Source organism: Drosophila navojoa, chromosome 2 (assembly GCF_054131105.1).
Source record: "Drosophila navojoa isolate 15081-1374.11 chromosome 2, UAZ_NAV_1.0, whole genome shotgun sequence".
In the NCBI taxonomy this organism is placed as follows: domain Eukaryota; kingdom Metazoa; phylum Arthropoda; class Insecta; order Diptera; family Drosophilidae; genus Drosophila; species Drosophila navojoa.
This window is the reverse complement of record NC_142890.1, coordinates 11,260,484-11,532,401: the sequence shown is the minus strand read 5'-3', so window position 1 is coordinate 11,532,401 and position 271,918 is coordinate 11,260,484. Positions and strand designations below refer to the sequence as shown.

At 41.2% G+C, this 271,918-nt stretch overlaps 38 protein-coding genes, 1 long non-coding RNA gene and 1 other non-coding gene across 64 annotated transcripts; 24 read left to right on the top strand and 16 right to left on the bottom strand.

Annotated features, from left to right (window-relative positions):
- Nucleotides 1–5,007: 5,007 nt before the first annotated feature.
- dmrt99B (doublesex-Mab related 99B) lies at nt 5,008–9,785 on the top strand. 2 transcript variants are annotated; one of them, XM_018098170.3, is made up of 4 exons: nt 5,008–5,453; nt 5,514–5,615; nt 5,670–6,135; nt 8,428–9,785. In XM_018098170.3, the coding sequence occupies exons 1-4, from the start codon at nt 5,307–5,309 to the stop codon at nt 9,261–9,263; spliced, it is 1,551 nt and encodes a 516-aa protein (XP_017953659.1). In that variant the 5' UTR covers nt 5,008–5,306; the 3' UTR covers nt 9,264–9,785. The 2 variants fall into 2 exon arrangements, with proteins under 2 accessions (XP_017953659.1, XP_017953660.1); XM_018098171.3 differs by having other exon boundaries at nt 5,015–5,453; nt 5,694–6,135.
- A 23,797-nt stretch (nt 9,786–33,582) lies between these two features.
- On the top strand, nt 33,583–34,533 carry Obp99d (Odorant-binding protein 99d). The gene has a single exon (XM_018111915.3). The coding sequence runs from the start codon at nt 33,752–33,754 to the stop codon at nt 34,166–34,168; it is 417 nt and encodes a 138-aa protein (XP_017967404.1). The 5' UTR covers nt 33,583–33,751; the 3' UTR covers nt 34,169–34,533.
- Obp99b (Odorant-binding protein 99b) lies at nt 34,166–34,770 on the bottom strand. Its single transcript, XM_018111914.3, has one exon. The coding sequence runs from the start codon at nt 34,697–34,699 to the stop codon at nt 34,232–34,234; it is 468 nt and encodes a 155-aa protein (XP_017967403.1). The 5' UTR covers nt 34,700–34,770; the 3' UTR covers nt 34,166–34,231.
- Nucleotides 34,771–37,424: 2,654 nt separating this feature from the next.
- LOC108659133 (uncharacterized) lies at nt 37,425–41,444 on the top strand. Its single transcript, XM_018111906.3, has 3 exons — nt 37,425–37,865; nt 40,367–40,636; nt 40,695–41,444. Exons 1-3 carry the CDS (start codon nt 37,851–37,853, stop codon nt 41,268–41,270), a joined length of 861 nt encoding a protein of 286 aa, XP_017967395.1. The 5' UTR covers nt 37,425–37,850; the 3' UTR covers nt 41,271–41,444.
- Nucleotides 41,445–41,578: 134 nt separating this feature from the next.
- Nucleotides 41,579–41,942, top strand: LOC108659140 (uncharacterized). The gene is made up of 2 exons (XM_018111917.3): nt 41,579–41,642; nt 41,697–41,942. Exons 1-2 carry the CDS (start codon nt 41,594–41,596, stop codon nt 41,912–41,914), a joined length of 267 nt encoding a protein of 88 aa, XP_017967406.1. The 5' UTR covers nt 41,579–41,593; the 3' UTR covers nt 41,915–41,942.
- Nucleotides 41,943–42,200: 258 nt separating this feature from the next.
- On the top strand, nt 42,201–43,251 carry Pcd (pterin-4a-carbinolamine dehydratase). 5 transcript variants are annotated; one of them, XM_018111909.3, is made up of 3 exons: nt 42,201–42,426; nt 42,485–42,635; nt 42,854–43,251. In XM_018111909.3, the coding sequence occupies exons 1-3, from the start codon at nt 42,272–42,274 to the stop codon at nt 43,157–43,159; spliced, it is 612 nt and encodes a 203-aa protein (XP_017967398.1). In that variant the 5' UTR covers nt 42,201–42,271; the 3' UTR covers nt 43,160–43,251. The 5 variants fall into 5 exon arrangements, with proteins under 5 accessions (XP_017967398.1, XP_089112623.1, XP_017967399.1 ...); XM_089256497.1 differs by having other exon boundaries at nt 42,202–42,426; nt 42,491–42,635; XM_018111910.3 differs by having other exon boundaries at nt 42,202–42,426; nt 42,488–42,635.
- Nucleotides 43,155–43,999, bottom strand: Naa40 (N-alpha-acetyltransferase 40). The gene is made up of 2 exons (XM_018111912.3): nt 43,521–43,999; nt 43,155–43,465 (listed from the first exon to the last, which is right to left on the bottom strand). The coding sequence occupies exons 1-2, from the start codon at nt 43,889–43,891 to the stop codon at nt 43,228–43,230; spliced, it is 609 nt and encodes a 202-aa protein (XP_017967401.1). The 5' UTR covers nt 43,892–43,999; the 3' UTR covers nt 43,155–43,227.
- Nucleotides 44,000–44,014: 15 nt separating this feature from the next.
- On the top strand, nt 44,015–44,640 carry LOC108659139 (uncharacterized). Its single transcript, XM_018111916.3, has 2 exons — nt 44,015–44,147; nt 44,227–44,640. Exon 2 carries the CDS (start codon nt 44,271–44,273, stop codon nt 44,628–44,630), a length of 360 nt encoding a protein of 119 aa, XP_017967405.1. The 5' UTR covers nt 44,015–44,147; nt 44,227–44,270; the 3' UTR covers nt 44,631–44,640.
- A 6-nt stretch (nt 44,641–44,646) lies between these two features.
- Nucleotides 44,647–51,675, top strand: Kul (Kuzbanian-like). Of its 8 annotated transcripts, XM_089256495.1 has the most exons (10): nt 44,647–44,870; nt 45,859–46,182; nt 46,243–46,435; nt 46,500–46,896; nt 46,971–47,895; nt 47,953–48,206; nt 48,274–48,992; nt 49,049–49,214; nt 49,306–49,372; nt 49,546–49,804. In XM_089256495.1, exons 2-10 carry the CDS (start codon nt 46,101–46,103, stop codon nt 49,590–49,592), a joined length of 2,850 nt encoding a protein of 949 aa, XP_089112621.1. In that variant the 5' UTR covers nt 44,647–44,870; nt 45,859–46,100; the 3' UTR covers nt 49,593–49,804. The 8 variants fall into 8 exon arrangements, with proteins under 8 accessions (XP_089112621.1, XP_089112618.1, XP_017967392.1 ...); XM_089256492.1 differs by lacking the exon at nt 49,306–49,372 and having other exon boundaries at nt 45,862–46,182; nt 49,546–51,675; XM_018111903.3 differs by lacking the exon at nt 49,306–49,372 and having other exon boundaries at nt 49,546–51,675.
- Nucleotides 51,676–54,318: 2,643 nt separating this feature from the next.
- On the bottom strand, nt 54,319–55,799 carry LOC108659132 (dehydrogenase/reductase SDR family protein 7-like). The gene is made up of 5 exons (XM_018111905.3): nt 55,559–55,799; nt 55,352–55,495; nt 55,075–55,291; nt 54,770–55,015; nt 54,319–54,704 (listed from the first exon to the last, which is right to left on the bottom strand). Exons 1-5 carry the CDS (start codon nt 55,718–55,720, stop codon nt 54,493–54,495), a joined length of 981 nt encoding a protein of 326 aa, XP_017967394.1. The 5' UTR covers nt 55,721–55,799; the 3' UTR covers nt 54,319–54,492.
- A 67-nt stretch (nt 55,800–55,866) lies between these two features.
- Nucleotides 55,867–56,975, top strand: CIA30 (complex I intermediate-associated protein 30). Its single transcript, XM_018111923.3, has 2 exons — nt 55,867–56,434; nt 56,498–56,975. The coding sequence occupies exons 1-2, from the start codon at nt 55,967–55,969 to the stop codon at nt 56,912–56,914; spliced, it is 885 nt and encodes a 294-aa protein (XP_017967412.1). The 5' UTR covers nt 55,867–55,966; the 3' UTR covers nt 56,915–56,975.
- An 867-nt stretch (nt 56,976–57,842) lies between these two features.
- Gnpnat (glucosamine 6-phosphate N-acetyltransferase) lies at nt 57,843–59,482 on the top strand. The gene is made up of 6 exons (XM_018111925.3): nt 57,843–58,084; nt 58,167–58,377; nt 58,433–58,560; nt 58,616–58,677; nt 58,741–58,960; nt 59,380–59,482. The coding sequence occupies exons 1-6, from the start codon at nt 58,070–58,072 to the stop codon at nt 59,419–59,421; spliced, it is 678 nt and encodes a 225-aa protein (XP_017967414.1). The 5' UTR covers nt 57,843–58,069; the 3' UTR covers nt 59,422–59,482.
- Wdr24 (WD repeat domain 24) lies at nt 59,242–62,631 on the bottom strand. The gene is made up of 8 exons (XM_018111919.2): nt 62,383–62,631; nt 61,680–62,322; nt 61,283–61,615; nt 61,143–61,227; nt 60,915–61,079; nt 60,312–60,773; nt 60,066–60,251; nt 59,242–60,004 (listed from the first exon to the last, which is right to left on the bottom strand). The coding sequence occupies exons 1-8, from the start codon at nt 62,504–62,506 to the stop codon at nt 59,648–59,650; spliced, it is 2,355 nt and encodes a 784-aa protein (XP_017967408.1). The 5' UTR covers nt 62,507–62,631; the 3' UTR covers nt 59,242–59,647.
- Nucleotides 62,632–62,690: 59 nt separating this feature from the next.
- IntS11 (integrator complex subunit 11) lies at nt 62,691–64,870 on the top strand. The gene is made up of 3 exons (XM_018111920.3): nt 62,691–63,011; nt 63,079–64,053; nt 64,109–64,870. The coding sequence occupies exons 1-3, from the start codon at nt 62,798–62,800 to the stop codon at nt 64,711–64,713; spliced, it is 1,794 nt and encodes a 597-aa protein (XP_017967409.1). The 5' UTR covers nt 62,691–62,797; the 3' UTR covers nt 64,714–64,870.
- Nucleotides 64,871–65,096: 226 nt separating this feature from the next.
- ATPsyngamma (ATP synthase, gamma subunit) lies at nt 65,097–66,393 on the bottom strand. Its single transcript, XM_018111921.3, has 2 exons — nt 66,256–66,393; nt 65,097–66,204 (listed from the first exon to the last, which is right to left on the bottom strand). The coding sequence occupies exon 2, from the start codon at nt 66,182–66,184 to the stop codon at nt 65,291–65,293; it is 894 nt and encodes a 297-aa protein (XP_017967410.1). The 5' UTR covers nt 66,185–66,204; nt 66,256–66,393; the 3' UTR covers nt 65,097–65,290.
- A 146-nt stretch (nt 66,394–66,539) lies between these two features.
- yata (N-terminal kinase-like protein yata) lies at nt 66,540–71,201 on the top strand. Its single transcript, XM_018111918.3, has 10 exons — nt 66,540–66,942; nt 67,020–67,558; nt 67,617–67,840; nt 67,905–68,310; nt 68,382–69,024; nt 69,082–69,246; nt 69,310–69,455; nt 69,512–69,640; nt 69,706–70,108; nt 70,168–71,201. The coding sequence occupies exons 2-10, from the start codon at nt 67,178–67,180 to the stop codon at nt 70,293–70,295; spliced, it is 2,625 nt and encodes an 874-aa protein (XP_017967407.1). The 5' UTR covers nt 66,540–66,942; nt 67,020–67,177; the 3' UTR covers nt 70,296–71,201.
- A 12,587-nt stretch (nt 71,202–83,788) lies between these two features.
- On the top strand, nt 83,789–106,432 carry LOC149092136 (uncharacterized). The gene is made up of 3 exons (XM_089260334.1): nt 83,789–85,456; nt 86,170–87,139; nt 105,065–106,432. The coding sequence occupies exons 2-3, from the start codon at nt 86,438–86,440 to the stop codon at nt 105,173–105,175; spliced, it is 813 nt and encodes a 270-aa protein (XP_089116460.1). The 5' UTR covers nt 83,789–85,456; nt 86,170–86,437; the 3' UTR covers nt 105,176–106,432.
- On the bottom strand, nt 94,618–96,804 carry LOC149092137 (uncharacterized). The gene is made up of 2 exons (XR_016196847.1): nt 95,988–96,804; nt 94,618–95,847 (listed from the first exon to the last, which is right to left on the bottom strand). It is a non-coding gene; the product is annotated as an uncharacterized LOC149092137 (long non-coding RNA).
- Nucleotides 102,498–103,630, bottom strand: fig (fos intronic gene). The gene has a single exon (XM_089260307.1). It carries the CDS (start codon nt 103,552–103,554, stop codon nt 102,616–102,618), a length of 939 nt encoding a protein of 312 aa, XP_089116433.1. The 5' UTR covers nt 103,555–103,630; the 3' UTR covers nt 102,498–102,615.
- On the top strand, nt 106,320–122,321 carry kay (transcription factor kayak). 2 transcript variants are annotated; one of them, XM_018111391.3, is made up of 3 exons: nt 106,320–106,881; nt 119,134–119,503; nt 119,567–122,321. In XM_018111391.3, the coding sequence occupies exons 1-3, from the start codon at nt 106,804–106,806 to the stop codon at nt 120,760–120,762; spliced, it is 1,644 nt and encodes a 547-aa protein (XP_017966880.1). In that variant the 5' UTR covers nt 106,320–106,803; the 3' UTR covers nt 120,763–122,321. The 2 variants fall into 2 exon arrangements, with proteins under 2 accessions (XP_017966880.1, XP_089116419.1); XM_089260293.1 differs by lacking the exon at nt 106,320–106,881 and adding an exon at nt 116,200–118,747.
- Nucleotides 122,322–122,880: 559 nt separating this feature from the next.
- Nucleotides 122,881–124,348, top strand: sro (SDR family oxidoreductase shroud). The gene is made up of 2 exons (XM_018111419.3): nt 122,881–123,313; nt 123,377–124,348. Exons 1-2 carry the CDS (start codon nt 123,114–123,116, stop codon nt 124,251–124,253), a joined length of 1,077 nt encoding a protein of 358 aa, XP_017966908.2. The 5' UTR covers nt 122,881–123,113; the 3' UTR covers nt 124,254–124,348.
- On the bottom strand, nt 124,250–127,920 carry Rnb (BTB/POZ domain-containing protein Rnb). Its single transcript, XM_030387607.2, has 7 exons — nt 127,551–127,920; nt 126,899–127,492; nt 126,497–126,835; nt 126,235–126,441; nt 125,618–126,168; nt 125,481–125,556; nt 124,250–125,388 (listed from the first exon to the last, which is right to left on the bottom strand). The coding sequence occupies exons 1-7, from the start codon at nt 127,803–127,805 to the stop codon at nt 124,447–124,449; spliced, it is 2,964 nt and encodes a 987-aa protein (XP_030243467.1). The 5' UTR covers nt 127,806–127,920; the 3' UTR covers nt 124,250–124,446.
- Nucleotides 127,921–128,126: 206 nt separating this feature from the next.
- Nucleotides 128,127–129,917, top strand: ATP6AP2 (ATPase H(+)-transporting accessory protein 2). Its single transcript, XM_018111429.3, has 3 exons — nt 128,127–128,297; nt 128,525–128,877; nt 128,937–129,917. Exons 1-3 carry the CDS (start codon nt 128,249–128,251, stop codon nt 129,498–129,500), a joined length of 966 nt encoding a protein of 321 aa, XP_017966918.1. The 5' UTR covers nt 128,127–128,248; the 3' UTR covers nt 129,501–129,917.
- A 415-nt stretch (nt 129,918–130,332) lies between these two features.
- Nucleotides 130,333–132,530, bottom strand: sage (salivary gland-expressed bHLH). The gene is made up of 2 exons (XM_018111472.3): nt 130,845–132,530; nt 130,333–130,782 (listed from the first exon to the last, which is right to left on the bottom strand). Exons 1-2 carry the CDS (start codon nt 131,501–131,503, stop codon nt 130,518–130,520), a joined length of 924 nt encoding a protein of 307 aa, XP_017966961.1. The 5' UTR covers nt 131,504–132,530; the 3' UTR covers nt 130,333–130,517.
- Nucleotides 132,531–132,694: 164 nt separating this feature from the next.
- On the bottom strand, nt 132,695–134,549 carry TrpRS (Tryptophanyl-tRNA synthetase). Its single transcript, XM_018111401.2, has 4 exons — nt 134,196–134,549; nt 133,705–134,116; nt 133,067–133,646; nt 132,695–133,008 (listed from the first exon to the last, which is right to left on the bottom strand). The coding sequence occupies exons 1-4, from the start codon at nt 134,395–134,397 to the stop codon at nt 132,904–132,906; spliced, it is 1,299 nt and encodes a 432-aa protein (XP_017966890.1). The 5' UTR covers nt 134,398–134,549; the 3' UTR covers nt 132,695–132,903.
- A 172-nt stretch (nt 134,550–134,721) lies between these two features.
- Nucleotides 134,722–137,969, top strand: Vps16A (vacuolar protein sorting 16). The gene is made up of 9 exons (XM_018111380.2): nt 134,722–134,888; nt 134,967–135,156; nt 135,222–135,492; nt 135,553–136,241; nt 136,307–136,434; nt 136,493–136,641; nt 136,697–136,980; nt 137,040–137,635; nt 137,695–137,969. Exons 1-9 carry the CDS (start codon nt 134,833–134,835, stop codon nt 137,840–137,842), a joined length of 2,511 nt encoding a protein of 836 aa, XP_017966869.1. The 5' UTR covers nt 134,722–134,832; the 3' UTR covers nt 137,843–137,969.
- Nucleotides 137,970–138,499: 530 nt separating this feature from the next.
- LOC108658848 (uncharacterized) lies at nt 138,500–149,746 on the bottom strand. 5 transcript variants are annotated; one of them, XM_089259088.1, is made up of 7 exons: nt 149,598–149,746; nt 148,965–149,502; nt 143,983–144,240; nt 143,806–143,914; nt 143,610–143,747; nt 142,984–143,534; nt 138,500–140,995 (listed from the first exon to the last, which is right to left on the bottom strand). In XM_089259088.1, the coding sequence occupies exons 2-7, from the start codon at nt 149,062–149,064 to the stop codon at nt 140,523–140,525; spliced, it is 1,629 nt and encodes a 542-aa protein (XP_089115214.1). In that variant the 5' UTR covers nt 149,065–149,502; nt 149,598–149,746; the 3' UTR covers nt 138,500–140,522. The 5 variants fall into 5 exon arrangements, with proteins under 5 accessions (XP_089115214.1, XP_089115205.1, XP_089115210.1 ...); XM_089259079.1 differs by lacking the exons at nt 148,965–149,502; nt 149,598–149,746 and adding an exon at nt 144,673–144,967 and having other exon boundaries at nt 142,544–143,534; XM_089259084.1 differs by lacking the exons at nt 148,965–149,502; nt 149,598–149,746 and adding an exon at nt 144,673–144,951.
- Nucleotides 149,747–150,421: 675 nt separating this feature from the next.
- Nucleotides 150,422–153,234, top strand: ATPsynC (ATP synthase, subunit C). Its single transcript, XM_018111481.3, has 4 exons — nt 150,422–150,530; nt 151,108–151,211; nt 151,913–152,117; nt 152,777–153,234. Exons 2-4 carry the CDS (start codon nt 151,164–151,166, stop codon nt 152,938–152,940), a joined length of 417 nt encoding a protein of 138 aa, XP_017966970.1. The 5' UTR covers nt 150,422–150,530; nt 151,108–151,163; the 3' UTR covers nt 152,941–153,234.
- On the top strand, nt 152,218–152,559 carry LOC149092135 (Nuclear RNase P). The gene has a single exon (XR_016196298.1).
- Nucleotides 152,878–156,238, bottom strand: LOC108658808 (putative rRNA-processing protein EBP2 homolog). Its single transcript, XM_018111461.3, has 3 exons — nt 156,071–156,238; nt 155,928–156,011; nt 152,878–155,871 (listed from the first exon to the last, which is right to left on the bottom strand). Exons 1-3 carry the CDS (start codon nt 156,134–156,136, stop codon nt 155,098–155,100), a joined length of 924 nt encoding a protein of 307 aa, XP_017966950.1. The 5' UTR covers nt 156,137–156,238; the 3' UTR covers nt 152,878–155,097.
- Nucleotides 154,027–155,073, top strand: LOC108658786 (G patch domain-containing protein 4). The gene has a single exon (XM_018111441.3). The coding sequence runs from the start codon at nt 154,027–154,029 to the stop codon at nt 154,969–154,971; it is 945 nt and encodes a 314-aa protein (XP_017966930.2). The 3' UTR covers nt 154,972–155,073.
- Nucleotides 156,239–156,486: 248 nt separating the features above from the next.
- On the top strand, nt 156,487–158,914 carry Zwilch (zwilch kinetochore protein). The gene is made up of 5 exons (XM_018113395.3): nt 156,487–157,675; nt 157,734–157,807; nt 157,865–158,372; nt 158,440–158,694; nt 158,776–158,914. The coding sequence occupies exons 1-5, from the start codon at nt 156,637–156,639 to the stop codon at nt 158,841–158,843; spliced, it is 1,944 nt and encodes a 647-aa protein (XP_017968884.1). The 5' UTR covers nt 156,487–156,636; the 3' UTR covers nt 158,844–158,914.
- A 375-nt stretch (nt 158,915–159,289) lies between these two features.
- Nucleotides 159,290–165,901, top strand: chp (leucine rich repeat containing G protein-coupled receptor chaoptin). The gene is made up of 15 exons (XM_018113393.3): nt 159,290–159,578; nt 160,493–160,729; nt 160,780–161,493; nt 161,549–161,724; nt 161,938–162,072; nt 162,158–162,386; nt 162,446–163,055; nt 163,116–163,246; nt 163,306–163,562; nt 163,621–163,762; nt 163,827–164,185; nt 164,247–164,670; nt 164,791–165,032; nt 165,094–165,280; nt 165,356–165,901. Exons 1-15 carry the CDS (start codon nt 159,576–159,578, stop codon nt 165,455–165,457), a joined length of 3,948 nt encoding a protein of 1,315 aa, XP_017968882.1. The 5' UTR covers nt 159,290–159,575; the 3' UTR covers nt 165,458–165,901.
- A 692-nt stretch (nt 165,902–166,593) lies between these two features.
- LOC108660392 (putative 2-oxoadipate dehydrogenase complex component E1 homolog) lies at nt 166,594–175,066 on the bottom strand. The gene is made up of 12 exons (XM_018113770.3): nt 174,722–175,066; nt 171,482–171,611; nt 171,179–171,350; nt 170,843–171,062; nt 169,483–169,644; nt 169,299–169,372; nt 168,467–169,237; nt 167,978–168,395; nt 167,595–167,918; nt 167,094–167,282; nt 166,905–166,990; nt 166,594–166,828 (listed from the first exon to the last, which is right to left on the bottom strand). Exons 1-12 carry the CDS (start codon nt 174,843–174,845, stop codon nt 166,724–166,726), a joined length of 2,775 nt encoding a protein of 924 aa, XP_017969259.1. The 5' UTR covers nt 174,846–175,066; the 3' UTR covers nt 166,594–166,723.
- Nucleotides 175,067–176,451: 1,385 nt separating this feature from the next.
- On the top strand, nt 176,452–261,785 carry mesh (sushi domain containing 2 mesh). 6 transcript variants are annotated; one of them, XM_018113108.3, is made up of 16 exons: nt 176,452–176,599; nt 176,920–177,464; nt 182,318–182,553; nt 182,614–182,801; nt 190,134–190,311; nt 190,692–190,829; nt 191,950–192,118; nt 192,186–192,780; nt 195,053–195,175; nt 195,276–195,434; nt 195,500–196,244; nt 196,311–196,729; nt 196,786–196,973; nt 197,061–197,303; nt 197,373–197,423; nt 197,502–198,395. In XM_018113108.3, the coding sequence occupies exons 2-16, from the start codon at nt 176,999–177,001 to the stop codon at nt 197,987–197,989; spliced, it is 4,386 nt and encodes a 1,461-aa protein (XP_017968597.1). In that variant the 5' UTR covers nt 176,452–176,599; nt 176,920–176,998; the 3' UTR covers nt 197,990–198,395. The 6 variants fall into 6 exon arrangements, with proteins under 6 accessions (XP_017968597.1, XP_089112396.1, XP_089112395.1 ...); XM_089256270.1 differs by adding an exon at nt 261,586–261,785 and having other exon boundaries at nt 197,061–198,000; XM_089256269.1 differs by adding an exon at nt 210,355–210,382 and having other exon boundaries at nt 197,061–198,000.
- Nucleotides 178,733–179,957, bottom strand: bnk (bottleneck). The gene has a single exon (XM_018113116.2). It carries the CDS (start codon nt 179,903–179,905, stop codon nt 178,964–178,966), a length of 942 nt encoding a protein of 313 aa, XP_017968605.1. The 5' UTR covers nt 179,906–179,957; the 3' UTR covers nt 178,733–178,963.
- On the bottom strand, nt 201,939–261,791 carry Gycbeta100B (guanylate cyclase soluble subunit beta-1-like). Its single transcript, XM_018113113.3, has 18 exons — nt 261,628–261,791; nt 258,959–259,146; nt 257,012–257,085; nt 240,199–240,299; nt 239,952–240,070; nt 239,056–239,205; nt 238,677–238,980; nt 237,570–237,824; nt 237,380–237,491; nt 237,078–237,243; nt 236,648–236,730; nt 235,399–235,569; nt 235,110–235,181; nt 234,199–234,364; nt 233,761–233,898; nt 228,394–228,551; nt 210,197–210,801; nt 201,939–202,060 (listed from the first exon to the last, which is right to left on the bottom strand). The coding sequence occupies exons 2-17, from the start codon at nt 258,959–258,961 to the stop codon at nt 210,468–210,470; spliced, it is 2,406 nt and encodes an 801-aa protein (XP_017968602.1). The 5' UTR covers nt 258,962–259,146; nt 261,628–261,791; the 3' UTR covers nt 201,939–202,060; nt 210,197–210,467.
- On the top strand, nt 213,757–228,688 carry stops (SOCS domain-containing protein stops). 2 transcript variants are annotated; one of them, XM_089256271.1, is made up of 9 exons: nt 213,757–213,887; nt 214,440–214,835; nt 215,681–215,780; nt 217,036–217,145; nt 217,251–217,354; nt 220,847–220,942; nt 223,914–224,070; nt 224,929–225,047; nt 227,945–228,688. In XM_089256271.1, exons 2-9 carry the CDS (start codon nt 214,617–214,619, stop codon nt 228,357–228,359), a joined length of 1,320 nt encoding a protein of 439 aa, XP_089112397.1. In that variant the 5' UTR covers nt 213,757–213,887; nt 214,440–214,616; the 3' UTR covers nt 228,360–228,688. The 2 variants fall into 2 exon arrangements, with proteins under 2 accessions (XP_089112397.1, XP_017968604.1); XM_018113115.3 differs by lacking the exon at nt 213,757–213,887 and having other exon boundaries at nt 214,286–214,835.
- A 4,622-nt stretch (nt 261,792–266,413) lies between the features above and the next one.
- On the top strand, nt 266,414–269,180 carry LOC108649195 (adhesion G protein-coupled receptor G6). Of its 2 annotated transcripts, none has more exons than XM_089264194.1 (2): nt 266,414–267,858; nt 267,926–269,180. In XM_089264194.1, the coding sequence occupies exons 1-2, from the start codon at nt 266,682–266,684 to the stop codon at nt 269,068–269,070; spliced, it is 2,322 nt and encodes a 773-aa protein (XP_089120320.1). In that variant the 5' UTR covers nt 266,414–266,681; the 3' UTR covers nt 269,071–269,180. The 2 variants fall into 2 exon arrangements, with proteins under 2 accessions (XP_089120320.1, XP_017953709.1); XM_018098220.3 differs by having other exon boundaries at nt 267,923–269,180.
- Nucleotides 269,181–270,106: 926 nt separating this feature from the next.
- Nucleotides 270,107–271,505, bottom strand: LOC108651944 (uncharacterized). The gene is made up of 2 exons (XM_018101893.3): nt 271,009–271,505; nt 270,107–270,953 (listed from the first exon to the last, which is right to left on the bottom strand). Exons 1-2 carry the CDS (start codon nt 271,045–271,047, stop codon nt 270,549–270,551), a joined length of 444 nt encoding a protein of 147 aa, XP_017957382.1. The 5' UTR covers nt 271,048–271,505; the 3' UTR covers nt 270,107–270,548.
- Nucleotides 271,506–271,918: the final 413 nt, after the last annotated feature.

The following is a 271,918-nucleotide window of genomic DNA, read 5'->3' as shown; positions in this document are numbered from 1 at the left end:
ATGCCTGCCGCTGACAGTTCCAAATGGAAAGCGTTTTTGGAGCTTGGGCAGCGAGCGCGCTAGAGGGGGCTCCCCGCCCGAATGAACTCTCTCTGTAGCTGTTCTGTCTCTCGCTCCCTATCTCACTCTCTCACATGCTGGGTGGCTTCTTTGTGTGTTTGTGTGTGTACGGCGAGACCTTTTCCAAAATAGAGACAATGTTCGCTGTGTTTTCGATGATTGCTCAAATATTGTCTTTGGTTGCGGCACAAGATGTTAAAACACAAGTTCAACTGCGCAACGCACAGCAGCAACAGCAACAGCAACAACAACAACAAGAATATTAATAATATAACAACAACAACAGAGAAACATAAAACAAACAAATCGCAATCGGAATGAATGAATGAGGCAATGACGCAAGGAAATCTCATTAGCCGCGTGTCTTCAAGTTTCATTTTTAATTTTGAACACTTTTTGATCTCCCTCTCGCTCTCCCTCTCTGTTTCTCTCTGGCTACTTCAGTGTGCACATATGATATTTGTATACCTGTACACTGAGAGAAATACACATGGTTCTAAATAAAAGGAGAAGCAAAAAGTACTTTCATTATGTTGGATGAAAGTAAAAGAATTTTACGTAGAAAAAGTAAATATAAACAAATAAAAACCAAAAACTAAATAACCAAAAATGTAATTAAAAAATAAATAAAAAAAATTATATTTGAGTATTATAAAAATGCATAAATTTGTCCTAAAATTAATAAATAAATAATTTTAATTGCGCTTTAAAATTGTATTTTTACATTTTTTTATACGTCGCTCAAATTCAATTTAATTTCCTATACAAAATTTAAACAATGTTTTCTCTGACTGTATCTACTTGTATATTTCATATACATATATGCATACACACGCACTTGCATGCATATATATCCATATCTATATACATATACATACATATATATTTTTTCGGTGGTCTTGATCAAATAATTTTGCGGCCAATGCACAGCAAATATTTGTCAACATTTTAAGGCACTTTTCTTTTGTCTCTCAATCGTCTGTAAGTGGCTCAAACCCGCCGGCGCCCCCGTCCCCTCCACGGCAGTCCCTTGTCCATTGACAGCAACTGTCACTGTCTCTTGGCTGAATTCGAAGCAGTTCATCTGAACTGGCTTCTGGGCAGCGCTGCTCACTTGAGCACTTGAGTCGCACAGTTGACTGTGCCCGGTCGGACTCATCAAAAGCAAAGAAACATGGCCAACAGACAGCAGACAGCAGACAACAGCCAACAGAGAGCAGTCGGCAGCCAACGGCAAGCAAAGTAGCCAAATGATCTTGCCCCACTCTTCCCCCTTGCGATGCACACGTTGGCCTGGCCAGCACTTGAGATCCAGCTACAGCTAACGGCTAGCTGTGCTCTTTGGCTAAGATTGCAAGTGCATAAGTATTGACTTCTAACCGAGATCATGATCAAGTTGAAATACATATATGTATGTATGTATATGCAAAGATTCATATAAATATCAAGCATGTACAAAGCTAGAATTGAAATTTTTTGACGTCTGTCTTTCAAGCATGGCATACCCTATAAAAGCCTTTTATTGACTGACTAGCAATAGATAACAGATCAATCAGTTGAGAGCCAAATAGTATATCCCATTGATTTTATAATTTAATTCGAACTACAAATTTTGTGTTAAGAATAATGTGAAATTGTAATCAAATAAGCAGATGTTAGATCCTTGTAAAATCTTTAGATTCCTTTCTGAATCTGAATTCTTCTAGTTTGTCCGTTAGCTAGGTTCTGAAAATTATATAAGATTTATTGATTGGAACTCAATAGAGCCTCTTTTACCTAATTCCTTTTTATAAAAAAAACACTGATTGCCTTTTCTATTGAGTTGCTCTAAAGGGATATTCAATAAAAAGATTCCTTTGTATATTTAGATTGAATTCAAATATTTGCCTAACAAACAAACCACATAACAAAAGCAATGATAATGCTTAGTGAACAAACCTAAAATGCCAGAGAAGATGTTAGATTTATCTATCTATATCTAACTACAATAAAACCCCGAATATAACACAGCAGATTTATCAACGTATTGCTTACGATATTTGTCTAATAATAATTATTAATTTTTGCTGTTTTCTCTTGTTTTTCAATTTGCTTTGTTGTTGTTGTTGTTGTTGTATTAGCTACTGGTTGTTGTTTGCCGCCTTGACTCTGCCTGTGAGTGCTCATGATTATTACGAGAGTATTTTTCTGTTTGTACTGAGCTATTGGCTGACCCCTCTGCGGTACGCCACCCCGCCCCTGGGGCCTGTTATAAAGTGCAGCTCATGCATGGCGAGCGGCGACGACGACGGCGGCGACATAATGGACATGTTTCAGCTTTTGTTGGCTGAAGAAGTTGTCGGCGCGGTACGAACTAATTTGCATATTTGGCCCGCAGTAAAAACACTTTATAAGTGGCCACCCAGCATGGGCATGTGTGTCTGTATGTGTGTGTGTGTGTGTGTTTGTGTGCGCACTTTAAACAAAGTTAAAATATGAGAAATTGCCTCTGCGCAAAAACCAGTAGCAACTACTACAACAACAACAACAACAACAACAACAGCAGCAGCGGCAGCAATAATAACAGCAACAAATTCTAGCCATTTACAGTTGCCAACGCGATTGCGGTACACCAGGCTGCTGAGCGTAAGCTAAAGAGAGACAGAGCGAGCGAGAGAGAGAGCGCACGTGTGAGTACGAGTGCCTGTGTATATGTGTAGAGCTGTCCTTGTGCCGCTCTCTCACACGCACAAGGTCTGATGCTGCTCTCTTCAGTTTGGAAACTTGTTTCTTTTGCGACCAGCTGCCAAATACAACATTGTAGCCGCTTTGTGTTCATATTGAAAGCGTCTGTGCATATGCATGTGTGTGTGTGTGTGTGTGTGTGTGGTGAGAGCGTGCATTTAGAGGCGGAGCTGTGCGCGTAGGCGGAGTCTAGAGAGCGCAAAGAGAGCGCGCAAAAAAGCAAAAACACAGAGAGCGAGTGAGAGCACCAAGTGCGCAGAGCTTTTGAAAATGTCGCCGCTTCTGTCGCACACGTGACTTTTCATATTGATATTCTTGTTGCCTGTCGCTGCTGCCGCTGCCTCGGCTGCTGGCGCTGCCGTCGCTGTTTGTTTCAATTGCAATAAATTTGTAACATTCTAATAGGCCAATGCGACCCACTGGCGCCCCAGTTTACGCCACAGTCCCAACCCCCAAACGACTTATGTACACGAGACTCGCCACATTACTATTGCTGTAAACAGCGTGACTCAAATTTTGAAATGTTATCAAAACAAAATGGCGTGCATATGAATTTCTTTTCAGTTGATGGATTTTATGCGCAATATTATGTTAATTATTAGGTAAAATTTAATACATATTATATTTTTAATCCAATAAAATAATTAATCAATAAGTATTTTTGTATGTATATTAAATTAGGTGTACTCTCTTTGCTTATACTCATGTAGCTATATATGTATGTATGTACATATGTATGTACATTTATTTAGAATTAAGTACTCATTTCGTAATGCTGTTCATTGAGTGACGTTTCGATATTTACGTAATTATATGCATGTCTACTACATTCATAATGTTTTAATGTAAAACCTAATTCATTCAAATATCTATAAATACAAGATACTCAAATACTCAAATTTTTAATAAGTTGATGAGTTGAATATATACATACATATGTATATAAGCAGTCATATATGTGCATGTATAATTGTAAATGTACATGTACATTTAAATATTTTGTATACCATTGATGCTGTTCAATAAGAATATTGCATTTAAAATTGTATTTTTAACAGTTCTAGAACATTTCTGAACAACAACACTTTTAGAAACTCGAATTATGTAGTATGTGAATATGAATTTCTCACACTTCACAAAGATCATTATAACCTCTGTACAATTTATTGTACTTTTAGAAGTAATTCTCAACCCATTTAAATATTCTTCATTGATATCAAGTAATTCCATTTAATTCCTTAATTTAAATGTATTGTTTACTATTGAGTGAATATTATCGTGATGCCAAACTGTAAACAATTGTTTCATGAGAGCTTAGAGCTTAGGGCTGCAGCTGAAAGGCAATTGGCAACATGCCAAAAACAAAGACAACTTTAACAATCGAGAGCAGCTGCACGAATCCTTGAGACATGCCCGGGACGGCTGCAATTGCCATAGCAGTTGACCTCCTGAGGCGCCTCCCAGAGCCCCCCCAACTCCGGTCACCTATACATGGCCAAAAAGGCAACTAACAAGCACTGCCAACTGTGTCAGTTGTGTTGCGTAGTGTGTATGTGTCAGTGTGAGTGTGAGTACGTGCGAGCGTGTGTGTATGTGTGTGTGTGTATCGCCTACGCTGCCATGCCAACCAGCGGCGAGGTCGCAGCGCAGCTGAGGCGCCAAAACGTTTTTGGTTGGCTGTTCCACAGGCGAAACTCTCTCACACACACGCACACACCCAAAGCTGAACAACAACAAAAAAGAAATTGTGAAACAAAAGCAACAAAGAAAATGAAAGAAACCTCAAACAACCACCAGCCACAGTCACCACCACCACCACCAGCAAAACAACAAAAACCAACCAACACAGAGCCAACCGGGACCCGCTCCACGCTAATGCTGTCGCAGCCGACGCCGCAGTCGCCGTCGCTGTCGCTGTCGCCGTCACCGTTGCTTCGAGTGCACAAATTTGTATACAGTACCAAATTAGATTTTGAAACTTTTTTCTTAATTGCCGCCACTGCTGCGACTGCTGCTGTTGGCGTTGGCTGTGACGTCGACGCCGACGCCGACGCAGGCAGCGCACTTTGTGTGTGGTGGGCAGCACGCTCTCAATATTATTTGCAACCCTCTTCTGCCTCTGGCTGTATGCGAGTATGCGTGTGCGTGTGTTTGCGTGTGTTTGTATGTGTGTGTGTGCGCACGCCGCTTTTGTATTGGTAAATTGTTGCCGTCTGCCGCCATTTGCCTGGGCTGCTCGCATTGAATTCAAATCAAGTTGAATCAGTTGCAACCGAGTGCTCCGTCTGACATGTTCGTCGCGCGTCCGAACCAAAAGCAAACCGAACGTGAACCCTGAACCCTGCTGAATCGTGAATCGTGAAGCGTGAAATGACCTGAAATGTGCCAAGCAAATTATTTATAATATCAAATATCAAACAAAATACAATAAACAAACTCTAAAAGAGTGTGTGTGTGTGTGTGTGTGTGCGAGTGTGTGCGTATTCCATATTTGAGTGTACTTCCGTTAGTGCGTTTGCGGCATGAGTTTACCGTCGGGCGTGGACATGCAGAACCTAATGTCACAGCATCCCGTGCTGGGCGCCCTGCCGCCCGCCTTCTTTCTGCGCGCCGCCTCGGAGCGCTACCAGCGCACACCCAAGTGCGCGCGTTGCCGCAATCATGGCGTGGTACGTCCGCTTGGCCTACAATTATCTGTCCAGCCAACTAATTTCCTTTGCCCATTGCAGGTCAGCGCGCTGAAGGGCCACAAGCGCTACTGTCGCTGGCGGGACTGCGTCTGTGCCAAGTGCACGCTGATTGCGGAGCGGCAGCGCGTGATGGCAGCACAGGTGGGTTGACGAGCAGCGTCGCTAGTGTTGGCATGGGTCCATCTAATGTATCAGTTTTGCCTTGCTTTGCCGTTTCAGGTGGCGCTGCGACGCCAGCAGGCGCAGGAGGAGAACGAGGCGCGTGAGCTGGGGCTGCTGTACACCTCGGTGCCCGGATCTGGGCAGCAGAATGGCGGCGACAGCGTCACGCCCAACTCGCACAGTCCCACACATGTGGGTGGCGGCGGCGGAGGAGTGGCTGGTGCGGCACCAGCACAAAACGGCGTGTTCCACGGCGGCATACCCTCGCCACCCAGCGATGGCTACGAGGCGAGCCCCACGCCCAGCCACCAGCAGCAGCAGCAACAGCAGCAGCAGCAGCACCAACAACAGCAGCAGCACCAACATCAGCATCAGCATCAACAGCAGCCGTCGCGGCAGCATTACAATGGCAATGAATCCGACACGGATGGACGCACTCGCTCCGAGCATCTCAGCGTCGGCTTCTCACCCACACGCACCGAGCTGGACGAGAGTCCCGGTAAGTCCCGTGCACAAATATGAAATTATTATATTTACGCCTTGCTGCCCGCCATCGCAAACAACGGGCACTCCCGAGTGCAGTCCATGGGCCCCATCAGCAGCAGACCCACACCCGTTATCCTCCCCACCCACGACAGCTGCTTCAAAGTTGGCGGAAGAAAAAGCCCGCCGCGAATTCTCGTTTTCAATTGTCAAAAGCGCAGCGGCGCATAAAGTGCCACACTCCCAGCTACACACATGTGTGTGAGTGTGTGTGGGTGTGTGTGTGTGTAAGGTCTCAGCTCTAGGTGTTTGCTAACACAAGGGCTTCCCAGCCAAGGCGTTGCCCTGCACTCGATCAAACCGCGCGGAAACAACAACTTCTCCAAACCCAGCCACCGTCGCATTCAAGACTCCAGACGAAGGGGTTACAATATTGAAACAATTTAAAATTTAAGTGAAGCCTTAAAGGAATCGCACATTCCTTACTGAAACTCTTAATTTATATGAAAGACAACTCTACAACTCCTAGCAGAGTTCTTGAAAATGGCATATGTCTCTATAGTCTATCAAATTTTTGTATTTTTAATTAAGGCTCACAGTAAAACTTGGCTTTGGTCTGTGAGCATTTCAGCCTAGGCTTTTGTATTCCAGTTCTCTAAGCCAGATCTTTAATATAATCTAAAAGCAAACGTATTATCTAAAAGTAAAAGGTTTAGTGGTTCATCAACCAACCCATTTGGCAATTTCAATTGATCAAATTAGATGGAAAATATTCATTACTATTTCCTTGTACAAGAACAATAACATTTTCTTTCCATCTATAGATTTTGTGAAAACTTTCCTATAACACTATATATTTTATAAATCCAACAGGTAGCTGAATGGAAATGGTTTAAGCGAAGTTCATCATAAAAATATGAAAATCGCAAAAATGATTTTCTTAAACGAGGTTTAAACAGAGATTTGAATAGCAAGACTGAAAAGGTTGCTAGATAGATGTGTACTTAACAAAAAATAATAATAATCCCCATTACATAATAAAATAAAATAAAAATAAAAGATTTTTAAAATATATACATACATACATATATATAATATATATCCGAACCTTATATCAATCATACTTGACTCTCTGCTAACACCGAAATGTGTGTAAAGAAAACCACGAAGAACACAATATCCAGTAGACCCTTAAAACCCTATAGACTCTTTAGACTCTGTAGACGTATTCCAATGAATTCATTACATTCAACATCACTTGCTCTCCTGCTTTATCAAGATTCATAAGATAAATGATACTGACATTACCTTACATGATTCTGACATTACCTTACATGATTATAGCATTGATCTATCATTAATAGATCAATGATAATAACTTAATAGCTATATTAGTTCATCCCAAACCTGGCAATTTTCCCAGCTTATATTACACCTGTCATATGCCTACTCTTTAGCCTTTACCATTGTCTTGCCTTGAGGCCTCTCCTCTGATCCGATCGATTACCCAAATGCTGTAATAGCTTCGCTTATGAAAACAATCAAAGGCAACAATATCCGATACAAAGGAGAGCAGGCACAAACAACAGAAACAGTCAACAGTTGCAAAGTCCCTGGCAGGGAGCTGTTCAATGGGCCAATTTGGTGAATCTGGGTAACATTGTCAGTTTGTAAGACAACGCCAAGCTGAGGGCGTAATGCGAGACTCGCTCGCAGTCGTCCCTTTTGCGCTGCTGGTGAGTGTCCTGTCGGGAAAGGAAAACACGATGGGATTCTCACGCGAATCAATCGAACCTGTTCGCTGTTTATTTGCACTGAAACTCAACACGATTTCACGCATGGACTTACAGGCGCAGCAAAACGAGACCAGGTGAACAGGGGCGGGGGCGAAGGCAGCAGCAGCAGCGGCAGCGGGGCGCAACTTAATTAAATTTTCACTGCGGCTTCGTCAACTGCTAAATCAAATAGACAATCCAACAAAAAAAAAAAAAAAAAAAATATCGTATAACTTGTTTCCATTTGGGCACAGGCAGCGGGTTTCCATGTCAACGAACCCTCCTCCATCTGCCAATTGAAGAACTCCAGATACTCCAGGACTTCACTTGTGTTTGCGATTCCCGTGATTAAATTTTCGTTGTCCTCTTTTTCTTTGCTTTTTTATTGTCCTCCCTGTTGCATTTGATACTTTTATTTGTTTTGGCTTGTCTTTCTTTTCTTTTCTTTTTTTTTGAAGTGGAAAACCGCACAGTTTTCCCACACCGCGCAGATTCCAAAACTCAACTCCGTCTCTGTTTACGTTTCGTTGCAGTTTCCAAGCGCGGCGCCGCGCACTCCAATGAAACCGATCAGGACACGGGCTCCGAGTCGGGCTCGCCCAGCAGCCCTCGGCCCAAGGTGGCCGGGCTATTCAACCTGACAGCCAGCCTATCGCCCGCACGCACCGGCCCGCCCAGCTCGCCGGAGTCCGATCTGGATGTAGACTCAGCGCCCGACGAGGCCACGCCAGAGAACCTGAGCCTGAAGAAGGAGGACAGCAACTCGCCGCCGAACACACCCGCCGAGAATCTGCATCTGTTGCGCTCCTTTGGCAACGGGCATGCCCAGGGCTTCATGCCCTACCACCACACGCAGTTCCTGGCCGCCGCGGGACTGCCCACGCATCATCCCGCGGCGCAGTTGCCGCTGCAGCAGCAGCTGCACGCACAGGTGCAGCATCAGCAGCGCTCCCCGATCGATGTGCTGATGCGCGTCTTTCCCAATCGCCGGCGCAGCGATGTGGAGCAGCTGATGCAGCGCTTCCGGGGCGATGTGCTGCAGGCCATGGAGTGCATGCTGGCTGGCGAGGACCTGACGCAGACGCCGCCGCCACCGGCCCCCACACAGGTGCCTCCCTCGCCGCCGTTTCCCATGAAGTCCGCGTTCTCGCCGCTCGTTCCACCCGCCGTCTTCGGCTCGCCCACCCATCCGCATCGCTACCATCCGTTCATGCAGGCGCATGCCAAGCGCTTCCTGTCCGCCCCCTATGCCGGCACGGGCTACTTGCCCGGCGTGCTGAGCAGCTCGGACATTGAGCAGTCCGAGTCGAATGGAGCCAGCGGCATGGCCCTGGACCGTAGCAGCAATGCGGGCGACTCTCAGGATTGAGCCACTGCCGGCGCCCTCCTGCTCTATGAGCCATAAATACCCAACCCAGTTGATCCTTGTTTTTAGGGAAATCGAAGCGACTCGAATCGTAGCCTAGCGATTGGTTCATTTCTTTAGTTCGTAAGCGTCGTATTGCAACACTGGCTATACTCGTACCACACATATATATTGCCTCTCTCTCTCTCTATCTATCTATCTATCTCTATCATTCTCTTTTTCTTTATACAAACTAGACAGTTTGGCATAACTGTGGCATGTTTATCACTCGGATGTATTGTACCATATGTTAAGAGCTCGTAAGATACGTTTAGATCAAATTAACATTATTGAGATTATTGTGTAAAGAATCATATAACTATGGAGCTACCTATATGTACCATATATACATATATACATAGATATATATAGAGACAGCATATATAAATATGTATATCGTACCATGTCTTAGTTAATAAATTACAAACACTGTGTTAAAGTATTTAATAAATTTAAAAAATAAAAATAAAACAACAAATTCCAGTATAGATCTTGGTTTCTTTGCTTGTGGGTTGGAATCGGCTAGATTGTTGTTCTATATAAAGCAAAAATGCATTCGGATAGCCCCCTCTTCAGGCTTAGGCGTGAGTCAGGCTGACGTCCCCATTGGCTCCCGGTGAGCTGCTTAAACGTGTTACGAAGAGCGGACTTCACTTGTTATGGAATAAAACCTATTGTTGCGCTGATGATGGCGCTGGCTGCATGAGCGCCCATGGAGCAAAGTATCGGAGGCGCTCAGCATGGCGGATGCTGCGGGATAGCTATGCAAAAGATGTTGATGCACGAGCCTACCGGCCCGCTATAAAGGCAACTTACAGGTTGCCACAAAGAAAACAGCAGCCGGCTTCAAAATTCGATTGGATAATGGGAGGACCAGGTGGCAGTGGTAACTCACCTTAGCGGCTATTCATCGCTGAGCACACGTAGCCAGCGACAAAAGTACTTGTGGGTTCCCTCAAAATTCTGATCTGTAAAAAAAAGAGAGAGAGAGAGAGAGAAAGAGAGAGAGAGAGAGAAAGAGAGAGAGAGAGAGAGAGAGAGAGAGAGAGAGAGAGAGAGAGAGAGAGAGAGAGAGAGAGAGCAATGATTGGGACATCACTCACACATATGGGCTTGATATACGTAGGCATCATCATCTCTGTACTATATAGAGTCTAGCTGGGCATAGATAGCGATTATATTGGTCGTAGCTCACGACTATAACTACCCAGAGAAAGGCTTGCAGTTCTACATATTTATTCAACATATTTAATTTTTTATGTGCAAATACCTGCGAAAGGCGCTGATTGTGATATATCTAAAAAAAAATTTTACTTTATTATAGACAATTATACGAGTATACCAAATCAAATACTACTATTCGATCACCCATTTTAAATACAATGTCAGAACAATCCCACTTTTCTAGAACATCAAAGATATCAGATATTACCACAATCGTGACTTACGTCCTCAGGAAAAGAGCATAGATGATTTTAGTCATTTATTTATTCACCCATTAAAAATCTCTTCCATAATATGTTGCCTCGGTCCTTCCGCTGCATGGCCATGAAATGCTCTCTGTGATAAATCAAGCTGCAATACCAAATTAATTTACTTTGATGTCTTAAGCTCTAAGCTCAAGTAATTAAATGGGCAATCTTCTCGAGATTAGCCAAGGAATTAATATCAATTGCAATTGCAATTACAATAAATAATCGCATTTTGAAACGTGAGAAATTTGTCGAAATCTAATAAACAAATCAATATTCGAATAATTCCAATTGAATGCCTGCCGAAACAATTATGGGATTATGATGTGATGCGAGGGCGTTAGACCACATCAAATTTATCTATCTATGTGCCACTATTAACAAAAACTAACGGCACACGTCGATATCAATGGAAAATGTTGTGGAAAAGTGTGAAATCCTTTTTCACACACGCACACCAACACTAGCACACACTAGGGCGACACACAAACAATATTTTATTATAAAACTAATGCAAACAATGGGGATTACAGGCGGCGGGGACAGTGGTCAGTGGTCGGGGGTCAGGCGTCAGGCGTCCGGCTTCAGGGGTCAGAGGTCAGGGATTATTGCTGACCAGCATGATGAGGCTGGTTTCAGGACTAAGCATTTGAGTTATTTTACAATGGACCAAAGGACTCGTTGGACAATAATATCGGTTACACGCATGCCATAGTGCAAATTACAAAACTATTTTGCGGACATGGGGCAAAATGGATAACAAAATTAAATTATTGGATATCAATTTGATTCCAATACCAAGTGCTGTCGCATTGTGCGGCAACTCGAAAAGTCAACAACAAAAACACAACATGGTCCTGCGTGTGTGTGTGTGTGTACATACAATACACTCGCTGTATGGACACCATTGTCAGTGGCTAACAATGACGGGGTGGTCTAATGCTAACCCACAGCACAAGCCCAGCCGAGTGGACAGGACAATAGGCAGCAGGGCTGGCAGCAGGCAGCAGGCAGCGGACCAGCCCAGTGGCCGGCGTACGGTCCGTCCAGCAGCTTGCCGCTTGTTATTATCAATGAACGAGAGCTGTCGATAATATCTTAGAGTAGCGTTCCATGTTGGCCAAACAATGCCGGATGCTACCCAAGGCAGTCGAGACAGCGGCAACACATGCATGTGCTCCAGTTGTTTGTATGCCACAAACAAAATGCATACAATGTCAGGCAAGGAGCTGCAGGATAATGGACAATGAATTAATAGCAGGCGATTACGCCAAACTGAAGCCAAACAAACAAGCCAGCCCAACAAATAGATATTTAGATACGATAGATGGCCGGCTGGTTAGCTACACAGAAAGAAAATATCCCTTGAAACGGTTATTCAATAGTTGCCCACATTGACTCTAATTGTCATTATTATTATTGTGATATCGTTCTCTATCATTACATTAAACTGTTGTTCATGATCAAGAAAATTATTATCATCAATTTGATTATGAAAACGTTATATAATCAATAGTAATAGTATTATAATCATTGTGATTGTTGTCGTCATTGTTGTTGTAATAGTCATAGTCATAGTCTTAGTCATAATCATAGTCATAGTCATAGTCATAATCATAGTCATAGTCATAGTCATTGTCATTGTCATTGTCATTGTCATTGTCATTGTCATTGTCATTGTCATTGTCATTGTCATTGTCATTGTCATTGTCATTGTCATTGTCATTGTCATTGTCATTGTCATTGTCATTGTCATTGTCATTGTCATTGTCATTGTCATTGTCATTGTCATTGTCATTGTCATTGTCATTGTCATTGTCATTGTCATTGTCATTGTCATTGTCATTGTCATTGTCATTGTCATTGTCATTGTCATTGTCATTGTCATTGTCATTCTAATTAGTATTGGCATCATCATTGGCATTATGTTTAATATCAGTATAATTAATATATCATTTTCAGCATCATTATTATTAACATTACCATTTAACATCCATTTATTTCGACTAGATTCGATCATGGCTTTAATTCGATTTCAATTCCAGCAAAATTATTTTTATTGTGTACCAATTACTAGGCTAGGATTTCGACCTCCGGCAACTTCAGCTACTTCTGCTGCTGCAGATGCCACACAGCTCTTGTGGCTTTGCATAAGTGCCGTCAATTAAAACTCAAACAAGCCGACCAGCCCAGCTCTACCTTAAAGAAATGGCACATAGTACGACCCCAGGGCTGCCCTTAAGAGAGAAGGAGTAGGCCTTGCCAAAGGGTTACTTAACAGCTTAAATGCCTAGACATATGTTTTGCACCAAAATAATACACGAGGGTGGTCCTCGGGGCAGATGCTCTTTCCTTTTCTATCTCTCTTTCTCTCTGTCTCATTCTTGGCATTAGTTTCATTTATTTGTTATTATTTGCTTTGCCAGATTTCAGTTTTCAAATGCATTCGTTTTGTTTTTTTCATCTTTTTTCGAACCCCCCCTCTTGTTTTCACAAGGCAAACATTAAAGACGAAGACGGCACGGTTTTTGAGATTGGGATTCGGATTGGGTAACCCAATCTGCGGCTTGTCAAGCAATGGGTCATAAGGCTACATGGCAACTAATTTGGCAGGTTCCCCAGTTCCCCCGCCTCTCTCCCACTCGAGCTGTTTTTCCTTCTTTTTATTATTTTTGTTTTTCCAGCAGATAGACAGATGAGAAAGAGAAGGAGAAAGAGAGATGGAGCGAGCGAGAGCGACAGAAAAGACAACAAACGCCATTTCAAGTAGCGAACGTGTAAAGTAGGTGGCCCAGACCTATTGCCACAACAAGAGACACCGCCAGAGATGCACAGTGGTGTCGTCTTCATATGCAAAGACTGAAAATATATTTACGGGTTTACTAAGAAGTGAGCATATAGAGTGGGAACTTAATTTGTCGAAGTATCAAACAAGGAATCAACATTCTACATTTTGTTATTAAAATGAATTAAATATGATCTGAAATTCTATGTAGACCATACGTGTAGCTAAGGAATTTAAAAGGAATATAATTAATTTAGTCAATACAAAAAATATATGACAAAAATTGTTCAAATATATTTGAATGGAATATATATTATATAATATGAATTTATTTGTGACGTAGACTTCAGCAAATATACTGTACCTTTTTCATGGACACTACGTAAAGCTATAGCAGACTATAATATGTCATCGATTATAGATTTAAATGAATTAAAGTCTATTTCTCTAGTGATAGTTTTGATTACATTCTCCAACAGTCTTACCACAGTGCGACGTCAATGAGGCTAGGGCCGTCAGCTAATAAGCAGAGTGTCCACAGCGCACTGCATTCGAGTAGAGACCTGGGCTGCCTGTTGAGCAACTGACACGATGAGAAATCAATTTTGATGCCGCCCAAGCAGACAACAGATCGGGGAGAACACATACATCTATCTATATCTATATGGTATATAGCATCAGGTATATGGCACTATGCTGTACGATTTGAATACAGTAGCTGGGCTAATGGCTGAGGTTCTCCTGCTGCTGCTGTTCTTTGATGCACTCAGTCGCCTTTTTGTTTACACAGAAATTCATAATTTACATATTGTTTTTTACTTTTTACTTTTGTTATGTTATGTGTGTTGTCTTTCAAATGATTTTTAACATTTGCTTTCTTTTCGTTGTTGGCTGTTTTGGGCGAAGGGCAGAGGAGAAGTGGGGCTGGTTGCTCTTTGCCCTTTTATCCCTGCCGACGCGTCGATTTGATTATTTCTTGCCGTGGCATCAGACTTTATATATGTTTCCGGAAGGCAACTGTACCTCCACTACAAATTTTTTAATTCTCAATTGAGGGGGTGAGTTTTATTTTTATTTCAATGTTGTTTTTTTTTTTTATTATTTATTTATGTTATGTTTTTTGTTGTTTTGCTGCTTAGCTCATTGTGAGGCCATCATGAGTCCTCGTCAGTCGCCCGTCAAAGTCCTTCGCTGTGATTTGTGAACTCTGCATAAAAGTCACGTGTTGTCTCTGCGGTTGACATGGCATTAGCGCACGCAGGGGCAGCTGGCAAGGGGAGAGGGGCGGGATCGTGTGCAGGGAGTAAGTGCGATAAATATCTAAATGCAACGCTTGGCAGGGCGTTTATGTTTATAAAACAGTTTAGCTGGCTGTGTGTGTGGGTGTACTGGTGTGTGTGTGTGTGTTAATTGACAACAAATCGTGGCTCGAGTGCTTTGTGCAGGACACGTGAGAAGGCAAATGGGTATTGTGTTAATTGGCACGCGTTGGCAAGGACATGCAAATGTTTGGCTCTTAGATGCGTTAACCGAGTCGAATGATAAACAAATTGGATTTGTTAAGTAGTCAACAAATATATATAATGAGAGATGTTAATGTTGAAATAGATAGGTAATTAATTAAGTCTAGGATGTTTTTTTGCCTTTGATTGATAGTTTTCTTAGAATGATTTTAGGTTTAAGCTAAACAAAAAATATCACGAAAGATAAATTCCTTAGTGAAGAATACAATTTCCAATCCTTTCATCATAGTTTATAATAATAAGAATTAAATTTCATTCCGATATTTTTTGCGTTGTGAAAAAAATCGAAATGTCAGCCACATTTGTTTATTATCTATGGAGTTATTTCCAACCCACTCTCAACTTTGCTCAATTAGCAATAGTTTGTGTGAAGAAAAGTTAAGAAGTAAAAAAATGATGAAAAAATGATAAAATATATAAATATATTTTCATTTTATTTTGCCTCTCTCATATCCCAGCAACATAAATATGCAATTACAAAATATTTAACACTGAAAAGTGAAAGAACAAAACAAGGCAAATAATATAAAGAAAAGTGCGCACTATTGGATACTTGATAATACAAAGGCAACGACAAAAGGCGTGTAAAACGAAATATACAAAATACAATATGCAAAATAAATGCTCAAAGAATAAACAAAATAAAAAGAATAATAATAAAGAGCAGAGCGCGCACAAAAATGGCAACGTAACTGAAGAGCTACTCCAAAAAAAAAAAAAAAAAAAAAGCTGCTAGCGAAAGAACAAAGGAGCAGCCGGGGGAACGTCGGCTACAGGAGCTCACTGAGCGCGAGTGAGACCGAGCGTGTGCGAGTGTGAGCGAGAGCCAGGCATAACAATACAGTTGAGCGCCGCAAACAACAGTGGAAGGAAATAAAGCAAAAGCAGAGGCGAAAAAACACAGTACATTTGATAGAAGCAATATTAAAATAAATTGCAAGCCAGCGAAGCGGGTCATAAAAATAGTCAAAATGAAGGCGGCGACAAACTAACCGAGAGCAGGCAGCAAGAGCGAGATGGGCATACACAGCGAGCGAGAAAGGGCTCGACAACGGGCGTGGAAGCGAGCAAATGATAAAGCTCAAGTGGACAGAAATAAAATATATAAAATAAACATGTCGGAATGTGCTGGGCACGCATGCTCGACTAGCTGATACCCTGTGGAAAAGTAAAATAATTAAAATGTGCGCAAAGTAAATATTAAATTTAGTTTTATTAAGGGTTGAATAACTTTTAGAAAAGCTTTTTATAATTATTTACCTATATATGCATATATAGATATATATATGTATATATATATACTCCATTTGTTGATAAGCTCTGCTGGCACATTCGATTATTTAGGGCATATCAAACAATGCAAGAAATACATTTTATTTTGCAGCTTTTGTATGGGAGCTGAATCGACAGCCAGGATCAGCCCCTGCGACCAACCGCCCCTGCCTGCCACCCGGCTGCCTCCCCCCGCCGGCCCTTGCCCTTACGCCCAGCAATCACAATTGACAGGCAGCGTAACACGAAGAGAGCGAGGCAACAAAAAAGGATTCTCGGCGTTGTCCTTTGTGCGCTTTGTTGATCGAGTAGTTTTTGTTTTTATATTATTTGCGGCCTCAAAGGAAATAAAAGTGTATGCGTATTGTATTTAATATATGTATATGTATGTCTATATATATGCAATGTGTGTATATATAATTATGTGTTAAATGTAGTTGAGTGTTGAAGGGTTGTTCGCTTGCTCAGTGCGTAAATATGTGCATGTGTGTGTGTGTGTGAATTGTTTCTGTCAATCAGCAGCTCCTTTTGTTGCCGCTGAAGGATACAACGTGATATTGATTTCGAGTTGCGGCAAATACAATGGCTGCTCTCTCACACACACGCACACATGCACAACATTCTACAGCGCAACCAATGAGAAAAGTTTCAAATACACACGCACACATACATGCATACACAGCTCTGTCATGTTCCTTGCATAGTTTCATAATTACAAACTGCAATGGCGTAGGACATAGTCCACTGGCACACCAAGCTCTGACCACTTGGCATTGCAATGCCTTCTAACACACACACACACACACACATACACGTTCTCACACACACACACATATACAAACCTAACTGGTGTGCGGCATGCGACTTATTTCGTCCCTCGCAGCTGGTGATAAATTTCATTTAAATGTGGTTAAACGCTTGTTGGCATTGCACAGCAACGGGTGGTTCAGAGCGTGAGCCCGGCTCCGCCCCGAGCCCTTCGCCCATGGCCTTCAGTTAAAACTCAATTAAAACGGAATTGAAGTCATGCAAATTTCGACTTTGGCTCACGAATCGTTGCCCTGAAATTCTTTGTCAACTGCTTAGACACCGCCCCTACCCCCCTCTGCCTATCTGCCATATATTCCATATTCTGGCTGATTCTTGGCCTTCTTCCATTTGGAATTGTTAACAATTTGTCAGAGCATACGCTGCCTCCCTTTTGGTGGCGTATCGAATTGAGACAATGAGATATCGATTCAGTTCATCCTTTTGGCAATCCTTGCTGCAGAATGTCTGCAATTTACGCACATTTTTATTCAAATTTTGGTTTAGTGTAGAAATTGCTGTTGCAAAAAGCAATCGCAATCACCGAAAACGAAAAAAAAAACTGAGTTAGAAAACGAAAAAGTATTTTTATATTGAAATTCAACTGGAAATTAGAAGATGTGAGTGCAACGCCTTCGCTATGAGCTTGGGCAAAGATTACTGAATTATGAATACCCTGTATGACAGGAGAAATCTGACGAGACTAATCTTAGAAAGACTGCCAATTGAAAGAGTATGCTTTTATATCAGCTCTTTGAACTCTTCGAACTCGACTATTATAAAAGTTAGAAACATGAAATCTGCTATCTAGGAAACCTTAATATTATATCATTAATAGAAAATGTATAGATCTTAAATTCAACATAAGCCAAACTCTTATATCTATAATATAATCCATAGAAACGAAAAATCTCTATACTTCACCTGAATTTTCATTTATATATAAGATGAGTTTAAATTGTTATTAATATACATATCAAATATAATAATAATTCACATATTAAGTGACTGCTAATGTTTCTACTAAAACTTGCCCAAGTCTAACGACCTCTATGCGCATACTCTTACAATACGAGATATAATATATATAAAATGTTCACAAAAAACGAAAGAATAGAAAAGAAGCAATCGCTATCAAGCAGCCCATTAACGACTTCATATCAAGGCGGCAACTATGCCGCAAGCCACATTTGCATATTTATGTACATTTCTTTGGCTCTACTTTTTTTTTCGGTTATATTCTCTTTGGCTGGCAGCCGCCGGGACATTAGCATTTCTGCAAAGGATAATGTGCGAGCAACTCCATCGCCTTGCCACCGAGACTCTCAGCCTCTCAGCCTCCCAACCTCCCTGCTTGATGCGCTGTGGAAGCAAGCGATTTGGCATTTACTCTGCTCACATTTTCACGTACTCTGCACATGTGTGTGCGTGTGTGTGTACGTGTGTGTGGAGTGTGTGGGCATGCGTGTGCTTAAGAGCCTCGTTAACAAAGTTATTTTGTCTTTTATAACTCGACTATTTGGTTCCGCCTGTCGAAACATAATTTGCCATGTGCATGAACTATATACAAATTGCATACATCCCTAACAACGCCTGATGGCTGATGCCTGATGCCTGACGTCATGCGGCATGACATAGATTGTAGAAGAAGTGGGTATGATGATTTACTGTAGAAAGAAGGTAGTTCTCCACATGTATTTCTCCACATGAAAGGAAGAGTTAATCTCGATGGGTCCATTAAAGAATGGAGACATAAATCGACTTTGATCTAGATTTATGAGATAGATACTGTGCGCAATTATATCATTTAATATGTTATATATAATTTCTATTGCTTTCCTATCGCTCTGCTTTTCATGTTTGCCTCTCATTATCTCTTCTTTATCTAGATATATGCATATTCCGATTCCTTCTCTCTCTATAACTACTCTTCTTCTCTTTCTCTCAGTCTATAAGTTTGAATCTTTCTCTACTTCACACTTTGTATCTCTTTCTCTATCTCTATATCTCTCACTCTCTCTCTCTCGCTCTCGATTCACAACTCAACATATCTCCTTTTGGGTTTCTCCACGTCTCCTACATTTGTCCTTCTCTCTCTGTCCCTTCGCTGTCTTCTTTACTTTCTCTGTCTCTCTCTCTCTCTCTCTCTGTCACTGTTCTTTGCTTTCTTTCATTCTCACTCCCAGTAATTCCCTTTCTCTCTACTTATGTCTCTTTGACTACATTTCCTCAAACCGCAACTCAATCAATGGATATCTACTAGTCGATCCCTTTCAGCTGAAGCCCTTCACTTTGTGTTTTATTGGTGTATGTGTGTACACGTACTACAACTCATATCATGTTCCGGGCAAAACGTGCCGGCATCCGTGGCGTATGCGCAATATTAATAGTTAGTTCGCTGAAACATGGCAAATTTTTGGCTTGTCATTCTGTTGCAGCCCACGAAGCCGCATCAATAGAACAACATATCACACACGGCGTATCGTGTATTGTGGCCACGCACAATTAATCTATTTTGGACGTATTTAATTGAATTACGAACTGCGACGCACTGCAAATATCAATTACAACTGCAATTAGGCGAACAAAGGGCGGAAATATCGTACTCCAAGTGTTCCACTTCGCATTTTAATTGAATTACAATTTCAGAAATTCAATGCAAACGATTTCTTCTCTCTGTTTTTTGGGCATAATTCGTAGATTCGTTTAGCTTGGGTGCAGGATGCGTTGCAGGGAAATTTAAGACGCCGCGCAGGCGCACAAGAGCTGGCAGGACTCACAGGACTCGCTTACAACTTTTTAACACATTCGCACAATGGGACACAATGGCTGCGAGTAGTTTCCATTGTGCTCAATACAACAAAATGGGCCACTCGCGTGTGCATTGTATACAAGCATACATACACACATACATACATACATGTATATATAATACTCTATAATATTCCCCTCCGGCTTGGCATATTGAATTCCAAACAATCGGAACTTATGTGTAAAGTATACATATACAATACATAAGTTTATATATTCAAGTGATTCGCGTCGCTTTGGCTTTGTGCGCGATTTGATTTCTCTTGAAATCGCGAGCGCAGTCGCAATTGCTGCCTCTGTCAACGTCGGCGTCGGCGTTGCGTCAGCACAGTGACGGAGCAGCAACAGCTTTTGCCAGCGTAAAGCCCACTTAATTCCAGGAAATTTAGTCTTTAAATGCTGCACATAATTGTTCCCTCTCGAGTTGTGGCCACTTCGCATTGTCGAGAGACTCCAAAGGCTGCCAGATAAGCAGGAACAGACGTTTTTTTCTGTCTTCTTCTACCTCTCTTGTTGCCAAATGAATATTCCATTAGCGTCTAGAGTAGCAGAATTGTATGGATATATAGTTTAGTAAATAATAAACGCTATATTTTTGATTCATGAGATGAAATATGATATGAAATATGAGATTCCTTTCATGTTCATCAGTCATTTGTTAATAGGTTGTCATCGTATTTGACTACCATATTGTTTGTGAGATAAAGATAAAAATAAACTCTAATTTTGATTTTCTGATAGATTTTTGTATTCATTGATCACATATTCATAAACAGGTTTTATAACTATTATCGAGTGAAGTTCAATCAATAAGGTATTACTTTTTGGCAATCTTGAATATTGGATATAGAAAACAATAATCATGGAATTCATTTAAGATACTTAATATTATGACATATCATACATATTTTTGGTAAAGCTGTCTTCCATAAATTAATTATCCAATTGATGAGCGCTTGCATTTATGTTTTAGACTAAGATCTATGGCTATAAAAATGGAATACAAACACTTTCCTAATTCAGTAAAAAACAACTAGAACAGTTAATAGATTAACTAGTCAAGATATGAAGATTAGAAGCAAGCTTTAGGCACCCTATGTGGTCTATGCCTCTGAAAAACTTACTACTTTTGAAAAGTAATTATCAAAATTCCTGATAATATCCTAACACACTTCAAAGCTCCCATTGTCTTCCCACAATAAACTCCCAAACAAATTCAACTCATTCCCAAAACCTCTGTCCACATTTCGCAGCTCGCATTTCGATGCCCTTCAAATAACGAAGCACTGTCACAATTTCATTCATCCATCGTCGACGTCTACTCCCCAATAAATAAATGTATAAAAAAAAATATCACAAGATAATTTTCAATTTTCAATGGATGGTGCTCAGCGCCCAATAACCAATAGACCCCCCTTTCCCAACAGAGAGAGCCCCGTCCCCAAACAGCACTTGAGCATAATTCAAAATGCCAGCAAAACATATTCTTCATATTCGGAAAAGGCGGAAAATGCGGAAAAGGAGAGCCAAACTCTGGACTGTGTACCAAAGTATTTGAAGCGCAAATATCACACTTTGACATTGTCTGCGTGGGTCCAGGCCGGAGCGATAGCAGGTCAGGATACGCTCTTTGGAGGGCTTGCGGTTTCCACTGCCTAGGCACAATTACGAGCCATGTGTATTGCCAATAAACGTCGCGCCCCAAACCCACTGAGACCGCCCCCTTGTCGAAACGGAAGAGCCGCGGGCGCAAAAACACTTTGTAATACATATTTGGCCAAGGCAAGGTGAAGAGGAGGATGGCGGGTGCTAGGGGGTGCGCGGGCGTTGGATCTGTGGCAACAATTCAAAAGGCAAAGCTCGAAATGGGGGTTGACTGCTGCCTGGTGACTGGTTGATTGAGGGTGGCTAAAACGATGAGGGGGGATGGGAGTCAGGGTGTTAGCTGGGCTGGTTGGGCAATGTCTGTGACTGACATGCCGCATGCCACAGAAATTATACACATATACATATATACATATATTTAGATGGAGGTATATATCATTTGCCCATCAGCATTTCGTCACGCAAAGTGTGTAAATAAGTTCATCAGGAATTTGATTTAGCGAGTCCTTTGGCAGGGGCCAGGTGTGCCGCCTGCTGGTAATTAAAAATCTTGAGCAGAAAGGTAACAACGATTTAATTCAATTGGTTAGCCAAACACAAATCGAATTTGAAAATGAAATAAAATGAAATAAAATTCGTGCCCTCAAGCGGACACACAGATTCGTACAATGCATTGAGAGAATCATTCATTGTGTGCTTATGCACCACTGGCAAGGATAACTGTCTGACTGACTGGTCCATTACCTCGTCCTGGGCAAGACAAATGGGGGTGCAAATCGTCTACACACAAACACACACACACTTACACTCGTCGCTGACCCAAGCCACGTTGTTGTACTCGACTCGAGCTGTAACGGATGCATTTAATTTATTATTAGAATTATTTATGACAAACGTCGTCGGGGTTTGAGTTTGAGTTTGAGTTTGGGTTGATAAAAAAGCCGTTATTGTTAAGTTTATTAGAGCAGAGAACCAGCAGCAGTCGCTTAAAGGGGTGCGACAGTGGTTGCCATCAGCACTCCAGCTGGTCACCAGGCAAGGGCAAAGGCCTATGTGTGACTTCGTATAATAGGTTTTAAGTAATTCCTGATGGATTACTCTACAGTGGGTGGCAAGCAATTTGTTCAGATTTAACTTAAAGCAGTTCAAAAATTAATTATATGAGAACAACATATGGTTCAAGGAGAGGTTACTTTCGCTTAGAAAGCTTGCTCAGTCATAATAGATTTTTATATAAATTTTGTAGGACAAGTATAAGAATTATATGGTATGTGGAGTGTTGAGGATCTAGTGAGTCATGCCTTAAATAATTTTGATTTATTTTCTGATATTGAGTCGATTGTTGAACTGAAGTTATTATGGTAAGCCTATATAAACTTTGTTTAGCTCATATATATAAATATATATTTCTGCTGCAGACAGAACTCATTTTGCTCCACTGTTAAACTATAAAATCATTGATCACATATATTGTATTGCTTTTTGTTCACCCAGAACGCATTTTATTCCACTGTCACAGCCCAGTTTCCACTTGCCTTCATTTTCCACAGCTTCAATTTACTATTTCATTGATTTTTCTCCAATACAAAATCAATTCGCTCCACTGTAGCGCAAAGTTTAAAACTTACAAAAAAAAAAGAGAAGAAATAATGAAAGAACGGTATGCGGATAGAAAGTCAAATGGAAAACTGGCAAAAATGATCAAAAACAGCAAAAACGCATAATTCATGCATCAGCAACAAGGCGAGAGTCCTGCCTGGTAAAGGACACTCGAAATAAATTGCCAAGCTGCCTGACCACACAAAGCGGGCACAATATAACAACTAGCATAGGATAGGATAGGATAGTCATGGTCACAATGGGTCAATGCACACACACACACACACACACACACACCAGCACACACACACACACACTTGAGCTGACAAAAAGGATAACAATTGGCAGAGCATTCAAATATTTTTGTAACTTGCCGCAAAGCCGACGCCGAGGCCGACGCCGAGGCTGAAAACTGTAAACTGAAATTTGTTTTCAATTTCATGGAGAAGTGAAATATGTTTTGGTGACATTAAGCCGTCGGTATCAGGATTAGATGCAGCCGCCTTGCCCGCCCGGACAATAGTCCTTTATGTGCGGCACGTGCTCATCATTTGGGTTTTCCTTTCTTTTTTTTTTTATTTTGCCCGCTTTTCAATAAGTAGCAAACTCTTTTTTTAAACATTTGAAAATGTTGTTATCCTCCAGCAGGGGGGCGTGACGGCGCTGCGTATGTTTGGTAAAAATATTTTTTAATTTGCCATTTGCTCTGATGTGTTTGGCATCCATCTGGCAGCATTTGGCTGCAAAGGATTAGCGTCGTCCTGATTGTCACCTTCAATTTGTGAATTTCTGTTGGCAGCGAGCAAAAGTTTCCTTCCTTCAGCCAGGACATATTTATGCAAATTTTTCTCATTACGTTGTCGCCGCCTGCATTGTGTTGTTGTTGTTGTTGTAGTGGCTGTTGCTGTCTTGTTTAATTCAAAGTTATTTTCCAAGCGAATTTAATTAAATTAAATATTCAGCACACGCTTCAGCGCCTCGTCACGCCACTCCGCCCCTCGCTTAACGTGGCCAACAGCGTTTTAGCCACCTTTTGGGCGCCCGATTTGATCTCATTTTAATTAATAAACACTTATGCATGTACCTTACATATTTAGGTATAAATATTTTGCAATTTTACACGTTTTTAGACAAATTAAATAATTATTATTCGCAGCTTAGCTGTAATTAAAATTGACTAAGTGTACACTGAAAAAAAACGTACTCAAGAAGAGCTAGGGAATATCATTCTGATTCGATTTGTATAAAACAGATGAAAGGGTGGGTTATATATATGTATATTAGATTACAGATAGGACAATTAAGCTTACATATAATATACTATTAATCGTAGGATATTACATAGACAAAAGACTGGAAGGCACGGAGGATCGGTTGGACGATGGTACAGACTGATACAAAAACCATATACGCATTCTCTTTGGCGAAAATCATAATTTTTTTTATCAATGTAGCACAAATTCATAGAATATATATTTAAAGTACATCTGCTCCGATCTGCTTAAGATATCTTCAAGTGAGTCTTTAAGCTGGAAAACTTTGCAAGTGAAAATCTTGTTGTAAATTGCTCGGTAAAGTGCAGTCTGAGCCATTTCTTTGTCAAACAATTTTTTGATTAAGTTTATCAAGGAAAAAGTTGAGCGTCTGTGAGCCAAGATTAGAGCACCTAGCAGAGAACGCAAAAGCCACGACAGCAATACTGAGCACGAGAGCGAGAGCAACAGAGAGCAAGAGCGAGAGAGCTAGAGGTAGGAGTAGAGGTAGAGCTAGAAGGCGTCACAAAGCCCAGTAATTATGTTGCACAAAGGAATTTTGGTTTATTTGGCAGAAGGCAGATCTGTTTTATTTTTGAATACAAATTACAAAGCACACGCCGCTGCACACGAACAAACAAGCGAACAAACAAATGTGGCGGGCAGGTCTGTCGGTAGGGGCGTGGCCGGGCATAGGGGCCGTTAAGAAGTCGGCCATTTTGTTTTGTGCGGTGCGCACAAAGGAAAGCAACAGCAGCAGCAACTACTACAAAAGCCAAGCCGCAAGTCAAGAGGCGCCAAGAGGAAAAGCCCAAAGCCCGCCGACCTGGCCAAACGATCAGCGGGGCGTGGGGGCATGGGGGCGTGGGGGCGCTTTTAATGCGAAAATAATTGTGGTACAAACACGCTGAAAGGCATTTCACTCGCCCCGGCCCTGGCAGCACAAAGGTGTAACACACAATGGCCGGCAATGGCATCTCGAGCAGTCTGCAAGGCGCTACGCAATTTGCCTTCTTGCCACGCCGTACGCGCAATGTGTGTGTGTGGCATGCCACAGGCAAACAGCGAGCGGCGAAATTGCAATTTAATTGCAGCCAAATTGCACACAATTTGCCAAAAATCAGCAGCACAAACGCAAACACGAGCATTACAAAGAGATCAAAATAAATCAGATAAGGGCAGAGGTTAGTCTTTGACCTGAAGTGCTCCTTGGCTGGCTGAAGCACTCACGGACTGACGGACTGACGGACTGACGGACTGACGGACTCACGGACTGACGGATTGCCTAGTTGCTTGTTTCGCAGGCTGCTCGCTCGAGTGTAATAAAAGGTTCAAGCAAATGTATCTAAAGGATACGCATGTGCATCCATCTCTCTCTCTATGCGTGTGTGTGTGTGCGTGTGTGTGTGTGCGTGTGTGTGTGTGCGTGTGTGTGCGTGTGTGTGATTGTGGGAAGTCTGAGCAGGTTGCACTCGAAATGCTGCTTCAGATGCGAGTTTATGTCTATCTCATTATTTGTTTGCCATTTCGGAGCCAACAACGCATGAGAATGTCCTGGGGCTCCCAATTTAGTGCTATACGAATAAACGCAAATAAATAAATAAATAATCGAGTCTGAGCAACGACAGACTGCACGATCAGTAAATACCCTGTCTTCTTTTAACTGAGCTGCTGAAGGGTGAGATTAGGAAACAGAAGAAGAGGCTATACAATATAGAATGTTTTCCAGTTCTCCAGTTGCTAGGAGTATAGATATATTGAATGGCAGGCTGTTTATCGATATTTATCGTTTGCTCAAATAGTATCGAATGAATTTATGTGTTATTACAGTTTGGAATAGCATGAAAGATGAGAGTACTGCGAGTAAGGGAAGTTCAAGCATATGTAAATCACATATAGAATAAACTCTACTCTCTCTACTCTCTTATATGGATTATATATTTTCACATAAATGATATACTCTAGATATAATCCATATTTTACAGAGTATCGAGTGTATTCTATATGATCTACATACATATATATGCTTTATGTAAATGATATACTCCAGATGTATAGTATATAGAAATATATAATCCATACTTCACATCCTTATATACCCCACTACAATATACTTTACCTTCCACAAGGTATCTATCCTGTGGAAATGGAAATGCATATGCAGAAAAGAGATGAAAAACTGAAATGATAAATGCATCGAGACAATTTGATGGTTCTCAATATGCTCAAGTGGCCGTTATTGTTGTGGCTGGCATCTGCGATAAGTATCTATTAGCAGTCTAAATACCGAGTGGGCTAATTGCAGCAGCAACAACAGCAGCGACGACTGCGGCGGCGGCATTTAGAGTCGAGAATCTTCTGGGCTTTAATCTTAAACCCTTTTCACAGTGCGCAGACGGCAGCTGGCAGCTGTAGCTGAGGCTGCGGCTGCGGCTGTGGCTGTGGCTGTGGGAGCCGGGAGGTAGAGCGTTCGCTTGGTCTGTCATCACCTTGGTTATTTAATTTGGTTATTGTATTCATTGACACAAAAGCCAGGCATGCTGTGCGCGGTATGTGTTTTATTTTCACTATGCCGAGCTGCCGGAGGCCAAAAAACAATGATGCCCTCCCTCCGGGCAATGGGAGCGGAGCGCTAAGCCAAAGCTCTGCGCGTTCCAGGTCGAGTTTATGAATAAAATTACACGGCATTTGCTGGCAACCAGGTCAGCCAGTGGCAAGAGTGAGAGCCAGCGCCAGCGCCAGCGCCAAGAGTCACTGGCAGGAGCCAGAATCAGAGTCGGGGGCACATATCAACGCCAGCAAAAGGATAATAAGCGTATCCACTTAGCGGTTGCCAGGAGAGAGTGCCAAAACACGCGGTCAAATGCAAACGAACAATGTGTATGTGTGTGTGAGTGTGAGTGTGTGTGGGTGGGTGGTTGTGTGCTGGGTATGCGCCAAAAAATCCTTTGGCTGTAATCAAGCGTAAAATAGTACAATGAATATATCTACAATATATTTATAACAATGGCCAAACTGCATGGCTGGGGCGAAAGCTGCCGATTGTCAGTTGGCCAAACAAAGGGAATTTGCAGCGCACGCAGGTTAATGAGTAATACGGATAATACCGGCTGAAAGAGAGAGAAAGCCTGAGAGAGAGCGGGAGAGAAAGAGAGAGGGGGAGAGAGATGTGGAAGTCAACATGTGAGCTGGAATGTGTGCCCGTGTCTTGCCAACTGCCGGACCAATGCCAAGCGAACGTCGTGCATGTTGAGTGGTTTGGGTGGCTCGGGTGGTTTGGGTGGCTCGGGTGGTTTGGGTGGTTGTGCGTACATGCAAAACAGATAAAAGTAACAAGAAGCAGAACAGGAGACAACAGAAATGCATAGTGTGTGCGAGCTGGCTGCCAAATGAAGAGGGTTACTCAGAAAGTTTCCTGTTTTCATTATTTATACATATGACAAATTCATGAATTTAAGTAAATTATATTGATTTATTGATAATGATATTTATTGCGATAAATGAGCAATAATATGTCTGTATTCTTGTTAGACTTTCATTCCATTTATTATATTATACATCATTCATATTATATATTGACTTGGCATTTCTGTAAAATTGACTAGCCCAAATAGTGTGTAAGGCCCCCGCACTTCAATTTTTGCTTCCCCCATTCACTCTCAATTATAGACATTACGCTAACTTCTCGATCAACCCATGCGCTGGGCAAAATGTCAATAAGTTGCAGACAGACTTTAGCTATCTCGCTCGCTGCCACGCCCCAAACAGCAACAAACTGCTGCCCAAGTTTGTAACCTGTCTCTCGGTCTGTGCACTTGACATTGCGCATACGCCGTGTATGCTCTGTGTGTGTGTGTGTGAGTGTGTGTGTGAGTGTGTGTGTAACCAGCAGCAATTGTTGCCTTTGTTTATGGCAAGATATTTAGATATAGATAGCAACTGAAGGCAACAGATAATAAAGTCTTTATTAACTGCGCTTTGATCTTCAAGACCTCAGAGATACACTCATCCCGCCTCAACTCCCACTAATTACAGCACGCTAATGAGCTGTGGCTGCGACTGCGACTGCGACTGCGACTGCGACTGCGACTGCGGCAATTGCCAACTGCCATTTGCGGTGCAATTAATTAACAGCCAAATGAGAATAGAGAAAATTATATAAAATCTAGGCACTTCAGAGCGACAGAGACAGAGACAGAGAGAGAAGAGACTCGTAGAGAAGGGAGGGAGGGGGGTAGGTAGAGAGAGTGGAACAAGAGTTGGCTAAAGAAATGCAGCTTAATGCTAAATTAATTCCAATTACCACGTTACCCGCTGCAGTCAGCCGACAAGTGGACACTCGAGTCAGGCCAAGCCACACACACACACACACACACACACACACACACACACACACACACACACACACACACACACACACACACACCGCCCACAGGCCTTAGTTATTTAGCCACGCTAATGCGCGGACTATGGTCAACAAAAGCAGCCGCACGCGCTCACCACAAGCACCCACAGTGGCCACCCAACCACCACCCAACCACCACCCAACCACCATCCAGCTGCTATTTCTGGTCCTCGTCCAACTTCTGCTCCCTTTTGTGCAATGTTTTAATGTGAATTATTTGATATACTCATTTATTTCTTTATTTTCAATTTTTTTCCTTTTTTCTTTTTTTTTACATTTTTTAAAACATTTTTTATTTCCCGCATTTGTTGGGCTTTGTGCTTGTTGGAAAGATTCGCTAATTAATAATTAATTAAGCTTACAATTGCCATGCCCACAATGCGCTGTTAAGGCGGCTATCACATTCAATGCGAATCGAGGGCAGGAAATACCCTCGACTACAAAGAAAACACTCTATTGAGTGAATTAGAAAATCGAGTTATCGATTATATATAATATGAACATCCATGGGTTAAACTTCTCTCCTATTAAGAACAAAGTAAATCAGAATTGATGAATGAATGTTCTATATATAAAGTATAAAATATCAATCAAAGAATTCGATTTTTGTTATGATTATAGTGCAACAAATATCTAAAATCTTAATCCATTTAACAAAACCCATTTTCATACAGTTCAATGTATATAGCTTATGGATTTTAATCGATTATAACTCTTGAATCGTCTATTATGTCAACACCGATATATACTAAATTTCAGACCCATAGCTCTTAGAGTTTCCGAGTTCATATAGACAGGCCGACAAACACTCTCTCTCACATGAAAATTGCTCAAAAATATATCTAGTGTAAGCTGTTCCATATCTTACTCCAGCCTCTGCACACATTCGCAACACCCAATAATACGCTCTTCTGCACATTTCTAAGGGGTATTGCGCATTATATAAAAATCCGGAACTTTCGACTTTGGAAAGTATTCCAATTTTCTAGCATTTTGCAGCGCTTCTTTAGCTGCCAGTTGCTGTGTGCAAAAGTTGCTCAAACTTTGCCAGGAGTGCCAGAACTTTTAGCACAATGTGTCGTCGCTGCCAATCCTGCTGGCCACGCCCACTGCCAAGTGGAGGCATGCGGCGAGCGGAGAGAGAAAGGCGTGTGGGAGAGGGGGAGGGGGGCTACATAAAAGTTTTTACTGTCGCACTTGGACAGACACACGCGCCGCTGCACACGAACTCGGCCGAGTGGAGCCAGTCAGCCCCAGCGAAGATTTCCCGCTGCTTTAAACAAAACAACAAGAAACATAAAAGCCGCACGTGTGCACCACCCAACCACCCAACCAGCCCACCATGCCACCTAGCATACAAAGCAGAGCTGACCTTATGACTGGGCCCTGACCAACAGCATGTGCAAAAAAAAATGTATATATAATAACGGAAAAACTGAATGAAAACCTCAAGTGGATGCCGCAAATTGTGAAATTTTGTATACAGTAAACTGTGCATTTTCTGCAAATGCTGGGAAAACAAGCTGAAAAAGCGCAAAACAACAATTTTTTATTTAATTGGTGGGCGAGTGTAAGCGAGTGTGTGTGTGTGTGTGTGTGTGTGTGAGTGGTTGGGTGAGTGTGTTCAAGTCGCAAAGTGGTTCCATGCACCCGTTGGGCCACCCAATTGAGTTTCAAAGTTGCAATTAGAGCGGCTTCAATGGGCGACTGCCGCTGACCCAATGGGGCATGCCCCACAGGCCGGAGCATAGGCCATACAATGGAAACAGTTCAGACTGGACACCGCTGCCACGCCCCCTGCAGGCACCACGCAGTTAAGGCATTCGTCAAACAGAAACAATGCGCATCAAAAGAAACAACTCGCAGACCATTTAACTCCAAAGTGAACAATTCAGGGCGCAATCAAATGCAAAGCGAGTGAAATAATATGAAGGGGAGTGCGAGCGAGATGGCGATATGAAGGGGGGAGAAAGCCGGCAGGGGAGACAGAGAAGGTGACAGAGAGAGCTAGAGTAGAGGAGAAGGTGAGAGTTAGAGGGAGACATAGTGAAAGCCAATGAGGGCGGAAGACAGAATAAGAAAGATGCAGATAAGCTAGAAAGAGAGGGAGATTGAGAGAGAGATAGAGAGAGAGATAGAGAGAGATATAGAATGAGCTAGCTAACAAACTATGAAAAATAAATATTGATAATGTAGGAAGAGGACACCTTCAAAATATAAACCCAAGTATCCCTAAGTATCTAGGTATCCCAGTTAGTCTGTTCTTAGCCAAAAGCCTTACTAGCCAGACATCCATATAAACAAACCCATATTATACAGTATTTATATTATAAATATATCTATACTATATTCGTATATATAACCTAGTTTCACATCTATATATAACCTAGTTTCATATAATACCATATTATAATATAAACAACAATCAAACTATATTTCTTGCAAATCCTTTTCTAGTTTTACTCTCTTCAATCCGTTCAGTTCGAGTCAAAACCAAAGCTCGCTGAAATGAAAAATCAAATTGAATTCACTTTTGCCTTTGACTGTAATGCACACGCCTCGCACCGCTCCGCCCCGGTCCATAGACCACGCCCCCAGCGTATGGCAGGGCCACCTATTGAGCGATCCGCCAAAAGTGTCAAGGGTTTAACGATGAGCTCCCCTCAATGCAAACGCCAGCAGCTACGATATTGATGATGATGGCGATGGGGATGATGATGATGATGATGACGATGATGGCGATGATGGCGTTGATGATGGGGATGTAGAGGATGATGACGATTTCTTTCGATGATTTCTTTACACGACATTTAATTGAGAAATAATTGAATAGGTCGTGTGAAGTGTTTGTTTGGCATTTTGCGTGGTGCCGTGCGAGAGCGGAGAAGCGGGCAGGGAGACGGAGATGGGCGGAGAAGGCTGGGGGACTTACGTAGCGCCCGGTTCGGTGCGCGCGTCGCAATGAAATTAGCTTTGTCAAACGCGGCTGACATATGCACCGGTTGAGCTTGAATGGTGCGGAAAGATCTATTGCAGCGTGAAAACGACACAGCGAGTTGTTAATGAAGTAGTCACAGTCAACGGAGAAAGTCACCTATGTATGTGGTGGTACCCCCCTGTCTCTCTCTCTCTCTCACACTCTCTGTTTGCTCTCTTGCGCCTTCTACAACGGCAGTCAAAGGCTGAGGAAATAATAAAAGAGAAAAGTTGAAATTCACGTCTGATTGCAATGCACTCGGCAAATTTGCCCAAAGCCACGAATTGCGCAATCAGCCGCAAGCTTATAATTGCAGTTGCAATTTAGACTACCCCATTGTAGTTCAGCGGAAAGGGTATCTAATATATGCATGTGGTAAATGCAGAAAATTTAGCTGGAAACTGCAATCAATTGTATGACAATTTTAGGAGAATCTAAGGATCTATATGAACTAGGATCTATATGATCTATAGGACTAGGCAGTAATCAAGATTAAGGGACGACTATGAAAATATAAAATAGATAACAGTCTATTGGAGATTAGATTAAAAGCATAACGAGTTAAATGAGCAATCGGGCAAGTATGAATAGAGAGATCCGCTTGATGGAAAATTAGGCAGCTATAGATATATGTACATAGGAACTCACATAATTTGGGAAGTGTCATCATTTATAAATACGATGATAATTTATGATGAAATAAAGCTTATTGGAAATAAGCATTAATCTGATACTGTAAAAAAATTAAATAAAAATATAGCAACTGCTTAATGAATTAATTAGGCGATAAAGCAAAGCTTGACCGACTTCTACAATGAATATCAATAGTTGTTTTATATATATAATTATATATTTATTATGCAAAATATATATCAATTTTTTATATTTTTTAAACATGTTCACATAGGCGATAAAGCAAAGCTTGACCGACTTTTCAATGAATATTAATAATTGTTTTATATATATAGTACAATTATTATGCAATATATATCATAATTTTTTATATTTTCTAAACATGTTCACATATTAATTTTTTTATACATTTATACAAGTACAAATAAAAATATAATTGTATTAAATTAATTATATTAATTGTTAAAGGGTTTTGATAATAATCAGCATATAAATGAATGAAACTAAACTGTAATACAAATTGAAATATTGAGACAATTAGCAGACGAAATAGCTGAGGGTTATCAGCAACTAATCAGAATATGTTTTTTGTATTTTAATTAATATATATTATTTAATGCATACATTAGTCACGGTTCAGACAAAAATTTAATATTTAATATTTAATATTCAATTTGCGATTCCGAGCTTATGTACGCCCCTAGGCTTATCAGCTATTGATTATCTTTAAGCAGGAACAAAGTGCATCTAATATACTTATATTCATTGTGAGTTATGTAGAGGCGTACGAAAAATCTTGCTTTTAATCACTTCACTAAACTTGAAATAAGCCAAAATATTCCATTGATGCGAGCTCTACATAAATGTGTTATATAGAGTGGAAACGAAGAGATGAGTAATCCGAGCAACAACTGAATTACCTCGGCTCCAACTATGCTAGTCACAAAATTATGTACACATGTGACAATTTCTATTGGTAATTATGGCAGCAGCTAGAATTTATGAGGCAGGTAGCGCGTCATAAAGATGCTATCTGGTCAATGACAGAGTAATAAATGGCCATAATAAACTGGAGGCAAATCGAAAGCGTAAACAGAACAAGTGCCTCATGTATGTCCGGTCTCCGGCTAGCTGCGGCCCATTACGTGCGAGGGCCGGCAATTAGAATTGTGGTACGCGTCGAGTTCCACGAATTCTTGACTAATGTCAATGTCAAGGCAGGAATCGCAACTGGTTTATTTGACGACAGCGAAGCTACACTCTCCCGTTCTCTATATAAAGCGATGCGTGTGCCCCATATATAAGTCAATATGAAGCAGTTGGAGCTGAGTTTACTGTGCCTGTGCCTCTGCCTGCTGATCGGCGCATTGTGGGCGGCCGACACGCCCACCTGGCAGCTGCCCACTGCGCAGGCTGTGCAGCGCATTCAGCGGAGCTGCCAAAAGAGTGCAGCCGGCCAGCGGGCCAGCCAGCTGAGATGCCTCGTGGAGCAGCTGGGCCTGTGGACCGACGAGCAGGGCTACAATGCCCGGCGCATAGCCAAAATCTTTGCAGCGCACCAGCAAACCGAGGAGCTACTGCTGGTGGTGGAGTACTGCAACAACAGAGAGCGCCGGCTGCAGCAGAAGCCCGCACAGTGGGCCTATGCGGCCTACAAATGCGCCACGGCTGGCACCCTTGGACACTGGCTGAGGGAGTACAAGAGGCAAATGCAAGCGATCCAATAAAGAGAACACAAAGTTTATTTTGGCAAATAACATTGTTAATTCCTTTGGGCGAGATCTGGGAACTTAGGCCTTGACGCTCTGCTGAACCAGCTGCAGATTGGAGCGCATGAAGCACATGCCGCCGCGATAGGCCCAGGTGCAGGCATCGCTGCCTTGGGCATTGTTGTCCGCGCAGTCGGCGATCTTCTGATGCACTTCATCCGAGTGGTCCACGTGGGCGCCGCCGGCGAGCTGCTCATGGATCTTGTGCACATCGAAGCCGTGCGTGGCGTCAAACAGGCCAAAATGCTCGAATATGCACTTCAGGTAGCAACGGCTCTTCTCCTCATCCGCGAAGTCCCACTTCACATACTTGGCCACATCCTCGGCGCTGGCATGCACCTGCTCGGCGCACATATTGCGGAACCTGACCAGATCCTCGTGCGTCTTCACCACATAGTCCGAGGAGCCATGGCCATGGTCATGAGAGTGACCCTCGTGATGATCGGCAAGGGCCAGAGTCAAGCTCAGCAGAAGTATAAAGAGTTTCATGTTCGATTTAACTGAGAAGATGCTGGGATTCACTTGGCGAAGATTGCAACTGCAATTTTGTGCTGCGTCTGCATTTGTATTTATAGCTAACTGGGAGGGTCTGAATCGATCTGATGATCACCTTCTAAGGTCGGCGCAAGCAAATGTGATTGACTGGCTCACATTGATTGTCTTATCAACGGGCTAAAGGTGTCTCAAAGTAATTGTCAAGTTCCAAATACCGACAAAACCACAGGCACACACACACACCTATGATAACGTAGCAAACAACATCTGCTGCAATTGGAATTCATGATAGACTTTTAGACTCTTAAAACCCGAATATAATAATTCTAATACAATCTCTGCTGATCAGATCAGATCTCTCTGAATGGCAAAGAACAATCAGTGGCGCCATCTACTGCTCTCATTTTTCATATTGTAATAAGTTTGTTCCTAACTAGATTCGTATGTAATTTGAAAAGCGAACAGTGCCGCCATCTATCTGAAAATGTGTTGTGGCGCCACCTGGCAGCAAAGCTGTGCAGCTCACAAACGATTGTAGCAGTCAGCTTTTTGTAGTGAGCAACGAACACTAGTATCTTAAACGTTACAAATTCAACACCATAAGCAAATAACGTCTTGCTATTTACGTTTTCATGATTTTCTTGCTATTTCAAATAAAATTCCTGTAATTTAAATAAATAAAATGGCAAACTCTATAAATGTATCGAATTCCAGCCTTTTTTATACAAAGTATAAATTAAAAATAGTTCTTTCAATCAAACCTTATTATTATTTATTAATTAAAAATAAATAATTTACGTAATTAAAATTATAAAAGATAGCAAGCAAAAATTATACATATATAATTTAATTTAAATTTGTTCCTTTCAAACAATGTCTTTTTCACAGAGTATTAGTACAAAAATGTTGTATATAATATATTATTTATTAAGACTGCATTTTCTTTTTTCTCTGTAGAAAGCTTTGCGAACATAATTCATAGCATTTATTTGATTGGTCGAGCAGGCACTTGATAAGACACACCTGGCTCAAAGAGAGAAACAGCAACAACAGCAGCAGCAACAGCAACAACATCTAATGAACTGTTACCTGCCAGATCAGGCTGCCACGAAAAGTTCAAATACTCATTATGCCAATCAAACGGACGGCAAGCGTAAAAAGGGAAAGCGAAAGTTCAAGCAATAAAGAAAACGCAACAGGAGGCAAGCAGCAACAACAACGACAACAACATCAGCAACAATAACAACAGCAACTGCAACAAACACTAACAACAAATTAAAAAAACAAAAAGAAACAAGAAATCTACAAATTGTTGATTGACCCCAAGAGCTGTCGGCATCTCCAGTCGTCTCTCTGTCTGCGCAAGTGTGTGTGCATTAGGGAGTGTGTGTGTGTGTGCGTGGGTGGCTGGGATATGCGCGCAGCTGACAGACCGACACTTATCACCTCTGCCAGTGAACGTGACTACAGCAAAGCGAACAGCGAACAGAAATGGCAGGCTAAATATACCCTAGAAAATTGTATAAAATTATATAGTTACAGGAATATATACATTCATATGAATATCTCAACATTCGATAAGATATCCGACACTCACTTTGGTTGACCTTCACAAATGCTTTATCAACAGCAGCATACCTCTTCTCACAGCACCCACAATTACAGGGTATATTCATCATGCCAGCCAGAGCAGTTGGAGATTTGTTGTGGGGGCAATTTAATATCTGTTTTTGGTACAGAGTGTGGGGTGTGTGTGTGTAGTAACTAGTAAACAACAACAAAAATAGCAACCGCAACAACAACAATAGCTACAATCCGTGGTAGTTCTTGCCCATTGTGTGGATGAAAGTGAAACTATTGTTGTTAAGCGCATTGGCTATGGACTTAGAATGGAAGTCATTGCTGGCTCAAGTCTCGATCGCTGACCAGAGCAAGTAGCAGTCTCTCTCTCTCTCTCCTATCTCACTCTCTTACTCTTCATCTCTCTATCTGTCTCTTGCACATTATTCTTGACTTTCGCTCAGTTAACTGCATCGAATTGATTGCGCTGCCAAAGCAATTAAATCAAATCTAAACAAAAGCTCAAGAGAAGCGAGGTAAACCTAGTTTTAATACCCTACTTCATTAAAGATAAGATAACTAACCAAAGCTCCGACAGCCTATTGATAATAAATAAACTAAAATAGTGAAAATATATTTTTTACCAAGTAAGTCTTTTATTTATTTATTGTGAATTTAAATATATATATTTAAAATCTTTCATTATTTTTCTACTCTTTAAAAATCTTCCAAGTGCTAATTTCCCGCAAGGCTTCAATCTTTTAGAAAGCCACTTCAATCGCTTGCTTGTATTTTACCTCTTAACGGGTCAAGCATATAAATTCGAAAGGACATAAAAATGTGTTCTTGAGACTCGAATTAAATTGCCACAAGAATTTCACCTCTAGCCAAAGTGTTCAGCTGAAGAGAAAAGCAACAACTCGACAATATATCTTAACGTTCTTCAGATTAAGGACACTTCCTCCTGCTGTGCTGCACGAGTGAACTGCGAAAACCTCCAGCTGGATGCTCGAATCTGGGCCAAATTGCGAATGAAGTTCCTGCAGCGAGTCATAAAGCTCCGCGAAGCCGAAGCCGACCACAGCGCGGCAACTGAGCAGCATTTGACGTTGGCGTCGACGTCGCTGCCGCCGTCGAAGGTATAAAAGGTAGAAGACCGCCCAGTGCTCGCTCAAAATCCAATAAGAAACGCGCGTGCGCAGCCGACCGACAGTTGCGACTCGTGAGATCCCATGCTAAAGAGCTCCGTTATAGTTCGCGTTGCATTTAGTTATTGCTGTGCACAGACACATATATATAGTATATATATATGTATTGCAATATAATTTATACTTGTTTTTAATAAAGTCACAACGTGTCGTGCGACGTCCGCAAATTGTGCATTTTAAAGGTTTAAAAACGAAAACTCAACAAAAATAAAAGTAAACAGAAGTCAAGAGGAAAACAAAAAGAAACATATAAAGTAAAACAGAAACAGAAAATCCCGAGTGCAGTTGACGATTTATGTGTTAATTTTTTGGACATTTCCTGAGCTTCCTGCGAACACGCTCAGAACTCAACTTGCATACCAAAAAGGCAACAAACCATGCACAGCTTTAAGGTAAATACTAACCGCTGGGCGATGGGTGTTTATTGGGGCAGACATTGCGACAGATCGAGAGACAGACGGACGGACGAACGGACAGACGAATCAGATCAAGAGACAGACAGTTTGATTTGTTATAGATTCCATGTGTGAGCACTTTCACTTTTTTGCTTTTTGCCAGGTTTAAGGTTACACATTTGTGTCCATTTTATTGCCTTTGAACTGGTCTCTGATCTCTTAGCCGTGACTCGGGCCAGCCGCTGCTGGCTGACTCAGCGTCTAACATGCAAAACTGGCAATGCAAGCTAGTTATACAAAAACAAAGCATATACAAAGCGAACGAGTGCGCACATACATTGATACATAAGTGGACCGGCCACAAATCGTAAATCATTCATAACTCTATATAGTAAGCACTAGAACACAGCGCAACTGAGAGCAAGACTTAGTTAGTCAGAACTAAATGAATATTGTATGGGATACGAATTGAATTAAATGTGCAAAGGCTAAAATTACAATGTAATACAGACTATGGCTATACCCTAACTGATACAGTGCCTCGAGAACTATATTGCATTGGGCGAAACTTTTCTTCTTATGGTATACTGATACATATATGTCGTCCAATTGATATATATTCATCATGGCTCCATCATTAGTCTGAGTAATATACTTATATAAATAATTAAGCAAGTCTTTAAACTTGTATATTCCAGTTTAGCATAATTTAGTTTCGCCATAGAGAATTATGTATCAACTTTTGTTAATAAAATATATACATATTTTTTAAAAATCGCAAAAAATTGTTAGATTATGGGCTAAGCAATTAAATCTTCGAGCGTAAACTGAAGCTACGCAAAATGCCCAACAAATTGCGTGTTCAAAAGTAAACAAATTTGGGAGTGCTACCGATTCACACCTGTTGGCGATCATAACAATAATTATTTCATTAGTCAGATTTAAAAAATCTAACCCACAAGACTTGCGCATACGCAAAGTTCAACCAATTATTTAGTGAAATGCTACAAAAAAAAAAAACCCACTCAAACTTCATTATAGAGCAATAGATCATCTTGGTTCAACGTTACTTTTTTTTCCTTCAATGTTTATGAGTTTTCCAATGCTCACTTGGCACACCCACATCATAAAAACAGAGCTGATAATCGGCTATTTCTTGAGCCTAGGCTTTTAAGCCTAAGCACTGCCAGGGCCAAGAGCGTGATCTTCAAAGGCGAACCGCATTAACTTGTGCAGCAGCAAACGATCTTCGTTGTTGTGGTTGTTGCTATTGTTGTTGTTGCTGTTGTAGCTCCGACTTTTGGCACTTAACATGGCCCAATTTCGAGAATTGAAGTGCACTTACTTACTTCATCATCATGAACAGCATGAACATCATCATCGCCATCATCATTATGATCGTCTCATGATCGGCACGAGCTGTGCAATTGTTGCTATTGCTTTTCGTTTGCTGTTTGTTGATTCAATTTCTAACAATTGGATTCATTTCAAAGCCAAAAAGGAAAAGCGTTCAAAATTGCTCTCTGATCGTCTTTGGAAAGCACACACACAGACAGACACACACATCTATAGATCGGAGATCGGGTAATGCTTGGCGGGCAATCATGAGCTGGTGCGTGGGCGGAGAATGTTTTTTGTTTACTTGATTGTTGTTGTCCATGGCCAAAGGAAAGTCAAAGTGAAATGCATGGAAAGCAAAGCCAATTACCAGCTGCAGCTCCAAAAGGGGAAGCCCAGCAGATATGTCTCTGGGGTAATCTGAGCGCAGTCGGCGCACATTACAAATGGGAGTGAGTGGGGCGTGCAAATGCTAAGATCAAGATCAACGGAAACTCGGTCACAGATCACACTCCCCAGTGTGTATAAGCTCGTATTTACGTATGTGTGTGTGTGGGTTACAACTTCATGGGCTGGCGCATTTCCATGCCAAGTGGTCAACTCGTTTAACCGGACCTATGACAAAGCTGCCTAAGGAAAGGCTCAAAATTCCAATGGTCTCTAGCCCATGTCGATCGCGTTGGTCCGCCGTCCGGTTTGATCGGCTTCCATAGTAATCCAATTAAAGGAACAATCTACATTTCAATTCAAAACTAATGAACTGTAGTTAATTCACAACAATGGGTAACACACATGTCTATAGATCGTTCTATTTGTTGCTGTTGTTTCTCGTGTTGTTGCCGTAGCACGTTTTGAATGCAATAGTTGCTTAGAGATCGAAGCGAATCGATCTCTCTACTCTGCTTTGGCATTTGAAAGTCATGTGCGCTGACGTCGAACTTGTGGTCTTCCATTCAGCGCCGGCTTCCTTGTACGCAGATCCCAAACTTCCGTCAAAGATTGGACACAATTACGGCCAAGGTGTAAACAATTCGTTGATTGATGATCGCTTGGGCAATCAATTAAACTGCGTTAAATAGTCTTGGTGACAAATCATGGACTTGGCCACAATACAGCTAAATATAGCTAATGTCTCCTCACTCTCCCCTCCACACTTTCAGATCAATCTGCTGGCGTTGCTCTTGGCGCTCTCGCTATGCATCAGCTGCTGTCAGGGCGCGCGTCGGCTGCGCAAGAAGCCGAAAGTCTACAATGCGCTCATCACCACGGACGACAATCTGACATCGAGTCGCGCCTATCCGGTCATCCAACCCACCATACACGAGCCGGGCTATGCGCCATTCGGGCCATTTAATCCCTTTGGCTTCTACAGTCCGCCAATTGTGAGATTTGGTCAGCCCTTGGTGCCAGGTCTGCCGCCCAATGAGCGGGTAAGGTGGTCGGCAACGGCTACAACTATAAATAGTTAATCTTATTATCTCCTTGCAGCTGCCGTATCCACTGCCCACAGCTCCGCAATACCCGCCTGTTTACGCATCCTTTGACCCCAACCAGCCCAACATTCTGCCTGGGGAACAGCAGCCGCCACCGCAACCGCAACAGGAGCTGGCACCCCAAGCGCCAACAGTTGATGAACATGGGCCCAAAGAGCTAAAGGGCAAGGAACAGCTTCCGTTACCTCTTAATGATCGAGGATTACCGCCTGTTTTGATACCACTCTCATCCCAGTTCAACGGTCAGCCCATGCATCTGCCGCCCTATTCCTTTCAGCAGTACCCAGTGATCTATGACCAGGCAGGCTACGTCCGGCCGCGCGAAAACTACTTGCCACCCTACGATTATTATCCCAGCCAAGGATACCCGACGCGTACTCCTGCAACTGATGCGCCGGCCGTTCAACAACCAGAGCCAGAGGTCAAGCCTTTGCCGCTGGACAGCCTAGATGCAACGCCCAGTTTCGATGACATCAAAAATGGGTCAGAGAATAAAAATATCGATGTGCCCGATGTACCGCCGCCACCAATACCTTCGGGTCCAAAGCGCCCCAGACCAAAGGATAATTGAGGCGTTTTTGGGGAACCGCCCCTTACGAAATATACACGTATTTATTACCATTTTCTTTAAGCATTTCGATTTTATATATTGTCGTTCAATAATGTAATTTAATAAGCTTAGTAAGTGTTCATCAAAGATAAATAAATTAATAATAAAAAAAAATCTGAGGTGAACGCACTTAGTAGGGTGGACCCTTGGGACATGCAAAGCAGAGCTGTGTCCAGCTTTCACTGTGATAGACCCAAGGGAATTGGATTATCTGAATTGCCTTTGCCTATAAATGCAGCGTAAACAGCAGTCATTGCCTCAGTTTTTACTAAAAACTTGTCGAAATGAAACTCGCATTTCTCTTGGTTTTCTGCTGCTGCCTTTTTACTTTGGGTAAGTCATGTACATTTCATTTGATGTATATTTTAGAATCCATTTAATCTATAGCCCTTGGTCATGACATCGCTGCCACCAAGGCCCCATTTGTGCGCAGTCGTTACAGCTTACGTTGGCGTAAGACTACGACAGTGATGCCAGAGAACACAACCGGGCGGGTCGTGGAGCCCGTTACTTCAACGGAACGCCGGAAAATGGGCACTTCTACAACCAGTCCGGATTACGACTACTATGGCAATGGCGAAGCAGATAATATTGTGCATAAGTAAACCACAATTACAAGTCTGTCAATCTCAATATATACACATTCATTTATATAACATGTGCAGTATCAATAATAGATAAATAATATATCAATATTCAAATTTAAATTCAAATTTAAGCAACAGGTTTCCAAGAAACTGTCAATTGCAGAAGGCGCTAACAGCGCGCTGTTAAATAACATACAAACATGAATTTTGCTACATAAGAAAATGATGTGACCAGATTTTATTTAGATGGTTTTCTGTATTTATATCAGCTGCAACATTTTATTATTTTCAAAGGCCTCTCAGCTGTGCTGTATCAGCTATCGTGGTTGGTGAGCAGCATACCCGGTCTATGTATATGTAAACCAGTTATTTAGAATGCTACTAAGAAATAAATATGCGCAAAGCATGCGAAGCTTTCAAAAACTTGCAAGTCTGCTTAACGAGCGAAACAAATTTTGCTGGCCAACGACTGCAGCAACAAAAACATTGAACGTAAACCAATGGAGTGAAGGGTCGCAACGCTTGTATTGGTGAGTATAAGCTGCGATTATTGACAAGATTTGAGAAGCTCTGATTGCGCAGCAGCAGCAGCAGCAACAGATATGAGAGCTCAGTTCTGTATACGACAGCAACGAGAGCAGAAAGAGCAGCAGCAGCAACTGGTGTTGGCCATTTGAGATTTTACAGCAAACAGCAACCTCTCATAGCAACCGCAACAGCGAAAAAACGAAAAATGGTGGTAAGTGAATAAATTAATATCTGGGGCAATAAAACCAATTGCCAAATACTCCAAAAGTCGGAAAACAAAATGTGTCTTATATATGTATATCGGCTTGAACGCACTTATCGCTTGAGGCCATGCGAGGTCAGCAACTGGCCCCAAGGGCAGTAAAGACCACAGACCACAGCCCCTCTAAACTAAACACTTGTTGCTTCTACAAATTTACCCAATCCTAGGCCAAACTGACTGAACAAGAGCGCGCCGAGAAGTTGCAGCCACTGCTGGATGGAGGCTGGAGCTTGGTTGAGGGACGCGATGCTATATACAAGGAATTTGTGCTAAAGGATTTCAATCAGGCCTTCAGCTTTATGACGGGTGTTGCCTTGCTAGCTGAGAAAATGAATCATCATCCCGAGTGGTTTAACTGCTACAACAAAATACAGGTTACCCTGAGCACCCATGACGTTGGCGGCCTGAGCAGCCAAGACATCCGCATGGCCACATACTTTGAGACGCAGGCAAAGCTACTAAGAAATGTTTAAAAATAATTCTTTGATATATATTTTGTTTGTACCGCACATAAAATATTTTTGTTAAATAATTAAAGTAATTAGCCCAGCATGGACTTACTTAATATCTGATAGTCAGCTTTTTCTAATACATCGGGTGATGTCTCATCCTTGGCATAGCCAAGCGCTTTAAAAAACGTTAACGAATTATCATTATTGTTTAGCACGGTAAGCATAACTTTTTCCAATTTCCAAAGTCTAGCACAAGCTTCGAGCATTTGCATCATGAACTTTCCAAGACCCTTTCTTCGGTACTCGGGAGCAATTTGTATTTCGTAACTAAAATGTGAAAATGTTGTTAATGCGATACATATTCCAATACTTCAGTATTTACCAGTAGAGCACACAGTCGCCACCGTCCATGTCGAAGCGAAACATAGTGTAGGCCACGGGTTGCTTCTGATCATTCTGGGCCACCAAGAAACGTGCCCAGTTCTTATTTAGCTCAGAATGTTTAACCTTTGGCTGCCAGCCCATTTTAAGCTGCTTATAGAATGGGCCGACATTCTGCTCCGCCAGTTTAAATGTCCATTTCAGAGTCTTTGCATCCATATCGCTCTTGGCGCGGCAATATAGTTTAAACTCCTCGCCAGAAGGCGACTTGTAGCTTTCATATGGTAAAGTCTCCAGTGGAACTTTAGCACGAGCCGCGGCTTCCACAAATTTGTGCTTGGCCGCAGAGCTAAGGTCATCCCGATTTGTCATTATTATTATTTTTTCTATATATACAAACTGTTTTGTATATTTTTGCTAGCAAAGCGTGTCGTGCACTTTAAAGCGGGAATCTAGTGTTGTCTATAAACAATATAAAATCAAAATGCAGCCCTGGTTATTACTTCGAGTATTGTAGAGCACTAGAAATCTGTAAGCAAGTAAACAACAACACTTGGATCATTATTTAGTTTATTTCATAAATAAAACGACGGCCATTATAAGTGGATCTAAAGGCAATTAAACACATGTAAATATCAACTAATTAAATCGAATATATAAATAGAAGCTATTTAAGTGTTATGCTGACGTTATCATTTTGTTTTCAGCAAACAAAAACAAATAACATCTGCTGTCGGAAATTCATCAAACAATGTTTAAAAAATCTAAACCCAAAGTAGAACCACCACCATCAGCACCCAGTCTAGAGGAAATGCTTGCGGATATTGAGTCATTTGAAATTCCTCAACAGGCAGGAAGCAATGCCAGTAGTAGTGCAGCTTTGGAGCACGCCCTGCTTACAGAACCTGAAAACTTAACTCTTGAGACGTGGTGGCAAGTGTTTGACGAATATGACCAGAAAGTTAAGAAATTGGCTGTAATGGAAGGCACACTAGATGCAAAAAAAGAAAATTTATTGACGTGTAAGGATAAGCTTGAAAAGAATGCTAAAAATCTACGCAAGGGAATCCAAAAGCAACAAACGTTAATAAAAGAAGTGGTTGATTGTTGACCCACAGAAATTTTAGTTGTTTATCTCTTACAACAATCAGCAGTTTTATATATCGATAACAGATTCCTATTGCTATTGTTGACAAACACATACACAACATTTGTAATCGGGTATGTTGGTAGGCTGCGCTCAGAGAGTATCGATACTTGTTACCTGCAGCCGTTTTTTTATGTGGGGAGAAATAAAATAATTGTTTTTAAATTATTTGCATTAAAATGAAAGCGTTAAATTAATTGAAAAGTGAGTTTTGTGAATTGAAAATACCATCTTAATAAAATGCACACAACATAAAGAACCCAACATTTATTTTGGGCCTGTGAATAAGCCAGGGAACAGGTTTAGGCCAGAAAAAAAACTTGGCTGGCTTACCATTTACGCCACAGCGTTAATGGCAATACAACAGCGAGCGGAGGTCGATTGTTTTGCGTATGTGTGTTTGTGTTTATGTGCGTGTGTGTGTGTGCTCGTGTGCTTTTGTAGTTGTTTTAATATTTTGCCTGTGAGTTTGCTAAATCCAATTACCAAATCGAAAAGTGCAACAATTGTTATGTGCAGAAAAATAACCCCTTTCACGCTAGCTAATTGAATTTTACGTATTTTATTTGGCTACTTAAAAACAACAGCAACGAGTAGAATTTTGGTTCACTCCAAGAATACACACAAACATATACAGAAGCAAACAAATACTGACAGTAAAGGATTATTATCCAATTTAACGGTTGTCAATAGTGTAAAAGAATGCAATACATTTAATGACCAAGTAGAAATGTGTGCAAAAAAAAAACTAACAGTAATTTTCACGGGCACACACAAACACAAGCACAAAGCTTAACATGTTCGTGTTTAAATATACGCGTGTGTGTGTGCGAACAAAGTGCTAATGAGATGCTGATGCCTGAATGTTGATGCTGTGCTTCTTCTTGCCAGCAGTTTGTTGTTTTTGCCATTTATGCAAAACATATACGTAAATTTTGAACAAAAGATGTACATACATATTTTATTGTTTTGATCAGTTACGAATTTCGCCAGCTAACGAACTCGCTGCAAAAGGTGAAAGCAAGATTTTTTGCTGTATTATTATATTGTTGTTTGCTTTTGCTCAAGTGGATGCTGTATGTGATATTTAGTATGAATTCGTATTTATAAAAGTGCAATTTCTTTGTGCGCTGCTCGGCCTACCGTTATTGTAATAATCTTATTTATATATGCTTTGCTCATTCTCTTGCAGCAGCTACGCGTGAGATGTCGCATGTTGTTTGCGTTGCGGCTGTAACGGATTTTTTCAGTTTGGCAATTCTTATTGGCAAAGCAACAACTGCTGCAATAATGTAAGAAACGACGGGCTAACAAAGGTCAATCGAAGCCAGCAAACACAGCCTAGAACTAGTTGGGTTTCCACAGACACTCACACACAAACACACACACGAACATAGATTTTACAGCACACATCTACACAGAGTTAGAGGAAGCATGGGCTGGCTGCTGGCGCTCCTGGCGTTGCTGTTGGCCATCAGCGAGCTGCTAGCAATCCCAACGCCACTCAAGCTACCAGGTAAGGCCGCGAATTGAACTTTCTCTAACCACTGTTTGGCTAACCTACGCTCTTATTAAGGCTACACACATAAACTGACGCCATATATCAAGCACTGGGAGGCGGCGAACTTTGATCGCGCTGTGCTGCAGGCAGCGCAGCTGCGCCACTTGGAGCAAGCACGCGCACGTCGAAAACGGCAAGTTGAGCCCTCAAGTAGTTCACCTGTGGGACTGGCGCACACCATTCGCCTGAATTTCTCTGCACATGACAGGTACGTGCGTGGGTTGATACTGCAACTCATTTTTTACATACAAACTGATTCATTGTATTTACAGAGACTTCCTGCTGGTGCTGCGTCAGCAGCCAAATTCGGTGTTTGCGCATGATGTTCAAATTGAGAATACATTGGGGGCCATCGACTACGATGTCTCACGCATTTACACGGGCAGCCTGGAGGACGATGAGCAAGCCCATGTACAGGCGATACTCACAAGTGATAATCTCCTAGATGGTACCATTGAGACGCAAGCGGAGCACTATTATATAGAGCCAGCGCAGCGATATTCACAGCAGTTGGCAGAGAGTGGCGTACACAGCATAGTTTATAAGCTGAGCGATGTAAATATGCAGCAGCAGAATTCATTTGCCAGTGGCATATCCTCCCAGGCGCCTGTCAAGACTCACTGCGCCAGCGAGCGATTAAGACGTAAACGGTGGCTACCCGAAGAGGAGGTAAATAAATAAGAAATACAATACAATATATTTATATTTATATATTTTATTAATGCTTTACTTTTCAACCATAGCATGTCACAGTTCCAAATTATAATCGCAATCCACCGCTGCCGTTGGATTTGGAAGTGCCCTACAACGATGATTTTCGCGTGCTCGCCTCTGAAGAGGATCGCAGCGACGAGGAATCGAAAAAGTCCACAACATCAACCATGCGTAGCACAGAAAGTTTTCTGGCCACGCTCACGAAACCTACGCCCAATCGCAACATACTTGTAAATAACTATAATCCCTCCAATGTAGGCGACACCAGTCGCAGCTACAACAGCAATACGAATAGCAACAGCAACAACAATGTACGAAAGTTGTACACGAAACACAAAAATATTATCGTTAGCACATACAATCGACCCATAGAACCGGAATTCGGTACACCCTATGAGGAGCCCAATGCCAATAATAACAACAGCCTGCCAAATAACTTTTTCAATGCAAATTGGACAACACTTTCAATGGGCAACAACGATCGACCCAGCCACAAAACTCACGTGGAGATCATTACCAAAAACGGTGCCACTAAGAAACCGAACATCATTGTGAACAACTACAATCCGGAGATTATATTCGCACCCAATCCACACAATCCCAGTTTTAATAGCATGTTGATGACGAATCTGTTGAGTGGGCGTGGCGATGATATACACAACGCTCCGCGCCTGCTATATGATCGCAAGACAACTTGCATGCTATATTTGCAGGCAGATCATACGTTCTTCCAGAAAATGGGCAGCGATGAGGCCTCCATCGAGGCCATCACACGCCACGTGCAGCGTGCCAATTCTATTTACCGTAATACGGATTTCAATAACGACGGCAAACCCGACAACATTACGTTTATGATCAAGCGTATTAAAGTGCACAACATGAACGCCATGAAGGATCCTAGTTATAGATTTCCCGGCAACTATGGTGTGGAAAAATTCTTGGAATTGTTCTCAGGTCAGTAATTAACTTAATTTTGCGATTTCCTTATAATATCCTTACTTTATATTTCAGAGGAGGATTACGATGCCTTCTGTCTGGCATACATGTTTACATACCGCGACTTTGAAATGGGCACCCTGGGTTTAGCTTGGACGGGCGATCTCAAAAATGCTGGTGGTGTTTGCGAAAAGAATGGGCATTATCGCGGTTCCCTTAAATCCTTAAACACAGGCATTGTAACGCTCCTAAATTATGGAAAACATGTGCCGCCCGCCGTTTCGCATGTTACGCTAGCTCACGAGATTGGCCATAACTTTGGCTCACCCGTAATTAAAACCTATAATACTATATATCAAATATATGTAACTAATAAAGTCTCATACCCATCGACAGCACGATCCGGAGCAGTGCACGCCAGGCGGCGAGGATGGCAATTTTATAATGTTCGCACGTGCCACGTCGGGGGATAAGAAGAACAATAATAAATTCAGTGCGTGCTCCTTGAAATCCATTGAGCCCGTGCTGAATGCCAAGGCGCGTTCGATGAAGGGCTGCTTCACTGAGCCCCAGTCATCCATTTGCGGTAACGGTGTAGTCGAGCCGGGCGAACAATGCGACTGCGGATGGGAGGAGGACTGCAAGGATTCGTGCTGTTTTCCCATGTCCCGGCAGCCGCATCTGGATGAAACGCCGTGCACACTAACTCCGCATGCGCGTTGTAGTCCTTCACAGGGACCTTGCTGCACCACCGATTGCAAGGTAAAATTCGGCGACAAGTGTCGCGATGACAATGGCTGCCGGGATCCCTCTTTCTGCGACGGACGCGTGCCCCAGTGCCCGCCATCGGTGAACAAGCCCAACAAAACGATTTGCAACAAGGAGTTTGTATGTTATATGGGCGATTGTACGGGCAGCATTTGCTTGGCTTACGGATTAGAATCGTGCCAGTGCATACCAGGCCCACAGGATGATCGTATCAAGTCCTGCGAACTATGCTGCAAGCTGCCTGGTGAAGATAATCCATGTCGCAGTTCATTTGAGTGGAACGAGGCGCCTTTCGATGTGCCCGATATGTACTCCAAACCGGGCACGCCCTGCAATGACTACAATGGGTATTCCATGGCATTTCAATAACGTTATTTTTTACTAATCTCATCGTCTTCGACAGCTACTGTGATGTCTTCCAAAAATGCCGTGAAGTGGATCCGTCGGGACCATTAGCTACGCTGCGTAAGCTGCTGCTCTCTGAGGAAAGTATTGCTACGTTCAAGAAGTGGGTGCAGAATCATTGGTACACGGTAGCTCTGGCCGCTATTGGCGTCTTCTTATTACTGGTATGTGATGAATCTAAAGTTTCTTTTATATTCGGAAAGCCGAAAAAAAAATATTTTTTTGTTATGTTTTAATACGTTTTTGTTTGACAAGTTAATGCGTGTGGTCACAAGTATGCTGAGGGATCAGTATGAGGCCAAAATGCAGGCCTTGGGCGATGGTGAGGCCAGCAATGTACCTGAAACTGAACCCCGTAGAGCTCAGTTCATTGGCCATTGATCTCAATAGCTATGTAGAGCCAATCTATGCTTTATTTCATGCACTCATACGCGACCCAACCACCCAATTTTGGTTAAAACATTAATATAATAATTTATTATGTTCTTGCCACAGGTCATGAGCACAAAGCTGCTGGCGAAACGCTCGAATCTGAAGCTTAAGTCAGTGACCATCATACACAGTGCCACCACGGAGACAGTGCGTCTGCCGGAGAACAACAACGGCGTTATAGTACACACGGCCGTGCGCACTAAGGTGCCATTCAAGAAAAAAGTTCGTGGCGAACGCAGCAAGAAGTCAGGAATCGGCTTAGCTACAGGAGCAACAACAGCAGCAGGAGTCCGTAGCAGTGCGGCAACCAAGGGCAGCGGGAATGTGGAGCCAAAGAAACCGAGCCGAACGCAGGCGGTGACCAAAAAGAAGTTGAAGTCAAGTGCCGCTGAGGAGGAGGCAACCAAAAAGTCCAAAAAGCTGGGCAAGCACATGAAGGAAATCATCGACTACTCGCATCGCAACAACAATGCAGCCGGCGGCGACGATGCCTCAAATCTGTCAACCACCAACAATCACATGAACACCTTTGGCAAAGTGCAGCGTTGGCTGTTAGAATCGCCGATTGTGGCACAGCCACTGTCGCACATAGATCATAGCTCACGTGTGCACAAGGTGATGAGCAAATCACAGTCAACGCCCGAGCGGCTGGTGCAGAAGGCACCGCAAAAGACCAAGTCCATGGGCAATCTGTCAAATGAGAAGGTGAAACTGCAAGTCGTCTACAAGCCGCCGTTCAAGTTCTCGCTGCGCCTGTCCAAGAAGCCCAAGGTAAAGACGCACGTGGTGGGCGTAAGCGCTGGCGCGCGTCCAAAACGTACGCAGAAGTCGCAGAACACACGCTCCAGCGGGCAGGCGGCAACAACATCCAAGGGCCCATACACAGAGCGTACCAAGCGCACTGCCTTGCTGCTGTGCAACGAAGCGGATGACGATAATCAAATATTGACGGTAAACGAGCCCAACTACGAGACACTAAAGCCGCCCCCGCGCAACACAGAGCATTGTTATGAGAACGTGGAGCTGCCCGGAGCCAGTGCAGCAGCTGAGCCTGCCGCTACAAGCAAACCTGGCAGCAGTAGTAGTGCTGCTGGCAAGATAGCGCCCAGTTCTTCCAATCGCGCTAGCCTAGAGGCTGCAGCTGCGCCTGCGTCGCAGCGCAACTCTTATCGGCGCTCCAATTCGCTATCCACGCATAATCCATTTGCTGTAGCGCCGCGACGTAGCATCAGCAAAACGGCCAAGCATGAATCGCAGCCAGCCGGCGGATCAATAAATCTGACGCGTAACTTTGGTAGCACACAAAATCTGATAAATCTCAGCCAGAACATGGCTAAGTCCAAGAAGCGCAGCAGTCTGAATCTGAAAGCGAGTGCGGCCAAAAATGGCAAAGATCCGCCCACAGCGACAGCAACTGTCGCAGCCCCTGCAGCCGCAGCGCCGCAACGTCGCTCCTCTTCCAACGCAAACCTGCGCAGAAATAGCAGCACCTCCAATGCAACGCCGCAGACAGCTCCGGTCCCACCCACGCGCAACACACGCAACAGCTTCAGCAACATTCCACGCGCCAGCCTCAATGGGCAGAGCCAGAGCAGCGTCTCCGCAGCTGCGACGGTGACTGCGCCGAGCTTTTCACGTCAATCGTCTACAAGCACAGCGACAACAACGTCTAGCGGCATGGCACCGGCGCTACCGCTGCCCTCCTCCCTCCCTCTACAGCAATCCGCCTCCACAAGCGCCATGCCCAGTCAACGGCAAACGACGCAGCCGATGCGTCGCAGTCTAAACAATTTCCGAGCGCGTTCCAATGCGACAACAGCTGCGGCTGCCGCTGCTGTTGCTGCTGCTGTACCTCCACCAACAACGCTGGACAACGAGTTGCCATCGGATCTGGAGGTGGTTGTCTCTGACATTGAAAACCTGGTTAGCTAAGAGCAGCCCAGTTGCTCGTATCCATTTCAAAGCAACCAAGTGAAAGTGATAAGTCCTAAAGTTAGTTATACAAATTGTCGCATAGGTTTACATGCATATATATATACATTTAGATTTGTATATATATACATAAATACATACATATATGTACTTTACACTGCCTTAAACTTGCCGTTTCTGCTGAATATGTGAACGCCACGCCCCTCCACATATACCAAACCGACCACAAATCCCGCATTAACCAAGCAAAAAAAGAATAAATACATGTATTCGGAATGCCGAATTTTAGATATTCTTGCAGATATAAGGATCTATGTAATAGATGCATTTGTCAAGATCGCAACGTTATAAAGACAAAAACAATTTTTACTCAATTATATCTATAGATAAAGAATAATTTTACACATGCTCCTATATCTAGACATAATCTGGACTTATAAGCTAAAAACTCCAGTGATCGGTAATAGATATTTATGCATCTTCTTGTATACAACTATGATCCATACTGCAAGGGTATACAAATGCTAACAACGCTCGTGCTTATGGCTTCACTAACACACAAATCGATACCATTGAATATTCACCTGACATACCCAACACATAACACCAACACCAACGCCAATGCCACCGCCGAAGCCAGATGCACTCACCGCACATTGTACCTTTTACTACATACTATTTAACTGTATTTACTGTTGTATTGTATTCGTGATCTACGTAACTGTAACTTGTAACTCTGTACTTTTGTCTATACCTATGTGAATTGTGTTCAGTTGTCGTAATACGATCGATCGTATTGTATGTATGAACCAACAATATCCTAATTTGAAATTTATACTAACGTTCCACAATTAGAGTATTATTAGCTTTGAAAAACAAAGAAAACCATAATGAAATCGGCCTAGGCTAAACTATTTTTGTAATACAAACAAATTATAATTATTGCAATAGACCGATGAAGTACTAATCTAGACATCTATATATACATACATATGTACATCGATACAACGAAACTCGATCGCTACGCAGTTTCAAACTGTTATTATATTTATCTCTGTTTTATATGAATTCCTACACAGTATTATGCTATCTTTACATATAACATATCTTTATTTTCTTAAATCATGTTCTCTACGTTTCGAACAACGACCATTGTCTCTATAAACTTCGACACACAGAAAAACAATATAAGGTGCTATTTTAGTAAGGAATGTATAAAACAAACATAAACGTAAAATCTTACCAAGAACATTTTAAAACAAAACAAAAGAATACTCTTATGAATATTTTCCAAAAAGATCAAAAATGATTATAAGAATTGTAGTTGAGATGAGACGAGTGTAGCCAAGTGGTTAGCCCGGGAAAGTTGCAAGTAATATACATAAATGATATTAGTAACAATTATAACCAACGATAACTGTCAATAAATCAAAAGTAAAATGCATCGAATCGTAGTAATTAGTAGTCGCAACAGAATCAAATGAAACTTAATAAAAAACAGTTTAAACAGCGCCCCACTCTGCAGTTATCCCCACATCTGCACATCCACACACACACACACTATTGCCTGCGCCATTCTTAGAAGTAGTGTATATAGGAAATAAAATCGAAAGACAAATAGTTTTTATATGCAAACAATAAAAGATTAGAAAGCAATAAGGAACAAAACACCTAACCGATATTCATTACATACGATAGTCACGTAGCGTATCAAATCACAAAGGAAAGCAGACGGCTTGTGGAGATATAAGAAAGAGAGCCAGCCCCAAATAACTAGCGTTTTATAGTCTAAGCTAATTGGAATAATCCCTAGATATTTACATATGTTTGTAAGAAATGTGTTGAAAGCTCGTCGTATTTTAAATTGCGTATAGTTCTGATATGTATTTGCATTGGCGCATTGGCTGGACAAAGTACTCATAGATGGGGTCGTGCACTGAGCACATGGGTATATGGTATATTTTTTTGGAATATACAACACATTAATAGGTAGGCATAAACTCAGCTCAAATGATCAACCCGAAACAAGTGGAAGTAAAGACAGTTAACGTAAACGCGTAGGCAAGTTATGAAACGGAAAAACAAAATTACGCGACAATCGCTTTGAAATGCTTATTAAGAAAATTAAAAGTAACATAAATCGAAATATAGTAATAAGTTTATCTTAACGAAAAAACCCAAGCAAATCTCACACGAACACCTATTGATAACTATTTAAATATGAAACTATACAACGCGAAGATTCTTTTATAACATTAAAGTATCTCGGCAAAATCATAAAATTCACCAAAAAAATACAAAAATAAAAAAAAAATTGCCAATGTTTATGTATTGTATATAAAAAAAAAAATGCAAATAATTATTATCTAAGCTGAAAGTATTTTGAGCGTGACAGAAAGACTATTTTAGCGCGAAATGAACAATTTTTGTGTATTGTACATAAGAAATTTATTGATTTTAAACTATATATATGCATCTATATATATATACATTAATAATTTAGTCGTAAAACTGCAAAACGATTTTGAAATCTGTGTGTGTACCTCAATTGTAATTAATTTAATTTGTGTATTCCTTTTGATAAAGGGTTTGCACCCACTTCACTGGTTTGATAATAACTATTTTTTATAATTTAGCTAAATGAATTTTAAATACACATACTCCAAGAAACCCTCGTAGAGAACCAAACCCCTAGTTAAATAACAAAGTTTTAAATGTTGTCAAAGAACGTATCAAGTACGAAAAGTATTTCTGTCGTCAATTAAATAACGAGTAAATCGAAAGCCGTAAAGCAGAAGCAGCATAATTTAAGTACAATAATTCTTAAATAATATAAGTTGCTAACAGAGAGACAGAGCAAATGTGTGACACTTAAGTTTTACTTAATAATAATAATGGTATGAATGCAGTAATTATTTAATTTATTAATATTATCATTAAATGTTAATGCAAATTGTAACTAATTTTTTAACACTGCACACTGCTGCAATATTTTTTTATAATTTCCCATTTCAAGCAAAATTAAAATAACAATAAAAAAAAAATGAAACTAAACTTACAGAAACGAAACACATTTACTTAATTAGCTTTTTTCTCAGCCTTTTCCAATTTAGAGGCCCGTTTCGCCATAATCCAAAAATAGAGAGGTGGCAACAAATGACGTAAATAATAAGCAATTTTAGCTTGGACATCGCTGACAATTATATCGGGTTCCTTGCGCATAATGCATTGTAATATGCGTTCCGCTAACTTATCGGGCGACATACCCTTGGCCGTAGTTTCATCCATTTCTGAATGCGGGAGAAATGCAAATGAATTAACTAGCAGCTTACTTATGAATGACATTTATACTTACTGCCATAGTTAGTGCCCGCTCCCGTCAAGGCATTCATTGAAAGCTGTGTGCGTATGTAACCAGGACTGACACAGGAAACGTACACATTTTTATTGGCCACCTCAGCACGCAGCGCATCGGCGAATGCTTGCAGTGCATGCTTGGAGGCGGAATAAGCGGCTCGCTGAGGTATCGCAAACTTTCCTTGTACAGAGCTTATAAAGCATACATGACCACTCTGACGTTTTACCATAGAAGGCAACAGAGCTATATTAAATTAGATTAATTATATAAACATTATTGCAAATAGAGCTACAAGAAAATACCTTTTGTTAACGCCACCGTGCCAAAATAATTGACCACCATTACCTTTAGGTCGACGTCGATAGCTGTAGTGGCAACATCTGCACGTACACTAATGCCACCATTATTTATTAAGATATCGACTTGGTTGTAAACACCCAAGGCACGCTTAACAAAATCTGACATTGAATTAAGTTCAGATAAATCCAAAGCCAGAACGGTGGGCGGATATGCGGGATCCTGCAAGTATCTATAAATATCAATATGAATATTTCAATAAACATAAAAGACATAATTTACCACGTCCAGTTTCATTAGGTCATTCTTCACCCGCTCCAGCTCTTCAACCCGCCGGGCGGCTAAGATAATCTTACACCCCGCTTTATAAAAGACGTGCGCAAGGGACTCGCCCAAGCCAGAACTGGCGCCAGTTATTAGCACAACCTAGAAAAATTTAATACCAAATTTAGCATAAAACGACTTAGAATCAGATTTATTGCCTTCTACTTTGCCGGGTAATTGGTTTCGGTACTTCTGGGCGCGAAAACGTTGCCATAAATTTATAAAGGCCAGTGGCAAAGCCACAGGCATTAGAATACTGCCAAGTATCCAGTACAGCACATTCCATTCACTGCTTGGAGCACACTTTTCTACTTGGTCTGACCTCATAGTAAATTATTATGTGCAACTCGAAGAACTTTGCACTATTAACAAGAACACTAATAACAAGAACAATCCAGTTGTGCTATTCACACAATTGATTGCAATGCCATTCACATATATTCGTGAAGTAGCATTGCCGCTGCATGTTACCGCAATGATGAGAATACCAAAAATGCACAGCTGATATTTGTTACGTTGAGGTTCTTGGTGCCGCTTATTTAATTGTTATTTTATTTAATAAAATATGTTAATATGCACTGCCTAGTCAGACAAACGCAACGTTTAAGTTGCTGGCTCCCAGCAGCGCAAATTCATACAACCGCCTTGCAGCGTACGTTTTGGGAGCGAGAGAAGAAATCCGGTTACAAAACAAAACTGCCGGAGCCATCCAAAAAGCAGCTTATAATTGATGGACTACGGGACTTAAAAGAGGAAATCAAGCTATGGCGTCAGGAAGTAAAAGAAAAACTCGAAAGCGATCCAATTCTAGTATTTCGACCCGGAGAAACGGATATAGTTTTCGATTTCAAAGCACCGGACGCACTCGATAAATGGACGGTGACAACAGATGCGGATCACGGTGAAGGCAAAAGCAGAGCAACATTGGAGCTAAGTGCTTCAGGGGCAGGACTATTCCACGGCGAGGTTAATTCCCAGCATACCAAGGATGGCATCATCAAGCGCACTGGCTATGCGAATATACGCACTAAGCGTGTGCGGGTCAGTAGAGACTAAAAAGTCATTGCAGGATTGATTTCTAATTGCAAGTCTATTTCCCAATAGAAATCATTTAAGCGAGAGTCCACATACGACTGGACCCAGTACAACATGTTGATTATGAAGGTGCGCGGCGACGGACGAAGCTATTTAATTAATCTACACACAGAGGGCTATTTCGATCTCATGTGGAACGATATCTATCACTATGTGCTTTATACACGCGGTGGTCCTCACTGGCAAATAGCAAAGATACCCTTCTCCAAATTCTTTCTATCCTCCAAAGGTCGTGTACAGGATCGTCAGAATGCAATATCTCTGGATTGTGTAACTCATTTTGGTTTCTCTGTGGCAGCCAAAAAAGGCATGGATGGGCCATTTGGTTTGGAAATTGACTATGTTGGATTGGAGTATGATCCCAGCCATCAAGAGGAATTCGCCTACGAAATGTACAAAACACCCAAGTATATTGTAGCTACATAAAAACAAATATTTGTTAATTGTAGAATATTGAGCATTCAAAATAAATGCACGTTTGTTTTAATTCATTCTCTCTCTGTCTCTCTCCTCTCTGTTTGGCAACTCTTCTCTCTTGAATCAGCTGTTTAAATGTTTACAACTGCACAGTCTTTAAGGCCGCTTGTTTTGGTTGTCGTCTGTTAATATACAGTTACAGGTGCTTTTCACAATTCGGTTACACCTTTTACGTATTGAAAAGGTGCTTCGATTTCAACATACATATGGCATTTCACGACAGCCAAACAAAGCCGCGTGAGCGGTAAATCGGTTCGCAATTTTCTTTCGCTTTGCACCACTCGAATGCCGCTTCAGTCTCACTCTAACTTTGGTTCCTGATAGTTGTTGGCAAAACAGCGGAAAAAAAACTTCCGCCCCAACGATACGTCGCAGCTACTGTATTATTAGTTTTATCTATATATCATACGTAAATAACTGATAAATAAAAATGGTGCGTATTTTTAGCATACATAAGAAACTGCCAACAAGACAAATTTGCATTAGCCTACCAAAAACGTGACCATGTGGCGGCCATTCACACAACAGCCCGATACGACCTTGAATTGCTTTGCTAATGTAATCCTGTTCATAGCAAAAGAAACACACACCTCAATCAATAACTAAACAGATCGATTGTATTCGGTTAGGCGAAGATTAAATACTCTGCGGCACATCATAAGTTTGTATTTAAAGAATGTATATACAAAATAATTGAAAAAATTAATTACTATATACATATGTACATCCTAACATACAAGGGTATTCAATAACAATAAAGAAACATGTGAACATGTGTGTGTGAATGTTGATGTTAGCATAATCCATTATTTATTATCGGCTCGATTATCGGCTTCTTTTTAATCTCCTGCTTCATTGCTAAATATAAGTAACCGATTCCTCCAATGATAGTGTATAAGAAATACTACACAATTTACCGGTTTGCGGTAACGTTCCGAAAACATGTTGGCCAAAAACCAGTCCAGCCAACGACCAACGAAAGCGACAGCAATGCATGAAACCAGTCGGCAGTTACCATTCCTGCTAGCAACTTCAACCGCTATTCTCTGACTGTCTGTTGGGTTATCAAGTGCTAACGTTGGTCTTTTTAGTAGACGGCGCAAAATGGTGCAATATACGGTAGACGTTTAATCAAATGCCATAACAGCATATGTTATATATAAATACTAATTAATAATCGGCATTCACTAACTGATTGCAGCAAGAGACGTACCTGTATGATCCGAATGTGCTGCTCAAGCTTGACTTTCATCGTAGCCCAGCTAAATTTCAGCCTTTCATCTCGGCTGCCAATCCGGGAGAGTCGTGGCTGCAAGTGCGCCCATTGAAGGATACGGACTATGATCGCGGCTTTCTGCAGTTACTCTCTCAGCTCACGAATGTAGGCAATATAACACGTACACAATTTCTGAGTAAGTGAACTTCTTTTCAACGAACTGCAACAGTTATTAATATGTCGATTCTCAGCACGCTTCTCGCAGATGAAGGCCAGCGGTGATTACTATGTGACGGTCATTGAGGACACACGGAAGGGCGAGATAATTGGTGCTGCCTCGCTCATCATTGAGCGCAAATTTATACACAATTGTGCAGTGGTAGGTGAAAGATCTGTCTGAAATATCAGGGAATACATACTACTTTTCTTTGCAGCGCGGACGCCTTGAGGATGTAGTAGTGAATGACACGTATCGTGGCAAGCAGCTGGGCAAGCTGTGAGTTGAGCAACATTAAAGTGTTTATATGTACTTCTACTATAACTTCCGTTTCGTCGATAGCATTGTTGTTACCGTGTCGCTGCTAGCCGAGCACCTTGGCTGCTACAAAATGTCGCTGGACTGCAAGGACAAGCTCATCAAGTTCTATGAAACTCTGGGCTATGTTCTCATACCCGGCAACTCGAATTCTATGACCATACGCTACGACGAGGATACGCCAACATTAAAGCGTAACTCCACATCGGCTGCCACTGGCGCTGCTGGCGATGCTTACCAAACTGTGAGCCTCGATTTTGCCTCTTGACAATTAGCCGCCAACGCTGCTCCAAAATCCAAGCTATAGATCATCATCCATCTAAAGCGACAAACTGCGCGAGGCGCAATGTAAAAACGTCATCAAATGGAAACATCCATAAAGCTATCATTTTCTCCATTTGTAGCACTTATTTGAACATAAGCAATTGCTAAAATTTCATTGCGCTTGGCGCGTGGATTTTTGGACAGCGCTGGCAGGCGGTGGTGTCATTGTGGTTTACACCACAATGGCATACAAGTAGTTAATACATGGCTTAGACAACCGTAATTGGTTGTGCTCAATATATTTTTCAAATTCTTACAGAACTCACAATTTTACAATTTTTTCTCTCCTTTCTGCTACTGAATGTGGGCGGCGCCCGTTTTTTGTTTAAATCTAATAAGGTCGTTGTTATAATGCCCTTCAAGAGCACGTTCATCAAGTAGCCATTATTTTGTACAAAAACAATATATAAATATAATTAAAAATAAACAACTAATGCCAACAGCGTTTTATGTACAATTCTCTGAATGATTTACGGCACTTAAACAATATTTGCTGCTAGACAAGCTTTGGGCACTATGCTTAACTCTATCATCACATCTGAACACGCATCTTGCGCAACTTTAGCTGCGCTTACTATTCGGCTTAAGCGTAGAATTCATCTGGGTGTCAGGAAAACGCGCACAAATGTCCACATTTGGCGCACTTCGAATGCTTGGCAAAGTACTGCTGCAAATGGTCGATATGACCGCCATGGGAGCAGCCCTGACACCAAGCATACACGCCACGCACAATTAGATTACAGACGGTGCACTTAGCCGATTGCATAGACTTGCACTTGTCACAGTACCAGCCCACAGCGCCGCCCAGCGGTCGGCCACATTCGCCGCAGTTGGTTGGCATGACTGTTGACTGTTGGTTCAGTTGCTGCACGGAGCGCACCCAGGCGCGATTAATCACCTCACAGGCCTCGTTCCAGAGTTCGTAGCGATGCAGCTGATCCACGTAGGTGTGAAACCAGTGTTCCTATCATATAGTAATTATTAATTGGTGTTGAATGCACATACAGCTCACTTGACAGACTTACCACCACGACATCTTCAATGGGCAGCAGCTGGCGTGCCTCGCCCATAACAATTAATATGGTCAGAGCGGTTTGCACATCGCCCACATCGTTCTGCAGCATCAGGGCATCTACCACGAATTGATGTGGCTCCCACATGGGTATGGGCGGCACATGGCTCACCTTCAATATACTCGGCACTTGAGGAGGCTAACAAAATGGGCAAAATATTTATTAAGGTTTCCATTCGATGATGAATTCTTCCCTCACCGGAGATTTTTCATGTTCGGATGCCTTGAGATCCAGCTGTGAACGAACTGCTTGTACATCATGATGCAACGCCGTGTCCGGTAATGCCAGAGCTTTTGTTAAGTCCGCGGGTCCGACATAAATAAACCCATTGCGCAACAGCTCAAAGTTATCAAACGTAATCTCACTAATGATTTGCGTTTCAGAGAGTATCACCGAACTGGTTGGCGGCGGATTTTGTTTGCCACCGACAGCCAGCTCATCTCCATCGTCACTGGCATCGGCTGCTTCCAGTTGTGTCTCTTGGCTATTGCCATTCATCTCCTGACCCTGATCGTGTGGCGTCCAATCGCTGGCCACTTGTGCAGCACGACGCGAGGTAATGGGATTCTTTTGATTGGAGAACGAGGAGCGATGCTCGAAGGGTGGCTCAAAGTGTTTGGTGCCATAAAAGAGTTTAATGAAGTTCCACAGTGTGGTAGCCTGAAAGTACAATAGTTTGATTCGGTAAACGTAGGACAAACAATTTAGCGTATTAAAATTACTATATGAAATGGATATTTTTCATCTCCAAGGATTTCTAATAATCATTGAAGGTTCACTAATAACTTTTATTTTACTTACATTATATTTTCCGTATTTCCGAGAGACTTCCGCATTGTGTTCGCACAACTCGGCCAGTTTCTTGCCGCTCAGCAGCAGTTCCCGGGCGCAGCCAATGAAGACTTCGTGCACCCGCAGCTCTGTGGTAGTATCGTGCGCGGGAAATTCAGGGCCTAAGTCCATGTTCTATATAAGGCCATGTACAATATTAAAAATGAAGATTATATATTCAAATGTTCAGTTCATTACCACATTCTTGAGCATAAACATGTACATCTTGGAATGGTCCAGATGAAATTGAATATTCCCGGGCATATTTGATTTACGGCGACTTCTATAAAAACCAATCTATGTTATTATCGATAATGATTCGGTTTGCTTAAACTCACATAAAGTTGGTACTTTTAGTATTGGATAAGCCACTCGACTTAATTGCGTATTCCTTGATTTTATTGGCAAATGAGATGTCTCCATGTCTGCCCAAGCTGGCGCCCTGTGCATTGGCCTTCAAAGCCGGACGTGTAGCATCTTTAAAAGCGTGCTTATATATGCTGGAGTCCTTGCTTGTAGAGAGCAAGCAATGCGAATCACTGCCCTGCCAAGCAATGTCCGTGGTGACGTTTGTGTGGTCATTAAAGGAGGCAAAGGGTATGTAGGGACGACGTATATCCCACACGTGTATGCTGTAGTCCACCACGAGCGCGCAGCTGGCTATGTGATAGCTGCCAATATGGATTAAAATTATGATTATAAGACAACAAATCAATTAGGATATTATTAGCTTACGTTCGCTCTGGCCGCCATTTAACACGGCCAACTACGGCAATCGTATGTATGGTGTACTCCAAGCTGGCGCGTCCATCCATATTCCACACCTTTATCTGCTTATCCCGGCTGCCGGTAGCCAGCCAATTGCGCGTGGGATGCCAATCGCACGTGTAAATGGGTCCACTGTGCGCCGTGAACTGAACCATGCACTTGTCCCACTTGCGCATGTCCCACAACTGAACGGTTCCATTCTCTGATACGGCAGAAAATACATTCGGCGAGTGCGGTGAGAACTTGAGATCGCGCACGGACTCCGAGTTGCTGAAATATGTGTTCACCGACGTATCGAAGCGTATGTCGAAGCACTTGATGGTACCATCCTGTGAGCCAGATATCAATATATTCCCTTCTGTGCTATGAAACGTCACTGTATGAGCGGTACGCTCGTGCTCATTGTAAACGAGCAGCTGCTTTTGCCGTCCAAACTTGGAAAGATCCCACACGGAGACAACGCCATTGGTGGCTGCCGTGGCCAAAATATTGCTATCCAATGTGCTCCAAGCCACATCATTGGAGGAATAGCTGAGATTTTGATTCTTGCCGACTCGCATATTGCACACCTCCGTGAAGCTTTCAGCGTCAATCGAATAGACTTTGAGCACTGGGAAGAAACTTTTCGTTAATCTCAGAAATGGAATCTTAGGAACGGGGATTTACTTACAGCTGCGTCCGGCAACTGCAATTTGATTATGCTCCTTGTTTAGGGCCAAGGCATTCGCATGGCCTTCCATACAGATTCGTAGCGATACCGTGGAAGGACCCGCATCCTCCAGCGTATCAGGCATTTTGAGAAAATTTTAAGGACCGCAAACCTCTCCGTTTGGACTGAATTGCTGAACAATAAAACAGAATTGAACACTAACATAACCAATGCTATCAACAGAAAGCATAACATAACGAATATTTTGCTAAAGCTTTAACAGAATAACTCCTCACTCAACGAATGCTCCTCATATGCATCAACATCTGTAGCAAGAGTGGCAGCGCTGTATTATCACCAATCGAGGAAAACAGATGGCCGGTGGCGTTAACAAAATCTCCATTGCATTAGAATTTTTCAAGTACTCGCACACACAATGCCGGATATTAAAATAACACCATTAGGCGCCGGTCAGGATGTAGGCCGCAGCTGTCTACTACTGTCGATGGGCGGCAAAAACATAATGCTTGACTGCGGCATGCATATGGGCTACAATGATGAAAGACGCTTCCCGGACTTCTCATACATTGTGCCCGAAGGACCAATTACCAGTCACATTGATTGCGTGATCATATCACACTTTCATCTTGGTGAGCAGTAACTAATTTCAATCAAGCTCTCAATAACACTTGTAATTAATCGCATGTATATGCTTAGATCACTGTGGCGCTCTGCCCTATATGTCGGAGATAGTGGGCTACACTGGTCCCATATACATGACTCATCCGACGAAGGCTATTGCACCCATTCTACTGGAAGATATGCGAAAAGTGGCTGTTGAGCGCAAGGGCGAATCGAATTTCTTTACAACACAAATGATTAAAGATTGCATGAAGAAGGTAATACCCGTCACATTACATCAGAGCATGATGGTGGACACAGATCTGGAGATCAAGGCCTACTATGCAGGCCATGTTCTTGGTGCCGCAATGTTTTGGATCAAAGTTGGCTCGCAAAGTGTTGTCTATACCGGCGACTACAATATGACTCCGGATCGGCACTTAGGGGCTGCCTGGATTGACAAATGCCGACCGGATTTGCTTATAACGGAGAGTACATACGCCACAACAATACGAGATTCCAAACGCTGTAGGGAACGAGATTTTCTTAAAAAAGTACACGAATGCGTTTTAAAAGGCGGGAAAGTCTTGATACCAGTCTTTGCATTGGGACGAGCACAGGAGCTTTGCATTCTGCTAGAAACATATTGGGAACGCATGAATCTGAAATATCCCATCTACTTTGCACTGGGTCTCACTGAGAAAGCGAATACATACTACAAAATGTTCATTACTTGGACGAACCAAAAGATCCGCAAAACGTTTGTACACCGAAATATGTTCGATTTCAAACACATAAAGCCATTCGACAAGGCATATATAGATAATCCAGGTGCAATGGTAGTTTTTGCCACCCCAGGCATGTTGCACGCCGGTCTCTCGTTACAAATCTTTAAGAAATGGGCACCGAACGAGAACAATATGGTCATAATGCCGGGCTACTGTGTGCAGGGCACAGTGGGCAACAAAATTCTAAGTGGTGCCAAAAAAGTCGAATGCGAGAATCGTCAGGTCATAGAGGTCAAAATGGCCGTGGAGTACATGAGTTTTTCGGCTCATGCCGATGCCAAGGGTAATATTAATAGATACATACAAATTGCATCAAATAAGTCTAATATTCATTTTAGGTATAATGCAGCTCATCCAGAACTGTGAGCCCAAACACGTAATGCTTGTCCACGGCGAGGCTGAGAAAATGAAATTCCTGCGAGCCAAAATCCGAGACGAGTTTAATTTGGAAACTTATATGCCAGCCAATGGTGAGACCTGTGTAATCTCTACGCCCGTCAAAATACCCGTGGATGCCTCAATTTCGTTGCTGAAGGCGGAGGCCCGCACCTACAATGCTCAGCCGCCGGATCCAAAGCGTCGTCGCCTCATACACGGCGTCCTGGTGATGAAAGACAATCGCATTATGCTACAAAATCTGACTGATGCCCTCAAAGAGATTGGCATTAATCGACATGTGATGCGTTTCACATCAAAGGTCAAAATGGATGATCCAGGACCAAAGTTGCGCACCAGCGAAAAACTAAAAACGTTGTTGGAAGAGAAGCTGGTTGGCTGGAACGTAATGCTGCAGGAGAGCGGCATTATAACTGTAGAGACCGTTGAGATCAATGTGGAGGAGGACGAAAAAGATCCCAAGCAAAAGACTATACTAATCACTTGGACTAACCAAGATGAAGACATTGGCGCTTACATATTGAATGTTCTGCAGAATATGTGCTAGAATTAGTTAAGGAACAAAAACGGCCCATCTAATCAGTTTTCTAATCGAGCCTTAACGTGTTCAGCACGATTCCATCGTTTTTAAGCGAAAAGTTATTTGTAATTGTGGTTTTTGAAGTTATCTAAAATACATTTAACATCTATTTTCAAAACAATAATGAAGATAGCGTTATCTAGTCTAAAACTTTGTCCTCAACGTCCTTGTGCCACTTTCTGAGATATCGGAGAATACTGTATTAAAATGTTTCAAATATTGGTTAGTTACTTAAAAGTATCTAATCCATATTTGGAAACAAATGAAAATAGGCTACTAGCCGAGTGAATATTTGAATTAAAATAACAATTTAGTAATGCATAAAAATCAACAACAAAATTACCAAACTATTATTGTAACCAAAATTCGATTTTTTTCGTTCCACGCTATTTATTCTGGTTTTTATCTCAGATAATTATAAGTTTTATATCATTTAATACGCAGCAATGGCGTTTTCGAATCTTCGTAATGTTTGAATTAGGTTTGATGAAATCGTTCAAGCTAAAGCTGCGGCTCAAACTGGAGTGTGTTACGAGTACACTTCTTATGTCAGGGCAGCGGCACCAGAGATGATTTCAATCAACTCGCGAGTGATGACAGCCTGTCGGGTGCGGTTGAATGTGAGGGTCAGCTTCTCAATCATTTCACCGGCGTTCTTCGAGGCATTGTCCATGGCAGTCATGCGGGACGATTGCTCAGAGCAAGCGCCCTCCTTCATGGTGTAGAAGATGAGCGAGGCCAGAGAGAACTCCAGATAGCTCTTGATGACATCGCTGTCGAGCGAATCGTAAACGGCCAACTTCTCCGACTTCTCCACAGTGGGGCCACTGTAGATGGGCAACGTGGAGCACTTGTACGAGACCACAGACTTGAACTGGTTGTACACGATCTTGCCCTCGGTATAATCGTACCCAGTCGACAATACCTCATGCGCAATCTTGGACGCATCCAGGAAAGTAGGTGGCAGACGGCCCACTTCGTTGGCCACCATCAGGATGTTCTTACCGTACAAACGGGACAGAATGGCACGCGACTTATCGCCAACGCAGAACACCATGGTGTTAGAATCATCCTTCTGCAGCTCGCCACGGATGAGACGTGCAACACCGGTGTGCACGGCACCGCAGAGGCCACGATCCGAAGTTACGGCAATAAGCAGCTTCTTGGGCTCGGCAGCTGCATCAGCCTGCACTTCGGTTTTATCAAAGAATTGTTGAGCACCGATGCCATAGGGACGCGCTGCCTTTAAATCGCGCTCGGCACGGGAGTACTTGGCTGCGGACACCATCTTCATTGATTGCGTAATTTTTTGGATGTTCTTTACGGATTTGAGGCGCATGGAAATATGCTTCAATGTGGCCATACCACGTTGCTGTTGGGCAACATTGGTGGCTTCAACAGCCATTGGCAGCAAAAGCGTTGTACGTTGCATCATCATCCTGTGAGCTGTTGAAGTTCCTGCACAAGAAATTAGCACAAATATTGCTTGAACGTACAGCGAAAATTTACCTGCGTGAAGTTGGCAGCGAGACGAATGTTATAACACAGGGCGGTGTTGCCAGACTAAGTGACTGTCAAGCGCTCGGTTGTGAATGTCAACAACTGCTGTGAATTGCAAGCACTTAACCCTTCAATATTAAGATTAAATCGAAATTTTAGTCACATATTAGTAGATAAATTATTCTTATAGATTTATTTGTATCAATTATTTTTTTAATTAATCAGTTAATTAGTTTTAATTTTATATGAATATTAATTAATCAATCGATAACATTGCGCCAAGTCAGCTGCTCAGCTATTCGATTGTGTACCCCACAGCTCGCGTGTCATCACTAAAGTAACCAAAAGCAAGAAGAAGCAAAAAGCTGACGTACTCGGGAAAAAGTTTAGAATTAATTAAGTAATTAATACACATTAGACACAACGCAGTAGTTAATAATGTAATATAGTGCAAATATACATGCGTTAGTCTTTAATTTTTCATTAAGCCCAAATACCACACGAATTGCAAAACACTAGAGTATGTTGAAAAATTGTTGCTGTGCATAGAAGAAGCCAACAACAAAAGTCGAAGTCAACCGAGTCGATGATAAGATTCATGAATGCGTAGATAAATCATAAGTACAAGTATCCAACACACCAACAGCTGGCATAAAAAAAAACAAAAGGAATACGATAAATGCAAACTTCTGAAAAGTATGTAGCTGGCAATAGTGTTGATGGTGGTGGTGGTGCACACGCATTAACGTTAACATCTCTATCTCTCTCGGCAGCGCCTCTCTTCTACTGCCTTAAACAATAGTCAACAGAAACACAGACAGCAACAGCTGTGTGTGTGCGCGCGTGTGTGTGTGTGTGTGTGGGTGTCTGTGTTGTCGCATTTTGTGTGTTTGTCGGACGTAACAAAATATTGAGCCGTCGAGCAAAACACATGATGTGGTCGTTCTTCTCGCGCGACTCCTCCAAAGACTTTCCATATGACATTGGCGAACCCGTTGCTGGCTTTGATAACTATTCCATATGGACACTGCACAAGGCCAAACGCAAAGGCACCCTAGAGGAGGTCTCCGTCTTTGTTTATGATATACGAAGTGGATCCGAGACGAAAAGTGAACTGGCAAAGGCGGCACTAAAACGCCTTAAAACGTTGCGTCATCCCAGTATACTGCAATATCTGGACTCACTGGAAACGGATAAGATGCTATATGTGGCCACCGAGGCTGTTGAACCACTGGGCACATATTTCAGCAAACTAGCCACAGACAATGTACAGAAGGGCCTCTATCTGGCTTGGGGCATCTTTCAAATTACGGCAAGTCAAATAAAGAGCATATTTGCAATCATATAATAATATGTACATACATCTACAGCGTGCTCTCTCCTTTCTCAATAACGATGGAAATTTGCGGCACAACAATGTGTCTGCATGGTCAGTCTTCGTAAATTCTTCCGGCGAATGGAAGCTGGGCAGCCTGGAGTATGTCTCTGCTGCTGATGGGAATCCTATGCCACCCTCGAAAATACCCGTAACGCTAGAAGTCTACGATGCGCCGGAGAAGAATGATCCGACAAAACTTAAGGCGGCTACCAAGTGGTATACACGTCATATATATTTACGTTCCATCCCATACTTAATTCTAGAAATCTCATTTCAACAGCTCTGTGGACATGTGGGGTCTGGGATGTCTCGTTTGGGAGGCCTTTAACGGCGTGCTAAAGCAGCGATCCAATCTCAAGGACATCGAACACATACCCAAATCACTGCAATCTCTATATTGCGAGCTCGTTGGTGCATCGCCTTCAAATCGGCCCAATCCAGCTGATATTATAACGCGCTGTCGCAAACCAGGCGGTTTCTTTAAAAACGATTTGGTGGACACACTGCTCTTTCTTGAAGAAATTCAAATCAAAGATAAAGCGGAAAAGAATCGTTTCTTCAGCGGGCTGACCACGCATCTGGAAAACTTTCCAGATAACGTTTGTAAACACAAAATACTTCCACAACTGATAACAGCTTACGAATACGGCGATGCTGGCTCAGCGGTATTGGCGCCCATGTTCAAGGTGGAGTAACTACAAATGTAGCATATATATATAAACAAGACATTAACAATTTGTTTTGCATCTATATTTAGCTTGGAAAACTGCTGGACGAAGTAGAGTACCAGAAACGTATTGTGCCCTGTGTAGTGAAGCTCTTTGCTTCCACGGATCGTGTGACCCGCTCTCGCCTGCTGCAGCAATTGGATCTGTTCATTGCGCATTTGCAACCGCCGGTGGTAAATGAGCAAATATTTCCACAAGTAGCGCATGGTTTTCTGGACACGAACGCCACCATACGCGAGCAGACGGTCAAATCCATTATTCACCTGGCGCCCAAGCTGAACTACAACAATCTCAATGTGGAGGTGTTGCGCCACTTCGCTCGACTGCAAGCGCGCGACGATCAGGGCGGCATACGTACCAATACAACAGTTTGCCTGGGCAAGATTGCGCCACATCTGCATCCGCAGGTGCGCCAACGTGTACTCGTCTCAGCCTTTATACGTGCCATGCGCGATCCCTTTCCGCCGGCACGTGTGGCTGGTGTTTTGGCGCTGGCAGCCACTCAACAATACTTTTTGCTAAGTGAGGTGGCCAATCGTGTCTTACCATCGCTGTGTTCGCTGACCGTTGATCCAGAGAAAACTGTACGCGATCCGGCCTTTAAAACAATACGCGGATTTTTGGGCAAATTGGAGAAGGTCTCCGAGGATCCCAGCCTGCGTGAAACAATGGGTAAGAAGTGGATACATAACACAAATTGAAATGAGAAGCTAAAATATTGAATTGCAGAAGCGGATGTTCACACCGCAACGCCCTCAATTGGCAATGCTGCAGCCACCTGGGCGGGGTGGGCAGTTACCGCCGTGACAGCCAAGTTCTATCGCAGTCAAAGCGATTCGTCCAGACCCAGACCGCCATTAACAGGCCGGAATCTATCGAAGCCAGCGTCATTGGGTAAGTTTTTCCCAAAAAGAAAACCTCAAACAGAAGTCATAATATGTATGTTATTTGCAACAGAACAACCATCGAGTAGCAGCCTGTCGACCACTACAAGTAGCGTTACATCCATGACATCCTTGGAGCACGAAAGTAACGATACATCCGCCTCAGCCTCTGACTATGGCAACAACGATTGGGATAATGAGAACTGGGGCGAAATGGATGTGAGTTTGATTTGTAAAGTACTCATGGTTTTATTATATTTAAATTGTTTGCGCAGACTTCACAGGATCCAAGCAGTCCACTGGCAGCTAGCTCCAATAATGGTCAACTGATAACGACCAATCCGCTGAATGAAGTGCGCGATGGCTGGGACAATGAGGAATGGGGTAGCTTGGAAGAGGATCCAGTAAGCTAATACAACAGATTATAAATATTCTGAAATCAAATTAATTTCGTAACACACTTTGATAGTGCGAGGAGGAGGAACAAGCGGAGCAGGAGCAACAACAGCAGCAGCTGGCCAGACAATCGATATCTTCAACGACATCATCTAGCCAGCAACAGCAGCGACCGCTGTTGCCACACCAACATCAACAGCAGCTGCAGCAGCATGAGCTAAACGATCTTATCGAGCCGTTGGCCAAACTCAATTCACACAACACCTTATCGCCATCGCGGCAGCAACTGCGACCAAAGGAGCTGGCCAACCTGTCGAGCAGCGCCAACACTTCACCAACAACGCCGGGCGCATTGACCAATTGCAATAACATCAGCCCGCCAACATCACATTTGAATAATTCAACGCATAATGCCAATTGGAACAGCGATTCCTGGGCCGACGGCGAATTTGAGCCTCTAGACGAACCCGGTTTAGGTAGGCTCGAACTACAACATGAACCTAGAAATGTGCTTAATTAATATTTTTTATCATAGGTAACAGTAAACTGGATGAAGCGCGACGTAAGCGCGAGGAGAAGAAGCTGCAGCGTCAGCGGGAACTGGAGGCGCGACGAGCGCAACGCGCAACTGGCCCATTGAAACTGGGCGCAAAAAAGCTTTAAAAGGATTTACATGATGAAAAAACAAAAAGAAATAGCAAAAGTGCTTGAAATTTTTAGCATTGTATATTTATTAGCTCTTATTCCAAAAGAAAAACAAAAACAACCAACTATAAGCCTAAAGTGTATGCATGTAATTGTATAAACTCCGTGTGCGTGTGTCTGCCTCTCTCGATGTGTGTGATTGTGTCAGTATGAGTATGAGTGTGTATGTGCCTGTGTGTGTGTGTGTGCGTGAGCGGCGAGTGTGCATTGAATGCCAACTCGCTGTCTAAGTCTCCATTTCGATTTTTTGCCCCTAGGCGCAATAAAAATTTTGCATACTTATTAAAATTGTCACGATATTATTTTAAGCATTTACCAAATCCTCGTTAGTCTAATATCCATAAATGTAAAACATACTATACTAAAACAAAATAACATACTAGCTAGTAAATAATTTGCAATTTATAACATATTAAGCCCAACAACTATGCCATGATTGTGTGTGATCGTATGATACATGAATGTTTATGCACTTCGTTACATAGAATCGGGCGGGCTGTTTAAATAAATTTAAATGTATTTCGCAAACATGTCAGAATCAGGTGGCACAGCTAAGCGTTAATCTCAGACACGTTTCAAAGCTACTTGTATAACTAAGTATTTTCTACTCCACTTCCATTTTCATATGTTACGTGTGTGTGTGTGAGTGTGGATGTGTATGTATGTGTGTATTATCAACAGAACCTTTATTAATTTGCTCAGCCATTTTCAGAATTATAAGAAGAAAACCAATCCAGATAACATTAGTATTCCAGATCTTGACTTTTTAGGAACGCTGTAAACAAATTGTAATGCCATTTTTGCTGTATGCACGCAGCAAAACTGATGAAAAAACAAAACAACAATTGTGACTTTTAATAAATAAATATATATATCTATATATATATTGTATTTTTATATAGTAAATACATAAACACATACAGAAAAATCGCAAGCAATTATGAAACGAAATAATTTGTAAGCTTTTTCGTATAACAATTTGTACGTAGTAAAAATTGCACCTGTTATTGCCTATGTTGCTCTATATAGGAACAAGATACCAAAACCAAAAAACAACAAACGAAAACCCAAATTTTTGGTAGCAACAATTTTTAAATGTGAATTTTCCCACTAACAGCACCAAGCGCAAGCCATTTTTTGCATGTCAAAGTTACATAACAAATATATAATATATACCTTACTTTACACATATATATAAATATTATATATATGTATATTGAAGCCTGTATATATTTGACCTATATATATATATATATATTGCATATATATATATACATATACGCCGATTTTTTCCAATACCTCAATATCAGTGTACAATTTTTCCATATATATTTTTTAATATTCAAAACAAAAACAATAACCGCAAATGAAAAACTAAAAAAAAAATGTTAAATTTTGAAAAAAATCTGATTGTTGTCATCGTCGCATCAGTTGTATATGAATTGGTACATATATTGCAATTTATCTAGAAGGTATTAAAAAGAGAAAAACAAAAGAATCCAAATGAAAAGTAAAGCTACCTAGTTCTAGAAACCGAATATTTGTGGCATTCATTTTAAATAACATTTCTAGAAAATACAATTTTCAGAGCAACATAAAAATTAGAGAATTAAATTTATATGACAAAAAAAAAAACAACAAAAATTACAAAACACAAAAAAATGAAAAAACCGAAAAACTAACAAAACATGAAAATTCATTGTTTAGACAAATTTTAAAGACTGCAAAGAAATTCATTAAAAGTGGTAAATGATATATTGAAAAAAAAATGAAAAAATAGGAAGAAAAACTAAAAAATTTAAATTATTTAGTACTAATCATCAATAAAAATAAATTTTGAAAAATTTAACACATATAACACATGGCAAATATTTGAGTTATGACAATGGAGTTTTTTTTTTTTAATATAACTTAAGCCCATTGAAAATGGGAAGTCAAGGATCAGCGCGACGAACTGAGTCGATTTAGTCATGTCTATGGCCATGGCCTTTGTAAGCCACAAAACCTAGAGCCCGTAGTTTGCTGTACGAGTTTATCATGTTTTCGCTAACCCTTTCGATTTCACTTCGACATCGATAATAATCGATATTTTATGATATTTAATACTTCCTTATATCTTATTTCTATCAGAAATTGGGTTTGGATTGGATTGGAACTAGAGCTTAAGAAAGAAAAAGCCTTTCAATATGCATAAATTCTCACAGCTTGAATTTTCTCTCTAGATAGACGCCATATATTCTTTATATACGGCATATGTTGTCAATATTTACATATGTAATGCCCGAATCGAGTGTGTGTTTTAGTTTACGTCTTTTATTTAATGGATTGGCACTTGAGCGGAGTCTTTTGTTCGGACAACGCTTAATGCAAATGGTCCGTCGATTCTGGGAATTGGTTTAACAACTGTTTCGCATTGTTTGCTAATTGCAACAATTAAACCAATGGCATTAACCGCTTCGTGTATTGTATTTAAGTGTCTGTTTAGGCAGCTGTTCTTTGTTGTTGTTGTTGGCAGTGGCTCAAGGACCACTAAGATAAAGAGCTCAAGTAAAGGGTCCGCATAGATCACACAGCCAGCTGACAGACATCGGGCTGTATAAATGCAATTAACAAGACTCACAGATGTTTCTTTATTTAAACTAAGAAATGCATAAGACTAAAACCTTTTTGGGTTCTTCTTCTGCGCCTATTGTCATCTTAATTGATTCTAACAACTCTGGGAATGTCTTAAGGAAACTTGACAAATCACGTTTCAGAACTAAAGTTTGTCATTGCACTTTCTCAAAATATTTAAAGCCTACTTTTTAGGTGTCCTAGAGAATGTTAATGAAATATATTTAATACTTGAGAAATATCAAACAGATTTGATCCATATTTAAAAGAGCTCAACATAGTTTTTATTTTATGCTTTACTTTCGTTTCGTTCTTGATACTCTTTTAATATACGGGTTTTTAATATAGGGGTTCTATATTTTACATTCCTTAAACTTGTTTTTGTTAATATGGGGGCTTTTAGCTTTCTTTTTAATTCGCGAACCCTCATACCGAGTATAATATATTTAATAATTAAGACAAAGTAAAATATATTTAAAAATTTACTTTTTGTTAACCGAAATCTATTTTACCTTTTAGATATGACAGGCTTACCAACTTTCCTAAAATAGATGCTATATAAAACCAAGACTATATCATTTTAGAGTAATTTATACTTATTGGTTTTTGCTATACAGGAAAAGTTGTTCATTAATATTGTATATAGTTTGTGATTCAAAAATCAATTGATCTCTCTCCTGCTCAGAGCTAAGCTGCCTCTACCATCGCTCTGTCCCCTCTGCCCCGTTCACTTCATCAATATGCTCCCCGATATATTTTTACACAATGTTTTACAATGCTTACAGATTATTATTATAAGCTGAAGAGCGATAATAAGGGCAATTGGCAAGTGTCGTGTCCGCAGCTGAAGACCGACAAGAGGAGGGGTCTGTCATGCCATATGCGAGCTGGTGCTCAATTATATCAGATCGCTTCACGCCGTACCGTCACGCCATTCGTTTGGGGCGCTCCACTTACTTATTTATAGGTACGACCAGGCCGGGCCGGGCCGGGCCGAGCCGAGCCGCAAACTTTGCACTAATTTGATTTGCTGCATTTCTCACGCGCTCGTTTTGGCTGCACTTGAATTTGAATTTGGATTTGCTTCGAGCTGCCCTTGCCATGAGTCAATCACTCACACAACGAGCTCTGCTGGCACCAGCATTGCTCTACTTAGGCATGACTAACTGGCTGATACCCTGGAGACGTAGTAATGATGGCGTCGAATCTAATCTAAGTCAAATTTCTGTTATTTTACCTTTAATATAAGTATATACTTTATACGACTATAATGACAATGTGAGAGATCCCTATATATAATATTTTCAGTTACAATTAGTTATTGCGATAAATCGATAATTATCGATATTCTCAATATGCAGTTTGCCACGGATTGAACTAGCACAACTCTTGATGCTTATCTTGCTTCGTTTATAACTTCGTACTGTCACACCTGTTAGCTCATTTACCCATCCTGCAATGGGTACACAGCATGAAATAGTTTTGTTTGCCACACAAGAAAAAATATATAAAACAAAACAACGAAAATGTCTTTGGAGTGTATTTTTAGTTGCTGAAATCATTGCTAAGAACAATTTCCATAGTCTAAGGGAGAGGCATGGAACGGGGCGGGGGAGGTTTGTTTGGTTGACAAGCAACAACAATTGCAATAATCACAGCATTAACAACAATGCAGCACGGCGTACGCTTACTCATACGCGCAGCCTAGAGAGAGAGGGACAGAGAGAGCAATAGAGAGGGGGACAGAGAGGGGCTGAGATCGCGTGTCTAATGCTTGTGTGGGGCAGAAAATGAAGCGAACTGCCGTGATATTGTCGTAATCGTATAATTAAATACTGCCGGATCGTGATAAAGCTGTGCAAATATTGAGATCATTATGTTAATGCCAAAGCTAACCCACCGCCAGCCCTCCAGCTACCAGGCCAGGCTGAGCCAAGCCAAGACGAGCGGCGTCTTGGCCACATCAAATGCCACCCATTTTTGCGCTTATTAAACTTGAAATATCATTGCTGATATTGTTGTTGTTAGTAGTGTTAGTGTATTTTTGTCACCGATGCGGTTAATTTGGCACGCAGGTGTGCGACAACAACAACAGCAACAACAACTGCAACAACAAACAATCTACTAAATGCACAACATTCATAAAATTCACATAATTTTCTCGCTTTAAGCGTGCGCAAAATGCATTAAATGCTTTTCATTATTGTTATTGTTGTCGCAGCAGCAATTGCATTTGACAAAAACAAAACTAAATACCCTGGAAAAAAAAACATTGTAAATAAATATCAAAGATAGTAATTTAACATAAAATACTTTCCTTTCACTTATAGGAAGTTTAGAAGGAACTTAAAAGGAATTTAAGGGACGCTTAGCGGGAATTTATAGAAAATTGTTGTGGGAATTTCTATCGAGCTTTAAATACTTTATTGAATACTTTAGTAGTATGGGAAATTTGGATTGATATCTTATGGAATTTTTGTTGAGGTTCATATATCTATTGAATTTACATGTATATGGAATTATTTAAAGTTTACCTACATATGCATATGCAAGTCAGTTAGCATAATTTTTGAGAATTTATGGGGAATAAATATGGAATTAATAGAAAACTTGTAGTCAAATTCATGAGGCGATCATAAGAAATATATATATATAGAAATAATTTCATAAGAAATATATATATATATATATATATATATATATATATATATATATATATATATATATATATGTATATAATTAAATTTAATAAAAATATTCTCAAGTTGTTGTTTGTTTTACTATGGAGTTTATTTATTTATTTAATGTTTTAAGAGCAGTAACCTTAGATCATTTTCAAAATACTATAGGGCATCGCACTAGCCAACATTCTTTTCAGTATTTTTTACAATTCAGAGTCGAACCTTAACGTCAACGTTTCGCATTCAATTCAATCAAAGCGCAACGAGCCGCTGCCTTTGGCTCTGGCTTTGGCTCAAGATTTGTTTTCGGCGTCTTTTGTTGTTGTAATTGTTGTAAAAAAAAAATGGTTGAATACTTCAAATTAGCTGCAGTTTGCATTGCTTAATGTTTTAATGTTCATGTTTTACGTTTTGTGTTTGTTTTTTGCTTCCCCAATATTTGTTTATTTTATTTTTTTTTCTTGTAGGAGCGGCTCTACAGTATTCTTTAATCATTTTTGTTTTGCAGCTCTTTTTTTTTTTTGCACGATTTCAGCTATATTCTACTGATCTTGAGACCTGCACATGATTAAAGCTCATAATTAATAGTTTTATCTTTTTATGAGCCTGCCTGTTGACTTTGACTGGTAGCTCTAGCTCTATTCATTCACCAGATAGCATCAGATAGATTAAATACAATATATAGTATAGACAAAATATACTTGATATGATAATTTAAATAAGTTTAGAATTAAGGTGACTAAAATGCAAAGGAAGTGGAAATCAGTCCAGATAGCTATTAGCACTATGACTAAATACTAATTTGGAAGCAATATCTTTTGCTATCTGATATAAACATAAGTATTTGGGTAATAGCAACTACTTGAATATTGTACTCTATTGTCTTTTCAGATAGGCTGTCGCTAGTCGTATTTTAAGGTAATACAGTCAGACGTAATAGTAACGGCACCCTAGATTACAAATACTGAATGGAAGCTATCTTCTTACATGTCAGCAGAGATAAGAAGGTAGCAGCGAGCGTTTGTAACCGAGCGATGAGATCATAATGTTCCTATGACTATATATACATATATATATACAAATAGTATAAAAATATATGCACATCTCTGCTTATCAGTCTAAGTTTGGGTCCGCACTATACAAAGAGCATTAAGTTTCCAGAGAAATGGAAACCTCTATAAAGATATTGTTCTGTTATTGCACTATTTTAACAGGCAGACCAAATGATATCTGTGTGTATGCTTGGACTACTTTGGAGCGTGTCTCATCGAGGGTTTTCCCCAATAGCTCTATGTGCGGAGCATACATATGATTGGGTTTCCGTTTTGCTTGTACAAATATGAATATAGTATGCATACAAGTGTGTGCTTGTGTGTGTGTGTGTGCGTGTGACCATAATAAAAAACACACACACTTTTGTCGCTAAATGGACAAACCCCCAAAGCAAATAAGCTAAATATATACATGTGTATATATACATATACACTTAAGTATAGCTACATGTAAATAAAAAGTCTCAACCGTAATACCGCACAATGGGCCCAGCTACGTTTAACACGAACAGCCCCCTCCCACATCTCTTGACCAGAAAACAACTTGGGCTTAAATAGAAAAGCCGCGCAAAGCGCAAAACGCAAACCGCAACAGATAAACTCCACAAATGCGTGTACCGTATGATAATAACCGAGCGACGAGAATCGAGGATCATAACTGGCGATGATTGTGTTTTATGGCGTGACACGAACTAGCACGAGTATTGAATTGTCTTGTTCAAACGAATTTTTGAAGCTGAACTGAAAAATATGTGATAAAATATAAAAATGTGTTCATAAAACATAAATAATTTTGATTAAAATTTCTTTTTTTTTTTTTCAATTTTCAATATATACAATTTTTTTTTTTTTTTTTTTTTTTTTTTGACAAGTGATAAGAAAAAAGAAAAAAATATATAAATAAAAATATTGAAAATTATAAAAAAACAAATATAACGAAAATTAATTACCATTTAAAAATGTTTATATTTTATTAACATATTTTGTATTATATTTTATCAGGTCAGTTTTATTTTTGCAAGTGATACGAAAAATAATATTTAAAATTAAAAAAAAAATATGACGAAAATTTATTACCATTTAAAAATATTTATATTTTATTAATATATTTTTTATTATATTTTTTCAGTTCAGTTGAAAAAATTTAAAAAATATTGCCCTCTTTCATTCAATAAGTTGAAAAGAAATTGTTTACAAAATTATATAAATTCCTTTAACAAAATGAGATTTAATAAGCTAGAATCTATACATATATTTATAGATAATATATCTATAATAATAATCATGCTGAGCTTCCCACGCATGACAATCGTCCTTCCAGCTCATCCTCACTTTCGTGCCGCCTCGCTCAGACGCCCATCGCTAGCGCAGTTCACAAACCACAACAAAGTCAGCGAGCTGAAGCCTCCGCTGCTGGCTGCAGTGACTCATGCGCCTTGGACATTGAGACGTTTGCCCCAAGTGTGGTGCCGACTTATGGCACGAGCGGCCAATATTTACAACTGGCGGCTGCATGCAGCAGTTTGTTGAATGAAAATGTGGCACCTAAGCGCGGAGGGAGGCTGGCCCCGAGGCCCAGGGGCAGAGGATTGTCTTGGATATCTGAATACGCGCGCAATTAGAGCGCCTGCAAACAGGTTTTGTGGCCAAAATGTGCGGCGGGGCTTGGCTTTGGTGCACACGTGCAACATGTTTTTTTTTTTTTTTTCATTTCATTTTGGCTGCAATTGGCATTGCCAGGCGCTGCATAAAGTTCAAGCGACATGCAGCCGTTGCAGCCACCCGCAGCCGCGACACGAGCCTGAGCGATCGTAAGTGGGTCAATTACAGGCTACCATTGTCGCGCGACTTATAAGGCACACACAGATGCAAACACGCACACATGCATACATATACATATGTATGTATGTATACATGTATTTGTGTGTCTGCCAAAAATTGTGAAATAATAAATTCAATTTCACAAATAAGTTTAAAAGAAACTACGCAAACCAGAAGCAGCAGCAGCAGCAAAATACGGTTAATAAGTAAGAGCAAAACAAAGTTGTGTGATCGACTGCCAGATGCCCTGTATTGTGTTTTGCTACTGCAGAAAACAAGCATTACCTGTGTTGTATATACATATGAATAAGAATGAGAGGCAGAGTGTATATATCTAGGAATATATCTCTAGGTAAACATACAAACATATATATCTAGGTATGCCACTATAATAACTAAAGCATTCAGCTATACCTCTTGAAATTCAAAAATTGTGTTGATTAGACAATGCGTAAAATAATTTATTTTCTCATTCAAAGTTTGCACAATTTGACATAGTAGAAAAGACAAGAAACTCGGACTTTCAACTGTACAAAAATATAATATTAGCACACACAAATAATATCTAACTTAGCTTTGACTTTAACTATTATTGTACAAAATATATTCCCCATATTGTCTACTACCAAAGAGTCTCTAATGCATCGATAAGCATTAGAGACTCTTTGGTAGTAGACAATATGGGGCATATATTTTGTACTAAAGAGCTTAAAAATCAATATATTTACATATATGATAAGAACTTCTGTTTTGCAAGAAGTTTCCTGGCTATATTACGAGTATATATACATATGTATTTATAATTAACTAGGCGAGTACACCCTTTCGCTTGCATATTTCCAGAGTATACGAATCGCGCTTAAAATTGATTGTGAAATTCTAGGAATTGTATCGCCAACTGAGCTGCCAGCGTTGCGGTAGTTAAAATTTACGCTACAATAACAACAACAACAACACAAGCACAAATAATAAACAACACAGCTGTGTTGTGAGCGCTACAAGCTTGAGATGAACTGCGTAAAGCCCCTTTTACCCTGTCCCCCACCCATCCACACACACACAACACCCACCAACTTTTTATATTCCTGCGACTGCGTCGCTTTCTTAACTTTTGTTATTGTTGTTGTTTTGGGGTTGCTGCGTTTGCTGTTATTATATAGCGAAGACATTTTTTTTATTTATAAGCAAACGTTCTTTGTATACTCTAATATATTGCTTGGAACTAGGTTTAAATTTAAATGTTAATATTTTGTTTTTCAATATATTGGAAAAACAAAATGTATATATTGTAAAAGAGACTTAAACTGAAAAGGTATGTATATTTTTTCATCTATTACTAGATGTTAAACATCATATTTAAGAGTATTAAGTCTTCCACTTTCACCAAGGTAACTTTTGAGTTTTTATTTAGTATTGTTTTGTTTTTATTTCATTTGCTGTTTGTTTTTTTTTTTTTTTTTAAGGTGTGGAAGGTTTTTAATGTGGAAGTGTTTTATCTGCGGTGTCAAGTCCGACTGGGTATATCTTTATATATTGCTCCTTTACTTATTTATTCTTATATCTAATACTTTTACAAATTTATATGTATATTTCATTGATTATGATGTTTCGATGTTTCTTTTTCTTGTATATAAATCAGAAATTATTCAAATATTATGTAAGTATGTATGTATGTATATAAGCCTAATGTCAACTCCCATAAGTATACTATATACAAACGCGAGATTTAATGCATTAATCGAAGATGAGAACATAAAAAACATTAAAACTTAATTAAAACCAAAATTGTTTGAGCTTTTTATGATCCCACTTAATTAGATTCAAATGGAAATTGCATTTCGAATCTTCAAATCGCCAAGATTTCTTAAAGTGTTTTATTTTTTATACATATATATTTTGCAAATGCCCCTCCTCGATTGGGGTCTTTCTTATTCTTATTTTTGGGATCTGCTCGGTTATTTGGGGTCTCTCTCTGTGTGTGTGTCTGTATCTGAGTGGTCTCTGCTCCATGTGGCAGCCGTCGATTAATTACCCCAAAAACCCGTGAATTGCCGCTTTGCTGATTTCAGATTTAGCTTTACGAGCCTTTTGCGCTTGACAAGTCGGAATTGAAATATGTATGCCTCGGCGTCCGACACTTTCGAGCGGAGGGCATAAAAATACCAGAGTCAGAGCCAGAGCCAGAGCCAGAGCTTGGCTTGTTTTTATTGGTCTTGTTTTATTTGTATTCTTCATATACCCTATTCAAAAGTTATTATGACTTTGAGAACTTTCAATTTCTTCTATAATATAATATTCGCATATATGTACATATGTATGTAGATGTATTGACGTTAGGTATATACATATGTATGTACATATGTATGTATTTATATACACAGATACATATAATATAACATTGGCTAGGAACATTCTTTATAGAGCATTTAAGTTTCGACTCTTATATTTGTATGTACTTTGTTTATTTTTATTTATTTATTTTGCTTTTTGGGCAAAAGGCATTTGGTGTTTTGCTTTGTTTTCCTGGCTGATTGGAGATACTTTTTTTTTTTTCATTTTTATGGGACTGCCTAAAGAATCCCGATTCACACAAATCAGCGAAGTTTTAAGATTTTGTTAAACTCTACAGCAGAATTAAACGTGCATGAACGAACATGCAGAAAGACTTTCGGTGCGTGATGTGTGTATATGTATGTGTATAATAACTGATTTGTAGACCTAGGTCCGGTGGCACAACAGAAAGAGCGCGCGACAGTGAGAGTGAACAAGTGCGAATGAGGGAGAGAGACACGGAGAGCGAGCGCGCAGTGATAGCAAAGTGAGTTGCGCATACTAAATTGACAGCGGCATTGACGATGACGCCAACGCCGGCGCTGACGCCGACGCCGACGTCGCCGTCGACGCTGCTCGATTAATGTAGGTTAGAAATCGAAGCGGGTTGCTCCGCTATGAGTCATGGTCACGTAAGCCAGTTCCGTACACTACAGAATTTTGTAGAAATGCCCCAAAGACGTCACGCTGTTGCTGTTGCTGTGGTTGTTGTTAGTTTTGTTGCGATAAGGATGTCGAACACGTCATTCCCATGACGGTTCTTGGTCTATGCCTGTCGCCTGTAAGTTCAATGTACAGGCTATATCGCATGCATATGTATGTATGTTGTATGTGCGTGTGTGTGTGCTTTGCTTTAGAAGGGCCACACCTGTTGCCGAAACCCAACGAGAAAACTACAATAAAAAGCTGCGACGCAGTTAAATGGCAACAACAAAGCAGAAATCACGCTGCGGTCATAAAAGCAAAACGTGCTAATAAAAGCAAAAACAAAGACACAACAAGACAGCATAAAGGAAAAGCACTAGGAACGAATGCAGTCGAAAGCAATGTCTTCACTTTTCGGTGTTCGCTCCGTTTGGAATGTGAATAACTTCCGCAAGAAGAGCCTAAGGCGAGTGAAGCGCATGAAGAGGGACGGTGAAATTGGGCCAAGGCAAACGACGGTAAATAACAGCAAGACGGCCACGACCACGACCACGACCTCTCTTCCTCTTGTCGAAGTAGTAGTGCGGCGCGTCTTAAAACGCCCGCGGCGAAGCGAAGGCGGCTTCTGTTCTTTTGCCGCCATTTTGCGTGTTTGAGCTTTTTGTTTTGGTTCTGCACATTCGCCAATTATGTACACAAGTTGTACATACATGTGTGTGTGTGTGTGTTTGTGTACAGTAAAAGGAAAAAGCTTTTGCTTTCCTTGTGGCGTGCTGATCGCGTCATTTCAAACGTTATAGGCGTTTTTGAAACGCACGCCGAGTTCACTGTACCCGTTACCTTTTACAGCTCGCGTGTGTGTGTCTGTGTTTGAGCTTTTTTTTATACATAAGTAAATTCATACATACATGTGTATTTGCGTATGTGTGAGCGCAACACAGATACAGCTCGTACATCAAAAATGCGTTTAAATCTGGCAAACGTCAATGGAAATAAATGCATTATGTACATTATTTGTGAACCGCGACCGCTCCCTTTGCCAAAAAAAAAAAAAAAAAAACAAACAAAAACAAAAAAGAACAACAAGCGAGAACAGCGAAAACGATTTGTTGTCGTCGCCGCTCCCTTCTCGCAGTTCCATTAATAAAGCGAAATGCTGCATCCGTCTTTGTTGCTATTGTTGTTGTTGCTTTGCTTTGCACGCATTATAAAAATGTCATTAACATGTCAACGGGTTGCAAAGTTCGAAATGTGCTTTTTTGTTGGGAGCGAATTTGATATACTCTAAAATGTAAAGCGATAAATATTATGGCGATTATGCCAGATAAACATGTGTAGCGTATGCCTGTATGTGTCTATGTGTGTGTATTTGCCTTAGTATAAAGAGACAATGAAGCGAATTCCCACAAGTATTTCCGATTCATAGGATCAGTTGTGTGTTGCTTATGCAAAAGTCCATCAACAACAGCGAGCCATATTTAAAGGCCAGTCAAAAATTTTAAGCAAAAACAACCAAAAAACCGAGCAGCGGAGGCGTCAGCAGCGACGCGACGCAACGAAGTCAATGATCGGCTCGCTGCCGCCGCCGCCGCCGCCACCGTCGCCGTTGATGTTGCTCTTGCTCTTGCTCTTTCTGTCGCTGCCAATGCTGTTGTTGCTGTCATAATTAAACGCGACAAATACAAATACAATTTGAAGAAAAGAAAAAAAGAGCCGCCGCCGTCGCCGACGACGTCGCCAGGCCAGCGCCAGCCGTAAACACAACAACAATAAGAGGCAGAACAATAAATTCTTCAATTAACATTTCGAGCCAGGTAAAAAGCATGAGCGCGAGAGAGAGAGAAATAGATAGAGAGAGCGACAGCGAGTGAGAGAGGGTGGCATGGCGAAAATTTCTGCGCGCGCGCGTGCGTATGTATTTGTGTGTTTATATGTGTTTATGTAAGAGAGCAGGCATTCAAATAGAGAGAATGCGAGAGTGAGACGCGTGTGTGGGACTGTGTGAGTGCGAGTGTGCCAGGATCATTTGCATTTGAGGCGGCGCAAGGTGTCGCTAAAACTGATTATAATGCATTTACACACACACAAGACCAAATGTGCATGTGTGTGTGCACAACAAGAACAAAGTTGATCTTGTTGTTGCTCAAAAAGTGGGCACGTCGCGCATATTTTAGCATGTTATTGTTGTGCTTGCATAGATTACCGTAACGGCAGAAAAAAAAACTGATATAAATTTCAGCTCTTTGCAGGGAGCTGGCACTTGTTGTTGATGCCGACGCCGACACCGAGCTGACGTCGTTGCTGCTGTTCTACATATTGTTTTTGTAGTTGGAGCTACAGCCGCGTGCCTGCCGGTGTTAGTCATAGAGAACGCCGGCGTCGACGTCAGCGTAAGCGTTAGCGTCTGCCTCTGCGTCGAACGGCATGCAGGCAAAGCAGCCAAGAAGACGACAACGAGCTGTGAGTGATCTATGAACCAGCAAAGCGAACGGAACGGAACGATATTCCACGGTGAGCAGCAGCGGTCAGCAGTAGCGGAAAGTAACTGCTAAAGCTAAGGGTCTTCCCCCACCCACCCAATTGGTCAATTCGCACAACGCACGAGCCTATTTTCAAATTGGCGCCACGAAAGGTGTTTGCAATGTTTCGCTGGACATTGACGCGAACGACCACCAAACGCGATTAGTCACAATATCAACAACAACAACAACTTGGTTATTGTTGGTGTTGCTGTTGGTATTTTTTGAGCTGTGCATTTTTTGACAATTTCTCGCTCGCGTTTTTAGCCTGGCGGCGCAGTTTAAGCCCAGAACCCGGCCAGAGCAGAGCAGAGCCCAAAAGGCGGCCGTAAACGAAACGAGGCAAATTGAAACGATCGCAAGCCGAAACGCAAAAACCGAAGCGAAGCGAAGCAAACGAACGATCGTCGCCGTCTTCCACACATTCGCTGTCTGTGTCCGTGTCTCGTTCGCTGTGTAAGCAAATGTGTGCGTTGGTGATGTGTTTGTGTATGTGTGTGAGTGTTGCTTTGCCTGCTGAGCGCAGGTTTATCAAAATTCGATTTTCATTTTGTGCTTTAATACAATTTGTGCCTTGCTGCCGTGTGGAAGTGGCAGGAGATGCCGACGCAAAGCAAATAAATAAATGAAAAGAGGTAATATCGAAGTTAGAAAAGAAGCGAATAGAAAACACAGAAACACAGCGAAACGAGTGCAAGACATGCGGGCAAATAAAAATACAAATAAAATCAAGCAAAAGTGGAAACTTATTAAAAATAATAAACAAACTGCGTCTGCGTTCGGACTTCCAGCCTGAACGCCTGTTGTGTCTGTGCCTGTGTATGTGTGCTTTGTGCTTGCGTGTGTGTGTGTGTGTGTATGCTTGTATGTTTATAGCAAAGAATCACGTAATTTAATCCGTGCGCGCAGCGGAGGAGTCGTAAAAAGCAAATGAAAACACAAGCGTAGCAATTGAACAGCTTATGTTATCCACCCCACTCGGTGCCCCTGCAACCATCTGCCCCTCCCCCCCTCCACCCCCTTGCTCAACATTTGTTGCAGTTGCAGTTGCTTCGCCTGTCGCTTGTTTGTTTGGTGTTTGTTTACGCGCCGTTTACCGCTACTCGTTTATGTAACCGTTACCATTTGCCCGACACGTGTGCGCCTCCACAGCGGCCAGGCAGCAGGCACCGAGCCGACGCGGGGCCAAGGCGGCAAGGCGTGGCCAGGCGCATATGCAAATTAATAAGCAAAAACAAAAGAGTGAAAAAAACCATAAAAAAAAATGAAAGAAACACGCAAGATTAAACAAAATAAAATCAACGGGATGAATAAAAATTCATTTACATATTGCGCGCACAACTAAAAAGTTCAGATACTCGCATTGACACACACATACACACGCATTGCATATGCGCATATGTGTATGCATATATTTGTATAAAGTGTAGTGTAATAATAAGCGAGTCAAGTGAAAAGTTGAGTCATCGCAACTTTTTTTTATAATAAATATATATCTACAAATAATATAAGAATATACATATATCTACACATCAAAATACATAAAATGTATACGAAAATATGTTCTTAATTGTGTAATTGCACATTATGCAAATAATTATCATAAATTGTTAACCAGAAAAATTATAAGTGCAAAGAAAATCGAAACTAAATAATAAATAAACAAAAAACTTAAAAAATAAAAAATAAAGGAGTAAGAAATAAAGAAATAAAATGTTTAAAAGAGAAGCTACAAATAAAATATAATAAACAAAAATTATTAAACAACTTTATTAAATATGACACATATAAACAGAAATAATATAAAGCAGTCACAGTGAAAGCTCATTAAGATAAATACGAAGTTTATGAGAATTTGGTATATTTAAAAATGATGTTTAATTAAATTATTTAAAAAATATAATATATTGTAAATACCATTGTATAAGTGCAATTGTTAAATATTTATAAAGTTTTAAAACAAAATTTGTAACATTAATTAATGAATTCACATTAAAACCCGTGAAGATTAATAGATGAATTTAAATAAAAATAATTTATTTATTGATTTATATGCATAAATTTATCAATTAAATGACAGCCTTTATTTGAATGTATATTTTTGGTCATTCTATCTTAGACATAAGTTTCACTGTGCTCAACTAAAACTTATAAAACACTATCTTTTCAGCAAAGACATACTCATTGAAAAGGCCATTTACCATATTAAATAGAACAAATACCCAAAAACTTACCAAATATTGCATAGAATAAAACTTATATAAATAAATAAGAAACAAAAATAATCGAAATGGAATATGAGCAAATGAATAAATAAATGAATAACTAAGCCAAAAAAAAGAAGAATAAAAATACAAAACAAAAATCAAAACAGCTGAGAGTGAGAAAGAGACAGAGAAAATCTTGTGATAAACGTTGATAATTTTGTTGCATTGTTGATGATTGCCTTACAAGCCAACAAAATGCAACACAACGGCAGCAGTGGCAACGGCAGCAGCAACAGTAATCTGCAGCAGCAGCTACAACAACAACAACAAAGGTTGCAGTTTAGTAATATGACCGATAATTGGGCTGTTTGGGCCAACAACAATAATAACAGCAACAGCATCAACAACAATGTTGCCACGCAGCTGCAGATACAACAACGCGCTGCCTTGTTGATAGCGAATAGCAACAACAAACAACAGCTACAGCAGCAACAGCGTCTCAACAATAACAACAACAACAATATGACAACAACAGTCAATTATAATCAGCACTGGATGCAGCAGCAGCAGCAGCAACAGCAACAGCAGCCGCAACAGCAGCAACAATACATGCAACAAACTTACATCAACTACACGCAACAACAACAACAACAACAGCTAGCGCCAGCAACAACAGCGCCTGTCAGCAGCTGCTACTATGCCACGCTGCAGCAGCAACAACATCAGCAATCGCAGCAGCAGCAGCAGCAACAACAATTTCTGGCGCCCGCGCAACGACACATGCAACAAACGCAACAACAGGCGCTGGCACAGGACGCACAACAGATGCTGCGCGCGCAGTTTGCAGCCGCAGCAACAGTGGGCGGCGTGGGAGGCGGCGGACGCTTGGAGCAGCAGCAGCAGCAGCAGACCCAACAACAGCAACAATGCCATGTAAGTAAATATTATGATGCATTAAAAACAAAAATTTATTTATTAAAAAAAAAAAATTCAAATCTTAAATTTAAATAATTTAAAAAAATAAGTCGAGGGCAGGAATCGAACCTAGGGTAGCGCTGTTTAGCAGGCGTGTGTCTATCCTGTGAGCCAAGCTCTGCATAAGACTTGATGTGGGAGTGAGACAAAAAACACTCAAGATTCCAATTTGCTAGAACAAATGGCAAATTGACTAATTAGAATTTTTGTTTAATTCTCTTGATTTATTGGGTGCCCGATTGAAATTTTAACCTTAGCGTTAATTAGAAGCTAAAATGCTTCTAATTTTTCAACTATAATTAATTACAAATCATAGCTAATTACGTTTTGACAGCAACACTTAGTGCAGGGCTTACATACACTTAAATTATAGCATGCTATCTCACTCTATATGCGATGACTTTTTTCCGCCTTGCTTTTGCTTTTCATTTTTGCGGTTTTGTGGGTGGAGTCACTTCAAGCAGTAGGCGGAGTCTATGTTTCTTTGTGTGTGTGTGTGTGTGTATCGCGTACATCTTGACATTCAAATTGCGTCTTATTGTTAGTTGAATTACAGCTGAAAATGCGCTTAGCAAAATGGCGAACGGGGCGTATGCGCAACGCACATTACGCATACGGCGCATGGCCAACTGAATGAAATGGGAAATGCGCACAAAAACAAAAATAAGCAACGAAAGAAATGATGTGTATATATTTTTAATGTCGATTTGCGCGCAAATATTTGCTACCACATATATTTCACTGCGGCGTGGGAATGCCGCACCCCAAGCACAAAATTCGATTTTTTTTGTCGCTTTTTTTTTTTTTAAATAAGTTAAATTTGTTTCAACTCGCAAAGTGAAGCTAAATGTGAAAGGGGGGAACGAGAACAGCGAACAAAGTTGGCGCATGTGTGTTTAAATTAAGCCAGCAGACAGCTATAAAAATAATAAATACAGAAAGCGAAATGAAGTATATATATATTTGTATGTAATTAAATATGTATGTTATATTTATGCATACATTGTATTATATTGAGTAGTGTAACAGTCTCTTTGTTCAGTTATAATAATCATTTGATAATTTACTTTTGTAGCTACTGAAAGCCCACCTCAGTTTATAAGGCTTTAGCTCATATGATAGTTAAAGAGCTTAATCCTTAAAGATATGTTGATTTTCATTTTAAAGAGACTTGCATATTGTATATTAACAATTTGTCATGTAGGAAGTGAAACTGTTAAACTCGAAGATTGGGGCTTTTGTCTTACTTAACAAATATTTATTCTAGATTCCATCAGCGGCTATCTTTATTGCTCGCTCAGAGCTGTATCCACACATATACATAGCTCATATATACACATATGGTCAAATTAATAGGTGCAAAATTTTTTTTTTTTAATGGTGATAACGTCTGTATTTTTTCATGTATCTTAAAAACTCAACTTATATTCAAAAAATAGACATATCTTAGAATAATAAAGCAAAATAAAAAGTTTAAAAAATAATAACGTTTGACATAATTTTGGCATGCTTCACAAAATACTCCAAATTTTGCTGTTTATAGCTCATGTTGAATACGAATAGATGCAAGGTCTTTGTCACCATGTCAGCCATTTCAAAAACTGGCTTTCGTTTCGGCTTTCGGTTAGTTCCATAGCTCCCTTATCACCGAGTTGAAGCACCAAAAGCAACAACAACAACAAGTTTGAGATAAGATGACAATTGTAAAGTCACGAAGCTGGCCAGCTTGGCCGTGCCAACTGCCACGCCCTGTTGAACTGGCCTGCCCTGGCATGCCCAGGAAGTTGCAAACTGTTCAAAATACGCTCGAAAAACAACAAAATCAAGCAAAGAAAAAAAAAGCATAACGGAAATGCCAAAACACAAGCCACTAGAGAGACATGCCCATATTTGACCAAGTGTTCCTTATCAACCGAAGGCGAACGTGGCCGCTGTTAAGTAATTAACATTAACAGCGCATAGCATAAGCAGCACTGTTAATAAACAGTTAAGGGCAGAGGAAGTTAGAGACTGAACGAATTTTCAGGAAGGAATTTGTCAATTCGATAAATCATTCCTTAAAACAATTTTGTGTAAAAATGAGGAATCAAAAGTCATAAAAACACAAAATTAAACTCCATTCCCAATCGCAATCACAATCAAAACATATACATACGTCCATTTGAGTGTTTTGTAAAGCTTGACCTTAACAATTTGACCTTCAAGAAATGCTTTTAAAATGCAATCAACTTAAATCTGGCTAATTATTTTTAAAAGGCAATCTTAAAGAAAGTTTAATAGGCAGAAAGCCAGCGATTAACTAATTCATAATCAATATTAACTAATCGTTTCGATTATATTCGATCTGTCACGGTGATTATTTTATTAGAACGAAATAGTTTTTTTTTTAACTCTAATTAAATTATTTTTAAACTGATTGATCTTGATTCAGATTAGAATTATTTAAGTTGTATATCTAGGAACTTTTTATTTCAATTCTGTAATATGATCCAATAACCCATTACTCACTTATGAGTCATAAGAATGTAAATAGTACAGCTGGCTGGATCTGGAAACACTATTTTTAGTTGGATAAGATCGGTTCGAGCTAGAATTTTCATATGCTCATGTATTAGACATTAATGTTTGTATTTTCTTTTTTTACCGAAAGTTTCCTGAGTTTTGCTCTAAGGTATATATGAGCTATAAAGTCTTTTAGTTCTGGTTTGATTATTGCAGAGAAAATACCATTATTTGGTTACATCTAACTCTAACTTCTTTATGTGCTCCGATATTATCGAACTGTCGTCTCTTTTCGGTAATATAGTTTTAGTACATCGCTTTGTTATATAGTTGCTTGCTTGTCTTATTTACATATTAAAGCAGAGTTAACAGTATGTTATGCAGACTGTTACAATTTAAAACCTACGACTAAACATATGTATTTCTTTTTTGGTTTCCCCAAAACTTTGAACTTTGCAACATCTGATTCGTATCCGCTGTTATCTGCTTTGTGCCAGACTGTTAATGTTATTGTTACAGTTGTGCCTTGCATGTTAATGTTATAGATTTTTGTGAGCAGTTAAACGCCGGCTGCAGCTGGTCCTTGAACTTTGCTTTGCTTTGTTGCCATTGTTGTGGTTGTTGTTGCTGTTGTTGTTGCAGTTGTTTTTAGTGGTTTTATTGTCGATGTTGTTGTTGTTGTTAATTATTACAAAAACAATTAAGCGCTCGAAATGAACAACTTTAAATTGCAGTCGTTTAACTGTTGTTGTTGTTGTTGTTGTTGTTGCTGCTGCTGCTGCTGATATTATTTTTCGTATGCTTTATTTTTAATGAGCGTCACATTTGAGTATTATTTCGTATACCCATTAAAAGTGAACAAGCTAAGATTAAGACAAGGTATGACGCGGTATGCAGCTAAGAATACTTAGGAACTTGATGCTATATCAAGTGTAATCTTTATAGTCTGATTTCTTATTTTCTATACAATTTGAATATTTATAATTAATAACTTTTTATTTGTACCCAAAATCAACAAAATATTATCTCTTAGCTGAGATTTTAAAAAACTATTGCGTCTCTGTTTTAGATATTTTTGAGTCTGAATCGGATGTAATTATTTGATAAGTTTCTATGTTTTTTCTAAAAGAATTCATCGAGGTATATACATATATATACTCATATATCACATTATATCACATCTAAACTTGATCATTTCCAGGGTAGCTGCCCGCTCGTAATGCTCGCCCAGCAGCTGTCTCGTTATGTTTAGCCCAGTGCAGTCGATTCTACAACAAAGCCATTAAATTCGTTAATCATTTATTGCGTCGCAGTGTGCTGCAGCCACGCCCACTTTTAGCTAGTGCAACGCCCATTAGCAAAAAAAAAAAAAAAAAGAAAGAGAAATAGAAATAGAAGAAAATCAGCTGTTTTTGTGTCTTAGCCTCAAGGTCTGGTCTTAAAGCATTCGAATCTGATAATTTGTTTTAATTTATAATTTCGATTCAAATGCTGTTGAACGTCTGCGAAAGTCCAAAGCAAATTATGTCCCTGAAACAGATTTGGGCTTTTATTTTTACACTAATCAGCAAAACTATTGAATTTGGCTTAAAATAGATGCCAGCTTTGACAATTGCATTTAACAAAAGTTGTTTTCTCCCGCAGAGGATGACTAAGTGCCGTCGATTGGAACGGAAATAGCGCATTAGTCAGCCCTTTTAAGAGATATACATATATTATAACTGTTAGATCGTCTTGTTCTAGACGACCTTAAGTTAACACATGTATGTATATGTGTAGCATAGTTTTAGGTTGGCCAGACTGGGATGTTGTTGTTGAAGTTACGGTCCGGAAATACCGTTGTTTCGCTGTTCCGATGTTCGTCAACAGAATTCCACGAAGTTCTATAGAAATTCCAAGTAATTCTCTATGTCGAAAGCAATAGCCAATAATAATATGGAACCGATGTCACATATGACGTAGGCGACGACAATGGAAATGACGAGAATCGCCACGATCGTGACGATCGTCGAATAAGCAATTAAACAAGACAGTAAGAAGAAGACCCTATCTCGCGTCAGATACTAAAAATTGAGTTCATAAAATGCGCTAGATAGGTAGTTAGATAGATAGTACAGAAAAGTGAGAGGTAACTGCTTTCATAACAGCTTAAACAGCGATTATGTAAAAAGGTCGAATAAATATTATTATATTATGCATGGATACTTACGGCCCTTTTTATATTCCACAGTAGATATATAGATAGTATAGAAAAGTAAGCGGTACTTGCTGTCATAATAGTTGAGAGGAGCCTAAATTATAGATTACAGGGCTTAGGTTATATACATAGAGATTATAGACAGGGTATATATAAATATATATGTATCTATATTCTAGGCTTTTTAATGCTGTTTTACAAATGGGAATCATAAAAGTTATTATCATAGAAAAATTAACTAAATATTATCATATTTTGCTTTATTTGTAAAAAGCATTAAAAATATATAATAAAATAAATAAAATATATAATAATAAATAATAAATAAATAATAATTAATAATAAATAATAAATAATAAATAATAAATAATAAATAATAATAAATAATAAATAATAAATAATAAATAATAAATAATAAATAATAAATAATAAATAATAAATAATAAATAATAAATAATAAATAAAAAATAATAAATAATAAATAACAAATAATATACAATTCACATTTTCACTTTGCTCGCTATCAGTAAAAGTGAAATTTTCATTATATCTACGTGTTATTTATAGCTCAAAACTAAAAAAGCTGTTTGGACAAAAAAGAATTGTATTTAATAGACATTTACTTATTTTTAGACTACATTCTAAATTTTACAAACACTTTTATAGAGAGGGTATATGTTAGTCGTGCATACTCTCAACTAGATTAACAATTTCGCCATACAGTTACAAAAGTCGTAAACCTTCTGGAAGATTTTCAAGCAACTCGAACACACACACGTACACACACACATTATTCACACACACACACACTACTCACACTCTTACAAATTTAAATATTCTGTTTTCTTGCTATGAAACGCATATCTGAATTTATTTGTTTAGCTGCAAATTGGTTTTATGGGTGCAGTTCCTGTTTAGGCTGAGGATCAACTGAATGCGAACATTTGCGTTTGGGTCAATCGATTGCACCGTGCACCGACTTCCTCCACTTGTCACCTTGCCGCCGTACCGTACCGTGCCGTGCGTTGCCTTCTTCCTTCCGTCTGTTCCACTGTCTGCTTATCTAATTGAGTCAGACAATTGGAAGTGCCGCGACGCCAGCCACTGTGGACGGCACGCAGACGGACAGCATTGCAGGCGAGGCGAGGCGAGTCGAGTCGAGTCGTCTTATCGCGGCGTCCTGGTGTGCGCCGGCTTAATGGCTGGGCAAGATTTAGACGCCACTCGGCTACCTGGCTACCTGGCTAATGGGCAGGTCTGGCCAAACCTAATAGGCGCATTTAGCACGCGTCCAAAATGTATCTGAAAGACACATTCAAAGCTCTAGCTTATTTGTGCTGCTTTGGGCCATTCAATATGCATAAAAGTATGGCAAAGGCAACTGAACGACGAGGGTAGTCTGAAAAATTATGGCTTATCAGATTTTGCTGTGCATTCTTGGGAGTCCTCACTGTGCTCTCAAGCGGGCGCAACAAACGGCTTTCAATAGGCGTCGATTGGCAAAGGGGGGCTGAGGAACCTGTCGCTACGCGAATACCAAGCAGGGGGCCTACAGCGAAGCCAATTTGTATACACACAGGTATTCAATGTGCGTGTGCGTGTTTGTGTGCGTGTGTGTGTGTTTGTGTGCTTGTAGAAACCCCGATGAGTCATCACCGCTGCGTAGGCTGCCACATTGGCATACATAACACGAGTTGAACATGTGCACAGCAGAGCGAGCGAGCGGGCGAGAGTGCCAGTTGACAAAGGTGTGAGTGAGAGAGCGAACGAACGAGAGCGATGTCGCTAAAATCAAAACAAAGTAAAACGCGGCCAACAACAGGCGAGCGGCCAAGTAGAAAATGTCAACAAACGAGCTGCGCGCCAAATTCTCTAGATTGAGTGCAAACCAAATAGTCGCTCGATTGTTCACAAAAGTTGAGTGGGACAGCGAGAGAGCGACATAGAGACGGAGAGCTACGCTCAAAATCTATTGCATGCGATAAAAATTCGTGTTATTCAGTTTGACTGCTGTTGTTTCTGTTAATGTGTATGTGTTGAGAGAGCGAGAGAGAGCGAGAGAAACAGAGCAAAAGAGCGGAGCGCCCGAGCAATCTTCTTGCTATCTGCTTTGTGCCATCATTCTGACAGTCATTGCTTGCTCTGCTTGCATGCAGTCATTCGTCAGGGCTGATTATCACTGTGAGCCGGAACTTTCATGAACAGTTCCAGTCGAAAATAAACTAGGAACCAATATTGTGAAAAAAAAATTATATATAATTTGTTAAACTGATTCATTTTTATTTTGTATGATGAATACAGTAAATCCGCAATAATTAAATTTCATTTACATATAAACTTAATCTGTAAACAGTTTAATAATATCAACAGTGTTATTTTCATAGCTTACATTTAACAAATTTTTGTTTTTAAATGTAGTAAATATCTTTTTCATATCCCAATTATTTAGCTATACATTTTTCATCACATTTTTATTAAGTTAAACCAAATCGTAATTAAATAAATATGTCAGCATTAGCCATATTAGAGTAGGCTGGTAATCTGCAGCTGGTTCCATTTGCCGACCAGCATGCAGCCCTGGTATATCAGCAGTCTTTAATTTCCAGCATAAGCCGGCGCATGTATGCGTGCGTATCTGTGAGTTAATTGTGTGCATGTGTGTGTGTCTGGCAATGGCCAAAACGTCACGCGAACGTACGGATGACGACGGCGGGCTGGTTGGGAGCTACTAGCTCAGTTATTTTTCGCTTTTTGTTAAGGCAACGCGACTGCAACGGCCACGGAAAGCCACGCGGCTACGTCCCCCAGTCACTGTCTTTGTCTATCCGTGTAGTTAATTCCCCCCTCTCATACTCGTCGTCTCTATCTCTCTCACTCTATCTCTTTCACACACGCGCTAAGCTACGGCTATCACAACAACAATTCGCCGCGTAACAAGCAGACAAACGTTTTTATTGTATGCTCGTTTCAGTTGAATTTGTTGCTTATGTTTATAAGTGCGTTCGTATGCATGCGTTGTTGTTGTTCTGCTTTTCACAAGTGCGCTCGTGAACGCAGAAGAAGAAATATCATTTTCGTCCCAGGTATTTGTTTTTATCCAGAGTAAAAGTAATTGCCTGCGCGTGTATGTTGTCTGTGTGTGAGTTTGTGGCTCTTATCGTCCATTTGTGACAACGTCGAACGTCATAAAAGTTGGTGTTGAATTGCGACATATTCAACAGCCGAGGCGAGCGTTTTGAAACTTTAAATTCGCCGTACGAAGTTCAAAGCGAAATAACGGCTACAGCCGAGTGGTGGGTGCGGGGCGTTGCCAGTTAATCTAGAAAATTCTGCGCTACCCGTTAACAATTTGTTTTAACACAAACAGAGGGCAGACAGGCTGGCAACAACAGCAACAGCTACAGCCAGCAACAACAACAAGTGTGACAGCAGCAACAATTTGACAGCTGGAAAAGTAAACCGCAGGCAGAAAGAGATACAAAATAAAACAGTGACAGAGCGTGAGCGCAGAGAGCGCAAGTTAAAGAGAGCCAAACAGTATATCGCCCGCACATGTAAATTTGTGCATTGTGTACGAAATTCGAAATAACAAAGCGAAACAGTGCTAACAACAACAATAGCGACAATGAAAGTTAAAGTCGAACGCACAACAAAAACACAACCAGCAGCGGCAGCGGCAGCAGCAGCAGCAGCAGCAGCAGCAACGAAAACAACAACTACGACTGCAACAACAACAACGAGGACATTAACAAAAGCTGTCGAGGAGGCGGAAGATGAGGTGACAACGGCGCAAGAATTGGACTTTTTGCCCGATATGGCAACAACGATATCGACAACGACAGCAACAATAACCACGACGGCAACAACTCCGCGCAATCTTATCGTAAGTTCTAACCTCCTCACCCTACCAGCGTTGCTCCATCTATGCATTCCTCTTTTATTTATGAGTTTCGTTGGGTTGTTTAGGCTGTTGCATAGAACGCAATAAGTTACCCCATTGTGCAAAAATAAAAAAAATCTCTCAAATTAACAGTCAACAAAACAACAACTCGTTGAGAATGTTATTTTTTTTTTTTGCAGTCAAAAAACTTGTTTAAAAAAACTTACCTTGTTTTATTTTTTACGCTTATTCGCCGAATTGTATTGTGCGCAATTTTATTGTATCTTTCCAGTGTTGCTGTTGTTGTTGTATTCGTATTTATTTTGTCGACATCTTTGGAATTTCAATTCACACTTTTGTTGTTGTTTCGCATTTGCCTTGCTCTCGCTGCCGTTGTCGCTCTCGCTCACGGTCTTGCTGTTTCTCACGCACACAGCCACACTTACACGCTCTCACAGATACGGACATGCGCTCGCACACGTACGCGCACTTTATCGCATGCGATTTGTATACACTATTCTTTTTTCATATGCTTCTCACTCGAATTCGCCTCACACACTCAATTGCACTCGCCGCAATTTCGTACTCACTTATTTCGCCATGCGGCTTTTCAAGGCTGGTCGCACATTTGATTCTGTTTTGCCATTTTAGCATTTTCGTTTTTCTTCTCGTGGCGTTTTTTTTTTTTCGTTTTCTTTTTATTTTTCTATGCAAAGCTTTGTGTGGGCGTTGTTGCTATTGCTGCCTACACCGCATGCAGCACGTGCGATTCACGATGATTTTAGTTGTCTTTTCTTCTCTTATACTCGCACTTTGCGGTTAGTTGGGCTTTTCTTCCACTAAGGTCAAGGCTGATTATCTAGCGCGTGGCTGACCCACAGATGAGTTAGTCATGGGGCTGCCCAGACATCAAAATTCGATGCAGCGTAAAACAGTACAAATTATGCTTATCACGCAGAGAGGCCAACGGAAGCTAAGAAAATGTCTAATCACTTGTGTTGCTCAACAGTGAAAAATATTACGATAGAGTGTATTGTAAAACCAGTGTTGTACAATCATTTTAGGTGATTATGCTTAAGAAAATTTAGCCAACTCCGGCAACATTGATTTAGTATGTATATAAAAACTGAAGTTGTCGGACATAGTTTTGTGGAGTTTTTCAACACTACCTTTTAGATTTCAGCAATAACTGTTAATAAGAAATAAAAGAAAGTCTTATTCTATACTAGTATAATGTTAATCAGACAGATTTTAAAGCACATACAAGTGTGAAGCTTTATCAAGATTTAAATGTTATTTAAAATTACATTTCTTTTGAGATGAAACATGTTTTCGAAAGTTAATTTCATAGCTAAATTTGATACGTTAAATCGCTTTGATTGCAATAAAATTTGATGTTTTCATCGAATCGCTTTCAAGCTGCCTGACCTCTCTTATTGTTAAGATATGTACATACATACATACATACATACATATATAATACAGACTTATATTTCGCAACAAAATTAAATACAATGCCAAGGTCGAATGTTGCACAGCTGCTGCTGCTGCTGCTGCTGCTGGTTAGCCTAAGCTCTGCCTCGCCGCCTTCCGATTGGAATTGCAATTCCAATTGGAATGTCAAACGGCTCACGCGTTTTGTTGTGGCTGCTTTTAGAACAGCGCGAACAGCCAATTGCGAATTGTTAATTGTGAATTGACGATTGTGAATGTATGGATTCGCTATGCCAATGGGCCGTAAAAGGCGCGTTGCACTTGAAACACACACAAAATGCCAATTTCAGTGGCTTTTGTGTTGACGTCGTTGTTGTTGCTGTTGCTGCTGCTGCTGCTGCATAAAATATGCGTCAGTTGTTGTGTATGCATAAATACATAAATATTCATGCATTAAGAGGCAGTGCATTAAAAGTCGCGTCCCCACAGGTGATAAACCTTTTTACGACTCGCACTTTAGCTTCTTTTTTTGTTTTGTATATACCCTGTAGATATAGGGGTAAGCCTTGGGTATGTTGAAGTGTAACATAAGGTTGGATTGGACTGAAGTGGAGATTAGCCTATATATGTACAGGATATCGATATTTATCGATTGCACTTGTAAAGTAAATAACTTATTGAGCCAGATAAATACGTACATATGTAGTTTCATAACAAACCAGATTAAAATCTTTAATTAGATATCAATGTCTTTACATACGATATTATACTAAAAAAAGGTTCATTGAGATTGAGAATAAATATATGGGACTTATAGTATTTCTGTAGTTACAGCGTATCTCTCAGTTGTGTAAAAGCATACACTATTTGTATATTCAAAGCGAACTCAAAATGAAAACGAAATTCGACCAGATGCAGATACAAATGCCACACACAGATGCAGATACAGATACAGAAACTGATGCAGATACATTTGATTGGGCTGCCACGCCTACTGAAATTGGGAATTTAATGCGCGCATCAACTAAAAATAAATAAAAAACGGAAAAAATAAAAATAAAATTAGCTGCCAACTGCAACGACGCGATCATTTATTAAACAACAATAAATATATAATAACAATTAAGCATTAATTGTTGTTATTGTTGTTGTAGTTCTTCGTCTTCAACGGCGTTTTGTGACTTTTATGGTTGTATTAACTTTGGCGTGCTAAGTTTATGACCGTCCAATGTCCTCGGCCGACGTACATAAGTGTGTCCACAAAAAATATATATGTATATACATATATGTATATAAACTTATCTGACTTTTTTTCTTTGCCGCTTGCTTCCAAATAATTTCATTGCATTTCGTAATTCCTGGCAGTCTATCTGGTATTTGTGTTCGACAAGTCCAATACAGTTCGAAAGACAACCAACCTGATAGATTGATTGGTTATCTTATAGATACGTATACGTAAATATATATATTTTTACTTTTTGGAATGGAAAAATTTAAAATGCCTTAATATTTATTTATAAATATATTTATTTAATAGTTAAACTGGTATAAAAATAAATATAATTAACAAAAAAATATACACTTTATGCCTAATAAATTTGCCTGATAATTTCGTTAGAAATCGCTCTAAGGTGTCGAAAGTAAAAAAAAAAACAACAACAACAACAAATAAACAAATCATAAATATTCGCTTGATAATTTTTCGCATAGGAAATATCATCAAATGTTGAAATTAAAGCGAGTCTGATAATGAACCCATAGTTAAATAGGGGAACCCCGCAATCGCAATTGCTGGAGCTGTGACAACTGTACTTTGCGTAGAATATGTTTTTTTATCGCTTCTGTGCGATACGAACTCTACGCCCGTCGTGACGTCAATCGGCTTAAACTATCTAACGTCTAAAGCTCACTGCGAGTCTTTGCGTCTTCATGAAAATAAAAAATAAATAAAAATACGTTGAAGTCGCACCCGTAGATAAGCCGGTTTTTTTTGTTTGTGTTTCTTTTTTTCCTGAAAGAGCGAGACGCGATCGCATTGAGCACCTAATTTGGTAGTAAATTTAGCTGGCTGACGTCACAAAGCGAACCGAGCAGCGTAGACTGAGGCGAGCTCATAAACCGAGTGAGACAGCTAGACAGAGGGAAAGGGAGAGGGAGAGGGAGATGCATGTGTAAAGTCTAACATTTTACGTAGCGTATACGCAGCGTTAATATTAGTATCTGTAATAGTCTGCATACGTGACTAATTGGAGCGTATGGAAACTGTAAAGGCAAACCAAGTTCATGATTATATAAGGTATATATGTTTGCCTATATACATACATATATATACATATATATTCATAAATATATAGTGTTTCTGGCTGATGCACTTATACGACTTGGGCATTGTAACACTAGATACTTCGAGCAACATCTAGATTATTATAGTTTTAATATCATAGAAATGTGTCTTATTTATTTATTCAAAAATAATCCATCGATTTTTGGATAATTGGAATGTAGTATATAGCATATGATCCCAAGGAATCTTTTGTTAAAATAGGTATACCAATTGACGAAAGAAAAAGAGTATATAGATTCGGAGCAGCATTTTTTACTTGCTTACTTGAGCCAAGGTCAAGGTGTTTTTCATAGTTTGGTTTATATAGGTCTAAAATTTGAGCACTGAGTTATTGCAGAATTTTCTTGATATTTATAGTCTGATCGAATTTATTTGTTTCTTACATTTCGCATGCATATCCATCTTTTACAGAGTATTTGCTAGTCGAGCCGCGTCAGTGTTGCTTTCGGTTCACTCTGAAAAAGCTAAATACTGTATTTGAGGCGGCGAAAAGCAAATTATGTCATGTTATATTTTGAACTAACGTTTTTGGGAAAGCCGTGGGAAATTGAAGGCAAATGTCAAATGTTGCGTGTTTTCACTTTCGATTTGCCGCGACAATAACAAAACTTGGCCGGAGGCGTTGCTCTATTTTGTTACTGTTGTTGCTGGGGGGCGGATGGGCGGTGAAATTCCGAGAAGGCAATTAGGAACTTGGCTTAGTTTGTTGAACTTCAGTCAAAGGTTGAGCCTTGAGCGTGTGAGGGTGGGGGTGTTGGCTGTGAGGTACTGTTAGCTGACGAACTGTAATTGAGTTATATGCGGCTAGGTATATGGTAGCCAATTGAAGCGGAAATCGCAAAGCGGGGCGAATTGAGGGCAGCGGCACATCTGGCCACGCTGCACTTTTGCAGAAGCAGTGAAAGATTTACACGCATCGCTGGCAACGCCAGGCGAACGTTGTTGTTGTTGCTGTTGGCGTGGCTCGTGTGGGGATTATTTTGTGACGCGTCATGGCGCCGAATTCCAAGAAAGAGGCGCAGCATTCCGCGCTGCCAGCAGCCAACCACTTCGAGAAGTGCGAAAAATGCCGGCGCACAGAGATAAGTTAAAGGAAATCACAAAAAAATAAACGAGAGCTAAATATATTCAAATATATTAGTTTAGTGGGAACAACTAAAAGCTACCCTGTTCGAATATTCATTCATTCATTTATTCATGTACAGGCCGATAGCTACAAATATTTCTACTGCTCTGCTAACAGTGCCATCACTACACAGTTAACAGTGTCAAGCCTAGCTTTAACAGTCCTGTTGTTGAAAAAAAAACTGGGGTAAGAAGCTGTCTCACTCTAGCACATGTATTCAAAGGGACAGATTAAGCTCGCGCAAAAACTAATGCATGAGATAGCTGGATGGTGAAATTCATTTAATATACAGAAAGCGAGTGTGGCAGACCACACATGAATTTTATGGTTTTCAATAAATTGAATTATAGGTATACATTTATATGTATATGCATGTATATATATAAATTAAAAATATCTATGTACAAATTTGCATTATTCAGGGGAAGAAATAACTGATTTGAGTGCAGTCTGTACTGCATATTAACATCAACATGTCAAGTTTACAAAAATACTCTGTTTTGCACCCAGTTAAGTACAGGGTATACATAGATACATACATACATATATAAAAGAGTTGCCACCATCGCTAACCAATGCTGTGATGCCCCACCGAATGGTGCATGACGTGGACCATTTGGCGATGCGGCTGCTCCTTGGACTTCACGCACGTTGTTGTTGTTGCTCTTATTGTTTTACTTTATGTTTGTCTTCTTCTTGCTTTTGCTTGAAATATGCTGGGGATTTCCAACGGTTTTCACTCCTTTGCACTTGCAGCACGTTCGCTATCAGCTCAATTCGTCCCGCTCAAACGCTCTCTTGGCACTTTGGGCTCAATCTTGCGCGCGCTCTCTCTCTCTCTCTTTCTTCCTCTCTCTTTGAGTGCTTTTTAAGTTGTGCGAAACGTGTTTTGAGTTCAAGTTTTAGCGCTTACGGCAATATTTGCTCCTACGCCAGCTGTGCCTATTGTAGGGGAGAGAGGAAGGGCGGGCAGGCCGCTGCTAACTTGGCTTAAATAAGCGCATGAATTCTGGCTAAATTGCGTATGAGTCATCGCCGAGCGTAGTGGCGTGTCGTGGCGTAGTTGTAGCCACATTCGATTCATTCATTTCATGCTTTGCTTCTTGTTGGTTTTTTTTTTTTCTTTCTCTTAGCCGTATGAATGAAATTTAGCGCTGTTATCGCAGCTACTTAAAGTTGACTTTGTTTTTCTTCTTCTTGTTGCTGTTGCTGGTGCCGTCATTGTTATAACTGTTTATAGGCATTCAAATATTTGCAGTGGCAATGAAAGCAATGCCTCAACACATAACTAGTTATATATGAATGCACATATGTATATCTATATACATATTTGTATGTGGATGTATGTGTAATAGTTCATAAACTGCATGACATATTAGAGGCAGAGATCTCACTTAAGGTAAATATTGTTTAGAAATAGTACAGATGTTAACATTTACATGTTACAGTAGCAAATGTCAAATCCTTAGTATTTGAAATGCGTTCATCTTCATGTGGCCTGGGCTAACTCTGGATCTATGAGTGCGGGAGCTTTGAAAGTTTGTATGCGAGCTCCTACATGCATGAGATATAGATTAGAAGTATCAGATAGCATTGTTAATTAGATATAAGCAGTTTAAGTTAGAGATATTTCTAATACACATCTAGCACAAGAATGGTTTCCTTTAAACTCAGTACCTACATATATAAACACTCTGGTTGATATTTTGAGGCTCCACTCGGTTTTCTTATATGCTAAAGATCAGCTCCACGTATGCCAATCACTCTCATATGAAAAACTATTTAACAGAAAGCGAAAAGAAGAAGACACATTCTATTAGGTTACCCAAAGAGTTTATTTTTGTAAGATCTTTAAAATTTCATTTGTCATTACGTATTTCTTAAAAGGGTAAGACTGCTAAAATGACATACTAGAATTTATCCGTGGGGTCAAACTTGTTCTGTAGGTGCGTCAATCCTTATCGGGCACATCGACGCTGGCTAGGATGACCGTTATGTCATCGGGCTTACCTCCAACGCCGTAGTTCATATTGTTTGCCTTGGCCTTGAGCGCGAACGGTGACTGGAAGGTATTGCTAAGGGATAAGGTTTTGGCCATGTCCACCAATCGATTGACAGCGTGCTGCAGATGCTCCATTCGCGTCTCGCCGTGCAGCGGTTGCAGGTGACGAATCAACATGCTCTCGGGCACATTGTCGAAGAGGCCATCCGTGGCCAGCAGAACCAGGTCGCCCTGCTGCACATTTATGTGCGAGGTCACCGCCTGCTGGGGTGAGTCGCATAGAATGCAATCCATGCCCGGGTCCGGTGCCACAGTCAGCTGATACGGCGTGTTGAAGCCGTGCAGCTGCTCATCGGAACGATGGAGCACCTTTCCGTTGCGCAGCACCAAGAAGCCGCTGTCGCCCAGATTGGCCGAGTGCAGGGTGCAGTCACGTCGATGCAGCGTCACCAGGCAGGCGGTGCTGCTGCCGCAGACCTTGTCCGACATCTTCTTCATTTGATCGAAACTATCGATGAGCAGCTGGCGCGGATCGGAGCCATCGTACTGCGGCTGCTCTGCGAACTCACAGCAATTCGTCATCAGCTCCTGGGCAAAGAGGCCCGAATCGATGCCCAGCCGACGCCAGCCGCCCACACCGTCTGCCACGCCCATTGTTTCAGCCTTCGGCGTGCTGCTCACAAACCAGCTATCCTCTCCATACCGATGATCCTCTAACATGTGCAAATGATCATCCGCGAGCTGATCCTTAGAGCTGCCCTGTATGGCCTTTATCAGTCGGGGCAGACCCTTTGTCGTACTGGTAGAGCTAAGCAGTCGATACTGAACATAAGCATAATTCACTACCTGAGAGGTGCGATTGGAGAGGTTACGCACCGTAAAGAACATTCTTGAATTTGGGTTAAAAATTTGATTACAATTTTCCGATTTATCAAAACAAAAATTTTAAAGTGTGCTCCGCAAATATATAATTTAGATTCTATGAAGTTAACTGTCAAAAATAACAGATTGAAAGTATTGCAACGTGGCTAAAATTAAAAAGCCTTGACATCCTGAAGTTCTAGAACAGAGATCGAGATCATATATCTAATTATATATTCCATTTATATTGAGTCCATAATTAACCTGAATTATGAGTCAAACTAGCAAGTGGACTATATACCATAGAGCCACCCGCTTTCGTAGCAATCAATTCAATATTTAGTTTTTATGATCTTTGCACATAGACAGCTTCGTCTTTATCAACAGGTTGTTATCATACATAATCGCCAGTTCATTTAGCTAGCTTTCCCCTGTTTCTGCTGAATAATTCACTCATTCAACAGCGCTGTCTTCCCGGTAATACCTTTGTTAGCGTTCTGTAATCTTATCGGCTAGTTGTACAGGGCCTACGACACAGAGTCAATACCTTTGCCACCTCTTTGTATAAATCATCACCGGAAGTGGGCAGCGGATCCAATGCGTTTCGCTTATCGCAATTGGCCTATCAAGCAGGTAAAAAAAGTAAACAAATGCTTCATGCTGCAAATTATTTATAAACTCCTGATGTAAACTGTTCCAGAAATCACGCGTAACTTATCAATTCCAAATTCACGTATATATAGAAATTGTATATTAGATATGGATCGACAGATTCGCCGGAATTCCGTGGTTATTCATATCTTCAATGTATAATTGGGCACTTGAGCCCAAAGTTCCTGTTTCGAAGTAAGGCCACATACATATGCATTCATCCCTAAATTATTTCACATATCAGACGATTACATACTCTATTTGTATGTATGTACATACTATACGCAGTTGCTAGTTTGGTATTCGTTTTTCATTTACATTCTTATCGAAAGTAAGGGCATTGTGGCGATGACGTTAGACGCTCGACTTAACTGTAAATTCCTGGAACCGACGACAGCGTTCGTCCAAGTTGGTTTTTTTTTATTATAAATATAACATATATGAAATATATGTACATATATGCATATAAATGGGGGCAACACACGGAGCTCCCAACGGGCGCGGGACCCTCATGTACGACTGCGGTACAGTTGCCACCGCGTAGTATAACAGATTGCCCTGGACATGTCTATTTTCGTTGCAGATTTCGACCCTTAGGTCATACAGCTGCGGGTACATTGCGATAAAAAGAATTAACTATACACATGCAGATATATGTATATATATAGACTTATATACTTCCAATAAATCAAGTCGTAGAATTTATACGCAAACCCCAACTAACCGCATTTATTCCAGTTTAATGTGTAATATTTTCGATCGATATACATATATACATGTTTTTCTTACTGCCGACTCATCAGTTTCTTTCCATATGTTTATAATATCTGTTTATATGTATATGCTCATTATTGTAACCCTATTTCCTTTCCATTTATCTTTGCAGGTAAGTAAATCCAAGGGTTACTGCAAATCAATTACTGCAAATACTTCGTGTCACATGGCCCAGTTCCAGCTCCGATTACAGTCGCCATCGCTAAGTCCCTCTGCCCCCTGATATCTAACTCTTCCCTTTGTTGTAAGTGCCTTTGATACTCTCAGTGTAAACAAGGTCAGTGCGGACTTTTCTATATCCCGCGTACAAATTGATGAGGGGTATGCATGGGTGTTATACATTCTGTTACATTAGCGTCTGTTATACAGCTAAAACTGTTCAAGCTGTTGCTCATGAAGTCGTAAAGTCGTTATACAGCTTTAACGTGAGCTGCTCGGTGCCTTATTCAAAAGTGTCATACTGTCAAAGCTGTCATAAATGGATCACTACAGCGTTCGTGCTGACTACAGGGTATTCATTTAGTCTAACATTATCTTGAAACTGTATGTTGCGCTAGGGTTTCCTTTGTGCATAGCATATTACAAATAGAACGTGTACAGTCGCATGCCCCATCAATATTTGTGTGAATGCTGACATATCGCAGATAAAGTGGCAGCTAGAGTAAACAAACACCTGCTTGCCTGCCACACACCTGTAGCCACTGGGGTAGATACTCGGAAAGCGAAATAAAACAGCCAAATCGCAGCGAATCGAACGACCCATTTTTGGAAGCGCAGCGGCTGATAAGGCCAAGTCGAGAGACCAACTATGGCGGCCTACAAAGGCTGGCCATTGTAATTATATACGTATGTATGTGCGTGTGTGTGTGTGTGTGGGTGAGGAAGGTACATTACCTAGGTCTTTAAATATAGTTGCTTATGTCATAATCAAATTGTCTGGCGATAAGATAAAGAAGCTGCTCAGCGAAACGTCGCCTAGAAAATTTTGGGGCGTGGGCACGTGAGCCCAACAAAATGCAAGACAAAACGGCGAAACGCCAGTCTGGGCTAAACCCAAGAGCAAAAAAAAAAAGCAACACACACACACGCAAAAGCACACTCATGCATGGTATATGCATGCACACATAAACAAAAGCTGCGAACGTTAAGCTCTCGCTCAGGAAATGCCGAACATCTCGAACGAACGAACAACTTTCAACTCACTCAAACGTTGAATTCGCTCTCGCCGCACTGTCGCTCTCAACCACTCTGAGCGAGAGAGAGAGAGAGAGAGAGAGCAAGTGCGCTGTGGAATGCGATAAGCGCTCAAAAGTCGTTGGCGCTGGGCAGCTCGCATATAAAAGTCGTCAGCGCAACGATGACGCATTTAGTCGAAACCCGTTGGCCGTGTGAGACGCTTCAGCAAGTGTAAAGCTGAGTTAGAAGAAAAAAAACTGTTAAACTGTTAAAAGCTAAATGCGAACAATTTTGTAAAGCAACAGCAAGAATATACAAACGAAAAATACTGTTGAGCATATTTTGTAAATAAAACGCGGCATGTGCGAGCGAGCGCGCGAATAATTCTCGGAAAAGCTGACAGCAAAATTAATTTGCAAAAAAAAAAGAGGAAACAAAAAAGAAAAGGCAAAAACAGCTACAGATACATTTAAAGTGCGCGTTGAGTCTAAATAAAAAAAAAGAAGAAAATAAATAAAAATACTACAACAATAACAAATCAACAGAAGACCGAATTTCGTCAGAAATTTGCATTTGTCATCGGCACAGACGACGGCGTCGCCTGTTGCGCCTATTAAAGGCAATCTCTAGCCAAACGATATCATAGCGAATATAGAGCAACAATATACGGCAAACATGACTCTGGACAGTTACAATATCTTCGGCGATGAATATCATCTCTTTAATATGCCGTTATCGCCATTGCCCAAATCGGTAAGCAAAATATGCAAATAGTTATAGAAAAAAAATACAAAACAGTTGTTTCGCTTATCAGGCAAGTATAGGGGTAACTGAAATTTCCAGAAGCCTGAGTCCAGTTGTCGATTTGCAGTTTTGAAAACATTTATATAAATACTGTACATGTATATACATACATATGTATATACTATATAATGTTTATATATATGTATATGCATGCATATCTCTATCGCCGCATGCATTGCGCCTTATCGTTCTTGGAAATTTCGTCGTCGTATACCCTTTGATTTTTACATGACTTTTTTTACTCGTTTTTTCTTTTATTTTGCGCCCCCATTATTATATCGTATTTGATGTGATTTTGCTGTTTTGCAATTGAATTTGTTTGCTTAATGATTAGACGCCTTATCAGCACAGCGATTTATGTTCCACGTTATACATATATATATTTTTTGTATTTTTGTTTTCCTGCGATAATATTAATAATATAATTATTGTGTGTGGCAAGTGCACAAATAGTTCAAATAGTTTGTAGGCGGAACCCACCTAAAATCCATTTGCTGATAACTTGAAAATATTTCGAATATTTGTACAGTTATGAAAGACCTTGTTTCTTGAGGTTTACTCTATACGAAAGGAAGGTCGAATATGCGTTTCTTTTTGTTTCACCTATCGAAAATTTAAAAAAAAATTGTAATACTTTGATATATCAAATTTGATTGATGTTTGCTTTTTTCATAGATAGCGAACGAATCGAGCTATATACGTAAATATATTGCAGATAGAGTTATATAAATAACTGGCTGTGTTTTTGGTGTATTTTAGATAGTTTTTGGATTTATAGAACTTGTTAAATTTTTCAGGAAATTTAAGAAAAGCTAACTGTACTATTAAAAACAAAGTTATTCACTTTGTATAACAGCTAAAGCTTCAATTATTTCTCTAGATGTATAACACTTTTGAAATGTAAAAAAGTGTTTATATGATGGGGATTTTCTTACTTCTAAATATTCTTCTAGACTTTGCGGCTTTAATATTTTATTTTATTATACTTTGAGCGTGGATTTGCACATATGTATGTATATATCATATGCAATGGTTTTATGTTACATGGAAATCTATTTGGCTGCTCACCCGCTTCAATTTTGCACCCCTTTAAAAATAAATCACGTTGCCAACTCATGAGCGGCTACAAAAACAAGTTGTCCGTTAATATATGTTTACTTTTTGCAGTTTTTGTATTTTTTTTTTTCGTTTTTCGTCTTTTTTGCATTTATTTTTTGCATATTACGTCCATTGCATTTCACAGTCCAGTGATCGGGCGGCTGACTATATTGCACACGTGCGATATCTGTGAGCAATTTATCAAGTTTTTTTTTGGGGTTTACATCTGTTATATACAAAAATGTATATGTATGTGTATGTGTGTGTGTGTGTGTGTGTGCATAGCACCTTTCCTTATAATGGCCAGGGCTGGGTTCAATGTTCAGCTTAACTGGGCTTAAATGCGAGCGTAGAAAGCGAATTGAAATTGGCAGCCGTCGCATGCATGACCCTTTCAACTTCCACCAAAGTGGCCCAAAAGGCATTCGCGTGACACTTGATACTCGCTTTCATAAGCACATAAGACATAGGTATATAATCACATACATATATGTGCATGTATATATACATATGTACATACCATATCTTGCACATACTTATTGCTGCAATTGGGGCGGTTCAGAGTAATATGCTTCAAGTCAAACACTTGCGACTTCTGACATATGCGACTCAAGCGACTCAAATTGTTTAATTAAAGGCGCTTAAGCACAAGTGCACTGAGAAAAATATTGCTGTAGTGAGCAGTAAATATGATTAGCAGAAGAGAAATGCCATCAGCAGCTCTAAAATGGGAGATATTACTAAATTATTATATGTATGAGGCATTGGTGAATAAAATACTACTAATATATGCAGTATAACAGTTTTAGTATTAAATTTATTTATTTATTTATTTATATTATTCCATTAGTTTTACGCATATATTCAATTATAAATATTATTTCATTAATAAATGAAAATTAATAATGAAAAATTCATTTTAAAATTTTCGCTGAGTGTATTTGCCATTGATGCTCTGCTCTGCGAGGGAGTTACAAGGGTAGTCTATCACTCGTTTAAGTAGATGCACACTAAAAACTCTTTCAATGAAACACAACATTTGTTGTCTATGCGTGTGTGTGTGTGTGTGTGTGTGTGTGTGTGTGTGTGTGTGCCCCCTCACACTGAGACCCAGCATAAGGCGGCTGAAGACAATTCCAACTTTCTTTGGCATACAAATTTCGACTTTGGCACTTTTAATTAACTGAATATGGACAAAAGTGCACAAAGTGTGGGGGACATTCGATGGCATTCGATTGTTTTCCTATGAGTTTTGTACGATTCGTTTTACTTATTTTGTTTTTTATAGCTGGGGGATTTGTGGGCGTCTTTCGACAGCTCGTGGGCCAGAAAGTAAGAAAGCACTTGATAAATACGTGACAGCCAATGCCAAAAAATAATATATATATAACTACCCATGCAAAGTATTACGCGAATTGAGTGAATAGCTAATGATATATGGGTCAAATGGATTGAGAAAGAGAGAGAGAGAGAGAGAGAGAGAGAGAGAGAGAGAAATTTGATTATGTGGATGGAATGTGAGACAGATCTATCACAGTCAATCAATTGGTAAAAGAAGGCAAGGAAGCAAGAGCTATTAGAGATAGATGTAGGAATATATAATTTGATTAGCCAAATAAGCTAGAGCTAGGAATAAAAGTGAATAACAAGAATTACTTTACTTCAATTACCACTTGGTTATGATCTATATATAGTAGAGCGGGGATCTGTATATAGCAGTCGCATTGGAGTATCTACAGAGATCTTCAACTTACAGCTGCGCTCGTCACTTCAGAGATAACTGTTTCGTATGCCATTTGCTCTTGTAATTCGCAACTAGTTGAGGCACAGCTTGAGTGCAATTGCAGCTGTTGTTGCCCTGTTGCCAACTGACTGTTGGAAATGTTATTGCTCTGTTGCCAACTGTTGTTAGAAATGAATGCATTTTGTGGCTAAGCAAACAAGAAAGTTATGGCCATTAGCTGAGCGTGTATGTGTGTCTATCTATATACATATTTAGAGATTTATATGAGATATGAGATATATGTTTTTTATGGTCATTAGCAGACAGACAGCCCAGTTAATTGCAGCGTGAAGTTGAGCAGTGCGGCGAGCTCATTGAATTGCAATTCAATTTTTTGTGCTAATGCCTCAGATTGCAGGTATTATATATATGTATATGTATACACATATATCTAGCAATATAATTTGGACTGCAGTCAAGTCTGTTTGAATTGCTTTGGCTACTAATTTGATCGGGCATTTTACTTTTTGGCATTCTGTCCTGGCCAAAAAGGACATTCTGTCTAACATAATATTCTACTCTTGTTTGTAATTTGAGACAGCAGTTAAGTGACCAGCTATTACAACAACAACAACAACAACAGCAGCTGCAACAACAAACCGCAAATGCACATTTTGCCAATTTGAGCAGAAGTTTTTGGCCCTTTGGCCCGGGCGTCGCATTGTCCTTCTTGGAATTGTGTTTGGCCCAGCCCTAGACTCGTGGCAGACACGCTGGAAAAGTGAAAACAACTTTTACTACTTGTCTGTTGTCTGTTGTCTGTGCCCGGGCACTGTCTGCCAGCTCTTAAGCTGTTGGCCCGCCCCTCTCCGTCTGTTGGGCCCCTCGTGCAATGCGACTTGCATTTTACGTGTTGTCCTTGCGTCCTGCGTCCGTGGCGCCTCGTCGTCGCGTCGTTTGTTTGCCATTTCCTCGTCGCTGACAAAACTTTGCCATAAATTTCCTCGACTCCCCCGCAGCTCGATTTGTTTGCTGTTGTTATTGTTGTTGTTGCTGTTGCTGCTGTTGCTTTAGCTGATTGTTTTTGTTGCGCGTGTCGCGACAAAATGCATTTAAATAAATTATTCCTAGACCAATGTCGCGTCACTTTATTAGCCGGGTATTTCCCCGCATTTATGTCCGACTGTCCTTCCGTCCTTTTGCGTTTTAGCTTTTACTTTTTACTTTACAAATTTAATTACAAGCTAATGACATTCGAGCCAAAGCGCTGAACCAGTTGGCAAAGGCCTTTATGGTTCCATGGAACTCTATCTTTGGCTCTCTGACTTTATCAATGTCCACAATTGTTCGCTTATCTCTGCGGGCAGTTTAGGTTATTTCATTTCATTTTTTTTTTTATCAATTTGATGAAATTCGATGGAACTGCAGCTAATGCAATCAAGCTAGAACACCAAGTGCTTAAGCCAGGCCGTAAACGTTCACATCCACAAAGTAACCCAAGCAGACGTCTAGGACCTCACGTAACTCGCGATCTATTAAAAATTTATAAATGAATTTTTGCAAATATATACTAATTTACACAAAATCTACATTCATTTATATGTAGTTCAATGGGCTTGGCACCAAATGCCTTTGAAACGTTGCCAGAACCGCAGCGATTCTATGCATAGATTTCCACAGAGAGTCGCTTTAGCATATCCAAAAACACAGACATAAATGTACTCAAAATTTTTACTATATTTGCTGGATAAATATTTGTGTTATAGGAAACACAAAAAATGAAATGAAAAACAATTTCGAAATATATTTGCTTTCAATACTATTTATTGTATTTAGTGCATATAGAATTGGGTAGAGCCACGTCAGTTGGAGGAATTGTTATCGAGCAGCTCACACCTTTGGCAAATATTTTCGACTCTCACTCTCTCTCTCTATCTCTCTCTTTCTACTGTGTGAGTGCTTTGAGTATAATAATACAATACAAGTATATTCATTAGGCGGGTTCAATGCACTGCTTAAAGTCAAACAGAATGACAGAACTGAAATATTGTTGTTGTTGTTGTTGTTGAACAACACATGTAAATTTGTCAAATGGCTGGCCGTTGTTGTTGCTGGTGTCCGCTGCCACGCCCCATGTCAGCCTCAAATGGCACAGGGCAAACAAAAGTCTGATTAATTTGACACTGAACCTAAAAGCCTGGCACGCAGGCAATCGCAATCGGATACCACAAAAAAAATATATATATATACATATAAATATATATATGTATGTATAAAGAACCCTCCGAAAAATTCGAGTTGAAATTTATGTAGCTGGAACCCTCGGGTGGTTGGCTGCACTTTTTGGCAAATTTTGAATTATGACTTAAAAAAAAAAATACAAAAAAAAAAAAACAACTTGCGAAAAAAAAGTTTAATTCAATTTTGTCCAAGCAGACGGCAAAGCGCAGCCAATTCGCGTGGGCGTTCCGAAAATGGGCAAACATCAAGTGTTTTTAAATGCCAGTCGCAAATAATCATATATAGTACACACACACATAATGTACGTACATACACATATACATATATATTTATATAGTATATGGCATCTGGGCATATGGTCAAGCGGCGTTTGCGTGCCCGAAAAAGGCTGGCACGAAAAAAAAAAAAAACAAAATAATGATGAAGGCAACCGGCCGGGCGTTGACTTCGACTGGGCGCGGAAGCGCGACCGGGAGCTGGAGCGGGACTGGGAGCGGACTGCGAATCGGCTCTGAGACAGACCTAAAGCTTGGCTTTATCAAAAAGAGCTGGCACTCAGCGCGAAACCACTCCAGACAATTTCACTACGGCATTGCGGTCACGTTCTCCTTTCCAAACGAAACGCAAAAAGTACAAAGCAAAGATGTACAAATACGTAAAGTGCACTCGGCAATAGTCGACGGCGTAATACTCGCTCAGTAGCGATAAGAAGCCCAAGGAAAAATTCCACTTCATCATGCAAGAAAATCAAATTGTAAAAATCTAATTTTATTTCTGTGAAATTTACAAATTCTCTCATATTGCCATACTCTAATAATCTATATAGAACTTATATAGAAATCTAGTTAATCTTCAAGGTAGGGCATCAGCTAGTCACATGCATGCGTACCCGCATTAACTTTGCTTTAGCCAAGGCAAATCTCAACTTCTTTACCTGAATAGGCAAGCATAGCCAAAAAGTATCCAATATACTCGCACATTTTGCTTCATGAGCGTGTATTAAATATTCAAAAATAAGAGAATACAATAAAAAATTGTATTTATTTTTGCGTTTCTCCCTCTTTTGCATTAATTGTTTTATTCGCAGAAAATGTGCTTATGCAAAGAAAAAAAATATATATATAATAATATTAATTTCAATTATGTATGCGCTTATCGCAATGGGAAGTGCAAAACTGTACACACACACACACATGCGGGCACTCACACCGACACACATGCGGGCACTCGCAGCCAATCTCACACTCACTCATGCAGCTGGCAACTCTGGCCTACTGACAGCGCACTTGAACTTGTCAACTCTGGCGCTGGCATTGTCACAACTCTGACTGCAGTCACGATACAAAAATAATACAAATAATAAATAAATGCAATGCACTTGAGCGTTTGTCGTCGTTATTGCTGGCAACTCTCTTTTATATAAATATATATATATATATATTTTTTTTTTGCCAATTAGAAATCAAAAAATTTTGCTATTTGCTTTTAAGTAATGCGCATTTCTAATAAGTCGGCGAGCTTTTGTTGCAACCTTCATCGGGCAATTGGCAATATCTAAATGCATCTATACACAATTTCAGCTTAATTTATGCAATTGCACATAGAAATAAATGATAGACATTTAAAAAAAAAAAGTGAGAAACAAACAAACCTGGCTAAAATGAGCATTGCCACAAAGCCAAAGTGAGCTCAGCTACAGTTGGTCTACAGTTACGACTAGAAGATGCCTTAGAATAATATATAAAATATTTAGGTAAATTTTATAAGAAGGAAAACATAAAAAAAATTCTGTTTATATGTGTTATTTATTTAATTTATTTTTATAATTTTTTATAATTATTATCAATCAATTAAAACTATCTCGTAAAATCTCTTTCCATTTCTATGCCCGCTAACAGCTGCCCTTAACAGTGCTGCCTAACAGTCTGTTAAGCTTAACATTTAACATCTTCGTTTCGTTCGCTTTTGATATAAACAAATGAAATTGTCATCGCGGCCAAGTTGTTTGTATTTTGCTTTATTGCGTCATTGTCTGGCTAAAATTGGCTTAAAAATAACTCAACACGTCAGCTATACAAAGCAACAACAACAATAACAACAACAATAACAACAGCAGCAGCAGCAACAACAACTAAAAAGCGATGCCGTCGTTTTCTTTTGCTGTTCGCCTTCTTCGCCTTCTTAAGCCCTCAATTCGCCGCGTATTTGTCAAATATAAACACAAGCACAGTGCGAATTCATTTCAAGTGAACTAATTAATTTCAAGGGCACTTCAACTTTCGCCCGAGAACTCAACAATATAAATCATATTGTCAATTGTTGAATAATATATTATTAAATTGCTAAATGTTGGTTTAATTATTGTCTGCACTCAGAGTGTTTGCATTAGCCAGCAATTACTGTAGCTACTCAGTCTGCGTTTAGTTGACTTACATTCGCTTATCAAGCGCGCCCATGTAATCAAATTTTGTAGTATTCAACTTCGTCAATCGTCGCATTAGTCAGCGAATCGAATGCGCGTATATTGACGAGTCTAGCACACGGTGGGGCTAAGAAATACCCTGTAGATTAAGAGATCATCTGGGAGGTAGTATATATAGTTCGTAAAGCTAATTGAGTTCAAGTTGAAGTCAAATTATGCGCAACATGCTTAACTTCTCTTAAGACTCCACAGTCTTGTCGTTGGGTATTCCATTAGCTAATTATTCAATTAGTCCATGCTTCCACACTCTATCAATATCATTCTCTTGCTATCCCTCTCTCTCTCTCTCTCTCTATCTCTAATTATGCTCTCCCTTTGTCTGCACCACTAATACACCCAACTTTCTGCACATATTCGAGGGTATTTTTCGACGTCAGCGTGTGGTTTTATTTCCACTCGCCTCTCGCTCAATTGACCCCACCGACCTGAACTTCGGCACCGTCGCCCTGATAAGAATAGTTGTTCGCTGCGTCGAACAAGCTCGTTTCAATTTAGACAATTACGATTACGGCGAGAGCTCCATACTATGTATATTATTGTTATTATTATATATTTTTAATTCAAGTAAATTGGCTGATTCATCTGCAAATGGGTTCTGCGAAAAGTGAAAAATAAAAAAAACGAAGGAAAATAAAGCAGACAACATTTGCGCTCATTAAATTTTCAATTTATTTCTGTTTGCTTTTTATGCAATATCCCAAAATGAAAAAAAAAAATAAAAACAAAATCTTTGTCACTTTGGGAAAGTGGGTTAAAACGAAAGTCGCAAATGTTTAAACATTTATGCAAACAAAAACAAGCGGTTTACTTCAAAAATAAAAAATAAAACCCCAAGTCAACAAAAACACAATGAATAAATTTTATTGTTGGCTCGCAAATAAACGAGTTGAAGGAAATGCCGAGAGATAAGTCAAAGGATCAATGCCCCACGATAATATTTATGATGCAAAATTTATTATACAAAATGTGTAATGAAGCACATCAAATAAGCACGTGAAATGAGCTGCTTTCAGTGTTGGAAAACACTAGAAGTTGTCAATTTGCCAGAAAGAGAGAGAGAGAGAGAGAGAGAGAGAGATAGAGAGAGAGAACCACTGGTCACTATTTATTCATAGACATATCTGAAAGTACAATAATTGTTATTGTTCATTGGGGCTGACAAGACACCTGCTCTCAGCCAATCTGACGACGGCACACGCATTTGCATCTGGCTTGTGTTCCGTTTCTTTGATTTCATCTGGGAACTGTGACAGCGCTGATTGCTATAAATACGAAAGAAAACAAACAGACGCACACACACACACACACACGCACACACTCGCTCTGTAGTCGAGAGGCTGTCATAACTCTTGCTAAATGCTGCCGGCTGACAGCCCGAAGGAGGCGTATTGAGTTATATTAGCTGTTTATTAATGGCAGCTCGAAGCGTTTAAGTCAAATGCCCTAGGGTGGCCCCGCACGCAATTAGAGTTGCCATAAACCTGCTCTAATTTGGAGAAGTGTGGAGACTCAATATAAAACCCATGTTAACTCAGTTTAGTATCTTTTGTAGTATATCATAAAAATACTAAAATTGTACAAGTCGAATTTTTAATAATTTAATTTAATTTAAGAATGTTTAAGAGTCACCAAAGTTTATAGCATAAGTAATGCCAGCAACTGTTGCTGCTTGAGCGCTACAACATATTTCACATACATATCGCTTATAGCTTTCACTTGAATGCTTGTTCAGATCCTTAAAATTGATGGGAAATCAAATTAGTTGTGGAAGTGTTTATAGCAAAACTTATGGCAGCAACTGTTGCTCTGTTGTTGGCGTGGGCTGTTTGCTTGCTGTTGCTGCTTCTTCTTGCTGTTGCTGCTGCTGCTGTTGCTGTTGTTGCTGTTGTTGTTGTTGGTCGTGTGGGTTGCTGCCTCAATTAAGAGCAGGCACATTTGAAATTTATTCGATTTGCTTAGCAGCTAAACGCTATTATTGCTGTTGTTGTTGTCGTCTAATTTACTCACTCGAGAGAATAGCAACGCTCACACACACGCACACACATACAGTCACACACATACAGTCACACTCTCTCTTTGCATCTGTATCCAAATCTCAAAGAATCGTTTCTGCCAATTTCAATTTCTTTCGCTCAGTCGCAAACGAACAACGAACCATCGAAGTTGAGAATTCTTTTTGAATTTCAAACGCAAAAGGAAAAACTTTTGCTGCGATCGCGCGCGCGCGCTGCCCCTCGAACGAACAAAAAAAATAAAATAAATGAAATACAACTACGAAAATAAATTTCGAAAAGCAACAAAAGAAAAACGAAATTGCAAAAATAAAAGAAATTGAAAAAAATTTGGTGTGTTTTTCGCAGCGCGTGCAATTGCCAAAACGAATTTGAAACAACGAATGGAAATTAAGAATAGGAATAGGAAGAGAAACAAGGAAAGCAAAAGCTAAAGGAAAAGGAAAACAACAAATTCTTTGCGCTGCATGCCGCATATGTATATACTACTATATATATACATATATATGTACACGATAAAGTTCATATAGAGGCGTGGCACATGCAAAGAAGTGTGCAAAACATAATCGAAATACATATAGAATAATTTCACAGATGTACCTAGTGTATAGTACATAGATATATAAATATAGATACATACGAGTACATATATATATATACATACACATGAAGCTCTTTATGTATGTACAACAGCAACAACAACAACAACAACACAATTATATAACACGCGCAATTTGGCTGCAATTAAGAGCAGTTTTTCTTTTGTAAACTGTTATTAATTATAATTGTTTATTATTATTTTTAATTTTTTTGTAATTACTGTTTGAAAGAAGAAAGAAAAACAAAAAAACGTTGTCAACACGTGCTATTTGTAGTTTGATAATTAAATTTATTATGTTTGCATTGGCCGAGTTGAACTTAAATTTCGAACCCTTGCGAAATTGGCAAACGCTGCTGGTGGCGCGTCTCAAGCCGCCGGAAAGTGGCTAAGATAGCAGCAGCAACAGCAACAACAACAACAATAACAACGACGAATTTAAAGTCCAAAACGAACGAAAAAATAACTAAACGAAAGGCAAACGCAAAAGCCAAAACGCGAAACGAACGAACTATATATATATATGATAGATATATGTATATATATATATATATATATATCTTTTGGCGCCCAACAACTCAAGAGCAACGACTACAACAACAACAACAACAACGACAACATTATTACAATTTAAAGCTTTTCCAAGAAAAGTTCGCTGTAAATATTTAATTTAACACACAGAAAATTTGCCAGCAACAGCTGCTGTTAGTTTTTTTTTTTAAATTAATATTGTTTATTTATACACATATTGTTTGTTGTTCACTTATATTGTTAAACGACCAGAAGCCAATACGAATTTACACAAGCTAGTCACAAAAGAAAAAGAAAACTAAAAAGCCAATCAATAGTTAGTTAACTGTGCGTATGCGTAATATCTGATACGTATACTTAATATTTACTAAGCGAAACCCTCTAGTCTATAAGCCACGCGCGTTATGATGAAAAATCTCAATGGTAGAGCGCATAATGCGTGCTACCAGCCCTACTATCAGCCACAGTTGCAGCATCAGCAACTGCACCAGCAGCAACATCAGCTGCAGCAGCAGCAACAACAACAACAGCAGCAGCAACATTTGCAACAGCAACAGCTACAGCTACAGCTGCCCTATGCTGCACAATACAACCAGCTGCAGCAACAACAATTGCAATACAATCAACAACAGTACTATCAGCAGCAGCTGCAACAACAACAGCAGCAGCAGCATCAGCATCAGCAACAGCAATTGTTACGTCAGCAACAGCCCACGCAGTCAGCCTACCAGCAACAAAATGCAAAGCAATCATATGGTCATAACAACAACAACAACGCCAACATGGCGCGCAGCAATATGCACGCAACAACAGTTGCTGCTGTGAATGCTAACGGCAATAGCCACGCCAACGCCAACACGGCGACAGCCGCGATGGCAGCCATGTGCCAAATGCAAAGCTTTTTAAGTCAGCAGCAACAACAGCAACGACAACAACAACAGCAGCAGCAGCAGCAACAACAACAGCAACGACAGCAGCAACAATACAGCAATAATTGTGCGCATATTAATTATAATCAACAACAACAACAACAGCTGCCGACGGTAGCAACAACAAATGGCGATAAATTAACATTGGATAGTGCCAGCGAAATTGCTAATTTTTTGGCTAATGAGCTTTTTATGCAGCAGGTACGATAGCTCGATAACAAGCGAGAAATGATCGAACTGAGTGAAATGGGCGTGCCAATAGGCTAGGGTTATCCTAGCTCCTATGTAACTGCTTATATGCACTATTGATGTGACCTTAACAAGTGGTATGGTCACACTGAACCCTTTGCTGTGTAATCGATTATCGATATATGTATTGATTGTGTGCTTGTTTTCGAATAGGATTATTTGTGATGGGGCATTAGTTCACCTTGCTATCGATAAAAATCTATTGTACTTATTGAAGTGTATATTCAGTGATCTTTGAGAAATATCGATAGCATTCTTGGGAATTATAATTCGTACTTATTGTATACTAAAGTGAAGTATTGGCATGTATTAATTGAAATACCCTCTTTCTCTTGCAGCTCGTTACATTTGATGGCATGCAGAGTGCCCCGACGCTGACAACGCCAACGCTGACGCCGACTACGCTGCGCACCATTGAGGACACGATCTATGAGCTGACAACGGACTTGCATGTGCCTTTCCAGGCGGGCTTCAAGCCGCCGCCGCTCACGTCTCTGGGCAACGTAACGAACAACAACACGATCACGTCCACAACGGCTGGCGGCGTCACATTGCCGGGGATCAATGCGAATCCGATCAATACGAATCCGCAATTCGATTTGCATGCCCTGAACTGTGGAGGCAGTGTGCCCGGCAGCGATACGGAGGAGTCCAATGGCTCGTGGAACGAGGGCCAGCTGAACGACGACCAAAGCACAACGGATACTTGTGAGTGGCCCGTGTGGAGCTAAATATGCAGCATGACTAATCCTAACTATCTTTCGATTGCAGCTAGTGCCGCGACAGACAGCACCTCGTACCAGAATGGCGGCCACATGATGGGCAACGGCTCCACTGGCGGGGTCAACAACTTCAAGGCTGCCCTGGCGGGTGTCAACAATAGTGGGCGCGGCTCGAGCCTTGCGGCCAATTCAACTACCTCAAACAGTGCCACGCCGGCGCGTCGCGGCGGCGGACGTCGTCCCAACAAGGCGGCCAACATGTCCCCGGAGGAGGAGGAGAAGCGCCGCATTCGGCGTGAACGCAACAAGCTGGCGGCCGCGCGCTGTCGCAAGCGTCGCGTCGATCAGACCAACGAGCTAACCGAGGAGGTCGATGCGCTGATGAAGAAGGGCGAGGACCTGAAGAAAGAGATTGAGAGTTTGACTGCGACCAAGAATCAGTTGGAGTACGTGCTCCAGGCACACAGCTCCACGTGCCAGAAGGTGCGCGACGATCTACTCACCGTGACCACGTGCAATGGCTTGATCGGGCCCACGACGCTGCTCAGCACCAGCAGCGTCAGCCTCCACAACAGCAACAATAGCAACAACAACAGCAACAGCAATGACAGCAGCAACGGCACCATCACCGGCTTCGATGCCACGCTCAATTCGACCGGACGCAGCAATTCACCGCTGGATCTCAAGCCGATGCTCACGGATGAGCAGCTGCTGCAGCACATCAAGCACGAGCCGCAGGACGGTGCCATCGACTCGGGCTCATCGCTGGACCAGGACGGACCGACGCCGGCCAAACGCTTTGCGCTGCCCAACATTGCCACATTCAATGCATCTCTGCAAACGCCGACGGGCCCGGCCGTTGGCGCCTCCTTGAACACGCCCATTTCGAGCACGGCACCGACCAGCTTTGCGCACTTCAGCAGCGCCATCAGCAGTCCCACACTGAACGCCCATGCGCTGAACAAGCTGCCCAAGCCGCGTCCCAACACGCTCAATGTGAATGCGCAGCGTCCGTTTGGCATCGCTGCTGCCGCCGGCGATGGCAAGGCGCCGCCCACACAGATCCAGGGCGTGCCCATTCAGACGCCCTCGACGGGCACCTTCAATTTCGATTCGCTGATGGATGGCGGCACCGGACTGACGCCCGTCTCTGGGCCGTTGATGCCCACCTGCTCCTCCCAGAACAAGCATCCGCTGGAGCTGCCAACGCCCACAAGTGAGCCGTCCAAGCTGGTTAGCTTATAACCAGTGTAGGGTGCGTGGCGGTGGCGCGCGTCACTAACGACAGTCAAACATTACGTTTAGTTTAATGCGTGTGTGCAGCGTGCAACGTGCCACATGTGGCAACCATTTATGTGCGCCTGCAAGTTATCATAAGTAGAGTCAAACATTACATTTAGTTTAATGCGTCAATGCTGAATGCCACGAAAGCAAGTCAAACATGCAACATGCAACATGCAACATGTTACATGTCACATGTGGCAACAGCTATGTTAATGTTCATATACATACATATATAAATTAATGTTTACATTGAACGAACGCTAATTAATTAAGATTTTTACGCAATGTTTTCTCTTGTTTTGTAACGACGATAATGATTATTGTAGCCCGGCTGCCACGCCCTCCCCCGTCTTGGGGTGTGCATGGCTGCCCTATTTAATATTTTACATTGTTTATTTTTCCCCTGTTAAATGTATAACTGCTTTTGTATTATTATCTTTATTATGTTTAATTTATGATTTGCTATCAATTATCTATAACTACTTATATACCATATAGAATATACATACATACATATATATATACACATGTATATGTGTATATACTATACATACTTGTATTTTTTGTGCAATTTTTTCAACCATTTTGATTTGCGTGTGTTTTCAAAAAATATACATACATAGAAATATATATATAGGTATATATATACATACATATATGTATATATTTACAGAATGCCTAAAACATTTGAACGAAATGTAAAAATGCTTTAAGTAAGGATTGAAGTTGAGTTTGGCAAGGAATGTTTGTTGTATATGAAGGATGCGTTGTGATATTTATTATTAACAAGTTAAACAAAACAAAAGAGTAAATAAATAAATAAATTAACTAAACATAAATCATATAAAGAAAGCATTAACAGAGCGTGTAATGAAACGAACTATGCCGGTTTTAAAATTGTACATTTAAACATTAATAAATAAAATAACGAGACACAAAACAAAATACAACATTTAAAATACAAAATACTAAATACGTTGCCTTGATAAAAAAGTAAATAGGGAATATGAAACAAATGATATAAATATAGTTTGCAAATGAGAGAAAAATGAGAATTTGAATTACTATATATATATATATACTATATACTTTATACTATTTAAGACTTAAGGCACAGTAGAAGAAACAAAAAAACACCACAACAAAGAAAACAAAAAACATAAAAAACCCAAATATATTTTTACTAAACGCAAAATGCGCTCTATTTTCAAATACAATTTATAAGAAATGACAAAACAAAACGCAAAGCAATTATTTAATATGTAATTATGTGTATTACGCAATAAAAGAAATATATATAGATATATATTTGATGATAAACACGAGCAAATGCAAATCAGGCAAACATATTTGATATAGCCTTACGAGTAAATCCCCCTGAAACTTTGATACCGAAAACTCCCTGCAATAAAATCACAAAATTGTAAACAGAAACAGAAAATTGAATGCACTTCCAAAATGGAGCAATACAACCAAAATTGTGTAAGAGAAATAAAATATAAAACAGAACAACCTTAAAAGCAATTTGTCTTCTTTAGCTAAGAGAGAGAGAGAGAGAGAGGGAGAGGGAGAGCTCAAGATCAAGGTATGGATTCTACCTGACAGACAGCCGGAACGGATGTGCCTGAAACAATTGAAATCGCATAAGATTACAAAAACGCTGGCGCAGCGGACACTGAAATATGTCAGGTAAATTAGGCTGGACCAAAAAAGTGAATAAGAAAAGTAAGGTATTTTGGCATAGCTCAGATATAATAGCAGATATACGAGCGCGACTCTAGCTTATTAGCTGACAAAGATCTCCAACTCTTTTGCTCTATGAAATGTGGCATAAGATTGTGAGTGGGCGTTAAAATTCAGCTATACTTCCATAGAAAATATGCCTTAAACTGGATATTGAAATATTGGATATAAATAAATTTATTTTAATTTTTTTATTCATTACAAGGAGTGAAATAAAATAAAAAATACCTAAATAATCTCAGATGATTTAGCATTAAGTATAATCTGCCTGAAACAATATAAAAATGTCCATACAAAATAATATAATTAGAAAGAAGATATTTAAGTGTGCAAACCAGCTGAGGTGCTACGACTAGGGTTTTTTATTCTCTTGTTTTTTGGCAACAGCCTAATGCGCAGGTAAGACTCGAAAGGTGCGAGTCGCAAGCGAATGGATCTATGTATAAGTGTACAGAAATATATTTATATACATACATACAAGTATATATCGCTGAGCTACAGATAATGCCGACGCATACATAGAAGTGCATATATGTATGAGATGATTTAAAATTTCGGGTTCGTTTTGCATGTTTACATTTTATTCGTTCGTTCCTCTCATATTTGATTTTGCTGGGAGTTTTTTCGTCAGTTTATCTGGAACCGCCGATATGGGCAGCCGCAATCAACTGCTGAGCGCCCTGAAACGCTGCCTGGGCTTGGGTCGACGCCAGCTGAGCGTTGGGCCACGTCAAGTGGTGCTGGTGACGGGCTGCGACTCGGGCTTGGGGTAAGCTGACCTCGTGCATGATAGAGATATATATACATTATTTCTATATACATTTGGATGCAGCCACTCCCTGGCTGTCTACTGCTATAGGGCGCTGCATATGACAGTCATCTCCTGCTGCCACAACCTGGAGTCGCAGGGCGCCCAGCTGCTGCTGCGGATGAGCAGCGAGAATGAGCGACGACGCATGCACACCTGGCAGCTGGATCTGCTGGAGCCGGAGTCTATAGTGCAGCTACATGCCAAGCTGGAGCAGCTCTTGGCCAGCACGGACTGCCAGCTGATGGCGCTGGTCAACAATGCGGGCGTCATGTGCTTCGGCGAATTCGAATGGCAGCTGTCGGCGCAAATCGAGCACCAGATCAACTGCAATCTGCTGGGCACCATGCGTCTGACCCGGCAACTGTTGCCGCTGCTGCGGCAGCAGCGTGCGCGCATCATCAACGTGACCAGCCACTGTGGCTTCCAGGCGCTGCCCGCTCTGGCGCCGTATGCTGCCACTAAGGCCGCGCTGCGGGTGTGGAACGATGCACTGCGCATCGAGCTGCAGCCGCATGGCATGGAGGTGATCAACTTTGTGCCCGGCTCCTTTGTGCTGGAGAGCAACATCGCCGCACGCCAGCAGCAGCAGGCCCAGCAGCAGTTGGAGGCATTCAGCGCGGAGCAGCTGGCCTACTATGGCAGCTACTTCAAGGCGTTCCACGAGTACCTGAGCATGCTGAGTGGATTCAAGCGACCCAATCAGCTCCAGGACGAGGCACTGCTGGCAAAGTTCAAGGATGCGCTAACTAATGCTCAACCGAAGACGCTGTACATACACGAACCCTGGCGCTATAAGGTCTACCGTTGGCTCTTCAAGCTGACGCCAGCTCCCTTGACGGATTGGCTGGTGCTCCGATTCTGTGCCATGCCCAGCTTCGAGTCCACACAGCGCAGTTAGATTTAGATATTTTATTATTCCTAGTATTAATTTTGTAGCGCATTCTTATAAAGTTGGCTGGGTCTTGAAATATAAACTGTTTGCAATTGGCACAATCTCCCACACATGGACACACACCTAAACAATACAAATACATAGACAGACAACGACAATCACATTAATAGTTGGCAGGTCGGGCATGAATCTTAAGTAGCTAATAGCCGGTGCTGCGACATCTCTCGTAGACCGCATCGTTGAGCAGCTGGAACCATTCGCTGGCATAGACCGAGTCCTCGGCAGCTCGGAACAGCTGTAGTTTATCCTGGGCCGGCAGCGCGGCGCACAGATAATAGCTGATCGCTGTCTCGGTGAGCTCCGCATGGTAGTTCTTCAGGGCCCACTCCAGCAAGCGCAGGCAATTGCGTGAGTCCAGGAACTGTATCAGCCGCTCGTGCAGGAGCGCCTCCAGCTCCGGTATTATGTACACTCGCGACATTTCGAAAGCCTGCAACAGGGCGCCATAGTCTGGCATGGCCAGATGCCTCTCCTGGCAGCCAATCAAGTGGAGGAAATACCTCAGCCCGTTGGCCGTATAGTCGCGCAGCTGGATCTCGCCGTCGTGGCCCTCGCGGAAGTCGCTATTGAGCATCTTGTTGAACACCTCGCTGGTCTCACAGAGCAGCTGCTTGTTGAAGCCAATGCTGAGCGTCGCCCGGCCCTCCCCGTCCTTGCCTTCTACATTCTCGCTGGGCAGTAGAAACCGCATATCACAATGCTCATGCAGTGGCATGTTTGTTGCGTTCAGCTGGCTTAAACAGATGCTGCTGCTGCTGTCCACCTGCTCGGGCTTGGGCAGCACAATGCCCAGCGTAAAGCGTGACATGGCCGTCACAGCATCCGCCGCCTCATCCGCATACAAATTGTCGCTCTTCTTGCGCAGCAGCAAGTCGAAGAGCAGAGTCAGCGCATTGCCGTCATACAAGAACTGATAGAGCAGCCGATGGCTTTTAATGATGTACGCCACGGAGATGGCCGCTCGTTGCTGTGCATTCAAATCTGTTTCGCAGCGCAGCAATCGCACCAGCTCCTCCTTGCCGTAGTTGGACTCACCCACATTCGTGAGCGTCTCCAGAAAAGCAAAGCCATCCTTGCGCATCTGCAAGATTATTCAAATGAGATGACCGGAAGTTGGGATTAGAAAGGGTTTGCTCGTAAGCACAACTCAATTCGTTAAGGGACTTGCAATACCTCCTCCACTTTGGTCAGTTGATAAAGCTGATGCACAACGCCATGCTTGATGATCTGGGCAAAGAACTGGCTTTCGCTGCATAAAGATTCAAATCATCACCAAATCATTTCAACATTAAGGCCATCTTCAAACTTACAGCAATATATTGGTCAACGCATTGGCAAAATTATTGTTGGCTCCAAAGAGATTGATGGCTCGTATTAGGGTGTCCAGTGTCTCTGGCTTGCCCAGCTCCGGCCGCTTATTGATCATCAGCGTAATGCGGTAAATTAGGTTCTCAATGATGTCGATAGTGTCGCCTGCCTGACTGCGCAGCTGCGCCAGCTTGGGCGGCACATCGGAGCTAAGCTCGTCCATGTCCTCCTTGTCGGACAAGGTGTCGTCAATTGTTTCGCTGCCCTCATCAATGAGCTTAAGTATGTCCATGACATTGGCCGGCTGTGCACGATTCGTAGCTATGCGAGATTCGCGTGTGTCCATATTGCCACTGCTCGCCTTGCTATCGTCCTCGTCGTCATCGTCGTCACTGCAGGCGGGCGAATAGTTCTCGTCGTCATCGTTGGCAAACAGATTGGAGCAAACGGGCGACATGCTGCGCGAGCTGCACGGACTGGTGGTGCGATACGAGCGTGGCGAACTGCTGGGCGAGTCAAAGTCCGAGCTGAGTGGCTCCTGGGATTTCGCGAACTGGCATAGAAGTCGAGAGAAGCTGAGTGCTATATATATGATCTATAAATATATGTTTCTACTTACCTTGCTGAGAGTTTCTGGTGTTGTGGGATCAGTTAACTTTCGTTTTTTGCCACCCTGTATACGCTCCTCACGTCGTCGCTTGTGATACTCCTCATCACTGGTCAAATAATCATTCAGCTCACGCACCAGCATTGGCACCAGACCCTCATAGAGCAGCATTTCCATGCTCAGGTTGTCGTATTGAAAGTTGTTTAGAATTTGAAAGAGCTGGAAGAAAATATGATAGTAAGGATATGAATATGTAAATGGTTATACAACATACAGATGAACGCTCGCTCTGTGAATGTGAATCCCGTATCATGGCCACCAGTTTGCGCAGTGCACCGCAGCGCCGTATCTTGGAGCGGCTGCAGGCATCCACTGACAGTGTCGATATAATGTTCACGCAATGTCGGCTCTCGCTCTCCGACAGCGGCTTGGTCATGTTGACAGCCATGAGTAACTCACAGGCAGCCACAATGGAGTCGGCAGTGCTAAGCATATAGAATGCATAGGGATCCTTGCAGAAATTCGATAGAATCTTAAGGGCCGAGGCGCGTTGTTCACTATCTTCCTTCACAAAATATACAATGGGTGCCAGCGAAGTATTCCGTGAAAGTATCTAGTATATATGGAAATGAATTAATGTAGGAAATAAGTATAATATCAAACTCTCCATACGCACCTCCCAGGCTCTCATGCCTATTTGCTGAGCCGAGAGCAGCATGAGACACTTCAGGATCTCATAGGCCAGCTCGATGGCATCGTTCTCCTTGGGCAACACGTACTCGCAGTTCCGCGTCGAGTTCTTTAGCATTTGATAGTCGAAGATGTCGCTGCGTACACCCTCCAGATTTCGTGCCACCTCCTCGAAATATTTTTCCCGGTGCTGATTCCGCTTGAGGCCGACTAAAGCTGAGACATCGGCGGCATTCTGGTCCGAGGCTTTGGGCGCCTCATTGTTCTTCATGACCGACACAAATATATGCATCAGCTGCAGGAAGCCATTGGAGGCTAAAAACTGTTTATAGAACTGAGGGCTGACCAGCAAGAGTCGACAGACACGAAAGGCCATTATTTTCGTTTGAACGGCGCTGGTGGACTCGATGATATGGCAAATTGCTGGCGCTATGGCGCTATAGTGAACACTTAAAAAGGACGAGGCCTTTTTACTTTTGGCCAAATTGCCAAGCATGCGACAGGCGCGGCATTGTATCAGCGGATTGGGAATTGTCTTCAATATTGTTATCAACGGGCTAATGACCTTACAGTCCACAGCCTGTTAGAGATAAATTTAATTATAATTTATAATTCATTTTAGATATTTTCGCACTCACCTCTATGCAGGCCTGTTCATCGGTGCAACAGTTGCCCAATATGCTCAGTACAACTTCCATTATCTTTTCATTCAATTTGCTAATCAGGCGAACCATTACTGGAACACCCCCTGCAGTTCGGAATAAAACAATTCCATCTTTGTTTTTGACCACATCTGTGCGAAGTTTTACCAGGCATTTATATACAACAGTTTTGTCTGTCGAGGTTTTGAGGACACTCAGCATGCCCTCAACCTGTTCCAGGGAACATAACATATTTAAAATTCAGCAAAATTGTGTGGGTTTTATTCACTTTTTGTTGATTTTGCAAAAACAAATGCAAAAACACAACAAAAACTTCGGACCGTCACTGTAAAATACAAAAATACCGAAAATACCGAAAATGCACTGCCAATTATTTTTCCATCTACCATTAATATAAATGCATGGCGATGGCTTATATGTGTATATAATTATGGCGAAGACTGTTGCAGAACAGTATTAAATACTGTTATATATCTGGTATACCACTTCTTGTGGATAGTTTGTGACGTCACAGTATTTGACATTTCTTGCTGCAAAACCACGACAGCCCTGGCCATTAGAGATGAGCTACTTTCGATAGCGACCACTTCTTCTACCCATCACATGACAGTCAGAGCGTAGTAGGTTTTTCTATGTGCAGTTGTTCGTCATATGATTAAAAGGCTGGCAGAAAAATGAAAATGTTGCAAAACGTACTCATTTTTTCATTATGTATAGCAGCAAGTAAGTAAATCTATTCAAATATTGATTATAATATGTTTACAAAGCGTGCAATGTGTTTGAATTGTGTAAATTCTTTAATCAAAACTCGCATCGATTCTGCTAATCAGGGTGGAGGTGGCTGAAAGAGCCCCATCGACTGCTGGTTGCGCAGAATCGTAAAGTTCCAAGTGTATTACTATACTAAGTGTATTAAAATAGAAACTAAACTTATTAAAAACATTCCACAGTTCATGCCGCTGGCGAGTTCACCGTGCTGAACAGCCCCAAGGCGATTAGCTTCAAGGGCACTGATCCCCTGAACAGTCGCGATGTCGGCGATGTGCTATATGCCTCCATGGGCAACCCCGTCGTTGGTGATTCTGATTGGACTGGCCTGACCATTAACGATCCTTTCAATTTGGCCAAGGGCGTTATTGCCGTGCATGTGGAGGGCCTTAGCCATGTGACAACGACAGGCAATGCAAAGTCCTATGAACTGGTGGGCTCCAATACTGGACATTCGCTGAATGCCCTGGCCGCTGAGCTGGAGGCAGCCAACGAACCCGTCTGCGATATTAACTTCGACCAATACGATGAGGGCGTAAGTTAGCGTAGCTCATGGTCAAATCTTATCTAATCAATTATATTTTTCCTTTTAAGGTACAAGCTTTCAGGGCTTGCTTTGGCGAATTCGAGACGCCCGCTGCTAAGCCCACCAAGCACCTGAACCCCACGTTGCACAATGCTGACAAGCAGTTCCTGCAGGAAATTGGTTTCATCAATGCCGCCTCCGAGAACTTGGCCGAGATGCTGAAACCGTCCAACGTTTTGCTCATTCGCCTGTCTGTCGACGGCATTGCCAAGGCACATGGAGAGAAGTCTCTTGCTGTGGACGAGGCCAACAAGCTGATCTCTGCTGCCATCAGTCGTCTTCTGGCTGCCGCACAGAAGTCCAGCGACTCGGTGCTCTTTGTTCTATCCACAGACAAGGAAACCAATTCCCGCAACAAGCGCGAAGCTATCGCAGCCGATGACGATAACAAATACAATTTCGCCGTCTACTATAACGAAGATTATCCAGTCATTTTCAACATCATCTTGTGGTTCATGGTCATATTCGGTCTGTCGCTTTTGGCCATCTGCTATGCCATCGGCTCCATGGATCCCGGCCGTGACTCCATCATCTACCGCATGACCTCCACAAGAATGAAGAAGGACAACTAAGCGCTCGTTGGCCAAAATGCTAAACAGCGTCTGAAAACCTTCCACATCCTTTGTTATTTCGCCCCATTTATGTTGCGAAAAAGTCAACTCAAAAACTAAAAAAAAAAACCCAATACTGTTCTTCATTCAATTCTTTAGCGGACAAATTGTGTGTATGCGTGTGTGAACAGTGTGTAGTTGGCTTTGTGTATGCCACCCATAAAGTATACAATAAGTATTACAAACTTATTAATCTAAAGTGCAGTTCAGCAATTCCATTATCAACTATAATTACTTGTTATATATTTTTTCTGTTTGTTGTACTTTTTAGGTTAACATATTATCGAAACAATCAATTCTTTTTTTCAATTTATGTAAATTATCAACTGTAAAATGTTTAAAGCGTAAAGTTAAAATAAATATAACCTAAAAAGACAATTGCTGTAGCGACAATTAAATTATTAAAATGTTTATCATTGGCAACGGAGGAATCGGGCTGGTGTTCAGTATTTTTTTGAACTTCTAACTTGATCAACCAAATTTTTGTCACAATGGGGTTTCCAATAAGCACGGCCCAACTAGAGTTATACTAATTTATGACACTGAAGCCTAAAAACTTTATCCACGATTTAATACAAGAATTCTCGTATTATATAAAAAATAACTGGATTCTTAAAATATTTATTAATTTAAATGTCAATCAAATTAAATCCTAAAAATGATATTAAATATAATTATTTTTCAGGATTGCTATTACTAAGAGATTTCATTTTTTCTATATAAATTTTTTGGTATAATAATGTAAAATTATGTAGAATTTGTTGTCAAGAATTAGAATTTTTCATAAAAAAAAAATTTGTTTTCATATTAAATTATATATTTTTATAAACTGAACAACAGGTCAAGTTTAGCCATGGTACACTGGTATTATACGATATCTACAAATCAAAAGGAGTCACTGTATGATGAAAATTAACCATATTCCGAAACTTTCTTTGGCAATGGCACGTGAATTGTGCTGATTAGCCCAAACCTTGGCTACGTGTTCCAATGATCCTTGGAGTTGGTCTCGTAGTTGGGGGAACTGCTGCTGCCACCGCTCCAGGTGCAGCCATTCTGGGATGAGGCAGCCGCCGAGGCGCTGTTCTCGTAGTCATACCCAGCGGAGGGATTGAGATGTTGGCCCTGGCCATCGTAGTTCAGGGAGCGATTGCTGCACTTGAACGAAACCAGCTCGGTTTCGGGCAGCACGTGATTCTCGCGCAGCATGGCCTGCAGATGATTGATGTAGTTGATGGCGATGCTGTAAAGGGAAGCTAGCTGATCAGCTCCATGATGCATGTATTACACACATGATTCACTCACCGTAAGCTCTCGATTTTTGAGTACTTCTTGCCATTTGGCTTCGAGATGGGCAACTTGGAGCGCAGCAGATCAAAGGCCTTGTTCATGTCGCGCATGCGCGTGCGCTCTCGATCACAGGCCGTGCGTCTGTAGTCTTTCTCCATTTGCAGCGCCTTTTCGCGCCATGCGGGATTCTGTTCCTTGGCGATCTCCACCTCCACGGCACCAGCGACACCACCGCTCCCATTGCTGCCCCCGCTATAGGTCATATATGTGGGCGGTGGCACGGCGACCAGTTCGCTGCGCTTGGGCTCAGGCGGCGCACAGCCATCATGCCACATGGACACGGTCTGTGGTATGCTGATGCTGTAGGCGGAGCTGCCACCAATTGCCGGCCCGATCAAGCCGAGAGTGTGCTGCTTCTCGTAGCTGGACATCAATGTGGGCGAATAGCTGATGTGAGCGTGTGCGGGCGCTGTATAGGTGAGCATCGCAGCGCCGTCCGGCGAGAGCGAATAGTTGAGATTCGCTGCCGGCGGCTGAGCGGCGCCCAGCTCCAGGAGCACGGGCTGCTCGGCAGAGGCATCAGCGTCCACATAGGCGCTGGGCAATGACACCGGCGTCGGTATCAGTGCCGGTGGATCGTCGTCCGTGGCAGCGCTCAACAGTTGATCGCTCATCGCTTAAGCCGATTGACGTTCGCTGCCGACGACCTGTCGCTGGCCAATGATCCCCACTTTCGATTTTGTTTTTGTCGCTTAAGAATATTCTCTGGTCGATGCATGAGCTGCACTAGAAGTGTATGCAATGAAAACTGTTTTTCCTAGCTATTCATCATTCGTCAGTGGAGCTGCGGTCCATGGCGTCAGCCAGTTGATGGAGTGTCTCGTGGTACGTGTGTCAACAGTCAAGGATCGTGATCGGCTACGTGTGTCGGCTTTTCCTTTTGTTTACCTGTCGCTGCAGCAGCAGCAACAACAACAACAATAACAACAACAACAACAGCAACCCCGATAATAACAAAGGTGACTGCGGCTTAATTTCCTTCTATTGTCAGGGAGAATCGAAGATGATGCGCGTGTGCAATGCTGAAGTCGCGTTTGGCTTATGGGCAACTGGCTTTATGGATCGTTGTCGACGTCGTCGTCGTCGTCGTTGTCGTCTCGACTTGAGTTTGAGTTCATTTTTCTTTGCAGCAGCATTCTTCGTATATGATATACACAAGCGCACCGACCGCGCTCCGTATAGAGGCTGGCTTTAGCTCTATATATACACACACATGTGTATAAATATATACATAGATATACATATATACATAAATATATTTTCAACGCGTGTAAACACAAGTGTTTTGGGTTAATTAAAAAAAAAAAAATGAAATAAAAAGAAACCCATATATACTTACCTGTATATACGTCAAATACATATACCCATCACTAGTATAGGGTTTGATAAACATACATTTCCATATACCTATACATGTACATATCTGTATATCAATTATATTACTTCAGGTATAGTTGGCCCATAGACATCGTGGGCCCAACTAGTACTCTCGACCTGTAGCTAAATTCATTACTCGCTTTATTAAGATTATAGTATTATGAGCGAAACAGAAATCGAATGCGTTCAATAACTCTCGGATTACACGGAAATTATTACATTTTTTCGCAGCGACGAGTCGGAAATATATTATTTTAGCTGCTTTACCAGATGCTTGCGTCAGAATAGTAGCTATATATTCACCATATACAAATATATGAAATATATATATATGTATATAAATAGTGGAGTCGACGCGACGGCTCAATCGCTATTCCCGTTTTTGGAGCCTGGAGTTTTACAGCTATTTTACAACTAGCCAAAGTGGGTCAGTTTGTAGCCGTTTATTGGTTTGTTTGCATTTTGTTGCTCTGTGTGCTTATAAAAATAATAACACAAAATTTTGCTTAGTAAATAAATAGCGAGCGCATCGTGGGCCTTGTGTGTGTGTGCAACAAGCTTTCAGCTGTGCGGCAAACACACAAATCAATAAATACGTTTGTGTGTAAACAATGTTCATTCTATATATATAATGGCTCTAGCTTCCAAATTTCAGGGCTCTGATCTCAAAATATTTATCCAGCACTTCATCCGTTACCAATTTACGCGCTGCCTGATGTTGCTCCACAATGGGCGTAAGAGTCTGTGGGGAAATCGAAGAATTAGTTTATTTCTGAGTCGAAGTTCTTGCTGCAGCTCACCTCAATAGCCAGCTTTTTGATCTCGCCTGTCAGCATTTCACCCTTGCTGTAGGCAACGCGCACTTCTTCGAGCTTCTTGTCATCCTCTAGGAAAAACTTGAGTAGCTGATAGGCGACATCGATGTCAGGAATGCCACCCAGTTGACGATGTTCTTCAACTGTGGTGCGTCCGCCCGAAAATGCGTATTTATTGATTTTATTCTTGATCTGCTTAGGAGTATCAGTCAGAAATACAGCCGAGTTTTGCTCGCTCGCCGACATCTTCGTTTTGGCGCCCTGCAGAGCCGGAAAGAAGCTGGAATGGATGAGCGCACATTTGGGGAATCCCAGTCGTGGGGCCACATCGCGAGTCATTCGGAAATATGGATCCTGATCGATAGCGCAGGGTATTAAACAGTGAACTTTCTTATTTCCAAATATAAAGGGAAATGTGCTTGACAGGGCGGGTGCTGCTTGCGCGGCGGGGAATCCAATCTTGCCAATAATATCCGAGTCGCCGAAACCGAAAATGCCTTTCACCTGGTTGAAAGTGACGCACTTTTGAATTCGAATTATGTTCTGGTAGAACGCAGGACATTTGCTGGAAAGGAAACGATTCGATTATGCGCAAAGTGTATATGGTACGCATATGTATTTACCCCATAAACTCCAGATTATTGAATATGAAAGTCTTGTTCAGGTCAAAACCCATGGCCACAATATCCTTTGCATTTTCACGAGCCAACCTGATAGCCTCCTCGACTTTCAGGTCCTTCCATAGCGTCTTCTCGTCGTCCGTCAGCTGAATGATCAGCGGCACATCGAACGTTTCCTGCAGCCACTTTGTCAGAATAAACGGCACTAGGTGACCCACATGCAAGGACCCAGAGCTGGGTCCTCGGCCCGTGTACAAATAGAATGGTTTGCCCTGCTCGATTAGCGTTAAAATTGAGTGAAGATCACGATGCGAAAAAAAGATACCGCGTTTAATCAAATGATGAGCTGGCTTTCCTGTGATTTTTTCAAATCGTGTAATAAGTTCCTCATCGATTTTACTCGAGCCAAAACGCTCTGCAACGTGTCAATACAAAATATTTATATATATAGATAATTTTCAAGATTTAAGTGACCACAAAATCGTGTTGCATACTTATTAGCTTGTCGTAATCGACGCCTGCATCACTGCTGCTAGCCACATTCCATGGATCAACCACATCGTCAGCGTTTGTGGTTGTTGCTCCTGCCTTAGCGCCACCAGCGTCCGTCGCCGTTTCGACAGTCTCTGCGTCGGCTTTGCCATTTAGGGTGAGTGCATCGACGCCCTCAACAACTGTTTGCTTTGTGTCTGCCATTTGTTAATAAACTAGTAATGTTTAAAGTTGTTTAAAGCGTAACGCTGTGACAAATAATACTGCCTGTTGAAATTGGCCTTTCACATGTGCAGAACCAGCGTTGAATATGTTAGGGGCTCACACACGGAAAATGCTGTCACGAATCAAAACTATCGTAAACTATTTTAAACAAGAAAACAATTAGTAAAACAGTAATTGTAAAATGTTAATGAATTGTTTATTTATAGCTATAACCATAACTTTATTTACTTGGTATAATTTTCAATTTTATGGTGACCTATCGTAATACGATTAATTTAATGGAACTACGATTCGTGACAAGTAACTGTTACACCCACTTCTGCATTCTCTAATCAGACCAACAACAGTAGCGGAAAAATGCACTACGTCTGTTTATTTTTTCCTTAAAGTATTTAAATATTTATTAACTTAATCATGCCGATTATGAACAATACAGGAGAGTGGTTTAAAGTGCGGCCGGACTACTACAGGTGAGGAATAAAGTAAACTAAACTTTTCACTGATGAAAAATATATACATATCTCTCTCTTGCGGTCGAACGCCCACAGAAAAGTTGAGCTTGCAACACCTGATTGGCCGATCGATTTTGATTTGGAATACATGCAAGTTGCAGTAGCCCCCTACGGAGGTCCTTTGGCTGCAATACGAGATGCAACGAAATTGGTGCCCGTCAGAGGCGCAGCGAGACCGATGATTCGGATTTTTGATACCAGCGGCAATGAGACTGGACATATTTTGGTAAGCAGCTGATATAACGAGCAACAAGTGGGTATTTATATTTATATACATATATGTAAATGCAGTGGAACCATGGCAAGTTGATTTCGATGGGCTGGTCCGACACTGAGGAGCTCATCTGTGTGCTGGAGAACGCCAAAGTGTTTGTCTATGATCTGTTTGGAAATGAGAAGGAATCGTATAGCATTGGCGGCGAAGCGAGCGTCATTAAGATCGTGGAGGCCAAAGTGTTTCAATCCGCAGCTGGCACTGGTGTTGCCGTTATGACAACTTCCGGACGCATATTTCTAAAGCAGAACAGCAACAAAACTGAGCGAAAGTTACCTGATATACCAAGTGAGAAAAGCAATGAGATTTTTACCGCACATTAAACTAAATGAACTTCACTTTTGTCAGATTCAAATGCGAATTGTTCGTGCTGGGAAATTGTAACCGAGGGTCGCAATAGCTACTGTCTGCTAGGACGTGAACGAGAAGTCATCAAGCTGCAGCACGGCCAATCTGTGGGCACCGTGACGGCAAATCTTTTTGAGAAACCTCATGATCGGATTATCAAGATTTCTGTTTCGTACAACCATCAGCACTTGGCGCTATACACCAACACCGGTTTGCTCTGGCTGGGCAGCGTCGACATGCGGCAGAAGTACTGCGAGTTCGACACTGGCCGGAAGGATATTCCATTGCAAATTGAATGGATCATGAATACCCATAATAGCGACGCAGATGCTGTTGTCATTTCCTATCCCTCATATCTCCTGATTGTTAACCGCAATGCAGACAGGAGCGAAATTCCCAGTGATCCGGTCATGTTTCTGGTCGCTGAAATGGATGGTGTTCGCATTATTAGCCAAACCTCACATGAAATGATTCAGCGTCTGCCGAAGTGTGTACAGAACATATTTGCCGTAAATAGCCAGGCGCCAGCGAGCTACCTATTCGAGGCACAAAAGAAGTTCGAGGAGAAATCCTACAAGTCCGATGAATATCTAAGCATGTGCCGGTCAAACATTGAATTGGCTGTTAATGAGTGCATCGAGGCTGCAGCATATGAATTCTGCCCCGAAACCCAGAAGAGTCTAATGCGAGTAAGTTGTATATCCATTGAATATCCGTATTCACATCAATACCCTTTCAATGCCTTCCATTTCAGACAGCTTATTTTGGCAAGGGCTTTATACCATCACATAATCCCGAAGAGTATATGCGCATCTTGAGGATATTGAGAGTCTTAAATACTTTGCGCCATGAGAAAATTGCCATGCCGCTGACCTATAAGCAGTAAAATATATAGACATTTAAATAACTTAAATATCCACTTATAAATATATTTTTGCAGATTCTCTCATCTTAATCCAGAGGTGATTTTGAGTCGTCTAGTCTTTCGCAAGCATTATGCCGTGGCCATACAGGTGGCCAAGCATCTAAAATTACCCGAATCTTGGATCTTGGAGCATTGGGCTTACCATAAGGTCATGAATGATCAGAGTAAGATGAGGCACAGTACTTTATTTCTTGTAGCTATTCATGTTTCTCTTTTCAGATGATAATGAGGTGGCTCGCAAGATAACGGAGAAATTCAAGAATCCCTCAATCGAGGGCATTTCCTATTGCAATATAGCAGAAAAGGCCTATCAAAATGGACGCAGTGAATTGGCCATTAAGCTGTTGGAGCTCGAGCCGCGTGCCTCGTTACATGTGCCATTGCTTTTGAAAATGGGCAAATTCGATCGGGCAGTGGCGAGTGCCACACAATCTGGCGATACGGAACTGGTTACGGAAGTTCTGCTCGAAATAAAAAAGAAAATGATGCTCTCTAATTTCCATGTAAATTGAACTATTTTTCATATATTTAATTTTCACAACTAATTGCTTCAATCTTGTAGATGATCATAAGAGAATATCCTTTGGCACTGAATATGTACAAGAAGATTATGATGGAGTCCAGTCGAACAGCACTTTTTGATATTTACAACACCGAAGATGATCACAAGTCTATTGCTGAGTATCATTTTTATAATGCACTCGAAAGCGAGGGTCTTGAATCGAATCTGTCCAATATTGGCAATAGCTACGCACAGGGCAGATGCACTGTTGAGGCTGAACTATGCGCGGATACGGCGCGCATGCTTAAGCTGCAGAAGACTCTCTCGACCAAGCACATTGGCACCACTGAATTCAACGGTCTATCCATACATGACACTATGTACGAGCTGTTGAAAATAGGCGAGCTGAAGGAGGCGGAGAAGATCAAAAGCGATTATAAGGTCCCTGATCGCAGGTTTTGGTGGTTGAGAATACTTACCTTGGCTGAGAAACACAACTGGGCAGAGCTGGAGAAGTTTTCGAAGAGCAAGAAAAGCCCAATTGGGTATGAACCCTTCGTGGAGGTCTGCTTGCAGCAGGAAAATGTACGAGAAGCACAAACATATATTCAACGTTGTCCGGACAAGCGCAAGGTGTACTGGTATACGCGAGCTGGGTAATTTCTTTGTTGTGATATATTCTGGGTATATGCCTATTGAAACTATTCCATTTCAGCTTGTACGAGGAGTCCATCGATTGCGCCTTTGAGCAACGGGATTTGCACAGCCTCTATGAGCTCCAGTCAAAGATGCAAGTGATCCGCGATCCCGTACTCCTCGAGAAAATTGGCCACTACATTGGCATGCTTGAAGCAAGACGTTAACCTAACATTCCACCAATGTAGTTATTGTAGAAAACTTCAGATACGCTCGGTTTAGAATTGAACATATTTAAAAGATACTCAAGTATTTAACCAAATATATTGTTATTTAAAGTTCTATGAACAAAAATTATTGGATATTATTTTTGAGGGAGAATACTAAAAACTTGTTGATTAATAATTTCAGTTCATGTATATCCCCGAAATAGATAAAAAAATGTTTGATTTTTTTCCAAGGACATTTTTTATTGTACATATATATAGATATATGTATATGTGTGTAGTTATGTATGTTCCAATGTATATGTATATATAGATCACATAAAGCAAAAAGAGAATATTTTACTACTTTGTTTTTGTTTCCTTTTTTTTTTTTTTTTTTTGTGGATGATAATGATAATGATGATGTAATTTGGTTACTCGATATTTAAACCCGTCATATTTCAAGTCTCTACAACTTTAGCCCTTGTTTCAATATATAGATTGATTTGTTGGTTACATACACATACGCTTCAATTAATCCTCTACATATACATAATTACGAAGTTTAGTTAATTACAGTACATTATATCATATATGCATATAGTATAGTACATAGTCGTATGTATATAGGTAGAGTATGAATACATTAACTATTCATTTTTGTTGTTTTTTTCTTCATTTTTATTTGTATGGTTTATATTTTTCGTTAATTATAATATATATTAAATATATTTACGAACATAACAGCAGTCTTATATAAGATGAAATACATTTAAATATAGAAATATGTATATATATAATTAATTTATTGTTTTCATTAGAGGGTTTTGAGTTGCATTTCAAAGTTTGTTTTTTTTTTCGCTCTTGCCTATCTCCGATTTATATATCCTTAGCGCAAAAACTTTTTCATTCACCCCTGCAGATCGGTTGAACAGATGGGAAAGTTTGGGGGCCTAACTTCTATGCAGTGACAGGAGAAATGTGCTTCTGGAAAAATCTTGATTTCTAAAAAAACAATCTGCAAGGATATGTAAGCTTCGATTGGCCGAAGCATGCAATAGTTTTCCTTCTTGTTTATATAAAAGTTGGTAGCTAAACTATATCAGCCAATAATAGGCCGCATAAGCGTGTGGTCTTATGGATCTACTGTATATATATATTATTATATAGGGTTAGGGAGGGGGACGCACATTTATTTAGGATTTAGTTGTAGTCTAATTTTAGACGCTGGGCGTCTCGCAAATGCGCTTCAAAATTTGTTGTTGTTTGGCGGTTGGCGGCTTTAGGTATACTATATTACTATTATTATGTATTCCTATACATATATTTATATATATAATATATATTTTAGTATTATGTATATTTACGTTTATGCTTGTATATATATTGTATTGTATATATGTAATATATAATATATATATATTTAAAATTTCAATTAATTTGTTCTGTTTCGTGTTTAGTTTCTTCATGTTTTCTTTTATCCTTTAAATTTTATGCATTATTCGTACATAAGGAACCCAATTACAGTTTTTTCTTTCTTATTGATTGCTGGGGCGTGGTTTGACACATCCCTGATTTCTCTTCCTTCTTGTTTTTGTTTTCTTTAAATAATTTCTAATTATTAATGTTAATTTTGTATGCATGCATAAAATACTTTGAATATGACTCACATCATAGAAATAGAACATATAGCTATCTGTATATATATATAATTATATTATTGTTATGTTTATTACATTTAAGGACGATCGAAAATTGTAATTAAGACAAACATTAGATCAATTGATAATCGTACAGACACACACATAGAGAACAATATATAAATTAAATGTTAAAATACGCACATATATCTACAAATATATATTCCTAATTTATATCATATAATACTATAACTACCATACGAGTTATTGTGGGTGTTAAACGGAAACAGTTGAAGCTTTAAAGCTTCAACTCATTTATTATTATTATTATTATTTTTTTTTTTTTGTATTTCTTCAGTTTCAATTTTTTTTATTTAATTTGTAGCTAGCTATTTTATTGGCTTGCATATTCGATACAATATTTTTGTTTTATAATATTTTTTTTACTCGAAGTATATTTTGGCAAATTTAACTTTGCGCCTAACGAAAAATTTTGCTAATGTGTTTTATTTTGCCAATATGATGAATTTGTTATGAAAAATGCTGTTAGCCAATTACTACGTGGAAAATGAAATTGTTTAAACCCTTGACGTAGTAGTTGGCTACATACATTTCAATAAGTGAATCAAAAATATTTAATTTAACTACGATAATGACTAGTTGAAGAAACACCTTCAAAAATGTATTCACTAAATTTTATGCTTAATTTTTAAATGGGGTTTCCTTTTTTTTTTTTGAATTTTCTAGTGCAGATTTAAGAGAGATAGAGAGGGAGACAGATAGGTCTTATATATAAATGAATACATTTGCTGCTGCTTGGTGTGTGCTGTAGTTGCTGCTTTCTGCCAATTTTAGGTTAGTTTTGTTTGGGTGTACTGTGTGAAGCGGCTTTAACAATTATATAGAAAATTATGTATTTTAAAAATCAAATTCGGTCTGCTCTGCCTAATTCTCTACTGCCTTATTGGGGAATCCTCTTGCTCCGACTTAATGCCTTACTTAAGTGCTATTTCATCACAGCCAACGCTCTCTATGCGGTCCGATCTGATCCGATCTGACACTTAATTGATTGTTTTCTTGTAGAGATTTTGATGTATATGCTCGTTCTGCAGCGCGCACATCTGACCCACAGCAACAGCGCCGAGCATATTGGCATTGCTGCTGCCACCAGTACCACCAGCAACTGTTGCGGTACCCACTGACTCTGCCCCAATGGCAGCAGCAGTTGCTGCCAGCTGATCGCCATTGCCCCCAGACAAGGTTCCATTGCGGCTGGCACGCAGATTCGAAAAGAATTTCTCTTTGAAGCCCAGCGAATACTTGTGCTCAATGAAGGTGTACGAGATTTGCATGGGCGTGGTCGCTGCCGGCTTGCTGGCTGGCATTGTTGCTGTTGTCGCAGCTGCTGGTGCTGCTGTTGCTGTGGGCCGATTGAACTTGGCTGCGGCAAGTTGATTGCTGCTGTCGCTGCTGCTGCCGCTGTTGCTGTTGCTACTGTTGCTGTTGTTGTTGTGTGAGCAGGAGTAAGAGGTTTCTGCAATAGGTAGAGAGAAAAGGAAAAGAAGTAACGAAATCATAAAACAAAAAACCAAAAGGCAAACCAAATATATGAAAAAAGAACAAAAGATAAACGATTACAACAGAAATATAATTTGTGTTTAGTCTGAGAGATGAGAAATACAAAATAAATTATTGCACCAAAGTGGAAAGTATCTTTCGAGATGTGTGTTAACTTAATATATATATATATATAATGTGAGCTCTGTGGGCTAATGCTTATAGTACAGATGGATATATTAATATATATGTTAAAATGTGTGTAATATTCTAGATGAAGTTCAATTTGCTAATTCTTAAAATATAAATAATACTTTTCTTTTGCATGCTCTATATAGAGGCATATAGAGTCTGGTTCTGACAATAAAAGTGTTCGTTAGATTGGAAATTAAATTCAAAAGTTTTGCAGTTTATTACAATGGTTCGCATAAATATATGCAATCGCTTCGTCTATATATTATTATGTCTAATTAAATTAAATGGAGATCAGCCGTTAATCGCTAACTAAAGTGTTGTATACAAAATCATATTGCACAATCTGTACGATTCGCGTTTTCATAATACATAATACAAATGTTTTTAAAGACACAACTTATATACGCTCTGGTCAATATAAGCCGAAAAAAATATTTAAAAAGCAGTCTAAAAAATGTTTTTCCAATGGGTTTTGGTGAGTGTCGACGGCCCACCCCTCTACAGACACACACTTTCTAACTCTTTATCAGCCAGAGGGGTGGGGCGTACCTTAAAGTTATAACTACAAATTGAGTACATTAACTAAGCAGTGCGAACTATGTTGTTCTTTTACAGTGTATTGTTAGAATGTTTGCTGTTCTTCCGGTTTGTTTTCTTCATTTCTTGTTTTTGTGGTTGTTGTTGTTTTTGTTCGTATACGAGAAGCGACGCTGGCTGTTTAAGTTGGTGGAGCCGGCGTCGCCTCCAGCGAGCATTGGCGCCGCATTAGTAGCTGCTTGAGTATAGGCTACGTTTCGGTGTTGACAACGCCGGCACCAACAACTTCAATGGCTGCCACTGTGATGGTGCCCGAATTGACGGCCGATGCAATTGTCGATGGCATAAGATCCTTGCCGTCAGCAGCTGCAGTCGCTGAACAAAGACTGCTGTCCGTCAACATTAATGCATCGCTGGCCACGATTGGTGCCTCATCTGTGTCCATGGGTTCGACGCCTGAAGCACTTGTTGCAGCCACCGCTGTCATGACATGTTTTTGCTTCAGGACAGCAGCATTTGGGCTTTTATGCTGCTGTTGCTGTTGGGCCGGTGTGGGTGAGCTGCTCTTGCTGCTGCTGCTGCTGGTGGGACTAATGGGCAGCACATGTTGGTGTTGCTGCTGTTGTGGTTGTTGCTGCTGTTGCTGTTGCTGCTGGTGATGCTGCGACGATGACTGTATCAGATGGGTGCTAGCTGTGGTTGGCTCTTGCAGCAGCAATATGTTGGTCTTGGTTATGTTTGGCAGCTTCTGGTTCTGCTGCAACATGTTGGTCGTGAGTGTTGCCACCAGAGCCTGTTGCTGTTGTTGCTGCTGCTGACTAGCGGCCGTGGTAGTGAAAGTCAGCGTCTGTGTGTTCTTGGTGGGCGATGTGGCCGGCGTCAGTATGCCCAGGTTAACCAAGTTGGGCAGCGTGATTTTAGTGGGCGTGCTACAGTTGCTGGGGACCACAGCTGTTGCAACGTTGGCTACATTGCTGCCGTTGGCCTTCGACATGCTATTGTTGCTGTCAACCAATTTGTGTTGCTGTGCAATGTCCACGCCGTTTGCCACATTGGTGGCCAACTTGAGTATTTTGTTGGCCGTGGCATTGGCGGCTATTAAATTAACGGACTTGGTAATGTTGTTGTTGTTGTTGTTGCCGCCAGCAACAGCGGCAACATTACTGTTGTTGTTGTTGGCCTTAATGGATACTAAACCGAGTGTGCTGCGCATTAAACTGTTGTTGCTGTTACCTGTTGCTGTTGTTGCTGTTACGCTTGGCGACTGAGTGCTGACGCTCATTTGTTGTTGCTGCTGCTGCTGCTGTTGTTGTTGTTGCTGCTGTTGCTGTTGTGGCAAATTTGTTACAGTCACAATGTTGCCATTGCTTAGCTGCTGCAACATATTGCTGGCAGTAGCAGCATTGCTGGACAAACTATTGCTGCCCAAACTGCCTGCGCCATGGCAACTGGCGCTGGTGCTGCTTGACATGTTGCTGCTGGATGGGCTCAGCGAGCCCAGTGATTGCGATGGCGAATTGCTGCGCTGCAGCAGGCCAACATTGTTGTTGGCATTGTTGCTTCCAGTCAGGCTGCTGCCATTGCTGCTGTTGTTGTTTTCGGTCTTGCATCTGCCCACATTATCGGCAGTTGCTGACGCTGCAGCGGCTACCGCTAAGCCAGCTAACTGCTGCGTCGTTAGCACGCTCTCCGGCTGTGAGTTGTGGGTGTGAAGCGCATGATTTTTCAGGCCTTGCATCGTTTTATAGCTCTTTCCGCAGTGGCACTTGTAGCCCTTGCGCACTCTGTGGGAATTTGTATGGGAATGGGCAAATGAGTTTTGTGTGTTTTTTGTTGCTGACATGTATTTGGTTACTAACCTGCCGTCCTTTTTGTGGCCATTCTTCGAATGGTATTTAATTCCATTCACGTTCTTGTAACGCTTCTTGCAGCCAGGAACGGGACACGCAAACGGTTTCTCATTGCCGGGCGTGCCATTGCTGCCGCCACCGGAATGCCTGCAAAAGTTGACACAGATTATAGCTTAATACATAATGCTTCCTCAATGGAACGCACCTGCTGCCATAACGCATAATGAACTCAGAGCTAAACTCCTCGGTGGTCCAAGAGTCATTGCTGTCCTCCGATTCCGAAACAACCATTTCATCATCGTCCATTTCGCTGCCTGCAAAGTGCGAGATAAGGCGATCAGTTCAGTGGCCAAGCCAATAAATGAATATATGCGATGCTTACCTGTGGGCGTATTGCTGCGATTTGACGATGACATACTATAGCTATGATGCTTAATCGCAAGCTTGCGCTTGAGCTCCGCATTGCCCGCATTGCCACTGCCGGCGTTGCTGGTGCTGTTGTTGTTGCTGCTGGTGTTGTTGATTAGGAAAGTGGATGGCTCCTTTCGAGCATCATCTGAGATGTAGCGGAGCACATAGCTCAGCGGCAAAGACGCAGGCGGTGCCAGCTCTTTTTGCTCGACCACCTGAGGATCATAGTCTGCAGAGAGGAGGGCGAAAGAATGATGGATGAGTATGGCTTGTGTTTTATACAAACACCTAATAATTCCACCTAATAATGACACCCGATACGGGTTCACAGACAAGTAACCTGCATACAATAAAATTATTTCAAAATGCCACAAATTATAAATATATGTATAAATATTTCTTATATGCTGATTCTGTATAAATATATGGTTTAATTAAGCACTGAAACAAGTTTAATCTCATTGTAACACTCAGACGGGTTTTTAGGTTGTTTCGGCAATTTAAAGATCATTAGTTCAAGAATGGGTATATACCCACATTTGGGGTGTTGTTTTGTGTTTGGATTTTATCTTATCGTTATAATATATCGTGTCAGAGATTTAAACACGACACACTTTCATCTCCAATATGGATAGAAACACGAAACAGACCCAGCACTTGCCTCCATTGAAAAGTTGAAATAATAAATAAACAAATAAATGTAAGCGCTTGTAATATTCTGTTCCGAGTGGCCCACAGTGCTCGTAATGCGGTTGCTGACGCATTTTTATGGGGGCCTTGTGATTGCGGACACACACCAACAAATACATGTATGTATTTATATACATATGTATATTAATTGTTGTACATAGGGGTATGTGCCGGGGATCCGGGACACAGGCGCTCACATGTGTGTGATTATCTTATCGTGCGAGCAGACGACAAGCATAAGCTCAAAGTTTGCTTGATCAACCCAGTGCATAACAGCAGCGCACAGGTGATTGGCTCACTACTCGCGCATGTGTGCGTAACCTAACCTCTGCGACCGCACATGGCATTACTATTTAGTGCAAGCAACCAATCACATTCACTCTGTGGACTAGAGGCAGCCTGCAGACGAAATGCAATCGATTGGGGCGCAACAGGTAATCGGAATATCCTGCCCATCTCTTATCGTTGGATACGCACACAGCGATAACAATGAGCCGATAACAATGCAATGCGATTCGATATGAACAAATATAAAACATATGCGAAAAATTAGAAAATTGATTGAGAAACATATGTGCGCACATAATGTAAATGTACATATCTCTCATATATCGCAAGAGCTCTACTAATGTGTGCGTTATCAGTTGCTATTACTAAAATGATGACTACGTGCCCTGCAGTCGCTGACATATTCCCAATGAGGCGACTCACGTACTTGTAAAGCAAATATGAATTTTAAAACTGTTATTTAACAATTTATGGCTAACAGTTATTTGTATTTAATTTTTGTTGATTGATGAAATCGGAGTGGCGTATTGGTTTGCCTTTGTCTATGTCTATGATTGCCGCCCGGCCAGCGTCATTTGTTACGCTCAAATCAGTTTACAATTTTGTTGTTTGTACAGTCATTGTTGTTATGATTTGTTATTGTTACTGTTGTTGTTTTTATTTTATTTCTATAGTTGATAACCTTAGGCAATCGTTGCCGTCCGTCTGTCCAGCACTTCTTGGTATTCTCTCACATGAGCCTCTCTCGCTAGGTGACAATTATTCAGCTGACAGTTGGTTTATCAAATTTTCAAATACTGCAGCACATTTGTTTTGAATCAAAGTTGATTTAGCTATACGTATACACACATTTAATATACTATATAGATCTATACAGATATACATTTATATTTCTGTATGCGTGTATCGCTACCATACGTTCGCAGTTTTAAAAGTAAAATAAATATAAACAACGATACTCTCTGCTGTTATTCCTGTTATTCTTATTGCTTTTGCGTCGTCATCTGAGTCATTCACTTGTTGCAGAATTACTTTTTTTTTCTTTGCAGATAATAATTATACATACACAAAAATATATACAATATATGCATATACTTTCTATATATATACAGATGTTCTGTGTTTGCTTTTTGGGCGTGCAAAATTTGTGCAATGCTCATATCGAAATTTGATAATGAGCGTCCAGAATGTCACTGACTGGAAACGAAAAATTGTTTAACAAATTGGATTAACAACATTCCGCGCCGGCCTGGCACATGTCGACCTAAACGTATTGCAAAATATGTAACGGCATATTGCATTTCACAGTATGCACAAATTATCGATACATCAACAGGGCACGTTGCGCTTATAGATATGTATATGTAGGTACATATTTATATCTATGTATAAATACAGATGTATGCACATATGTGCGAGTGTATGTGTGTATACACAACAGGTGCCTGGCAACTGTGCAAAGGACAAACTTGAAGGTCTTGCGACGGCGTTGCCATAACAGCAAAAGGAAATCGTGAAAAAAAAAACTCCCAACTCCCGTGCCGTTGACGACTGAAAGCATGTACAGAGATGTTGTGATGCGATAACCGTAAGACAACTAACCAACTGGGCCAAGCAATTACATACATCTACACACACACATAAAAACTATATATGTATGCATGCATATACAGTAAATGGCAAAAGTCCTTCGAGTTGATATCTCACTGAAAGCTTGTGGGCACACAACTATATTAGATAAATTCATTTCAACGTACATATACATTTATGTATATATGGCCAAGGGACGTGCGTGGGCGTGGACGCCATTAACCATACCAATTTTATGTAATGCCAGCGAACGCCTGTCAACGACGCCATTTGCTGCTGACCGTTATCAAAGCACCAATACCAGTAGCAGCAGCAGTCGCAGCCGCAGTCAAAGCAGCAACAACAACGACAACAACAATAAACAGCTGCTTACTTATAGCTGTAATAGTCAGCTGAGCAAGATGCCACCCCTATATTTACGTTAGAGAGGAGCGCGTGTTGGGCTTTCTGATTAATAATAGTAATAAAATATGTTCTGAATTTATAATATATTTTGTTGTTATTTTGTCAGGCTTATACATTTTCTCTCAAATGTTCGCTCATCTCTTATCGCTTATCTACAATGCCTATACCATTCGATTTGGTTCTAATACTATTATTATCGTCTTTTAAAATTCATTATCTTGATTTCGATGATTAAAATTAGTGTGAAGTCGTGCCAACTAATTCGCGTTCGCTTTAACAGCTGCCAGTTCGTGTCACGATGTGCACTCAAATTTCAACATAAAGTATGCAGACATAATTATTTACAAATATAAGTGAAGCACAAATAAATGGGCTGAAACAGCCCCCGAGCCTCGCACCACCATTATGTAAAACACCCCCTGGGCTCACGTAACACACACAACCCCTATGCCCGAACACCCATTGCAGCCAAGTGGCAACACTGAGCTTAATTTTATTGATTTTCCACCCCCTCACAAACAGCGCACACACACATAAACTGGCGTCGCTGCCACTTAAGTACCTGGTCTAAAATTAGACATATTTTTGTTGAAAGCCCGGTTAGCCTAGTTGTAGCATTGTTTTGTCGCTTTCCAACACTAACATCTAACTCATCCACGCTAGCCGGCTTCGGTTCACGTAACTTGTTTACAGTAACAAATCGCATGAATGAACCCTAAGTATTTCCCTTGAGTGTTATTGCTTTCTAGCTTCCTTTATAAATTTATGTATATTGGGTGTTATATATAGCTTTATATATGTATGTCTATATACCTTTTCTTATTGAAGAATAGTAGGTTATTCGCTTAAGCGAGCTTTCACAGTAGTGAAATGCACGTAATCGGACACGTGTGAATGGGCCGCAGCATTGACAAGAATTGATTACCTGCGTGGGTACAACTGGAGCACAAGTTTTGTCACTGCTCGACTGATGAGGTACTTGTGCCGAACAGGTGATAACACCTGCAAAAGACGCGCTAAAATCCCAAGCCCGAACCCAAGCCAAAGACAGGTCAAACACACACACACAGCCCGACACACACAAGAAAAGGCGCTCACTTGCCCTTGCCGGCTGGGGTACAGATGCTGCCACTGCTACGCTGGCGGCTCACCAACACAGGCACACGCATACACACATACTTAAACGAACACATATGTATTGTTGTTGTTTAATGGATCACCGGCTTTTTGCTTGCTTTTGTTGTTTTTGCTTGCCACGCAACTGCGTTCTCGCTCACACTTGTATACTTGGCGTATCAAAGCCAAGCGTACCTACATACATGCAGACATATACATACATCTGTATGTGTAATTGTATGGAATGAATGCTGTACATGCCACGAATGGACATTAGCCAGTGTGTGTGTCTGTGACTGCGGCACAGGTAATTCAGCTTGGCTTGTCGCCTATTGTGAATGCGCTCGCTTGTTTCAATTGAAGGCGACGACGCGTACGCATTAAAACGTGCGTGCGTATTTAAGGCCTGGCCATATTGATTTTCCATGGCACACTTTGATATTATTGCACTGCAGCAATATACTTTGCCATCATTTACAAATGTGTGTGTTATTTCATAGCTAAAATTGTTTTCAGGGCTGGGCAGTCGATACCGAACGAAAACAATATTTTATTCATGCACCGAAACGCTACAACGGGCGTATATTTATATGCACTCTCACAAGTTTACCTACAATTTAATGACCATATGCACACTCACAAGCAATCACTCTCACACACACACAAACAGTCTGACAAACCTGTATATACTATGTACATATAAATAAATTAAATAAACAAAACACAGAGTGCCGACTATGTCAGCGGCGTCTGATACAATGCCGTCCCGCTCATCACGCGACTAATTAATGTTGTTTGTCATTGTTATTTTAAACACTTTCGCACTTGTTTATCGCACTAATTGTTGTTATTTTAAATACTTGCCTATATGTGTGCCCTCGATGTGTGATATTAAGTCGTTCAGACTTGGAAAAGTTTTAAAACAGCCATTGAATTTGCAGATGTTGATCAGAAACACGGCCATATCACTCGACGTACGACTGTGACTGCGCGTTATGTAAGTGTCACTGTTTGTTTAATGTTAAATTTCTGGCATCCAAGAACTTAACAGTTGCTAAGCTGTTACTAATGGTGTGCACAGTTTTCTGTTAACCGTGTTCAAACGAATACTGTGGATGATGCCTAACTATCGCATATGCTTGGTTATCGATGTATACGATAGGTGGCAACCAAAACAATTGTACGGCGTCGTTCCAGCCAATTTATACAATTAATCAATTAGGTCCAGCGAAAATGCAATATGCAACGTATATCGAATTTGATTATAGTAGTTATTATTAATGAGCAAGCCAGATGAAATGACAAACGTTGCGTCGATTAGTATGTATTTGTGTGTTTCCTCCCTGGCCGTACGCACACACACACACACACTTATGCAAAAATGCTGTTATGCAATTGAGGGCTGCAATGACACATAAAATTAAATTATGATTACCTGTGCACAGAATCTACGCTTTGCGTTTTTAGATATACATTCAAAATGATTTCACTACTTACAGCATCCTGTTTCAATTGTGGTGGGCTTTAAATTGTTCAAATTACAACATAAACCAGACGACGTGACGACACCACGACGCGTGGCTGTATGCGGACCAGGGCTGGATAGCTATTCGATGTATATTCGATAAGGTTAACGAGAGGTAAATATTTTTGTTATTACCTTATAAGCCGTCTTATGTCTAATAATCTCAGCGAAGCATCCAGTCGAATTGGGCACTTATTTAATTTAGTATAAAAATCCATAATAATTGATTATTATTGATTTTTATTATTTGAAATTAGCGCGCCAAAATTTTTTTTAACCAAAGTGCTTCATTTGCTTAGATTGGATGCAACTCTTTTTGCAGGATTGTGTTCAAATTAAGATTTGTCATGATAAGTGCAAGTGAACATTTCTAAAATCGTATTGTCAAACCAAATTTTAAAAATCCAATAATTTGTTGACGAAACTCGCGATTTCAGGGCTGATAAGTAAAACCGGCATCAACTTCCAAGATTCTTTCCAATTCACCACAGACCAGGATTGCAATTCATGTAGTTAATTGATAACATAATTAATTTCCCTTAATAGAGGTAAATACTATCTATAATTATAGAATTGCGAATACCTAGAAATTAAATTTAGAACTTCAAGATCATACTTGTGTGCTCGGAAAACAATTTTTTTTTGTCAACATATAATACTTAATTAATTATGCAGAAATAATTTTTAAATAAACATGATGTATGCATAAGTAACTTGCTTGGGTTATTTGTGGTAGAGCCGCTATTTTGTAAAACATACATATTGTTATCGATATGCACTCATGCGCTCGCTGACTTTCCAGGTGAACTTCCAATTCACCACAGCAAAGAATTGCACGACGACTGTAGGGTAAAGTAAAAATTCGCGTTTAATACGGTTCCACTGTTGTTAAGGGTTTGTTCGAAGTGAGTTGGACGCATATCTTTCGCTGAAATTAAAAATGTGGAGCACCCCCACCATGCCTCCTGCAGCTGCTGCTGGTTGAATAATCAGTTTAAAATGGAAATGCAAGAAAATAATTCTTTCAAATACAATTGTTTTCAATAATATTTAGTGAAATTGAGTGAAGAATGACAAAACAAGTGAATATGATATTTTTTCAAACGTGTTCAATGCCGCCATCTTGCGGCTCACGCACACACTCATACAGAATGTCACACGGGCGTATGAAGAGAACTGTCAGTGTACTGTGTGAAGTCGTTGCGTCACAAGAAAAGATCAACGATTTGAAAAAAAAGTGTTAGTTGAAGCAAATTAAGTGAAACTAGCTCGAATTTTAAAATTTCGATTGATTTGTGTTTGCGATTTAATTGAGAATTCTAATTTGTGTGGATAGATACATTTTTTCGGATTACGTAACCAACAGCAACTTGCAGGCGGGCAGCGGCGTTTGCAGCATCGATTTGCAATAATTATATATTTACATATATATATAAATAGAAATATATATTTACAAAAAATCTACATCTATATCTTTTGCAGAGCTCCGTGCGCTTGCTTCAATTTTGTGCGAAACGCCAATTAAAATTCAACTAAAAATGTTCGTGTCGACAGTCTCTCGCATTGCCCCCGTTGCCAGGACCGCGGTAAGTAGAAAACGTGTTAACAGATTCTGCGAGATAAATAGTTATGTGATTTTGTTGTTGTTAATTACATAATTCTTAGCCGCATCGATTTTCATTGTGTTAACAAAAAATATCTATGCTGCGACTGTGGTGACTTGGAATTCCAATGGAAAACACATACAGTTACATAAGTTGAAAGCGAAAATTGAGGTTATGTGTTCTTCATAGCTGTAACTTTTTAATCTATAAAAATGTAAAGCAATTTAAAAGCATATGCGACAGCATTTTTTAAAATTCGATTTGATCTGGAATTAAATTAAGCGATTAAAATGTGGTGTAAGCATTGTATAACAAATTATAGTTACTTTGTTGCTGATAGTGGTTGAGGTTAGAACCGGTGAAAGCTCTCATATCAATTCCGTTGAAGCTATATAGATCAATACTAGAATTAAAAAAATTAATTGACAACATTAATCAGCGGTAATTATTAATTTTATTTGCCGTTTCCTTCAATGACAACAACAAATACGGCTGCCAAATGGCCAAAATCCAAATTGCTTAACACATTGCATAACTTGGCAATCGGATGCAAAAAGTCAACGCGCAAAGCCTACAACAACCACAACAATAACAATTTTCTTTTTATCTCACATGAAGGAAGAAACTAAAGTGTCATCTAATTTAATTACATAATTTAACCTTTCCCTATTTTTTTATTGCAGCTCCTCGCCAACTCCAAGCAATACTTGCGACCATTGAGCAGCGCCGTCATCAGCCAGAGCCAAACTTTGGCCGCTCAGAACACAACCCCCGTAGCATTACTGCCACAGATCAGGTCATTCCAGACCTCGCCAGTCACACGTGACATTGATTCGGCTGCCAAATTCATTGGTGCTGGTGCTGCAACAGTCGGTGTCGCTGGTTCCGGTTCGTATTGGTTTTCGTTGAGCTTGCGATTTGTCCGATCTTTATTACTGTATATCCTATGTCGAATTCTCCTATCCAACGGTCACATACTCGTCTTCAGTCAGTTACAATCTAGCATCTGGGGCACACACAACGAGTATCTGATTACTCCTAAGATTGCCCCGGGAAGGTCTGAGATTTGGTCAAAGCTCCCTTGTTGCCGTAACAACGCTCAAAAGCTGAAAGGTGATTGTGTGTCGTGGAGCTTCATTTCCTAGCAGGAAACTTGTGTAATCACAAGGCGAAAGTACCAGAAATGCTGCAGCATGGCTGTTGCCGCATAACCTGCCGCCGGCCGTGTTGCATTGAAAGCTTTCGTGGCCAGCAATTTTAGTGCGATGTGCTTGCTGCAAACCTCAACTCTGAGGTGCGTAGAACTCAATTCAGACTAATCTGTGACTGACTGGTCACCCTAAAGAAAATGAGTATGGGCTAATTGGTAGAGCATTGCGATTGCATATGGTATATAGCTGCTCCCTGAAGAAGCGAGCTTCCATCGGCAGCTGCCGATGTGATTTGCATATAAATTATTCTCCTTAATATCAGTACAATTTGATTAATCTATTCTGTATTTTTCCTTTTTTCTGTATAAATCGCTCGCTATTCTACCAATACAACAGGTGCTGGTATCGGAACAGTATTCGGTTCCCTCATCATTGGTTATGCCAGAAACCCATCGTTGAAACAGCAGCTGTTCTCGTACGCCATTTTGGGTTTCGCCCTGTCTGAGGCTATGGGTCTGTTCTGTCTTATGATGGCCTTCCTGTTGCTGTTCGCCTTCTAAGCGCCGCTACTCGTCCTTCAATTTTCCGTGCAATTGTTTGTCGGTGTGTATGTTGATGTGGGCATTTGGGGTATTTATCTATCCCGATGGCCATCTGCATGCTATCGACAGTCAGGGGCAACGAGAAAGCAAAGTTAAGAAGAATCAACAACTTCAACAAATAAGCAACCAACACCAGCAACGTTTTTCGATTATTATTGATAAATGATTGATAGGCAAAAACATCCTGTACTATCTAATTATAAAATAACAACAACAACAACATAATATATGTAATTTTGTTTTTAAAAAACATTTGAAACTGTAGTAATCGCCTAAATCAATCGCAGAACAAGATCATCGTGCAGATTCAACACATTTTCGATTTAAGTTTAAGCCAAAATAGGAAGAAAAAATACAAACTGCTAATAAAAAAAATGCATTGGAATAAACTCGGCAAAAGTGCATCGAGATAAACATAACGAAGACACACGATTTAAACGAAAAGTTGAGATTGAAATTGTAAACATTAAAATTAAATTTTAATCCATGCAAGCTTCAAATTCACACCGCAGCAGCAGACCCCACACGCAGGCGACTACACAGAAATCGACTTGCTGCGCCCTCTCCATCTGCGAGCTGGTTGTCCGTGTTCCTCGGCTCTCTCTCCCTCCAATGGCCTTGACAACAACAACATCAGACTGTCGAGGCGGCAGGGGCAGCACGTGCAACCAACTCTCCTAGCCAATTGACACCCTGGCTGTTGGCGAGGGCGTGGCGGGTATGCTTTTGTGTCGTCTTCTACACTTTTTGAATTATGTGGCGCGTACTGATAACGTTTCTTTAAGTTTATTGTATTTAAAACATTTTTTCTCTTTGTTAAATCATTTCTTAGATGCCACTTAATCATTGTCACATAATCGAATAAAGTGGGGTTTGTTTTATTGGCTAGAGTAACGTGAAGTATTGGTATTTGAAGGAATATAAAATAAAGGAAAACTGAATGTGTTAAGGAAAGATAATTTGTAGTTTTGAGATTCTATAAATATTGAGTTTTGTACGGCAAATTTTAGCTATCAAAGGCTCATATGTTTGGAGTCGGTTTGTATGTTTAAATATTGCCGCTTAAAATGCAGCCCTGCATTGTGGCATGAACACACTGTTGCGGACTATCGATTATTTTGGAAATATGTAACCGATAACTTTTCAATAATAAAAACCACATTGTTGCTAATGGATTTTGGGAAGAAGATTTTGGGTAAATACGGCTGGAAAGAAGGCGATGGCTTAGGTAAAAACAATAATGGCATAGCGGCTCCATTGAAAGCGAGTCTAAAATTTGACAATGCTGGCTTGGGCGTCGATCGCGCCACAGAATTCAATGATCACTGGTGGGAGCGCTGCTTCAACGAGGCTTCATCAAATGTGGCCGTTCAAGTGGAGCAGAATGGTCAGGTGAGCACAGCGCGCAAAGCAGGCCAAGAGGCTGTGGAAATTTCAACCAAAGGTTATTCGGCGCGTAAATTGAAAAAGGCCAAGGAACAGCAAAAAGATTCTTACAGTGGTGCCGTTTATGGTAACTTTCTAAAATCTGCGCTGCTTACACAAGAGGGTGGCGAAGTGGATAACGAGGAACGCATCAAGGTGGAGGACATTGCTGTTGCCAAAGTGCAAGTGTTGACCGATGAGCAACTATTCCAGGCATGTGGCGGTCGGACAGCTCACAAGGGCGCACGCCATGGACTCAAATTGAGCGGCAAGCTGGCACGCATAGAACAGCAGGAGCGCGAAATGTTGGCTAAGCTGCAGGGAAAACAACTGCAGACACCTACTGAGGAAGCTGAGAAGTCAAATAAAATTAAAAAGAAGAAAAAGAAGGATAAAAGTAAAGGTGCTGATGAAGAGCAGCCTGAGAATAATGTGATCGAGCTAGAGCAAGAGCCAACAAAGAAGTCTAAAAAGCGGAAGCCCGTTATTGAGTGCATAGAAAACGAGCCTGCGCCGCCTGTCAAATCAAAGAAAAAGAAAAAAAAGCACAAGCAAGCAGAATAGTTGAAATATATATATATTTAATTGATATATAGCATACACTTTTATGTACATATGAAATGTATTTAGTTATAATAAATCTAAACGAAGGCATTTATAAATCTAGTTTTGTTGTTCCTTAATCCTAATTCACTTTCTGCCCTTAGCTTTCATGCGCCTGGATTTGCCCAACCGTTTGTTGACCGAGGCACCGGCCTTGACGCCGCGTTGACGACGTGTGGACTTCTCCGAGTCAAGACCAGCTGCCGAGGACTTGGTGTTGCGTTTGAGACCCTTTTTCTTTCCACCGAATCCGAACTTTTTGTTGCGCAGCTTGCGTTTGTCTGCCGATTGCTTCTGCTTGGACTCCAAGGCCTTAGCATCTTCAAGGAAGTCCAGATTTTTAAGCTTGCCCTTGCGGAATTTCTTCAGCTTATCGAGCATCTCCTTCTTCTCAGCTTCGCGCTGCACCTTGGTCTGCTTGGCTAGCATTTTGCCCATTTTTCGTTGCTCGCGTATTTGTTTTATCCGCTCGGATTTGGCTTGTCCTTGCTGTTTGGCCATTAGATTGGCACGCACCTTTTGCATGTGTTCGTCCGACTTGGCCATTTCGGCAAAATAGTCATCGGGACGACGAGTCTTAATACCGAGTTCATGCAGTCGTTTTATGCCCTCAAGCACCGCACTTTGTGCTTGGCGATGGAACAACATTTCGCGCTTAAAGTCATTTAGGACGGGATCCTCTTCGGGTCGAACATAAGGTATTTTCGCATTTCCCTTAAACTGATTCGCACGTTTCTGTTCGTGTTTTTCGAGCTGTACAGCCAACTCGGGTGCCAGAGGAGCCAAATTGTTGATCATATCCAGGCGCTCCACCCATGGTAAATCCAGGCGTATGGCATGTGCTTTGGCCAACAGCTTGGTCTGTAAGTAGTTGTAAATTTTAGTACAATAGCTCAAGTTTTACTAGTTTAACTTACTATATCATTTATTTTATTTCGTTGTCCGCTGAACTCAACATTAAGACCAGGTTTTAGATCTCCACGCTCGAAAGCCGCTTGCAGCTGTTGAGATTGAAAATCATAAATATTTGCATACTTTCTTAATAGTGTTATTTACATACCTCAGCATCGGAATTGTCCTCTGAATCGAATTCTGAGCCACTGTCTTGAAATTCCAAGTCCGTCATGCTTTAAAATTATATTATGTGTTATTAAAAGTGGACTAAATAAAAACAAAGCCAACACGTGCGAACCGCAAATGGTTATCGATAACAATATCTGCCGCGCGCATATATTTGAATGTAGCAATTAGCTTTTGTCTTGTAGTTCATGGCAACATCGATAATCACTTTCAAAGCAACCCTAAATCAAACTTGCCCCACGAAATGGACTAAATAAGTTTGTTGTCCGCCAATTTCAGCCAAAATAACTGCTAGACTCAAGAGTAACACTTTTTAAAATTATGCTTTTATTTTGAACATGAATATAATCATTTGGATTTTATGTATATTTTTCAACTTCACGTTATGAAACACAATGTCGTAACTGAGTAACGGCAGTTTTCCATTCAATTTTTCAGACTCACTGTTATTAACAGCTCTGCAAAATGTTAAGATTAGATGCCATTTTATATCAGTTAAGGCGGCATATATCAAGTATAAAGTGAATTTTTTAAAATTTATAAATAATGCATGTTAATCTGGCAAATATTTACGCTGAGCTGATGCGTAAATATGGTGATAATCATACTATCACATATAATGTGCCGCCCAGTTATTTAACTAGATTGGTTGGTGCGCGCGAATCAGCAAATAAAATTGTTTTTCTGTACAAAGAGGATCGCAGTGGCGGCATTACAACAACCACGCCCACCAAGCTGTTACTCAAACCGGAGCGTCGGTCACCCAATGCAGATTTAGATCTAACTGGCAGTCCCCTGAAAGACGATTGTATTGTGGATGCTATTGCCGATCTCTCGTTGGATTTGAATATAGTCAACCGGAACCCTTGGAAACCAGATGAAGAATATCATCGAGGCGTGCCGGCCGATAAAGCGCGTGCGATCATCTGTACAGAATCATTTCAACAGGCCGATGGTCAGGGCTCCGTTTGGTTTCTCTGCGATGGCAGCGACTTTGGTCACACGCTGCTGCTTCAATACGAATTCCATCCAACGCATTTCTCTCGCGGCATAGTCAACTATTTGGGCGTAATGCCCGCCTATATGGTGTCATCCCAGTCTCTAGTGCGACAGCACGGCCTGAGCGCAGGCGCACAACTGGAGACATACATTGAGAACAGCTATCAGATTAATCCGCACATGACAATACTATGCAGTTGGTCGACGCCAGCGCCGATGCCGTTGCTCATCAATCTGAGCGGCTGCAATGTGTTATTGAATCAGGCATTTCGCGTGGCCGATTGCGGTCTTCTGACGGAGGACTTTATGAACCAGTTGCGCATCTTAGCGTACATACGCGAGGACATCGTTAGCTATCACAGCGATGAGCGGGCGGGTTTGCAGCGGGAACCGGTCTATCGTTGTGGCAGCGGCATTGATATGGACGAACTGCGTGAATCCATTAACAAAACAATGACAGAGGTCTCCGGCTTTACGGACGTCTTTACGGATGGCCTTGCGGAGTATGACATTGAGGAAGTGGTGCAGCGCGCCAAGCAGCGCAGACTCATGGATCTCACCGACAAACTGTGGGAGTTGCTCAAATGTAAGTGTCTCAAGCATTTTGAGTTATTATTTATGTTAATCATTTTGCCTTTCAACAGCTTGCTCTTGCTACAAGGATTTGAAACTAGCCTTCAACATCCTCTTTCAATGCGCTGTGCGCTGCAATATTGTGGTACCTAAAGTGATTACAGAGTTCTTCCCATCAAACTAATTCTATTCATATTTTCAGAACACGCCAACAAATAAAAATCGTTTGGCTGAAATCATTGCGAATTTGGCCAACAGTCGCTTGGCCATGCCCTGCCTGAGCGGTACAGAGCCGTTGGAATTGTTGCTGGAAATTGGCTTAGAGAAGGTCCACAAGGATTACGAGTTTATATTTACGGAGAGCAAAATGTGCAGTATTAGTTTGTTAAAAGGCAGCAGTGAATCGGCGAATTCCGACATAAACGATGGCTCCTCAACGAATGATCTGTCCAAGTTGCGAAAATCGCTGCATAACGCCATGAAAGGTGATGCGCCGGGTGGTGGTGGTGTTGGCATACGCAAGACGCTGCTGCACAACACCGCTGGCAGTAAGCAAACCGGCGCCAATTATCAGAATGACGATTTATCTGGCTTTAAGAATAGTAACTTTAATGAGAAGGAGAGCATGCTGCAAATATCTAAGCTGTTTCAAATACACTGCACGTTGGAGCATCTGCTGATGATACATGCCAACTTGAATTTACCCAATGGTTAGTGCACTTGCTAACCAATCCAACTTAATATCAATATTCCTATATACTATATTTATTTATGCAGTTTACGCGGATGTCTGCACACAGCTGTTGAACAAGCAGCCGCGTCTGGTGGAGAGCATTGATGATAATTTAAGCGATGTGGCCGACATTCAACTATCTGCGCATTATGTGCGCGAACACTTGGATGGCAAGGATCCACACACACGCCAAATAACAATGAAGTCACAGAACAAATATAGGGAGAACACGACCACCTTTTATTTCAATTTAGAAAACATTTGTCCGCCTGAGCTGGCGAAATGCTTCCAGTGCGACGGTTAGTTGAAGCGCGAACTTTTCCATTTCTTCTATAAATATGAGATATTTACATATGAATTTCGTATCCTTTTTATTGCAGATAAGGAGATGGTCAAGGAGCGTACCTATCATTGTTGGCTCTACCGGAAAATTCGCACGCTAAAATAGATATATTTATGTTTTGTTTTGTCTATTTTTTTTTATCATTTACTGTGTAATCATAAATATTTGTCGCTTAACCTTACAACCTGCTTATCGCACTGCAAGAGCCGCAGACCGAAATCATGTCGTCTGAATACTTACAAGTTTTAATCCATGCAATTGTCTTGGATCGCTCAAGGCTCGAAATCTATTTATTTCAAATGCTGATAGTAAACACAATTAGTGTGCGTTTTGCTTGGCATATTCTAAACAAAGTGCAAACACGGCGAGGAAATGAGCATATTTGCAACCAAGCGTTAAGTAATGCTATAATTCGGCCCAAACGTGTGCCCAATGGCCAGCTCATGTGCAGCTGGCGCCACGGCAAACAGCCCCCAAAAATGTTACAATCCAATTAGTGCAATGCTTCAGTCTGTCGTCGACAAATGCTTAACCCGATTGATTTTCAAGTCTCAGACGTGCGTGGAACGCGCTGCGGTTCGGACGTGTCGCGCTTTAAAACGGCAATTATACAAATATATTTAATACAAGAAAAAAAAAAAAAAGAAAAGGATTATTTGTTGGCGCACACACTCGGCTGCAAGTTCACAAGGCTTCAACAAAGTGACGCACATCCTGTGCCACGCATAGTTATAAATAAATACATGCAAAAATAAGCAACAGAAAGCCTTGTTCTCTTATTTAATTTAAATATATTCTAAATGCCAATTATCGCGCACGGATAATCCAATTAACAAAATGGTGTGTATTATACAAGACAGTGCATATATGGAGGCAAAGGAGAAAACTATCTCGAGATTGCTGAAGAAATATTACTTATGTTGATACAAAAAAAATAACTTATCTCCAAATACCATATTTAGTGGCAATATAAAAACTATTAATTGATGACTACAAAGGACTTGATATACTTCTTGAGAAATTTATGTAGATTTAAGAGTTGTTTTAAAAAACAAACAGGTTTCTTGTATCGTGGTGAAGAGATTTAATTTTCATACACCTATTCTTATTATCTTAAAATGAAGACAATTCTTTTATGAATTTTTTACAACTGACTGAAACTATCTAAAGCATGATATAGATGAGGATGCGTCTACATTAGTGGAATTAAAATTATTTTAAAAACCTAAGAATAAATACTAAAACCTGAAAGCTTTGTAAATAATAGGTGTTCGATTTTTCTACGATTCAATTTCTGTTGAATAATAAGTGCATACTTTTCAATTTTGGACCAATTTAATAGAAAACTACATTCTTTCAGAAATGATGAGTCCAATTATCAGTCTTATAGTCGTTTTCATTATGCCGCTATATAGAAATATAACTCTATGAGAAATACTTATGAAAGACTTAGAAAATGCAAAATCCTCTGGCAGTGTACTGAATACTAAATGTGGAATGCATAAGAAGGATAGAGGACATTTAATACCTTACGTACGAACCGTAAAAACTCTTTCTTTGTTGCTCAAGGGTTGAATTATTCACTTGACCACGAAACAAAGAAAACTAAAAACTAAAGAAAAAGAGCCAAAAACCACGCGAAGCCTCTCAAAGCCAACAGGCTTAACACTTCCTTAAATATTTACAATCTGGCTTTGCCGCCGTGAATCCCTAAGGCTTCAACTGGTTATCCATCCGTTTCATCTCTTTCTCAGGGTCTGGAGTTCTTCTTTAAGTTCGGCTATGCGTTTCTAACCATAACGCTCATTATCATGATATGGATGTCCTTAGCGCGTGCCTCGTTGTTCAGTCGCGAGATGGAGGAGACTCGCTACCCGCCGTGCACATACAATGTGATGTGCACATGCTCCAAATCCTCGACAGATCTGGGCATTGTGCATTGCAAGAATGTGCCATTCCCTGCACTGCCGCGCATGGTTAACCAGTCCAAGGTAGGTGCAGCTCAATCGTTATACTGCAGTTAAGTTAAACTCTGAAATAGGTTTTCATGCTGCACATGGAAAACACGGGCCTGCGCGAGATCGAGCCCTACTTTCTACAGTCGACGGGCATGTATCGACTTAAGATATCGGGCAATCATTTGACTGAAATACCAGATGATGCCTTTACCGGCTTGGAGCGATCCCTGTGGGAGCTCATATTGCCACAAAACGATCTAGTTGAGATACCCTCAAAGTCGTTGCGCCACCTGCAAAAGCTGAGAGTTCTGGATCTATCGCAAAATCATATAACGACCATTCACCACGATTCGTTTCGTGGGTTGGAGGAATCGCTGCAAACTTTGATTCTGGGCGAGAATTGCATTTCCATGCTCATGTCGCACAGTTTTTCGGGTCTTCTCAATCTGGAGACCTTGGATTTGAGCGGCAATAATCTATTTGAGATTGATCCGAATGTCTTTGTGGATGGCATGCCTCGACTGACGCGTTTACTGCTTACGGACAATATACTGTCGGAGATACCCTATGATGCTCTGGGCCCGCTGAAGAGCCTGCGTACCTTGGATATATCACACAATGTGATTTGGTCACTGAGCGGAAATGAGACCTACGACATAAAGGCTAGCACCAAACTGAACCTGGACAATCTGCACCTGGAGTATAATCACATAGAAGTGCTGCCGCCGAACTCGTTCAAGTATTTCGATACAGTCAATAGAACCTTCTTCGATGGCAATCCCATACATACGCTTAAGGTGGGTGCTGCCAGGCAGTGGATAAGGTATATAAATATTCTACTTTTTTTGATAGGACGATGCCTTCAAGCCAGCTCGGATACGTGAGATTTACATGCGCTATTGTGGTCTGACCAATATCTCACCCATGGCTTTCGATAGTCTGGTGAACAGTTTACAGATTTTAGATCTGTCTGGCAACAATTTAACCAAGCTGCATCACAAGCTCTTCAACAATTTCGATGTCTTGAGGTGAGTTGGTTGGAAGAAACAAGAAGAAGAAGAAGGAGAAGGAGAAGGAGGAAAAACCAGCCCCTAATCCGATTGTCCGGTACCCTACAATGTGGGGCTTCGCCAATGTGGGCTAAGTGTGTGACCCGCTTTCGAAGAACGTGACGAGAAACGATGTAACAATAAGCGGCTATAATTGACGAAACCAATCCACCCGTTCTGTGCTCATTACAGGGTCATTAGCATGCGCGACAATAAGATCAAAATCCCGAAGCCCACCGAAACGTTTAATGCCATGCACTATACGCTGCTCAAGCTGGACCTGAGTGGAGATCGCAATGATCCAACCAATTTGCAAACGCTACGCAAGTAAGTGGCCCCCAGCACAATCGAGTTCCTGCTCCCCACACACCCTTTACCCGAGCAAATCGTTCTTGTATTTATTTTCAAAAAGTATGACCAGAATGCGGAACATGCGCTCGCTGTCCATTTCGCGCATGGGCACTACCTCTGTGGGTCCGGAGGACTTCAAGGACTTTGGCGTCGAGCTCGAGGACTTGCAGATAACACGGGCCAGCCTCTCGGGCATTCAGTCGCATGCCTTCAAGCACGTCCGTGGTCTGAAGCGATTGGACTTCAGTGAGAATGGAATCTCCAGCATTGAGAACGATGCTTTCCATGAGGTGGGAGCAATTAGTGAAGTGACTGCAACGATTTACTGAATGGTGTTTTCTCCTGGCAGATTGGACACTCTCTCATTTCGCTAAAGATGGCTCATGGCTACTCCGGCAGTGCCCTGCCCGCCGAGCCTCTGCGCCATTTGACCTCCCTGCAGGAGCTGGACTTTAGCAACAATCACATTAGCACCATGAGCGACACGAGCTTCCATTTTCTGAAGAACTTGCGTTTGCTGGAGCTGCACGACAATCGCATTGAGCAGGTGCTCAAGGGCACCTTCCAGGGCGACATACACTCCAAGCTGGAGGAGATCTCGCTGCGTTTCAATCATCTCACATCCATCTCGCAGCACACGTTCTTCGACCTGGAGGCGCTGCGTAAGCTGCATCTGGATGACAATAAGATTGACAAGGTGGAGCGACGCGCGTTTATGAACCTGGACGAGCTGGAGTATCTGAGTCTGCGCGGCAACAAGCTGAGCAATTTGGCCGATGAGTCCTTCCAAAATCTGCCCAAGCTGGAGATACTGGACATGGCGTTCAACCAGCTGCCCAACTTTAACTTTGACTACTTCGACCAAGTGGGCACCTTGTCGAATCTGAATGTGAACGTCAGCCACAATCAAATCAAGCAGCTGATGTACAACTCCTCCTGGAGTGGCCGCAATGAGCATGGTAAGGGAGATCAGTGAGATTCGTGGTATGATTGGTATACTAAAATGCTTTCTTGTATAGGTGGCATGTATCACTCGAATATCAAGATATTGGATTTGTCGCACAACAACATCTCCATCATATTTCCTGGCTACTTCCGACCCGCCGAGATCTCGCTGACCCATCTGCATTTGGGCTACAACTCGCTCATGGTGGGTATTTCTCTCTCTTTTAATATTTATAATAAATCCTTAAGAATTTTTCCTTTTAGAACACCACCCGCGACGTCTTTGGTAACATGCCGCATCTGCAATGGCTGGATCTGAGCTACAATTGGATACACGAATTGGATTTTGATGCCTTTAAGAATACCAAACAGCTGCAGCTCGTCTACTTTGATCACAACTACTTGACTGACATACCCCAGGATATATTCAAGCCCGTTCATAGCCTGCGCATTGTGGACTTTTCCCACAACAAGCTGCGTGGCTTGCCAGACAATTTGTTCTACAACGGCGGCATGGAAAAGTAAATGACTGAGAAAGTCGCTAAGTAACTTTTCTAATACTCTATACTCTATTTCCAGATTGGATGTCTCGCACAATATGCTACTGAAGATACCATCCTCCTCGTTGTCCAGCTTGGCTGCTTTGACTCTATGCGAGCTGCATTTGTCCAATAATTTTATCTCTACCATACACAGCATGGATTTGTCCAATAAGTTTAGGGTGAGTGAGGATCAAATATTCGCCAAGCTCTCCCATCTCTACATCCGATATCTTTATCTCTTAGTCTCTACGTTACTTGGACATCTCCTACAACTATTTGCTGCGCATAGACGACGCGGTATTTGCCACGATGCCCAAGCTAGCTGTTCTGGATCTCTCACACAATCGTGATCTTAAGGTTATGGACAAATCATTCATGGGTCTGGAAACATCGTTGATTAAGCTCGGCCTGGAGAATGTATCGCTAAGCACAGTGCCCGAAATACGCCTGAAATATCTGCGCGAATTCCGACTGGGCTACAATGAGCTGCCCTCCATTCCGCAAGAGCTGGCTAGTAATATGACCAATCTACGCATGCTGGATCTGTCCAACAATGACTTGACCAACGTGCCCCTGATGACGCAATCCCTGCCTCATTTGCGGTGAGTGTGGCAAGAGTTTCTCCTGCAACCCAGTACTGAATTGAGCATCTGTTTGCTGCAGTCGTCTGATGCTGTCTGGCAATCCCATTACCTCGCTGAACAACAACAGCTTCGACGGCGTGAACGAGGACCTGGAAATGCTGGATATATCCAATTTCCGTTTGCACTACTTCGAGTATGGTTGCCTCGACTCGCTGCCCCATCTGCGCTCGCTCAAGCTAACCGCCTACTCGCACCTCGAACACTTCAATATACCCCATCTGCTGCGCCATCATCACAATATCCGTGAGCTCTGGATTGAGGCCCCGCAGCCCTTTACACGCATCGTTAAGAAGGGCTCAGGACCAACGCAGGAGATGCAAACCCTGCAGCTGGGCATGCCCACAGATCTGCAGCGCGAAATGGAGGGACATCTGCCCTCCAAGCTGACCAACATTACATTCAGTGGACCCCAATTCACAAATCTCAATGAGCACATATTGCGGGTGAGTTTGCGGCAATTGCAAATTATATTTCAGTTGGTCTAGAATCTATTTATATACAAATACTTGACAGGTTTACCATATTAATAAATATTTCATCATATTGTTTTCTTTGCTGAACAGGGCATGCGTTCGCCTTACCTCTATATGCAGCTCTTTAATACCTCGCTGCAAGCTCTGCCCCCGAACTTCTTTAAGCACATGGGTCGCGTTCGAAATATATCACTGGACATACGCTATCACAATCGCAACTTGAAGAAAATACCCAATCCGAATACGGGCGCCGTGCCTTATCTGCCAAACAGCGTTTTCCTTACCGATCTCAAGATGTCGCATACGGATCTCAACTGCGATTGCGATTTGGGGTAAGTGAGAAAAACTCAACTTTATTGGAATATACAATTATGATATATATGATTCATTTAGTTGGGTGGAGTTCTGGCAGCGCAAGCGTCGTCAATATATTTGCTCTTCGCAGACCTGGACCGATACGGTGTTCCGCACCTTTATGAATTCACCTTGCCAGGTGTACGGTAGACACAATTGCGACGACCACGACGACGATCTGCGCGAGACGCGATGTGATAATAAAGGCGGACAGCAGCTACTTGAGGTGCGCTACGTGACTGATATGCGATTTCATACCTAATATATTGATATGATTGTACTTTATTTCTCTCTTTTCTAGGCTCTGAAGTTCGATCTGGAGTGCGGCTGGGATAATGCCAATTGTCGAGAAACTGCCTTGGTTATAGTTGCCGTTTGCTTGGCATTTGTGTTCTGGATGTGACTTCTGTACTTTGCATATAAGACGTCCACCGACTTTTACAATATTCTAGAGAAGGTCTATGGCAGACAAGTCATTTAAGCTCTTGCCAACTGCAACATCTAGAATTTAAGCGTGATGAGAGACTTTGTTTCAATACCTTGTTTTTGTTTGTTCTGCTTTTCAATCCTTTTTACCGATCTTTAGAGTCCTTGGTAACGCCTTATATGTAGTAACCCACCACATACTCCAGACACTCCATACTCCATAAACACCATTTGCACTCTTCTACTCATTTCAGTTTGTAGTAATTATTCTATTAAGCACTTATCTTAATTTATTTTCTATATAATCCTACCATATTTATATCTAGAACTACTTAAGTTAAGTCACGTCGCTGCTTAAACAATTTCAATTGAAAGTCTGTAAAATGTTTCATAAACATAATAAATATTTACGATAGGTTAACTGATTCATTTTTTCTCTTTTCTATTTGGTTTGGTTTTCCTGTCATCTGCTTAAAGCCTTGGACCTTGTAATGAGTCCAAAGCAACAACAGAACGATGTACACAAACGCCATGCGAAACAACAAAAACCAACATCAAGTAATTAAAAACTTTCGCTTAAAGTTTCAACGTGTTTTTTTGCACCAACGATAAATTATTATGTAATGCCACATTGAACTTTCTGCCACCGTCTTTTATGGCATGCGACAGTGCTTTTTATCGAAATACTCTGTAGTTTGTAAATCCTGAAACTATTAATAGTGCGAAATCAGGGTATAATGTTGTGCAAATGTATTTATCAAGTATAAAGAATAAGTATTCTAGATCAGAGCTAAATGCTGAGTTACTAGTACTGGATACTAGATACTATATACTAGATACTAGGTACTAGATACTAGATACTAGATACTAGATGCTAGATACTAGGTACTAGATACTAGGTACTAGATACTAGGTACTAGATACTAGATACTAGATACTAGGTACTAGATACTAGATACTAGATACTAGATACTAGATACTAGGTACTAGATACTAGATACTATATACTAGATACTAGATACTAGATACGAGATACGCATATAGAATGACCAAGTCAAGGATATCTTCAAGTCTATCAATTACAAAGTAGAGCAAAACAATTTGTGTTTGCTGTTTATTTTTCGGTTCTTTATTTCGGCAGTTTTATTGAGCTAAAGTACTTTGTGATATATGGACGGGCGATGGGCGCGGGGGCAACAGAAGAGGGGGCGGGAAGGCCGTGTCCGGCAGCGGCGGCATCGCACTAAAGTTCAAATGGAGCTGCAACAATTTCATCAACTTCCCGTTTATGCACTTTGCCAATGCCTGTGGCGGGCGTGGGCGCCTCGCAGCGGCCGCAATACTGGAGCTGTGGGCATGTACATATGTGTGTGTTTAAATATGTATATATGTATGTAAATGTATATGTGTGTGCGGGTGCCTACCTGCTTGCCAATTAAATTTTCAAAGCGTGGCCGCACAAATGTCCAGGCGCCCATGTTACGATGCTCTTCCTGGCTCCAGACGAAACCTGGGTCAAAGAACGCGAGAGAGAGAGAGAGAGAGAGACAGGTATAGAGAGAGGGGCCTTCAAGTCACAAACTTATTCCCTGAAAGTTTATGTTCGCACTTACTCTGCACATTGCCATATTGTGCCAGCTGGGCCTGCAGCTCCTGCACTGGGAATGGGCAGAGGGACTCTAGGCGCACAATGGCCGTGTCCTGAATCTGACGCTTGGCGCGTTCCTCGACCAGATTGTAGTAGTGCCTGCCACTGCAGATGATGACCTTGCGCACCTGTTCCGGCTGCACAGTGCTGTCACCTAGAAAATTGTGAAGGAACATAGGTTAATGCGAGCCAGGGCAGTAAATGTGCTCTGTGACTCAGAGAAAGTTACTTTGAAAGATGAGGCATTTAGAGTTCAGCAGTATTTATTTACAGGCAGCACCCTAATATATCATACTCTCCTTGTAATAAAGTATAGAAAAACATTTAGACATATAAATATGGAGTTTGCTGCTCATCCTAATCGAGGATATACATATATACTCTATGAGGTTAACCCATCCTGCACTTGCCTTATTCCCTTCTCACCCATTTTCAAGGATTTCCGGACTAACGCCTCCACACTCACCTATGACATTTTGGAAGAGTGTGCCCGGCTGGAAGTCCTCGTGTGTGGAGGTCGCAGCTGGCAGACGGAGCAACGTCTTGGGCGCCACCACGACCAACGGCTTACGGAAATTTCTCGCCAGCTGGCGACGCAGAACGTGATAGTACTGAGCCGGTGTCGTGGGATTAACTACATGAATGTTGACGCTGTCGCCATCTGGAGCTGTTTCCTTGGAGTCGCAGAGCTGCAGAAAACGTTCGATGCGGCAGGAGCTGTGCTCGGAGGCAGCGCCATCGTAGCCGTGGGGCAGCAGCATGACCAAAGCATTTGATTCCATCCACTTGGCTGTTTATGAAGAAGAGATTAACCAAGTATTAGCCAACTTATGGCCATCCAGAACTCACTCTCGCCGGAGACTATGAAAGCATCGATAATGATTTGGGCGCCATTGGCAAAGTCACCAAACTGCGCCTCCCAAATAATCAGATTCTGCGGATTATCTATGGCCATGCCATACTCGAAACCCAGCACCGCCTCCTCGGACAATATGCTGTGCGCCAGCTCCAGTTTGCCTCCGTTGCCGCCCTCCATGTGGTTGAGCGGCACATACATCTCATTGGTCTGCTGATCCACCAGCATGGCATGGCGATGCGAGAAGGTGCCACGCCCCACATCCTCGCCACTAAGGCGCACATTGTGACCCTGGTACATCAGGCTGCCAATGGCCAGGGCCTCGGCTGTGGCCCAGTCTATTTTCGCGCCAGCCTCCAGTTTCTTGAGTCTGCCTTGGACAAACGTTTTGAGCAGATGTGGATGTATATTCTGAAATGGGGTATTTCCGATAAAATCTGAATGTCTTTTTGAAATGTTAAAACGCTCCCTTTACTACTCACAAAGTCATCGGGGAAGGAAACGCTCTGCTGGCCAATCCAGTGCAGTAGACCGTAATCCAGGCCCGTATCCCAATAGGTGAGCTCATTGGCGGGCGCCAGCTGCAGACCCGCCCACTGCTGCTCAAAGTAGCTGGGGGGCGGCTGATAGCTGGGCGCCAAGGACAGCTCCTCGTTCAGGTAGGACATGTACTGCTCCCGCATTTGCTGAGCTTGGTCGGCGCTGAGCACGCCCTGCTTGGCCAGCTCTGCTGCATACATGTCTGGCACGGACTCACGCTGGTGGACAATTTTATAGACCAGTGGATTGGTGAATGTCGGATCGTCCACCTCGTTGTGGCCCCAGCGACGATAGCAGTTCAGATCAATGAAGACGTCCTTGCGGAACTCGCGCTGATAGCGGAAGGCGAGGTTGGTAATGCGTATCAGAGCCTCTGGATCATCGCCATTGACATGGAAGACGGGCGCCTGAATGGTCTTGGCCAGATCAGAGGTGTATTCGGTGGAGCGTCCGCGCTCACCGGGCGTGGTAAAGCCCACCTGATTGTTGACAATCAGATGCAGACTGCCGCCCACCTCAAAGTGCGGCACATAGGCCATGTTGAGGCATTCCTGGTTGATGCCCTGACCGGCAAAGGCTGCGTCTCCATGGAGGATCACATTCAGAACACGCTGGCCAAAGGGCTCGGCGCTCTCCGAGTCTGTGTTAAATGCGCCTTCCCTGCGGCTCTGCTGCTTGGAGCGCGTCTTGCCCATGGCCACGGGATTGGCGGCCTGTGGAAGAGAGGCAAATGGAGTTAAGGCCGTCTCGAATCGGTGTAACAGTAGGACTCACCTCCAGATGCGAAGGATTTCGCACCATGCTAAAGTTGATGCTTCTGCCAAGCACTTGCAGCTGCTCCGAAACATCTGCGTAAGATGTGGGTTTGATTAAATTACGCATACATCGCGTCAACCCCTCCCTTCGCCATCGCCCCCTCGGCGCCCAGCAATCCATTTCTAATAAAAGTTTCACTTACGGAAGTGACTTATGACGTCCGACATGGCCTCAATGTCGTCGGCAAACTCCGAAGCGCCGCTGAGTTTGCGAAAAACTTTTGCCGGCCGCATGTTCAGCAGCACCGCCTGCAGGGAGGTGCGTCCGCGGTGGGGCATGGCCAGCACCACATGCTCAATGTTCGCTGTTGTTGTTGTTGTTGTTGTCAGCGTAGGTGGGCGAATGGCAATGGAGCAAAGTTTTTGGAAGAAAATCGGATTAGGGTTAAAACAAGCGTGCTGCGAAATACGCGTATGTGAGTATTTCACATTGTGCTCCTCATGAGTAGAGCACATATGAATATAGATGTGGATTATATCATAAGCACGTACATAAATTTATAAATATAGATGTATGCATGTATGTATTTCTATGTATGTGTGTATGTTGTTATTGTTATAATTACGCAACAGATCCTATAATAAACTGGAAACTGAACTTGACTACAAACTTTTGCATGGATATTGCTTTCTACTTCTAGAAGTTCTTAGGACTTTGATATATGTTCTTATGTTGGATATGATATGTTAGGCAAAGGAAGGATAGGGAAATGGAAGGATAGATAGTCAGAAATTTGTCAGCAGTTGATGTAGTCTGTTCTTTTTGTCCTTCGACCAGTATTTCTTATTTAATTGTTTGTATATAGGTCCTTTCATTCATAAGTGATAATTGCCAAAGATTTCAAGCAGTTCGTTTTGAAGTATGGTGAAATTGAGTAGAATCAGGATATAACGACTCCGCTTATAGCGCCCATACAGCTATTGCGAAAAAAATTCAGGTCCCCAGAAAAACTTATGTGAGTAAACTGATATGGTTATAGAGTCTTCCGGGTATAACGAGGCAGCGTCGTTCTACTGTAGGTACTTCCATACATTAATTAAATTTATCTATTATTTACTAATTTATTAATACATAAATCAGAAATGTTATTCAACCTTTTATTTGTCATTGTCTCTACACTACACTTCCTACTAATTTCATATCACATCCAGTCTTCTTAGACATCTACCTGATTCAGCATTAATTTCAACAACCTCAGCAACTTGTTCTTCAGTGACACCAGTGTTTTATGTTTTATGCTAAGTTAGGATAAGTTCTTATGCTTCAATACTATTTAATTTGTCATTCAAAAACAAATCATCAACCAATTTTGCTGGTGAGGTATCTTCTAGCTGGATCCCCGCAGGTAAGTCTCATTTAATAAACATTTTCAATTGCCTCAACTACCCGACTTGTTATGCATTATCTTCAATTACTGTTGACATTTTCTATTAGGATCTGATGAGGTGAGGCACATGTATTTAATTTTGTCACCCAATTGGGAGTATGCTCGTGCGGCTGACCTTGAACGGTGTCGCGCAGGAGTTGCCAAAAGAAGGCCAACATGGACTCGGCGCCCTCGCCGCTGTAGCGCTTGACCGTGGGAAACTTGAGGGCCATGAAATTATCCCATGCCTGGGACTTAATTAGCAGCTCGGCGATTTCGCAGCGCTCCGTCGACTGCAGCTGGCGCTCGGACAGAGACTCAAAGTTCTTGGCCAGCCATTCGCGCTCCTCGGTGTCCTGTCGGGCAGGTTTATATTACTTTTCTCTCGTCTCGTTTCGTTTCGTTTATTTTTTTTGTTTTTTTGTGCATAGCTGTCTCAGCAGTTTTATATATGAATTATACGAGTGCTTACCTCAACGTAGACGAACTCGGCGCTGGCCGAGCTGCTGCAGTAAATGTCGCGCAGCAGCTGCTCCAACTGGGCAACGTTCTGGGCATTCGCCGGCCCACTGAGGAGGCCAGCGGTGCGCACCGTTTGCTGTGTCTGCAGTCCATAAAATGCGGGATTTAATTCCTGCAGCTCGCTGCAAAAGGCCACACAGCACATTGACAATACAAAAGGAGCCGGGAAGCGAGTATACAAAATTATATGATACTTAAAAATGGATACCGGCTCGACTTGGGTCGGCACGGCTCGATTTCCCGCATTATTTACCTTTGGCCGCTGGACACTTTGATGCTGATGGGATTTACGGCTGCCAATTTGTGCCCATGCTGGCGAAATGCTTCCACCCAGCGGTAGACGTTGCCCTGTGCATTGCGCGACTCCTTCACCTCCTCAGGCACTGAAACAGATGGGTAGACAATATATACATATATTTTCATTCTCAGTTATAAATTATTAAAAAGTAAATGCACAGAGACAAAGAAAGAGAGAGAGGGAGAGGGAGAGCGAAATGTATTGCAAACGTGTGCGGCCTATGCGAATTTATTGGCTTTTTATTTTTATTGCATAAACATTTGGGCTTAGGTTCAATGCGCGACCAAAGACAAGGCGGGCATATTAGCTCTTGCAAGTCTTAGGACTTTATTGAAAAAATGATATCTATATGTATACTTCGAAAATGACTTTGATATGTATAGCTAAAATTTGTTTGCCAAAAATAAATTAAATTAAATTGAGTCTAAAGAGCATTTGAGCTTCGTTGTTGAGCAAATAAATGTTTGCTTTGCAGCTATATTTAAGTGAGATATGGTATTTGGTGTGTGTGTTTTTTATGGGGTTTCCCTTTATTTTATGGCATTTTTTTCGGGGGCTAAGCCGTTGATAGCTCGTTGCTGCTTAGGTGTTTATGTGCCAAAGTGTTATCCCGCTTAAAGGATATGTGAGTATGCGTGTATATATGCATGTGTGTGTGCACTCTAAGTCGATTACGAAGTGCTTGACGCAGGCAGACAGGATCATTGGACAGTTTTCCGAGCACTTACTTGAAAATGCATTAAAACGTAATATGCTTTAACAATTTATGCAATGCGTTGACAAAATTACATTTCTTTTCGCCTTATTTATTTTTTTTTTTTTTGTTGGTAATAAATCAATTTATTGTGGCAGGACATGCAGGTCCTGCCGCTGCTGTTGCGCAAGTCAAGCACACAATGAATGATGAATGATATTTGTGGCGAGGATATTTCATCTTGAGCGTGCAAATATTATTGAACCAACGAGCAGAGCGCAGACATAATGGCAAACCTGACAGTTATATATGAGACAGATAGACAGAGAGAGAGAGAGAGAGAGAGAGAGAGAGAGAGAGGGAGGGAGAGGGTGTACAATAAAAAAGTGCAAGCAAGTCCTTGATCCCATCCATTGAGCAATGGCCACTAGGTTGTTGGGTGAGAAATCCAAGCCGATGTTGGCCGTTTGATTGGACGCTGTCAACTGAATTAAAAAGAAGCTCGCTGCCTGCATTGTGCAGCTCGCAGCTCGCAGTTCGCAGCTGGCAGCTGATGTCATACAATAAACTAGCATCAGGTCCACAAGCAATTGAGTCATGTCGTCGTGGTCCGGCAGGTTGTGCAGGACAAGTGCTCAAAGGAACTGCCAAACAAAATTCCAGTTGGCTTCAGTCAAAGTCATGCCATTGTTCGCCGCTATTTGATCAAGCTGGCCACCGTGAACACGTACAGATAGAGAAATATCCGGGTGGGTTCGGCTCACACTCAAATAGATGGGAAATGGCGAGGGGTTTGGCATTGCTATAACAGAGTTGCCTATTTACAGTGCAGCACTATTGGTTCGATGAACAAAGCTTCATATATTCTGCATATACATTATCTAATACGGAAGCTTATTTTAACCCGCTTAAAGTATAGCTTATCAATCCATAAGCTTCTGAGTGTAAACGTCCAGTTTATTTTCTGTCATATTGCGTGCCTTTCTCATTCTCATTTTCATTCTACCTCTCTCTCTTTCTCACCATCTCTCTTTGCATGTTAATAGAAACTGACTTGCCTCGTGTTGATAAGAGTCCTCACCTAGCCCCTTCACACCTTTACACCTGCCCTCCCCCATTCACTGAGCACTGCCAATTGTGTGGTTCTCTCCAAGTCCTGGCTAGAGACTCAGAAGTCCAATTCGCAATTTTTGGGCTCTTGTTTGCACAACTTTGTTATTTTGCTGTGCCCACACACACACACACGTATAGGCGCCCACACGTATGCATACACAGGTACACACGCATGTGTATTCATGTGCGTACGTGTGGTTTGCTTTGCTGGGCATCGTTTCTGCAACTGAAAATCGTTTTAATCATGGGCTAGCCCGATGGCAGAGCCTAATGATTGACCTTATTGGCAAACCCCGTTGCTGTCATGTTAGTTTTCCATTAAAAAATCGTAGCTTAGGAAAAACTGCTTTCCTGACCTCGACACGATTTGCTTTTATGTGAGATTGACTTGATATAAAATCAAACTAAGTTAAAACTATATCTTATAGCTTCTGAGACCGACGCGACTGACGAACAGGCGGACGAGCAGATTGACGGACAGTTGAAAGAAAATGCGGATGGACAGACGGACGGATAGACGAACGGTTAGACAGTGCTAAATCTAGTCTGGATCTAGAGTATATAATCTATGAGGTTAGCCACGCCTCCTCTAGTCGGTTACATACACTTTAGCAAGCCCATAATACCCCGATTTTTCAATTTTCCATGGGTTAAAGGTATAAAAGTTTAAATAGAAAATTACTTTATAAAAAAAATTTTATTTTATTCTATTAATTTCTTCATTATTTTTTTTTAAAGCTGAATTTAATGAGTCTAGTCAACTTCTGAGCTGAGTTTTAAATAAATACATGTTACTTTAAACTTTGTAGATTTTTGTTCAAGCAAACTTAAACAAACTGAATCGCAGGCTGCAACAGGTTGCTGCACACATGTTCGATGTGCGTATGCAAAGTGTTCGAGCTTCGAGCCGATAATTGCATGCGCATCGAACATGTTTGAGTTGCGCGGCCTCTGTTTGTGTTTGGTTTGTCCACAGCAATTCGCGTTGTTGCTTTTGTATGCGGCTGCTGTCTTTGTCGCTCTTATTGCTGTTGTTGTTGTTTTTGTAGGTGAAGGGTTTGCGGCTGCACTCAAACACGCATTGATAAACAGACAAACACGACATTAACAGAATTGGTCAGAGGCTGTGGACAGCGCCTGCCAGAAAAGTATTTTACAACACAATTTCACATATGTAGTTTCTAGCTTCGTTGGGCTTATCAAATGGGGCTTGCTAAAAAAAAAAACGATTGTTATCTCAACACACTGGAAATTTTATACAGCCAGATTATCAAGGAAGCAGCTGCAATCTTTTCGCTGGGAGCTGATTACGCTTCTAAGTTCGTAGCACAATTCACTTTCAGGTACAAATTTATAAATCGTCGTTTTATTATGTTTATTTATAATACCTTTGAAGATGCGCTTGGCCACCGGCCGATAGCCCCACACGCCCACTTTGCTGTGATAGTTGCGCTGTAGGCGTGGCCAATTGCTGGCCAATTTACTTCTCGCACTCGCAAAGTTTCGCAGCATTTTATTGTCTGATATATGTAGTATATTTTATTAAGCCTTTTTCACAGCTGTTTTTATGCCCGTTGTCAACTGCCGCCGCTCGCGTTCGACTCAGAACTAAAAGTCATTCCGTTCGCTTAAGACCCCCTTGGGCTTCTGCTTTGCTGATAAGCAAAATGATCAGCAGAGCTCTTTTATATAGAGACAAACAGGTCAATTTGCTCTCTCTTCTATTTCAGTTTCTCATTGTTTAGTTGGCGTCCAGCCTGGAAGTAGTGCTCTCTCTTTCTGCCTTTGCTGTGGGAATGTTCCAGCTGACTTGAGTATATACACAATTCGTAGACGATTGTGAACTTTTCGTTGCATACTTTTGGGCTGTGCAATAAATTAAATATTGTGAGGCCAATTGGAGCTTGCAGTTTGATCGCACAGATTTTGTTAAATGAGATTAATTGTTTTGAGATCATTTTAGAAGGGATAGCAACGTAATTGTGTTTTTGATGTGATTGAGATATTCTGACTAATCTTTTTGTTATTATTTATTATTTATTATTATTATTTGTTTATTGGGTGGGACTCAGTTGATTTTCCCACTGTACAATTGTGCTATGCTATGGCCTCCTTATGAGTATAATGTACTATGATATGGATCAAGTTTCATAAAACTTAGAACAATAACATCCTATGTTAAACTTTTACTCATATTGTTTCCTATTGCATCTCTTAGTCTAATCTAGTCGGAAATGTATCGCAAGTTCAATATTTCAACTACAATCTCCTACCCCAAATGCAATCTATTCAGATTGACTAATCAAGCGTTGTACTTGATATTGAATCCGGAAATGACTATTATTTTATCAATTGACGAATATAAGTTAAAGCAGATATTCATATGCCAAGCTAGGGTGTATATAATATGTATGAATATGTATATCTGGTCTATATAAATGTTCATTAAAAGTTAAATGCAATTTAATTGTTGCTTAATACGATTTTGCGCTTTCGCCAATGAAACTTTTGGCTTATAATAAAACTTTAATTAACTGAGCGCATTTATCTCAAAATCGATTGAAATTAATTTAAAAAAAATTAAATAAATGCCCACGATTTATCAAAAACTGCTAGATACAAATAATTGTAAAGCGGTGGCCAATTGATGCGATTTTCATTGTTTGGCGAACTTAAATGCGTTGATTGCTGTGACGCTCATTTCATTCATAAATGGACAGGAAATGCGAGGTTGTTGTTGCTGCATGGCTCATTGTCTATAATTATATTAGCGGGCCAGAGGATGGCCAATGGAGTAAGGAATAACGGTGATTAACCATAGTGGCAATGAATCACAAATCGTAATGCCGTTAAAGTCAACGAAAGCTGAAGCAAAAGATAAGAATCGCGCTCAGCGAGATCGAGAGAGCGAGAGAGAGGGAGAGAGAGACTGAATCACGTTAATGAGAGAACATTGAATAAACAAAGGCATTTTGAAACGAAAAACACTTGCACAATAGCCCAGGCGATTCGACCTGGCCAACATAATGTGGAGCGCCGAATGGCGGAGGAATGCCTTATCAGTGCGTGGCGGTTTTACCTGATAAGATAACCCACGCAATAGCTATGGAGCATAGGAGATAACGGTGCTTCAAGATTTCACAATCGGAAAAAAAGACAAAAAACGGTGACAGGTGTAGGCAGTCGACAGGTTTTGGCAACGCCCCGACTTCAGTCTTAACTGAGCGTGGCGCCCTAACGAACGTACTTATTTAGCTGTCTATAAGGTTGGTAGTGCTGCTAAGTGATATGGGAATAAAATATATATAAATATATGTATGTGGCTGATAAGAAACTACTGATGATATCATCAAGTGAAAAAATGGTTTCGAAATAAGAATTTGCCAGTGAAAAAATCTGAAAATTCAAATATATTTTTTGTATAATAGTTCCATTAATTGGCTGTACTTTAGTTTGGCAGTGTTGTAAAGTGCGCTAAGACTGACTGTCTGCTGATGATGTCATCAAGTGACAAATCTATTTTGAAAGTGAAAAACTACAATTGATAAATCAATTATCCTTTTCGCCCATGTATGCTATTTTTCAGTACGAAAAACGAAAATCGAATTACGAATCGAGCGAATCGAAAATATAAGCAAAAGGTGTTTGGCGCAGCAATTGTGAAAATGCGCCTCAAACTGTTTGTGGTCTGTGCGCTGGCCTGCGGCTTCATGGCCTATGTGCTGGCCAATGAGAATATCTCAGCGGATGTGGAAGATCAAATTATAAATGCGCCAGCAAACGCGAACAAAGCCTCCAAAAAGGCGCAGGCCGTGGAATTTGTGGAAATTATCGAGCCACCGCCGCCGCCAGCACCAGCGCCAGTCGCAGCAGCAGCAGCAGCAGCAGCAGCACCCGCACCCGCCGCCAAACAGGCAGTCGCTAAGCCTGCAGCCACGCCCAGTCCGGCGCCCGCAGCTAAAGCCAAAACAGCCGTCAGCCCGCCACCCGCCGTCGTTGCCTCCAAACGCGGCACCGACGACATCCTCACCGTGGCTGGCCTCAAACCGCAGCCCAAATCCGGTGCACTAGTCATGCCCTTTGACTATCTGGGCGAGCTGTACGATTTGGATTCCACTGGCTACAACTGGGGTAAGTGTAACGGGCCAGCAGCTACCAGTCGCTGCTGATTCAGTTCATTATTACTCATACGCCGCGTTGAACGTGCAACTATCTTATCAGCGAGCAGCGAGCAGCGAGCAGGGAGTTTGGCTTGCATGCCTAACCAATATTTGCTCGATGGCTTGGTTGTCTCTCGATAGGGCGGGCCGACGGACGGACGGACGGCATCAGTCTTTACTAACAGATAAGATAAAGCTAACAGTATAGGTATTTAAAGCTAACGATTGTTGTGCCATTGCTGGGCAAACAAAACAGGTGAAATCAGAGAAGGGAGCACAAGAGAGAGAGAGTGAGAGAGAGAGAGAGAGAGAGAGAGTTAGAGAGAACAAAGATAAAGAGAGTGAGAGAACGAGAATTTGTGCAGGTTGATATAAACAGGTGTGGCTTATTTTATGTATATATTTTCAATGATTCAGTTTACAACGGTTTTGATAACTTGTAATCAAAGCTGATAATATTATATATGATATTAAATATATGAACTGCTTTTCCTGTACGTTAGTCATATCTGGTTGCACATTATGACTAAATTTTCTTATATAAATTTTGCCTGCGTCCTTAACCTATATGCAGCTAAAGCTATGAGGGTGACTTGTTTAATAAATATGTATATATTGTACATACATTTGATTTAGCCAAGTTTTTAATTGAAGAATACCGTATTCAATGTCAAATTTCTCTGATATACATATACATAGTACATAATATTCAAGTATATGTAATATATGTAAATGCATTTTATATGCTATTTTATGGCACACATTTGGTTATTATTTTTCGATTTACACGGAAATTCAAACTATTTTTCTTCAAGGGCATCGAATTTATTCGATTTATTGGTTCTTTCGATATAGCAGTTTACATATTATCGACACTCTACCGCATATGAAAGAGAGCTTATTGTTTCATATTTGTTTACATATGATTATTTGTTATACCTATTTTACCTGGTAAAATGCATTCAAAAGTAGACTGTACTGTACTGCCCTAGCATATTAGGCAGATATATAGGATATACAATGCTATGCACACTTTCCACCCCCTTCGCTACGCCACTGATTCTAGTATTTGCCGCAATAATGATAACAATTTTTTATAATTGTCTAGAATCCTATTACACTGCTCTATAAGATTCTACTGTAAAATTCAAAGACATTTTTTCTTGTTTCTGTTTCTATTTTCTCTATATTTATAAGCATTTCGTTATGTTGTACATTTTAAAATTTCATAAATTTACATTTAAATATATATATATATATATATATATATATATATATATATATATATATATATGTACGTATGTGTATATTCCTATGCATATGTTGAACACTTGGCTATGACTAAAGAGCTAGTTAATAGTTAATCCTTGGGAGCTTGCACTAGTTTGATCCTTGCATCCACCATCCCATTGACTCAGTTGGGTGTGGGGAGGGTGTGGGGCGTGGCGTCAATGGGTTCATTCATGTGCACTATGCACTCATCGAGATGCGCTGCTCGTACTCGGCAATGCGTAGCCGCACGGGCACTACGAGGCTCAGGTCCTCCATCATGGCATGTCGTTGCGGTCGTAGCGTTGCATTTGAGTTCTGTCGAGCAATGGTGGCTCGGGATTTCTCCACTGAGGGCTTGCGGCGCAGTGAGCTCTTCCGCTGTATGCTGCCGCCTCCGTTGCTGGGCGCCTTGGCAGTGGGCGTGGCAAACAGGGAATGCTGCGCCGTTGTGTTGGTGGGCGTCGAGGGTATGCTGCCCAGACGCTTGGGCTTTGGCGGCGGCACCACGCCATTGCTGCCCATGGTGGCCACGCCCTGTGGCCGGCTCGATCGCAGCAGCGATATGAAGTGATTGCTGCCCTTGTTCGAGCTGGGGCCACTGGACGACTCGTAGGTGTTGGTTAGCCTGTTGAAGAAGTTGATTTTGTCGCTGACGCTGCGCGTGATCACCGCGACGGGCTCATCGGGCTGCTCGCTGCTGGCACAGAATGTGGCATTGCAATCCGCTGACAGCGGCTGTGGCTGTGGCTGCGACTGTGGCTGCGGCGGCGACGACAGCTTCTCATCGGAGGCATTGTTGCGCTTGGACATTTCCAGGACCTTTTCACGCAATTCCATGGACCAGCGCTTCTGCGGTCGATGCAGCTGCGGACGCAGCGATTGCGTTGGCGTTGGCGTTGGCGTTTGGCTGACATCTGGGCTGCCGACTGCCAAAGACAGCGCGCTGGTGTAACGGGGCTTGGCGGGCGGCGCCGGCAGTGGGGTGGATGTAATCGGCGGCGGCGTCTGCTGCAGCTGCTGCACCTCCTCCTCGTCAATGTCCATTTCCAGCTCGCTGAAGCTGTTGGCCGCATTCAGCTGCGGCATCGCGGCGGGCAGCTTGTAATTGTAGAACTGAAAGTTAAATGTGCTGATGCTCATCTTGCGTCGAGTGTTGCGTGTTGAATGTGCTGCATGCGACCGTGTTGCAAGTTTATATAGCACAATGTCTATCTACCTGCCACCTGCCACAGCGCAACGCAGCGCAGCGCAGCTGGCCACAAGACTTCAGGTAGTTAACTATAAAGTTGCCCAGATTAATTTTGGTCACTAAATTTGACTTGCCTGCAAATGTGAATTCCGGTAAAATGTATCAGCAAAAAAGAAAACCCGTGCAAGATTTCCCTCGAATCGCGAGCAGCGCACGCGAATTTTGCGTATTTTCCAAGCGGCCATAAATCAAGCTCTAATCCCTGCCCTACCTGAGCGACGAGTGTTTTTTTTTTTTTCAACAGCAGCTACAGCACTCATCGTGGTGTTGCCCGAAAAGGATTAGCGGCGGCAGGATAACATTTTATGGCCTGTCAACTCGACACTGATTCATAAATAGATTAAAAACTGATCCATTCTGCGACAGCTGCGCGAAAAACAGTTCAAGCAGCTGGAACAAATTCGAAAAGGGACGCGCACCTGGCCCAAGCTTAGGCAGCCGACCTGGCTGACTATTAATTAGCCACAACTGCCATCAACAATTATCGGGCATTATACTACTTATGTATGTATCATCATCATCATTGAAATGCACTCAATAATTGTCTGCCCCGCCGGAGCAGGGCACGGCAGAGCTTAATGGATGAATAAATCGTTGCCTCAGTGGGAATCGATGCATTAATTGACCACTGAATGGTTAAGCCCTGCCCGGGGACTGGCCCTCAGTGAAGCGTGTATGAAATCTTGATAGCCTCAATTAATGAGGATTTGTCAAAGGTGAAATTCATTTGTTTATTGATTATAATAAAGGGAGGAAGCAATTAATTAAACAAATAAAATATGAAATATATTAAAATATATTACAAAGCAAGACCAAGATTTAATTTATCAATTATATTTTAATATAAATATTTTATATGAATTTATTTAACAATTATATTTTAATATAAATATATTTTATATGATTCCCAATGCAATATAAAACCGAAATTAACATACATAAGTTGCTTGAGAAATGCATTTAGTACCTTCTATTTGGCGAGAGTTTCAATAAATAATATTATAAGACAGCAAGAAAATTTTGCTGTTTGACTTAAATACGAAAAAAATATGGTTATACCTAAATATATTCCGATTTATGGGCGGTGCGATGCTCAGAGTCTTTAGAGAATAAATATATTAAAAATAAACAAAATCAATAATGACTTCCTCTCTTGGTACCCATTGACCTGAGATATTCTTTGTCAGCAGAGCATCCTAATCAACATATTTTTAATGTAATATCGTTCCATATTCGAATTCCCCAACACTACTTTTGTAGTAACTAATTTCTATAAATTTCTGTGCATAGAAATACAAACTTCGTGCACTCCATAATTGCAATTTCTCGGAGAATTTCCAGGTATTTTGAAATGCAGAAAATAGTTTCAGCTACAAAGTTCTCAATTGAGAAGATATTGCCCAAGGGTTGAAGCTGCAAAACGGGCAAAAGCCACAGACAGGCTTTTGCCTACGAGCGATTCACATCCTTTGAATATCCTGGTCTAAGGCCCTTGGCTTGCTGTGGCTGCTTTTTGTGTCCCTCAGACATTAGTCGGCTTAAATTGCTTTAAGAAGACAACGCGAAGAGCAAATAAAAAACAAGAAAGGAAATTACGACAAACTGCCCGAAACGATGGCAAAAACGAGTGAGCGCACGCCAGGCGGGTATAAGTGACCGCTGGATACCTATAGATATATTAGAGGGTATAAATCTGAATACAACTATAGCTATAGATAGAAAGCAAAAGCGTGAAGATGAACTAAGAGTATTAAATCTGTTAAGTTCTAAGTGAAACAAAATCAATATACCCCATAGCAATTTGTGAGCGAGTACAACGTTAAGTCGGCGAGAAAGTAAAAAAGGGAAACACCAGAAAGTGTAGCTGGCAAGTTGGTAAAACTGAAATGAATATTAACTGTGACCTTTAATGGCCAAGTGCAGTTGGGAGCGAGGCAGCAATTTTGTAAGTGAGTCAGCAGAAAGAAGCTGCAGGAGGCTGCAGTTAGGCACGTGGCAAGTGGCATGGGGGGGGGGGGGGGTGTTGCATGCGGCAAGGCGTAGATTGCAATGCAAGTGCAAAGTTATTCAGTTTATGTGCCGAGCGTTGCATGCGACGGGCCTAAATTGAAATGCTGCCGACTCCACCCACAGGGCACTGCCTGTCCACGGCGTGCTCCTCTTGCGAAATTGAATACGTAATCTCATAGGATTAGCTGCTGAAATGTGAAATTATTATAATGGCTTACTGCAGACTTGACTGTAATACTAATATGTCTGTATGTATATATTTGTATTTTGCATATTTTCATTATGCCCGGCAGATCCCAACAATAATGTGGCGCCACCGGACACGCCCTCGACGGCCGCCGGCGGATACACCATCACGCCCGCCCGCCTCGCCGAGCTGCGATCCACCTTCCTCTACTGGTTCTTCGACAAGGACAGCTACGGCGGACGCGGCGATTATCAGTTTGATATACACGCCTCGATGACGCAGCTCCACAAAAATCTGAACTTCCAGATGCCCTTCTACGGCTTCCGCTTCAACTATACTCGGGTGAGTTGACAATTTGCTGCTGAGCCAAGCAATATTCTAATATTCTGTTTCCATTCTTAGCTCTCGCTGAACGGCTACTTGGAGTTCTCGGACCCACCCGAATACCTGACCTATCCCTTGGTCTTCCCCATCAAGGACTGGCCCCACAAGCGTGATCCCTCCTTCATCGGCATCTTCTTCAGCAAGTGCCGCGTGGGCCGCCAGTATCCCTCGGACCTGGACCAGCGCACTCCTGGCGTCTATTTCCGGTTAGTTTTGATTCACTCTGTCGTTGCATATTTTACTTTGTTTACATTTTGCCATTTCTAATCACAGTTATTGTTAGTTCCTTATGCCATTTGCATTTTTAAAATCACTTTCCATACGTGCGCTTACAGTTATACTACATTTGGTATACTCTGCTCTTGAGTCTAAAGTGGAGTATATTGGATTTGAGTTGAGATGAGATGAGCTAGATCTGTTCTGGTCTGATTATTTTTGATTCATTTTTTTGATACTGTAGACTAACAGATTTAATCTACTATCAAATTATTAAAATATGGCAATCAATATTGAAAGAAAGGCCTATTAGATAAAATTAATATCTAATCTAAATCGTAGTATCTTCAAGTTGAACTCAAAATTAGAAAATATATATACTTTGGGAGTATATTCAACAAGATCTATCCATCATTTATATACTTTTCTTCTATTCGCATTCCATTTGGTGTCGCCTCCCCAGTATTTCTTCTCTTCAGCTCCATTAGCTGCCCATCCAGAGCATCTCATAGTCATGTACAGCCTGTGGACACGTCTTGATTTGTTTTAAGCACAGATTGTGTGAGGCGTGTTTGCCAATGCGAGCGCTCCATATCCGATTGCACATGCTTTACGTGTGTGTGAGTGCATGCTCTGCATTCATATTGTATACATCTATATATGTATGCTGTATATATGCTGTTATTGTTGCTGACTAGTTAGTGTCATTTATTGCCGCATTTTGCATTGTTTGCACAGCTGCGTTGTTACCTGTTCGCTCTTACCGGATCCGGTTTTTGCTCGGTTCGGCTATCTGGCTCTGGCTGCCATTTGTTACCCATTGAGCTGTCAGTGTTGCTGATTTCAGCATTCATTTATGCGTGCATCCATTACAAAATGGCGGCCAGAGCAATGGCAGCCAGCAGTTAGTGTTGGCTAGTTTGCAGCCAAAAATATAGCCAAAATCAAGTTATTCCAGCCAAGCTCTGCAGACTATAATAGAACAGCTCGTTGAGTTTCTATTGGTTGTAATTGATTTGAATGCATTATCCTTATTACTTGCATCTCACTCTCCGCACGTCTCAGCTCAGCTTCTTTGAGCGCTTTGCACTGCGGCATTCGAGCAATGCCCGTCCAGGCATGCTTGCAGCGCTTCTCTCGCTTCTCTCGTTGCTCGACTTATTGCATTCCTTTGCGCTTTGCTGCGAGTGTTTTACACTCGCTCTGCTTTTCCCACTAACCTTGGCACATGAAGGCGTTTCTCGGCCGAGTTCTTCTCGCTTCTCCTTCTCACTTTTGGCTAGCATTTATCCTTCGGCACTGGCCAAATTGCCATCTCTATTTCCACCTGATCTCAGCGCGTGCCTATCACACACGAGTCAATTTCATAATGTCGCCAGGGGGGGGGGGGGGGGGGGGGGGGGGCTGCTGTTCGGCTTCGTATTGCATTTTTGATGGCCTCGAGGCACGGCAGAGCCGCAGCCCCAGCTCAGGTAAGGGCAGGTAGCGACAGCGCAATGAATATGCATGCAATATATTGGAGATTCGCTGCGCTGGCATTTTGCTATATATGTTTTTTGCATATTTTATTCATATTAATTTCGAATAATTAAATTCACAGCATTTTATACAAAAAAGTTGAAAACTTTTTTTTTTTTGGTTGTTGCTATTTTCGCTGTTTATGCAAATTTCTTTTCAAACTTTGCGAGTTGTTGGCTTTGGATTGTAATTACCAGAAATATAACGCATTAATTAGCAGCCGCCCTGTTGTCCACTGCTGCCATCCACTTAGCGTCGACCTATGCATATATTACGAGACTCTGGCTCCCACACTTCGAGGCTATATGCAAAGCATTCTGTGTGTATTTGCCCAAACAATGTTTAAGCCAGACAGATACAACCAGGGCTGCTTATTTATAGCCGCCTCGCTCTAGTTTGTCGGGGCTTGTTTAAATTTCAGACGTTCCTAGCTGACGGACAAAAAATGCGGTTAAAAAATAGCACATAGACCACATAAATAACATCCCAATTGCTGAGAGTGAGACCGAAACTGGGAAAGCGATGCGAGCACGTACATATATGCAGTCATAGGGGGATTTGGGAAACTTGTTATAGAGAGCGCAGATTCGAAAAGTTGAATTGGATCAATATTTCTGGCATACACTAAAGCTGTATATATACACTTTTTATCTATATTGAGTGTACTTTAAAGGCTTTATATTGTATATATATGTATATCGATAGATATAATCGATATATGATATGATAATATCGATATGAGTCTATATCGATATTTTTCGATAGATGCAGTTGTTACCTTAATCTGGATATCTCTTCTCTTCGCCCTTCAAGAGATTTGCTTTCTGGATCTTATACATTTTAATTATTTATTTATTGACCTCTAGTCCGATCGATAATTATTCTTTCGATTATGAGTGGCTAACGATACTTGGATAAATATATAGATATATTTATTTCTTGACTTTTTGTCAGTAGGGCATTACTATTAAAATCTTCCCGTGCTACATTTTAATTTCTTTTTCTTTATATATTCCCATTTCATTTACCACTAATAATATCATTAATGTGCTTTCATGCTCCGCTCTAGCTAATGTTTCCCGCAGTCTTTAATGTTTGTCGCCCTTTGATGTCAGTGTATTCTGGCACAGTTTGACAAATTGATGCCACAAAGCAATTAACGGGCTGTAAAGCGCATTTGTTGCGAGCAATTTAGTGAAAAAAGAAAAAAAAACACGCACACACACACACATTGAGAAATGAGAGCGCACTGCGACCATGCGACTTGGACAATGGCTGTGGCACGCCGAATGCATTTCCATTTCCGTTTCCGTTCCCATTTACATTTTCATTTCAATTTTCACTTTGATAGTTTTCAGTCAGCTCTGGACAATATGTCAAAGATGCATCAGTTCGAGTGCTCGCTTATGGGTTAGTCGGCCTCCAGCGGGAGAGCGCTTCGTCCTCTGACATTTAATTGTCCTGCACAATAAAAAAGAAAAGAAAATGCTGGACGGCACTTTGAAGTGTGTGCGTGGGTGTAACGCTCGTAGGAATTTAATTTAAATAACTTGACTGAAGAGCTGAACTGAAGCGATGTAGCAGCGTCTGTTCGACAGGCATGCTATGTAAATTCCACTCGCTTAACAGCGTTTGGCTTTGCTTACACCCACACACACACACACACAAACACAGACTCTGGCACACTCACGCATTCATCCGCTCACTTTTATATGCGACTATCAATTTAATTACATGCTTATAGTTAACACTCTACCCGGGGATTAGCTGAAGTATGAGCTCTTGGGTGAAAGGGGGAAGATTCGGCTTACTGTTGGCAGCTGCATTACGCATACGCCTCGTGAGTCGCTTGTTCAGTGCGAACTTCATTTGCAGCTAAATACCTCAGTGCCTTCTCACACGCAGCTTGACCATTAAATTTGTGATGAGCGCAGGTTTAATTACACACACATGCATACATAAGCACACACACACATGCACACTCACAATTATACGCGCAAATTGTTGGCAGCGCAAATTAAACAACAATAAAGTAGAACGGCTTTTGTATAGGCAAGGCATGAATGCACTCACTGTATAATATTATAGGGTATAAAATGAGACATGTTGATAGGATTCTATATTTTTAAGACGAATTAGCTAACATAAAGACTGATCTTATATAGGATGCTTATAGATCCTTCACTCACATCTTATTGACTTTCCTCAAATATTCACACTCGCTTTCCAAACACGTTACACGTTTCTGCTGCAAATCAATATGCCCAGTGTTTCTTAGGGTATCTTCTGAATGAATGGGGCTGTTTGCTGGTAAAACTTCCTCAAAAGTGTTTGCAAAGCTTTCAAGTGTGTAAATCAGCAGCGCTGAGCGTTTAATTGTTGTTTGCCAAGGGCAGCCACAAGTGTGGGCGTTGCTGCCACAATTAAAACATTAATGCCCAGTGGGCGTGGCATCAAGAAAAATACAAAAAAAGCAAGTAAATAAAACAGGAAAATCGCATTATGTTTGACCTCATATTAGTCAGTTGATATTTCCCATTTGATTGATTTTTAATTCACTTGCTTAAACTTTGATAAAGTTTTTGACTCTTGCAACTTTTGTGGAAATGTTTTCATTTCACAATATATATATATACAATATAGGAAATTGAGTTGTGGTTGGTCCGAGGCATGCGAAGGCTACGCTCGCTGCAGCTTGCATACAATTTTTGCCATTTTCGCCATTTGCTTTAAGTGCGGCCATTGTTTCACACACACATACACAGAGAAAGAAAGAGAGAGAGTGAGAGGGGGTGGGAGAGTGGGAGAAACTGGGCCAAAAGAAAAGTCAGTGATGTTGATGTGGAGGCAGCTGGCTGAAGGCGGCGAGAGCAGAGCAGCCATGGAGCAGGCATTTCAGCCCAAAATGCAGACAAAACTGTGGCGGCGGCGCCCAAATGTATGCAATAAAGTACATAATGGCGCAGTTCAAGAACTGGCACGCCAAATGCAAGGGGAGCAGAGGCAGGAGGCAAGAGGCAGTGCTGCTGGAGCGAGTTGACAGGGCGTAGGTGGGCTGGCCTGAAACTGACGCTGACGACTAGCAAAGCGAGCAGCACGACGCGCTCTTTACATATATACTTTGTCTATATATAATATACATATATATATGCATACATTCCATTACTGTTGTTACACTCATTCACAGCTGTGTCTATCTCTCTGTGTGTGTGTGTGTGTGTGTCTGTGTGCTTGTAGCTTTTTGGCTTACTTTCACGTGCAGAGCTCGCTTCGCTTTTGGCTGCTGCGCGCGCATTTTTAGGCCGTGTGACAATTTTGTGCTTTATCTTTTTATTATTATTGTTTTTTCTGTTATTTTTTTGTTGTTCTATTTTGGCTTGAATGTCAATTGCAGACATTTAAAGTTTCATGGCAAAAGCGCACAGCTGCCTAAGATGGAGGCAGCCTGCACAATGGGCATGGGGCTGTGCATAAATGATAAACTATGCAAGTGCAAGTGCAGCTGCCTTTGTGTGTGAGTGTGTGTGTGTGTGTGCGTGGTGTGGTTTTTGTATGTCTGTGCGCAGTTGTCTCTTTGTGGCATGAGGTTTCTACTGTGCGGTTTTTTTGAACATGCCGTTCTTTTGCATTCTTTTTTTTTCATATATAAAATTGTATATGCGCTGCTTTAAATGCAAGCGGCTCAAGGGGTATAATACATAGATATGACAGGAGATTTTCAGGATTATTCTTTTGATAAGAGCAGGCTTTATTAAGTTTAAGCATATTCTTAGTTTTAAAAAATATTTCTATGCATTTTATTGTTATGCATTTATTTTAAAATACAAATTGACTCAATTCTAATTAATAGGAGCGTCTTAAAAAACACAAAGAAAACATTTAACACATCCTTGAAGCCCTTAACTTTCCGTTAGCTTATTTAAATCGCCCAAGTTCTAATTAAATGGGAAGTTCTCTTAGTATTAAAGTTAAGCGCTGATTCTCAATTTATTTCTTTCTCAATTTCTTTCTGTAGTAGTAGAATTACATTTTTATTTAGTAGTAATATAAAAGTAGATAAATTCAAAATAAATGCTTATTAAAATAGTTATATTATAATATCAAAATATCACTCGTTTTTTCTAAGTAGGTAAATTAAATATTTATATATATACATATTGTTTTTTGTTCTTATTTCAAGTCTGGTAAAGTTCTAGTTTAGTAAAAGTAGTTAAATTTTACTTCTTCCATTATAAAAGACTCCCATCAAATTTTTCGCTCCTTTTTCCCCCACCTCTAGCAGATTTAAACCAAAATTGAAAAGGTTCTTGAAAATTGCAAGAAATTCTGTGTGCAATTTATGCAAACTTCTTTCGGGCACTTACTAGATATCTGCTGGGCGCATACTGCCTGCCAGTTATGGCATCTATATTTACATGCTGGCATTTCGTGCGGCTGCTGTTAGCCATTTTCGCTTGTGCCTGTGTGTGTGTGTGTACGTGTATGCTTCTTTTTTTTTGGCCATGTTGGTAGCTGGTTGCGCTAACAATGTGGACAGCATGTGTTTTCAGTCAGTTGAGGCCGAAATGCAATTTATTTTCGATTGCCAGCTGCTGTCAGTTATAATTTATGAGAGCCATAATTGCATCAGCTGTATGAGTGTATGAGTGTGTGTGCAAGTGTGTGCGTGTGTACAATAGACATCGGATGTGCGATATAGAGTAATAGGATATATGTTAATAAGTTTCTTATTCTCGTGTGCATTTGATGCGCATTTATTGCACTTTTACATATATTATTTGCATTTTGTGAACGCGTCGATGTGTTAATAAATAAACATTGCGCATACGCCGCGTGCGCCTCGCAGCTGCTCACATGCGTGATGAATGCATGTTCATTCATGGACACGCTGCACAACCGAAAGAAACAAAACTAAAATGAATATCGGCCCACTCTGTGCCTGTTGTTTACATGCATCACAATGTCGAGCGGCTGCTGCTGTTTAAATCAACAAAATCAATAAATTGTTGCCTGCATGCAAATAACGCAAGCATTTATCAATGCTGGCGCCGTTGCACAAATATTTCACTACGTTTGCCATAAATATTTTGAATTTCATTTAATTGCAATACAGTTCGTTTATCAGCTTTTTACTTTTGTCTGCCATGAGAAAGTGAAATCGTAAATGCTTCAAATTTAAATAAAATACCCATAAAAAGTTGTATCAACCATTAAAGAATTCATACGCAGCGAAAAAGCAATTAAGTTTAGACATTCTGCGAGGCATACCAAATAGAGAAAGAGAGAGAGCGAGAGCAACCATTCTATGGCAGGCCAAAACTGACTTCATAAATAGAACAGACCGAAAGCGAAGCATGTCTGCAATTTGGTCTATTCGAGTACATGAGATATGAAGGCTAAAGAAATTCTGATTGCAATTGGCATCTCTTAATTGTCTTCTCGAGAGAAAATGATTCTGTTTTTCTTTTTTGCAAAAAATACGAATTTTAAATGGAAGTTGAAAACAAAGACGTAATGCTCATTCGCATATACGTAATGAATAATTAAGGAATATGAATCATACGCCATGGTGGCTGGGCTCACATTTGAAGACTTTATATGTATACATATATATTCATATGGATAGCGCAGGAGTTTGCTGATTTATATGCCAAACATCAAGTCCATTTATCATCTGGCCTGCCAAATCCGAATAGCATCTGCTCTGCCCGGCTGATTTGATTTCGGCCCATTCAGCTGTGCGCTTATTACTCACTGCTCACACATTCACATACTTATAAATTCATATTTATTTGTGTTTGCAGCGTGGTACGTGATCTGATGGGACGCACGGACCGCTTCGGCGTCGAGGTGCGTGAACGCACAATGTGGGACATACGCACGGGCGTTGTGGGCGCTGATACCTTTGTGCCCAAGCACGTGGTGATCGCCACCTGGAAGAATGTCTCCTTTGCCGGCGGCATTGATAACTCACTCTTCACGGTAAGTTGAGCGAAATAAGACAGAGATGAATGTGAGATGCTCTCTTTAATATTAACATGATTTATATATATTAAAACTCTGTTACAATGATATTCCCTATGGAATCTTTTCATCATAAAAAGAAACAAAAAACATTCATTTCACTTTGTTAACGATTGCAATTACTAAAAGTTATTTTTGCTAGCAATTGCATTCAAAACAATTTCACAAAAAAATTCATAGCATACTTTTCTGCGCAAGTTAATTGTGTGCGAATGGCAGCAAGAAAGCTAACGGCACTCAGCCATAGCTGGCTTATTATTATTATTATTATTTCTTTTTACTAACAACATTCCTTCTCTTCTCCCCCCCCCCCCCCCCCCCCCCCGCGACTTTTGTAGACAAACACTTTCCAAATGGTCCTGGCCACCGATGAAGTCTACACCTATGTCATCTTCAACTATGCAGTTCTCAATTGGCTCTCGCACACTGAGGCAGGCGGCGATACGACCAAGGGCGAGGGCGGCGTGCCCGCATTCGTAAGTCTCGCAAATAGGATAAATTCTATTGAAGCACTCTAATTAAACAACACGCTTTGGCATGCGTTTTGGGTCGCACCTAATTTAGAAATTACATAATGAAAAATTTCCACAAATTTTCGCACACGCACGGCTTTTAAGCTACAAGCGACGCGATTTTAATTAACGGCTGCCAGGCAACGGTAAAGTTTTCCATTGCACTTTAGGTGCACGTTGGCAGCTTCTCCCTTTGTCAAGCGCTTTCATGTTCGGCTTTGTTAACTGAATTTTCGCAGAACATTTTTTCTCCAGATATTATAACATATATGCTCGTGCATGTGCTGGCCCTGAGTGAAATTATGTGGGCAGGCATTTCGTTAGAATGCTCAAGCATGTAGCCAAGTGTGTGAGTGTGTGTGGGTGTATGGGTGTGTGGGTGTATGGGTGTGTGAGTTTATATTCAAATAATTTCTAATTCAATCGAATTGTTTTATGGCATTCAATTCCATTTCTAAAGTCTACTGCTATAAATGGCTGGCAAGGAAATTATTATGACAATGCATATAGATAAGGCTTAACAAAAAGGGCATATTAGTTTAATGAATTTGGCCAGGTTGCAATTAAACGGAAGATAAAGAGGGAAAATTTAAGGCCATCGAACTGAGCATAAATGAAGATGGAAAAGTAATGGGAGATAAGCTAATAAAATGATATAGATATAGATAAGGGATACATATATCAGAAATATATGATAAATAAATATGAATGAATGAGTATATTATAATAAATATATATAGTGAATATCGATTTAAAACAATATTTTTTATGCATATATACATACATATATATCATTATATTTATCTCCAATTTTCTATCAACTGAGAGTAGCGCATTGCTTAGTCGTCACAGCCATAACTTTTCTGCACTCTACTGTATCTTTGCGGTGTGTATGTTGTTGATGGCAACTTACAAATTATAATTAAACGCACTTTGGCAACATAATGGTCAACAAGTTGTTGGCTAAATTGCTGCTCTTTGGCCGAGCGTTACACAAAATCGAATCGAGTTGTTCGAGTTGGCTACTAATTACAATTTAATTGCGGCTGGATATTAATATCGATTTGCATATCTGCTCATGTAGGTCGGCTTCAATGCTGGCAACGGCACTCAGGCCTATGAGTATAAGCCGTACAGCCAGAACATGGTCATACGGGACTTGGCGAATCGGGGCTGGGGCAACGGATTCCCTGGACGGCATATATTCCGCATCGACGAACAGATTTTGATTGGGTCGTGCAACAAGGATATCGGTGCGTATGATTAATGGGCTTTGTCGATTTTCAGTTTTGCTTTAATTATGGCTTCTACCTATTGCAGATGCTGCGCTTCTGCCGCTGACATTTGCGCCCGAGTCGGGCAACATGCTGGGCGGGCAGGTGGTGAACATAACGGGACCCTGCTTTGACCCGAACATACGCGTTACCTGCCACTTCGACACGGAGTCTGTGCTGGGCACCTATGTGGATCGCAATCGTGTGATTTGCGTGCAGCCCTTCCTCAAGGCCGAGGGCTACATCCGCTTCCAGATCTCCGTGGGCACGCAGCGCTTCAAGTGGCGCGGCAAGTACTTTGTGGAGACACCTGCCGCCGCCACCGAGAAGATCTTCTTTGCCACCGACGATGTGCACAAGCGCAATCCCAGCGAGATTCGCATCAGCTGGAACGCCTTCAACTTGACCTCCAATCTGAATGCCAATGTCATGATCTCCCTGTGGGGCTACCGCGAGACAAAGATCGAGCCGCAGCTGGAGTACATTGATGTGATCGAGGCCAGCCTGACCAATTCCGGCAGCTATGTCATCACGCCCTCCAACTATATAAACCGCCACAACATCAACAATGACATGCAGTTCGGCTTCCTTCAAATCAATCTCACCCAGCCGGCTCAGTACTCCAACCTGGCGCTCAGTCCGTAAGTAGTTGAAATCTTTCGCTTAAACTTTTTAGAAATATTTATCTTTTATTGATGCTGGAAGGGAATCAACAGTTGCCTCATCTCACAAACTTTTCTTTACATTTAAGTATTCAATTTTGAGTTTTTTATTTGTACCCAATCGAATGAGTTTTTTCTTAAATATTTACTTTAGCTAATGGAAATTTCTGTTCTATAGCAAAAAGCCGCCTAATTCGATTAGTTAAAAAATGCGGCAATGCGAGTTTGGATCTTTGTCTAGTCTTTAAGTGCTGTCTCTTGCTGCTCATACGCTCCGTTGGCTGGCTGGGCCACTGTTTATTATATTTTAATTGACTTTCAGCTGTGTCAGCTGCTAGCCGGCTTCGGCCCCTCCCCAGTGCTGCTCGTATTTTTATTCAATTTACCACAGCAATTGCAGAGTGCTGTGTGCAGCCACATAGCTCGTCCTCACGTCTTTGGGGACCAATCAGTAACCACTGGCATTGACTCCTCTTCTGGCTCTGGCTCTGGCTCTGGCTCTGGCTCTGACTGTGGCTCAGTTGGCTCAGTCATAGATGGCTTATTATGACACTTTGTAATTAGACGAGATGGCTAATCAATAGCTAAGTGAAATGTGTTCACCATGGTCACAGCCAGCTCAAATTGTTGGCGTGCTTGACGAGCGCCCGCTCGCCCACTCACTCGCTCGCTCGTTTTTTGCTAATTTGCATAGCTCTCTTTAGAACAAAACTCCTTGTGCTACTCGCATACCCTGTAAACATGAAAGTGTAGGGTAAGAAGTTTTTTTGTTGTTGAAATTTAAACCTGTCTTCATTAGATATATAGATATATAGAGTAGATTCCCTTATAGTTCAGCTACCAACAGGGTATCTGCTCATCGAATACACTTCATCCACAGCTTTCGAACTTGTTTTTGCATTACGCCCTTGTAATTATTTCGCACTTAAACTTGAAGTATTTGCAGCAGTTAAAAGCTCACAAAAGACGCTCGTAATAACATTTAAGAGGCAATGAAATTCCTGAAAATGGTCGAGCTAATCGCACTGCAAGTGAATTACTGCGAATGCCAACAATAGCCAGGTACTCCGACAATACCTGGAAGTGTGTCAATGGATTAGACCTGAGCTGATTAGATCTATAATTATTTCAATATATTTAGCAGCGTGCTGCTTAGGCATCTTAGTTGAATGCGTCTCTTAAGTTATTATGATGCTATGAATTGTGTAGGTCAGTCAAGGAGAACTGTTTGATGTCTTTGTCTGTAAGTCTTACTTTATAGTTGTAATCGTAGCATGCAGTCTTAAATTGGCCAAACCAGCTTGAAGTTACTTAGTTTCTGTGAGCGGCTTAACTTTGTATTCATTTGCTAGAAACAGGCCGGGTTTCTTTATTTTGAATTAATTTCATAATTCATCAAGGTTAATTTCCTTCCTCCTTTGAGATCATGTGTTAGAGTGAGACAACTCTAGTCTAGTCAAGTCTTCAACCACTGTTAAAGCTAGATATGACACTGTTAACAAAATAGTGATGGCAATGTGAGCTGTATATAAGACGTGTAGCTATCGGTATGCAACATTTGTGATTAAATCGAGTATAAACAAACTAAACTTGACTAAAAAAAAATAACAATAAAATAGTTTTATTTGATTGAGCCTTATTTCCCTTTTTACATTCATATAAAGCTTATGCTACACATGATTTATAAAACAGTTCTAAAGCAAGACTGAAGCAAGTAATGAATTTATGTAGATATTGTGTTAGATTTTAGCTTTTACCCTAAGCAAAGTCAATTCCACTTCAAAGAGCATTCAATCTTCGACTCGCCAACGATTCCACTTCACTTTTTTGTTTGCTTTTGTTTTCTTTTCTTAGGGCGCTTTGGTTTATGATACCTTTGGGTGTCGTTAGACTGTGCTACAGTTTCAATGGGGCACGTGGCATCAGCCCATATATCATTTCGTTTTAGTTGCATCTGTGTCTGTGTGTGTGTGTGTGTGTGTTTGCGCGAATTTAATTTACATTTGATGAGCGACACGCGCGCTTATAAATTTGAGCTGTTCGCATCGGGCCATCAATTGGCTGGCCGCTAATGCCATTATCTTGTGAATCGAATCCTATTAAGCCGTACTCCTTAATTGGGTGTTTCGAGCATGCAGTGCATGCAAATGCAATTAGCATTTACAGTTTCGTTGTCAATTGCTGACAAGGCCAGCATGACGTATGAGTAATGCGAGTGCTTAGCTAATCCACCATTGTTTCACTCTCACAGCACCCTATGGTCCCGCCCGATTCCACTGGCCTGGTACATGGCGCCGCAGTGGGAGCAGAAGCACGGCAAGCGCTGGCCTCGTGCTCTGTGCGATAATTGGATACGCGCCGACAGATTTCTCAGGTAAGTCATGGCAACTGCTCTGCTTATTAAAGGCTGAACGAGTTTCGGGAGCTCAGCTCCTAGCTCGGGTAAGATTACTAATCGAAATGTGAAATTGCAGAAACTTTGCCGCCGACCTGCCGCTGTGCCCCTGCACACTGGAGCAGGCGGTGCTCGACCTGGGCCGCTTCCGACCGGACCGTGAGTGCGACAAGGACTCGAATCCTAGCTGCTTGCGTCACAGTGGTGCCATTCATTGCGTGGTCAGCGGAACACCAGTGTAAGTAGTAATTTATTTGTCCACTCTCCCAATCGACTTCATTAATTTCCCTTCTCCCCCTTTAGTGCCCAAGGTGCTGAGCAGCAGTGCTGCTACGATCGCTACGGCTTCCTGATGCTGACCTATGACCAGATGTGGGGCTCGCGGCCGCGTCGCATTCACAACCTGGGCAAGATGCCCTGGAATGAGGCCAGCAAGGTGCCCTCGCTGTCCATGTGGTTCCATGACATGCGTCCGTTCTACTCCTGCTGCTTCTGGCAGGAGGAGCAGTCCGTGGGCTGTGAGACCTATCGCTTCGAGCGTCGCCCCTCGCAGGATTGTGTTGCCTACCAGGCGCCTGGCATTGCTGGCGTCTTCGGCGACCCCCACTTGATCACCTTCGATGGCAGCGCCTACACGTTCAATGGCCTGGGCGAATTCGTGCTCGCTCGCAGCACGGACGAGAGCGAACGCTTCGAGGTGCAGGGCCGCTTCCAGCAGCTGCCGCCCAACTACTATGGCCAGGTGATGGCCACCCAGCTGACTGCCCTGGCCATGCGCGGCAATACGACTACCACGATCGAGGTGCGTCTGCGTCCGCTGCACGCCCGCTGGCGCTATCGCCTGGATGTCCTGGCGGACGGACGCAAGGTGTACTTCGATCGCGAGAGCTTGAAGTTCCAGCACTTTGATGGCGTCACGGTCTATACGCCCACCTATCTGCTCAACCAGTCGCAGGTGGTCGTGCAATTCGATGCGGGCATTGGCGTGGAGGTGGTTGAGAACGAGGGCTTCATGACGGGACGCGTCTTTCTGCCCTGGAAATTTATTGTAGGTCGTTCGCACAGCAGAGGATAACATCCCTATTAATATGTGATTTTGTTGTTGTTGTTGTAGAATAAAACGGCGGGGTTGTTCGGCAACTGGAGCTTCAATCCCATGGACGACTTCACGCTGCCCAATGGCCAGGTGGCCTCGATCAACCTGAACGACCAGCGCAGCTTGTACAACAACTTTGGCCTCAAGTGGATGCTGACGGATCGGGATGTGCCCAATGTGGGCGCAGCGCTGTTTACGCGAGAGTTCGGACGCATGGCCAGCTACTACTCGAATGCCACATTCCAGCCGAACTTCGTCATGGACCCCGCCGACTTCCTGCCCAGCAATCGCAGCTATGACCTGGAGCGTGCCGAGGAGCTGTGCGGCGAGTGTGCGCAGTGTCAATATGATTATGCGATGACGCTGAATCGAGACTTGGCCCACTTCACCAAGAACTACTATGACAGTCTGGTCAACATGCAAGCCGAGAACGCCAAGTGAGTCTCCACTCTTAACTAGAGAGAATCTTTACTTTACTTTGCCTCTCTTCCAGGCGCGTTGTCTCCTGCGGCGTGCTGCAAACGCCGCGCTTCGGACGCAAGCTCAGCTTTGACTTTATGCCCGGTGCGAAGGTCTCCTTTGAGTGCAACGAGGGCTTCATTCTGGTCGGCGATCAGCGGCGCGAGTGCCTGGCCAATGGCCTCTGGAATCTGCCCGAATATGGCTATACGGAGTGTTTGCGTAAGTTTTTCACCTTCCCGCTTGCATCTGAGTGAAACCATTTTGCCTTGAGCCGTCTGAGCTGACCTTGTTTTGTGTTGCGCATAGGTGAGGTGTATTACACGCGTCGTATCGCATTCATTGCAATTGGCATTATCCTGCTCGTTATATGCCCATTGATGCTGTGCATCGTGTGCGGTGTCTATCGCTATCGTCAGAAGCAGCTGAAGGAGGATCCACACTGGCAGATGACCCTGCCCCGCTCACGTGCCGGTTCGGCGCGCAATTTGCGCGTCCTGAACTACGATCCCGAGGACGATAGCGATACCGATGCGAGCACGCTGAAAAAAAGTAGGTCCTACGATAAAGTATATCGCACGAACGAACCATTACCGGGCAAACCGCAAATTGATTTTCCAGCTAAGAAATGGGATCTGGACATGCAGGACGAGGATGTGACCTCATCGGAAGGTAGTGATAATAGAACTAGCACAAAACTAGCCAAGGATATTTCCTACATTAATCAAAATAACGTTGCCCACGCAACAGGTGAGAAACCCAAGCAGACCGGCCGTCGCTCCCTGCGCTCCGCATCCGGCACCGAACTGGACCAGCAGCAGGAGGGTCAGCGCGAGCCGGAGGAGGACGACGACTTCGACGAGGCCGACGTGCACACTGGTCAAATCCATCCGGCTGGCTATCATCAACCGCTCTCGCCCGAGGAGGCCGACCAGCTGCACCAGCAGCAATACAGCCCCACGTTCAGCGGGGTCGACAGTCGCACCAGTGCAGCCAGCTCCATCAACTATACGCCCCAGTCGGCGGCCCAGAATCGCTTTGGGGGCGTGCCCGTGTTGCCCAGCAACACGCAGTACTACAATAGGCCAGCCTCGGGTGTGCCGGCGGCAACAACAACAACTGCCACGCCTCTGCGCGTAGCGCCCACAACGACACTGACGCAGGACAGCGGGTTGCCCTCGCCGCCGCCCTTCACCACATCGCCAACACCCTCGGTGCAAAAATCCACAGAGGTTTAGCACACGCACACCTACACACACTCACACCCACACACACACACACACACACACAAGCATTTGCCTTCCCTGCACAGGCTAAAAAGTTCAAATTTTGTATAACTAATTTCATATATCGTATATATAACATGTATATTTTTATCTAAACTTAAATAATTATTATACACTCTGCTAATTGCCCCACCTGTCATCAAAATACCTTTATTAGTATTTTTTGTTGTTGGTTTGTTTTTGTTGCCATGACCTTTAAGCAAATACCTCCCACGCTGTGCTCAAATAGACCAGACCGCATCTAATTTTCATTTAAATACCTCATGAATAATCAGCTTAAGCGATTACAATAATGTGTTTCGTCAATTTTTATGCAATTTTCATCATTTTATAAATAAAATCTTTGTTAATAGACGTACTTTTCGCTCTTTATATCTATAGATTATAGCGTGCTCGGATAATGCCAATTGTTACATGAATCTTGACACTTCGCTTCACATCTCTCGTTATCAACTCTAAAGTATATATATAAATTGTAAAATTCTGCTAGCTGGGTTGAAGTACCTGTCCTAAAGCCAACTAGCGCGAATCGCATGTCAATTTTCTGTAATAATTTGCATAACGAGCGTTGCCGAATTGCATTCCCTATATACACTAGACAGCAAAAGAAAGAAATGTTAGCTGAGAAAGAGAAATATATTTTATTTAATATTAAGAGAATGAGTTTTAAAAATTGTATCGATACTTATCGATTAGTAGCTTATAAATTGATTATGGGCTCAGTTTCTAGACTACTAGTTCAGGACCTTTCAAAAAGTCCTTGAATCAGTTTATAGTTCCTCTACAAATAATATAAGACTTGATAGTTGATAGTTTATATCTTCTCCCATTTCTATTCAACAGCAGCAATAATAATAGCAAGCTAATCTCATCTCATTAGTTAGATCTATATTTTGTTGCACAGTGTTATGTGCATTTGCAGTGCGAAGAAATTGCTACGAAATTTATAACGAAGCAATGGGGTCAGAGCCAAAGACATTAATCTTGAGCCAACTGTCACGTGCTTTGGTGTCCGCCCTGGACGTGAGCCATGACACGCTCCCATTCTCTAGCACACACACACACTCACACACACATAGACATACAGGGCGTACTGCCACGCCTCTTGGCAAATGTATTGTGTGCATTACGCTGTTGTCAATCAATCTTGAGCAAATTGATGGACAAGTTGCCGTTAGTTATCTGCGAGTGAGTATGTATGCGTCAGTGTGTGTGTGGGTGTGGGAATGCATGTGTGTGTGTGTGTGTGCTTGGGAATGTGTGTCATGTCTGCCATGGCTTTGAAGCACTCGCGCACGACAGTTGCGCTCAGAAGTAGGCAACCAGTTAGAATCACTTGGAACACTAATGGATGATACGTCTGAATGGTTGTTAAATTTATGAAATATATTGTGAGTATATTTCATATGCTGGACAAGCAACATATTCAGCGTGTAGTGGATCTTTGAAGGTATATTCTATAGTTTTTCACATGCAACAAAATATTCAAGTAATAGGAATCGAGATCGGAGATTAGAGATTAGCATATTTAAAGAAAATAATATAAACTAATATAGTCAAAGTAAATTTGTTCATTATATTGAGAAGCTACTGGGCATTGCACACGCTAACCGCAATCTGTTGGCCTTTATATTTAGCTAGAAAAAAAAATGGTTTCAGTTAAGGCCGCCATTTTGACTATCAACTTTTGTTATTTGACGCCATTTGGCCAACATCTTACAGGTCACGAAGAGCACGCGGCACGTGTGGCAAGCATCTCGCTGGGCATGGTGCTGCTCATTGTGATACCCAGCCTGCTGCTGGTGGTCTGTGGGGCCAGCTATTGGATACGCGAAAGAATTGCCAAGGAGGAGGCGGAGGCAGCTGCCGCTTTGCTGCCGAAACGCCCCAAGCGCGTGCTGAGAGGGAATGTGAATGGGTCTGGGGCTGGGAATGCAAATGGAAATGGAAATGGGATTGCGAACGAGATTGAGAATGAGCAGATTTGATTAGCACGCTAATGAGGCGAATAACGCAAATCGTGTGATGGGATTTATCTCTGTGGTTGTGTCAGCTGTCGACTCGCGATATAAAATAAATTTAAAGCCCACATCAAATGTGCAGTATTTATTATTTATGTAGTTGATAGAATGTTTAAGTTTGTTACCGAAAAAAAAAAAATATATATATATATATAAATAATAAATATATATATTTATTTACAAATCAATTTTTAAACTGAAAGGCTTTTTATGTAGAAAGTAAATATAAAAAATAAAAACTATTCAAAGTAGACAATGTGCATGAATAAATACCGGCAAGTATAGAAAATAATTCCGATGTATATCATCAATATATTCAAGTATAAAAACAACTTTCAAAACTTTCAGGGTTCAATTAGATATTTTTATTAATATTTAGTTTAGGTTACATATATGCATGTATGTATATATATATTTATTTATTTAGTTATCATTATATTATTAAAATATTTAACATTTACACATTAAGTAGAGCAAGAGAGTGAGAGACAGAAGGAGAGACTCTCGAGAGAATAAGTAGAGACAGAGATGCCCTTTCAGCTTTACCTGCATAATTTACAATATATCGAGCTTGCCGCGAACTCTCTCAAACTGCGCCCAACTCTCTCTATAGAACACGTGCAACAAACGAACAGCTCTATGCGATCTATGGCCATAACTATATATGTATTTCTTACAGGACTTATATAGAACTCTTTCAGCTGAACAGTTTAGTATCTAATGGATGCTTTATCTTGTATATATATATTTAGTTTTCTTATAAATACATATGTTTTTCGCCTTCTATAGCTGTGATTACACTGTTGATATTTCGGGATTATAATGCTTGCGTATTTCTTGTATCTCCTCCTCGAATCGGCTGGCTTAAGAACTATAAAGCTATTTTCAGTTTTAAGTATAGTTTTACTCGTAGAGATTTGTCTTCATAACACTTATAGATGTATATTGCCAATAGTTTAATAAATGTACACGAAATTTCACAAATAATATATTTAGTATTTTAGTATATTTACTTAGGTATTTGTTTTTGTTTATTACTGGTTCTGGATGCGCTCAAATTAGTTTTTATATTCGTTTGGTTAGCTTTATATTTACTTAAGATATTTGACTTTTGGTTTGCTGTAGATATTACATACACGTATGTATGTATGTACATATATATATATTTCGTATTTATTTGGTATTCTTGTATATATTGAGTATTTATTTGGTACTTCATTTGGTATTTATTATTGGTACTTTATTTGGTTATCTGGTTAGTTACTTGATTACTTGATTACAAGTTTCGTCTTTGGTGCATTTGAGTTAGCTAACATTTGGTTATCTGGTCGGTAGCCCTGTATAGAAGTTGGGTGCAAAGCCATTCCATAGATTCCATGTAAATAGCATTCAGTGTATTCAGCATTCAGCGTATTCAGCATATTCAGCATTAGGTAACCATCGACTGTGCTACAGTTGCTAACGTACATTTGGTGCCTTGTGGTATACTTAGTTATTAACGAGTTAAGTTTCGCTTAATTAGTGTCCAATTTGTGGATTAGAATATTTGCCTTACTTGACGGACTCATAGACATGTTTATACAGTTCTTTTTGCGTATGAGCTTTTCTTTAGCAGTTTCAATAAAGTTCTTGTTAAGCATACTTATACAGAGTTAGAGTTACATATAGTATGTATGTTTGAGTAGAGCCTACATAAATTACATCTATAGTACAAAGCACAAAAAGTTCAGCCTAAGAAACCATCACAAAGTAGAAAAATAAATATAAACTCACGTCTCGAGCTTATTCACAAAATACACTCATAAAAGCCTCGACGCATAAATATATGTATGTATATATATATATATATATTTAACTCATTTATGATTTCTTTTCTATTGTTTGGTTTTTATACAGTTTGAAATACTCGTTCACACACTCGCACACACACACACACCTCTCTCTACTTACTAATTACAACAGACGAGTAGTTACAATATGGCTTGCCTTAATCTGTCGATTGCTGAAATGATAAAAGAGCATATATATGTAATGTATATAGTATATATATGTACATTTATCTGTATATAATTGAAGCCTTGTGCAAATGAAAAGTTCATAAAGTTTTTAGCCTGGCCATAAATGCGGTTGAATTAAAAATCAAAACCCAAAACGACAGCGCCTTTTATTTGCGCTCTATTGGGCTCTGTTTGTTTTGGCTTTGGTTTTTATTCTTTGTTATACCCTCTAGAATGGGTAAGTGGGTTAAGGGGTGTCAGGGTTTTGCTAGGCTATATATTTATCTATATATTTATAACATTTTCTCACATATATCTCTATCATTTGAATGGAACGAAAGTGAGTGTTAAGCATTACCTTGTGAGAGATGTCCGTTTCATTATCGATACTCTTTCGGCTAATTACAGAGCACCTTCTAGTCAGTCATGTTGCATTGCTCTCGGCGCGTTTACCTATTTTTTTTGCTGCTTCTGGCTTTCTATGCGCTTACAATTCAATTTGAACCCTTTACGGCCAATTACGTTGCCAAGCCGAGCCGAGCCAGGACAGGCAGGCGAAACCGAATTGAGCCAAGCAAAACAGAGCCGGGGCAACAGTGTCAGTGTCAAAGTTGAAACCTGGCCGCAGCGTGGCAACTTTTGTTGTATGCCTCGTTTCGTATGCCAACGGCGTGGCCCGAACAACAACTACAACAACTACAACAACAACAAACTACAAAGGCTCTAAACAACTTTTGTTTGCCAAAAATAAAAAAGTAAAAAAAAAAATGAAGAATCAAGAAGAAGAAAGAAAAGAGTCAGTTCAAACAGAGCATACCGTTATCTTTATTTGCGTCCGTCTCGTCGTCTGACGGTCGAAAATTAAAAATTGCAATCACGTAAAGTTTCACTACAGAAACCAGCGAAAGCTCAAAGGTCTGCCAAGAGACGTTTATTTATACCGTTAGCTGAGCAGTTTTATTGGCCAAAATACCGTTTTTTTTTTCTGCTGGCCGCCAAAACGTCTTTTATCTGGCCTGGCCAAGTACTAAATATCAAAAAGAATATTTGCTGAGCGCTAAATTAAAATAGAAAACGAAATTTAAAAGTTTCGGTGGAATATTAAATTAATATAAGCAGTGGAAGCGGGGGAAGATTGTATGAGATGTCATTATCATTCATTGGTCACTCTCATTAGCTCTCTCATTGCCCAAATACCTACATTTATATACAAAGCTCTATAAATCTTTAAATTTAGAATTGTTTCGAATGTCAAACGGAAGTTATTAAATTTGCAGTAAAGTTCACTGCGAACAAATTGTGCGAAAGCGTTTAAATTTTTCATGCATGACAATTGCTGGGATTGAGAATACGTGGGCGGTTCAGGAGAGGGCGCGGTCTGAGTGGCACTGAGTGGTTGATCGTAATTGCACATGCATGTAAACCGTAAGCCGTTGACAGGCGAACACACACACACAGACACAGACACGCACACATACATAGTAAGAGAATGACACGCTAAGCAATTTAACAATTTTACAGACAATTAAACAACAACACGATGCTCGGAGGTCCTTGCGGACGGCATGTGTCCTTGGGCAGAGCTGTCATTGAATTGACTGGCCCGCTCTCCATTTGGCTTAAACGTACTTGCATCTAAGGCACATAAACTATCGATTAGTCGAATGCGCAAAAATAGCAGCAGCAGCAGCAGCAGCCACAGCAGCAACGGCAGCAGCAACTGACTTGGGCGGACAGCTGGCATTCGTAGAGCTTGGCCTCTAGTTGGCTGGACATCGACTGCCATGGAGAAAATTGAATTAAAATTGTAAATATCACAACTCGGGCGCGAACTTTATAGCCCACAAATCAAATGCACGCCCCGAGACCCTGTCTGACTGCACGGAGCTTTGGCCTTTTGGCTCATGCCAAATGTTGCGCATACGCCCGGTTGTGCGGAACTTTAGCCGTAAACCTGTAAACGCTGCAAGCGCTGCCCTCATTGTGGCTGTGGCCGCTGCTCTACTTGTTCTTTTTTTCTCACTTTTACAATCTATTTGTGTCTGCTCTGCTATATTGGTTGGTTTTTGTGTCACGTCGCTTTTGAGGCGGACCTGAAACAAAAACCAGCACAAAGATATCCGCTATCTATAATGCAATTGTGCACAAATAAATAAAATTGTTCTATTTTTTTCCGCTATATTGGAATTTGCTTTGGACATTTTACGCTGGGGAATTGAAAGGAAATTTAATAAAATTATTGCGCAGCAGCTCAAATCTAATTAGTTTGCTTTAGCTTTTTGTGTGGTTTTAAGTAGATGTTTTTATGAATGTTTATTTATCAGAATTTTAGATGAATTTATTAGGAATTTTTATAAAATTTTTTTTTTATTTAAATATGATTTTGTTTGCTTCTGAATGTATAAAAAAGTTAGAATTCAAGTGCGAATATTTAACAAAAATATTTAATATATATTTCTCATATATTAAATATTATAAATTTTCAATTTTTCAAAATTTTCATTCCTGTATATATTTAACATTTTAAATCTCTTCCAAGTCCCGAATAAAATAGAAATTGTGAGAATTTAAATGCTAAACATTTTGATTATTGCAGAAGCACTTTGCACTCACTTTTAATTAACTTTTCAACCCAAAACGATTCTGTGCAGCTTATTGTTAAAACCATTTTTGTCTATTGTATAATACAATTTAATTAATTTGCCACAGCTTTTAATTTTCATTTCACATTTAGTTGAATGCAAGCAATTCGTAAATGCATGCCATAATAGCTAAGGGTACACAGGTGCAAGCAGCAGGTATATAAACTGACAAAGAGCTGTTAGACGGAGGGAAGGGAGGCAGAATGGTGGGCAAATTTAATAGCTGGTCGAATTGATAGTCGGTGCAACCTCAAAGCTGGATTTTATTTCATATTGTTTATATTGCAATCATGGGACATTCATATGGCCAATTTTGCGCAGTGTATGCCAGCTGGCGAGGGCGAGGGCGCACCGCAAGCTGGCTGGCCGTAACAGGCATTGTAGTTCAATTAAATATGCTAAGCTCGAATCAAATTGATTTGTTGTAGGCAACATTTCGTGGCAGCATTCACTTGCAACGACTGTGTGTGTGTGTGTGTGTGTGTGTTTGTGGCAGCTGCAACAAATTGTGGCATAGCAGCTGCAGCAGTGCGGGGCAGAGTGCGGGCTGCATGCGCATGCCCTTGGCAATTTATGCAAATGAAAGGCGTCTGTTTGTCGACTGTCTGTCTGTCTCTCTGTCTGTCCGCTCGTCCGTTTGTCTGTTTGTCTATGTGCCAAGGCGGGGAGGCGGGGCTGTGTGACGTTTAGTTAATGTTGTTGTTAAATCGTGCATTGTCGCCGGGCGGGTGTGCGTTCCAGTGCGTGTTTGCAGGCGTTTCAACTTTAATTGAAATTAGTGCCGAGTTTTCGATTAAGTCCTGACTCTCATATTTACACAGAGATTCAATGTGAGTGTGTGCGTAAGCCCAATGTTGTCTGTGAGTTTATTTGAATTGTGGACTGAGTTGACAATCGCAATGGGAACTTAACTTTGATGCACATACACCCACACAACTATATTTAATGGAGCTGGGAACTGGAGTGAACTGAGAGACGCTTTATGGACACATCTAGGTATCATTTATTAATGCCACAGAGTTGAAGCCATACAACTTTTCGCCTGCAATAATCAAAGGGAACAACTTTGGGACCGAAACTAAAAACGTGGCCCAAAAGTTTTTGCCCACGATTGCACAAGTGAAATGAAGCTATGGTACCTGAGTGTAAGGTAAATAGTAAAGGGCCTCGAGTTGCGCTGGCTCTCTCGAGAAGGACATCAAAAATAATTCAATCTAAAATGTGCCTTTGAGCTCCCTTCCTGGCAGACCTTTTGAGCCACGCAGCAGTGCCAACGTGTGAGTTATTTCGATTAGAATGCGCAACACATGCGCCAGATGTTTGTCGCCACTTGCAGCCCTTTTTTTCTCCTCTCGTGTTCATATTTTGGCATTGCACACACGGCGTATGCGTAATTTTTCTCTAAAAAGTCACGCCTGCGAGTGGGCCGCACCGGATGAAGCGCCCGAGCACATTATCATCATTGACATAGTCGTTGTCATCAGCATTAACGTTAGACATATTATTATCTGGCTCAGCCTCTGGCCTTAAGGCTGCTGCAGGGCATATTAGTTATGCCAAGTTGTTTGCCGGGATGGGCGAAACATAGAAGAAACGGGGCATGATTCGAAATGTAATAAAAATGTTGTAAATCATGCCTACTAAATTCCCTTGACTTCCATTCAAAATATGCCCAGTAGAAAATCTGCAAGGCTTACATATGGAATAATCATGCAAAAATAGAGCTTATTGTGGAAATCAAGGATCGGCTTATTCAACTATAAATTCATGTGAAACATTTGCATAAGAATGCTAGGGTATTTAAGGCTAGCTAGGGTAGCTATTCAATGGCAATTTTTCATTATTTTCTGTTGTTGTTGTGTGCCATCTGCGATTCCCACCTGCCTCTGGCCCACTGAAAGGCAGAGGCAGCATTGCCTCTGACATTTTGTCGTTGGCGGCTCATCGCAATCATAATTTCCATCTTTATGAATTTTTAATGAGAAAAACCCAACTCGAACTGGAGGACGAACCAGAAGTATAAGCAGCATCAGCAGCAGTGGCAGCCGCTTAGCCTGTCACTTGCAATTTGAACTAAATTTTTTATATGGCTCGACCTTGAATCATGGGCGGGATACGGCGAAGGCTGCGCGAGACGATGTTGTATTTAGTTAGGCAAATATTTATTTGATTGGTTTCGGGATTTGCATTTGGGTATTTGAAAAGTGAGCGACGCGAACAGCAAACCAAATTGTGCGCGAAAATAAAAAGGGAAAATAAAGTAGATATAGAAAGGCTAGAGTACAGTAGCTATATGAACTGTATTCAGCACGGAAATGTAAAGAAATTTTACTATATATATGTATAGGTATTTATGTTTGAAAACAGGTGAAAAGATTATAAATGAGGGAGGGGCAAGGGGTTCGAAGACGCGCAAACCTAATTAAGAGCTCATTAGAGTGTTTTTGGTGGGCGCAGTCAAAGCGAATGAATAATGCTGAATAGGTAAGTGCATTCAGCTAAATTAATTACATCTACAGAAATGGGGTGTCCAAGGGCCGACAGCATTCATTCATATCGAAGGCCCATCGAAAAAATACAAGGATTGAAGGACTTCAAATTTAAAGAGGCCAAAAGCGGACAGCTCGAGCCAACATCCTGGCCAAATAAACCGGATGCCAAATATATATACAGATATATATATATATATATATATAGAGAGAGAAAAAATATGAAAAAAGTGCCGTTATTAGAAGGGAACAGCAAGCAGCAGCTGGGGGCAACCGGATGCTCGGAGCAGGCAGCGTGACGAAAGTGTTGCGAGAATTTTCAGCCAACGAAGCATATTTAATATGGTTTCCTGCAGGATAGACAAGCTTACTTATGCCGTGTTTCCCTAAGTAACGAACAGGTGTATATTCGATTATGCTCATCTCAAAAGAGACAAACTCTTTAAGCAAAAAGTTTTTGTAGCTGTTAAATTTTCCATTGAATACCTACCAATATTAAAGACGTTTGAAGTTTGGATGAAGAAAGAAATATGATATGATTTTATGACAGAATAAAGAGTTACTTTTAGAGGCCTTCTCTATATAACAAGTATTTTAATTAAGCAATCAGAAGAGGTTTGGAAAGGGAAGTAGCTCTTGTACAGAAAAATCTTACTTTATCTACTTTAAGCATTTCTTAACAGTTACATCTACAATAAATCTATCATTCATTCAAAGCTTTCGTCTTCAAGTTTAAAAACAGATTTTCCTCATAATTTCAGCTTGCATTACATTAAAGTCTCGTTAGAAATTATACACATAGCCGGTATACGCATCGAATATCTTACGATATTAAATAAAAGAAAATGCCAGGGCTTATATTTGCAGCCTAATCCAAGTTAGATCAGGCCGTTGCGCAGCTGAAAACTTTCTTTGCCCAAAACCAATCCCATTTCTGGCTAAAGACCTTAATTTGAATCTTTTGTGCTGCCTGCATTCGTTATGAATGTAAATGAGCTGCTGACCGAGAGGGAAATGTGATTTATATAATTTATGTGAAATGTGCTTACCAAGCGTTTCTTTTACCCTTCTAATTATTGTTTGTGCGCTAGTAAAATGAAATATATATAGAAGAGGCAGAAAAATGCGACAACTAATCAATGTTAATCCATTTCTAACGAGCCATCGTTAAAGGCACTCACACACACACACACACACACACATTTGTATGGCATCATCATCAAAATGCCTTCCAGCCTGCAAGTCATCAAATTGCATTGTTGTTGCTATTATTGTTATTGTTATTGTTGGCATTTAACGATAATGTCGCCATATCGAGGCCATAAACAGACATTGCGAGCCAATATAAAATGCCACGCCCACACACGAACACACTCCAAGCAAATCCGTATGCAAGTCTATGAGCAACTCTCGCCAAATCTGTCGCCAGTATTTGCCAATGTATCTGTGCATCTGTGTGTTTGTGTATTTGTGTATCTGTGTGCATGGGTCGTCTGTTGGGCGTTTAATGCGATTTGTTGTGCCTGTGTCTCAATGCTCATATACATTAACAAAGTTTTGTTGGCTTGAAGATAAACTTGAGTTACATGACAGCGCGAGGGTCGCCGACATTTTCCAGGCACCCATTTGTCACACTTTTAACATAGCTGTTAACTTGTCTGTTAACGCATAAATAACATATTTGATTTGTGTTTGTTTGCTAGATACGTGATATGATTTTTTATTAAAAATAAATGGGTTTCCTTATTTGGCAAAGAGATAGATAATATAATGAATATCATAACCTTCTAAAAATATATTTAAGATGTTGATACTTCTTTAAGATCTATTAAACTTAGTATTTCTTTTAAGGGACACTTTTAAGCTAATTCACTGATTGCCTTTTGGCATTTTTGATATAATTTGAAAGTCCCAAGATGGGCCCAAAAAGTTCTAGAGATAAAGCATAACGGATAATTGAAATATTATAAAGAAATTAATTTCTTTAAAAGTATTCAGACCATTCCATTATAATTCTTTCTCTCTCTATCTCTCTCTCTCTCTCTCTTTCTCTCTCTCTCTCTCTCTCCCTGTTTTGGTAATTAGACAAACTTTGCTATTTGCATTGCAATTATACTCTATAATTGGCAAGTTATCGGGCAGCCCTCGCAAATTTACATTTTTTTGTTCTGTTGTTTCTCGCATGGCAGCCTTTCTGCTTCTGCGGTTGTTTGCTTCTGCCAAATATTTGATATGAAAATATGTGTTAAATTCCTAAACTTTGGTGCTCTTTCTTTCTAGCTCATGGCAAGGCTCATTTTGTTGTGGTCTACTGCTGATATCCTAAGTGTATAGATATATATGTATGTATATACAGCACGCTTGCAGTCACAGGCGCAGAAAGAGGCTAGCCGAACTTTTGTAAACAAAAAACAAATACACACACACAGACACACACAGACAAGATAAATGCAAACATTTTGCTCGTTGCTGTTGACAATCCTTTCGGCTGCTCCGCAAAGTATGCTACAAAATGTGAGAGAAGCGTGTCGTGCCTTGGTCCCGGCAGCTGCCACTGCAAGGCAGAGATAGACATACAAATACATATATATATATTTAACTGTTTGCCATATTATGGCTTTTATATTGAGTTGTTTTGGACTTATCTAGTTTACGGCAGAAGCGGCGGCGTTTGGGCAAACAGCATGAAAACTTGTACAGGATGTGCTTCGCTTTTATGGCCCGGCAGCCAATCGCATAACACTTTAACTAATGGCCCCAGCCACGGAGTGCGCCGGCATAGAAATGATACATAATGCTAATTTTGTAAACCAGATAGGCGCCTTTGATTCATGCAGTACAAATAAGCCCTGTAAATATGCCCATAAATTACGTATACGCAGCGTAATCGCTGAAGAATTGTAAATCATTTGTAAACTAGCTTGTGCGAGCGCCACCCATTGACTCTGGCGCCTATTCCATATATCTCTTGTGTGGTGGTTACAGTTGTTAGAGCATTAACATAAATTACCTTGCACAGCGATCCGTCTACAGCACATCCCGATGCCAGCTTCTTGAGTCGCAGCCACAGCAGCAGCAGCAGCAACAGTCACACACAGATGCACACACACGCAGAGGACAAATGCATTGAAATGAAGTGGTTAAGTGGCTCAGTCACAACACACACACACACACACACACACACACACACACACGCATACTCATGTACACATTCAGTTAGATAGTCGCTTGGCTGGTGAAGTCAAGGAGTTGCACGTAGATTTACAGTTTATTTGCATTTCCTATGCATCTGGTGGCACCACAGGACCCGTTGCGGCTGCACCGCCGCTACCACCGCCACCGCCAGCACCGCCACCGCTGCCGCTCGCCGAGGACGTACGTGAGACTGGGGCATGGCCCAAGCCCATCATCAGGCGCTGCGATGTGGCCGTCGGCGTTGTGGGCTGCAGCTGCGGCGAGTCGAGGCTGCCGTTGCCGCTGCTGCTGGCATTTAGGGCGCTGCTGGCACGTGTCAGGAACCAGCAGTCCATTGGCGTCGGCTTGCCTTTCATAATGACCGGCCCGCGATATTCCAGATTAAACGAATCATCCTGGTTGATCTCCTGGCACAGCAGGCTGCAAAGAGCGAGAGAGAGAGAAAGAGATGGAGAGGGAGTGAGTTAGAGATAACAAATTCCAATCAAAAGTTTACTTTGACTGGCGATAAGAAAATGATTTAGGGACATTCGCTTAAAACTAGTCACAGCACTCGCCGCCTGCTGAGATTTAAATTGCGAACACTTCATATTGGCTACGCCCACTGAGCTTGGAGGCGGCTAAAATCGTCTGCAATTTATTGCCAGCACTTGGCTAATGTATGTCAACATTGAGACACACACAAAGGCGCACACACACACCCCCCCCACACACACACACAGAGATGAGCACTTGAAGCCACTTGAGCGTGTCCTGGCCATTGCAGATAGTTGGTAAATGATTTCGGAAGTACTTCACAATTTACTACGCGCACATTTTATACAATGCTGAGAAGCAGAAGAAAAATTATTGCTATTGAATGTATGTACATACATGCACGCATGGTGTATATTTTATTAATATATGTACATACAACTGCGATATATATACATATATATTTAAAGTCTTAAATGCTGCAGCCAGAGCAGCACAAAAAGTTATTGATTCAGGGTTGACTCATTGCTTAAAGTGTGATTAAAACTTAAAGTTTATTATTATATTCGACAAAACATAACACAACATAGAAGATGCTGGTCGTTGGAATTAAACTAAAATTTATTTACGTAAAGCAGTATTTGAGGGCATTAAAATTGAATATTCAAAGCTGTTGTTGTTCATTTGAGATGAAGAGTTGATTTCGAAGAAAAACAAATTTGTTAATTATGTAGTAGAGATCTGCATGTATGAGAGAAAAATACCGAAATTCGAATTGATGAGTGCTGAGGTAGAATATTCACACTAGCAAACGAATTTAAGGAGTTAATGAGTTAAGTAAATGAGCTGCTAAGTTCCCATATGGCACAGAGATGCTTATACATGAAGCACGAGACTGTAAGATTGGAATCAACTGCATAAAAACTAATTAGGAAATTAATAAAGACTCAAATTATCCTCTCGGAAAAGTTGTGACGAATTAGCAGACTGAAATTTGCAAAGTTCGCCAACTGAAGTCAAAGTACATTTCAGTTTCGTACATACTGTCGTCCTCGTTAAACATTTGAAATAATTTAAATAAATTTTCATATTTGTGTCTTGCCAAAGCAAAGCAAATTGTCGCATATATAAATTCATTCCGAAATCTCTAAAACTTTGCACATTTTCGCTAGTTTTGCTGTCGCCAAGTGCAATTTATTTGTTTCCTGTCACAAATTTATGTAAATATCTGCTTTGTGTGTTTTCCCATTGAATTTATTTCGCACACATTTCTGCTCAATTTTTCAGATTTCAATACATTTCTCTCTCAGTTTTTACTTTTATTTTACTCTTTTTTTTGTATTTGCATATATCGAATTTGTCTGGCGGCGTACGTGGCGCTTGTTGTGGTCGCATTTCCGTTTCCGTTTTTGGTGCAGTTGCACCACAATTTATTTGAATACCTCACACAACAAATGTGTGTAAGTGTGTGAATGTGTGTGTGTGTGTGTGTGTGGGTTACCTTGCTGCATCTACTTGATTATAGTGCTCAATGGCTGATTGCATGCACATTTAATTCAATTTATTTGGCAGCTTTTTACAGTTCGATACGCGGTTTGCATTTCGGACAGAATATTCGATGGATGGATGGGCCAGCCCTTAAGTGGAACAATATAATAAAAGTCACAGGTGAAATTGATGTCTTTGCGCTTTTTAATGGACTGCACATTGTAAGATTGTAAGAGTTTTATCAGCCGCATACCCTGTATGCATGAGATGTGAAGAGTGGGGTATATTGTAATGTTTCTTCTTATTATCTTAGTATTTGTCAACGAATGATTAATGATTTTCAAAATTACTTCATAATAAGTATTTTAATTGCGTACCACTTCAAACTAGATTACAGGGTATATAGTAGTACCTCAACTTGAATATATACAATATATTTCTATATTGTCTTTTTGTTTAATTATTTTATTTATTTTTTTATAAATCTCTCTGTTAATCTGTGTTACAGGGTCTATAGCAGTCATGCAACTGTAGCTAGCGTCCATTCTTAATCAACTTCTGTTTATTTAAGCGATTAAGGAGCTGCCTCCAGATGCAAGCAGACAGTAGTAACGAATTGCTGCACGTGCCTGGCCCTCCACTGTGATTGGATTTAATTAATATCTTCATTAAAACACAAATTTGCATCGAGTGTAATTTGCTGCGTAAATATTGAAGATATCGCGCGAATACAATATGAATATGGAAGCTGTGTAATTGATATGCTGGCACTGAATATGCATATATCACGATACATTATGAACAGAGCCACAAATAAATAACATTGAAGCGTCTCTCCTTACCTCGAATAAATTGTGAAAAAATGAGAAACTGAAATTCAATTAACATATGCAAATAAATCAAATTACCAGCCAGACAGGGGCAAAAAAATATTGAATATATCTATAAATAAATATATTAAAAAATTGTCTGCATTTCAATTGAATTTATTAACATATATCATAAATATTTTGCGAACATATATCATAACATATATCATAAAAATTTTTGAGAAAAAAAAAAAAAACATTTAAATGACTCTTAAAAACCGCATTTCAATTAAAACTATTTCCATACAAATTATGTATTGGGGGTGGGCATTCAGAGGAATTTTTGCACAACTGTAGTTACTTATATACATATAAGTAAGACGATTGGAATCTTCGTTTCAAACTTGAAAGGGATTCAAAAAATTTAATTCAATATAAACGAACCTTAAAGAAAAGAGAGCGAGAGAGCGAGAGTGAAAGCGAGCTGAAATTTAAGTACGTGTGGGTGAGCCAGGCCACATAAAGAGAGAGGGAGAGAGAGAGAGAGAAAGCAGCAGAGCGGCAGAGCGCGGCGAGCAGGTAAAAACAGCTGAGCATTTGATATGAGCATTTGTTGGTTATGTTGTTTTGTTCAGTTGCTTGTCGGCGTTTGAACAGCTCGAATTATTGAATTGAACGTTGCGTGTTGAGAGTGAAGAACGGCAAATAATTTGGCTAAATGCAGCAGAAAGTTATGTAAGTTGACAGAAAACTGCAAAAGTAGGCAAAATTTAAGTTCCACCTGTTGCTGCATGAAATTCGCTCAGAATCAGATATATAGCCCAACAAATTACAAGTGGAATATATTAAAACTTGATTCAGCTCATTGCACGCTATTTCCCCGACTTAATTAAATGCAAATAAAATGTGAATAGTGTTGTTTGTTTACGCATTGTTTTCGTTTACCGTTTGCCGTTTTGTTTTTGTTTTTCTTTGCGCGTATCGTTGCCAGCATGAAAAAATCAATAAGGAGAGCAGAGAGCGCGTAGAGCAGCAGAGTTGACGCTCACACACAATCGCGCTCTCTCTCTCTCACTCTCTCTCGCTCACTATGTGTGTGTGCCGCTCACCCCCTAGAAGCGAACTGTTGTCCGTCTCTGTCGCCCGCGTTGTTTTGCTTTCATTCAACTTCCGTGTGCCGAACTTTGTTTAACGTATTTTGGTGTTTTCAAAATTTACCCATTAACTTGGCCGGAAATTGCATTTGTTCGACATTAACCGTTTTGATTTGCTAACATGTTGTTGCAGCTGCTGCTGGCATTGCAGCAGTACGTAAGTCAATTAAAACGACAATTGGCTTCGCTGTGGCTGGTGACATTGCCGCAACATTTGTCTGGCTTCCGGCTATTGGTCGGCCAGCCCCGGGTGGCGAGCAGCCGAGCCAGTTACCAGCGCCACGGACAGCTGCCGCGACGCCGACTGGTCATGGACTACATCTTCGAGTGCTTCTTCAACGACACCTTCGAGCACATCACCCGCAACGGACTCCAGGACCGGCAGTCGCGTCGCGACGTCCTCGATCACCTCAGCGCCATTGTCAAGGGCTGTGCCGATGGCCAGAATGTGGCCACCGATGAGGCGGCCAGCATTGCGGTCACAGCCGCCCTGCGGTTCCATCGACTGGCCAAGCAGAGCAATGGAAATGTAAGATTCAACAATCATTCGGCAATATTTTAATGTACATCTCGTTTTTTTTTTCTCTTAGATTCCCATTTTGATTATAGGGGTCTCTCTCACTTTTATGTGCAGTGTAATAGCTTTATAGTTCTGTGATATTTGTTTCACTATAAAACTTGTCAAGATTCACTGTTCATATGTCCTGATGTATGTTCAACATAGTAACTTTATAATAAAAGTTTAAGTATGTCAAACTGCCTATCTGCAATGTAGAGGACCAAAAGGTCAAGTGAAAGTAAATATGTAGGAGAAACTTAAAAGAAATTTAGATGTATTTGTATTTCTCTTCAAGTATTTCAGCCTTTTTTAAAAAATTAATGTAATACTTTTATAGCCAAAATACTTGAACCTAAATTAGCTTTTCTAGAAAATATGTTCACTGTTCAAAAACTTTACCAATTTTAACATTCTTAAGAGCTATCAGATGACCAAAGTTAGCATTTTCTCTTCCCTTTACCAATATTGTAAAAAAAAGTTGAAACAATTTCTTTGACATTAAATACCCAAAATACGCATTTACATATTTATTGGCAAGCTTCTAATTTATAGCACATAACGAAGAATCAATAATCTCAGGTAGCTGAGGTATATGTTTCCTGTAAGACCCGGTATTATGTCAGACCCATGCACATAGCTGAGATTAATGCTTAGCTCTTAAGTCCCATCCTAATGCCAGCGTAATTTGCGGCACATGGTCCGAAAGCTTGGCTCGAATTTCATTTAAATTTAAATGCACTCTATGTGAAAAGACAACAACAAAAAAACAAACTTTGTTACTTTTAGAAGAATATGTAAACGTGTCCTTTTTGCAGGTCTGCCTCATGGGAAAATATCACAACATTTTGTATATTGCGCTGCGCACCTGTTGGGATTGGGGTGTACGCGATTCTGAGGTTGTGGTTCAACTTCTGGGTAAGTCAAAGGCACAAACTTAATAATTTAATACGTACATATGCATATGTGTGTGTGTGTGGGGTGTGGCTTGCTTTGGGGTCTGGCCTTTTATTTTGCATATTTTAATGAATTTTATGTCGTCGCATCAGATTATGGAGCTCGCACATAAGCAGGCGAATCTCATTTAATCACGTGTTTTTGCTAATTGCGAGCCGGAATTACGTTAAGTTGATACAAAGGTGTTGCTAATGCGGCTGCTCCTGCTCCCTGCTCCTGCTCCCTGTTCCTGCTCCCGCTCCTGCTGCTGCTGCTTGTTTGCTTGTTGCATCGTAAAACTTGTAAAGTGCCTTAAAGTGTTGCAAGTTATTTGGGCCATGCCTCCAGAGGCTGCGCGCCTGACTATGTGGATAGGTGTCTGTGTGTGTGTGTGCGTGTGCATGTGTGTGTGTGTTTTCTCCAATTAAAATGCTGCGTTAAACTTGACAGCCCGAAGACGAGCGGAATTAATGGTATGCCAAGGCTTCAGGCCAACTGCTGTGTGTGTGTGGCTGTGTGTGTTTGTGTGTGTGTCTAGCTTTTGGCAAGCGTTAAAACTTGCGTTTCTTTACCTATCATGTCATGAGTATTGCTAAAATAATGTTTTAGGTAAGGTAGATCGAATGTTGCTTCAGGGAGAGAGGAGAAGAGAGGATATCTGCAAGCTAAGCAGCTATATAGCCTGCACTATTTAGTCCATCATGCTCATAGATCACAGTTTAGTTAACATAGAGCATTTGCTAGTTTTCTAATTGAAGAGAGAATACTTTCAAGTACCACATCATTTACGTTTCGCATACAGGGTATTTGCTAGTGCTGCACTCGCCAGCGACACACACCTCACATGCTTTTTTGTGGCATGCAACAGCAGTCAAAATGTTGCCAACAGTCCTTCGCCTCGCCTGCGTGCAATGCGGCCCGCTCTTAGCCCAGTTAACTCGAGACCTGTGCTCGCTTTTACACACAAAATTCTGTTTTCAGTTACTTTTTTTTTTTGGTTTTTTGGTTTTTTGGCTGCTGACATTTTGCAAGCTTCCGTTTCACTATTTCCGTTGCGACTCCATTTTGTGGCAGCCGGAATAACTGTAAAAGGGTGCCGAAGGGGCAAGCTGGCAACAAGTGCAGCTGGGTAATTGGCTCTTTTCTGTTTTTTTTTTTTTTTTTTTTGAGGGAGTTGGCATGTGCTGCAGCTCGTGTATGTATGAATGTTCTAATTGCCTCTCTTGCTGCTCCACAGTGTCGATTTTTGAGTGTGAGAAGACGTTCGAGCGCATCTTTCTGGGCGCTCTCTTTGGACCACACGCACCACACTTTATAGCCGGCTGGCGCAGCGATTTTCAGGATCAGGTAGGCACTTAGAGCACATATACCTATGCATATATATATATATATATATATATATATATATATATATATACATATATACTTCATATCTTTCCCTTTGCTGAACAGAACGAGAATGTGCGTGCCATGGTCTACTTCCTGAAGCATGCCACACGCGAACAACTGACGCTGCCCGTATGGATACCGCGCTTCGAGCAGGAGCGCCAGCTCAGGTAAGCTGACAGCTCTCGCCAAATTTATGGCTGGCAAAGAGCAGAACGTAAATGTATATGTATGTATGTGTGTGCTCTGCAGTTGGCTTCAATCGAATGGGAAATACTCTAGAGAAAAAGCAATTTCAATGAGTCGAAAAGCTTTCGCTTCGTGACTTTTTATTAATTGATGGCAGTACACAAAAAATCTTCAATTTGGCATCATAAATTTCCCATTTAACAGTGCTGCAATGGGGCGTGGCGTAATTTATCTCTTATCTATTAGGCCAGAGTGTAGACTCGTTTTTTAATTATAATTTAACTTTTGACTGAAAGCAATTTATCCAGAGCCAGCCTAGAGTGGACCAAAGTTCTTTATATACAGCTCAGCTGCATATTGGATGGAAAGTAATGAAAACTTTCCACGTAACTCTAAATGCCACAACCGCTCGAGGAATGACTTTCAAGTTGACAATGGCAACAATGTTTTGTTGCTTGTTGTGTTGTGTGTAGTCGGATGTTATTGCTGTTCAGCTCGAGTGCCTGAAGGCAGCCAGCGAAACTAGTTTTCAAGTCGTGTGTGCCAAAGTCTATTTTTGTTCTGTTTTCTTTTGTTTTTTGTTTTGTCAAGTTTAACGCAGGTTAATTGAAAAACAGCCAAAACCCTTTACACTCAAAGGTACATCCTATATGTATAGACAGTACCGGAATACAATAGAAATTTAGAGAATTACTTGTAATTAAGTAAGAATTCAATTGATTCACTAATTGATGCTGAATGCCAGAACGGTATCGCTGCTGATAAAGCCTGAAAAATTGAGGCAAATTTAATGAGTCTGTGTGCCTTGGAAGGCGGGCAAACAAAGGAGCTGCCTGTTGCCGCCTGGGAGGTGGGAAAGCGAGAGAAAATTACAAATAAAAAGGATTTTAATTAAATTAATACATGCTGCATTGTTTGAGCGCTCGGCGCGTGTTTGTCGCCGTAATTGAGTAAAAGATGGCGACACTTTACCAGCGCGCACACATATACATGTACATATATGTAGACACGCACACACTGTCATTTATTTGAACAATGGTCGCTGCGGCTTTCAATCTGAAACTCGCCTGGGCTGCTGTTGGTGTCATGTATAATTAAGATTTTCGCTTCTAACACGAGCTCAACTTGCTGTCTCTCGCATTCCCTGTTTGTTTGCTTGCTTTTTTTTTGTCGTCGTTTCTTAGTTGCCACAGATTTATGTACATGTGTGTGTGTGTGAGTGCGTGTGTGTGTTGGTGACTGCGATAAGCTGCAAACCAACTGGCAGCAATGTAAACCTTTTGTTATTTTGGCTTTGTTTGCCAGCACTCTGGAGGATTAAAGTCAAAAATGCGTGTAATAAGCGCACATAGCCAACACTCAAGTGTTGATGCACACACGCCCACACAGAGTGAGAGAGGGAGTGGGAGAGAGAGGGAGCAGTGTGTGACAAACATAAGAACATTTATGCTGCCCTCCCGCCCGAGCTTAAACTGTGTTCTCTTCAGCCAAACATTAACACAAATGAATAAGCATTAATAGCTGGCTATATGCATGTGTGCGTGTGTGTGTGTGTGAGTAACAGTAAAAGCCAATACACATTGCTGTTGAGTGTCGCTAAAGTTGCACAAATCAGCGTCACAAACTAACATCAAATGCTGGTAATAACAAGAATTTTATTTAGAGCATAAATCTATATATATATACACAGATATATATATATACAGACAAAAATCTGTGTATATATATCATAAAGAGATTACTGCGGCTATAGAAATTGTTTAATTTTTGGCCGAGCTTAAAGTTCTAAGCACAGCAGCGGTTAAGTATACGCAACGTAGGCCCATCACATGAATGAAAGTTGTTTTCATGTTCAGCGCTTGAAGGCAGAGTTCGCTCAGAGCAAAATGTGTGAAAATAGTTAAAGAAGCTAAAAATAGCCATAGAGCTAAAAGTAGCTAAACAGTAATTATTGCCTCAGCTTAAGCGTAAAGGAAGACGAACAAACTTTGATATTTCAAATCGAAATTGCAAAATTTGGCTACAAATTTAATGCTTTTGATTTTGTAAGCTCAAAGAGAAAAACAGACAAGCCTTAAATCGAACGTTACTTAAACGAATGCTGGTAACTGGGAGCAGTAAGAGCCACCAGGGTATGTGCCATAAAGAAATCATATCAAGCTAACCATGTAAATAGCCTCTGCAGTCACCGTTTAATTACGCTCATATATCTGTGTGTATAAAGCATCATATTCACAGTTTAAAGTGCTGTTGCTTTTAAAGTTTATTGTGCACTATAAATGTAAATTGTAATTCCGTTATCATAAACGTGCTAAAAGACCACAAATTTGATAGGCAAACTGGACTTTTGTTATTTTGTGCTTAGCTGTAAATTAATTTGCATAGGACTTTACAGCACTGGCAATGTAAAATAAGCAAATGCGCTTATCAACTGCGTAACAGCAGCGTGTGTGTGCGTGTGTGTGTGTGTGTGTGTGTGTGTGTGTGTGTCAGTGTCAGTATATCACCTGCATGCGGGCTGCTGTCGCTTTATTGTGGTTTTGGGCCCACTTTTATACGCAGACATAAAAGCCAACAGCAGCACACAAAATGCCGCACACACACACACACACACACACAGATACACAGCTGTGTGCCATTGTCTCGCATGTGCCGCAAAGTGCTTCAAGTGCATATGCTGTACAGGGTAATGTCTCAATGGAGCTAAACGCCTTCTAACAACGCTGCGTATACGCAATATTGAAGTTGTGCACTCTAAGAGCAGGCTTACGCCAGAGCCAACAAAAGAACTATTTAGGAAGTTCGAGAGCAATATGCGCAAATTAGATACCCTTTCAAATGATGATTAATTTATTTTTATAAAAATGTGTTAATAATTATATGTTACTTTTATCGAAATTTGAGCCATAATTTAACTTTAGCCATAAAGTTCAAATTCACTTGCATTTTGTAGTTAGCAAAATCATATTTCGTATTCAGTTCCACTATGCGTCCAATTGGATAAACTTCAACTTGTTTTTAGTTTGTTCTTGCATGCACTCTGCCAGTAATTTCCTCCTCACAAAAGACGTTTCGTCTATCTACACACATGCCAGCTGCGTTTTCGAATGCAATCAGTTGAGTCTGTGAGAAAATTTCCTGAACTTGAGCAAACATAACTTTCCAAGCTGAGAGACTTGTGTGCCTGCCGAAGAGTGCCCCAATGTTAGATTACATTCGTAAAGCCCACCGCAGCCGCATAAGAGAGCAGCCCAAAAAGTGCCCAAATTGTGACAGTAGACAGCAACAGGCAGCAGCTTAATTTCCTTTTGGCAACGTTCTGCTTCGGGCTAATGTAGTGGAGCCATTTGGCTGGTAGTTAGGGACAGAGCAGGGCGTGGCACGCATTAGGGTTGAGTTGCTGTCAGAGAATAATCTACGAATCCACTTAGTAACATTGTCAACTAACTGTTTCACTTCATTTTCTCTTGCAGATTCATTGATGTGCCCATTGAGTCCTGCGGACGTTCGTCTCCTTTACGCATTGCGCTGCAGGCAAACGCTCCAGAACTGCTGCTCATTCTGCTCAGGTAAGCCGGGAGGGTGGCAAGGGAGGGGATACGGCCTGGTTGGGTGCACACTTCAATTAGCACAAAAAATATGCATGCCATGGCAGTGGCGGCGTCATCATAATGTATGCAACACAAAACTCTATGCGGCGCTTAGCATAATCAAGTGGTACAACTGACAATGGCACGCCCCCTTCGCCTTCGCCGCCTGCGCGGCACCCTTGACAGGCGTAACGGCTCTTGAGCGAGCTGCAAATATTAACATTAAATATGAAAGTCGCTGCCAAAGCGAATTTGCATGACAAGGCGTCTCCGCTGTGTCTCATGGCCAGCAGAAGAGGCAGCCGCAACTACAGCCAAAGCCAAGCAGCCTGCCACAAACTTGCGAGCATGCACTCAACAGCAGCAGCAGCAGCAGCAGCAGCAATAACAACAACAATAATATCATTGAAATATTCATAAAATTTATATGTAAACGCTTGCAGTTTCAACTAGTTTTAGCCCGCACAGACGTTGTCCTTGGAGCTGGCTCTACGTAGTTTTTCTTTCTTTCTGTTTTTCCTTTTTTTTATGTTTTTGGTTTCTGGTTGCGGTTGGCAATTTATTGTTTTATAACTCGATATTGGCCAAGTTGTTGGCCGTTTCCTAAACATTGTTGCTGTTGTTGCCACGGCACGCCCCATTGCTCAGCGCCGCCCTTTGGCACAGGCGCCTCGCGTTGCATTTCTTGATGCAGCGCCAAAAAGTATGCGCATATTGATTGCCAGCCAAAAATCGAAGAGCTAAAGCGGCAAAAGGCAAAGAGGCAATGATTGCAATCAAATCAGAGCCGGCTACTAGATATAACAATTTATGTCCAATTGCACGAAATGCAAATGCTCTCAGCAAGTGCCATAAAGCGTTGCAAACAAGAGAGCTTCCAGACCATTCAGATTCAATTCAGTTATGCGAACCGATAGTTATTAGGGCAAGGTTATCCCTTGGCACTGCATAAATACATTTTCAATTTCTAGATATGAATGTGAATGCAATGCAAGTTATGCTAACGACGATAATAACTATGATAATGCTTATGATAATGACGATAATAATAGATGCAGCCATAGTTGGTTTCTAATTTGACATTTGAATTAACTGTCGTAGAGTAAGCGCTTCATCGTTAGTCAGTTTGTGAAATTTTTGCTTCCCTCAAGTTTCATATTGCACAGCAGAAACATTTTCATAGCATACTTTTGAGCGCAGTTAAAAATCAATTTCTCTTAGTAATATTCTGCGAGATGGTTGATAAGGTATTAGGTATTTGATTTTGTGAGTCTGCATATCATATTATATGGGCTGCGCAAGGCAGATAATTGCAGCAAAGAAAGCGAATGCTGAAATAGGACAGAGCAATAAAACAGAAGGAAGGACGGAATGGCAGCATAACGAACGGATTGATTCTTAGAATCAGATTCACGCAGGTGAAAGAAAAGGTTATTCAAGGGCACCGAATAATTATTATAATTAAAGAAGGACGAAACAGTTTAAATTAAAACAATAAAGAAAATAAAATAAAATTATTTAGTTGACTGCATAGCTAAAACTAGTTGTAGTAGTAGTAATTTCGTTTATTTTCTAACTAAAAGTAATTATAATTTTATGGAAATTTCATTAAAATCTCCAGAGCAAATATTAATATTCACCATGCACTATCTACCTTCCCGTATTCTAGACTAAGCATCCATTGATTGAGCTCTCTTTTACGCTGACTACTCTTCCCATTTCCCTATCAATTTCTCTCTCTCCATTCAATGGAAATGCTTAAGCATAGCACTTATTCATAATATAAATAGATGCTAAAGCACCGTCTCAGACTGCATTCAGCTCTGGAGAGCTGGCTGGCTTATTATGGCAAGCACTGTTAAGGGGTTGCTCTGTGTGGCTTTGTTTCGATTCTCGATTGATTTCGCTGATGATGCGGTCATTATTTGCGGGTTTCGATTTCATTTGTGTTTGGCTTTTCGCTTTGTTGCATTTTCAATTGAAATTGGCCATGAAATATGCAAAATGGCGCCATTCAACTACGTTTTGCCGCGCACCTGCATAAATTTTCAAATATTCATGATCATAGTACCTTGCTGTGTGTGAGTGTGTGTGTCTGTGATGTGGTATAAGTGTGTGAATATATGTGTGTGTTGATAAGAACATGTAGTTAATGCCATAAATGTGTTATTTTTACACTTAAAGAAAAGTAAAGCAAATTTGTCTTAAAGAAGAAACTTATAAGGTTGTTATATATATAGTAAATATATATTTTTATTTGAACTCTATTATAAGTTTGCTTTTTGTCGTCTTCAATTTTATAAAATTATTCTGAGATTTTCTTTCATTTTTTTATATATAACATTTTTTTTTTCTTCATTTTCTGTCTAAGTACTTAAATATACATTACGCTGCTTATCAGAGGGAAATGCAAATAGAAGATTCGAAGCAACGACTGAGACATTTTGACAAACATTTTCAATTTAAAATGTGACAGAGCCCTGATGCCCTTCGCCATTAAACATTTGCCGTTTGCTGCCAGCTGCCAGCTGGCAACTGCTGCTGCTGCTGCCACAGCCTCGGCTGCTTCCGCATGCCGCATTTGCACTTCATTTGCAATTTACCACACGCATGTTTGTGTATGTGTGTGTGTGTGTGTGTGTGTGTGTGTGTATGGATATGACAGGACGTCGACTACATGACCGCGAACCGTGTTCTGTTCATTATTTCATTAGCACATACTGTTTATCAGCGCTTCAAAGCTTTATCGCCCCCTTTCCTGCCGCTAGCCTCGCCGATTTATTGCAGCTGCATTGTGCTGTTGGTGCAGCGTGAGCAACGTCGTCAACAAATTACAGCTAAGAACCGCAAGCATTTGCGCCGGCTAACCAACTACGTGCACCCAGCACATTGCACGTAAACCACAACTGTGACCCGTAACCCGTGACCCGTGGCCCGTCTTTCATTTCAGATACGGCGCCGCACCACAGCCACCCGACGGCGGCACCTCCGTGATAATTGCGCTGCTCGACAAGCTCATCGAGAATGGACGCAATTATAGCTACGAGCTGGTGCTCTGTCTCCAGATACTGATGCGCAATGTGCCCATGATTGAAATGCCTTTCAAGGTGAGTAGCAAACAAACATTCACCTGACACACGCCATTCGTGTGCTCTGCCGACTTCACTGTGAATGTTCCCAGAAAGAGTTTCTTTGAGATTTGGAAAAGTTTTTGGCTAAGCAACATTGGTGCAAATATATACATATAGTATATATTAATAAAATAACATTAATATAAATATTTAATGCCAATAGTCAATATCATTCAAAAAATGTCTATATAGTAAATGTTAATTGATTAATTAATACAAATAGTAAATGTTATTTATATACTTGGAATTTCATATATTAATATAAATAATTTACTGCAGATAGGCAATACTAATTAAAGAAGGTCAATATAATTAATATTAATTAAATAATGCATGCAAAAAGTAAATAATAATTATATATTTTGAGCTTTATATATAAATAATTTAATGCAAATATTCATAATTTAAAATAATAATATTTTATAATAATATTTTAAATATTATAAATAAGGCATGCAAAAAGTAAATATTAATTTTATATTTTGTGCTCTATTTATAAATAATTTAATGCAAATATTCATAATTTAAAATAATAATATTTTATAATAATATTATAAATATTTATATAAAATTCAAAATTCATTTAACATATTTAATATTATTCCACATGTAATACAGTCTTAGGTCTATCAAGATTCAAGAAATATCCGTTGCCGCAACTCAAGTGAAAACTCTTTCTGGGAACTGTTCTGGGAGTTGTTTGTCTGTTTATTCGGTTTGACAGATGAAATGTGGCCAGATGCGGGCAGCCAGAGCTCTCTGCGTTTATCGGCCAACCGTGCTGCTTGCTCACTTTTAACTTGTCCCCCCCCCCCCCCCCATCTCTCTTTGCAGCCCATGGTGTACGGAACACGCCGGGAAATGTTCTTCGAGCGCTATGGACGACTTCTAATGGACAAAATCGTGGGCAAGGAACAGGTCTATGGTGTGCCGATGCTGCGACATTTGTGCCGGTAATTATCAACTGGGAGCTGAAAGCGAACTTTGTTCCGCATAGGGGCATAGGGCTGTGACTACGACTGTCCACTCGTCTTTGATGTCCTCCAGCTGAAAGGATAGCTGCTGGGTCAGGCGGGCTTGACAGGCGACAGGCGAAAGGCGACAGGCGAGGCTGGCGTTTGGCAGCCGAGTTCAACTTTGTTTTTTATTCAATTACTTTGGCTGAGATTGCTGCTGCTGCTGCTGCTGCTGGCGCTCCACACTCTCAGCTCGACGATAAGCCCGGAAAATTTAATAAGTACAAAAGTCGCAGCAGCGGCAGCGGCGCTTGGCTCTGTCTGATTGACAGACAGTTTGACAAAGCATTTTGTTGACGCTCCTCTGTTGCTGTTGCTGTTGTTGTTGCTGTTGCTGTTGCGCCTGCCAACTGGCCTTAAATTTGGCTGCTCTTTGTTTTACTTGGGTTCTGTGTCGCTTTAATGACATGGCTTTAGGGGGTTGGGCGCCTTGCCTCTCCCTTTGACTATTATGTCAATCTCGAGGCCTTAGCCAGCTCTCAACTTTGGCGCCGTTTCAGGCCGACTTGTGTTTCAGTCAACAGCTGTTGGCCAAATTTAATTGAATTTCGTACAAATTTGATTAGCAGTCAGCACTTTAATCGATAAGCTGTCAAGCTATTTACTAATTTGATAAGTTGCCTACAAAGAACTTTGCTGTGGCTTTTCCACTTTGTGCTCCGATTTGGCTGCGGCTTGTGGCCGTGTGGCAGGGGCCGCACGCATTGACCCCAACTTTTTTCTATTTGCCTCGCATGTTTGCCATTTGCCAACTCACGTGTCACATAAAAATCGCAACGACTTTGACTCACCCACACAGGCCATTTGTACTTGTGTGTGTGTGTGTGTGTGTGTGCTTAAATACCCTGTAAGTCAAGTGTGATGCTAGCGGGTGTTTAGTATATTTATAGTATATAGAACTAGATGCATATTTGCATATTTTATTTATATTTTAGAAACTAGTTTTATGAGAGTTTTTGCTAATGAGCTTCCAACTTTATGAGGGGAATGGGATTGCTTAAAATATATTTTACTATATACTTTTATATTTTGCTAAACAATAGAGCAATATTATTTCACTTAGTCTTTTTTTCTTGTCTTAGATCTTAGCTGAATTTTTCGTTTTTTCACTTATATGAAAAATTGAGGGAAAAAAAACTTTTAAAAATTCTCTTCTGCAAAGAAAAATTTTTTACCAATAAAAGACTCGTTCACAATTATCAATTCCAGCTGCATTACAGGGTATCTCTAGTGCATATATTTCTTAAAAAAATACATATATGTATATCCAATCTGTTTGCATTTTACTTCAGCTATTTATTTTTCCTTGGCCAATGTTTGTGCTGGGAAACTGCGCTCTTGCAACTGGACTAGCATATATGTATGTATGTATGTATGGCTGGTGAATACATATTGAGTCCATATGTGCGCTACATACATATTATATTCAGCAATCAATATATATGCAGGCATTTCATTGCGCGACCGCATTTGTGAAACAGATTTCAATTTCAATGCCTGCGGCTGGCGCTTGACGTGCGATTTATGCATTTCTCTGCGACAGCTTAACTACTCATCCATCGACTGTTTGAGTTCAATTAAGGCCTTATTAATGTGACTATGGGCCACTAAGCGCATTCCAGTCCCAGTCCCCCATCATTGTCGTAAACGTTTAGCTGCAGCTGCTTGACGACACGCTTCATTGATGTGGCCGGAACAAAAGAAGGCCATAATTTACAGCTGTAAATAATGTTGACAACGCAAATTAACGGCTACATAAAAAGTTACTCCCAGCTGACTGAGGCGGGCAGCTTAAGCGAGAGATTAGCATATTCTAAGGCTGGCGTCGCCTCGTTTTATGATGCCAATTTTTGTTGTTGTTACTCAAGTGTTTGCATTTCGCACAGAGTATTTCGCAATTGCCTCAGCAAAGCCCACTCACACACACACACACACACACACGCATATACACGCACTCAAGCAAGGCTCAGTAAGTTTCCTTTGGCCGCCTCGAAAGCAGCTTTCACTATGCCTCAAAAAAGACGCTTGATTGCGCGCGAATCAAGTGGGGAAAGTGAAAAAGTATGCGAACAAGAGAGGCAAGCGAGAAAAATCTACACACCATTTCCGCCACTCGAACTTCTCTCGCTCAGTTGCTGCCGTATACCCTGCAAAGCGAGCAAGTCTGTCTAGATTCGACTAACTACAAAAATTATATAGAGTATATTAAAAATAGAAAGATATTTGTAGAGCATATAAAGTATATAATACTCTATTATATAGGCATCAGCTTACGACTCGACAGTAAAACTATCAAACGAATTTTGTTTTTGTTAAGTTAATAAATAAATAATAGGGTATATTATTTAGAGTCAAAATATCAGCAAAATTGTAGCTAAAAAATGTGCAAAAATTCCCGGAAAAAATGGTATAGAGCATCCGCTAGTCATTTTGGTCTTTTCTCATTCCAATGCCGCAAAAAAAAAGGAAAGTGAAGAGAGACGCAACTTTGTGCGAAAGTAAAGTTTATAGAAATTTTCTTACAACAAAAGTTTTAAGCACATGAACTTTGCTGAGCTCCGCTCGGCTCTCCTTTTTTTCTTGGCTGATTTTTTAGCTCTTTCTACTTTATTTCGTTATAGCAGCTTATTATGTGAAACTTAAATTAATTTATGAAATAGCTGGTCGAGATTGACAGGCAAGCGAAGCGCCGCAGAGAAAGTTGCTGAAGGCAGCTAACTAGCTATGCTCCACAGATTCGCCCAAGAGATATGTCGTCTGTCTGTTACTCAGCTAACATAGAGTCAAAGTCAAATATTAGTTATATTACCAAATTTCTTTGCTCTGTCGCCTAGCTGCCGCATTCGGGATGTGCTGCGCGAGCACAATCAGCTGCCAAACGGCATCGATACGCTGCGGCTGCCCAAGCGCCTGCAGCGCTACATTGACCTCACCGAGGAGCTGGACGGAGCGCAGCTGCAGCCGCCGGAGAAGCCCGTGCAGCGGCTGACAAATGCCATGCAGCGGCTGGAGACCATCAGCAGCGGCACCGAGAGCGAGGACGAGAGCGACAATCATGTGCAGCTGCTGGAGGCTGTCAGCGATGCGGAGAAGGCAGCTGTCGCCGCCTTTGTGGCCACCGCAGGCGATGGCGATGGCGTCAACATTGGCGAGGCCAAGCAGGCGGCCATTGAGGCCTATGCTGCCGCCCAGGATGTCCAGGATGTCCAGGACCCACCACCGAACCAAACCCACCCGCCACTTAGCTAATTATACAGTATTTGCACAGTCTGTTGGCACTCACCGATAGGTGTCCTCGCTGATGTTGATGCGGCCGGGCACGCCGGTTGTCTCGGTGCGACTCGTCAGGTTGACCGTGTTGCCAAAGAGGCAGTATCTGGGCACTCGGTTGCCGATGACGCCGGTGACCACCTCGCCCGAGTGGATGCCAATCGTGATTTGCTGTGAACGGATAAACAGATATACATATATTTAAGTCAAACTCTTTTACAGACGAGCTCCAGCAGCTGCTTAACTTTGTAATTTATTAACTGAATAAAATGTTGCCTAACACCCAGCTAAAGTATGTGCCACGCGCAGATTACCAAGTCCAGCACTTCATTGTGCTAATAAACTTTCCGAGCAGCCCAACAGAAATGACTCAAGTTCTGCACGAAAATGTGCCAAGTTGCAAGTTGGCAGCCAAAGCCGGGGGAGAAGTTGCCACAATTACTTTGAAAAAGTTGCAGTTGCCATTGCCACATTCTCTGCTGCGGCTGCTACTGCTGCTGCTGCTGCTGCTGCTGCTGCTGCTGCTTCTGCGTTGGCCAAAAGTTTTCTTTAATTAAATTTAAAACGAAATGAGCTGCGGTTGCGGCCAAAATGCCAAAATACCAAAAACGCAGAAACCAAAAACCAAAAACCCAAAAGCGAAAGGCGAAAGGCGACAATCCCCAGCAGGTGATGTTGCCCCAAAGCTGGTCAGGAATGTGTGATGGCAAGGTGAATAGATGCTTGGCCATTTTCTAGCATGTGTGCAATTGTTTGTGTGCTGCATGAGAAGCCAATGCAGAGAGAATTCACAATTAAAAACAGTTCAAGGACTTGACTGGCATTTAGATTGGAGTCCCAGCTGAAGTTGAGAGCATATCCATTGATTTGTGGGTCAAGTAAAGAAATTTTCTGTATTGCAGCTATAGATGGAGTTTTTGGTTTGTTTATAAAGCTGTTGATTATATATGGATAATATATCTTATACAAGGTATGAGCACAATGATACATATAAATGAAATGAAAGAAGTACTGATTTCAAAGCTTAAATTTGCTATTTGTAATTATCGTCAATTAGTGCCAAGGCAAAGTATTTAATAGAAGAAATAAATTCAACTGTCAAGAGCAAATTAGATACACAGCGCTTTATCAGTAAACAGTTGCCTTCAGTTTTCAGCCTTATCCGTTATTTTGAAACATTATCTATATCATTCTTATACATTCTATTATTTAACTCTGTTTTATTCTTCCTAATGTGCAATAAATATGGGCAATGTATAAGTGGTAATTTAATTTCCTTACAATATTTTCCATAATATTATAATAATAGGTAGTTTAAATCCTCAACCCAAAATGATTCTCTGATAGATGATTTTTAATTATTTATTTATTTATTTATTTATATTTTTTTTTTTTAAATTTATTTCACAACAATAATTTCTTTCAATGCTTTTATATCAAATAATATACTCTCTTTTAGCCAAATTGAATAATATATGCATAAGCACACTTCTCACGAAATTAGTATAAATAGTCAAGTAATCCTTCGCTCATCTGCTTGTATACAGGGTATATCAGAAATGGAGTACGCTGCAGTAATTACGTGTCTTAGTTTTGCCAATTGAACGGGGCGAGGTCGCACAGAACTGGGTTGTGTGAGAACTGTCGAAAACTTTGCTCCATTCATTTGGACAGCATTGAAGAGGGTGTCCAAAGCTTTTATGATTGTGCTATATGTGTGTGGCCCGATTCGCACAGAAACTGCGGGTAACTGAATCAAATCAATGTCTGGTCGACCATGTGGCGGACAAATGTAATTTTGATATGTTGCTTTTGAATTAGAGCGAAGCACTTTCTATTCAATAAAAGCTTAAAATGTATATAGCTCCAAAGTGCTCGGCAAGTTTGGGAATTGTGTGAATTTACTCAGAAAATAAAGTAGGAATTGTAGATGTCTAATTTCCAAGAGGTATGTATGTATGTATTTTAGATTTATATACATAAATTGTCACACAAAATATATGGAATGAAATACAATCTATACAATATTTCGACTTGTAATATCATGCAACAATATCAATCAAAAGTTTGTTCAAACTTCCTTAGCTAACTAATCCACTCAATCTCTGCATTTGCCATACAGGGTATTAACAAAGGAACTGCAGGCGAAAGTTTATTTGAACAGTTGTAGTAATATTTATTGATTGCAAGCAGCTGGCAGAACGCGCCAAAAGAATAGAAAGCTTTTTGCTAGGAAAACAGAATTGCATAATTGGCTGCATGAAAGGGGCGTAGGTGGGAGGTGGGTGGTGGTAGGTGGGGCAACAGTGCTTCAGGGTATTCTGTTACATTTTTATTGTTTTCACATCGTTGTTGTTGTTGTGCAGCTAATGAAGCGCGAAATGGCCACAGAGCAGCAGGAGAGCGAATCCGGTTGGGATTTGTTAATTGCATTTTGAGCTATCTATCAATTTGGCTCTTTGCCTGTCGAAAGGCAAACAAGTTTTGACTTGTTCGATTTTATTTTGTTTGTTTTTTTTGTTCACTTTTTTTTTTTTAATTTGGCAGTCGGTACTGCACATACTTCAAAGTTGAGCTGGAGTGAGTCCGGCTACGTGCGTCCGGCTGCGTTACCAAAGGCAATCACTCATAAGATGAGCATCGGTGGCAGCCACAGCAGTTCACAGTAGTCGCCTTACATGCAACACGAGTGGAAGACGAATGGGCCGATGGCTTAAGACGACGCACTCGAGGGGCGTGGCGCGAATCGGGGCGTGCGGTGCTATGAAAGTGCTGGCAAAAACAACTTTGACAATAAAGCCGGGCGACATGAGCTGAGCATTCGAGGACGACTTCCTGCTGCACGCCTTGCCGCACATGCAGCAAGCAAGTGACTGCAACAAGCCACAAGCATTGTCCACACGTACACGTACAACAACGTCGGACTGGGCTGCTGTAATTGTGAAGGATGCCATCAAGTCGACATCCCCTTGTCCCCTCTCTCTCTCACAGACACACACACACACTCATACATATATAGATATCTTTTCCTGTGTACATGTCTCTCGTATATTTTAAGCTCAAGCATTCAAAGTGTTTAAGCCCACAAGAGAGAACAGAAAGAGATCTTGGAAAAACAAGCGTGCTCTGTCCGAAGTAGGAGAATAGATACCCTAACTGTAGAACTATATATAAGTGTAATAGAAGCTATGGAAGGAACTTGTCAGATGACAATATATTATTACTCTAAGGCTGACAGCAGAGGGAGAAAACAGAGAGACATACATAGATCCAGTTCTTATCAACTCTAAGAGTTGCATCTATCAAAGTGTCACCCGTTATGTGCATTGGTGACAAATTTGCATACCCTTTAGCAAACTATTTTCAAATTGCAACAGGCCGCAGCACGACGCAGCTGACGGTCAAGTGGCACGGGCTGCCAAGGTCTTGGGGCAGAGATGGCCACCGTCGTTGTTGGTGGCGGTGGTGCGGCTGGTGCTGACGGGGCTCGGACTGTGTTGTCAACCCAGGCACGTCACACAACTTGATGCTTGGGCTTTGACACGGTGTCATCAATTTGGAATTAATTTCAGCAATTTACACAATTTGCCACAACTTTTTGCCAGCTCAACTTTTGCAGCGAATCAACTAATTTTATGCTACAATATATATGTATGTATGGGAAGGGGGTATTACATTTGTGTGTATTATATGCTACAGACTGGAGCAGATATTATGAATACGATCAAGTTAAGTCTGCTTGCAGCAATAGTTATATTTGAAGAGTAGTTATATGAAGCAGTAGTTATATGACGATCATAATTTTATATTTCAGTCATATTTTCATAGTGTTTAAATAAGAGTATTATATTAACGGCCACATCATATGGATCTCTTTATTTGCAAGTTCAACTGAACTCCGAGAGAGCATCAATAGATATGTCTATATGAAGAAGAATGTTTTCATTAGATGAATATTTGAAGTAAAAGACATTATTCTTTGAAGAGATTCGTTTAACACTTCTTATTGAAGCTTGCTCATATTTGATTCTTCGGGTCACTGTAACAAACTTTTATCTAGGGTTTTCATACTCAAAGAAAGAGATCAATACGCCTTAAATTGAGTATATAAGAAAACTAGCTGTTTGAGCTGCTTTTAGCTCTCAGAGTAAAGCATGGAATGCAGTAGCTCAATCATCTGCTTCTTCTAGTGTTAATATTCTCAGAGAAGGAGGTCAGTTTAGCACTAGCCTCTACAACTCAAACATCAGAGTTAAGCCTAGGTCACAGTAGCTCTCTTCTCTGCAGTGCATCACTCTCTAAATCAAGAGTCTTATGCAGAAATTCAAGAGTTTTTAAATAACTATCAAACAAATCTACCAAAAAGAGTTCAGATTAAATAGTTAAATCCTCTCAAATTCGTTTGAGTTTGTCTATGAAAGAGCAAAACTTTCTACATAACTAATCTTTTGACTCGACTTTGCTCATTTCCTAGAAGTAATTTGTCAAAATGTGAAATTGTCTACAGTCTGTAGAATTTTAAGTTTTTCGAGCCGCATGAATTTCTTGCTTTAAATTACTTTGCTGTCTCTGTGGCACAGTATGAAAAGGGAGAACATCTAGTATATATATAAATATATATTTTTTTTTGTTAATATTTTACGTGCTGTTTGTCACGGCAATTTGCGAGTCGTAGTGCTCTGGTGTCTGTGCCCCATTGATATTTATGCAACATTGAGCCGTTGCCTAAATGCATTCAGCAACAAATTGCGCGCAGCTTGTTCAGCTGGCTCCACGAATCGGGGGCAACTTTCGAATGCTTTCAGTGCGCACAATTAGCAGGCAGCCAAACGACTCGGCACCAACTGGCAACTGTCTCTCTCTCTCTCTCTCTCTCTTGTTCTCTGTTTCTATCTCTGGCTCTGTTACTGCCACTTGACAAAGTTGTACATTAGTTGTGCATACAATTTGCAGCATTCATTTAATTCTGTCGCGCCTCGAGTGTGCAGCTGACAGAGGCGCTGTAAATAACCCAAGCTTGTTGCCAACTAAAGAGTTATTAATCGACCTTAACTGCATACCATTCCAATCATATTTCAAATATCAAATTACATCAACTGCTGCTTTAATTACTAAGAGAATGCGAATTTCCATGAAGTCGAGACATTTTCATTGTTGATTGTCGATTATAATTTAAATTGACTGCAAATTAAATTCAAAGGTCTAAGACACCTGAAAGTTGGCTAAATGTCTGTGTGGCTGTTAGGTACCATAGTTTATATATAATTTATAATTTCATCATCATCATTATAGCAGTTGCGACATGACACAAACAGAATAAATTCACTCAGTTGCTATTGCTATTTGAATATTTACTGAGCTTGGCTCTCAACAGACTTACCACTGGATTTGAGCCCATTTTGACGTTCTTGGCCATGTCCATCATGTCGAGAGCGACGCGTGCCATGCACTTGGCATGATCTTCGCAGTGATCCGGCAGCCCAGAGACGGCCATGTACTTGTCGCCCACAGTTTCCACCTGGCAAGTAAATAATACACACAGATAAGTGTGTGTGCGTGTGTGTGAGTGTTGGTGGTGAAAATAGATATTCAAGCGGCTGCCAGGCAAATTGACAGCTGACCTAAAAGCGAGCTGGCAAATTGCTTGACCCGATTCAATTTTGCAAACACTCTGCGGCCGAGCACGAAAATTGTAATTAAGTGTCAGGTTGATGGCCACGTTTTGACAGCCATTAAAGACGCATTGAGGCGAGTGCATTCAATGTCTACTATAGATCTACATCTATGGCTATATATACTTGTATTTAATGGTGCTCACCTTGTAGACGTTCAGGTTGCGCTTGGAGTCGGTCAGCGCATCGAAGACTGTGTAGAGCTCGTTGAGCATTTTCACAATTTTCATGGCGCCCTCGGGATCCGTGTTGGCCGCGCAGTACTGGCCAAAGCCCACAATGCCGGAGAACATCAGCGTTACGGAGTCGTAGCTGTCAAAATAAATGGAAGCATTAAATAAATTGCGCAAATAGCGAATGCTTTGCGGCCATTGACAGCTCCAGGCTGAGCCTTAGAGCTGGCTGCGTGTCGTGCCGAGGCGTTCCAGATGACTTATCTATCTACCAGCTCTATTCAGGTTAATGAGTGCGTGTTGAGCTGAGTCGTGACACGAATTCGTATATATGTATATTCTGTTTGTTGATCTGAATTACATTTGATTAGAGACACGCTTTGCCCGACTGAGTAGCTACTAATACAATTTATCAAGATATTTATGCGTATATACATATATTTGCATTATGCACACTAATCGAAGATTACCACATTTTATTGAATATACATTTGATTAAGCTTAGAGCTCACCCGACTAAATGAAAACTAACTCGACTCCTCTATACATTTATGACTCTGTTTATGTGACGTGTTGACTTGCGTCAGCTTTTATGTCAATAATTATTAATTTATTAACGCATTTGCATGCGTGCTACCAAATATCGGTTACCAACACGCACCTGTCAAAGGTGACTTATTACAACAAGCCGCGCGGAGGGCAGAGAGGAGAAGCCAATAACTTATATAGCCTGCTTAGTGTCGTATTTTCAATAAATACAAGTGCTGCTTAGCTAGCCTATAAATTTCATACTCTGCTCTTCTTCATAAGACCTTCATATCATGCGGCACGACACGAGCCCAGCCTGGGTGGGTAATCCGTCGGGTTGGGGCTTCTTGGCTTACCGTTTGGGCGGCACTGGACGCTGATGTCGTAACTCATTTGCCACCGACTTGGGCAGCACCGAGTAGAGCAGCCTGCCGAGGAACATCACAGCATCAGGGCAGCAGGACAGCAGGGCAGGAGGGGGTGGCAACAAATGACAAACAAATGGAAAGAAAATGTTCGAGTAATTTTAATTTCGCGCCTGAAAGCATGCAACGATTTGTTCATGTTGTTTTTCTTTTTTTCTGAGCGCTCTTTGCTAATGTGTTTCTATTTGTGTTACGCTTTGGCATCGCTGCTCCCTCTTACCTGTCCGTCTTCTGCTTCTCGCTCTCCAGATCGCGAAACGTTTGCTGTAGCTTATCCGTCAGCATTTCCAGGTTCTTGGTCAGCTTGTACTCCGCCTCGAATTTCTCGGAAAGCAGCACCAAATCTCTGGCCGCATCGTGCAGCGGCACATCCGAGATGTAGAGACCCTTCCTATAATAAATGATGTTGTTGTTGTTGTTGTGGGGGTGAGTGGAATTACCAAAAAAAAAAAAAAAATGACGCGCATTTTATATAACTTAAGTCTATTTGGATTTAACTTGGCTTCAGCTGGAATGCGGGCAAATAAAATAAAAAATCCGTACGTCTAAGAGGGGGGAGTGTGCGCGCGTGTGTGTGTATGTGTGCGGCCGGGCTTATAGTCAGGTGGCAATACATATTTGCTGTCACCAATAAATTTAAGCGAAATATTTGCCATTTCTTTCAATTTCGAGGCGCAAATAATAAACAACGGGCCGTAAAGTGCCAGCAGCTGCTCTATAAATCTACATTTAAATAAACAAATGTAAATTTTTATGCTTTGGGTAATTTTAATGCACAACAGATAGCAAAAGATCTGCCATGAGATTATCTGGCACAATGTCTGTATTCATTTGGGATTAGGTTTTTTTTCCGGAGAAATCGCTTATAGAAAAGCCATATTATGTAACAATGGAAGAGCGAAGCAAACATTTATGAGTTTGCCTATGGAACGATAGGCATTTTAGTAAGAAAGAGAAAGAGAGAGGGAGAGAGTGAATAAAAAGAAGGAGTGGGAGGGAGAGTACCTCATGAAATTGTTGCTGTTGTAATCATTGATTACAATACACATTTCTGTGCACTCAATTGGAAAATTTTGTGTACATTAGTTGGGCACAGGAATAATAAGTTATGAAATGACTTGAATCAGTTTTTTTTACTCATTCACAGTGTGAAATGAGTATATCGATTTTTTGTAACATTCATGATGCTGTCCGTCCGAATGTCTAGAAGCCATTTGGTCGCTGGTGAAGCAAGATATTTCGAAAGTGGAATATATATACTCTGGTCTGGTAAAGTCACATAAGTATTGTGACGCACTTATGCGAGGTGTGATAAATCTGGAAATATTATTTGCAGGATTTACGTTTCATTTATGTACTATTAAAAATAAAACGAGTATAAATGGAAAAAATTTCGACTACAAAAACTTTACTAGTTTCTTTTTCCACTTCAGTATATGGCAATTGGTCTTATTTATTGCTCTACTCACTTGGTTAGATCATCCAGATTCATGACGCTCGGGTAGCACTGAAACAGTATGCGATCCGTTTCGGGTATATACATCATTTGTCCCTGGAAGATGGACAGAAGAGAAACGACAGAGAGAAAACGCTTAGTGAAAAAGTGAGCCAAAAACAAAACAATTATCGTAAAAATGAGTTTAATGCAACGCTTTTGTGGCAAGCCGCATTAAATTTAATGCAAAGCAATTTCAGTTTCAATCCCAATGGCGGCGATGGCAGCGGCAGCGGCAGCGGCTGTGCTTAAGCGGCCATTTTGGTTATTCATTATGTGATGTATATATGTGTGTGTGACCGCATATTGAAATGTGGTTGACTAAAGCGAAGCACAGAGAGAGAGAGAGAAAGGAAGAGGGAGAGGGAGAACAGTTCGCTTTGGCAAATCAAAGCACAGCTTACCTTTAGTCTCAGAAAGCGCTGCTCGAGCCGGCTGCTCATGGCGCCCTGCCTCGTCTGGAGCACATAGATGGTGTTTATGTGCGATAGAATGTTCTCGAATGTTAGCTGCAGGTGTGGTCTAATGGCCTCCACTACCTCTATTAGCGAGCAGTTCTCCTCGGCCACTCTGCGGCGAACAGAAAGAAGAAGGAGAAGAAGAAGCAGAAGGTAGAAGGTCGCTCATAATGGCTAATCGCAAACATGACAAAGCCCGGCGCTGGCTGTGGAGCTGACTGGCCAGCGTCCATTAGTCCTTAACTCACCTGGGTATAACGCGGGATACGGCCTTGCCGGCCTGCACGATTTTCATTTGCCTATCGAACATCAGGTGGAAGGGGAACACCTTGCAGAAAGTCGCCGGCGAGATGAGGGGCGCTGTTGGGCGAAAGGGTTTCAACCGATTAGCCTGGCAATTAGCCAAATTAATAGAAAGCGCTTTGCCTGCGCCATTACCTTCGCACAGAAACTCCATGTCATCGACGGCCGCCTGCTCATCCTTCTTGGCATCGACCTGCGACTTGGCGGCCACATTGATCTCGCGTATCAGAAACTGGACGTGGTCGTAGCGCTCGATGTCGTCGCTCTTGTTCTTCAGCAGACGCAGGCACTTCTGCTCCTTGTCGCCGTCGCAATCGAAGCTATCCTGCACGAGTGGGCCACATGTCGCGCCGCCTGTGGCCTTCGATGTGGCCGGCAATTGCTCGCCAGCTGTGGATTGTGCAATGGTTGCGGCCATTACAATTGAAGATTAACAGCAATGGCAAAGAAGAAGAAGCAGGCAATTTATAAATGTTACATGTGGCTAGAGATGAAAGAAAAAAACTGACGTGACACGAAAAGGCGTGAGCTGTGAAATATTTGCTAAGTTTACCCAGGACTATAGATGTATATAAGTACTATATATATACATCGATAAATCGATAATATTGTGGTTTTTTAGTGGTAAACTCGATAAACCATATGCTAGTTTTCATAGATATCTTAATATATTCCTTATTCAATCCGCTATAGTTATTCACAGATCGTAAGTAAAAGAACGATATTTTTGTAATATATCATCTGGAAGAGATAAAGAGACCATAAAGAAACCATTTCTAGAATCCAATGCTTAGGTTAAGGCTTTGACCCAATCGATTTCTGCTAGGCAATATGTGAGTAGGCCATATATGAATATATACATCTAGAGATGAATAAGCATTATCGCGCCACGAAAGGAAGTGAACTATAATATTTGTTTACTTCAGCCTTATCTGAACGCAGTTCGAACGAAAAATCTTAGCTGAAAATCTAGTATTACAGCTATAATAATGCCCTTAGCTTCGCTTCTCACGAGGCCATCTCTAGTCTTCAATCGACTTAGTCAGAGACGCTGCCAGCGGCTGGCTAAGCTCTAAAAAGTTTCGCTTTCTGCTGACTGTGGCCAAAGTGTAATTTACAGACAACATCCAATCGCTATTAATTGCGGCATATTGAGCGCGCTAGTCCATTATACCCGCTGCTAATAGTGTACGTAATGAGCCCCGAGCAATTTGCTGGCCTGAATAGTTGCGCCTCGCTTACCCGGCTCAATGGCAATTTGCTGAGCGTCGTTGTTGTTGTTGATGTTGCTGGTGCCGCTGCTGCTGGCATTGTTGTTGTTGGCATTGTGATTATTATTGTGTTCGGCTGACAGTTGGGCTGCAGCAGCAGCAGCAGCAGCAGCATCTGCTGCCGCCTCATCGGATCCGCCAGCTGTCGCCTCCGTGTCCGACTGTTGCTGCTCGCGTGCCAGGGCGCGCTCCTTCTCGGCCTCATCGATGGGCTCGCCCTTGCGCTTCACAATGTCAATTTCCACCTCGACGCCGTGCAGCTTCGATGCGACGGCCTGTAAGAGATAATGCGGCGGGTTAACTTCGTGAGCGCAGGTGTCAGCGCAGGTGCCTGACCAGCCCCCTCTTACCTTGACTATGCCGATGACAATGTGCTCGAGGCCAGGCCGTTCCGAGTAATAATGCAGCAGTAGCTCCCCATCCTGTTCCGTGCAGCGAAACGAAGGCGCTCTCATGCCTGGGTACAGGGTGCCCAAATGGTCGTGCAATGCATCTAGGTTCTATATGTAGGCCATAAAATTGTTGTTGTTGTTGTTGTTGTTGTCGTTGTTTTTACAAATGTTTTCCCATGAAAATGCAGCAAAAATTCAATTTCATTTTTCATTATGACTAAGGAATGGGGCTCAGATGGATGACGAGGACGCCTGATGATGTGCGCCGTTGATGGTGCGGTGAAAAGTGTGGAAAATTGAAAATAAATCGAATGTGAGTGCAACAAAAGGCCAGGCCGCACCCCAATCGAGCTGCAGTAGTATATGTATGTGGGTGTGTGTGAGTGTCTCTCTCTCTCTCTCTCTCTCTCTGTGTGCGTGTGTGTCGCTCACAGTTTCTATCTCACTCTCACTCACTCTGGGTGCAGTGAAGCAAAATAATGCTTATCAATGCGACTGAAAGCGAGCAGCAACTGGATGGCAACATGAAAAATGACTTGCATCGAAATTGGCACCAGCAAACGCAATGGCGTATGGGCGGAGGAGGGCGGGCAGGTGGGCGAGGGCGGTATTGGCTCTTGAATGAGATGCTGTGTGTGATGCATGTGAAATGAGCGTTAAATGCGAAAAGGGGCTTTAATTACATATAGGCAAGCCAAACGTACGGCCAAGCCTTTGGCCATAGCAAACGTCAAGTATTTTCATTTTTAATTATGCAGCGAGCAACAGCTCAACTCTGTTGCGATCAAGTTAGCTATAAAGTTCCTTTAGGCTCGCTATGACCAGGCTTGACTGTAGTCGTCAGCATAGTTCACCTGTAGAAAGTCGCGCGGTGTAGCGCCCAGCACTTGCAGTATCTTATCATAGCCCGAATCCTGGCAGAACTCAAAGAATGTTTTGCCAAAGAGCTCCAATATATCATCGGCAGGTATTTCTGTGTGGGGCATATAAAAAAGTAAATATATACAATATAAATATGGCTGGGGCTGGTGTTATGAGCCGTGTTTTATGTGGCACCAACTACAGTAATAACCAGCCAAGTGCCCCTCGTCAGCTACTTACTGAGTATCTCGACAGCTGCTCCAATTAGATTGTATGTTATTTCGTCATCGTAAATTTGACGCACCAGAAACTGTCCCTCCATGCTGACCATGGCCTTTTTTCTGCACGTCGTTGTTGTTGGCCATCAAAATGTCAAATGAGAGAGAGAGAGGGAGAGAGAGAGAGAGAGGGAGAGGAGTGGGCGGACGCATGCAACAGTAGCCGAAATATGAAGAGCGCCAGCAACAGGAGCAGCATCAAGTAGAAAAAAAAAAGAGAAGAGAAGAAGCAGAAAATACATACATTAATTTTAATTAAATTGCTTGAGTGTGTGTGTGTGTGTGTGTGTGTGTGTGTGTGGGAGTCTGCTTGTTTATGTGTATTTTAGCCGGGAGCAGCCATAAAGCTAACTGACGCGCATATGGCACTGGCTTTTATAACCGCCACGGCAGCCGGATCCAAAGTCTTAGCGCGCATTCGGCATGTTGCAAATGGTTTTCGGCATTCGTTTCATTTTAGCCGCCTGCCAAATGGATCAAAATCATATTTTTGATGCCAGCGAAAAAAAAAAAGTTAATTAAATATACATGCGTATATATGTATATGTGAACTGCCAGGCTGCAGCTTTAAGCCAATCCGCTGGAAATACCTTGAATTTAAGCTGTATTTCGCTATAAATGTGAATCGAATCATTTGCTGAAAATACATTTGGCTGTGAGTCTATGATTCACTTGGATGATTCACCAAAATTCACTGTAGAGCTGTAAATTTTCTTTAAATTATTTATTGAACTTCTCTTTATATCAGTCTTTTATTTAACCTCATCTCTCCCGCATCATTAAATCAAAGAAATATGAGCAACTCTCTAGAATTTCAATGGAAATATATTATTTCAGATTTTATGCAACTCAACTGCTGCTTAAAATTGTGTTTACAGAACTTTTGGCAATGGTTGATTCCAGGACAAAACTTGAGACGCTTTTGCGTTGAATAACAATGTGAAAAAGCAGCCAAAATCCAATGGAATTTCCCGCTGCTTGTTATTGTTGTTGCTGTTGTTATTTGCTGCTGTGAACAATGTGCGAATCGACTTTATTATTTAATAGAACCTGTGCCAAGCTGTTGCCAAAACAAATTGAATACAACGTTTCAGCCACAGCTCAGCAGTAAAAATAAATTTATATATAGAAATGAAGACTGACTGCGTAATACTCTGTTCACTTAAGACAGAGAAACAAATTTAAGAAAATAAATTTGGAAGAGGTGGGATGTAAAAGCATGAGGAAGTAAAAGTCTTTGGTCATATAGATTCTATAGCTCTATGAATGTGAGCTGAGCAACTCCCTTTAGCCTGGCGTACAAGTCATCTGAAAAGAGCGCACGCTGCAGAAAAGTAACAGAAATCACATAGAAAAAAAAAAAGAAATGAAAGAGAAGGAAAAACAAGTGAAAGTCGATGTTATACGTGCGAAAGTTTTTCCATTTTCTCGCAGGGCGTCTGTCTGCCTGTCCGTCCGTCCGTCCGTCTGTCTGCCTGTACCTGGCCTAACTTTTGATATTCCCGCAGCAGCAGCAGCAGCAGCAGCGCTAAACAGCTGTCGACTAGCGGGTGCTGGAAGGGAATAGACGGAAGGGTTGGCTTGACAATCGAAGAGGGAGAGAGGGGAGTGTGGGCGGGCCATTTGTTGCGCATTGCCAGCGAATTGCTGCTGCAGCCAGAAGCAGCTGTCAAATTGCAGCTGCCAAATGATATCAGCAGCTGTTTGCAGCGGCACGCAAATAAACTGCGTTGCAAAATTGTTTCGCACTTGATGCGATTTAGTTGACGGCGGTGCACCGGCTCGAGCTCTTCAGCTGGCGAATCGAATCCGTGCGTAAGTGATAAAAATTGATTTCTAATTTCCTGTGAGCACAAGAATGCGAACATCCAAGTGGGCGCCGCAGCTGTTGCGGTTCTCCACGAAAATTCTCTCAAGGATTTCCGCATTAAATGGAAATTGATTTTTCGGTTGCAATTTATGATGCTGCCATGATATGTAGTATATCATGTGGCGTTCCGTGTATGTGTGTGTGCCCCGTGTGTGTGTGTGTGTGAAGGAATCGTAAATTAAAATTAGATTTATGCAGAGTCTTGGGCGTCTGAGCACGAATTCAAATTGAATGAGCGAGAAACGGCAAACTCTTAACTTTGAAGATTAGATAAATTGAATTTAGATAAAGTTGAACTTTCGAGTTGAAAATTCATCAAACGGTTGACTCTGCCAGCAGTTAGCAGCTGAGCTTAATCGCAGAAGCGTAAAATTGTTTGATACTTTTATTTTAATTTTAATTTTAATCTTTGGGAATTAGTTTGATGCAATTTGGCTAAAGCTTCAGTTTGAAGTTAAGTGATAATATGCCAACAGTTCAAAGTTCATTGAAAGAAGAATCTTAGAATTGTTTAATAATTTAATTTTAATTTTAGTTTTAATCCTTGAATTAAATATATTCTGTTTTTTCTGAAGCTAAAGCTTAAAATCAACTAAAGATGTTCTAAATATCATTTGATATGAAATATTTTAATATTTTTAATGTTTAGTTGCGAATAATTGTTTGATTTTGATTTGTATTTCTATTATTATTATTATTCTTTTTTTTAATGCCATTAAGCTAAAGCTTCCATTTAAAATTAAATGATAAAATGTTCGATTCTGTGAACAGTTCAAAGTGCATTGAAACATGAAGTTAATTAAAGAAGTATAAGCCTGTTTTAAAATTATTTTTAATTTTTCTCTTTATTTATCCTTAAAATAAATATATACAATTTGTTGGCTGTTAAATAAAATTAAGTAAAATATTTTAAGCTTAAGCTTAATCGCATTAGCGTAAAATTTTTTGATAATACTCGCAGTTCACCTGCCTAAGCAAAGTTTGATTGATATTTATTGACTCAAATGGAAGAGTAACTGTGTGTGTGTGTCACTCTCTGATCGACAGCTTAATTGAAAAAGTTAATGTGTGTGCGTGCACGTAACAAAGCAACACATCAAATTGCCCATTTGTTGAATTTGTCTTTAATGCCCGGGCTGCGTCGCGGCTTTTATTATCTAATCAAATTGGCGATAAATGTGTGAAATGAGGAGCGAAAGTTTTTTTGTTTATTTAATGTGCTCTCTCTCTCTCTCTCTCTCTCTCTCTCTCTAAAAAAAGTAAACATTAATTTGGAGCATTTAAGCCAATTTATGCTGTGCACATTAATTACCGGCGTGGGGAATTTATCACCTTGTTATTTGCAGCCACTCACTGCGACGTTAAGTATACGCCACGTGAGCGTAGCGTAACAAATGCAAGGCGACACTTAGTAGCTCGCTTGTCTCTCTTGCCTGTTTACAAATTCAATTTCCCCACTTTCTGTTGCCTCATTTGAATATTGTGGGGCGTGGGAAGTGTGGTGGATGTGGTCGTTACTGATGGGCGCCACTAAGTGCCCTAATCTGGCAAATGGCGCTGGCCGGCAAATAATATGCAAACATTTGACGCGAACCAATGGAGCAGTCCAAAAGTAATGCTCTTGTTTTTCCTGCACTTGTATTAACCTAGTTGCACGTGAATTGGCTGCCAAATGGCTCGGCGAAAGCAACAAAAAACGGCCAAAATAGGAAAGTTCCATTTGGCAATTAGATATTTGTAGTCACGGCCAGGCTCGAGCTGGAGCTGGAGCTGGAGCTGGAGCTGGAGCTGGATTTTGTTTTTGACGCACTCGCGTGCAAATATTATTGTTTAATATGCCACAAGGCAAACACACACACACACACACACATACACATACACATACGCATGCTGGCAAGGATATAATCATTTCGCACACATGCTTGTTTTTGGGGATTTTATGCGGCTCGAACACGCAGCTGCCTTCGTGCCTGGCATGTGTGCGTGCCGCTCCTCGTCCACCCCCTCCCCTCTGGCTGCCCCACTGGCTGTCTCAATTTTATGGCGAGCCACTAAATCGCTTTATTATGAACTACTTGTTGGCTTTTGGCAGCTCCAACTTACCCACTTTAAGTTGGCTTACAAACTTTTCGCTAAAGTCAACCGCAATTGATAACAAATCAATTAGCTAATTTGATTTGCCATTTGCGGCTTTAGCCGCCTGCTAGCCCATCCGGCCCATCCCAGCGATAACTTTAATGCCTACTCCACGCTTCACTAAGTTGCGAATTTTTAATGAGCCGGCGCTGCTTTGCGAATTTAATGCGATAATAGTCTTAAATTGCGAGTTTCTTTGCTGCCAGCTTTGGGCTTGGCTTATGAACTCTCTCATTCTCTCCCTCTCTCTCTCTCTGGCCCACATGTCCCTGACAGTTGCCACAATGTTGCTTTGCTCTGTAGGCGGCTCAAAACTTAAGTTTCGCATGTGTGTCATCCGCACACACACAGACACACAGATACACATGAGACAGCTAGATAGAGAAAGAGAGAGAGTGAGGGAATAAAACTAGCGCAATGCCTGGGCACTTAGCTAAAGAGGCACGCCCGCTCCGCCCAGCTAAATATAAAACACATTCAGCTTACCTCTGGCCTACGGCTTGTGGGTAACTTTGATTTTGTTGCTGTCTATGCTACATGGGCCATAAGCTGTTGTTTGATAACGGCCAATGGAAAAACACAGAAGGACTTAAGCCTTTTTTGTATATATTTGTGGCGAGGGAGTCAAAGATATGGTTTGAGATTGCTTAAGCAACATTTTAAATAAAAACATAGTTGATAATTAATTTTTTAGCAAGCTAACAGATTTGCTTTATATTTGAAATAGAAGCTTACAGATTTATAAAAAATTTACTTTAGGGTTTCAAGTTCTCCCAAAGCCGTCAATGCTTGACTTGAATTGCTTTGGGAGCTGATGCTTTCACTGGCCTGGAAACAAATCGAGGCTCATTTATATTTCCAGAAAATTAAGTGCATTACATATTCGGCTCGGTTAGCTCTCTAAGGAGCCGTTGCAGCGACCCTTCATCCAAAAAAAAAGTGCCCACCGTGTGGCATCGCACTGCGGAAAGCTGCAGCGAAGAAACGGAAACGAAATAAGGTTAAAAGCCACTTAAGACTTGTGCAAGTTAATGTGGCACATAACTCAAGTGAGTCACATGTTTTATTGTGCGCAAATAGAGAAGCACAGACACACACACACGCACACTCACGCACACGCACACAGCAAGACACTTTAGTTGGACCATGGCCAGGGCTAGCTGTGGCATTAGCATTGGTAATGGGAAACGTTGCCTGGCTCTGCTCGCACCTAAAACGAGGCGACAATATGACCAAAAGCCAGACAATTGCATTGAGATTGGGAAACGAAGTCGCAGAGCTTCGATAAGCTGCGTTAACTGTTGAGCATTGAGCACTGTCCACAAGGGCTAACAAATTAACATTCAAATTGCAGTCAATGCAGGGGGAGAGAGGGGGAGTGAGAGAGAGAGAGAGAGAAGGAGAGAGAGGGCAAGTCAGTGTCACAGAGTGGCTATGCTTTAATACCCTGTACTTATTATAGAAAGGGGCATTTTGATGTTGTGTAACGCTAGAAGTGGGAGGAAGAGTCAGCAGAGTAAGGCATATACATAGATCATTAGACAAGAGTACTTGATATGCTGGGGATGCACCACAGCTGATAAAGAGGAATTCAATTAGGAATCCATTTAGAAATACAAAAATGTAAATATATTATGCCTAGGCTACATTTAAATTAAATTTAGAGAGCACGACTTCTGCATTCCCTCGAAATTTAATTCCAAGCAGCGGAAGCCTTTAAAGGGTAACTTGAGGGCAATCATAGCCTACAGCAAATGCTCCTGTCCGTTGTTCTATGTGTTTATGTGACTTGGGCGTCGTAATCCTTGAGGCGTGTTATTCAAAACAGGCCGCAGTGAAGCAGTGGGTGAGTGGGGCAGTGGCAGGCCGCTCTGCAGCTGCACGTACTTTGCGAATGTTTGTGAAACTGCGTTTTCCTCCTGAGTGTCACTTCCCTCCCTCCCCCCTACAGCCCCTTCTGCTGCTGGGGCTGTCATGTGTGCGCGTATTTGTATGCGATTAGCGTTAAACCGCTGCAGAGCAACCACAGGCAGACGTGATGTACGTCGTTAATGATGGAGGAGGCCACATGCCTGGCCGCCAGCTGGGAGCCAGTTCTAACCCTCATCATCCACATTCCCCACATGGCGTATGGCATTGTCATACTCACAGCCACTCCCAGTCCCAGTCCCACTCCCATTCCCCACTCTCACTGTCATTCTCATTCTCATTGTCATTGTCATTGTCATTGTGATTGTGATTAGCCGACTCGAGTCAATTTAGCTGCGGCTTAGCATTTTTACTGTCTCTAAGCTAGCAATGCCGTTGCCACTTGCCACGGCCACGCTGCGTATGATTAGCCCTCAGCGCAGTTTCAAGTGGGCCAGAGCTTAATATGCCACATAGATAAAAAGTAAACACCTTCCCGGCTGGCCAAATTAATGAATTCCACTTTTGTCCGGCACTGCAATCAGCTCATTAATAACTGTCCACATGCGTGGCGAACGCAGCTTTGTCACAGTATCTCCATCTCCATCTTGAAATTTCCTTGGCCATTTGTTATGTCTGGCATTTTGTGGCCATCCGCTCATCGATTGACTTTCGCCCGTTCGCTCTCTCACATCCGTAAGCGTTTTTATCTATGCGCACACTGTGACATCTCGAAATTAGGACATCATTAGCAACTGTCGATACGCGCTGATAAATGCGCCCAAATGCCTTTGCCTTTGCCTTTGCCTGGGGCTCACTTGTGCTCAGCCGCTGCTGACTGGACGAAATTTTGGGCGCTCTCAGACATTCAGCCCTTAATTTACTTGGCATTTTTTTCTCTTTTAAAGCTAAGCATATTCCGGGCAGCCAAAGTTTGTTAATAATTGTATCGTTTTTATTCGCCGAATTTCTAGATTTCTTTTTAATGTCCAGTAAATCAATTTCCGTAATCGAAAACTTGAGAAATGCTGAGCATGCGAAATATGAAGCGATTTTTGTGCGCCTGTTGCAACTTCCGTAATAAGCTACTTGGATTACCGAAAGGTCTTTCATGGAATTCTCGTAGATTCAGCAGCAAGTGACTGACTGATTGATAAATACCCTGTATGAGTGTTAAATTTCAACTATGCTAGATTTACTATAGCTAAAGCTAAGCTAAATGACGAAAATAAGATCATTTAGCTCTCAGATGATCGGGAATGGGATATCTCAGCATAGTAATATAATTGCCAACAATTCAGAGAAGACTGTTCGCCTCACACCTCAAATTTAACTTACAGTGCTTCTACATTTCAATAAAATATGCTCCCAATATGTGCCTCAAAGTCTGCTTCGATTACCGCAATAAATACAGGGTATTGCTGTAATATTGTTAGCAGGGTGTCTGAGTTAATGATGCCCAGCGGCCAAAGCGGCACTCAAAGCAAATGCGAAATTCGAAGTGACATAAACGAGGCAGCTGCAGCAACATGGCAACACAACGACGCAAGGAATAAAACGAAACAAGCAAACAAACAACAAAATGTCGCAAATTGACAGTGGCACAGCGGCAACACTTCCGGTCTGGCATGCCATTGCAGTTTACAAGTTGCCAGTCGCAATGTTGCCGCAGGCAGTTGAATTGCTGTTGTTCTTATTGTATGTGTTCAAGTGTGTGTGTGTGTGCGAGAGGCGGAAGCAAACAGTCGCAGACATGTGCGCGTTGTTGCATGCAAATCAGCAGATCAGAAAAAAAACGAAAATTCCTTGCACTGCCTGCTGCTGGTCAACGTCATCGATTTGCATGCCAGACCAGGCAAAAGGGAGGGGAGTGGCACGTAGTGGGGCTGGGCCAGAAATCTCTGTTAGACAAACGAGTGGAGCTTTGTTGCTTTGAGCTGGGACTCAAGCAGTTGCAGCTGCAGCTGCAGTTGCGCCAGCTGGCAGCACAGCTTGTGGCAGCAAATTGATGTGTCCGCTGTTGCAGACACTTGAATAAATTTAATCGCATTCAATTGCGTGTTCAAGCTGCATTTCTCACTTGAATTTAAACAAAGAGAGAGAGCGAGAGTGAGAGAGCGGGAATGAGGAGAGAGAACAAAACTAAGAGCAAAGGAATTTATGAAGTTGCGCTTCGTTGATCCGCTGCATGAGTGCCATAAAAATTGCATTCAAGTGTTGCACAGCGTCCCAAGAGCAACTTTACACCCACACCCACACCCACACACACACACACACACATACAACTACGCACAGCTGTTACACAACTCTCGAATGCAATAAATAAGAATTTCTCCACTGATGCATTTAAACGCCGAATACGTGGGTCGACCATCACGCCACGCCCACCCACACACAGACTTGCCGGCCAGCTGACCACACACTGAAATGGAACGTAATTGTATTGCACACACACACACACTGCCACTCGCGCAGTCACAGTCAAAAACTTTCCGCATAGCCAGCACTGGGCGTATGATTAACGCGATAGGCCCCGTCCACAGCAGGAACAAGCGACCAGCATATTTAACTTATTTAATTAATATTTGTTGCCTGCCCGCAGGCGTCAAGGTATAGTCAGCGAGTCGACTCGTCCAAGGCTGTTCGATGGGGGGCGGGGCGGTGCTTGCTGTTTGCCTTGTATCAAGTTAGTATTATGAATTAATGGACTTTTTGTGCGGTCTTTAGTTTTGGCACGAAAGTCGATAAATTTATAATTAGCATTTGACGGCAGGTGAGCTGGAAATTAGTTAAGCACGGCCTACAACAGCTTTTCGCCAGGAATCCAACACAAACTGTTCGCACCTTAGGGCTGAAGTCGGATTTGATTATCACGTGGGGGTTGAAGCAGAGCGGAATGACCCCAATTTCGCGTTGCCTAACGGAATCAAGAAACAACGTCTAGATATGGATATATTTAGAATATATGGTCTTAAAATAAGTGTATTACTTTAGTTTAAGGAATGTAGACATGCATTTATGTATATATAAATGTATAAATAATATATTTCTTGGATTATTCAGTTTATTTATTTTTATAGAAGTTTTGATTCTATCGACTCAATTGCTGATTTTTTTTTAGATTTTTCTTGTTTGCATTCTGATTAAGCTGCTAATATATGAGGCTACTTTTCAATTCATACCAATAATAAATTGTGATGCTCTTCATAATCCTATGCTGCCAGTCGACTGGCAGTCCATATGCGTTTGTCGAGCGTACAACTCGATTATGCTTTGGTTTAGATTGATGTACTCGCTTTGAGATGCACGCCGAAAGAAGGGTCGTCTAAGGAAGTTATTGAGAAGTCATAACTGGCGATGATGAGAGCCATAGTCGAGTTTTTTCTTTGCCGCTATTCGCCATTCGCATTACGTATGCGCCGCGTGGCCAAGTTTTGAGCGCACGCACGCGAGGCGTTATTCATAAAGCGATAAAAGTGCTGCACATAAAACGCCAACTTACAAGCATAAATTGCGGACATGGGCGTGGCTACACCTGGTGTGCCAATGCGCTGAATATGAAGCAATCAAACGAACAATAAATGAAGCAGCCAAAAAAAGAAGAGAAGAAGAATAAAAGGAAAAGGACGAAAAGAAGTCGAGAAGTCGCCGCGAAGAGTCTTTGGGAGAAATCGGAAATGCAATCAATGGGAAAAGTAATCTCGGCGATAAGTGCGAAAACGTGTCAAATGAAGAGGCATTTAGACTGGCATAGCTGAGGGAGCCAGGAAGATGGGCAGATGCCCCGACTCCTGCCACACGCCTCCCCACAGTCAATATAAAGATATTATTGGATGCGTTCAACTGTCGAAAACAATCGGCGACAGTTCGAGGCGAGATATGAAAATTTGACAAACAGAAGAGCGAAAAAGTTGAAAATAAGCAAGCGATATTTTATGGAGTCTGCAGGTGTAGAAAGGGTTGATGGTTGACGACTCTAGCTGAATACCCTGTAGCCACTGGTGTGGCCATAAAAAAGTTTACGAAACTTGTGCCAAAGTTTGTAGCAATCAAATTGAGACTGAATTTAATATGGTTCCCCTCGTTCTTCTAATTTTATTGTAATACAAGCTTGCTTAGGTCATCAGTGGCCCACTATCGGATACCCTGTAATCAGTCGTTTTTTATTGTTTTTGTTTATTTATGTTTTTTCGAATAGGCTTTAGCTGAGTAAGTTTGAGCACACATAAAAGGAAAACATCTAGCAGACTCACAGACTCCATTCCAAGTTGTTTGTTGTGGTCTGTGTGTGTTGGCTTGCGATACACACACACACACACACATACATTCACATCGCACACCGCTGGCAACTTTTGTATATTTAAAACTAGAGGCATTTTTTCCAGCAAAACGAAACGGCTTTTTGGTTCGGATTGAAACTTGAGACGCACCAACGCACATTTGTTGACGCATTAGCACACACACACACATACACACACACGCCCTCAACTCGTTACATGCCTGAGAAATGCCATTTCCGTCACTCACACAGACAAACACTTGAAAAGCGACTTGAATTTCCATAATGTCTGCCATGAAAATGCGATCGATTTTCGTGTGGCAAAAAAAAAAAAAAGAAAACAGAAAAAATACAACAACAACAAAAAGGCAGAAAACAAAAAATAGAAAGAGGAAAACACCACATAATGCTGCGGGCGTGGATTTGTGTGCGTGTGTGTGTGTGTGTGAGCGAGTGTGTGTGCTGATATGAATATCTAAAGAGTGCCAGGGCCCACAAATGGTTGGCTAAAATAAAGCACTGTAACATGAAGCTTGGACAAGGCGGCTAATGGGCCTTCCTACGGCCATAAACCAAAAAGAGAAATTGAATGAAGAAAATAAAGCGACATCAAATTGTTTAAGCGGCACTTAGCGCAGAGATTTTTGCACGAAAACGCGTGTTAAATGTATATTTAATGACAGCCAAAAGGATTCAATTGCGTGTGCAGTGCCATCAGATTGAAAGTCTGCGCCTAGCTGACAAACTGGGCGCGCCTCGCTATCCCTTTGCCTTTGCCTTTGCCTTTGCGGATGATGATTGATGATACTTTAAGATTTGTCAGCAGCTGCCGCAGCTGCCACGCTTACAAAGTTAATAAGTTGCAAGAATGTGTTCAGCCTCGCAGCTCCTCAGATTCATTTGCATTTGACATGCCGCGACGTCGCACTGGGCGTATGCGCAATAAGTGAAGCGTGGCGAAAAATGTTTTGCTAGTGAAGGCGACGCGTGTATGTAGCTGCTAGCTACCAGCTAATCCATTGCTCTGTCAATATATCACATTTTCCATGCCACTAGCTACGACCCAAACGACACGGCCAGGTCGCGCAGAATTATGGCCCAATTTCGCTCGGGGGCCCTGATGACAATTCCGAACGCAACATGCGAGCTAATCAAAAAGGAAAAACGAAACGTTCCCAGATGCAAAAGCAACCCAGTTCCATCATTCCATTGGGCTGGCAGAGAAGGTGACTGAGCACTTTAGTTTGTCATCGATCTAATCAAAATTTCTATAAATTTGAATCATTTTCAGCCCAGTTATTTTCGAACTGCTCCTGCCACTGTCCCCGCCCCTGCCCGGGGCTATTTCGGGCCCAGGCGAAATTGAGTTGAAAGCGTTCTGAAGCGAGCCAGCACACAATGTGTGCATAATCAATCGCTGCCCAGTTGCCCGCATGCCAGTTGACTGTGTGGTCGGTCCGGCAGTTGTTTGAGTGAGAGTGAGGGAGAGGAGGAGTGGCGGGGGAGCGACACATTAGCAGTGAATTTTTGGCAGTAAGCACAGCAGCTCAGCTGAGCCAGCATATGCACAGACTTACGCACAAGCATGTTGACTGGAATACATACGGGCGGGAGGACAGACAAACAGCTGTGGGCGAGTGGCTTTAAGGGGGCGGGCCTTGAAGCTTAGACGCCATGCCGACACATGCAGCTTGGCCTTATTGTGGTCGTGTGAGTATGTCTGAGTGTGTGTGTGTCTGTGTGTGTGTGTAAAACATTTTATAGGCAAATCGATTTTTGTCTAAAGTGCCACAAACACGCATAGCAGCAACAGCAGCAATAGCAACGGCGGCGGCAGCGGCGGCGACAGCAACGATAACAATAACAAGGACTTTTGCAACAATAACAATAAAACGACACTGCGACAGCACAGCAGAGAGATGTGCGCCGCTGTGGGCTGCTGTCGTTGGCTAGAGGGCGGGGGGATCAGCTACATTTCCGGTCTCTGTGTATTAGCAAAACAACTGCCACTTTGACCGTGGCCAACAGTGTGCGTGTGTGTGCATGTGTGTGTGTGTGTGTGTCTCTCATGAGCTTTAATGTCAAGCGCTGCGGCCTCAACCACTGAATCAGCCAACGCGCATTGTGCACGAGCCGCTACTCAAGATTACTCGACTAAAAGATGCTCTCTAAGGAACTTGTTCATAACTTGATGTCTAATCTTCCGTACTCTTTCATATTAATGACTTTATTACGATGATTTAGTATTGGGTTTGTTGAACTCTCTTATCTGGATATACTCCCATGCTAAATGATATATATCACTAACGTAATATACCCAACTTAACCCATTTATGTGCAGAGCATGCGACGAGACAGAAGCAAGATTCAAGCTAATATTTCCAAGCAGTTGAAGCTGCTTTGGACTTAAGCTAAATCTTGTGTTTGTTCTTATTTATGTGGCAAATTAATGAAGCTCATTTGCAGATTGATGCTTTGCAATTATGCGGCAACAACAACAATAACAACAATAACGATAAAGAGTAACAGAAGCAGCCCATAAAGCACTTAGCGCCGAGATTCTGATTAAGTGCAGGCGATGGCTAAATAGCCACGTCTTCTGGCTTTAAAGCTAAATAAAGCAGCTGTCAGCTTTAAAGGCAATCAACAAGAGGTCGACTGACACAGTGCACGTTGCCAGCTAGAGAGTGAGAGTGAGAGGGAGAGTGAATGGGAGGGAGACAGAAATAGAGCTAGAGATAGATAGTCAAACACATTCATTCATTTGCGGTCAGCAGTGCGTCAATCAAGGCAAATGCCACTGCCATTCATATTGAAGGCTCAGACACAGACACACGCACACACACACAGAGGAAAAAGAGATAGCGAGACAGACTCAGACGCAGACACAGACACAGACAGTAGTTATAACGGGCACGCACGTATGCGCTGGCTCCTTGTATCCTGTCAATGGTATTCGCCTTTGGTCTTGCTTTCTTTTTAATGAACGCTTTGACAATGCCTTCGAGTGCAACTAAACGAGAGGCAAACGAGGACGTCAACTCTTGTCTGTGAGCGTTGCTAGAGATGCGAGTCTGTGACGACAGCCAGCACAAGGCAGTGAATTCTGTGCTCTATCTATAGATATATTTGAATAAATAGTTATCATACCAAATATAGTTTTAAAGTATTTTAAAAATGAAATTATAGTTAATATGAGATGTAAGTTAATGGAAATCTCAAGTGCTATTTTTAGTGATTTTATTTGAATATATTTGCCAATATTTTGATGAGATTAGATTTGATATTTAGATATATATTCTTAGGGATATTTAAAAGCTGCGAAGTGTGAGTTGCTTGAGCACTTTATATACGATATAAGTACTACTAAATCAAGTCGAATGAAGTATTCGTTCTTTTTAGGTAAAAATGCTTTTAACATAATAATCGTGAGAGTTTAACTCATACTATCGAATACAATATGCAAACTTATTTTCACAGCACGCCTTATTTGATATCTAGCAATAGTACAGCTGCTAGTAGAACTGCCCGTTGAGTACAAAACATTTATGTCTAAAGCTTTCTTATATGGCAACAGACATGTGGCTTACGTGGTATTTATTTCCCTTCCATCTCAGTATATACATACATACAAAATATATAGATTATATATATTCCCACGAGCTCACACAGTACAATATTTAAAACACGGCAAATCTTCCTTGATTCACAATCATCCAAATGCGCACACAAATATGCAAAACGTCGTCTTTTCGAAGAAATCGTGTTTAATCGTGTTAAGTTCGGTAATAGATTTCGTAATGTCCTGCACGTTAACCTGTTGAAGGTGCGAGCGCACAGACAGTCAGTCACACGGACTTCAACTCGGTTCTTGGAATCGAAAGAAAACACGACACGCGCTCAGCGCCAATTGAATATATTTAAGTGTATCTCTGTCTCTCTCTCTTTCTCTCTACCTCTCTGTCTGTGTGTCTGTTGACTCAAGTGTGGGCGAACGTCAATGCCAATGGCTGGGCGCCTCAAGTGGCTGTATAATAAGTGTGGCTCTTGCCACTGCCAACTGCCACACTGGCCCACTGCCCCACTGCCCCGCTGCCCCGCTGCCCCTCTGGCCCATTGCTTCTGTTGCAGTGATTGCCCACTGTCATTGCCGACGGGCTGCAATGTAATTAAAGTCATGTCATTGGCAGCGCCATTGGCAGACAGACGTTTAGGCCGGGGTTAAGCCGAGCGCCTTCTCGCTCAACAAATGAGAAAAGTTGGCATTCGGCTTGTATTGCTTGTTGCCTTTCATGTAGATAATTAAAAGGGTTGCTTTCTGCTGGCCGCAGTTAATGCCGCCAGTTCTTCAGTCAGCTGACTTGCGGTTAGGCCATCGAAAATCATAAATCTTGCTCAATTAGCAACAGTCCGACACAGCTCTCTACACTGACGTCATGCTCGAACGGGTGACTGGTTGCCTAGTGGCGCAAAGACCCCAAATGAACAGAAGCAGGAGCAGGAGCAGGAGTCGGAGAAATGAACGCATGACTCAGGCAGAGCCATGACTTCTACATAAAAGGCAAGCGCAGAGGCAGAAACGGGCGCTAAGCAAATACACAGGCAATATCAATAACTTAATTAAGATAAATGCGAATTGTATTTGCCTGCAGACACGAGCTCACACACGCACACACACACACACACACACACGCACACGCACAATCAGACATTTTTGGGGCGGATATCCGTTAATTCTAGCGCTGCATTTAGGCCCACAAATCGTTGTTAACATTAATGCGACGCGTGTTTTGCTTTGTTTATGTGCCACACACACACACACTCGCATACACAGCATATAACTAATTTATGCACTCTTGTGCGTAGGCGTGGCAGCACGTTCCATCCACATGAAAAATGGATAATTAGTTAATTGCGGTTAGTGTTTGGCACACAATTACGCATAAATTTATGTTTATATTAGTTATTAATTAAATGCGGCACAATGCCAATTTGCTGCAGCATCTCAAACTGTAACTGATACGAGCTGCCCTGAGGGCAGGCCAACACCAATTGAATAGTAAATAAATAACATAAACAAACACGCACACACACACACTCACACACTCACACTCACACTCATGCGAGACACAATTGTTTTCACATACATCCGGCAGTTAGTAAAGTGTTTGTGCGCCTGTCTGTGTGTCATGTGGGATTCATTTCAAATGAGTCGGGATTCATTAAAGCAAGTCGTTAGCTATTACACCGATATCATTTGTTTAAGTCAGCCCTTGTGCTAATTACATTAGCGAGTGACACGTTATGGATATTGCGATAATGATCGTTGGCATAATTATGTTTGAAATTATTTTCATTTTAATTGTCATTCCAATTAGCATTAATACTCTTTAATATTATCATTATTATAACTGATTTCATTATCATTATCATTGTCATTGTCAGTGTCATTGTCATTGTCATTGTCATTGTCATTGTCATTGTCATTGGGTCATTGTCATTGTCATTGTCATTGTCATTGTCATTGTCATTGTCATTGTCATTGTCATTGTCATTGTCATTGTCATTGTCATTGTCATTGTCATTGTCATTGTCATTGTCATTGTCATTGTCATTGTCATTGTCATTGTCATTGTCATTGTCATTGTCATTGTCATTGTCATTGTCATTGTCATTGTCATTGTCATTGTCATTGTCATTGTCATTGTCATTGTCATTGTCATTGTCATTGTCATTGTCATTGTCATTGTCATTGTCATTGTCATTGTCATTGTCATTGTCATTGTCATTGTCATTGTCATTGTCATTGTCATTGTCATTGTCATTGTCATTGTCATTGTCATTGTTATTTCCATTGACATCTTCATTACCATTGTCATTATAATTTCTATTTTCATTGATATTGTCATTGTCATTGTTACCAGTCATTACTAATATTATCATCTCTTTCAGTTGAGTTATTACTATTCTCATAATCATTACCACTATCAGTGTGTTAATCACTAATTATCATTATGCTCATTGTCATATGGCCTTCGAGTAATCCTAATTCTAGTAATATGGTAATAAAAGTTATTCAAGACACTTAATTTCTCTGTATTCTTAAGGTATTTCGGCACTTCTGTCAAGACAATCTGCTACCTGGCTTCAATTAAAAATGTATACCTTTAATTTGTACCGTTTCGCAACTTTGGTCCAAGCTGGTTCTGTGTCCTCCCTTCAAACACCAACTCCAACTGGTTTGCATAAAATATACGACATGCTAATAATCAGCAGCATTTGCATCTGTATCTTCATAAATACGTTTGCTGCCTTAACGAAATTAATGAACTTTCGCATAATACAATATGTTAATCAAGACGTCCACAGCTCGTTTCATCCCGCAAAACAATGAAACACATTTCCAGCTGTTTGTGCTGGGAGTGTTTTCTCTGGGAAACTCGCCTTATTTTTGTAGCGCACAATAAAAGTCGCACATTAATTTCTGATGATATGCCAAGTTGTGGCTTAAGACGATACTAGTTTTCGCATTAGACGCATCTAATGAGTTTCTGTCTGTGCGCCAGTGCTGGCGCTACTTACTTGATCTTCTCCCATATTTCCTCGCCGAAATGCTTGAGTACCAGCAGCTCCAGGGCGTAGTTAACAAAGCCATACTGCAAATAGAAATAATAATATCATATTATTATGGGACAGTTACATGATAATGCCCAATAAATTTGTATATATACAGATACATATACATTTACATACTTGAATTGTTGGTATTTTATCTGGATTTCATTTATCTAAATGCCGAAATTTAACTGGCGACCATTCAGAAATTACAGAAACATTTTTATGGCCACTCAAAATGAAATCATAAAAGTGCCAGCTAAATTGAATGCTGCCAACATTTTAATTACATTCGCAGGCGAAATAAAGTGATAATAAAATGGACCTCAGCTAAGGATGCACGGCTAAAAAAAAACACTGAAAAATGAATATATAAATAAAACAACAAATTCAAAGAGAGAGAAACGCGTTCAGGCTTATTTTTTGGGGCCTGCGAAATGTTGTTAAAAATGTGAAATCAATAAGGATTGCGCATTTCATTTCTTTTAAATGTATCCGACGAGCAATCAATTTGATTTGTTATGCGAAATCAAGTCGCACACGGAGCGAGGGCGAGTGAAACACTCTAACGCTCTTACATGCCCATAGAGCATTGCAAGATGGCGCACAATCAATCGCTTCCGCCGGAAGTGCTGCAAAGCAAGCCAGGAAAATACTTGAAATATATTTACATACATTACGCATACGTCTAGTGGGCCATAGGAGCTTCTGCTGCTGCTGCTGTTTGTTAACTGCCTGATGAAGATATATCTAACCGATATTTGATGTTTATTGCCTTTGTTGTGCATATATTGAAATGTTCCAGCATTAACGCAAACAGCAACAACAACATATCCAAACAAAAACCAACAACTAGAGCCAAGCAATTGCACGCGGATGCCAGTTTGACGTAATTTAAAAATAGAATGGAAAAGCAGGCGAAGAAATGCGAAAATCGCTATCATTATATGAGGAACGCTGCTGATGTGGATCCTTCTGAGTGTCTCTCTGTATGCGTGTGTTTGCATGTGTGTGTGTGTGTGCGTAACATGTCAACATGTGAAGTTTGTTTGCCTTGTCATTGAGTTGATATTCTTGCCAAGTTGAGTTTTATCATTGTCCTTGGCATCTAATTTGTTCCACCTAAGGCCTTTAAGAGACGTTTTTGGTTTTGAATGTTTGATTTATGTCATAAAATCAGCACACGTCGGCTTTTCTGCGTATTATGTATATTAAATAACATTTCAAGTTTATTTATACTGTGGTCTATATGCATATATGCACACGTATTTGCGATGCACATATATATACGTTTATATATTAATTCATTTTTTTTTCCTTAATTGAATTGACGTTTGGCACAAATTCATGAGGTAGTGCTTCAATACTCTAGGTTATATATAACTAAAAATATTTTTTGTGTACTTTATTTTTATTTATTTTAGCAAAATTTCATCTAAAATACAATATTCAATTTTCTTAATCAAAATATGATTGGGATAATAATATTATATTTTCTGATTAATATATCAAATTGAGATTTGCATGTACAGATACATATACATATTTTATTTTAGCTAAATATTTTCTCTATTTTGCCATTCTGTTTATATGCATAGTAATCCATCAATTCTATATTCAATATTCTACATCAATCATTTATGAATCCTCTCAACTATCTAAATATTTTGCCTCCTTCCAAAAACTGCATTTGTTTATTCTGCTCTCTCTCTCTCTATGTTTTCTTTTTTTTGTCGATATTTTTTCCTTTGAAACATTTGGCACTTTTAGCTATGAAAATTTAATTTATCATTTAGCTGGGCCATCAATTAAATATTTCACTACATTGATGACACGCTATTTGAGTTAGTTCCCGGGTCTGTTCATGCATGAGCTCGATTTCGTTTCGAGTGCACTCTGAATACTCTAACTTACCATTTTGGCCGGCTGTTTGAGTTTCGTTTGGTTGGTTGAATTGCAAAGAGTTTTTGCTGGCGCTTTAATTCACTTGCACAAATTGCTGTTTATCATATGCGATGCATAACGCTTTGAATATATTTAATATTTATCGAGTTGAAATGGATTTCAGTTTAGCACTTTAATTATTATTTTTCCATGGGGAGCTAGAATTTATGTAATTTAATTGTTGACATATTTATAGTAAAAAATATTTCAGTTCAAGTTGAGCAAAGTTTTTGGCGAAGCTTTAAGGACTTCTGTGGGCCACTGAGATGACAACAGAAATTCCACAAAGGACATGAATATTTCATGAATTTAAACATTGAAATCGGCTTAACAATGTTTTCAGTTTTGCATTTCGTTTCGCTCGTTCCGTTTCGCTTCGTTTAAATTTTGTTGGCCTTTGGTTTTATTTATTTTCTGACCTGGCCTAGCCTGGTCTGGCTTGGCTGGTCTCGGCCGGGCCAGCGCCTTGAATATGTCAAGGGACCACCCCCCACCGTTCTTCATTGTGTTTTTTTGTTTCTTTCTTATGTTTTGTGAAAACGAAATGCTAATCAAATATGCCAATGAGTGCGAGTGAGCTCTTAAGGAGCTCCTAGCTGCTACATATATGCTTCGCCATTTGCTGGCGGCTTATTGCAGCTGTTATTGCATGGCAGCCTGTTTGTTGCATGCCACATGCAACACGTGCAACTGCCAAAGGCGCACACGAAGCCAGCCCAACTGGGTCACAACAAAGGCATGCGAGAAGCAGCTAAAATGGCAACAACAAGCGGCACAAAGGATGCAGAACGCTGTTTAATTACACACACAAACTCGCGCGCGCACACACACAGTTTAAATGGGCGTATGTGTGTGTGTGTGTGTGTGTGTATAGCAAGTCAAGCGTAGCACCAAAATTTATGCGCCACGCCAAGTGTGCGGCAATTAAGGCGTCACCCATTTCTAAGCCAGCAGCAACACTGCAAAATCCACACGTTGGGGCATGCAACTGGGTGAACGAGGGGCAGCGGAGTAAGTCCTTGCTGCATGCTTAGCTGTTTGCTAGGATATGCCCCGTTTTTGCCAAGTCAAATTTAAGACGAATGCCCTTTGGAGCGGCCGCAAAAGTTTAACAAGTTTTTTTTAAGGCTCAAGTTAAAATATCGATTTTTATCTTGCCCGCTCGCGCGCGTTTATGTGTGTGTGTGTGCCATTAGCGCGCTCGTTAAGGTGCATAGCAGGGATATTTATACACCGTTTATATATACTTATATTCTGTACTTATTTCAGCTTTATTATTGTTTGACTTTTGCTTTTCGGCCCGCGTCACATTTATCGCTTATCGCTTAGCGTTCGGCACAGTTGTTTGCGTTGAGCCACTTCTGCCAACTGATTTGGGCGTTTATTGCATATTAATCAGACGAGTTTAGCACGCTCCACACCTGGCTGCCAACTAAACAAGCAACCAGCCAGGCGCCAGACCCACTTCAGCTGCCTTCCAATTCAGCGAATTTTAATTACGTGAAACATTTGACATTTTGCGAAATAGGAGCTCGCCTGCCAAGTAGAGTGTGACAATGCCGTCTCGAGTGTATGTGGGAGCTGCCAACTCTTTGCCCGGGCCTAAGGAATGACAATGTCAGAAGGTGGTGGCCGGGTGTTCGGTTGGGCGATCAGGCATGCCAGGAAATGCCCTCGAAACGTTTTGTCAACCTAGCGGTGCACGCAAGTGTTAAACACGCGAATATTACTTAACTCTAATGATATTTTTGCTGCTTATTTGCGGCCAAATTGTCTGTCAATTTGGCACTAAACGTGCAGTAACTAAGTAAACGATGGCCCGCTCACTCAGCCAGAGCTCAATCCATAATGAGCCCACAGCCGAGGCGGCTTAGGTCGTGCTGTGCGGCCAGTTGTTCAATTGGGCAATTGTATGTTCAACTGGGCAAACATTTATCAAAACTAATGGACGTTTTACTATCCGTGCCAGCCCGAAAAGCGGCAACAGCAACACCAGCAACACCAACAACCACAACCACAATAACAACTCGCAACAACTGTCCACAAATTGCCGCGGGCACGCAAAGCCAAATGTCTAATAAACTTTGACATATTGAGGCAAATATTTCTATTCGTTTTGTTCCAACGCTTTGTCCACTTGTACTATTGTAATTTTTTTCTTATTCGTGGACACCGAAAAAACCAAAAAAAAAAAAAAAAATAAATAAATAAATACAAAAACCGTAAAACATAAATTATGACACGCCCCCTTGCTGCCGCCCTATCACTCGGTAGAGACAATAGCGACAGAAATATGCGGACCGAAATAAATTAGAGCCCTCAAAAGTATGCTTTAATTTTTGTTCAGGGAAGCGTTGCGCATACGCCGCTTTGACTCAGTCCTTTGGCGGGATTCTCACACATTTCTTATGTGCTTTTGTTGTTAATGTTGTTTTTGTGTTTTTGTTTTTATTATTTTGCGATTTGCTTGCGCCGCTGTATTTACTTTAATATATTCGTTCACTCCCGGCCTTTGTTTTATTTTTGGCTTGTGATTTATTTGTTTTGTATTTGAGATTTGACTTTCACTTCAGTTTCGCTAAACAACATCCTGACACACACTCACACACACACACACACGCACACACTCGGTCACTCACAACTCTCGCATTTGGGTTCTGGGCTCTGTGATAAGCGAAGCGCGCGCGAGCCTTCTTTGAATAACCGTTAGCTCAGGTTGTGCGAGCGCAATGCTTGAACAGTGTTAGCTTGAAGCAGCCATCGACGACTGAGCAGCCGCCGCTCGATGCTTGTTATATTAACGGACACCGCCACACAGCTGGCGCCAGGACACTTGTGTGCGCTTTTCCAACAGCCACTAACGCGCTGGCTGGTGTCAGCTCCTGTCGCCTGCCAGCCGCTAGTCAATGTGCCAGGCACACGCTCAGCTGTTTACGAACGAAAGCTGTCGAAAAGCTCGCTCTCACGAGCACTCTCTCTGTCTCTCTTTCGCTTTTCAGACTGTTGTGGCTACTGGCCAATAGATGGCTCTGCTTACATTCAAGTTTAATTGCTTTCGCATTTAGCATATTTGCATTATGAACTTTAGCTTAAAATCATTGATGGACTATAAATAAATCATATATATTATGGTTTAAAATTAAATCAATAATTTTCGTTTGGCACTCTTTCAATTAAGATTAACAAAGACACAGCTTAAGCCCAGGCGATGCTTCTAAATATAGTCCCTGTGCTAAATATATTTTCAGTACACTCACTTTGAGAACACACACACTCGCATTAGCGCTGCTTAATTGTAATCAAATTGATTATCTATCAAGGAGAGCAAATTTAGATACTGCATCACTGAGATTCCACACCGAACTCAGCTCCACGGAGACAGAGTATTTTGCCGTCATAATCGGAGCAGCTGCAACGTTTTTTATTTGTTTTAATTCAGCTTTTATTTAAGGCCACGCTGAAAGGCTGCAAGTGCAGCCGCAGAGACCACAACAAAAGTCAGCTGCGATGTCTGATAAATGTCGGCATAAGGCCAACGAAGGAGCTGCCGCTGGCAGGCTGACAATGCCGTTGACACTGATAGAATGGGCCTTGAATAGAGAAAGTGTAGCCAGGTATGGCTTGGGCATTAGCGCCCGCAGCAGACAGCAGTCTATTAAAATCAGAGCCAAATAGACGTAGACCACAAATAGAATACCCTAACCAGCTAACCAGCTTTGCCTTGAAATAGAATGGAAAGCACTGCAGCTGCTGCTCAGGCAGCAAAGTCAAATTAAGAGCTCTCGAGTTTGGCAAGTAAATGCAAAAGAATGTGAGCACTGTAGCTAGGATACCTCAGTAGATACCCTACAATTTTGATGGGAAAACCTTTTCAGTTTTTCTAATCAAGTGCTTGCCGCAAAGATGACAATCTGTCTGACATTTAATTAACAAACAAGAAGCGTAGTGAAGAAGTTGAGCTACGAACCGAACACACACACACACACAAAACCCACTGACAATAATGGTATTCAGAGTGTGTGCCCAGCACTTCGGTAGTTGCGCATAGAGACACAGGACAAGCGCAGCCAGGATAATCGCATCACACTTGAGTAAATAAGTTCCTGAAGTGGAACCAGCCAGGCAAGCAGCGCACATCCCACAGACCCCCCCAAAAAAAACCGAAAGGAAACTTTGTAGCCAGTCTCGATGCGCAGCCTAATGGCTGCCATCATCTCCGCCTCTCCCCTTGCACGGTGGAGTGACAGAGCGTGTGACAGAGACAGAGAGATATTGCATTTATGTAGGTGCAATTCGAGTCAATGGGAAGGGGAGAAACTGTTTATCTGATTGAGAGCAGCAGTGCACAGGTTGCGTTTCACTAAGCAGCTACTTGACCTCTTTGTATACATCATTTGTACACCATCGTCAATCAATCAATCAAGCAACTGCGCACACAATGGCGTTTAAACTTTAATAATTTGGTCATAACAATAGTAATTAAAGATTTGTTTAATTAGCATGTCAGAGCATATAATACGATTAACATGGAAATCGCATTTCAATTTTGCAGCTGCTGCTATATAAAGTCATAAATCAACAACTATTTTAAGCGGCAAATAGCTGCTTACATACCCACAGCTATTATTATTATTATCCGTTGCCAAATAAACAGCTTATGCGAATTGGGCAATACTTACATATATACTAAATAAGATAGTAAATATAAATATTATATATATATATATATATATATATATATATATATATATATATATACATTTTTGGCCCCAAAAAACTGAAAATAATATTAAATAATATTGAAAATAATATTTTAAATCTTCATAAATAATAAAAAAAAAAAATATGATAATGTCATAAATATTTTCATAAATCTTATACAATATATAAATAAACATTTTATTCTAAAGAAAAAAAAATTAAAATTCAAACGTTTATTAGAACAGTTTACTTAATTTTGACTTGCATCCGCCGAACTATGCTATGCATGAAAGCCGTTTTGTTCCATCGCAATTTCATCTGGGTTATTCCCATATATACCAAATATTTTCATATAAATTCTGTTAAAAGAATTATGCTTTAAATAATTACTTTATTTTACTCATTTTTCTTTACTTATTGCTATATTAATACCTGTTACTTTCTAATATTAATATTTGCCGCATTTCTGTGTGCACAAATGTATCATATGAATTTCTGCTCCAGGTCATCTTTGCTTCGATCATCGTCAGGAGAAATTCCACAAATAATTATCCATTTAATCAAACTATTATATTGAATTATGATAATTTATAGCACACTCAAGTGGAATTCTGACTTTTCCCGATTGTTATTTGATTTACTTTTAAGTTGCTTCTTAGCATAAAATATAGAGTGGAAAAACTCGATTTGAATTGGCAATCATTGGAGCTGAGCAAACATTTTATTTACTCTCATGGATGCACGTTATTCGCTTTGATGAAATTCTTTTGCGCTTCAGCACATTTATTGCATTTCGATGCTCACCTTTGCACTTTCATACTTCGTCAGCGCACAAATATTTGAATATTCTGCAATTTTTGCATTCCACCCGCCCAGACATATTGACTCAAGCATAAGAGAAATGTCCGACAGGACCTCAAACTGCAGTTGACCAGATGCAAAAGTTGTTGCAACTATGCAAATGGCCCAAGGCAAATCAAGATATGTTTATATGTATATGTATATATAATATGAACATTCATAACAACATTCGCATGTATCCTTAGTTGGGGTTCATTGAGGCTAAGCCAGTAACAAGCTCTAATAAGCATGACCCGAGGAATTATACATGTTCTTGAAGTTGGACAAGGATTATAAAGGGATCATAGTATGAGGAGCGCAATAGAACAATGCAAAAGATTTTATAGTTTAATCTTTGTACAATAACAAAGCAAAAGAAATTCAATTCTATAATTGGTTGCATTTCTCTATCTACATGAATTAATTGTGGATATAAGTCTTAATGCATTTACTGAAACAGATTCAATCCATATATTTGATTACAAGTTTCACAAATATTCCGCCTGGATAAGAAATTTTCTCCATGACTTGATACATGTATTTACATCATATTTAGCGACATCTTCTTATGAAAACTTGTCAAGCAACGGAAATGGGTTTCGGAATGGACCGGAACGAATCAGACACAGATGAATACATATGATGGTAGTGATACTTTGCATTTGTATTAAATATATTTAATTCAAGATGCTCAATTTAGCATTTATTGTTAACAAAGTTCTGCTGTGACTGTTTTTATAGGTTAAATAATCTTATAGTAGATCAATTCATGCTGGTTCCTCATTAAACATAGCTTCATCTGCTTTTCACGAACACTTGCTTAAATATTTTGGTCAATTTGCTGAGATAAGCTATAGAGCAGATGTTATTAACCTCTTAATCTTAAAAATAATCTTAACAAATGGACTTCCTCAAAAATTGACCTACAGATTTTTAATTATAGTATTTATTCACGCATCAGAAAAATTTGGATTGAACACTAACTGGAGTTCATTTATCTTTTATATCCCAACCAAATATAATCTATTTAAACAAGATTTCAGCAATCTTTTCGCAGATTCATCTGCCATGAATGGCACAACTAATTTGGCCTTCTCGTTGCCTTCCTTGTCGCTAGTGACAATATCACAGCATATTTCCGTTATAAGCAAAATCATGGTAGTTTATTTTCAAATACCAAAAGATAGCCTTCTGATAATTACCGTTGTCTATCATCCATTGCCAGTTGAGCAATGAAATGTGCCACCTTCAAAGTGCTCATAGTCGCGCTCTAATTCGGATTATGATCTAATATAGATTTCTGGTTTCTTTAGAGAAATATTACCCAAATTTTATTTATTGTATCGGTATAGTTATAAACGGTTCGATATTAGAAACTGTTCAAGATTAATGTGCGCGACGCGTGTGTTCTTGTTGATTTTAACAACTTGAGCCAGATGTTGGTCCATTAATTAAATTCGAGTGGCCTCAAGACAAATAAAAAGTCAACTAGTTGGCACACTTGACCGCCAATAAAAGCAAAAACGCAAATCCGAATAAAATTCGGCTCGAGCTGGAGCGCTGACAGCCCGAGCTCGAGAGGTTTGCGTATAAATGAAGAAGCTGTCGACAGGCCGAGGCGCTGCTGCTGCTCAGTATTCAATATAATATTGTAGAAATTATAGACAAACTCAATTGAATTGCTGAAATGGCGTGAAATGTGCCAGGTGAGGGAAGAGGGGCGAGAGGCGTGGAGACGCCCGCTCACCTCTCGGTTGATTGCTCTGACGTTGAGCAGCTACCGATCGAACTTGAACTTGAGTTTTTCTGCCAAGAGTCAGCAGCGAGTGAGGTCGCTACACACACATACACGCACATACATATACATATATAAAGTATTTATTTATTTAAATATTTATGAATGTATGTATTCATTTATGAATGAGCAGGTGAGTAATTACGTAATGCGGATAAGCGCATCTCGGCTACAAATTGATGACTTCGAATTGCTCAAGTCGTGATGCTATTCGAGCTCGAGCCAGACGCGACAGTCGAGCGTGGCGCTAGCTGGGCACAACAACACAACAGCGGCTTAAACAGCTTAAACAGCTTAAATACTTTGGCAGCTTAACGGGCTTAAATCATGTGTCGCCGTAATTAACCAGTTGGCGAAATGATTTGGCAGCTTTGCTTAATCTTGGCTGCTCTAGGGCCCAGTCTGGCGCATGTGCGTCTGGCACCCAGCACCACCGAGCGAAGTGTTCAACTCTTTCCACAGCAGCAATGGCAGCTTAGGAGCCACAGCAGCACAGTGAAACCTGCCCAGAGTGTGTTTTATATGAAGCTGCTGCCCGTGGCTCACTGTGAGCCAGAGGATTTCCAGCACAACTACAAAGTGTTGAGTGCGACTGGCGAGGTGACCTTCGAGCCACATCTGAATCATTTTGGACGCACCAGGGCTGGGGGGTGGGCGAGCATGCGGGATCTGTGCTTGGATGAGCAGGGCCTGCCCTGGCGGCGCCTGTGCAACGCAAGTGCTGAGTGGGCCACTCTCGGGAGTGTGAACTGTAGTGCCGGCAGCCAGCTGAGCCGACAGCTCAATCAGCTGCGCGAAGATGTCCAGAGTAGGAGCAGCACAGCCGTCGCCCTGAGCAAGCTACGGCATTTACTGACTGAGGCACGGGGTCAGCTCGCCCCGGTTGATGTCTACAGCACGGCGCAAATATTTGCAGAGCTGCTGGAGCAGCAGCAGCCGACGGGAGCGGTGAGCGCAGATCTCGTTGGCATTTGCCGGGAGATCATGTCTAGCGATGAGCAGGTGCTGCGGCTCTCAGCAGAGGTGAATGCGACCAACTCGCTGCTGAGCAAGTTCGAGGATTATATGGATGCACTGCCTCCGCAGCTGGTGCCGAGCGAGAGCTGTGGGAAGACAAGAGCTGAGGCGGACAAATCCACTGAGAAGGGCGTGCAAGCCGTTAACTATGCGCAGCTGGGCGTGCAGGCGCTGATGAGCAGCAATCTGAGCGTGTTCTATGTGAATCCGGAGTGTGAGAATATCACTGGCATAGCCATATATGCAGCAGGAGCTGCGGATCGAATGAGCGCTAGCAGTGGCTTCTGGTATCGCTTTCTCTATGCCAACGAGAGCCTGGAGCAGCTGAGAGCCGAGAGAGACCTGCAAACGGGAACCTACCTGCCAACGCAGCTGTGGGAGCAGCTCAGCCAAAGAGGCGCCTCGTATCTGGTACTCAAGGTCTACGCTCACGATGGACTCTTCGTGGAGAGGGCTCAGCAGCGCAGTCCGAAGCCACGCAGTCAAGTGCTGTCCATATCCATACCGGGTTTCGAGGGTAAGTCCAGCTAGCAAAGTCCAACTCAGCCATCGCTTGGCTAACAATCCTGCAATTTCTGTAGGAGCTCAGTTGCCTGCGCCGCTGCCCTTTCTGCTGCCACGTGTCGGAGTCTCCGGCAAGGACAGCCGTTGCGGCTATTGGAACTATGGGAGCTGGCTCAGCGATGGAGTGAGCACCTGCGGCGGTCATAACGAAGAGCCTAATGTGCTCTGCGAGGCGCAGCATCTGACGCAGTTCTCCTTTCTGATTGGCGGCAGCTTCACTCAGCACTCAGCGGAGGCATCGGATGTGCTGCTGGAGGCGGCACATGAGCAGCTGCTGGACCTGATCACCCAAGTGGGCTGCGGCCTCTCGCTGTTCGGATTGCTCTTCATCTTTTTGACTGCGGCGCTGGTTGAGAAATGGCGCAGTCAAGCATCCACCAAGGTGCTGCTCCATCTCTGCCTGGCCCTCGCCCTGCAGCTGCTGCTCTTCGGCTATCTGGGGGCAGAGCAACTGCATCTGAAGCAGAGCTGGAATCGCTGCCTGATATCGGGCGCTGCGCTGCAGTACTCTGTGCTCGTCATCTTCAGCTGGATGCTGATTATAGCCTTTCTGCAGTTTCAGCGTTACGTGACAGTGATAGGCGTGGCTCGGCCCAGTCACTACATACTCATCTCGGCCTTGGTTGCCTGGACGCTGCCACTGCTGCCCACATTCTTGGTCGTTCTGCTCGACGCCGACTCCTTTCAGCCGTCACAGCATCAGTTGAAAGGCAACGCGGCTCTGTGCTATCCCTCTGGCTATGGCCTGGCGCTGGGCGTCGTGCTGCCCATTGGCTTGGTAACCTTTGCCAACGCCTTCATGATGCTCTGCATCATTTATAGCATTCATCGTGCCCTCAATCCACGGCGCCAGCTAATTATACAGCAGCTGCGTTTGTCCGTCCTGCTGTTTTTTCTGCTGGGCCTCACCTGGATCTTTGGCCTGTGCAGCTATATGCGCCTGGGCATTATATTCTCCTATCTCTTTTGTCTCAGCGCCACGCTGCAAGGCTTTGTGCTCTTTGTTTATTTTGTGCTTTTGAATGCCTCAAATCGACACGCTTGGCTGAGTCTCATTTGTTCCAGGCAGATGAAAATAAATATGCCCAATGCGGAACGGCAGTCAATGTCCACTTCGTCCAGCAACACTTCCAGACGAACCCAATCCTCAGTGAAGTCCATTTGAATTTCGTTTAGCGGCAAACAACTTTATGTAAAGTTTGTCACAAGTATTTTATCTATAGGTTTAAGCATAATTGTTGAAGTGGAATAAAAAGCGGATAGTTAGAATAACTTTGTTCTGGTAACAGTGCAGCTCAATTCTATTACTAAATCAATAAAGACTATTTTCAGATATACTATACAATCATGTTCGTATGCTAGCTACTGCAGCAGACAGTCAGATTAAATACCTGTATATCAATATTTCTATTTCATTTCTAACCCGTAGCGACCTCACTCACGAGATTCCTAAATATTATACATATTAAATACCTATCAAAGCTTAAAATCTATTTAAGCTTAAAAACTCGCTTTAAGCTATTAATCATTTAGCCATGACACACAACCGACAACTAAAAGCTTAATAGACGCTTCGCCAGTTAAGACACCAACCACTTTACACAGTCCCTAAACGTTTTAGCAATGCATCAAACCGGTTTCCCAGTTTGACATGCACTGTACATTGGCTTACAAACCCAACCAAACTGTGTTTGACTTTTACACCGAACTGAACAACTGGATGCTATGGAAATGAGTTTGGCGGAGTTAGTTATCATAGCAAATTATATATGCATCAAATAGAATATATACATATTTATTCTTAATTTTATGTTTCTTGCTGAAATATATTCATAATGATATGGAGTGGTTTCGGTGCGTCAATAGTTGGATTTTAGCGAATGTTAAATGTTAATCCATAAATGTTTTCGGTCGTTATGAGTTGTCAATAAAAACAAAATGGGTTTGGAGACATTTAATATTAGATTGCTTTTGACAGAAGGGAATGCGTAACTGCTGCGACTAATCTGCACTACCAAATCCGATCGCGACCTTATATAGCAATTTATTGCAATTTCGAGTTCAGTTTCTGCTTCAGTTTCAGTTTTAGTTTTAGTTTCTGTTGTTTTTATTTTGTTTATATAGTTTTTTCCGCTTTGTGTCGGTCGCGTTTTGGTGCGTTTTAATTTATCGCTTCTAAATTATGTAAATTATATGACAAATTTAATTTTGGTGAATGTTTTTTTGTTTTTTTTTTTTTTTTTTTTCTGCGTGTGTTTCATTACGAACTATGCGTGGCTTTATTTATTTAATTTGGTTTCTTATCTAATTCCGCAATTTGGAGGCTGAAATTGAAAAAACGGCCGTAACTCAGAGTTATGCTTTGGTTTTGCTCTCAGTCAACAAATTGGCTTGAACTTATGTTAGAATACGCAACGCTTAGACTATGCTCATTATATTTAAATATATACATGTATCGTTAAATTATTTAACAACCAGTAGGATTATAACAAATTAACCCCATTTACCGGCTGCTCATAGCGAACGGCATTCCGACTGCCATCGTCTAGGCTCATTTGAATAACAGACGATGCCGACGCATCTTCCTTCCCCCTCTCCATTTGTATTTCTCCATTGGTTTCGTTCGCTTAATCATGTGTGTATTCAACGCCGTATCCGCACCAGCCTTAACGGTATGTACGAAGTTCCGGGTGCCACATCCTTGCCCTCCGGCAGGAAGTTCATCGCATAGTTTTTGGGCGTCGGCGTATTCGGCGGCAGCATGAACTCGAAAATCAGCTGCCTGGTGGTCGGAGCTGATTGCAGCTGGCGATTCGGCTGCATCTGCACATCCACCCGGGCCAGCTGCCACTGCTGTGAGCGCTGCCTGTCAGCCATCTGGAAGCGCTGCAGGTGGCCCTGGATGATGCGACGCAGCGCCGCCATCGTCGTCGCACTTGGCGGATCATAGAAGTATATGCCGCTCTGCGTCGGCCGCTGCGTGGGCGTCTGGCGCGGCAGGTAGGCGGGGCCGGCGGCGCTTGCAATGCCCAGCAGCAATGCTACCAGCTGGAAGACAAATTACATTCCATATATTGGCATATTGTTTGCCAGCTCCACTTACGCAAAGGCACGTCCTATATACGTCCATGTTGCCTGCCATGATTAAATATCACTCGACACCAGCTACTGAGTACACGATACTACCGACTAACTGCTCTCGGCTCTCGGTTCGCGGCAATCGATTGTTGGCTCGCTGCTCGATATTCAATACACACGCTCGCCGACTCGCTTGGCTCAGCAGTTGCTCGACAACTGAATCCGGAGGCAAAGTTTCGGTTTCAAGTTCACGGGCCACCGCAAATGCATTTACATAAATTTCCAACCGGTGCTCGATGCTAACCATCTCCATCTCCATCATCAACTAGATCTCTGCCTCTCTCTCTCTCTCTAGCTCGCTCTCTCGATTGTCGTCTCTATCTTTGTTTGGCTGGCAGCTGTCGCTTTATTTTTAAAAGTTAATTCTTCTGCTAATGCTGCCAACGGGGCACGTGATTTATGCAAATATTTATCTTATGATCATCTTCTTCTTTTTTCGTTGTTGTTGCTCCCTCTCTCTTTATTTTGGGAATACTTAGACTTAAGTATAGAATGATCTGATTTTGAGTTTGCTTCCATTTTATACACATTACCATACTCATTAGATGGACATCAAAAGGGTATCATAAAGCTTAGCCACATACTAAAAATTTGACATTTCTTGAATAGCTGCGGCAATTAAGTTGTTCTGGCCTTATAACACGCGCTGTTCTATATGGACATAGAATGGGTTCTTAAATAGCACACTTGAGATAGTTTTGATTTAGTTTAGTATATCAGTTTTAAATTGAGGTAAAATTGAATTAAATAGCTATTCATATTTCAGTAAATGTCTTAATTATGTAAAAACATCTTCCATTAGAGCGTGTTTTCGAGGCACTCAAATAGTTTAATTTAAATAATGAGTAGATAACGCTTAAATACTCTGCCGTACA

What these genes read in the sequence shown, in the direction of transcription:
- dmrt99B (XM_018098170.3), top strand. Translation starts at nt 5,307, where the DNA reads ATGAGTTTACCGTCGGGCGTGGACATGCAGAACCTAATGTCACAGCAT. An exon ending in GTTGCCGCAATCATGGCGTG is followed by an intron (nt 5,454 to 5,513) that starts GTACGTCCGCTT and finishes TGCCCATTGCAG; the next exon opens with GTCAGCGCGCTGAAGGGCCA. An exon ending in CGAGCTGGACGAGAGTCCCG is followed by an intron (nt 6,136 to 8,427) that starts GTAAGTCCCGTG and finishes GTTTCGTTGCAG; the next exon opens with TTTCCAAGCGCGGCGCCGCG.
- Obp99d (XM_018111915.3), top strand. Translation starts at nt 33,752, where the DNA reads ATGAAGCAGTTGGAGCTGAGTTTACTGTGCCTGTGCCTCTGCCTGCTG.
- Obp99b (XM_018111914.3), bottom strand. Translation starts at nt 34,699, where the DNA reads ATGAAACTCTTTATACTTCTGCTGAGCTTGACTCTGGCCCTTGCCGAT.
- LOC108659133 (XM_018111906.3), top strand. An exon ending in GTCTGCCGCCCAATGAGCGG is followed by an intron (nt 40,637 to 40,694) that starts GTAAGGTGGTCG and finishes ATCTCCTTGCAG; the next exon opens with CTGCCGTATCCACTGCCCAC.
- LOC108659140 (XM_018111917.3), top strand. Translation starts at nt 41,594, where the DNA reads ATGAAACTCGCATTTCTCTTGGTTTTCTGCTGCTGCCTTTTTACTTTG. An exon ending in CTGCTGCCTTTTTACTTTGG is followed by an intron (nt 41,643 to 41,696) that starts GTAAGTCATGTA and finishes TTTAATCTATAG; the next exon opens with CCCTTGGTCATGACATCGCT.
- Pcd (XM_018111908.3), top strand. Translation starts at nt 42,272, where the DNA reads ATGCTACTAAGAAATAAATATGCGCAAAGCATGCGAAGCTTTCAAAAA. An exon ending in GGGTCGCAACGCTTGTATTG is followed by an intron (nt 42,427 to 42,481) that starts GTGAGTATAAGC and finishes ATTGCGCAGCAG; the next exon opens with CAGCAGCAGCAACAGATATG. An exon ending in CGAAAAAACGAAAAATGGTG is followed by an intron (nt 42,636 to 42,853) that starts GTAAGTGAATAA and finishes ACCCAATCCTAG; the next exon opens with GCCAAACTGACTGAACAAGA.
- Naa40 (XM_018111912.3), bottom strand. Translation starts at nt 43,891, where the DNA reads ATGACAAATCGGGATGACCTTAGCTCTGCGGCCAAGCACAAATTTGTG. An exon ending in GGCGACTGTGTGCTCTACTG is followed by an intron (nt 43,466 to 43,520) that starts GTAAATACTGAA and finishes TTCACATTTTAG; the next exon opens with TTACGAAATACAAATTGCTC.
- LOC108659139 (XM_018111916.3), top strand. Translation starts at nt 44,271, where the DNA reads ATGTTTAAAAAATCTAAACCCAAAGTAGAACCACCACCATCAGCACCC.
- Kul (XM_089256492.1), top strand. Translation starts at nt 46,101, where the DNA reads ATGGGCTGGCTGCTGGCGCTCCTGGCGTTGCTGTTGGCCATCAGCGAG. An exon ending in AACGCCACTCAAGCTACCAG is followed by an intron (nt 46,183 to 46,242) that starts GTAAGGCCGCGA and finishes GCTCTTATTAAG; the next exon opens with GCTACACACATAAACTGACG. An exon ending in AATTTCTCTGCACATGACAG is followed by an intron (nt 46,436 to 46,499) that starts GTACGTGCGTGG and finishes TTGTATTTACAG; the next exon opens with AGACTTCCTGCTGGTGCTGC.
- LOC108659132 (XM_018111905.3), bottom strand. Translation starts at nt 55,720, where the DNA reads ATGAGGTCAGACCAAGTAGAAAAGTGTGCTCCAAGCAGTGAATGGAAT. An exon ending in GAAACCAATTACCCGGCAAA is followed by an intron (nt 55,496 to 55,558) that starts GTAGAAGGCAAT and finishes AAATTTTTCTAG; the next exon opens with GTTGTGCTAATAACTGGCGC. An exon ending in CACGGTGGCGTTAACAAAAG is followed by an intron (nt 55,016 to 55,074) that starts GTATTTTCTTGT and finishes AATTTAATATAG; the next exon opens with CTCTGTTGCCTTCTATGGTA.
- CIA30 (XM_018111923.3), top strand. Translation starts at nt 55,967, where the DNA reads ATGCACTGCCTAGTCAGACAAACGCAACGTTTAAGTTGCTGGCTCCCA. An exon ending in TACGCACTAAGCGTGTGCGG is followed by an intron (nt 56,435 to 56,497) that starts GTCAGTAGAGAC and finishes ATTTCCCAATAG; the next exon opens with AAATCATTTAAGCGAGAGTC.
- Gnpnat (XM_018111925.3), top strand. An exon ending in AACACGTACACAATTTCTGA is followed by an intron (nt 58,378 to 58,432) that starts GTAAGTGAACTT and finishes GTCGATTCTCAG; the next exon opens with CACGCTTCTCGCAGATGAAG. An exon ending in CTGGCGATGCTTACCAAACT is followed by an intron (nt 58,961 to 59,379) that starts GTGAGCCTCGAT and finishes AAATCTAATAAG; the next exon opens with GTCGTTGTTATAATGCCCTT.
- Wdr24 (XM_018111919.2), bottom strand. Translation starts at nt 62,506, where the DNA reads ATGCCTGATACGCTGGAGGATGCGGGTCCTTCCACGGTATCGCTACGA. An exon ending in ACTAAAAGTACCAACTTTAT is followed by an intron (nt 61,228 to 61,282) that starts GTGAGTTTAAGC and finishes TGGTTTTTATAG; the next exon opens with AAGTCGCCGTAAATCAAATA. An exon ending in TGTTTATGCTCAAGAATGTG is followed by an intron (nt 61,080 to 61,142) that starts GTAATGAACTGA and finishes GGCCTTATATAG; the next exon opens with AACATGGACTTAGGCCCTGA.
- IntS11 (XM_018111920.3), top strand. Translation starts at nt 62,798, where the DNA reads ATGCCGGATATTAAAATAACACCATTAGGCGCCGGTCAGGATGTAGGC. An exon ending in CATATCACACTTTCATCTTG is followed by an intron (nt 63,012 to 63,078) that starts GTGAGCAGTAAC and finishes GTATATGCTTAG; the next exon opens with ATCACTGTGGCGCTCTGCCC. An exon ending in GGCTCATGCCGATGCCAAGG is followed by an intron (nt 64,054 to 64,108) that starts GTAATATTAATA and finishes TATTCATTTTAG; the next exon opens with GTATAATGCAGCTCATCCAG.
- ATPsyngamma (XM_018111921.3), bottom strand. Translation starts at nt 66,184, where the DNA reads ATGATGATGCAACGTACAACGCTTTTGCTGCCAATGGCTGTTGAAGCC.
- yata (XM_018111918.3), top strand. Translation starts at nt 67,178, where the DNA reads ATGATGTGGTCGTTCTTCTCGCGCGACTCCTCCAAAGACTTTCCATAT. An exon ending in AGAACTGGGGCGAAATGGAT is followed by an intron (nt 69,456 to 69,511) that starts GTGAGTTTGATT and finishes TTGTTTGCGCAG; the next exon opens with ACTTCACAGGATCCAAGCAG. An exon ending in GTAGCTTGGAAGAGGATCCA is followed by an intron (nt 69,641 to 69,705) that starts GTAAGCTAATAC and finishes ACACTTTGATAG; the next exon opens with TGCGAGGAGGAGGAACAAGC.
- LOC149092136 (XM_089260334.1), top strand. Translation starts at nt 86,438, where the DNA reads ATGATTGCCTTACAAGCCAACAAAATGCAACACAACGGCAGCAGTGGC. An exon ending in AACAACAGCAACAATGCCAT is followed by an intron (nt 87,140 to 105,064) that starts GTAAGTAAATAT and finishes TTATCTTTGCAG; the next exon opens with GTAAGTAAATCCAAGGGTTA.
- fig (XM_089260307.1), bottom strand. Translation starts at nt 103,554, where the DNA reads ATGTTCTTTACGGTGCGTAACCTCTCCAATCGCACCTCTCAGGTAGTG.
- kay (XM_089260293.1), top strand. Translation starts at nt 118,022, where the DNA reads ATGATGAAAAATCTCAATGGTAGAGCGCATAATGCGTGCTACCAGCCC. An exon ending in ATGAGCTTTTTATGCAGCAG is followed by an intron (nt 118,748 to 119,133) that starts GTACGATAGCTC and finishes TTTCTCTTGCAG; the next exon opens with CTCGTTACATTTGATGGCAT. An exon ending in CCAAAGCACAACGGATACTT is followed by an intron (nt 119,504 to 119,566) that starts GTGAGTGGCCCG and finishes TTTCGATTGCAG; the next exon opens with CTAGTGCCGCGACAGACAGC.
- sro (XM_018111419.3), top strand. Translation starts at nt 123,114, where the DNA reads ATGTTTACATTTTATTCGTTCGTTCCTCTCATATTTGATTTTGCTGGG. An exon ending in GGCTGCGACTCGGGCTTGGG is followed by an intron (nt 123,314 to 123,376) that starts GTAAGCTGACCT and finishes ATTTGGATGCAG; the next exon opens with CCACTCCCTGGCTGTCTACT.
- Rnb (XM_030387607.2), bottom strand. Translation starts at nt 127,805, where the DNA reads ATGTTATGTTCCCTGGAACAGGTTGAGGGCATGCTGAGTGTCCTCAAA. An exon ending in ATGAACAGGCCTGCATAGAG is followed by an intron (nt 127,493 to 127,550) that starts GTGAGTGCGAAA and finishes TATCTCTAACAG; the next exon opens with GCTGTGGACTGTAAGGTCAT. An exon ending in CACAGAGCGAGCGTTCATCT is followed by an intron (nt 126,442 to 126,496) that starts GTATGTTGTATA and finishes ATTTTCTTCCAG; the next exon opens with CTCTTTCAAATTCTAAACAA.
- ATP6AP2 (XM_018111429.3), top strand. Translation starts at nt 128,249, where the DNA reads ATGAAAATGTTGCAAAACGTACTCATTTTTTCATTATGTATAGCAGCA. An exon ending in TTCATTATGTATAGCAGCAA is followed by an intron (nt 128,298 to 128,524) that starts GTAAGTAAATCT and finishes AACATTCCACAG; the next exon opens with TTCATGCCGCTGGCGAGTTC. An exon ending in TCGACCAATACGATGAGGGC is followed by an intron (nt 128,878 to 128,936) that starts GTAAGTTAGCGT and finishes TTTCCTTTTAAG; the next exon opens with GTACAAGCTTTCAGGGCTTG.
- sage (XM_018111472.3), bottom strand. Translation starts at nt 131,503, where the DNA reads ATGAGCGATCAACTGTTGAGCGCTGCCACGGACGACGATCCACCGGCA. An exon ending in TCAAAAATCGAGAGCTTACG is followed by an intron (nt 130,783 to 130,844) that starts GTGAGTGAATCA and finishes TTCCCTTTACAG; the next exon opens with CATCGCCATCAACTACATCA.
- TrpRS (XM_018111401.2), bottom strand. Translation starts at nt 134,397, where the DNA reads ATGGCAGACACAAAGCAAACAGTTGTTGAGGGCGTCGATGCACTCACC. An exon ending in CGATTACGACAAGCTAATAA is followed by an intron (nt 134,117 to 134,195) that starts GTATGCAACACG and finishes GACACGTTGCAG; the next exon opens with AGCGTTTTGGCTCGAGTAAA. An exon ending in AATAATCTGGAGTTTATGGG is followed by an intron (nt 133,647 to 133,704) that starts GTAAATACATAT and finishes TTTCCTTTCCAG; the next exon opens with CAAATGTCCTGCGTTCTACC.
- Vps16A (XM_018111380.2), top strand. Translation starts at nt 134,833, where the DNA reads ATGCCGATTATGAACAATACAGGAGAGTGGTTTAAAGTGCGGCCGGAC. An exon ending in AAAGTTACCTGATATACCAA is followed by an intron (nt 135,493 to 135,552) that starts GTGAGAAAAGCA and finishes CACTTTTGTCAG; the next exon opens with ATTCAAATGCGAATTGTTCG. An exon ending in TGATGCTCTCTAATTTCCAT is followed by an intron (nt 136,981 to 137,039) that starts GTAAATTGAACT and finishes TCAATCTTGTAG; the next exon opens with ATGATCATAAGAGAATATCC.
- LOC108658848 (XM_089259070.1), bottom strand. Translation starts at nt 144,838, where the DNA reads ATGTATATAAATACATACATGTATTTGTTGGTGTGTGTCCGCAATCAC. An exon ending in ATTTCAACTTTTCAATGGAG is followed by an intron (nt 144,241 to 144,672) that starts GCAAGTGCTGGG and finishes TCCTCTCTGCAG; the next exon opens with ACTATGATCCTCAGGTGGTC. An exon ending in TCGCAGCAATACGCCCACAG is followed by an intron (nt 143,915 to 143,982) that starts GTAAGCATCGCA and finishes CGCACTTTGCAG; the next exon opens with GCAGCGAAATGGACGATGAT.
- ATPsynC (XM_018111481.3), top strand. Translation starts at nt 151,164, where the DNA reads ATGTTCGTGTCGACAGTCTCTCGCATTGCCCCCGTTGCCAGGACCGCG. An exon ending in CCCCCGTTGCCAGGACCGCG is followed by an intron (nt 151,212 to 151,912) that starts GTAAGTAGAAAA and finishes TTTTTATTGCAG; the next exon opens with CTCCTCGCCAACTCCAAGCA. An exon ending in AGTCGGTGTCGCTGGTTCCG is followed by an intron (nt 152,118 to 152,776) that starts GTTCGTATTGGT and finishes CCAATACAACAG; the next exon opens with GTGCTGGTATCGGAACAGTA.
- LOC108658786 (XM_018111441.3), top strand. Translation starts at nt 154,027, where the DNA reads ATGTTTAAATATTGCCGCTTAAAATGCAGCCCTGCATTGTGGCATGAA.
- LOC108658808 (XM_018111461.3), bottom strand. Translation starts at nt 156,136, where the DNA reads ATGACGGACTTGGAATTTCAAGACAGTGGCTCAGAATTCGATTCAGAG. An exon ending in AGGACAATTCCGATGCTGAG is followed by an intron (nt 156,012 to 156,070) that starts GTATGTAAATAA and finishes CAATCTCAACAG; the next exon opens with CTGCAAGCGGCTTTCGAGCG. An exon ending in GAAATAAAATAAATGATATA is followed by an intron (nt 155,872 to 155,927) that starts GTAAGTTAAACT and finishes AACTACTTACAG; the next exon opens with ACCAAGCTGTTGGCCAAAGC.
- Zwilch (XM_018113395.3), top strand. Translation starts at nt 156,637, where the DNA reads ATGCATGTTAATCTGGCAAATATTTACGCTGAGCTGATGCGTAAATAT. An exon ending in ACTGTGGGAGTTGCTCAAAT is followed by an intron (nt 157,676 to 157,733) that starts GTAAGTGTCTCA and finishes GCCTTTCAACAG; the next exon opens with CTTGCTCTTGCTACAAGGAT. An exon ending in GAAATGCTTCCAGTGCGACG is followed by an intron (nt 158,695 to 158,775) that starts GTTAGTTGAAGC and finishes TTTTTATTGCAG; the next exon opens with ATAAGGAGATGGTCAAGGAG.
- chp (XM_018113393.3), top strand. An exon ending in CAATCCCTGCCTCATTTGCG is followed by an intron (nt 164,186 to 164,246) that starts GTGAGTGTGGCA and finishes TGTTTGCTGCAG; the next exon opens with TCGTCTGATGCTGTCTGGCA. An exon ending in GCGGACAGCAGCTACTTGAG is followed by an intron (nt 165,281 to 165,355) that starts GTGCGCTACGTG and finishes TCTCTTTTCTAG; the next exon opens with GCTCTGAAGTTCGATCTGGA.
- LOC108660392 (XM_018113770.3), bottom strand. Translation starts at nt 174,845, where the DNA reads ATGCTGCGAAACTTTGCGAGTGCGAGAAGTAAATTGGCCAGCAATTGG. An exon ending in GGACGTCATAAGTCACTTCC is followed by an intron (nt 169,373 to 169,482) that starts GTAAGTGAAACT and finishes CATCTTACGCAG; the next exon opens with ATGTTTCGGAGCAGCTGCAA. An exon ending in AAAATTTAATTGGCAAGCAG is followed by an intron (nt 166,829 to 166,904) that starts GTAGGCACCCGC and finishes ACATGCCCACAG; the next exon opens with CTCCAGTATTGCGGCCGCTG.
- mesh (XM_089256270.1), top strand. Translation starts at nt 176,999, where the DNA reads ATGCGCCTCAAACTGTTTGTGGTCTGTGCGCTGGCCTGCGGCTTCATG. An exon ending in TCCGCTTCAACTATACTCGG is followed by an intron (nt 182,554 to 182,613) that starts GTGAGTTGACAA and finishes TTCCATTCTTAG; the next exon opens with CTCTCGCTGAACGGCTACTT. An exon ending in GTGGTCAGCGGAACACCAGT is followed by an intron (nt 195,435 to 195,499) that starts GTAAGTAGTAAT and finishes CTCCCCCTTTAG; the next exon opens with TGCCCAAGGTGCTGAGCAGC.
- bnk (XM_018113116.2), bottom strand. Translation starts at nt 179,905, where the DNA reads ATGAGCATCAGCACATTTAACTTTCAGTTCTACAATTACAAGCTGCCC.
- stops (XM_018113115.3), top strand. Translation starts at nt 214,428, where the DNA reads ATGTTGTTGCAGCTGCTGCTGGCATTGCAGCAGTACGTAAGTCAATTA. An exon ending in GAGCAGGAGCGCCAGCTCAG is followed by an intron (nt 217,355 to 220,846) that starts GTAAGCTGACAG and finishes TTTCTCTTGCAG; the next exon opens with ATTCATTGATGTGCCCATTG. An exon ending in CTGCTGCTCATTCTGCTCAG is followed by an intron (nt 220,943 to 223,913) that starts GTAAGCCGGGAG and finishes CTTTCATTTCAG; the next exon opens with ATACGGCGCCGCACCACAGC.
- Gycbeta100B (XM_018113113.3), bottom strand. An exon ending in AGCGCTTTCTGAGACTAAAG is followed by an intron (nt 236,731 to 237,077) that starts GTAAGCTGTGCT and finishes TCCATCTTCCAG; the next exon opens with GGACAAATGATGTATATACC. An exon ending in ATCAGCGAGGACACCTATCG is followed by an intron (nt 210,802 to 228,393) that starts GTGAGTGCCAAC and finishes CGCTCTTTGCAG; the next exon opens with CCTGCTGTGCCAGGAGATCA.
- LOC108649195 (XM_018098220.3), top strand. Translation starts at nt 266,682, where the DNA reads ATGATTTGGCAGCTTTGCTTAATCTTGGCTGCTCTAGGGCCCAGTCTG. An exon ending in ATCCATACCGGGTTTCGAGG is followed by an intron (nt 267,859 to 267,922) that starts GTAAGTCCAGCT and finishes CAATTTCTGTAG; the next exon opens with GAGCTCAGTTGCCTGCGCCG.
- LOC108651944 (XM_018101893.3), bottom strand. Translation starts at nt 271,047, where the DNA reads ATGGCAGGCAACATGGACGTATATAGGACGTGCCTTTGC. An exon ending in TATATAGGACGTGCCTTTGC is followed by an intron (nt 270,954 to 271,008) that starts GTAAGTGGAGCT and finishes TTTGTCTTCCAG; the next exon opens with CTGGTAGCATTGCTGCTGGG.